The sequence below is a fragment of the Styela clava genome, chromosome 12, assembly GCF_964204865.1.
Source record: "Styela clava chromosome 12, kaStyClav1.hap1.2, whole genome shotgun sequence".
Classification (NCBI taxonomy): Eukaryota; Metazoa; Chordata; class Ascidiacea; order Stolidobranchia; family Styelidae; genus Styela; species Styela clava.
In genome coordinates this window covers 8314842-8553221 of record NC_135261.1, presented here as the reverse complement: position 1 = coordinate 8553221, position 238380 = coordinate 8314842, and the positions used below count along the sequence as shown (strand labels likewise).

Genomic DNA, 238380 nt, shown 5'->3' with positions numbered 1-238380 from the left:
AAACGCATTGGCAAATTTTCTTTCAAATTTGGCTATAAAAGAGTTTGAAATCTCGTTACAATAGTAAGCTTAGCCTTAGAATACTATATATTTCTGGGAGCCATATACCATCACCAAAACAGGTATATATGGCTCGCGAGCGATGGGTTTCCGACCCCTGCTTTATGCCATAGTATCACCAACATGAACGAGCGGACTAGTTTATTATTATTCATGGGGTTAGTTTCAATATGAACTTTAGCTGATGCTTTTAGTTCAGCATATTGTACATGCGGTTTAGTTGAAAGTAACTATTTAAAAATATTTCGATGTTCACATGCTTTGCTAAGTCTTCAGTATTGCCAGAATTCTTAGTAAATTATTTAAAATCTCAAATCATGTATTCAGCATTCAGACATTACTTTTATTATAAGTTGAACATTCTAATGAATACTTTACATAAATGGCGATTTAAAATATAACTGCGTGAAATACAGGAACACTCTTTATAATTTGTGTACAATACCAATATATTATATATATTTGTTTAATGAATGTTCCAACCTGCCTGAATATGCTCAGCATTATTTTAACCAGTACAGATCCAGCTAAACATCCCCATAGCAAGCATGACTGATTTAGAGTGAAAATTAAATCTGTTGTTGAAGTTGGTGGGTAACCTTCGTATCTGTGCTGAAATTTCATTTTTTCTTAGAGTTACTTTTATTTATTACTTACAAATGATGTGTGCATCATCTGGCTATGTAATCTGGACCAGTGCATGTGTGAAACTCCGGTATTTATGTTACTAATAATCACTGAACCAGGTCGGAACAAGGACGACATTTGGCTAATTAATTTCACTCATCACATAGTCTTAGCTTGTCGACGCAGCCTGGTATTGATATTCATCGGGACAACTCGATTTTACTGTCACTACTATTATCGCCTTTACTACAATTACAGTTACCGGCTTATTATGCAATTTGGCGTACTTAATTCATATGACTTATTTATTGCAGAGCTTAACTTCAAGACAGGTGGAATATACCTACGTGTGCCGGTAACTAAAAAACGCCACTTACTTGGAAACTTTCATTTTTTCAACTTACTTTGAGTGTAGCTCCTTCCAACACGATAGAATTTTTTACTCTTACGCCAGGTCCAACGACAACTCCTACGCCAATTGTTACGTAAAGCCCAAGCTAATTACTGAAATATACAAATTTACTAATCTTATTTATGTTGCGCTTGTATTGTGATCCACCATACTTGAATAATTTGCACATCGCAATATAATGGGTAATCAAGGTGCATACTAACTTTTATCGCTTTACATTCTACTACAATATTCGCTATGGCACAAATTGTATTAGAAATATCCTGAGAGAAACAAAATTTTAATTTCTCTTCAAACAAGATCATTAAAACTGGCGACACTCAAAATATTTTAGATCAGCGATTCCGAAACTATGGGTCGCGACACACTGGTGGGTCGCAAAAGGAATCTTAGTGGGTCGTGAATAGATGTAGAAAGCTTTGATTAATAATACTGGTTAATAGGCTCGGTGGCGACTCGAATACGTAAATCTTCAAAAAACAAAAGAAATTAGATTGAATTTAAATTTTAATCTGTGAAAGTTTCCTTTTTGCGATCTTCTCGAAGACACAAAAATTTGCCACACAAAGAATGACCATGTGATTTTTTGCATAACAGTTTGTAAGCTGTACAGCACTTCTTACCGTGTTTCCCCAAAATTTTGACAGGATTTAGATTTATTTTCCTTTGAAGAATAACACTATGTTTTTTTTAGAAGAGGTCTTTTGTGTTCCTTTATCAAAAATAAAATTACGTTGTAGAAAATCACGAGATTTTTTAATAAACATTATATAAAAACCGACAACTATTGTTTTTATTTGTATTTTATATACAAAAATCAAGTGACAAATATCCTAATTGTGATTGTGACATCACACAATCTTGAATAGTGGTGTGATCTTCACCTTACCTCGGGCCATTGAACCTTTCCTCTCCCACACCGGCCTGGAAATAAGACCAAATTTGAATTTTAAAAATGATTTTTTTACAGAGTCTTTAATTAAAATCTTTTTTAAAATTCAAATTAGATATTATTTTCAGGTCAGGTCCTATTTTCGAGGAAACACGGTAGTTTTGCAATGATTAGTCATTGCTGTGTTCTGTGTTATGTCATAAAAAGTTAAACGAGAATATCGGTCAGAGACCGAAGACTTATCGATCGTAAGTCAGGGGATCCCCCAAAAAGCGCTTTTACTCCATAGTGACACCTTGTGTCCCATCACTAATTAATTATTAACTCGCTAATTATACGACATAATTCATCCAAAATCAATAGGCTTTTGGTCCGACATATGATAAATGCACATGCGAAATCTGGAGCAGATTCAATCTCGCTTTCGTGAGATATCGCGTGCATCTAACAGACAGACAGACAGACAGACAGACAGACAGACAGACAGACAGCCAGACAGACAAATACCTATCAACAAACTTACCGATTAAAGTCGATAAGTAATAAGTTGGGGTAATAAATAGTGGGTCCCACTCTAAAAAGTTTGGGAACCACTGTTTTAGATAGTTGTTACTTTAATTTTTTATTTCCATGTAGTTTTGCCATGCACGGCGAGAATAAAAAAACAGTTGAAATTGAGCACAAAATAAAAGATTTCGTAGCAAAATTATTGGAATTCACAAAAATGGCGATTATCACTAATCAGTGCATAGTAATACGAATTTAAAACCGCGATTTATATAATAATTGACAATCTTATTATAAGCTAGCCAATATACCTTGATTATGACTATTCATAAACTCCCGTTAGTTATGGCAATGGTCAACTATAGAATACAAATGGCTTACCACAGCTATTGCGTCAACTTCAGAAGTTTTATGTATGGCCACTGAGTTTTCTTGAATGTTTTTAATATTGAATAATTTGCGCTGCGGCCCACTAGTGCTACCCTATAATAGACATATTTTGTGCAAACTCTACAGCATGGTTGTGCTGCCCCCTATAACGTGTTGCCTGGGGTGGTTTCCCCCTTCGCCCCCGCCTAGGCACGCCATTGATTTTGTATCAGTCGGGCTCCGAATTCTAAAATCACATTTTTGACAAATAGTAGAAATAATATTTTTGTTGAAAAATGTGATCAGTACGTCATTGCGATCTTCTCTTCAAGTCTCTCGAAAAAAATAACGTTAACTTATTGCAGTAGTTGCATCTCATACTAATAGATGTCATGGCAACATGGTTTAAATTGATATTTATACACTAATCCAGGGCTACTCAAACTATTTTCACCAGAGGTACGTTTAGAAAAACTTCAAAATTACTGCTGAAATTACAAAATTTCAGAAAGAAAATTTATTCGATTAACTAAACGAAACTTCAAATGCATTATTAATTAAATACAAGAGCAATGAATTGCTCACAAATATGGATACACATGTCGCACATCGACACCAGTACGGCAACTGTATGGATGTTTCCCCGAGCATCGTTCTCCTTGTTTATTTCTGTGACAATGAGCAATCAGCAAAAAGTCAACGATGACGTTTAACAATTATATTTTTTGAAGCCGCTCAGATACTTCGTTCGCTCAGACAGCTATTCAAGAATGGCTGTAAACAAGCCGAGCTTTTGCGGATTCGCGTGTTATTTGTCAGTTTTGGGTTGTGTTTCTAAAAATTAGTTGTAAATGAAGTATTGTAATGTTCCTTATGTCTTCCGATAAGCTTTGGTTTAATTACAATAATCAAAAAAGAGTCCCCGGAAAGCTGCGATAGATTATGCTTAAATAAGCGTGTAAGCGGCACGCGGTTGTATATTTTTATAAAAATAATGGTTTTGAGCATGCAAACCAGTTTGTAAATGTCAACTCTCTGAAACACTTGCAAAATACGCATCCAAAGTTTTGCAATGGTGAAATATAGGGAGAATGTTTCTGAGGTCAAAGGTCGGAAAACATCCTATGAATCTTTCCATGCTGTGTATGTAAATAATGTCAAAATCATCTGAAACTATAGAACGATGCTTGTGCTGCCAAAATAAACAAGCAGACGGGGTCCAAATTGAATGATCAAAAGGACGGATTCGGACCGCGGTCCGCCAGTTGAGTAGCCCTGTACTAATCATATGATATGCATCAAGCTATATACACAATATTATGTAATGTATTGTCATGTCAGGTTTTGGGTACGGGAGCCTGATTGAAGATCGAAAATGTGATAATCAAACTTCCTACATCTCCACGTGGATATTAATCTCAAAAGACATACTGTAATGCCAAAGTGCAAATAGCTATCGAATAAAGTTGGCTTTAATCAGTTCAAATTGCTTTCTTTCAATAAATCAAATAAACAAACAAACAGAGAACATCCTTCAAGCATCTTGACATTCATTTACTTTCATCTCTCCAAGTTTTACATCACTCTGAGACCCGTTGAAGCTTATATTAAAAATTTCTGATACGGATTGCAGTGATTTTTTTGTAAATGACCTCTGAATGGCAACTGAGGTTCTTCTATGCGTCTCCGGTATAACAAACATAGCGAATGGTATAACCATAGTTGTGAGAACGAGAAATGGAATCAGCGAAAATGAACCCCATGACTCGATAGAATAGGGAAATACAAAGGAAATTATCCCCCCCAAAATCCAGAACGTACATTGGCTATAGAAAATGACAGTGGATCTGCTGCTTGCAGTTGTCAGTTCAGACGGCAAGGCAGCTATAGAAAACAATGGACCGATCTGAAGACCAAAAACCATCAAAAACATGCTGACAATCACAAGCAAATTTAAACTCGGATATTTGAAACGAAGTTTATCTGAGACAATGAACAAAATATAACTCGAAGATACGATGAATAGACCGAAAACCAGTACTTTCTTTGTGCCAAACTTTTTCTGCAATGGAGAGGAAACAGCAAATGCCAAAATGCACTGAAGAAATAGTCCCATTGACACCAACGTAACGTACTCCTCGGCAACTCCGGCATTTAGAAGCACAGAATTTGAATACATAGTAATGACCTGGAACATTAAATACAGAATGAAATGTAAAAATGTGTAAAACTACATCAATATTGACAGGACAATCACAGCAAAATACTGTTTATTTAAGTGTGATATTGTCATCCAATCTCTGTTTGGTGATATTCCCGTTTTGTAAACTCTGTGGATTTATTAGATATATGGTTGTAACTTCAACCCGATTATTAAAAATTAAATTAAAATATCTCCACCGACCTGAACTCCTCCGAACTGTGGTGAGATCATTGCAATGATGGTTACAAAAAATTGGAATCGGTAATGAGGAGATCGTAGAAGCGTCATAAGAGGCATCTCGGTTTCTCCAGCATCGCATTTTGATTCTTCTTCCAAAACTTCAAACTCGTCATTGACATTAGCTGTTATCACAATAAAACGAGAATACTTCTATTTTATATAAACATTCATATTTTACTCAACGAGAGCATCTATATACCTGCAAAATGAAAAAAAAAAATAGACAAGTGGTCACTATTCAAGTGCTTCTCAGCCTTTTTCATATCGCGGCCAAATTTATTAAGGATTTTTTTCAGCGGCTACAATAACTTCAATAAGTCGACACAGGGTTGTCCAAAACAAATCGAATATTTGAATATCAAAGCAAGTTCTAAGTATTCAAATATATTTTCGAATAATAGTCACTTTTAGCTTACCGGTGGGTGTTTCGTATTCGAAGGAAATCTTCAGGCTTGGCCATGGAATACGTCTTATTGGATGGGATGGGACAGCACACATTTGTATTTCCTAAGGGACACGTGGGACACGAAATACCGTAGGATTTTGGGGGAATTGATGGTAAAACATTTTGTTATGGATTTCGTTTGACTGGATTTCGTTTGACTTGCAGTTTATTCATCTGCTGAACCGCGAACATTAGTGATTGTTTTGAGCATTAAAAAAAAAAAACGGGCAGATAGGGAAAAAAGAGTTGACTTTTTGCCTTTATTCCTTAAGACTACATGTTTACTAACTTCAAAATGCATAAAGCACACAAAAACGATCCCAAAATTACGTTTTAATTAAAAACAGAATTTTTTCGTGTGAGTGCGCCGCACGAACAAAAGGGTCGTTTTTCATTATTTGTTGTCTTGTTCTTATTGTATTCATCTTAGTATCGTGATGAAAAAATCGTTTTTCTCATTGATTACTGTACTATTTGCTTTGAAATTTTCAGTGGTTAAAGATGGAATTTTTTCCTAGAAGGCTATTACTTTTATATTATTTTCAAATTTTCTTAGAATCATATGAGATTTAATATTTCAATATTATTTTCGATGTATTACATTTTAATCATGGGAACACCATTTTTGTTCTGCCAAGCGTGACGGCCGATTCTGAAAATTCTTGCTCAAGAAACTCGGAAGATTCTTGAGGTTACCGGTACGCGTATTGTTGTGAACTACTGCTTCGCTTGGTGCACATATATTTGTAGACTGCGGTATTTACTGTTATGATACCGTGATAACTCTAATTAGTTGGTATTTCAATTGAAGTTGAACAGAATCGCGAAAGAAACTGGGAAATCCGTGTACCTGTAACAGTGTCGATATGGAGGCCCAAAGCGGGGCTTGCAGTCACAGTTATGATTAATTTCTTTTAATATGGGGGCTTGTTTGAAATAGGTAAACTGTGTCGTACTGGGTACCGGTACTAGTAAGACAGTTACCATAGTAATGTAGCTGTTTCACTGTTCACTGTTCGTGCAGGATACTCTATGGTTTTCGGTGAAGTGATGATAATATATTTCGTTTTATTCTACGTGTCCATATATTTAAACATAGCTCTCTTGTTTTTTATTGATTTGTATTCCAAGGGGAAGAAATCCCATGGAATGGGTTGGTATGGAAAAGGCATTAATTGCTATGGGATGGGGTGGGACTAAAAATTTGTCCCATTGACAATCCTTGGAATCTTCAAACGATTTTCTGCGTTTTCACGTATTGTAATGACGATAAAACAGAATCGCCATGGTATCTTCTGTGCGAGCGTGCGCGCATATGGCTGCGACAATCTTGCACGGTTGCGTGGTGGGCATTGCCGCCATTCCATTGCAAGGCTTCCTGTTTACGCATTGATTTCCAGTACGTCCAAAACGTGAAAATTATGTAAAGCCGTAATTGTTACGATACTCAAAATAGTTTATTTTTTTTCCGCTTTTCGACATATAATTTTGATAATGATAGTTAAAAGTATCGACTTTTATAATGATGATTTTCTATTGCGTAAAATATTCAAATCCATGACCGATACCAGCTTTCTAAACCGTATATTAATTTTATTCAACATAACTCAATGATGCGCCGACCTGAAAAAAAAAGCTTACCTAAAATACCACGGAAATCTGGGGACATAAAATGTGTGGTAAACTGCTCGATAATAATTAATTTTCTGTTCGTATTTTCGTACTTAAGGAAAATAGAAACCTTCCTATTTTCGAATACCACCACGTATAATGAATGACATGGGTGGCCACAGACGCATCCTATAGTTACGTTCGAGTGCCTGAATTGATGGAACCTACTGGGATCTTCATTAGAAAGTATTGCTATCATTTTAAAAATTCGCAATAATTTTAATTTCAACACAAAATATATATATAGAAAAATACGAATAATCTGGCAACGAGTTCGCGGCCCACCATTATATGCTTGGCGGCCCACCAGTGGGCCGCGGACCATCGGTTGAGACGCGCTGGAGTATTCAATACCGTAGATTATTTGCTTTTCGTGATCAGTGTCGAAATAAATGGTCGCTATTGCTTTTTAATATCATGACAAACTCCACGACGTTACAAATTAGGAATTGCCATATAAGTAAGAATGTCCAACTGTTAATTAGGCATAATGTGATTAATAAAGTTGATAGAAAACTAAGCAATGTGTCCTGACATACTACTACTACTACTACTACTACTACTACTACTACTTATTTATCGCCATTCCTTCTCTTTCAACAACCTAGATTTGGTATAAATTTTTTTCTCCCCATTATTTACTTATTAGCTACCCGGAAAAATATATTTTATTAGGAAACTCTGAGTAGTAGTTATTTTAATACATCAAAGCTAGTTTGCGGAGCACGCTCAAAATTATTATTATACCTGCTCGCAATTTCTTCATCGCAAGAAGTGATGCAATCCGCTTCTCATGCTTGAGTAGGTATGCTGGTGTATTAGTGATCACGGGCCAACAAACGATGTATAAGAGAGAAGCTAAAATTGGAACACACATCATCCACATCCATAGTTGGGGAGTTCCTAAAGCCTATAAACATGATTAATATTAATTAATGCCAATACTATATTATATATGCACAGAATTGAATGAAATGGAAAATTTATCAAATTATTACTAAATAGCAAACCCAATAAATAACGAGAATGTCATTGGAATTTGTAGAATTTTGACATTATACACGTTAATAATAACTAATCATTGCGAACATTGAAGAACGTGAAATTTCCTCTCGTTATGCAATGGAGATTGCAGGCATTTATATATATTTATAATAACCTTATGGTAATAAATTTGATTTTCTTTTGGCCTAATTTAAAAAGTGAGCAACTGTTTATATCTGCACAAAATATTAGTTTAGTGTAACCATTTTATCGTTATTCAGAACAGAAATGTAGTGGGTTTCAGATTTACCTTAGCATGTCCAACACTAATCCCCACTGCACACGATACAAACTGCATCGTGGAAAGCGGACTTTGGTAAAATCCAAGTCGCGATCTACATGTTGTTTCGGCAATGAATACTAATACTGCTAGAAATCCAATAGACCTCGCTACCCCGTTCAAGAATCTTCCAACAATAAGACTTTCGTACGAATGATAATATTTTGCAATAGGGCCCATCATCACTGAAGATAATATGAACAATATGTGAACGAGCAGGATAACCATCTTCCGACTGTAAACAAAACAAAAGTATATTTAACAAGCGTTATATCATATAAAATGTACCCGGTTTGTACAGATTCATTTTAGGCGATGTGAAAATAGCTGCAAAGATTATTATATTAACGCAAAGAAAGGTGAAAATGAGAAAAAAAATTGCATGTATCGGGAATAAGTTGTAATATAGGAAAATTCAAATCCATAGCCGAATATTATTCATTACAAAAATTTGACGTTCGACAGGTTCTTTGGAATATAAATATGAACGTTGGTCGATGAGAGTGCCGCGTATTTCACTTGATAAGATAATAAATACGCAATATGGAAACATTAAAGAGTTTGTCGCCTCCCAATAATTTCGTCTATATTTAAACACATGTTGTTTCCGCTTTACAAACTATCATTTCCGAAATGTGCGATAGTCGAGCGCAAACAAATGGCTATTATGCATCAGTGTTTGGACTACCACGCGTTTCGCCAGATTCCTGGCGTAATTACAGATCGCATGGAAGGGCAAAATAGAATTTATTTCATCAGGTCGAATGATTCGAATATTTTTACGAATTGTCGAATATCGGGTATTTTTAGTATATATACAACAGATATCCAAAGCGGTAGACATTCTAATGTTGGTGAGCTATTTCAGCCCGTTCTCCTTTTTTACAAAGACCAAATATTACTCCACGGTGAGCGTCGGAGTTTGGCTTTATATTCATGGGAGATATGCGTTCATATCGCCGACCTATGTTAAATTAAGAAGTGAATTCGGGACTTTATCTTTCTCCCCGCCGTTTGTACCTGTCCCAATTTTGAGAGAACAATATTGCCATTGTTACGCCGGAATGCGAATATCTATGAAGGCGGTTTAGTTGAAAGTAACAATTTAAAAATATTTCGATGTTCACATGATTTGCTAAATTCAGTAGTGCCAGAATTCTTAATAAATTACTCGAATCATCTATTCAGCATTCAGACATTATTTCTATTATAGGTTGCGCATTCTAATGAATACTTTACATAAATAGCGATTCAAACTCTAATTGCATAACATACAGAAACACTCATAATAAATTATATACAATATCAATATATATATTAAATTTGGTTAATGAATGCTCCAACCTACCTGAACTTGCTCAGCATTATTTTAACCAGTAAAGATCCGACTAAACATCCCCATACCAAGCACGACTGACTGAGAGTAAAAATTAAATCTGTCGTAGAAGTTGGTGGGTAGTCTTCGTATCTGTGCTGACAATTTTTATTTTTGTGAACGTTACTTTTATTTATCACTTAATAAAGATGTGTCATGTGAGCATCATCCGACTATGCAATCTGTATCAGTGCATGTGTGAAACTCGGGTATTTATATCACTGATGCTCACTGAACCAGGTTTCGACATTTGTTTATTTCCGTTCTTGCAGGTTTTAGTAAGCAAGCTTCATATATTCCCCCTATTTAATAATTTTATGGCTTGCTTATCTCAGAATAGTGTTTGTTTGTCGATTCGTTTATCAAACTCCAATAGGACGAAGGCCGGGATTGATCCTGATAGAAACAACTCGATTAACTGTCATTACTATTATTTCTATTACTACAATCTCAATTATCTGCTTATTATGCAACTTGAAGTATTTTTTTCATATGACTCGTTTATTGCAGGGTTAAACTTCAGGTCAGATACATAAGCACCAGTACCGGTAATTCAAAAACGCCACTTACCTGGAAACTTTCGTTTATGAAAACTTTTATTACAGGCGTTAATGAATTCAGTGCCGTCAAATGAAATCCAATTATGAACGCATACGGGATTTCTGTGATGAAAATAACAAAAACGCAAAAATTCGAGTTTTGTTCTTTGTTAGTCGTTCTCCTTTCCATTTTTCCACAATGCTTGTAAAATAAATTTATTTACTGTTAATTTATTGAAACCTATATTTAAAATTTCCAAGTATCCAGCACGCGAAGAAAACAAACTTCAAACATTAACAAACAAACATAACAAACAACTTTTAATAAGCTTAATCTTGAAATTGAAATTCCATCACACCACGAGGCCGCATTGTTTGCTAAAATGGAGTGATATTAATCAAAAAATTGCGTTAGTATAATAATAATAAACCAACTTGACCTTGGCTTTGAATGCTAACATCAGAATTCATGTTCCCTCGAGGCTGCTTTTTGTAAATCAGAAATACCATGAACGTAGATGCTTGCTGTTGGACCGTTCTGCGGTTAAACATCAGTTAAGAGTTAAGATCTGCTTTAAGTAACACTATCTAAAAATTGTGAGAAATATATGCCGTTGGAAATGATTTTGTCAACAATAGAACTATGATTTCCATGCAATATTGTCCTAAAGTACTATTTGTTACACTTTTGGTGCTGTTGGCGCATTGAAAATGTAAGTGGTCTCTATTGGGAGGTTGCACAAAAAGTTTTGAATTTAATTAGATACGGATCGTTATTCCGTTGATTGCGTCATACAAAAATTTAGTTGAATCCATTTGCGGCAAACGTCATGAGTTAATAACAAGGTGTCATAATGAGCAAAACGTTATAAGCTATCTCTGAGCATTATCTTTTGCTGAAATTAACAAAATTGAATTTCAAATATATGCAATGTATCTTCTTGATATTAGAATAAGTTGCAAAACCTTATGGTATGAATTTGCTAAAGGTTGAAAGCGTTGCTTTTAACTTAAAAACTCGTCTGGGAATGTGAATGGGCATTATATATATTTCATAAACCGTGTGTAACCCCGTGGCCCTGTTATTTCCACAGCTCCTGCGTACATCTCACCGGTATCTATTCGCACAATTTCCCCAATCCCAAACGCCCGCGAGTATTTCACCGTGTTTTATCACATCTATTCGACTAATGTCACAAGAAAGGGTTCTGATTAGAGAGCGTATAATCAAGCTTATCTCATGCCACAAGGTGTCATTTCCCATGCAGCATTCATGTATACAACCTCATTTAAAGTTTTGGCAACTTTGCTGCTGAATTTCGACCTGCGTTGAAACTATCTTGGAATAATCGCTGTTTGCGAAATTTGTACCTCGTCTGATGAAGTCGCATTCAATTTTGACGATGACTTTTTTTATTTAGCCCATCATTAAACCCTTTGCAAAAATGATTTACTCAAACAGCATTTTTTTCTTTCCAATTGAAGCTCAATTTTAGGCCCTCACAATTATCAATAGAATTTACTTTTAAATATTAAACGTTATAGTTGGTACTATCTTGAAGCAATCGAATCAAAACAAATTGATTATTCGCTGTTTGCGAAATTTGTACCTCACTTCACAGCATGGCTCTGCTGCCTCCTACAACGTGCTGCCCGGGGCGGTTGCCCCCTTCGCCCTCTGTTGAAAAATATGATCACCACGTCAATGCGATCTTATCTTCAAGTCTCCCGAAAACAAAAGAACCTTAACTTGTTACAGTAGTTAATCCTCACTAATAGATGTCAATGCAACGTGATTTAAATTGATATTTATACACTAATCATATGATATTCATCGAGCTATTTACACGATATTATGTAATGTATTGTCATGTCAAGTTTTGGGTACGGGAGTCTGATTGAAGATTGATAAATTGATAATTGAACTTCCTACATCTCCACGTGGGTTTTTATCCTGAAAGACATACTGTAATTCCGAAGTGCGACTAGCTATCGGATGAAGTTGGCTCCGATCAGTTCAAATTGCTTCTTTCAATAAATGAAATAAACAAACAAACAGAGAACATCATTCAAGCATCTTGGCATTCATTTTCTTTCATCTCTCCAAGTTTTACATCACTCTGACTCCTGTTGAAGCTTATATTGAAAATTGCTGATGCGGATTGCAGTGACTTTTTTCGAAATGACCTCTGAATCGCAACTGAGGTTCTTCTATGCGTCTCCGGTATTACAAACATGGCGAATGGTATGAGCATAGTTATGAGAACGAGAAATGGAATCAACGAAAATGAACCCCATGGCTCGCTAGAATAGGGAAATACAAAGGAAATTATTCCCCCCAAAATCCAGAACGTACATTGGCTGTAGAAAATGATAGTGGGTCTGCTGCTTGCTGTTGTCAGTTCAGACGGCAAAGCAGTTATAGAAAACAATGGACCGATCTGAAGACCAGAAACCGTCAAAAACATGCTGACAATTACAAGCAAATTTAAACTCGGATATTTGAAACGAAGTTTATCTGAGACAATGAACAAAGTATAACTCGAAGATACGATGAATAGACCGAAAACAAGTACTTTCTTTGTTCCAAACTTTTTCTGCAATGGAGAGGAAACAGCAAATGCCAAAATGCACTGAAGAAATAGTCCCATTGACACCAACGTAACGTACTCCTCGGCAACTCCGGCATTTAGAAGCACAGAATTTGAATACATGGTGATGGCCTGGAACGATAAGTACAGAATAAAAATAATATGTGAAACTGTGTAAAACTATTTCAATAGTGAATGTACAGTCAAATACGGTTTTATCAGAATCTAATCAAGTTGCAATATAGACAAGTAATTATATAAAATCAACTAGTTTAATGACAGTGTGTCATTGTAATGTATAGGCTGTTTGGTGATATTCCCGTTACATAAACTCTGATGATTTATTGGAGGGATGGTTGAAACTTCAACCCGATTACTAAAAATAAAATTAAAATATCTCCACCGACCTGAACTCCTCCGAACTGTGGTGAGCACATTGTAATGATGGTTACAAAAAATTGAAATCGGTAATGAGGAGATCGTAGAAGAGTCATAAGAGCCATCTCGGTTTCTCCAGCATCGCATTTGGATTCTTCTTCTAAAACTTCAAACTCGTGATTGACATCAGCTGTTATAACATTAAAACGTGAATACTTCCCTTTATATAAACATTTATATTGGACTCCACGAGAGCACCTATATGACTTGAGCAAAATGAAATAAAACAGACAACAGATCACTATGGACTATTCAATACTGTAGAGCGGGGGTCGGCACACTGCGGTCCGCGGGCCAAATGTGGCCCACAAACAAATTTTTTGCGGCCCTTGAGCGATTTTAATTCATTAAACAAAAATTGATTCTAAATGTTATTGTATCCACATGGATTTATGTGGTAACAAGTGCCGCTGTTCATCGCTTGTTTTATAACAAGTAGTATCAGTTGTAAGTCGTTTATTTGATGAACGTCCAATCGTTGATTGTAATTGAAAAATTTAAAAATGTCTGGGAAACGAAGGGAAGTTTACGACGAGGGCCGAACTTTCCGAAGTGCTTATGCTTATCGCGCATTTCAAAACTAGTTTGCTTGATATGCCAGGTCAACATCACAGTTATTGAGGTATTTGATGTTAAACGTGTCATTGAAAAAACAAAATTCGACCCCGAGCTGCTCATCTGTGCGACAGTGTAAAACGTGAAGTGTGTAGGTTCGAAAGCACATATTGCTGTGAGAAGCCCGCGAGAGATATTTGACCCGCGAATACATAAAGTTTGCCGACCACTGCTGTCTTTGCTTTATGTGATCAGTTTCGAAATATATGGTCGCTATTGCCCTTTATTAATATTATGACAATCTCCACAACGTTATAAATTAGGAATTGCCATAGGTAAGAATGTCCAACTAAACTATTTATCAGGCATAATCTGATGAGCAAAGTTGATGAAAAAACTAAGCAATGTTTCCTGACCTGCTACAATATTCTTCCTTCTTTAACAACCTATATTTGGTATACATTATTTTCACCCCAATATTTACTTTTTAGCTACCCGGAAGAAAATATTTTATTAGGAAACTCTGCAAGTAATTCATTTTAATACACCAACGCTAGTTCGCGGTGCACGATCGAAAATATTGTTATACCTGCCCGCAATTTCTTCATCACAAGAAGTGCTCCACTCCGTCCCTTATGCTTGAGTAGGTATACTGGTGTTTCAGTGATTACAGGCCAACAAACGATGTATAAGAGAGAAGCTAAAATTGGAACACACATTATCCACATCCATAATTGGGCAGTTCCTAAAGCCTGTAAACATGATAAATATTAATTAATATCAATATTATACCGTGTTTATATGTAAAGATTGAATAAAGTGGAAAATTTATTAAATCGGCGCGAGACCTAATGAAGGTTGCTGTAAAGTGTAGATAATATATGACTGAATATTACTACATAGCAAACGCTCTATAAATAACGCGAATATCATTGGTATTTGTAGGATTTTAACATTATCTACGTTATGACTATGATAATAATGAATCATTGAGAACATCGAAATTTCCTCTCATTATGCATCGGAGATTGCAAGCTTTTATATTTATGGTAATTTTGATCTATTTCAAAAGTGAACAACTGTACAGATCTGCTCAAAATATTTAGTTTGGTGCGATCATTATCGTTATCCCGTGAAGAAATGTAGCGGGTTAGATTTTAGATTTACCTTAGCATGTCCAACACTAATCCCCACTGCACACGATACAAACTGCATCGTGGAAAGCGGACTTTGGTAAAATCCAAGTCTCGATCTACACGTTGTTTCGGCAATGAATACTAATACTGCTGAAAATCCAATAGACCTCGCTACCCCGTTCAAGAATCTTCCAACAATAAGACTTTCGTACGAATGATAATATTTTGCAATAGGACCCATCAACACTGAAGATAATATGAACAATATATGAACGAGCAGGATAGCCATCTTCCGACTGTGTAAACAAAATAAAAGTATATTTAACAAGCATCATTCAAAATCTACCCGACTGGCACAGATTCATGTCAGGCGTTGTGAAAATAGCTGCAATGAATAATATATTAACGTAAAGTCAAATGAAAATGAAAAAAAAAAGATTTATTGCATGTATCGGGAATAACTTATATATAAAAATTCAAATTCATCGCTGAATATTATTCCTTATGAATATTTGACGTTCGACCGGTTCTTTGGAATATATGAACGTTGGTCGATGAGAGTGCCGCGTATTTTTCTTCGTAAGATAATAAATACGCAATATAGAAACATCAAGAAGGTGTTCCTGCTATAGCATGAAATCTACCGCAATATTTTACCTACTCCTGTTCCGTATGAGATCTACCGCGTCCCCTGGGACCTGTTCGCATAAAATAGAACATCGCCTATTTAACTATATAGCAATGAGTGATCGACCGTAAAAAGTAAAAGATGCAAGGCAACTGAATTTGAACCCGAGTGGGCGACATTCGGCGCCAGACTTTACGCTATATTCACGGCGCACTTACGCGAAAAAAATGTAGTTTTTCGAATAAAACTCTATTTTGATATCGCTAATGTGTACTTTATGCAATTTTACAGCTTTTAAACACGTAGCATGAGGAATGAAGACAAAAGGTCAACTCTTCGTCCTCATCTCTGCTCGATTGTCCTTCAAAATGCTGGAAAAATCACCCATATTTGCTAAACGGTTCGGTTCAGTAGATATATATATAAACGGCAGCTCACGAAATTACGTTACGTAACAATAGAGGCAGACATTACGTAACAGGAAGTAAACGACATAGAAAGTAAAATAAATTTATTGATTTATATACACATCATTTAAAATAAGAAACAAAAAAAATATTTATAATAAATACGATATCTAAAATATACTATTAATTTTCGCGGAGCACCTAGCAACTCGTCACGACGCAACCTTTGGGAACCGCTGCGCTATACTATAGCGACTGTAGTATCACCAAAATGAAGAAGAGGACATTTTATTGCTATTCGTGAGGTCAGTTACAATAATATTCAGATATTTATATGCTCTGCAAAATCTTCACTATTAGTGCCAGAATTCTTGGTAAACTACTTAAATCATCTATTCAGCATTCAGACATTACTTCTATTATAAGTTGCACATTCTAATATATACTTCACATAAATAGCGATTTAAAATATAATGACACAGCACACTCACTTATAATAAATTGTATACAATACCAATATAATATATTTGTTTAATGAATGTTCCAACCTACCTGATCTTGCTCAGCATTATTTTAACCAGTAAAGATCCGGCTAAACATCCCCATACCAAGCACGACTGACTGAGAGTAAAAATTAAATCTGTTGTTGAAGTTGGAGGGTAGTCTTCGTATCTGTGCTAAAAGTTTTCATTTTATGTTAACGTTACTTTTATCTATCACCCCAAAATAAATGATGATGTACATCATCCGGCTATGCAATCTGTATCAGTGCATGTGTGAAACTCGGGTATTTATAACACTAATACTCACTGAACCAGGTCGAAGCAAAGACGACCTTTGGCTATTTCAGTTCTTGCAGATTTTAGTAGGCAAGCTTCATATTTATTTCCCTATTCATTAATTTTATAGCTTGCTTAAGTGCTAGTTTGTAGATTTGTTTATTAAACTCAAATCCGACGCAGGTCAGGATTGATCTTAAAAGAAACAACTCGATTTAACTGTCATTACTATTATTTCTATTACTACAATCTCAATTACCGACTTATTATGCAACTTGAAGTATTTTTTTCATATGACTCGTGTATTGCAGGGTTAAACTTCAGGTCAGATACATAAGCACCAGTTCCGGTAATTAAAAAACGCCACTTACTTGGAAACTTTCGTTTATGAAAACTTTTATTACAGGCGTTAGTGAATTCAGTGCAGTCAAATGAAATCCCATTATGAACGCATACGGGATTTCTGTGATGAAAATAACGAAAACGCAAAAATTCGAGTTTTGTTCTTTGTTAGTCGTTCTTCTTTCCATTTTTTGCACAGTGCATGAAAAATTCACTGTTAATTTATTGAAACCTGTATTTAAAATTTCCAAGCATTCAGGACGTAAAGAAAACAAACTTCAGGCAATAACAAACAAACACGAGAATATCAGTCGGAGACCAAAGACTTATCGATCGAAAGTTAGGGGATCCCAATACAGAAACTGCGGTTTCAAATTATTCACTCTTACTCCACAGTAACACCACGTGTCCCTTCACTAATTAATCAATAACTCGCTAATTATACGACATAATTCATCCAAAATCAATAGGCTTCTGGTCCGAGATATGATGAATGCACATGCAAAATTTGGAGCAGATTCAACCTGCTTTCGTGAGATATCGCGTGTATCTAACAAACAAACAGACAAACAAACAGAGAAATACCTATCAACATTCTTACCGGTAAAGATCGATAAGTAATAATAAGTTTTAACTTTTAACAAGATTCATCTCAAAATTGAAATTCCATTATACCACGGTGCCGCACTAGTCGCTAGAATGTAGTTAAATGAATCAACAAATCACGTTAAATATAAGAATGGACAAAGTTGACCTGGGCTTTGAATGCTTACATTAGAATTCATGTTCCCTTGAGGCTGATCGCGTGTATCTAACAAACAAACAGACAAACAAACAGAGAAATACCTATCAACATTCTTACCGGTAAAGATCGATAAGTAATAATAAGTTTTAACTTTTAACAAGATTCATCTCAAAATTGAAATTCCATTATACCACGGTGCCGCACTAGTCGCTAGAATGTAGTTAAATGAATCAACAAATCACGTTAAATATAAGAATGGACAAAGTTGACCTGGGCTTTGAATGCTTACATTAGAATTCATGTTCCCTTGAGGCTGCTTTTTGTGAATCAGAAATACCATGGATACTTGCTGTTGGACCGTTAAACAGCAGTTAAGAGTTGAGGTCTGCTTTTAGAGACACTCTCAAAAAATTGAGAGAAATATATGCCGTTGGAAATAATTCAGTCAACAATAGGACTATAGAAAACGTAAATAGTCTCTATTGGGAGGTTGCACAAAAAGTTGTGAATTTAATTAGATATATAATAGATAGTTATACCGTAGATTGCGTCATACAAAAAGTTAATAGAATATAATTTCGGTAAAATTGATCAGAAGATCAGAATTGGCAATTTCATTCCGTGTTACCTCTCATACATACATAGCTCATGCCTACTCTCAAATCGTCCTGTAAACCTTGTACGAAACTATCGGCTCAAATCTTGCTATTTACCTCAACACCAGTATTTCTTGTGCAAATTCAAGTACTTCAATTTCTAAGGCTACTCAATTACTGTCCTATATTTTTCCAAAACTAATATGTTCTTATTCATTGCCTTTCCAATAAACCCGCATAATAAAATCCAATGGTTTGGTATTGATTTTGGATAGGGGAAGTTATTGTTTTGTAAAAAAGTTTAGCGATAACAAGATACTATGTATATACACCTATAGCTTTAGCTACATAATTACTTACTATAGTCTATAGACTTTAAATATCATACGTTTCATTAGATGTTTTGACAGCAAATCTACTGTATGACCTAAGGCATGCGAATATTTTATCTCCAACATTTATTTATATTAAATTTGGGGAATTTTAAAAATGAACCGTTTCTAGTTCAAACGGGCCCAAAACGTGCGAGTTAAGTAATGTTATATATACCTTTCCACTTTTATTTTTTTGTTGTATCTGAAATAAATTAATCCTCTATTACTTTCTATTACAAACAATAAACGAATTTTTATGAATCAAAAACTCTTTAAGCATATTTACGCTAGAATTCGCTTCAAGATGAATCGTAACGTTTCATGCAAAAGGATTGTAGCAACATTACAGCATGATTTATGCTAGCTAGGAAACGATTGACGCTTAATTGCCGGGATGTACTCGACTGAAAAACATTAGGTATATACTTGGTATAGCATCATAATTGCAAAAATCACTGCAAGGAATGTCTGTCATCTTATCGACTTTAAAATATAAACTTTCAACTATGCCAACTCTATTACCAACTATCAATATATAAGTAGGAACATTTTGCAACTTGATGTTATAGCTATCTGCGTGTCTGCTTAGCCGTGACGAAATCTACAAGAGATGATGTCGACACTGCCATGCCGAATACTTTAAACTTATATATCACACGATATCATATCGATAAAAATGATTAATCTCGTGGTACAATAAAGCTGTAGTCTATATGTCAGCATTTTCAAGTCAATGTTATGTAGCATACACCGCAGGAAGACCAACGGAAAATATTTTATTTTGAACAGTACGGAACATTTTGCAACTATTTTCTGCAACCTGATGTTATGACTACCTACGTGTCTCCTTGTCTGCTTAGCCGTGGCGGAATCAACAAGAGCATATACCAAAGGATTGCGCAGCGGAAAATATTTCTACCACATACCTTTTTATTACTAGATACCGTTAGTCATCATTGAACAATAGCATGGATACTTTTTAATTGACGAATTAACTGTGTAGCAGCATCAGTTTGATTTATTTCATGCATATTTTGCTCTTTGTTTGAGTTTGGCTTAAAAGGTATTACACAACTTACGTTATATTTATGCTTGGTTTTGAAAAAACTGTAAGACCTGAATTAGAATGTACAGGCTAATATGTGTCCGCATTTATTACTGCGGTATTTGTGTTTCCACAGCTCCGTCTTTTATCATATATATTCGTGTGATATCACAACGAAGAATTCGATTAAAGAGCATCTTATCAAGCATTTCCTATGCCACAAGGTGTCATTGTCCACTTTTAGTGGTTTCAACATTTGGCTATTTGGCAACACAAGTTTTTGCGATTTTGCTGAATTTCACCCTACGTCCAAACAATCGTATTACAATCGAATCAAAGTAAATCGATTAATCGCTGTTTGCAAAAATCAAAATTCGTCTGATGAAGTTGGACTGGGATTTCACTTAACCCATCGTTGACCTTTTGCAAAAAATGTATTCATTCTAACAGCAAATTGAACTCAATTCAAATTAACCTAATTTTAAACCCTCGCAATCATAAATAAAATTAGCATTCAAACATTGAACGGTGTAGTTTATTATGGTGTATACCAAAATGCTTTTCCAAACAAATGTAAGTCAATGCACATATATATTATCCCAATAAATACAAAAAATCAAGTATACGAGTACACAAGCTTATAAGATGAGAGAAGAATCAATTCACAGTAGAATCTGGTTTTTGAATCCACGGGAAAGATCTTTGTTCGGCATTACTATTGAGTTACGGATGACAACCTCTGGAGGAATGATAACGTCGCGACCTGCACAAAAAGATCTTTAGTCATTCAGCTCATATTTGAGTAAGTAGGCCTCGATGTGCTAGTGCTATAGGGTATAAAGGTTTATGTATGTTCATTGTAAAAACTTAGAATATGTCGACTAATTGCCCAGTACCACTTATAATAATAAATTGAGAATACCAATGGTTCTAAGTTTTTCGCTATTTTCTTCGTTGTTTCTGAAAATTCCTACGCCCTATATGATGATGTAAGCTGATTGAAAAGTGATTTATTCAATTAGGAATTCTTTTCAGGTTGAAAATCGCTGGGTAAAGACTATACTTTTAGGTAAGATACCACCCGTTCTTTTTGTAAATCTTTGAGATTTAGTATATGCTTGTATGGGGATTGTCAAGATCATGAGTATATATAAATTCATGTAAATGTTCTCATGTGTAAAATGCCACATATATTTCAAAACTCATATTATGTTCTGGTTTATTGCATGACTGTTTAAAACGGAATAATCAAAGTTGCTAACTTGGATTTCTTTTGAGGGAGGGGAAATCGCAATGTACTTGATTATAAAATTCAATAGTAGTTTGTAATGTATTATGAAGATATCATAAACAATACCTAAGATAGTGATTGAAGGTCGAAGTCTCCCGTCTTCATCAAAAAGATAGAAATTATCAGTGGTAGCATGTGGTGCGTTCGGATCAAGCTCCGTTGGAGTTCCTTCTACTCTCGCCCACTCACCAACTACAGAATGCCAGCCAATAATGCTATTTAAGATGCAACAATGGTCCTAAAATAAATAAGAACATTTAAAGTTGCGGCTACATATCACTATTCAATGCTTTAAAATAATTAGTCATGCTTTCCACTAAAACAGATATATAAATATGTATTAGGAATTTTTAAATATAGTATTTACTTATATTATAGTGTATCTATAAAATATCTAAGTGCATATCCTATGATTCTAATATAGTAATAGAAATTGTTCTTTTTGCTTGACAAACCAGTTCTTAGAGTTGTATTTTTGGAAAACAAGTTATTACACAAATTAACTATAAGCAGCGGTATTTGTTTGAAACACATGCAATTTTTATAATCTTATGCCAAAAACCAAAAAATTTGAAAATTTCAGTATTTGTAACCAAAAATGAGTAAAGATAAAAACTTTTATACGATTCAATTTTTTTTATATTTTTCTATAACACACAAATAATACTAAAATTTGTTCAACTTACTTTGAGTGTAGCTCCTTCCAACACGATAGAATTTTTTACTCTTACGCCAGGTCCAACGACAACTCCTGCGCCAATTGTTACGTAAGGCCCAAGCTAATAAATAAAATAAACCAATTTACTTATTATATTGATGTTGTGCTCCCACCTACCATGCTTAATAATGTGCACATCGGATTATAATGCGTAAGCGAGGTCTATACAACACTTTTATCTCTTCACATTCTACTAATCGCTGTGGCGCAAAGTGTATTTTGAACATCCTAACGCAGCGGTTCCCAATGGGTGGGCCCCGACGAGTTGCTAAGTGCGCCGCAAAAATTAACATAATTAACAGGGCTGAACATATTTATAGGATTGAACATTTTACATAGTGTACTTGTTATGAATGTTTTATTGTTTCTCATTTTAAATAATGTGTACGAGATGAATCAATAAATTCATTTCCCCTTTATATGTCGTTTACTATCTGTTACGTAGTGTCTGTCTCTATTGTTACGTAGCCATAGAGGTAGACACTACTTGGTGCAATTTTGTGAGCTGCGGTTTATTTATCTGCTGAACCGAGTTTAGCGAACGTGAGTGATTTTTTAGCATTTCGAAGGTAAAATCAGACAGAGATTTATTCCTTGGGTCCTCATGTTTGCAAATTTCAAAAGGGAAGTACACATAAACGAACACAAAATTGAGTTTTATTTGGAGATAGCATTTTTTTTTCGTGTACGTGCGCCGTGAGTTTTTTCCCTGATAATTTGGCGCCGCACGAACAAAAAGTTTGGGAACCGCTATCCTAACGAGAACACAGTTTTAATTCCTCTCCAAACACCCGGTAATTCAAACTGGCCACACTCAACATATTTCAGATAATCGTTACAATATTTTCGTATTTTCATTTAGTTTTGCCATGTACAAAGATAAAAGAAATGGTAATTAATAACAAAAATTTTCAAACAGTTGAAATTGAGCACAAAATGGAAGGTTTCGTAGCAAAATTATTGAAACTCATTTACATTGGTACAAAAAATGCGATTATCTCTAATCAATGCATAGAATATCGCGATTTATATATCAACCTTATTCTAAGCTATTTATACCATAACTATATTATAACTATTCATAAACTCCCGTTGGAAGTGCCCAGTTATGGCAATGGTCAACTATTATAGAATACAAATGGCTTACCACAGCTGTTGCGTCAACTTCAGCAGTTCTATGTATGGACACTGTTCCAATGCAACCTGGATGATCTGTGAGACGATCAGGATGAGTTTTCTTATATGTTTCTAATATTGCACGGTTTGCGTACAATGCAGATCTGTTAACAGATTTGAAATTGTTAGATTTGATGACAAATGAAAAACTGTTTTCAGTCGTGTTCTTGCCTCTATAAAACCCATTTTATTAAAAGCGAAAGTCATGTGGTTTATAACAACTTGTATGTAAACTAGAATCCTTGCAGGTTATTTCTACTAGATTACGAAACTAATAATCATTCACATCACGTGGCTTGTATGCATGGTTGATATAGGTTCTTGAATGACAAATTATTGTACTTTATTACTTATCGATCTTAAGATCGGTAAGTATGTTGATAGGTATTTGTCTGTTTGTTTGTTTGTTTGTTAGATACACGCGATATCTCACGAAAGCAAGGTTGAATATGCTCCAAATTTTGCATGTGCATTTATCATAGTTCGGTAGAGAAGCCTATTGATTTTAGATAGATTATGTCGTATAATTAGCGAGTTATTAATTAATTAGTGATGGGACACACGGTGTCACTATGGAGTAACTCCACTGTTTTGGGGGATCCCCTAACCTTCGATCGATAAGTCTTCGGTTTCCAACCGAATTCTAGTTGTATTATTGTACTGTATTTGAATTTTTGCTTCTGACATGATAGATCCAGCTGTCATGTTACCAGGGCGCTATCATTTACATTGATTCCATTGAGTAGGCCTGATTTTGTGTAGGATAAAATTCGAGTTTTTAACAAGCCTTTAGCTGGAATATTTAAAATATAAATGCACTTACCCTGCAGACTTGATGCTCATCCAAAACCGGTCACATTTGTAAGCAAACAACTTTCCTCTTGTAGCTAAAATAGGGAAAACATCTTTCTCAAAGAATATCCGGCCGAGAGTTTGTTGCAGAGGTGAGTAATTGTCAAAAACTGTTTCTTTGCTGTCCTCTATGTCGAGCAAGTTGATTTGACGCGCTATTGGTCTAAAATATGATTTTTTTGAATTAAATTTTGTGTTCGATTGCTGGGGCATAATACGTCAAACTTTTGGAATTTGAAAATTATCATCGGATTTATCAGTAATATCAACGCTGGCTTCTTACAATTGCAGCCTTGATCGATCACGCACGATCAATGTATTTGCTACTTTGTATCAAAGTAAATATTTCTACACCAGCATTTAAAACTAAGTTTTCATAAAATTGTACATAAGATACTTACTCGGCAAAACTTGGACGATGACGTTTTTGGAAAAGTGCGCCAATATCGCTGAAAATTTCCATTGTAAAGAAATATACACCAGCATTTATATCCCTACTAACAAATGTTTCTGGCTTGTCTATATAATGAACAACTTCATTAGTTTTGTGATCAATTCCAGCACATCCATAATACTTGCTTTGCTCTCTGGGAACCTGAAATTGTGTACAAATTTATAATATAATATATAAGGCACCGAAAAATCAGAAAAAGTACTTCGTTTCAAATTTGTTACTTCGCTAATCGACATTCTCTCAAGTTTCAAAAAATTTTTTTTTTTTGAAACGTCCACAACACTGGTACTCAACCAGTGGGCCATGGCCCACTTCTGGGCCACAGAAACATTTTTAGGTGGGCCACGAACATATTGAAAACTGCTAGATTTATTGATAAATTAGTTTAATTTTGTATCAATGTATCAATGAATGATGATGGTAATTCTCATTTTAATTATTAAAGTGGAAGTGTCCATCGTTTCGAAATGAATTTTTGGTTTTTCCCTTGCATGGGAAAGTTAATGGGCCACCAATTTTTTTGTGCAACAAGAGTGGGCCACGAAAAAAAGGTTGAGAACCACTGGTCTACAATGTATGTAGACTCTACATGTATCTTATAGAGTGTCGTGATTGCTCCAGAAATAGTCACATATTCGTCGAGGTACCAGGTTTGCGAAAAACGTATTTTATTTGTGATATGCGACCCCAATTCACGCCATTGCCAAAATCGAGATCACAAGCATCCCCAATGCGAATGAACAAGGTTGTATATAGTACTAGATACATGATTCGAATATGAAACCATGTAGTAAAGTATAAGCAGACATCAATTTACAAAAGAAAACTACTATTGTCTTTACAGCTCTTCAATGACATGAAATTAGTAGTAAGTAGTACGTAGCGTAAGCGTAACATATTGATGCTACGTATTTTTACCTAGGTACTCACTTCGACTGTCATCATAATGAATTGCATGAATTTGGCTCTGAAATCCAGTATTTCACGCAGGGGAAATTCACAAAAAACATCGCTGTACAATACAAAGAATGCATCGGGATCGCCACTTGTTATGACGTCACGAAAATGATATAAACAGCCAGCAGTTCCAAGCATTGTATACTCTTGAAGATAACTGAAAAAATATTGTTTTTAGTTATTCAGGTAGTTTTTTTTTTATACTAATTTAGATTGTAAAGCACATGTTATGGCTATCATTTAGTAGTAGTATCATACAAGTGTGGTTTAACATAGCTTACGCTGCTCTGCGAAAACAATAATAAACATTCAAGAGGTATGAACCTATATTTTATGTCTCTCAATCTGGCACATTTAAGGTGCAAACTTGATTTTATTAGGTTTTGAATTTTACAATTTGTGCCAGGTTGTATACAATTGCGTAACCAGACTTGGTTGATTGCACCGTTGACTAGAACCTCTAGTGCTCACTAAGTTCAATGACCACTGCATCGAACAAACACATTCACAACTATTCAATCTGCGTTTCTCCGATTCTCACCTGATTGGTTTCCCAATGATTTGACGTTGTCTCCTAATAAATCGATTCAGAGCGTCTGATGGTTGATAAAAGCCAACTAAGAGGATTTCCTCGATCTCTTCGAGCTAAATGAGAATTCAGTAGATTTGAATATTTTTGGTGTTTGCACTCAAAATTTGAGCCCCAAAATATATTTGAAGCTTCACGCAGTTCATGTATATAATAAGCATTGTCTCATACAAAGATCTGAAAATAGGTTCCTAAATAAAATGTATCTCACAAAGAAGTGTGTTTCTCCACTCAATTATTTCCACGAGTTTTACAGTCATCGCCCGTACATATTCCTGAAATTTGCTACTATGTATACTTATATTCAGCTCCAAGATTTTATTCAAAATATGACTTCATGATCTTATCTTATCCTAATTGAAATGATTCTGAGTCTTATTCGCGAAATAATTACGTTTGGTTGTTGAAATATGTAAGTCATGATTACATCTATACTAACCTTTGCACACGCTTCAATATGATGATGCACCATTGGAAAACCGGCAATCGGAAACAGTGGTTTTGGAACGTCAAGACTCAAAGGTCTGAAGCGAGTACCTGAAAATAATGTGAGAACAAATTTGAGTAAATGAACAAATATTCAAATGCGACCATATTCCCCATAATACAATGTCTGTGTATATACATTTTTTCGTAACTGTACATCTTGACATATTTGACAAAATTTTATATTCCTATTTAGGAGTTGAGTTTGACGTGATTCATTGCAACGTTCATCAAATTTAATAATTTAAACCCCAGTTGTTGAACAAAAGATGATATTACAGAAGAGTCACATAACTGCCGTATGAATTGCTCTGTGCAACTTTGTTTAATCGTCAATGACTTCTAGGCATTTTGGTTGCAATTTAAAAGGCAACTACTGCGATATAAATCGAGAAAAAAATCTATTTATCTTCTCAGAAGTGAATACGTAGATCGCAACGGCACAATCAATACGTAGTAAATTGCCGCAGGCGACACGTCCTAGAAGTGATCATAACACGAATATCATTTCCTCAGCACAATGGATCTATATACGTTCAACGCGCATCATATATCGTACGTGCTTGACAGTGAATAGAAAATTCACCATAAACTAACTATGGCATGATGTGGAATTTTCAATATGACGGAGAGTTATCTATCTGAACATGATAAGCGAAATGTTCTGGCCAATATTCACTACAATTTCTTAATAAAACCAGATAACAATACAAAAGTGGGCAAGGTATAATGTTTCATCTAAATCATTTATCACCGAATAGATGAGGAAAGTTCGTTAATATCTTCTATGTGCACCCCAGTTATGAAATTCTTTTTTTAATGTAAAATTAATTGAAATATTCTTCATATATAATAAAAGGAAGTTTACTAGAAATTATCGCCTTTCAGTCCGGTGTGATCTAAATTACAGAGTGTCATACCTTTCTGGGGTCCACCAAGGAGTATCACTGCCTTCATACGCATTTCTTTCTTGTTTATGTATGAGTTGCCCTAAATTATCTTCAATAAAGAGTTTCTAGATGTATATTATGTTAGAGATTAGGATTAATACGTTGACGTAATACACTTTTCCTTATTTCCATCCCAATAAAAATCTATTCACTGCCATATATGGTACCACTAAATAAACGGATAAATGAAGCTAATTATATTGATGACTGAAGACACGCTATTCTATTGTGCTACACAATTACAGTATTCTATTGTGTTCATCTGTAAAACGTGGAAATCTAAAATCAAATATCTATTTTAAGCCCATAATAATCATATTTCGAAAAAGTAACATAATTAACACTGAAAATATCGACTGGCTGTTTTTTTTCACAAATAATTTAAATGATTAGTGACAGCTGCAAGTCGTAACACCGATTTTATCGAAAATATTCACGTCCCAGCATTCATTATTAAAAAACTTTATCAGATGATACATTTTAAACGCCTTTCTCTTATCCTCGGCTTCATAATAACTGAAATCAGAACATCCACGCAAATTCTGCGTTGGCGATTAACTTGCTCCTCGACTTATGACGTATACACCTCGCAGGCCCTCCAGCGATAATTAAATTGTACTGTATTGCACCGTGTTTCATCAACCATGAAAGCTATTGCATTTATGTTGATTGGAATTTTCTCTGAATTGCTTGCGCATACTAATTCCAATAAAATGTTTGTTCGCCGACCGAATCACAGCATGGCAGTATGCATCTTTCAATATTATTACCGATAAATCTGCATGATAAATGATGATAAATACTTTTGTACTTATACTCATGTATAGTAGTACGTACAATTTTTTGACCTTCTGAAGTATGCGCACCAAGATGGCGCACAACCTGAACACAGTATGTGTGTACCGGTTAGGGTTAAAGCTGTGCAACATCTTGGTGCGCATACTTCTTGAGCCCCCAATTTTTTTTACTCAAAATCCAAATTGTTGTAATTGTTAGTATTCATAATATTCGCTTTTATAGTATAAGCGTTTGCGAAGATTCAGTGCCGCCCAGATGAATTTATATTAATAGAAATATCAGTAATATAAAGCTAAAAAGTATACTAGAATCTCGTTAGTTGCACCAAGTTAGACAAAAATATATTTTAGCGCTGAAAATTTTTATTGTTTATAATATAAACTTTATATCAGGAAATCATACAATCATCAAAACTGCTTAGTAAAACGTCTGTTTCTAAAACATGAGAGCAATGATAGAATACATGGACACAAAGGTCAGATGTCCAACCGCAGTGGACTATACTAAGCAATTCACATCTGTGCTGGTCAGACGGTAGGTGAGCACAGATTTGTTCAAAATACGTCATTCCACGTGGTGGCGCGAAATGCGCACAAGCAAGCCTCATAGAACTAGGTCGAAATTTGAAATATACTAGAAAAAAATATTCCTTTATAGTTTTATTTCATCTTTATTCAGAGTACTGTAAAATTAAAAAACCGGTTGGCCCACTTGGTTTGTATTGTATTTGTTGTATTTATCGTATTAGCACGTGCTATTAATTAAATTATTTGAAAAACACTACAAACTAGATTAGAACTAAAACAACGTTGGAATTGTTTGATTAAATTTCACGCCATCCATCTATATTATTCAAAAATATGAATTATAATATATTGCACAAAAGTTTTATATAATAATAAACTAAGAATATATTTACTCTGCAGCAAATGAAACCAAACGAAAATGAGGAAAAACAAAATAAGTCGAAAAGACTAATCGGAACGATGATTCTATAAATATAATATAAGTTAAACTAAATGTGCGTAATTGTTAGGAATTAACAGTAAACTCACTGCTTTTTTGTGTAAAATTAGTGAAAATATGAATAGCCTGTATTAGCCTTGGCATTCTGGAACTGATTATTCTTGTTGCTAAAAATAAAAACAAGTACTATGTTTCTGAAATAACATCGTAGGGAACTGGGAGAAAATAGAGGTGATAACATTATTTTTCCATGCCACAAAAAGCTATTTGATATTGTGAGGCTGTGATTTTATTGTTTCAGGGTTTTATAACAGCAACTACCTTTTTTAACAATTCAACTGGTGTTATCGTTCATCTTAATCTTTTTAAATAGTGATTTCAATTTTTCGTGAGCAACTTTATGACCAAGACATAAATATAGCCAGATAAATACACGTTTAAAAAAGTCTTATAAATATCACCTATAAAACGTGTATAAATAAATACAAAATAAAAAGTAATAGATCAGTAGATATAAAAAAATTGGCCCTAATAATTCACTTAAATACATCGAATATATCGACTATGTCGATGTCATAACTCAAATTTTCATAACTCAGAAAGCAAAATTAAATTAGAAGTCTTTGTCCCAGCCTGAGTGTTCACTTTGAGCACTATCATCTCTAGTAAATTCAAAATCATCAAAATGTTGAGTGTCATGAGAGTCTTTCACTTCGGGAACGTATTCAGCTCTAAGCTGTCTCGTCTGGAGTCCAGTCCAATCGAAACCCTAGAAAAATAAAATTTTCATTATCATATATTCACCAACACCGATAGTATTATTGATACCGATATATACATTGAAAGTAGACATGAATAGATAATCGGTAAGACATTGCCAAGTTGAGGTCCAAGTCAGATTACCAAGGAAATCTTAGCAATGTAGTGTCTTTGACTCTTATTAGTTGTCCAAAGTATGTTAATAAAACGGAAATACAAATCACGCTCAATTATTCGGACAGCATAAAGCATATATCTGAATTAGTACGGAGTGTTGTTGAGTACCCCCTTCTGTTTTATACCAATCTTTTAACTCAATATTAAGTTTTAGTGAAGAATCTTTATTTATCACTTTTAAACTTGACTCACTGTGAACCATTTGTGCTCCCGGATGTCATTAATACCGTTTTTCATATTTCCAAGCCTGTGCGAAGGTTTATCTCTGCATAAACGTCGAATAATATCTTTTGCTGGAGATTTTACGTAGTTCTAGAAATAGTGTTTATTATTGTGAATTTTTCCTCACATCATGATCAAAAAAAAAATTACTATTTCCACCAACTGAATTTGAACGTAGAATATTACACTTCAACTATAAGTGCGTTTAATTTAAATTGGATAAAAATTATTATAGTCACTTCCATATTTCTAATTTTTTTTGTTACACTGAGGAGTACGTTATCAACCTGTCTCTAAACAACAAATTTACAATTAAAAAGTTAATCATACAGCAGTAATTTTGTTTTACTTTTAATGTTTATCATTTTTTCCAAGTATAATCTGGTAAACGATACGACTTAAAAGGGACTAGAAGAATGAACTTTTTGTAATTCAATTGTTTATTGATAATCAAGTTATTATTACTCAAATTATACAAATAAAAATTCAAATTAATCATTTTTTTAATGTAATTTTATGAGTATTTCTGCTTTCAATTTGTTCGGGGGCAACACATATGACTGACCGGAAATTCAACTGCTCCGATTCCCTTCGATGCCTTTATGTAGATTTTTGACTCCGAGTTTGAATTAAATGGAGGGACGCCGGTTAACAATTCAAAAGTCAGTATTCCAAGAGCCCAAAGATCCGCTGCCGTGTCATGACCCTGTGAATAGTTTGTAAATTACATTTCCGTTACTGATAAAGTTGTGCGGCACATCATTTTTTTTTTATAGCAAGGATAAAGGGTGCTCCCGAAGTTTTCGTACCAAGATGGCGCACAACCTGAAGATAGTATGTTGTTGTTAGGCTAGGGTTGTTCAGATTATGCGTCATCTTGCTACGAATACTTCCGGAGCGTCGGATAAACAACATAAAAATCAAATATGGCGTTTGCTTTATTGCAGTTTCCAGAATAAGTCCGATGTAAATTCTAAAATAAAGCTATATGTGTGCAAAAGACGGGAAACTAAATCCAATATGTCAAAATCAGCTTGTTTTGTCTCAATGTTCTTTCATCAAATTGACCTTCAAGCTATTCTGTGTCAAAGTAATTCTATTGCGTCAAAGTGTTAAAGTAACTTGGTGGAATAGCAACTTCACATTTGGTATGTTGAAAACAAATTCTTTGCCTTAATAACGTATCTTATTTTGTGTTTGACTACCTGATTCCAAACTACTTCTGGTGCAATATATTGAGGAGTTCCACAGAAAGTCCATGTTCGTTCACCAAGTTCAATAGTTTTAGCGTATCCAAAATCGACGAGTTTGACATAACCATTACTATCCAAAAGTAAATTTTCTGGCTGGAAAAGTAAAATTATACCGTTCAAGTTAACTGTAGAAACAGCAAGAAAAAAATAAAAGACTGGGCATGTTTGAAAGAAATATGAGTGCGGGGATGACGAGGATCAAAAAAGAGGCGCAGCAAAAGAGTATTACTTTTATATCTCGATGTGCTATGTTTCTTTGGTGTATATAATCCAATGCTTCAACTACGCATGCCGTGTAGAATTTAGATCTGGAATCAGAAAATTGTTTTTCTTCGCGTAATCTCGTCCATAATTCTCCTCCAAGACAAGCTTCCATCAACATGTAAACGTACCTACCAAAAGCAAGATATTTACTATATATTCTGTATAACGACATTCCAAACACATGTAACGTAGAATTGTTATATAGGATGTTACGTTGTTAGTAAGAGCACAAAATTCTAGCGTCATGGTAAATCAATATGTTGATATAGACTCACAAATAAAAAGCCTCGAAACGCAACAATATTCCTGCAATTCTACGCAATATACTATGCACAACCGTAGTGACTAACTGCTATTTAAGGATTATTTTGATTTGAATTTTAAAATTGTAATCTATTAACCCTTACTTGCTGTTTTTAAAAGTCCTATAAAGTTCAACTATGAACGGGCAGTGGCATTTGAGTAAAATATTCTTCTCAGAGTAAACATGCTCTTGTTCGTCATTCTCTACAATATGAGCCTGAAAATATTGATAGCAACATTGAATTCAGTTATTCAGATGTCCTTCTTGAAACCATTCTGTACAAAAAGCAACTTAAATGTGAACTATAAGAACAAGAATAAATTTCCTAACATTTGTCTTTTAAGTTACCTTCCTTAGGCTTTTAAGTGCATAGGTAGTTTTCTTATCCTGATATATTCGAACTAATTCCACTCTTCCAAATGAACCTTGTCCTAATACTTTGATAGAATGAAGATCTTTAATGCTCAAAGGTTCAAATGTTTTTCGTCTTGATTTTCGTACCTCCATAGGAGATGAATTTGTTGAAAATGGCGTCACAGAAGAGAAGGAGAATCTATGGGATTGATTAACGGGAATATCAAGGCGTTCAGAGAATGATGGTCGACCGACTTTCCACAGTGTATAAGCTGCATCACCAATTAAATGCACAAAGTACTTTTTGTCCAAAGTGAGACATACCACTTTCTCCGATAAAGCAATAATGTTCGCCGTTCGTTTGTCCCCATCTCGTTGAAGTGCTTTTTCTCCAAAAAAGCTTCCTTTTTTTAAAGTTCGTATGAGTACCTCTTCACGTAATGCTGAACCATTTTTAATTTGAGTAACGTTAACTTCGCCCTCTTTCACGATGTAAAATGTTTTTCCAATTTCGCCTTGTCGTATAATATAGGTTCCCTTTTGAAATTCTTCTTCATTCACAGCATCAGCGATTTTTGCAAACTTTCGAGGACTAAGGTGTTTCAATGGTGTATCTTTGACGAGCTGCAGATTAAATCAAGAAGTTTATATGATATTCATCAGCGTGTATTACTCGTGGGGTTTAACTTAAATAACGGATACCGGATAAAAATTAACTTAAATAAGGATTTAAAAGTCCTGTTTGGATTTTGAGATTCATTTCGAATCTTACCGAAAAGTCACCAGGACAGGAAACCAAATACTTGCCAATTCCAAATAATATACCCATATAGGAGATGTTTTGTATATACTTCATCATAAGCTAACGGTAAGCAAATATTTGGCAATATGAAAAGTTTGCACAAACAAAACTAATGCACGGATACCAGTCAAATAAGATTGGTAATAAATCATAATGTAAGACCATGCATTGTAAATCAACAAATCTGCATTTTTACCAATATTGTATTATTATGTACGAATACGGTATTTCCTGCATTGCTTGCTGCTGCTAGTTCGAAAACTTACTTTTTTTAATTCTGTAATTTTTGATTTTCCAACCTTTACCATGACATGATGATAAATATCTCTTTCAATATACCAGACTTTGACCGGTCTGAGAGTTGCGATGGTTGCTGTTCGTTTACAGTTGTATAATATCGCCAATTCACCAAAAACGTTCCCTTTTGATAAAATGGCTACGCGCTTATCTCCCTATGTAAAAAGATTATTGAACATATAAATAAACCATATGCGTACTAGGTGGTACTACTCATATATTGGAAATTGATTAAATCGTATTTCATCGCTCTACAGCGGCATTGATCAATTTATTGCATGAGGAGAAAGTACCGAGGAATAAGAAAACAAAGTAAACAATAAACCAAGAATTTTTTTCACTCAATGGCGTATTGACTCAGCATATAAGCATGACGTTATACAGCCTGATTAATGGTTCATTTACAAGAACAACACCGAGCAAACACTACTGCGTAAATAAAAAAACAGCAGCCAGCATTCAGGTCAAACAAACGATTATTTATTGGGTGTCTGCTATTTCTCTTGCGGAAAATGGCTTGTACGTGATAGCCTCTGTGTTCTATCGGCATGTGCTGATCGCGATCAAAAAGCTTTAACTACTGCATGTTAAACGAAATTATGTAAATTAATTGCTTTATGTTAATATTATTGAACAAGTTATCATAAATACATTCTGCGTATGGACTTTTAGTTTGAATATGGAAATACACTTCGAGATACAAAATCAATATCTTTGAAAGATTCAGTGATAAAAAAACGACAATTTCTGTTTTTTTTTTAAACTATGTTTTCACATGAGATGAACATTTATGAAAGAATTCAAAATGGAATATTCAATACGTCCTTATACGCTAGAACTTAAAAATAGAGGCTACGTTTGGGTCAAATAATATACCACATAATAAAATGCGTCATGGTTGTAAGCTGCAGTATACTCCAGGTAAATTGCGTGCGAGCAATCAACTGGATAATCGATTCGGGTGTCTTTCTGTGCCAGATCGTCCCGTACGTCGGGCTGTCTAAGACCGCAAAATAAACGATACTCCTATTAACCGACAGTTTTAGTTCACGAGAACATCAAGTTGTTACAAATCAGATGACCGCAGAACTAGTTTAGATAACAAACAATCGAAGACGAGGGAGGGAGAAAGTATTGTAATAAATTACCTTTAAAGTTCTGAAAATTTTGTGATTTATTTTTTATTCTAAAATGGGGTATGGGGAATATTGAGGTTTTTGACCGAACTATGACGTAGAATGATGCAATGAATAAAAACATTGATTCAAAACATAAGTCGAACTTTGACCCAACAACAACTAAACATTTTCAACTGGTCCAACTGAAACTCTGTATGTCATTTCGTACAAAAGTGTGTATTCAGAGACTGTGACGAAACTGCTAGGGTAAAAATGCTCTTCATATTTATAGGAATAACATGTTATTAAAAAATAATAAATCACAGAACCTCCTAGACTACCTACGTGGTTACCTTAATGACTTCACACTCTCCACTGTGAAGTACATAGAAACGATCTCCCGATGTCCCTTCTTTCATTACGGTGTCATTTTGTGGAAATCCTTTTGGTTTCATGTAATTAATCATTTCAAACATTTGACTTTCGCTTAGATGTTGTAAGAGCTCGTTGTTTTGTAGAGACTGAAAAATTAAAAGATATTTCAAGTCAAATACTTTACACCATGGTTGATGGAATTATTAGGATGTGATGAAGATTGAGACCACAACTAACAAAAACTATCATTCAGAGGTTTAAAAAAAGAAGAAATTTTGTTTCAACATGTATTTGGTTTCTGGGTAAATTTATATCACTGTGCTATATTTAGAAAAATTTGTATGTTTCCGGGTGATTTGATTTTTACCGCTAAGTCAGGAGTTTTTTTGTAAATATTTAATAACCCTGCTCTGTTTCTTCGAAAGGGTTCGCTTGATAAATATTGCAGATCATATCGAAATTTACCTCGAATAGAAACTGAATAACATCCGGGGATTTGTAGAATTTTTCTGGCATTACATCTGAATTTATCTTAGCTCCTGCAACTGCCCCTCTTCTTGTTCGTCCCACTGCGTCTTGTGGAGGAACCTGTTGTATATATCAATCGTACGTAGTTTATATGTATTAGCGATAAAGTCTATCGAATGCACCAACTGATTCAAATAAATTAAGTAATTTAAGTATATAACTCAGTATTGATTAAAAATTACTGTTTGAATATTTTTCTCCTTAAAAAGCTTTATTTTGTAATATTTTGTGTTTTATCAATGAATAATAATTAAAACTCACAATCGACCACATTTTTGATTTCAATTCCTTAATTTTTGTTTCTTTCTTCTTCAGTTGTTCTTCATAGTGTGTCTCCTTCGTTTTGTGGATTTTTTCAGTTTGCTAAAACAGTAAATAGCAACATTTTCGATAATTCCTAATATAAATTTTATGAGAAAAAGTGTTTGAACCTCATGCTCAAAACAAGAGCGTATCGTCTAGCTAATAATAAGACAATGACATAGGGTTGTATTTGATTCAGTATTCGCAAAAGTCAGATCCTAATCTGGAACTACAGGACCGAACCTGACAGTATATATAGTCTGTTTCGACTTGCAAATCCGCTTCGAGATATAATATAATCAATTCCTATGTCTGAGCGTCTATAGTGTTATGAAACTTCGTAGAGTAGTCTGATTGGACAAAATATACTATCACCACTAGTCAATCACAAACACGCATAAAAACAAGAGAGCGATGCTCAAATACATGGGCACGAACCCCCAAACAAAGTAGAACGGTAATGTAGTCTGTCACAGTACATACCGGTGCCCGCCGTGTTCACGACTTTGCCTGACCACCAGATCGCGAACGCGGAACCGCCAAAAGGTCAGCAATTTTTATTTTTTATGTTGTCATCGCACAAAAAAAAACGTAAGAAGCTCCTTCAGAGGCAACAGGAATAAATAAAAGTAATAGCCATCTAGCGGAAAATACAATCTTCAACCACTGAAATTTCAAAGCAATTGGTCCAGTAATCAAAGAGAATAGCGATTTTTCCAGTAGGTAATGAGAAGAATCCCAAAGGCAAATATTATTATGTACATTTTGTGTCCAATAAGGAATGGATAGATAAGGCGTAGGAAAATGCTGATATTACACTTTACAAACGTGACAAAGCAAGAAACGGCAGAAATTTAGTTTTAAAATATACATGGGATTAGATATACATACTACTTACAGTTAATTTTTCACTCAATTTCTTAATATGCTTGTTTGCCGATTCAAGCTGTTGCTTTAATTTTTCGTAGATACTGTTTCTTTCCTGAAATATAAAAATATATGTTTAAAAATAGATTGATTTTAATTCGAACCACCATTTAGTACTACCCAGCTCTTAAATACAATCATAAAATTTAATGGTTGGTTGTAAGGTATTAGACAGTGTTTGGATTATTCAATGCATGCCTTAATTTATCGTTAATAGTAGCACACACGCTGAAACAGCTGAGATGTCCGAATGGCCATCTGATTTGCCCATAACTCACGAACAGCTTAGTACACATTGGTTGCGTATATTCTACGAGAAACTGTATAACCTTGTTCAATTTACAACGGATTGTGTGACGCCGCGGATGTCTTTCTTAAATCTAATGCAAACAATGTAACGACTTGTGTATTATGGGAAGATATTCTGCGACGTGTACATAGTTCAGCATAAGAAGCAATTCACCCAACATTTTGGCGATGTTGTAATATCATCAGAAAAGCGATTAATACTTCGTCCACGTATTTTTTTCTCGAAGCATATCCTTTTCTAAGTAATATTGGATCTATATTGACCCATGGTCCCAACTGTCAACAAAAATGTGAGTCGGAATCCACCGAAAGGCTATATTAAATCTTCGATTTAAAAATAATTCAAAATCCATATCAGTACACAACATTCCAAAAGAATGTTTGCATCGCCCAAACAATTTATTATCTTATACCCGAGTTTCTATACAAAACTTAAACGCTGATTCATGTCTAGAATGAAAGTTATTTTTGTCAGTTTTAACAGCATTTTTGACTGATAATTTGACAAACAGCATTAAATAACTTATAAATTTTTATTTTAACCTAGAAAATTTTAATGTGTTATTTCAAATATTTGGTATTCCAGCTAAAAATCAAAACAAAATATTTGAAAGTTTATTATGAACAATAATTTTGCCAAGATATTTCTGACGCTAGCCAGGAATCGTTACAAATTGTACAAATCCTTTACTTGAAAACAATTTCGGTCGTATTTTTAATCCACGCATTCAGTGTGAATATTTAGCGCAGACGGTTATCGACGGGAATTTCCCAAACGAACCGCAATTGCTCATTGTACGTGCCATAGAGAAATCCTATCTCTATCCTATATCTTTGAAATTGGAATTTGTTTTGATCTCGACTTATGTCGCGTCATCCTTGGACAATGTGATATCACAACACACATGACTTTGCTATTTCCGTGCTTCCAATAGATTTTTTTTTAATATAGTTTTAGTATTCATGAAGGTAAAATTGCCGTTGGCATGAATCACGATTTAGAAAAACATAATGGAGGAATATTAAACTCGAATATCAGATGAAAACATAAGTCATAGTAGGTTGACGACAGGCAAATCGATAACAAAGTTTGGGAATCGATGCAAACTTTGAGTATCATTCTTCGCCATTTATTTTTATTTTTATGAATCAAATGTTGATCAGATGTTTCCATGCTCCAAGCTCACTTTTAAATATTGACAAATCATTTTACAACTCTAGTTATAACTCCCATAAATACAATATAGAATGGAAAATCAGCCTGCTAGGAATAAATACAATGAGTCAGAACGTTTATGAATATTCGTAAGCATCGAGGTTCAAGCACGCAAGTACTTTTCGCGTTGTTTGGAACTTCACTGGATCGATAATGATTGAAAGCACGTACATGGGTTTTGGCTAGGCATGTGTAGTTAAATTGAGTGCAGCGATATGACCTTATATGTGACCAAAATACACGTTTACAAAATACATCCGACGTTTCATATCTAATTATTGAAATAATACTAGATGTAATAATAATACTGTAATTCTACACGATAAAGATTTTGTGCTATTTTCTTTTGCACGAAGAATGCCAATAGACCAGAGATTCTAATATTTTCAATTTTGTCTAATTTCTGTTATTATGTCGATGTTTCGTTTTTGACATAACCTGAGAATAAATATCATGATTTGATAGTCGATGTATATCAGAGTTAATTCTTGATGGGGTTCTTAAGGGTGTCATTGATTTTATCTACTGTTTCGTAACAAAGAAACTTAATCTGCCAAATGAAATCACTGAAACCTGCTTCTTTCCCATCTTCTCGTAATATTTTGAATACAACATAATTACAATTTACCGATCCTACCAATTACACAATTTACAACTTACACATAGATCTATATTGACCTTTTCCAGATTACGTGTTAATTCCGTAACTTTCTTTTGCAGTTCCCGTGTTTTTATCTCGACTTTTTCATTAATTTCTTTGTCAAGCTTTTCTTTTTCTTCTTTTTCTAACTCTTTTTCAACGACCGGGTTTTTGAATTGTACTGAACTATGTGTTGCTTTGTTCATTGTTAATTTTCTTTTAGTTTTACAACAACAACAGATGAACGGGAAAGGCATTCTTGTCATTCAAATACATTGTAGTTTAAATTGCTAGATTAAAAGATAATAATGAGTTTAAAAATACTTCGGAACAGTTTAATGTTACGGAAATATTGCGAAAGATGATGAAATACTGATGAGTCACGATAATTAAAAGTGCTATTTCCGTGCCGATGTCTTCCATAATTACCACAATTCAATATCATATGATTGACAATAAGTCAAGTAAAACTAAACGTTTTTGTTCACCAATACAGTCAACAATAGTAGCTTATCTATTGCATGTTTTAACTACAAAAACATATATAATCTTCATACGGTCATATTATATATATTATGCTAACTTCCTCTTTTTTTAAATGGATAACTTAAAAATAACAATCGATGAACCGAAGTTTGAAAGACTAGAAAATAAAACAATTTAAAAAAACAAAGAAATAAAAATCACCCATTTAAAGTTTAGGTGAAATGTAATTTAAGAAGTAAAAATTTACTTTTTGGACATTTCTATACTATTGATTATTTTTTGACCCCCCCCCCCATGTAAATCGTAATCAACAAACTGACTAACATGTCTTAAATTGAATTAATTTATATCCAGAGGATGTATGATATCCCAGGTTTCCAAATTCTCTTTTTTCTATTTCTTTCTAGCCGAAGTCTCACATAGTTTATCCTCTTTATTGAGCGCCTACCGCGTATCAATATATTTAATTTCTCTACCTTCTGTAACATGAGACTCGACGAGAGAACAAGTAAAAATATTGATATGGGTATTTGTTGAACTGCCAAGGCCAGCCAGTACACAATAAACATTCGATTACGTACGTAGACGCCTGACAGTTAAATTGTAGAGTCAACAAAAGTTGTGTAAATTATAGGCGTTTGTCATAAATTCCCGGCGATTTCAATGAGGGCAATGCTACGGCCATAAACCGGGTGGGGTTGTTGCCTTGTTGGTATAATGATATCTAACAGCATACATTAAACGATTATTTATAGGCTAACGTATGAACCGCATTTATTACGCCAAAGTCGGACCATGGATAAGTCACGTTCCTAGTGGCCTATAATTTCGACGCACCCGTTTACGGGGTTACGCAAGACAAGGATGATACGCATTGCGTGCTTTTTTCCATTTTTTCCATGAAGTTCATTTCAAGGACATGCAACTAAAAAGTAGAAAATTGATATATGATGCATGATATCAAACGTCGAAATTCTCAAGAAATATTGCTAGATGGAATCAGTAAAGAAAATATAACCTTTCGCTCCTATTTATGAAGATACGAAACAAAGTGTCCAACCAACACCCAGTCGGGTAATGTCTGACTAAACATGACTGATATGTGAAGTGAGATTTTTATGTATGTGTCATGTTTGTATGTCTATAATTTCACACGTTTTTTTTGTGACCGGAAAAGGAATCTCTGGAATTCGCATTGTTGATATGGCCATATGACGTCGATTATGATTCTCTAACGCATATTACGTAACGGCGGGTGCCTAATATATTCGGAGAATATATCTTTAATAAATTATTTGGAAGCGCTCTTGTTTATACAAACCTATATACGACAGGTTTACGAGCTTAACGGCACGTATATGGTGGTATGACTAACAGTATTTCATTACCAGGTCAGATAAATCTCGAAATATCATTTATATGAACACGACTTTATCACACCAATACGAACACGTCGTGTTACTAAGCTACGCTTAATGTTGTTTTCCTATTTGCAATTGAAGTTGCAGAAAATATTAATAAGGTCACCTGGTTACTAAAACCGATATAAACTCTTGGAAAAAGGTCGAAAAATTGATCGCTTGAAACCTATGAAGTCAAGAAGGATTTTCGAAAAACGTAAGTTCGACATAAAATTACAAACAAAACACCATTACGAATCTTCTATCTATCATTGATTAGTTTTTGTCCATGGAATCGTGTACTATCATAAAAAAGAGGTATTGTAGAGAATATTCTGCTTTGACCCTTTATAAAGGGATTCCATTTTAGCTTTAAAAACTAAAAAAAGTAAATGATTCATTGCACCGTTTGTTGTTAACATACATTTTAAACGTTACTTCAAAAACGGACTTTAAAATTTCCTAAATAGACATTGTCCGACAGGGCGAGGGGTTAATCACATTCAGAAATAAGCGACGCCATAATAGTCCATTAATCCATTAATTAAGAATGGGAAATAAAATCGCGGTTATACAATACGAGATACTTTTTACCGTCTACTTCCAGTATTCAGTCGAATGATTAGGGCATTCAAGAGCAGATAATGTTCCTCCATATTAATACATATATAGTCTCGCGGTAGATGACCATAGCTGTATACAAATAGCCTACTTCATGCATAGCTGCTAGGCTGTGTTATAAAAAGCAGATTTGGTTTGAGTGGGGTCACGCCAACAACACTATCTATAGGGACTAGTCATTTTATCGAACACTGTTTCAAGGAAGGCATTTCTCATATGTTCCAAGGGCTTCAAATGTTGTATAATATGTAACTAATTACAGGAGATCAATGATTAAATATATAAATACGAAGATCAAATGATTTCTTCGATGTCAGCGAAATTCCAGCCAAACGATAGAATAATTGTACCAGATTATGTATGAAGGTGTGTTCAGTGTTCCCATGAACTACAACAAAACAGTAAAATTTCGGATACCAAATCGTGTCGTAGAAATCTGAAAAATAATTATCACAGCTTTCTAACGACTTCATCCATCTTCAAGTACTGAGAATCTGATATAGAATGTACCATTAGTTGCGAATACAAAGCAATTTTTTTAAAACAAAAACAGTAACAACAGCAATTTAGCAAAACGATACATATGATGCGGTTATAACAACCAACTCTTAAGCACCCCTTGTCTTTATGTTGAACCCAAATTCTCAACAATGACTTGTCTGTTCTTATGCTTTTGATTTTATGTGGACCCACGGGGCAGGGAATAGTGAGAACACGAAGCTCCGAGAGACAGTAGAAACTTAAATCATTGACATGGCCTACCTTCCTAGGAACGACTCGACTTTTCTTAAATTTCGATTTTATGCGCAGGATACGGTGAACCAACGAAACACTGAATATGGACAATTGAACATTCTTAGGCGCTAACATTGCTTAGCTATCTGACTATAAAGAAGTGGCGATTCTCCAAAGTGAACAATCGTTAGGTAGGAATACGTTTAAGCAGCATTTACGATATAACTGGGACGTTAATTTTAAAGCCATCGATTTCAGCAACAAGCTCGTTCGTTGATAAAACCGCTGAACATCCAGTTTACTCTCATCAAAAGAGCTCGAATATATAGACACAGTTGCCGAGACAGAATTATTTCCATTCATGAAAATTAGAAATCAAATCTAACCACCAATGCGCTTCATACCTGATATTTTAAGGCTTTACCTGAGCACTGGGTTTTTCGAAAAGATGAGGTGCACTCGCAGTGACTGAAATTACGTTTTCTATGTAGGTTGGCCGGCATTCCAAACGGATTACCAGTTATGAAATAACCACCAATTCTGATGATACAAGGCAAACGGTTTCTATTACTGAAGCTAAAATACAGAACACGTCAGGAGAAACAAAAACAATAATTCAGCAAAACATCTAGGACAATGTTATACAATATATATTCAAAAATTTATTCCCATGTAAATGTGAAATACTCTTGATATAGGATCCGTAGTCGACCAACTATCATCTACATGTATATTTTTTTTATGAATTTTATCGATTTGACGACTTGTACAACTATGTCACATTTGTTTTAATATTCTGTTTCATCAAATACAACCAATGTAGGTTGATGTTTACAATCACATTGCTGGTCTTGATTTTTAAAATAATTAAAGTTTATGCAGAAAAAGAAGTATTTAGAACTGAGAGAAAAGGAAGTAATGATATAAGAAAAAGAAACATTTCGATTTAATACGAAAGAAAGAGATCAGGAGAGAAAGAGGGTAAAACTAAAATCATATTTGGTATTAGAAAGAAAAATTTTCCTATTACAGAATATCCTTCTAGCCGCATTCGAATAAGCGACCAGAATAATAATACTGTTCCTTCAAATGGAAGCTCGTTCGGGATTCGAACCCGGGACCACTCCCACCCGAAGTTAGAATCATATCCCAAGACCATCGAGCCAACCACCATATTGAGTTTATAAAGACATTGTCAGTCTTGCTTTTCAAAATAATAAAAGGCTTGCAGACATGTGAGTATTTAGAACTAAGAAGAAAAAAAAGTAATGAAATATAGCAATAGAAACATTTCGATGTAAAACGAAAGACAGAGATCAAGAGATAGAGAGGGACAAAACTCAAATCATATTTTGTGTTGTAAAAGTCCATTCCTTCTCATTATAAATGCATCTTCAAGCGGCATTCGAACCAACTAACTATGAATATCACCTTTCTACCTAGAAGATTCGCTCTAGATTTTAAAAACTACGCCAGCGACCGATATATCTCAATTTGGGAGGGGCATTACGCCCGAGTTGAAATTCATAAATTGATGTGTAACATACAAAAACCAAAACACAAACTAAATACAACTTGTTGGGCTTGCAAGGAGGAAACACTCATGTCATGGGATATCACTCTGTTACATGTTTGAAGGTACATGCACCAGAACATGTCGCATCAATCATTCCAACAACTCCCATCTTAATGCTGTTTTGATAGCATGACTTTACGTGTCAGCACATGATACAATCTGCAATGGACGCAGTGCTTGCAATTAGTACCGATAGAAATACCAATTTAAAAATTTGGATCAGAAGAGAGAGATTTATTGTTCCGTCGACCAGAAAATAAGCATTGGTACAATAATATATATATATATATATTTCTATTTTATCGATTTGGTCGACAACACGGAGTTATTTTCGCTGTATTTGGGCGACGGGAATTTTTGGGCCACATTTTGTTGTCGCCCAAATAGTTTGGGCTTTATTTTCTACATAAATCCCTCAAGCAAAAAGTCTGAAACTTTTCGTCATTTTCAACATTACCCTCAACTATCACCACATAATTAATGTTGGATTTGAAATTCAAGCAAAAAAACTCTGGTTTTTGCCGACAGTTTCTAGGCCTAGCTATATCCCGTTTTGCTATTTTTGCTAAATTGTGGCTACAAAAATAAATCATGATTTTCTCTTTTCTAACCCGGTTATCTTTTGGCCAGAATTGGAGGATTAACAAGAAAAAATTGTCGCTATCGTATGGTATTCCAATAATTCACCGGAAACTTATCTGGGACTTGCGACACTGCTATGGTATATTTCACTCTGACAAAATGTGCAAATTGCAGACGAGACATATGACGTCATATATGGTCTGCGTCTGCTCTGTCAGGAGCGATGAGAGAAGTTGGTTTTAGTTATCGTTTTGAATCAAAGGCAATTCAGTTTGTACATAAGGATGCGGGACATGTTATTATGTAAAACAAAGGCTCTGAGATATTGTATGCAAAGAAATAGTTTGAGATGATGTTATCACTTTGAGTCTGCAAAGTATCTCGCTACCTAATTATGGAAGACATGAAAATATATGGAACAGACGTGATAGTCCTATCCAGTGCGACAGAATAGGATTTCGCAGTAAATGTAGTCTAGTCCAATATTTTTTTAAAAAAGGTAAACTTTATATTATTTTGTAAAATAAATTTATGTTTTGTTTTCCTAGTCACAGATTTGGGAAAAAACGAAGCTGACAGAAGATCATTGAACGTGTACGGAAGTCTGTCAAAAATCAGGAAAAGGAAAACTTTTCAAGCAAACTCGAGAACATTAAAATAGAAAGTTTATAGTATATATATATATAAGATAATTTTGAGTCATTTAAAAACATGTGGAAGGAAAACTGTTAGTTGAAGAACAAAAGCCCTAGACCAACGAGCCAATCTAGTGAAGAAGTTTACAACGACATTTTCAGCCTTGATTTTAAAATAATCAAACTCTATGCAAACATTGGGGTATTTTGGACTGAGGGGTTAAGATAGTATTGACATGGATAAATAGATACATTGATATATTATACGGAGGAAAGAGAACCGGAGAGAGGAAAGGTGAAACTCAAATCATATATTGTTTTAAAAATTACAAATTTTATCTGTTATAAAATTTATCTGAAAGGTTGAGATAGTATTGACATGGAAAAATAGAAACATTGCGATATATTACAAAAGAGAGACCGGAGAGAGGAAGGGCGAAACTGAAATCATGTATTGTTTTTAAAATTACAAATTTTATCTATTTTAAAAGCTCCTTCGAGCCGGAATCGAACCAGGGAACTATGGATATCAGCTTTCTATCACTACAGTCCACCGCTCTACCAACTGAGCTACCGAAGGTCACACGACTAGGAAAGCATCAGTTCTGAGTTGAAGTCATAAATTGAGATGTAACATGAAAAAAAACACATGATCAGAAAATCTGTCAGATTGATGACAAATTGTTATTATTAAGTAAGAATTTGATCTAGACTAGGCAATTATACAATAGTGAGGACTCGTCCCGGATTTGAACAAAAGGCGATGTTCACAACGACATATTCAATATAATGAAAGTCTATGCAGACATAACAAATTTATTTAGATCTCCCTATTAAAAAAATTCCTCCGAGCCGGACTCGAACCGGCGACCTATGGATCTCAGCCTTCTACCCCTACAGTCCACCGGTCTATCAACTGAGCTATCGAAGGGCATAGCTCCGGCAAAACGCCTGATTTAAAATTCATGAATTGAAATGTTTAATACAAAAACCAAAACACATGATCAGACATTCTGTCTGAATTAGGAGAAGTTTTTAAATACGACATTGGTTCAGACTGGGTAGTGATACAAAATTCAGGGCTCGTCCGGGATTTTAACCCGGGACCTCACGCACCCAAAGCGAGAATCATACCCCTAGGGCCTAGACCAAGGAGCCAATCTAGTGAAGAAGTTTACAACGACATTTTCAGCCTTGATTTTAAAATAATCAAACTGTATGCAAACATTGGGGTATTTTGAACTGAGAGGTTAATATAGTATTGATATGAAAAAATAGAAACATTGATATATTATACGGAAGAAAGAGAACCGGAGAGAGGAAAGGTGAAACTCAAATCATATATTGTTTTAAAAATTACAAATTTTATCTGTTATAGAATTTATCTGAAAGGTTGAGATAGTATTGACATGGAAAAATAGAATCATTGCGATATATTACGAAAGACTGACCGGAAAGAGGAAGGGCGAAACTGAAATCAAGTATTATTTTTAAAATTACAAATTTTATATATTTTAAAATCTCCTTCGAGCCGGATTCGAACCGGCGACCTATGGATATCATCTTTCTATCACTACAGCCCACCGCTCTACCAACTGAGCTACCGAAGGTCACACGATTAGGAAGGCATTACGCCTGAGTTGACGTTCATAAATGGAGATGTTTAATACAAAAACCAAACAACATGATCAGACATTCTGTCCTAATATTGAGAAGTTATTAAATGAGGCATAGGTTCAGAATGGGTAGTGATACGAAAGCGAAGTCTCGTCCGTGATTTAAACACGGGACCTCTTGCACCGAAAGCGAGAATCATACCCCTAGACAAACGAGCCAACCGAAAGCCGATGTTTACAACGACATTTTCAGCCTTGATTTTAAAATAATCAAACTCTATGCAAACATTGGGGTTCTTTGGACTGATAGGTTAAGATAGTATTGACATGGATAAATAGAAACATTGATATATAATACGGAAGAGAGAGAGAACCGGACAGAGGAAAGGTGAAACTCAAATCATATATTGTTTTAAAAATTACAAATTTTATCTAATATAAAATTTATCTGAAAGGTTAAGATAGTATTGACATGGAGAAACAGAAACATTGCGATATATTACGGAAGAGTGAGAACCGGAGAGTGGAAGGGCGAAACTGAAGTCATGTATTGTTTTGTCCGTGATTTGAACCCGCGACCTCTCGCACCCAAATCGAGAATCATACACCTAGACCAATGAGCCAATGGATAGCTTAAGTTCTACAACGACATTTTCAGCCTTCATTTTTGAAATAATCAAACTCTATGCAGACATTGGGGTATTTTGGACTGACAGGATAAAATAGTATTGAAATGGAGAAATAGAAACATTGCGATATATTACGAAAGACAGAGAACCGGAGAGAGGAAGGGCGAAACCGAAATCATGTATTGTTTTAAAAATTATAAATTTTATCTATTTTAAAAGCTCCTTAGAGCCGGATTCGATCCAGCGATCTATGGATATCAGCTTTCTCTCACTACAGTACACCGCTCTACCAACTCAGATATCGAAGGTAATACGACTAGGAATGCATTACGCCTGAGTTGACGTTCATAAATGGAGATGTTTAATACAAAAACCAAAAAACATGATCAGACATTCTGTCCTAATATTGAGAAGTTATTAAATGAGACATTGGTTCAGACTGGGAAGTGATACGAAAGCGAAGTCTCGTCCGTGATTTAAACACGAGACCTCTCGCACCGAAAGCGAGAATCAAACACATAGACCAACGAGCCAATCGATAGCTTGAGGTTTACAACGACATTTTCAGCCTTCATTTTTGAAATACTTAAACTCTATGCAGACATTGGGGTATTTTGGACTGACAGGATAAGATAGTATTGAAATGGAGAAATAGAAACATTGCGATATATTTCGTAAGACAGAGAACCGGTGAGAGGGAGGGTGTAACTCAAATCAGATATTGTTTGAAAATTACAAATAGGCCGGATTCAAACCAGCGACCTATGGATATCAGCTTTCTATCACTACAGTCCACCGCTCTACCAACTGAGCTATCGAAGGAGACACGTCTATTAAAGCATGACCTCAGAGTTGGAGTTCATAAATTGAGATATAATATGAAAAAACAAAACACATGATCGGACAATCTTTCAGATTGATGAGAAATTGTTATTATTAAGTAAGAATTTGATCTCGACTGGGCAGTTATACAATCGTGCGGAATCGTCCCAGATTTGAACAAAAGGCGATGTTCACAACGACCTATTCAATATAATGATTTCAAGATAATGATTCAATAACAAATTTTAGTTCTTCGGAGCTTTAGATCTAGAGCCGGATTTGAAAACCTATTCAATATAATGATTTCAAGATAATGATTCAATAAGAAAATTTAAGTTCTTCGGAGCTTTAGATCTAGAGCCGGATTTGAACAGCGACCTATGAATAGTCCATCTCTACTCCAACTCAGCTATTAAATGAGACATTAGTTCATACTGGGTAGTGTTACAAGAGCCAGGGCTCGTGCGGGATATGAACCCGGGACCCCGGGACCTCTCGCACCCAAACCGAGAATCATACCCCAAGACCAACGAGCCAATCGAAAGCCTAATTTTACAACGACATTTTCAGCCTTAATACTAAAATAATCAAACTCTATCCAGACATTGGGGTATCTTGGACTGAGAGTTAAAGATAATATTGACATGAAGAAATAGAAACAATTATATATAATATGAAAGTGAGAGAACCGGAGAGAAGAAGGGTGAAACTCAAATCATATATTGTTTTAAAAATTTCAAATTTTATCTATTATAAAATTTATCCGAGAGGTTAACATAATATTGACATGGGGAAATAGAAACATTATATATAATACGAAAAAGATAGAACGGGAGAGAGGAAGGGTGAAACTCAAATCATATATTGTTTTAAAAATTAAAAATGTTATTCATTATGAAAGGTCCTTCGAGCCGGATTCGAAACAGCGACCTATGGATATCTGATTTCTATCACTACAGTCCACCGCTCTACCAACTGAGCTATCGAAGGTCACACGAAAAAGAAGGAATTACGGCTGAGTTGACGTTCCTAAATGGAGATGTTTAATACAAAAACCAAAACATATGATGTTTGATACAAAAACCTAAACACAGGATCATACATTCTTTCCCAAATATGCGAATTATCAAATGAGACATTGGGTAAGTCTGAGTAGTGATACAAAAGCGAGGTCTCGTCCGTTATTTGATCCCGTAACCTCTCGCACTCAAAGCGAGAATCAAACAAATAGACCAACGAGCCAATCGATAGCTTGAGGTTTACAACGACATTTTCAGCCTTCATTTTTGAAATAATTAAACTCTATGCAGACATTGGGGTATTTTGGACTGACAGGTTAAGATAGTATTGAAATGGAGAAATAGAAACATTGCGATATATTACGTCAGACAGAGAACCGGGGAGAGGAAGAATGAAACTCAAATCATATATTGTTTAAAAATTACAAATCCCATCTATTTCAAAAGCTCCTTCGAGCCGGATTCGAACCAGCGACCTATGGATATCAGCTTTCTACCACTACAGTCCACCGCTCTACCAACTGAGCTATCGAAGGACACACGTCTATTAGAGCATTACCTCTGAGTTGGAGTTCATAAATTGGGATATAACATGAAAAAAACAAAACACATAACAAATTTATTTAGATCTCCCTATGGAAAAAAAATTCCTTCGAGCCGGGTTCGAACCAGCAACCTATGGATTTCAGCCTTCCACCCTTACAGTCCATCGGTGTATCAACTGAGCTATCGAAGCATTAATACTCAGTTGGAGTTTATAAATAGAGATTTAACATGAAAAAAACATAACACATGATCGGATAATCTGTCAGATTGATGACAAATTGTTATTATTAAGTAAGAATTTGATCTCGACAGGGCAATAGTGAAGAATCGTCCCGGATTTGAACAAAAGGCGATGTTTACAACGACATATCCAATATAATGAAAGTCTATGCAGACATAACAAATTTATTTAGATCTCCTTATTAAAAAAATTCCTTCGAAGCGGATTCGAACCAGCGAACTATGGATTTCAGCTTTCTACCCCTACAGTCAACCGGTCTATCAACTGAGCTATCGGAGGGCATATCTTGACAAGACGCCTGATTCAAATTTCATACATTGAAATGTTTAATACAAAAACCAAAACACATGATCAGACATCATGTACGAATTATGAGAAGTTATTTAAGGAAATATTGGTTCAGACTGGGTAGTGATACAAAAGCAAGAGCTCGTCCAGGATTTGAACCCGGGAACTCTCGCACCCAAGCGAGAATCATACCCCTAGACCAACGAGTCAATCCAAAGCCGGAGTTTACAACGACATTTTCAGCCTTGATTTTAAAATAATCAAACTCTATGCAAACATTGGGGTATTTTGGACAGATAGGTTAAGATAGTATTGACATGGATAAATAGAAACAGTGCGATATGTTATGAAAAACAGAGAACCGGAGAGAGGAAGGGCGAAACTGAAATCATGTATTGTTTTAGAAATTACACATTTTATCGATTTCCAAAGCTCCTCCGAGCCGTATTCGAACCAGCGACCTATGGATATCAGCTTTCTATCAATACAGTCTACCGTTCTACCAACTGAGTTATTGAAGGTTACACGACTAGGAAGGCATTACGCCTCAGTTGACGTTCATAAATGGAGATGTTTGATACAAAAACCAAAAAACATGATCAGACATTCTGTCCTAATATTGAGAAGTTATGAAATGAGACATTAGTTCAGACTGGGTAGTGACACGAAAGCGAAGTCTCGTCCGTGATTTAAACACGGGACCTCTCGCACCGAAAGCAAGAATCATACACATACACCAACGAGCCAATCGATAGCTTGAGGTTTACAACGACATTTTCAGCCTTCATTTTTGAAATACCCAAACTCTATGCAGAAATTGGGGTAATTTACGACTGGCAGGATAGGATAGTATTAAAACGGAGAAATAGAAACATTGCGATATATTACGTCAGACAGAGAACCGGAGAGAGGAAGGGTGAAACTCAAATCATATATTGTTTAAAAATTACAAATTTTATCTATTTCAAAAGCTCCTTCGAGCCGGATTCGAACCAGCGACCTATGGATATAAGCTTTCTATCACTGCAGTCCACCGCTCTACCAACTGAGCTATCGAAGGAAACACGTGTATTAAAGCATTACCTCTGAGTTGGAATTCATAAATTGAGATATAACATGAAAAAAACAAAACACATAACAAATATATTTAGATCTCCATATAAAAAAAAAATTCCTTCGAGCTGGATTCGAATCAGCAACCTATGGATCTCAGCCTTCTACCCCTACAGTCCACCGGTCTATCATTTGAGCTATCGAAGCATTAATCCTCAGTTGGAGTTCGTAAATAGAGATATAAAAGGAAAAAAACAAAACACATGATCGGATAATCTGTCAGATTGATGAGAAATTTTTATTATTAAGTAAGAATTTGATCTCGACTGGGCAATAGTGAAGAATCGTCCCGGATTTGAGCAAAAGGCGATGTTCACAACGACATATCCAATATAATGAAAGTCTATGCAGACATAACAAATTTATTTAGATCTCCTTATTAAAAAATTCCTTCGAGGCGGATTCGAACCAGCGAGCTATGGATTTCAGCCTTCTACCTCTACAGTCAACCGGTCTATCAACTGAGCTATCGAAGGGCATATCTTGGCAAGATGCCTGATTTAAAATTCATACATTGAAATGTTTAATACAAAAACCAAAACTCATGATCAGACATTCTGTATGAATTATGAGAAGTTATTTAATGAAACATTGGTTCAGACTGGGTAGTGATACAAAAGCAAGGGCTCGTCCGGGATTTGAACCCGGGACCTCTCGCACCCAAAACGAGAATCATACCCCTGGACCAACGAGCCAATCGAAAGCCGGAGTTTACAACGACATTTTTAGCCTTGATTTTAAAATATTCAAACTCTATGCAAAGATTGGGGTATTTTGGGGTAATGATACAAAAACGAGCGCTCGTTCGGGATTTGAACCCGGGACTTCTCGCACCCAAAGCGAGAATCAAACTCCTAGACCATCGAGCCAATCGGAAGCCGAAGTTTACAACGATATTTTCAGCCTTAATTTTGAAATAATCAAACTCTATGCAAACATTGGGTTATTTTGGACTGAGAGGTTAAGATATTATTGACATGGATAAGTAGAAACATTGATATATATTACGGAAGAAAGAGAACCGGAGAGAGGAAAGGTGAAACTCAAATCATATATTGTTTTAAAAATTAAAAATTTCATCTATTATAAAGTTTATCTGAAAAGTTAAGATAGTATTGACATGGAGAAATAGAAACATTTCGATATATGACGAAAGACAGAGAACCGGAGAGAGGAAGGGCTAAACTGAAATCATGTATTGTTTTAAAAAATACAAATTTAATCTATTTCAAAAGCTCCTCCGAGCCGGATTCGAACCAGCGACCTATGGATATCAGCTTTCTATCACTACAGTCCACCGCTCTACGAACTGAGCTATCGAAGGTCATACAACAAGGAATGCATTACTCCTGAGTTGACGTTCCTAAATTGAGATCTAACATGAAAAAACCAAAACACATGATCAGAGATTCTGTCTGAATTATGAGAAGTTATTAAACGAGACATTGGTTCAGACTGGGTGGTGATACAAAAGCAAGGGCTCGTCCGGGATTTGAACCCGGGACCTCTCGCACCCGAAGTGAGTATCATACCCCTAGACCAACTAGCCAATCGAAAGCCGGAGTTTACAACGACATTTTCAGCCTCGGTTTTAAAATAATCAAACTCTATGCAGACATCGGGGTATTTTGGACTGAGAGTTTAAGATAGTATTGACATGGATAAATAGAAACATTGATATATAATACGGAAGAAAGAAAACCGGAGAGAGGAAAGGTGAGACTAAAATCATAGATCGTTTTAAAAATTACAAATTTCATCTGTTATAAAATTTATCTGAAAGGTTGAGATAGTATTGACATGGAGAAATAGAAACATTGCGATATGTTTTGAAAAACAGAGAACCGGAGAGAGGAAGGGCGAAACTGAAATCATGTATTGTTTTAGAAATTACACACTTTATCGATTTCGAAAGCTCCTCCGAGCCTTATTCGAACCAGCGACCTATGGATATCAGCTTTCTATCACTACAGTCTACCGTTCTACCAACTGAGTTATTGAAGGTTACACGACTAGGAAGGCATTACGCCTCAGTTGACGTTCATAAATGGAGATGTTTGATACAAAAACCAAAAAACATGATCAGACATTCTGTCCTAATATTGAGAAGTTATGAAATGAGACATTAGTTCAGACTGGGTAGTGACACGAAAGCGAAGTCTCGTCCGTGATTTAAACACGGGACCTCTCGCACCGAAATTTGTAATTTTTAAAACGATATATGATTTTAGTCTCACCTTTCCTCTCTCCGGTTTTCTTTCTTCCGTATTGTATATCAATGTTTCTATTTATCCATGTCAATACTATCTTAAACTCTCAGTCCAAAATACCCCGATGTCTGCATAGAGTTTGATTATTTTAAAACCGAGGCTGAAAATGTCGTTGTAAACCCCGGCTTTCGATTGGCTAGTTGGTCTAGGGGTATGATTCTCGCATCGGGTGCGAGAGTTCCCGGGTTCAAATCCCGGACGAGCTCTTGCTTTTGTATCACTACCCAGTCTGAACCAATGTTCCCTTAAATAACTTCTCATAATTCGTACATAATGTCTGATCATGTGTTTTGGTTTTTGTATTAAACATTTCGATGTATGAATTTTAAATCAGGCGTCTTGTCAAGATATGCCCTCCGATAGCTCAGTTGATTGACCGGTTGACTGTAGGGGTAGAAGGCTGAAATCCATAGTTCGCTGGTTCGAATTCGCTTCGAAGGAATTTTTTTAATAAGGAGATCTAAATAAATTTGTTATGTCTGCATAGACTTTCATTATATTGGATATGTCGTTGTAAACATCGCCTTTTGTTCAAATCCGGGACGATTCTTCACTATTGCCCAGTCGAGATCAAATTCTTACTTAATAATAACAATTTGTCATCAATCTGACAGATTATCCGATCATGTGTTTTGTTTTTTTCATGTTAAATCTCTATTTATAAACTCCAACCGAGTATTAATGCTTCGATAGCTCAGTTGATACACCGATGGACTGTAAGGGTAGAAGGCTGAGATCCATAGGTTGCTGGTTCGAACCCGGCTCAAAGGAATTTTTTTTTTTATAGGGAGATCTAAATAAATTTGTTATGTGTTTTGTTTTTTTCATGTTATATCCCAATTTATGATCTCCAACTCAGAGGTAATGCTCTAATAGACGTGTGGCCTTCGATAGCTCAGTTGGTAGAGCGGTGGACTGTAGTGATAGAAAGCTGATATCCATAGGTCGCTGGTTCGAATCCGGCTCGAAGGAGCTTTTGAAATAGATGGAATTTGTAATTTTTAAACAATATATGATTTGAGTTTCACCCTTCCCCTCTCCGGTTCTCTGTCTGACGTAATATATCGCAATGTTTCTATTTCTCCATTTCTATACTATCTTAACCTGTCAGTCCCAAATACCCCAATGTCTGCATAGAGTTTAATTATTTCAAAAATGAAGGCTGAAAATGTCGTTGTAAACCTCAAGCTATCGATTGGCTCGTTGGTCTATTTGTTTGATTCTCGCTTTGGGTGCGAGAGGTTACGGGATCAAATCACGGACGAGACCTCGCTTTTGTATCACTACTCAGTCTTACCCAATGTCTCATTTGATAATTCTCATATTTGGGAAAGAATGTATGATCCTGTGTTAAGGTTTTTGTGTCAAACATCATGTGTTTTCGTTTTTATATGAAACATCTCCATTTAGGAACGTCAACTCAGCCGTAATTCCTTCTTTTCCGTGTGACCTTCGATAGCTCAGTTGGTAGAGCGGTGGACTGTAGTGATAGAAATCAGATATCCATAGGTCGCTGTTTCGAATCCCACTCGAAGGACCTTTCATGATAAATAACATTTTTAATTTTTAAAACAATATATGATTTGAGTTTCACCCTTCCTCTCTCCGGTTCTCTTTCTTCCGTAATATATATCAATGTTTCTACTTATCCATGTCAATAATATCTTAACCTCTCAGTCCAAAATAACCCAATGTTTGCATAGAGTTTGATTATTTCAAAATCAAGGCTGAAAATATCGTTGTAGACTTCGGCTTCCGATTGGCTCGTTGGTCTAGGAGTTTGATCCTCGCTTTGACCCACGGCGCTATACCACTCAGTACCTAACCTAACGGCGCTATAACCACGACTCGATCGTCAAAACGAACTTTACCATCTGGCGACCAACTTCCATGTGTTATACTGGTCGAGTATGCCAATGAGAGGATTCAATCGTACGTCCACAAAACATGATTGGAGGAATTCGTAACTGTAGGCTGGAATCTCAAATGGTAATCAATAACCATAATTAGTGGCTCAAAAATGTGCTACTAATTAGGCTACTGATGGCATCGGGTTTGGAGTCACTGTTTTTTAAATTTTAACAGGCCATTCGATATCGAAGTATCTGAGTTGCTTTCCACAAACTCATTCAATGTCGCCTGTATTTCCGTGCAAGGCAAAACGATGAGGAAATATTCAAATATTTACACGCTTGGTCTTTTTCAACGAATGTTCTGCCATATCTATTTTTAAGCCATGAAACGTTTTGTCGTAGCTAGCATTGCCAACTGCCCTTTAATTCAGCGTATAGTCCAAAAATTGAGCTTATCTTATCTGCAACTTAATGAAGTTGCAAAGGACGCATTTCGCACGTTTTAGTATAAAATGTTGAAAAAAATACTTTATACGGACCAGAGCACTATTGCTTGTCTCGGATCAGCATCATATTGTCACAAGACTCACAACATGGCCAATTATAAAGGCATCAAACGGCTTTTTTTTTTTTTTTTTTTTTTTTTTCTATTACGGATCAGAACGACAAAGTCTGGAATCCAGCCCAAATGCCTTCATACCCAGACTATGTCGACGGAAGTTTTGTGGATCAATTCTCTTTGCCATAGAGATCACCATTTCATATACCACATGAAGAGGTAGTCTTCCATTCATCACATCCGCTATAAGTGGGATGGTATTATCTTAGTTGAGTTTTATGCCTTCAACCGGGCAAATCTTTGTACGCGTGATGTTTAGAGGCCGAAATGAATGTCCAGAGTATAGAAATTTGATTTGTGGGGTCCGAATTACTTACAACTACTTTTTCTTCTTGCCAGATAGTTTGAATTTCAAGGAAGTTGAGAATGAAGAGTCTGATGAAGTTTCCTCACGGCTTCTTTTGTTTGCATAGTCCGAATTGTCGAGATTTGATTCAGGTAAGTCCACAGTTGGTTTAGATTTATTATATTCCATATTTGCTGGTGCAGAGGATGTTTCATCCGGTGTAGTAGAAAAGACGGAAGATGTTGATAAGTCCGGAGCCTGGATGTTGTGCACCATTACTCTAACATACGGATTGCTTTTGGAAGGAGGGTGATACGGAGTGTTGCCTATCGTCGATGATTGTTTGAGTCTGGACGACTGCCTTGTTTGTTTGGGCAGCGGTAGGTTCGGCGGTGTTGATAGAGGGCTTAAAACGCTTCCCACCTCTTCGCACTCCGACCAGTTGCTAATTTCTTTCAAGTCAGTTGATTCGGTGGAAGAGGAAAATTCAATTACATCCGAGACTGGATCGATCATATTGTCATGCCTGTTGATTGTGGTGCCGTGCGAGGTATTTCCAAGAGTAGTCAATTCGGGTTGTAAGTCCATTTGGTAGTTTTTGCTTGGTATATCCGGTTTGGTAGTTGTTTCAGGTTGTGCGACATTTTGGTTGTTCTGTAGTCCCGAATTTGGTGAAGGTTGTGGTGCATTTTGTAAATTCAAAATTAGTCCAGGTTGTGAAGCATTTCGTAAATCCAGGTTTGTTGCCGATTCTGAGGCATCTTGGTTACTTGGTTGTTTCGATTGAGGTGGGTTTTCTGGTCGCTGTTTTGGACGTCTTGGGATGGTCCATGTAGATCCAGAAATCGATGGAAACTCTTTCCTTCTGGATGGACAATCTTTTAGAAGATGGCCCAGCTGGTTACAGTAGCGACATACTGGCTCACTCTCGCATTCAGTGAAGTTGTGACAAGGCTTTAAACACCTTCCACAGGTTGGCACGTATAATTCCCTGGGTAAGTAGGTTTTGCAACTTTTCCCGTCGATGATCAAGTAGTCTAGCAACCTGTCCTTTTTAAAATTTTCAATAAAGAATGAAGTGTAACCATTATAAATAGCCGTACCTCTGTACCAGTTCCTGGTGGCATTCCGGACTTTTCCGCACTGCAGTCGTTCGATTGTAGACACGGCCTTGCTGTAAGACGTTTCTCCCGGTATCCCCCGAATTGATATTCGGATTGGTGCTTCGGTAGGCAGCGATACCGTAATAGTACCGTCTGAAACTCTTATTTCACCCTTTGTGTCGTGCATAAATTGCTCGCGACAGCTAGAGTTGGGTTCGTCGGTGGCGGCAAAAGTACAAATCCACTGACCTTTTCTTCCCTCGAACAATCCCGCGATGTTGTCGACATAGTTGCGGGACGCTGAGTCGATCTTCAGGATGTCGAACAGTCGAGGGAAGTCCAGGTCTTTGGTGGTTGTCAGGAACAGAGTGCGAGGTCGTGTATTCGGTGCAGTCGCTTCTTCGCTTGTAGGTGTAGGCGTTGTTGAGGCGGCTTCGGCGTATGTCATCTTCTTCTTCCTTTTATTCTTGCTTCGTTGCTGTCGAGGGCCTAACCCGGTGAGGGGTTGCCTTAATCAAAACAGCAATAAATAAAACGGCTTGTTCAAATTTAGAAAACTGTCATTCCCAACAAGAAACCATCAGTAGCCCAATTAGTAACACATTTTTAAACTGCCAATTATGGTTATTGTTTACCATTTGAGATTCAAGCCTACATTTACGAATGCCGTCAATCATGTTTTGTCGACGTACAAATGAATCATCCCATTGGCATACACGACCAGTATAACCAATGGAAGTTGGTCGCAAGATAGTAAAGTTCAGTGTGGTGATCGGGTCGTGAATAAAACGCCGTTAGGTCAGGTTCTGAGTAGTATAGCACTGTAGGTCAAAGATAGGTAAGTTATGGCAGATAGGGCAGTGGGTGAGTGAAGAAAGGTTGAGGGAGATAGAGCGGTGGTTCGAGGCTGTGGAAGTTGGGGAGGAGGGTCGAGGTTAGGAAGGTTGAGGGAGATAGGGCAGTGGGTCGAGGATAGGAAAGTTCAGGGAGGTCGGGCAGTGGGTCGAGGATAGGTAAGTAGATGGACATAGGGCAGTGGGTCAAGGACAGTTTTCGAGTAAACGAATAGCTCGCGGAAGCCCTAATTGTCTCCTGAGGCTCTGTACGGAGCACTTTAAAAACTAAAAGTCTACGTAGAAGGATATAACAATGCGAACAACTAAGTAGCGAATGTTTCCCCGACTTTTGATCTATTGAATTCTTCCTTTTTACACTCTACCATTGAAAAATTATTGGTACTTATTTCAATAATGGTTTTGCGAGTTTGGGACTTATATTTACCAAAACACAACTAAAATCTAACAAATAACACGCGAAAACTGACAAAACGAGGTAAAATTCACAACCATGAAAATTCAATCATTTATCCCAATTCAATTCTCGACCCACTGCCCTATCTCCCTCCACTTTCCTATTCTCGATCCGCTGCCCTGTCTCTCTCGCCTCGGCCAACTGCTTCCCCTCCCTCAACTTTTCTTTCCTCGACCCACCGCCCTATCTTCTCAACCTTCCTATCCTCGATCCACCGTCCTTTTTCCCCCAACCTTCATATCCCCTTCAACCTTTTTATCCTGGACTCATTGGCCTATCTCCCTCAACTTTTCCATCCTCGGTCCACTGCACTACCTGCCTCAAGCTTCCCACCCTCGACCCACTGTCCGACCTCCCTCAACTTACTTATCTTCGACCCACGACGCTATACCACTCAGTACCCAACCTAACAGCGCTATAACCACGACTCGATCTTCAAAACGAGTTTACCATCTTGCGACCAACTTCCATGTGTTATACTGGTCGAGTATGCCAATGCGAGGATTGAATCGTACGTCGACAAAACATGATTGGAGGCAATCGTAACTGTAGGCTGGAATCTCAGTTGGTAATCAATAACCATAATTATTGGCTTGAAAATGTGCTACTACTTAGGCTACTGATGACATCTGATTTGGAGTAAAATTTTAACAGGCCGTTCGATATCGACGTATCTGAGTTCCTTTCCACAAACTCATTCAATGTCTCCTGTATTTCCGTGCAAGGCAGAACAATGAGGAAATAATCAAATAATTACACGCTTGGTCTTTTTCAACGAATGTTCTGCCATATCCTGCATTTTTTAATCCTACTCAGACAGGTGTATATACAAATTTCCTTTACGTGACTGAGAAGGCTGAAAAGTCAAAAACAGTCTAAAATATAAGTCTCTCAGTGAGTGTAATTCCATCCAAACTATTTTTAAGCCATAAAATGTTTTGTCGTAGATAGCGTTGCCAACTGCCTATTAATTCAGCGTATAGTCCCGAAATTGAGCCTTAAATTATCTGCAACTTAATGAAGTTGCAAAGGACGCAGTTCGTACGTAATCTTTGGCATCGCTTTTACTATAAAATGTTGAAAAAAAATACTTTATACGGACCAGAGCACTATTTCTTATTTCGGATCAGCATCATATTATCACAAGACTCACGACATGGCCAATTATTAAGGGCATAAAACGGCTTGTTAAAATTTAGAAAACTGTCATTCCCAACAAGAAACCATCAGTAGCCCAATTAGTAACACATTTTTAAACTGCCAATTATGGTTATTGTTTACCATTTGAGATTCAAGCCTACATTTACGAATTCCGTCAATCATGTTTTGTTGACGTACAAATGAATCATCTCATTGGCATACACGACCAGTATAACCAATGGAAGTTGGTCACAAGATAGTAAAGTTCAGTGTGGTGATCGGGTCGTGAATAAAGCGCCGTTAGGTCAGGTACTGAATAGTATAGCACTGTAGGTCAAATATAGGTAAGTTGTGGCAGATAGGGCAGTGGGTCGAGAAGAGAAAGGTTGAGGGAGATAGAGTGGTGGTTCGAGGATGGGGAAGTTGGGGAGATAGGGCGGTGGGTAAAGGATACAGAGATAGCGTAGAGGGTCGAGGATAGGAAAGTTAAGAGAGGTAGGGCAGTGAGTCGAGAATAGGAAAGTTCAGGGAGGTCGGGCAGTGGGTCGAGGATAGGTAAGTAGATGGGCATAGGGCAGTGGGTCGAGGACAGTTTCCGAGTACACGAATAGCTCGCGGAGGCCCTAAGCGTCTCCTGACGTTCCGTACGGAGCACTTTAATAACCTAAAGTCTACGTAGAAGGCTATAGCAATGCAAACAACTAAGTAACGAATGTTTCCCCGACTTTTGATCTCTTGAATTCTTCCTCTTTACACTTTACCATTGAAAAATTATTGGTACTTATTTCAAGAATGGTTTTGCGAGTTTAGGACTTATATTTACCAAAACACAACTAAAATCTAACAAATAACACGCGAAAACTGACAAAACCAGGTAATATTCACAACCATGAAAATTCAATCATTCATCCCATTTCAATTCTCGACCCTCTGCCCTATCTCCCTCAACTTTCCTTTCCTCGACCCACCGCCCTATCTCCTTCAACCTTCCTATCCTCGATCCACTGTCCTATTTCCCCCAACCTTACTATCCCCTTCAATCTTTTTAACCTCGACTCATTGCCCTATCTCCCTCAACTTTTCCATCCTCGGTCCACTGCACTATCTGCCTCAAGCTTCCCACCCTCAACCCACTGTCCGACCTCCCTCAACTTACTTATCTTCGACCCACGGCGCTATACCACTCAGTACCTAACCTATCGGCGCTATAACCACGACTCGATCGTTAAAACGAACTTTACCATCTTACGACCAACTTCCATGTGTTATACTGGTCGAGTATGCCAATGAGAGGATTCAATCGTACGTCGACAAAACATGATTGGAGGAATTCGTAACTGTAGGTTGGAATCTCAAATGGTAATCAATAACCATAATTAGTGGCTTAAAAATGTGCTACTAATTAGGCTACTGATGGCATCGGGATTGGAGTCACTGTTTTTGAAATTTTAACAGGCCATTCGATATTGAAGTATCTGAGTTCCTTCCACAAACTCATTCAATGTCGCCTGTATTTCCGTGCAAGGCAAAACGATGAGGGAATATTCAAATATTTACACGCTTGGTCTTTTTTAACGAATGTTCTGCCATATCCTGCATTTTTTAATCCTACTCAGATAGTTGTATATACAAATTTCTTCTACGTAACTGAGAAGGCTTAAAATTCAAAACCGGTCAAAAATATAAGTCTCTCAGTGAGTGTAATCCCATCCAAACTATTTTTAATCCATGAAATGTTTTGTCGTAGCTAGCGTTGCCAACTGCCCTTTATTTCAGCGTATAGTCCCAAAATTGAGCTTATCTTATCTGCAACTTAACGAAGTTGCAAAAGACGCAGTTCGTACGTAATCTTTGGCATCGCTTTTACTATAAAATGTTGAAAAAAATACTTTATACGGACCAGAGCACTATTGCCTATTTGGGATCAGCATCATATTGTCACAAGACTTACGACATGGCCAATTATTAAGGGCATCAAACGGCTTGTTAAAATTTAGAAAACTGTCATTCCCAACAAGAAACCATCAGTAGCCCAATTAGTAACACATTTTTAAACTGCCAAATATGGTTATTGTTTACCATTTGAGATTCAAGCATACATCTACGAATTCCGCCAATCATGTTTTGTTGACGTACAAATGAATCATCCCATTGGCATACACGACCAGTATAACCAATGGAAGTTGGTCGCAAGATAGTAAAGTTCAGTGTGGTGATCGGGTCGTGAATAAAACGCCGTTAGGTCAGGTTCTGAATAGTATAGCGCTGTAGGTCGAAGATAGGTAAGTTGTGGCAGATAGGGCAGTGGGTCGAGAAGAGAAAGGTTGAGGGAGGTAGAGTGGTCGTTCGAAGATGGGGAAGTTGGGAAGATAGGGCAGTGGTCGAGGATAGAGAGATAGCGTAGAGGGTCGAGGATAGGAAGGTTGAGGGGGATAGGGCAGTGGGTCGAGGATAGGAAAGTTCAGGGAGGTCGGGCAGTGGGTCGGTGATAGGTAAGTAAATGGACATAGGGCAGTGGGCCGAAGACAGTTTCCGAGTAAACGAATAGCTCGCGGAGGCCTTAAGCGTCTCCAGAGGCTCCGTACGGAGCACTTCAAGAACCTAAAGTCTACGTAGAAGAATATAGCAATGCGAACAACTAAGTAACGAATGTTTCCCGGACTTTTGATCTGTTGAATTCTTCCTCTTTACACTCTACCATTGAAAAATTATTGGTACTTATTTCAAGAATGGTTTTGCGAGTTTAGGACTTATATTTACCAAAACACAACTAAAATCTAACAAATAACACGCGAAAACTGACAAAACGAGGTAATATTCACAACCATGAAAATTCAATCATTCATCCCAATTCAATTCGTGACCCTCTGCCCTATCTCCCTCCACTTTCCTATTCTCGATCCGCTGCCCCGTCTCCCTTGCCTCGGCCAACTGCTCCACCTCCCTCAACTTTCCTTTCCTCGACCCACCGCCCTATCTTCTTCAGCCTTCCTATCCTCGATCCACTGTCCTATTTCCCCCAACCTTACTATCCCTTTCAACCTTTTTAACCTCGACTCATTGCCCTATCTCCCTCAACCTTTCCATCCTCGGTCCACTGCACTATCTGCCTCAAGCTTCCCACCCTCGACCCACTGTCCGAACACCCTCAACTTACTTATCTTCGACCCACGGCGCTATACCACTCAGTACCTAACCTAACGGCGCTATAACCACGACTCGATCGTTAAAACGAACTTTACCATCCTGCGACCAACTTCCATGTGTTATACTGTTCGAGTATGCCAATGAGAGGATTCAATCGTACGTCGACAAAACATGATTGGAGGAATTCGTAACTGTAGGCTGGAATCTCAAATGGTAATCAATAACCATAATTAGTGGCTTAAAAATGTGCTACTAATTAGGCTACTGATGGCGTCGGGTTTGGAGTCACTGTTTTTGAAATTTTAACAGGCTATTCGATATCGAAGTATCTGAATTCCTTTCCACAAACTCATTCAATGTCGCATGTATTTATGTGCAAGGCGAAACGATGAGGAAATATTCAAATATTTACACGCTTGGTCTTTTTCAACGAATGTTCTGCAATATCCTGCATTTTTTAATCCTACTCAGATAGTTGTATATACAAATTTCTTTTACGTGACTGAGAAGGCTTAAAGTCAAAAACAGTCAAAAATATAAGTCTCTCAGTGAGTGTAATTTCATCCAAACTATTTTTAAGCCATGAAATGTTTTGTCGTAGATAGCGTTGCCAACTGCCCTTTAATTCAGCGTATAGTCCCAAAATTGAGCCTTAAATTATCTGCAACTTAATGAAGTTGCAAAGGACGCAGTTCGTACGTAATCTTTGGCATCGCTTTTACTATAAAAAGTTGAAAAAAAATACTTTATACGGACCAGAGCACTATTGCTTATTTCGGATCAGCATCATATTGTCATAAGACTCACGACATGGCCAATTATTAAGGGCATAAAACGGCTTGTTAAAATTTAGAAAACTGTCATTCCCAACAAGAAACCATCAGTAGCCCAATTAGTAACACATTTTTAAACTGCCAATTATGGTTATTGTTTACCATTTGAGATTCAAGCCTACATTTACGAATTCCGTCAATCATGTCTTGTTGACGTACAAATGAATCATCCCATTGGCATACACGACCTGTATAACCAATGGAAGTTGGTCGCAAGATAGTAAAGTTCAGTGTGGTGATCGGGTCGTGAATAAAGCGCCGTTAGGTCAGGTACTGAATAGTATAGCACTGTAGGTCAAAGATAGGTAAGTTGTGGCAGATAGGGCAGTGGGTCGAGAAGAGAAAGGTTGAGGGAGATAGAGTGGTGGTTCGAGGATGGGGAAGTTGGGGAGATAGGGCAGTGGGTCGAGGATAGAGAGATAGCGTAGAGGGTCGAGGATAGGAAGGTTGAGGGAGATAGGGCAGTGGGTCGAGGATAGGAAAGTTCAGGGAGGTCGGGCAGTGGGTCGAGGATAGGTAAGTAGATGGGCATAGGGCAGTGGGTCGAGGACAGTTTCCGAGTAAACGAATAGCTCGCGGAGTCCCTAAGGCGTCTCCTGACGTTCCGTACGGAGCACTTTAATAACCTAAAGTCTACGTAGAAGGATATAACAATGCGAACAACTAAGTAACGAATGTTTCCCCGACTTTTGATCTCTTGAATTCTTCCTCTTTACACTCTACCATTGAAAAATTATTGGTACCTATTTCAAGAATGGTTTTTCGAGTTTAGGACTTATATTTACCAAAACCCAACTAAAATCTAACAAATAACACGCGAAAGCTGACAAAACGAGGTAATATTCACAACCATGAAAATTCAAACATTCATCCCAAGTCAATTATCGACCCTCTGCCCTATCACCCTCAACTTTCCTGTCCTCGATCCACCGCCCTATCTCCATCAACCTTCCTATCCTCGATCCACTGTCCTATTTCCCCCAACCTTACTATCCCCTTCAATCTTTTTAACCTCGACTCATTGCCCTATCTCCCTCAACTTTTCCATCCTCGGTCCACCGCACTATCTGCCTCAAGCTTCCCACCCTCGACCCACTGTCCGACCTTCCTCAACTTACTTATCTTCGACCCACGGCGCTATACCACTCGGTACCTAACCTAACGGCGCTATAACCACGACTCGATCGTTAAAACGAACTTTACCATCTTGCGACCAACTTCCATGTGTAATACTGGTCGAGTATGCCAATGAGAGGATTCAATCGTACGTCGACAAAACATGATTGGAGGAATTCGTAACTGTAGGCTGGAATCTCAAATGGTAATCAATAACCATAATTAGTGGCCTAAAAATGGGCTACTAATTAGGCTACTGATGGCATCGGGTTTGGAGTCACTGTTTTTGAAATTTTAACAGGCCATTCGATATCGAAGTATCTGAGTTCCTTTCCACAAACTCATTCAATGTCGCCTGTATTTCCGCGCAAGGCAAAACGATGAGGAAATATTCAAATATTTACACGCTTGGTCTTTTTTAACGAATGATATCCTGCATTTTTCAATCCTACTCAGATAGTTGTATATACAAATTTCTTCTACGTAACAAAGAAGGCTTAAAACTCAAAACCGGTCAAAAATATAAGTCTCTCAGTGAGTGTAATCCCATCCAAACTATTTTTAATCCATGAAATGTTTTGTCGTAGCTAGCGTTGCCAACTGCCCTTTAATTCAGCGTATAGTCCCAAAATTGGGCTTATCTTATCTGTCTTAACGAAGTTGCAAAGGACGCAGTTCGTACGTAATCTTTGGCATCGCTTTTACTATAAAATGTTGAAAAAAATACTTTATACGGACCAGAGCACTATTGCCTATTTGGGATCAGCATCATATTGTCACAAGACTCACGACATGGCCAACTATTAAGGGCATCAAACGCCTTGTTAAAATTTAGAAAACTGTCATTCCCAACTAGAAACCATCAGTAGCCCAATTAGTAACACATTTTTAAACTGCCAATTATGGTTATTGTTTACCATTTGAGATTCAAGCCTACATTTACGAATGCCGTCAATCATGTTTTGTCGACGTACAAATGAATCATCCCATTGGCATACACGACCAGTATAACCAATGGAAGTTGGTCGCAAGATAGTAAAGTTCAGTGTGGTGATCGGGTCGTGAATAAAACGCCGTTAGGTCAGGTTCTGAATAGTATAGCACTGTAGGTCAAAGATAGGTAAGTTTTGGCAGATAGGGCAGTGGGTCGAGAAGAGAAAGGTTGAGGGAGATAGAGTGGTGGTTCAAAGATGGGGAAGTTGGGGAGATAGGGCAGTGGGTCGAGGTTAGAGAGATAGCGTAGAGGGTCGAGGATAGGAAGGTTGAGGGGGATAGGGCAGTGGGTCGAGAATAGGAAAGTTCAGGGAGGTCGGGCAGTGGGTCGAGGATAGGTAAGTAAATGGACATAGGGCAGTGGGTCGAAGACAGTTTCCGAGTAAACGAATAGCTCGCGGAGGCCCTAAGCGTCTCCTGAGGCTCCGTACGGAGCACTTTAAGAACCTAAAGTCTACGTAGAAGGATATAGCAATGCGAACAACTAAGTAACGAATGTTTCCCGGACTTTTTATCTGTTGAATTCTTCCTCTTTACACTCTACCATTGAAAAATTATTGGTACTTATTTCAAGAATGGTTTTGCGAGTTTAGGACTTATATTTACCAAAACACAACTAAAATCTAACAAATAACACGCGAAAACTGACAAAACGAGGTAATATTCACAACCATGAAAATTCAATCATTCATCCCAATTCAATTCTTGACCCTCTGCCCTATTTCCCTCCACTTTCCTATTCTCGATCCGCTGCCCCGTCTCCCTTGCCTCGGCCAACTGCTCCACCTCCCTCAACTTTCCTTTCCTCGACCCACCGCCCTATCTCCTTCAGCCCTCCTATCCTCGATCCACTGTCCTATTTCCCCCAACCTTATTATCCCCTTCAACCTTTTTAACATCGACTCATTGCCCTATCTCCCTCAACTTTTCCATCCTCGGTCCACTGCACTATCTGCCTCAAGCTTCCCACCCTCAACTTACTTATCTTCGACCCACGGCGCTATACCACTTAGTACCTAACCTAACGGCGCTATAACCACGACTCGATCGTTAAAACGAACTTTACCATCTTGCGACCAACTTCCATGTGTTATACTGGTCGAGTATGCCAATGAGAGGATTCAATCGTACGTCGACAAAACATGATTGGAGGAATTCGTAACTGTAGGCTGGAATCTCAAATGGTAATCAATAACCATAATTAGTGGCTTAAAAATGTGCTACTAATTAGGCTACTGATGGCATCGGGTTTGGAGTCACTGTTTTTGAAATTTTAACAGGCCATTCGATATCGAAGTATCTGAGTTCCTTTCCACAAACTCATTCAATGTCGCATGTATTTATGTGCAAGGCAAAACGATGAGGAAATATTCAGATATTTACACGCTTGGTCTTTTTCAACGAATGTTCTGCAATATCCTGCATTTTTTAATCCTACTCAGATAGTTGTATATACAAACTTCTTTTACGTGACTGAGAAGGCTTAAAGTCAAAAACAGTCAAAAATATAAGTCTCTCAGTGAGTGTAATTCCATCCAAACTATTTTTAAGCCATGAAATGTTTTGTCGTAGATAGCGTTGCCAACTGCCCTTTAATTCAGCGTATAGTCCCAAAATTGAGCCTTAAATTATCTGCAACTTAATGAAGTTGCAAAGGACGCAGTTCGTACGTAATCTTTGGCATCGCTTTCACTATAAATTGTTGAAAAAAAATACTTTATACGGACCAGAGCACTATTGCTTATTTCGGATCAGCATCATATTGTCATAAGACTCACGACATGGCCAATTATTAAGGGCATAAAACGGCTTGTTAAAATTTAGAAAACTGTCATTCCCAACAAGAAACCATCAGTAGCCCAATTAGTAACACATTTTTAAACTGCCAATTATGGTTATTGTTTACCATTTGAGATTCAAGCCTACATTTACGAATGCCGTCAATCATGTTTTGTCGACGTACAAATGAATCATCCCATTGGCATACACGACCAGTATAACCAATGGAAGTTGGTCGCAAGATAGTAAAGTTCAGTGTGGTGATCGGGTCGTGAATAAAACGCCGTTAGGTCAGGTTCTGAATAGTATAGCACTGTAGGTCAAAGATAGGTAAGTTTTGGCAGATAGGGCAGTGGGTCGAGAAGAGAAAGGTCGAGGGAGATAGAGTGGTGGTTCGAAGATGGGGAAGTTGGGGAGATAGGGCAGTGGGTCGAGGATAGGAAAGTTCAGGGAGGTCGGGCAGTGGGTCGAGAATAGGTAAGTAAATGGACATAGGACAGTGGGTCGAAGACAGTTTCCGAGTAAACGAATAGCTCGCGGAGGCCCTAAGCGTCTCCTGAGGCTCCGTACGGAGCACTTTAAGAACCTAAAGTCTACGTAGAAGGATATAGCAATGCGAACAACTAAGTAACGAATGTTTCCCGGACTTTTTATCTGTTGAATTCTTCCTCTTTACACTCTACCATTGAAAAATTATTGGTACTTATTTCAAGAATGGTTTTGCGAGTTTAGGACTTATATTTACCAAAACACAACTAAAATCTAACAAATAACACGCGAAAACTGACAAAACGAGGTAATATTCACAACCATGAAAATTCAATCATTCATCCCAATTCAATTCTTGACCCTCTGCCCTATCTCCCTCCACTTTCCTATTCTCGATCCGCTGCCCCGTCTCCCTTGCCTCGGCCAACTGCTCCACCTCCCTCAACTTTCCTTTCCTCGACCCACCGCCCTATCTCCTTCAGCCCTCCTATCCTCGATCCACTGTCCTATTTCCCCCAACCTTACTATCCCCTTCAACCTTTTTAACATCGACTCATGGCCCTATCTCCCTCAACTTTTCCATCCTCGGTCCACTGCACTATCTGCCTCAAGCTTCCCACCCTCGACCCACTGTCCGACCTCCCTCAACTTACTTATCTTCGACCCACGGCGCTATACCACTTAGTACCTAACCTAACGGCGCTATAACCACGACTCGATCGTTAAAACGAACTTTACCATCTTGCGACCAACTTCCATGTGTTATACTGGTCGAGTATGCCAATGAGAGGATTCAATCGTACGTCGACAAAACATGATTTGAGGAATTCGTAACTGTAGGCTGGAATCTCAAATGGTAATCAATAACCATAATTAGTGGCTTAAAAATGTGCTACTAATTAGGCTACTGATGGCATCGGGTTTGGAGTCACTGTTTTTGAAATTTTAACAGGCCATTCGATATCGAAGTATCTGGGTTCCTTTCCACAAACTCATTCAATGTCGCATGTATTTATGTGCAAGGCAAAACGATGAGGAAATATTCAGATATTTACACGCTTGGTCTTTTTCAACGAATGTTCTGCAATATCCTGCATTTTTTAATCCTACTCAGATAGTTGTATACACAAACTTCTTTTACGTGACTGAGAAGGCTTAAAGTCAAAAACAGTCAAAAATATAAGTCTCTCAGTGAGTGTAATTCCATCCAAACTATTTTTAAGCCATGAAATGTTTTGTCGTAGATAGCGTTGCCAACTGCCCTTTAATTCAGCGTATAGTCCCAAAATTGAGCCTTAAATTATCTGCAACTTAATGAAGTTGCAAAGGACGCAGTTCGTACGTAATCTTTGGCATCGCTTTTACTATAAAATGTTGAAAAAAAATACTTTATACGGACCAGAGCACTATTGCTTATTTCGGATCAGCATCATATTATCATAAGACTCACGGCATGGCCAATTATTAAGGGCATAAAACGGCTTGTCAAAATTTAGAAAACTGTCATTCCCAACAAGAAACCATCAGTAGCCCAATTAGTAACACATTTTTAAACTGCCAATTATGGTTATTGTTTACCATTTGAGATTCAAGCCTACATTTACGAATTCCGTCAATCATGTTTTGTTGACGTACAAATGAATCATCTCATTGGCATACACGACCTGTATAACCAATGGAAGTTGGTAGCAAGATAGTAAAGTTCAGAGTGGTGATCGGGTCGTGAATAAAGCGCCGTTAGGTCAGGTACTTAATAGTATAGCACTGTAGGTCAAAGATAGGTAAGTTGTGGCAGATAGGGCAGTGGGTCGAGAAGAGAAAGGTTGAGGGAGATAGAGTGGTGGTTCGAGGATGGGGAAGTTGGGGAGATAGGGCAGTGGGTCGAGGATAGAGAGATAGCGTAGAGGGTCGAGAAGAGAAAGGTTGAGGGGGATAGAGCGGTGGTTCGAGGATGTAGAAGTTGGGGAGGAGGGTCGAGGATAGGAAGGTTGAGGACAGTTTTCGAGTAAACGAATAGCTCGCGGAGGCCCTAAGCGTCTCCTGAGGCTCCGTACGGAGAACTTCAAGAACCTAAAGTCTACGTAGAAGGATATAGCAATGCGAACAACTAAGTAACGAATGTTTCCCCGACTTTTGATCTGTTGAATTCTTCCTCTTTACACTCTACCATTGAAAAATTATTGGTACTTATTTCAAGAATGGTTTTGCGAGTTTAGGACTTATATTTACCAAAACACAACTAAAATCTAACAAATAACACGCGAAAACTGACAAAACGAGGTAATATTCACAACCATGAAAATTCAATCATTCATCCCAATTTAATTCTCGACACTCTGCCCTATCTCCCTCCACTTTCCTATTCTTGATCCACTGCCCTGTCTCCCTCGCCTCGGCCAACTGCTCCACCTCCCTCAACTTTCCTTTCCTCGACCAACCGCCCTATCTCCTTCAACCTTCCTATCCTCTATCCACTGTTCTATTTCCCCCAACCATCCTATCCCCTTCAAACTTTCTATCCTCGACTCATTGCCCTATCTCCCTCAACTTTTCCATCCTCGGTCCACTGGACTATCTGCCAAGAGCTTCCCACCCTCGAACCACTGTTCGACCTCCCTCAACTTACTTATCTTCGACCTACGGCGCTATACCACTCAGTACCTAACCTTACGGCGCCATAACCACGACTCGATCGTCAAAATGAACTTTACCATCTTGCGGCCAACTTCCATGTGTTATACTGGTCGAGTATGCCAAGGAGAGGATTCAATCGAACTTCCACAAAACATGATTGGAGGCATTCGTAAATGGAGGCTGGAATTGCAATTGGTAATCAATAACCATAATTAGTGGCCTAAAAATGTGCTACTAATTAGGCTACTGATGGCATCAGGTTTGGAGTCACTGTTTTTGAAATTTTAACAGGCCATTCGATATCGAATTATCTGAGTTCCTTTCCACAAACTCATTCAATGTCGGCTGGACCAACGAGCCCATCGAAACAACGACATTTTCAGCCTTGATTTTAAAATAGTCAAACTCTATGCAGACATTGGGGTATTTTGGACTGACAGGATAAGATATAATGAAAGTCCATGCAGACATAACAAATTTACTTAGATCTCCCTATTAAAAAAATTCCTTCGAGCCGGATTCGAATCAGCGACCTATAGATCTCAGCATTCTACCCCTACAGTCCACCGGACCGTCAACTGAGCTATCGAAGGGCATATCTCCGGCATGACGCCTCATTTAAAGTTCATGAATTGAAATGTTTAATACAAAAATCAAAACACATGATCAGACATTCTGTCTGAAATATGAGAAGTTATTAAATGAGTCATTGGTTCAGACTGGGTAGTGATACAAAAGCAAGGGCTCGTCCGGGATTTGAACGACTGAGTCATTACAAAACGACATTTTGAGCCTTGATTTTAAATAATCAAAGTCTATGCGAACATTGGGGTATTTTGGACTGAGAGGTTAAGATAGTATTGGCATGGATAATTAGAAACCTTGACATATGATACGGAAGAAAGAGAACCGGAGAGAGGAAAGGTGAAACTCAAGTCATATATTGTTTTAATAATTACAAATTTCATCTATTATAAAATTTATCTGAAAGGTTAAGATAGTATTGACATGGAGAAATAGAAACATTGCGATATATTACGAGAGACAGAGAACCGGAGAGAGGAAGGGTGAAACTCAAATCATATATTGTTCAATAATCACAAATTTGATCTATTTCAAAAGATCCTTCGAGCCGGATTTGAACCAGCGACCTATGGATATCAGCTTTCTATCACTACAGTCCGCCGCTCTACCAACTGAGCTATCGAAGGTCACACGACTAGGAATGCATTACGCCTGAGTTGCGTTCATAAATGGAGATGTTTAATATAAAAACCAAAAAACATGATCAGATATTCTGTCCTAATATCGAGAAGTTAAAAAATGGGATATTGGTTCAGACTGGGAAGTGATACAAAATCGAAGTCTCGTCCGTGAATTGAACACGGGACCTCTCGCACCGAAAGCGAGAATCATACACATAGACCAACGAGCCAATCGATAGCTTGAGGTTTACAACGACATTTTCAGCGTTCATTTTTGAAATACTTAAACTCTATGCAGATATTGGGGTATTTTGGACTGACAGGATAAGATAGTATTGAAATGGAGAAATAGAAATATTGTGATATATTACGTAAGACAGAGAACCGGAGAGAGGAAGGGTGAAACTCAAATCATATATTGTGTAAAAATTACAAATTTCATCTGTTTCAAAAGCTCCTTCGAGCCGGATTCGAACCAGCGACCTATGGATATCAGCTTTGTATCACTACAGTCCACCGCTCTACCAACTGAGCTATCGAAGGACACACGTCTATGGAAGCATTACTCCTGAGTTGGAGTTCATAAATTGAGATATAACATTAAAAAAAAAACATGATCGGACAATCTGTCAGATTGATGAGAAATTGTTATTATTAAGTAAAAATTTGATCTTGAATGGGCAGTTATACAATAGTGAGGAATCTTTCCGGATTTGAACAAAAGGCGATGTTCACAACGACCTATTCAATATAATGAAAGTCTATGCAGACATAACAAATTTACTTAGATCTCCCTATTAAAAAAATTCCTTCGAGCCGGATTCGAACCAGCGATCTATAGATCTCAGCATTCTACCCCTACAGTCCACCTGTCTATCAACTGAGCTATCGAAGGGCATATCTCCGGCATGACGCCTGATTTAAAATTCATGAATTGAAATGTTTAATACAAAAACCAAAACACATGATCAGACATTCTGTCTGAATTATGAGAAGTTATTAAATAAGTCATTGGTTCAGACTGGGTAGTGATACAAAAGCAAGGGCTCGTCCGGGATTTGAACCTGGGACCTCTCGCACCCAAAGCGAGGATCATACCCCTAGACCAACGAGCCCATCAATAGCCGAAGTTTACAACGACATTTTGAGCCTTGATTTCAAAATAATCAAACTCTATGCAAACATTGGGGTATTTGGACTGAGGGGTTAAGATAGTATTGACATGGATAAATAGAAACCTTGACATATAATACGGAAGAAAGAGAAACGGAGAGAGGAAAAGTGAAACTTAAGTCTGATATTGTTTTAAAAATTACAAATTTCATCTATTATAAAATTTATCTGGAAGGTTAAGATAGTATTGACATGAAGAAATAGAAACATTGCGATATAATACGAAAGACAGAGAACCGTAGAGAGGAAGGGTGAAACTCAAATCATATATTGTTCAAAAATTACAAATTTAATCTATTTCAAAAGATCCTTCGAGCCGGATTCGAACCAGCGACCTATGGATATCAGCCTTCTACCACTACAGTCCCCCGCTCTACCAACTGAGCTATCGAAGTTCATACGACTAGTAATGCATAACGCCTGAGTTGACGTTCATAAATGGAGATGTTTAATACAAAAACCAAAAAACATGATCAGATATTCTGTCCTAATATTGAGAAGTTAATAAATGAGAAATAGGTTCAGACTGGGAAGTGATACAAAAGCGAAGTCTCGTCCGTGATTTAAACACGGAACCTCTCGCACCGAAAGTGAGAATCATACACATAGACCAACGAGCCAATCGATAGCTTGAGGTTTACAACGACATTTTCAGCGTTCATTTTTGAAAAACTTAAACTCTATGCAGACATTGGGGTATTTTGGACTGACAGGATAAGATAGTATCGAAATGGAGAAATAGAAACATTGCGATATATTACGTAAGACAGAGAACCGGAGAGAGGAAGGGTGAAACTCAAATCATATATTGTTTGAAAATTTCAAATTTCATCTGTTTCAAAAGCTCCTGCGAGCGGGATTCGAACCAGCGACCTATGGATATCAGCTTTGTATCACTACAGTCCACCGCTCTACCAACTGAACTATCGAAGGACACACGTCTATGGAAGCATTACTCCTGAGTTGGAGTTCATAAATTGAGATATAACATGAAAAAAACACATGATCGGACAATCTGTCAGATTGATGAGAAATTGTTATTATTAAGTAAAAATTTGATCTTGAATGGGCAATTACACAATAGTGAGGAATCTTTCCGGATTTGAACAAAAGGCGATGTTCACAACGACCTATTCAATATAATGAAAGTCTATGCAGACATAACAAATTTACTTAGATCTCCCAATTAAAAAAATTCCTTCGAGCCGGATTCGAACCAGCGACCTATAGATCTCAGCATTCTACCCCTACAGTCCATCGGTCTATCAACTGAGCAATCGAAGGGCATATCTCCGGCATGACGCCTGATTTAAAATTCATGAATTGAAATGTTTAATACAAAAACCAAAACACATGATCCGACATTCTGTCTGAATTATGAGAAGTTATTAAATGAGTCATTGGTTCAGACTGGGTAGTGATACAAAAGCAAGGGCTCGTTCAGGATTTGAACCCGGGACATCTCGCACCCAAAGCGAAAATCATACCCCTAGACCAACGAGCCCATAAATAGCCGAAGTTTACAACGACATTTTGAGCCTTGATTTTAAAATAATCAAACTCTCTGCAAACATTGTGGTATTTTGGACTCAGAGGTTAAGATAGTATTGACATGGATAAATAGAAACCTTGACATATAATACGGAAGAAAGAGAACCGGAGAGAGGAAAAGTGAAACTCAAGTCATATATTGTTCTAAAAATTACAAATTTCATCTATTATAAAATTTATCTGGAAGGTTAAGATAGTATTGACATGGAGAAATAGCAACATTGCGATATATTACGAAAGACAGAGAACCGTAGAGAGGAAGGGTGAAACTCAAATCATATATTGTTCAAAAATTACAAATTTAATCTATTTCAAAAGATCCTTCGAGCCGGATTCGAACCAGCGACCTATGGATATCAGCCTTCTACCACTACAGTCCCCCGCTTTACCAACTGAGCTATTGAAGTTCATACGACTAGTAATGCATAACGCCTGAGTTGACGTTCATAAATGGAGATGTTTAATACAAAAACCAAAAAACATGATCAGATATTCTGTCCTAATATTGAGAAGTTAATAAATGAGATATTGGTTCAGACTGGGAAGTGATACAAAAGCGAAGTCTCGTCCGTGATTTAAACACGGAACCTCTCGCACCGAAAGTGAGAATCATACACATAGACCAACGAGCCAATCGATAGCTTGAGGTTTACAACGACATTTTCAGCGTTCATTTTTGAAAAAATTAAACTCTATGCAGACATTGGGGTATTATGGACTGACAGGATAAGATAGTATCGAAATGGAGAAATAGAAACATTGCGATATATCACGTAAGACAGAGAACCGGAGAGAGGAAGGGTGAAACTCAAATCATATATTGTTTAAAAATTTCAAATTTCATCTGCTTCAAAAGCTCCTTCGAGCCGGATTCGAAACAGCGACCTATGGATATCAGCTTTGTATCACTACAGTCCACCGCTCTACCAACTGAACTATCGAAGGACACACGTCTATGGAAGCATTACTCCTGAGTTGGAGTTCATAAATTGAGATATAACTTGAAAAAAACACATGATCGGACAATCTGTCAGATTGATGAGAAATTGTTATTATTAAGTAAAAATTTGATCTTGAATGGGCAATTACACAATAGTGAGGAATCTTTCCGGATTTGAACAAAAGGCGATGTTCACAACGACCTATTCAATATAATGAAAGTCTATGCAGACATAACAAATTTACTTAGATCTCCCTATTAAAAAAATTCCTTCGAGCCGGATTCGAACCAGCGACCTATAGATCTCAGAATTCTACCCCTACATTCCACCGGTCTATCAACTGAGCTATCGAAGGGCATATCTCCGGCATGACGCCTGATTTAAAATTCATGAATTGAAATGTTTAATACGAAAACCAAAACACATGATCAGACATTCTGTCTGAATTATGAGAAGTTATTAAATGAGTCATTGGTTCAGACTGGGTAGTGATACAAAAGCAAGAGCTCGTCCGGGATTTGAACCCGAGACCTCTCGCACCCAAAGCGAGAATCATACCCCTAGACCAACGAGCCCACCAATAGCCAAAGTTTACAACGACATTTTGAGCCTTGATTTTAAAATAATCAAACTCTATGCAAACATTGGGGTATTTTGGACTCAGAGGTTAAGATAGTATTGACATGGATAAATAGAAACCTTGACATATAATACGGAAGAAAGAGAACCGGAGAGAGGAAAGGTGAAACTCAAGTCATATATTGGTTTAAAAATTACAAAGTTCATCTATTACAAAATTTATCTGGAAGGTTAAGATAGTATTGACATGGAGAAATAGAAACATTGCGATATATTACGAAAGACAGAGAACCGGAGAGAGGAAGGGTGAAACTCAAATCATATATTGTTCAAAAATTACAAATTTAATCTATTTCAAAAGATCCTTCGAGCCGGATTCGAACCAGCGACCTATGGATATCAGCTTTCTATCACTACAGTCCACCGCTCTACCAACTGAGCTATCGAAGGTCACACGACTAGGAATGCATTACGCCTGAGTTGACGTTCATAAATGGAGATGTTTAATACAAAAACCAAAAAACATGATCAGATATTCTGTCCTAATATCGAGAAGTTAATAAATGAGATATTGGTTCAGACTGGGAAGTGATACAAAAGCGAAGACTCGTCCGTGATTTGAACACGGGACCTCTTGCACCGAAAGCGAGAATCATACACATAGACCAACGAGCCAATCGATAGCTTGAGGTTTACAACGACATTTTCAGCGTTCATTTTTGAAATACTTAAACTCTATGCAGATATTGGGGTATTTTGGACTCACAGGATAAGATAGCATTGAAATGGATAAATAGAAATATAGCGATATATTACGTAAGACAGAGAACCGGAGAGGGAAGGGTGAAACTCAAATCATATATTGTTTTAAATTACAAATTTCATCTGTTTCAAAAGCTCCTTCGAGCCGGATTCGAAACAGCGACCTATGGATATCAGCTTTCTATCACTACAGTCCACCGCTCTACCAACTGAGCTATCGAAGGACATCCGTCTATGGAAGCATTACTCCTGAGTTGGAGTTCATAAATTGAGATATAACATGAAAAAAAAAACATGATCGGACAATCTGTCAGATTGATGAGAAATTGTTATTATTAAGTAAAAATTTGATCTTGAATGGGCAGTTATACAATAGTGAGGAATCTTTCCGGATTTGAACAAAAGGCGATGTTCACAACGACCTATTCAATATAATGAAAGTCTATGCAGACATAACAAATTTACTTAGATCTCCCTATTAAAAAAATTCCTTTGAGCCGGATTCGAACCAGCGACCTATAGATCTCAGCATTCTACCCCTACAGTCCACCGGTCTATCAACTGAGCTATCGAAGGGCATATCTCCGGCATGACGCCTGATTTAAAATTCATGAATTGAAATGTTTAATACAAAAACCAAAACACATGATCAGACATTCTGTCTGAATTATGAGAAGTTATTAAATGAGTCATTGGTTCAGACTGGGTAGTGATACAAAAGCAAGAGCTCGTCCGGGATTTGAACCCGAGACCTCTCGCACCCAAAGCGAGAATCATACCCCTAGACCAACGAGCCCACCAATAGCCAAAGTTTACAACGACATTTTGAGCCTTGATTTTAAAATAATCAAACTCTATGCAAACATTGGGGTATTTTGGACTCAGAGGTTAAGAGAGTATTGACATGGATAAATAGAAACCTTGACATATAATACGGAAGAAAGAGAACCGGAGAGAGGAAAGGTGAAACTCAAGTCATATATTGGTTTAAAAATTACAAAGTTCATCTATTACAAAATTTATCTGGAAGGTTAAGATAGTATTGACATGGAGAAATAGAAACATTGCGATATATTACGAAAGACAGAGAACCGGAGAGAGGAAGGGTGAAACTCAAATCATATATTGTTCAAAAATTACAAATTTAATCTATTTCAAAAGATCCTTCGAGCCGGATTCGAACCAGCGACCTATGTATATCAGCTTTCTATCACCACAGTCCACCGCTCTACCAACTGAGATATCGAAGGTCACACGACTAGGAATGCATTACGCCTGAGTTGACGTTCATAAATGGAGATGTTTATTACAAAAACCAAAAAACATGATCAGATATTCTGTCCTAATATCGAGAAATTAATAAATGAGATATTGGTTCAGACTGGGAAGTGATACAAAAGCGAACCCTCGTCCGTGATTTGAACACGGGACCTCTTGCACCGAAAGCGAGAATCATACACATAGACCAACGAGCCAATCGATAGCTTGAGGTTTACAACGACATTTTCAGCGTTCATTTTTGAAATACTTAAACTCTATGCAGATATTGGGGTATTTTGGACTGACAGGATAAGATAGCATTGAAATGGATAAATAGAAATATTGCGATATATTACGTAAGACAGAGAACCGGAGAGAGGAAGGGTGAAACTCAAATCATATATTGTGTAAAAATTACAAACTTCATCTGTTTCAAAAGCTCCTTCGAGCCGGATTCGAACCAGCGACCTATGGATATCAGCTTTGTATCACTACAGTCCACCGCTCTACCAACTGAGCTAACGAAGGACAAACGTCTACGGAAGCATTACTTCTGAGTTGGAGTTCATAAATTGAGATATAACATGAAAAAAAACACATGATCGGACAATCTGTCAGATTGATGAGAAATTGGTATTATTAAGTAAAAATTTGATCTTGAATGGTCAGTTATACAATAGTGAGGAATCTTTCCGGATTTGAACAAAAAGCGATGTTCACAACGACCTCTTCAATATAATGAAAGTCTATGCAGACATAACAAATTTACTTAGATCTCCCTATTAAAAAAATTCCTTCGAGCCGGATTCGAACCAGCGACCTATAGACCTCAGCATTCTACCCCTACAGTCCACCGGTCTATCAACTGAGCTATCGAATGGCATATCTCCGGCGTGACGCCTGATTTAAAATTCATGAATTGAAATGTTTAATACAAAAACCAAAACACATGATCAGACATTCTGTCTGAATTATGAGAAGTTATTAAATGAGTCATTGGTTCAGACTGGGTAGTGATACAAAAGCAAGAGCTCGTCCGGGATTTGAACCCGAGACCTCTCGCACCCAAAGCGAGAATCATATCCCTAGACCAACGAGCCCACCAATAGCCAAAGTTAACAACGACATTTTGAGCCTTGATTTTAAAATAATCAAACTCCATGCAAACATTGGGGTATTTTGGACTCAGAGGTTAAGATAGTATTGACATGGATAAATAGAAACCTTGACATATAATACGGAAGAAAGAGAACCGGAGAGAGGAAAGGTGAAACTCAAGTCATATATTGGTTTAAAAATTACAAAGTTCATCTATTACAAAATTTATCTGGAAGGTTAAGATAGTATTGACATGGAGAAATAGAAACATTGCGATATATTACGAAAGACAGAGAACCGGAGAGAGGAAGGGTGAAACTCAAATCATATATTGTTCAAAAATTACAAATTTAATCTATTTCAAAAGATCCTTCGAGCCGGATTCGAACCAGCGACCTATGGATATCAGCTTTCTATCACCACAGTCCACCGCTCTACCAACTGAGATATCGAAGGTCACACGACTAGGAATGCATTACGCCTGAGTTGACGTTCATAAATGGAGATGTTTAATACAAAAACCAAAAAACATGATCAGATATTCTGTCCTAATATCGAGAAATTAATAAATGAGATATTGGTTCAGACTGGGAAGTGATACAAAAGCGAAGACTCGTCCGTGATTTGAACACGGGACCTTTTGCACCGAAAGCGAGAATCATACACATAGACCAACGAGCCAATCGATAGCTTGAGGTTTACAACGACATTTTCAGCGTTCATTTTTGAAATACTTAAACTCTATGCAGATATTGGGGTATTTTGGACTGACAGGATAAGATAGCATTGAAATGGATAAATAGAAATATTGCGATATATTACGTAAGACAGAGAACCGGAGAGAGGAAGGGTGAAACTCAAATCATATATTGTGTAAAAATTACAAACTTCATCTGTTTCAAAAGCTCCTTCGAGCCGGATTCGAACCAGCGACCTATGGATATCAGCTTTGTATCACTACAGTCCACCGCTCTACCAACTGAGCTATCGAAGGACAAACGTCTACGGAAGCATTACTTCAGAGTTGGAGTTCATAAATTGAGATATAACATGAAAAAAAACACATGATCGGACAATCTGTCAGATTGATGAGAAATTGGTATTATTAAGTAAAAATTTGATCTTGAATGGTCAGTTATACAATAGTGAGGAATCTTTCCGGATTTGAACAAAAAGCGATGTTCACAACGACCTCTTCAATATAATGAAAGTCTATGCAGACATAACAAATTTACTTAGATCTCCCTATTAAAAAAATTCCTTCGAGCCGGATTCGAACCAGCGACCTATAGACCTCAGCATTCTACCCCTACAGTCCATCGGTCTATCAACTGAGCTATCGAAGGGCATATCTCTGGCGTGACGCCTGATTTAAAATTCATGAATTGAAATGTTTAATACAAAAACCAAAACACATGATCAGACATTCTGTCTGAATTATGAGAAGTTATTAAATGAGTCATTGGTTCAGACTGGGTAGTGATACAAAAGCAAGGGCTCGTCCGGGATTTGAACCCGAGACCTCTCGCACCCAAAGCGAGAATCATACCCCTAGACCAACGAGCCCATCAATAGCCAAAGTTTACAACGACATTTTGAGCATTGATTTTAAAATAATCAACTTCTATGCAAACATTGGGGTATTTTGGACTCAGAGGTTAAGATAGTATTGATATGGATAAATAGAAACCTTGACATATAATACGGAAGAAAGAGAACCGGAGAGAGGAAAGGTGAAACTCAAGTCATATATTGTTTTAAAAAATACAAATTTCATCTATTATAAAATTTATCTGGAAGGTTAAGATAGTATTGACATGGAGAAATAGAAACATTGCGATATATTACGAAAGACAGAGAACCGGAGAGAGGAAGGGTGAAACTCAAATCATATATTGTTCAAAAATTACAAATTTAATCTATTTCAAAAGATCCTTCGAGCCGGATTCGAACCAGCGATCTATGGATATCAGCTTTCTATCACTACAGTCCACCGCTCGACCAACTGAGCTATCGAAGGTCACACGACTAGGAATGCATTACGCCTGAGTTGACGTTCATAAATGGAGATGTTTAATACAAAAACCAAAAAACATGATCAGATATTCTGTCCTAATATCGAGAAGTTAATAAATGAGATATTGGTTCAGACTGGGAAGTGATACAAAAGCGAAGTCTCGTCCGTGATTTGAACACGGGACCTCTTGCACCGAAAGCGAGAATCATACACATAAACCAACGAGCCAATCGATAGCTTGAGGTTTACAACGACATTTTCAGCGTTCATTTTTGAAATACTTAAATTCTATGCAGATATTGGGGTATTTTGGACTGGCAGGATAAGATAGCATTGAAATGGAGAAATAGAAATATTGCTATATATTACGTAAGACAGAGAACCGGAGAGGGGAAGGGTGAAACTCAAATCATATATTGTGTGAAAATTACAAATTTCATCTGTTTCAAAAGCTCCTTCGAGCCGGATTCGAACCAGCGACCTATGGATATTAGCTTTGTATCACTACAGTCCACCGCTCTACCAACTGAGCTATCGAAGGTCTATGGAAGCATTACTCCTGAGTTGGAGTTCATAAATTGAGATATAACATGAAAAAAAACACATGATCGGACAATCTGTCAGATTGATGAGAAATTGTTATTATTAAGTAAAAATTTGATCTTGAATGGGCAGTTATACAATAGTGAGGAATCTTTCCGGATTTGAACAAAAGGCGATGTTCACAACGTCCTATTCAATATAATGAAAGTCTATGCAGACATAACAAATTTACTTAGATCTCCCGATTAAAAAAATTCCTTCGAGCCGGATTCGAACAAGCGACCTATAGACCTCAGCATTCTACCCCTACAGTCCACCGGTCTATCAACTGAGCTATCGAAGGGCATATCTCCGGCATGACGCCTGATTTAAAATTCATGAATTGAAATGTTTAATACAAAAACCAAAACACATGATCAGACATTCTGTCTGAATTATGAGAAGTTATTAAATGAGTCATTGGTTCAGACTGGGTAGTGATACAAAAGCAAGAGCTCGTCCAGGATTTGAACCCGGGACATCTCGCACCCAAAGCGAAAATCATACCCCTAGACCAACGAGCCCATAAATAGCCGAAGTTTACAACGACATTTTGAGCCTTGATTTTAAAATAATCAAACTCTCTGCAAACATTGGGGTATTTTGGACTCAGAGGTTAAGATAGTATTGACATGGATAAAAAGAAACCTTGACATATAATACGGAAGAAAGAGAACCGGAGAGAGGAAAAGTGAAACTCAAGTCATATATTGTTTTAAAAATTACAAATTTCATCTATTATAAAATTTATCTGGAGGGTTAAGATAGTACTGACATGGAGAAATAGAAACATTGCGATATATTACGAGAGACAGAGAACCGGAGAGAGGAAGGGTGAAACTCAAATCATATATTGTTCAAAAATCACAAATTTAATCTATTTCAAAAGATCATTCGAGCCGGATTTGAACCAGCGACCTATGGATATCAGCTTTCTATCACTACAGTCCGCCGCTCTACCAACTGAGCTATCGAAGGTCACACGACTAGGAATGTATTACGCCTGAGTTGCGTTCATAAATGGAGATGTTTAAAATAAAAACCAAAAAACATGATCAGATATTCTGTCCTAATATCGAGAAGTTAATAAATGAGATATTGGTTCAGACTGGGAAGTGATCCAAAATCGAAGTCTCGTCCGTGATTTGAACACGGGACCTCTCGCACCGAAAGCGAGAATCATACACATAGACCAACGAGCCAATCGATAGCTTGAGGTTTACAACGACATTTTCAGCGTTCATTTTTGAAATACTTAAACTCTATGCAGATATTGGGGTATTTTGGACTGACAGGATAAGATAGTATTGAAATGGAGAAATAGAAATATTGTGATATATTACGTAAGACAGAGAACCGGAGAGAGGAAGGGTGAAACTCAAATCATACATTGTGTAAAAATTACAAATTTCATCTGTTTCAAAAGCTCCTTCGAGCCGGATTCGAAACAGCGACCTATGGATATCAGCTTTGTATCACTACAGTCCACCGCTCTACCAACTGAGCTATCGGAGGACACACGTCTATGGAAGCATTACTCTTGAGTTGGAGTTCATAAATTGAGATATAACATGAAAAAAAAACATGATCGGACAATCTGTCAGATTGATGAGAAATTGTTATTATTAAGTAAAAATTTGATCTTGAATGGGCAGTTATACAATAGTGAGGAATCTTTCCGGATTTGAACAAAAGGCGATGTTCACAACGACCTATTCAATATAATGAAAGTCTATGCAGACATAACAAATTTACTTAGATCTCCCTATTAAAAAAATTCCCTCGAGCCGGATTCGAGCTAGCAATCTATAGATCTCAGCATTCTACCCCTACAGTCCACCTGTCTATCAACTGAGCTATCGAAGGGCATATCTCCGGCATGACGCCTGATTTAAAATTCATGAATTGAAATGTTTAATACAAAAACCAAAACACATGATCAGACATTCTGTCTGAATTATGAGAAGTTATTAAATAAGTCATTGGTTCAGACTGGGTAGTGATACAAAAGCAAGGGCTCGTCCGGGATTTGAATCCGGGACCTCTCGCACCCAAAGCGAGAATCATACCCCTAGACCAAAGAGCCCATCAATACCCGAAGTTTACAACGACATTTTGAGCCTTGATTTCAAAATAATCAAACTCTATGCAAACATTGGGGTATTTTGGACTGAGGGGTTAAGATAGTATTGACATGGATAAATAGAAACCTTGACATATAATACGGAAGAAAGAGAAACGGAGAGAGGAAAAGTGAAACTTAAGTCATATATTGTTTTAAAACTTACAAATTTCATCTATTATAAAATTTATCTGGAAGGTTAAGATAGTATTGACATGGAGAAATAGCAACATTGCGATATATTACGAAAGACAGAGAACCGTAGAGAAGAAGGGTGAAACTCAAATCATATATTGTTCAAAAATTACAAATTTAATCTATTTCAAAAGATCCTTCGAGCCGGATTCGAACCAGCGACCTATGGATATCAGCCTTCTACCACTACAGTCCCCCGCTCTACCAACTGAGCTATCGAAGTTCATACAACTAGTAATGCATAACGCCTGAGTTGACGTTCATAAATGGAGATGTTTAATACAAAAACCAAAAAACATGATCAGATATTCTGTCCTAATATTGAGAAGTTAATAAATGAGATATTGGTTCAGACTGGGAAGTGATGCAAAATCGAAGTCTCGTACGTGATTTGAACACGGGACCTCTCGCACCGAAAGCGAGAATCATACACATAGACCAACGAGCCAATCGATAGCTTGATTTTTACAACGACATTTTCAGCGTTCATTTTTGAAATACTTAAACTCTATGCAGATATTGGGGTATTTCGGACTGACAGGATAAGATAGTATTGAAATGGAGAAATAGAAATATTGTGATATATTACGTAAGACAGAGAACCGGAGAGAGGAAGGGTGAAACTCAAATCATATATTGTGTAAAAATTACAAATTTCATCTGTTTCAAAAGCTCCTTCAAGCCGGATTCGAACCAGCGACCTATGGATATCAGCTTTGTATCACTACAGTCCACCGCTCTACCAACTGAGCTATCGAAGGACACACGTCTACGGAAGCATTACTCCTGAGTTGGAGTTCATAAATTGAGATATAACATGAAAAAAAACACATGATCGGACAATCTGTCAGATTGATGAGAAATTGTTATTATTAAGTAAAAATTTGATCTTGAATGGGCAGTTATACAATAGTGAGGAATATTTCCGGATTTGAACAAAAGGCGATGTTCACAACGACCTATTCAATATAATGAAAGTCTATGCAGACATAACAAATTTACTTAGATCTCCCTATTAAAAAAATTCCTTCGAGCCGGATTCGAACCAGCGACCTATAGATCTCAGCATTCTACCCCTACAGTCCACCGGTCTATCAACTGAGCTATCGAAGGGCATATCTCCGGCATGACGCCTGATTTAAAATTCATGAATTGAAATGTTTAATACAAAAACCAAAACACATGATCAGACATTCTGTCTGAATTATGAGAAGTTATTAAATGAGTCATTGGTTCAGACTGGGTAGTGATACAAAAGCAAGAGCTCGTCCGGGATTTGAACCCGAGACCTCTCGCACCCAAAGCGAGAATCATACCCCTAGACCAACGAGCCCACCAACAGCCAAAGTTTACAACGACATTTTGAGCCTTGATTTTAAAATAATCAAACTCTATGCAAACATTGGGGTATTTTGGACTCAGAGGTTAAGATAGTATTGACATGGATAAATAGAAACCTTGACATATAATACGGAAGAAAGAGAACCGGATAGAGGAAAGGTGAAACTCAAGTCATATATTGGTTTAAAAATTACAAAGTTCATCTATTACAAAATTTTTCTGGAAGGTTAAGATAGTATTGACATGGAGAAATAGAAACATTGCGATATATTACGAAAGACAGAGAACCGGAGAGAGGAAGGGTGAAACTCAAATCATATATTGTTCAAAAATTACAAATTTAATCTATTTCAAAAGATCCTTCGAGCCGGATTCGAACCAGCGACCTATGGATATCAGCTTTCTATCACTACAGTCCACCGCTCTACCAACTGAGCTATCGAAGGTCACACGACTAGGAATGCATTACGCCTGAGTTGACGTTCATAAATGGAGATGTTTAATACAAAAACCAAAAAACATGATCAGATATTCTGTCCTAATATCGAGAAGTTAATAAATGAGATATTGGTTCAGACTGGGAAGTGATACAAAAGCGAAGACTCGTCCGTGATTTGAACACGGGACCTCTTGCACCGAAAGCGAGAATCATACACATAGACCAACGAGCCAATCGATAGCTTGAGGTTTACAACGACATTTTCAGCGTTCATTTTTGAAATACTTAAACTCTATGCAGATATTGGGGTATTTTGGACTGACAGGATAAGATAGCATTGAAATGGATAAATAGAAATATTGCGATATATTACGTAAGACAGAGAACCGGAGAGAGGAAGGGTGAAACTCAAATCATATATTGTGTAAAAATTACAAACTTCATCTGTTTCAAAAGCTCCTTCGAGCCGGATTCGAACCAGCGACCTATGGATATCAGCTTTGTATCACTACAGTCCACCGCTCTACCAACTGAGCTATCGAAGGACAAACGTCTATGGAAGCATTACTCCTGAGTTGGAGTTCATAAATTGAGATATAACATGAAAAAAAACATATGATCGGACAATCTGTCAGATTGATGAGAAATTGTTATTATTAAGTAAAAATTTGATCTTGAATGGTCAGTTATACAATAGTGAGGAATCTTTCCGGATTTGAACAAAAGGCGATGTTCACAACGACCTATTCAATATAATGAAAGTCTATGCAGACATAACAAATTTACTTAGATCTCCCTATTAAAAAAATTCCTTCGAGCCGGATTCGAACCGGCGACCTATAGACCTCAGCATTCTACCCCTACAGTCCACCGGTCTATCAACTGAGCTATCGAAGGGCATATCTCCGGCATGACGCCTGATTTAAAATTCATGAATTGAAATGTTTAATACAAAAACCAAAACACATGATCAGACATTCTGTCTGAATTATGAGAAGTTATTAAATGAGTCATTGGTTCAGACTGGGTAGTGATACAAAAGCATGGGCTCGTCCGGGATTTGAACCCGAGACCTCTCGCACCCAAAGCGGGAATCATACCCCTAGACCAACGAGCCCATCAATAGCCAAAGTTTACAACGACATTTTGAGCCTTGATTTTAAAATAATCAACTTCTATGCAAACATTGGGGTATTTTGGACTCAGAGGTTAAGATAGTATTGATATGGATAAATAGAAACCTTGACATATAATACGGAAGAAAGAGAACCGGAGAGAGGAAAGGTGAAACTCAAGTCATATATTGTTTTAAAAATTACAAATTTCATCTATTATAAAATTTATCTGGAAGGTTAAGATAGTATTGACATGGAGAAATAGAAACATTGCGATATATTACGAAAGACAGAGAACCGGAGAGAGGAAGGGTGAAACTCAAATCATATATTGTTCAAAAATTACAAATTTAATCTATTTCAAAAGATCCTTCGAGCCGGATTCGAACCAGCGACCTATGGATATCAGCTTTCTATCACTACAGTCCACCGCTCTACCAACTGAGCTATCGAAGGTCACACGACTAGGAATGCATTACTCCTGAGTTGGAGTTAATAAATTGAGATATAACATGAAAAAAAAAACATGATCGGACAATCTGTCAGATTGATGAGAAATTGTTATTATTAAGTAAAAATTTGATCTTGAATGGGCAGTTATACAATAGTGAGGAATCTTTCCGGATTTGAACAAAAGGCGATGTTCACAACGACCTATTCAATATAATGAAAGTCTATGCAGACATAACAAATTTACTTAGATCTCCCTATTAAAAAAATTCCTCCGAGCCGGATTCGAACCAGCGACCTATGGATATCAGCTTTGTATCACTACAGTCCACCGCTCTACCAACTGAGCTATCGAAGGACATCCGTCTATGGAAGCATTACTCCTGAGTTGGAGTTCATAAATTGAGATATAACATGAAAAAAAAAAGAATGATCGGACAATCTGTCAGATTGATGAGAAATTGTTATTACTAAGTAAAAATTTGATCTTGAATGGGCAGTTATACAATAGTGAGGAATCTTTCCGGATTTGAACAAAGGGCGATGTTCACAACGACCTATTCAATATAATGAAAGTCTATGCAGACATAACAAATTTACTTAGATCTCCCTATTAAAAAAATTCCTTCGAGCCGGATTCGAACCAGCGACCTATAGATCTCAGCATTCTACCCCTACAGTCCACCGGTCTATCAACTGAGCTATCGAAGGGCATATCTCCGGCATGACGCCTGATTTAAAATTCATGAATTGAAATGTTTAATACAAAAACCAAAACACATGATCAGACATTCTGTCTGAATTATGAGAAGTTATTAAATGAGTCATTGGTTCAGACTGGGTAGTGATACAAAAGCAAGGTCTCGTCTGGGATTTGAACCCGAGAACCCTCGCACCCAAAGGGAGAATCATACCCCTAGACCAACGAGCCCATCAATAGCCGAAGTTTACAACGACATTTTGAGCCTTGATTTTAAAATAATCAAACTCTATGCAAACATTGGGGTATTTTGGACTCAGAGGTTAAGATAGTATTGACATGGATAAATAGAAACCTTGACATATAATACGGAAGAAAGAGAACCGGAGAGAGGAAAGGTGAAACTCAAGTCATATATTGTTTTAAAAATTACAAATTTCATCTATTATAAAAATTATCTGGAATGTTAAGATAGTATTGACATGGAGAAATAGAAACATTGCGATATATTACGAAAGACAGAGAACCGGAGAGAGGAAGGGTGAAACTCAAATCATATATTGTTCAAAAATTACAAATTTAATCTATTTCAAAAGATCCTTCGAGCCGGATTCGAACCAGCGACCTATGGATATCAGCTTTCTATCACTACAGTCCACCGCTCTACCAACTGAGCTATCGAAGGTCACACGACTAGGAATGCATTACGCCTGAGTTGACGTTCATAAATGGAGATGTTTAATACAAAAACCAAAAACATGATCAGATATTCTGTCCTAATATCGAGAAGTTAATAAATGAGATATTGGTTCAGACTGGGAAGTGCTACAAAATCGAAGTCTCGTCCGTGATTTGAACACGGGACCTCTCGCACCGAAAGCGAGAATCATACACATAGACCAAAGAGAAAATCGATAGCTTGAGGTTTACAACGACATTTTCAGCGTTCATTTTTGAAATACTTAAACTCTATGCAGATATTGGGGTATTTTGGACTGACAGGATAAGATAGTATCGAAATGGAGAAATAGAAACATTGTGATATATTACGTAAGACAGAGAACCGGAGAGGGAAGGGTGAAACTCAAATCATATATTGTTTTAAATTACAAATTTCATCTGTTTCAAAAGCTCCTTCGAGCCGGATTCGAAACAGCGACCTATGGATATCAGCTTTGTATCACTACAGTCCACCGCTCTACCAACTGAGCTATCGAAGGACATCCGTCTATGGAAGCATTACTCCTGAGTTGGAGTTCATAAATTGAGATATAACATGAAAAAAAAAACATGATCGGACAATCTGTCAGATTGATGAGAAATTGTTATTATTAAGTAAAAATTTGATCTTGAATGGGCAGTTATACAATAGTGAGGAATCTTTCCGGATTTGAACAAAAGGCGATGTTCACAACGACCTATTCAATATAATGAAAGTCTATGCAGACATAACAAATTTACTTAGATCTCCCTATTAAAAAAATTCCTTCGAGCCGGATTCGAACCAGCGACCTATAGATCTCAGCATTCTACCCCTAAAGTCCACCGGTCTAAAAACTGAGCTATCGAAGGGCATATCTCCGGCATGACGCCTGATTTAAAATTCATGAATTGAAATGTTTAATACAAAAACCAAAACACATGATCAGACATTCTGTCTGAATTATGAGAAGTTATTAAATGAGTCATTGGTTCAGACTGGGTAGTGATACAAAAGCAAGAGCTCGTCCGGGATTTGAACCCGAGACCTCTTGCACCCAAAGCGAGAATCATACCCCTAGACCAACGAGCCCACCAATAGCCAAAGTTTACAACGACATTTTGAGCCTTGATTTTAAAATAATCAAACTCTATGCAAACATTGGGGTATTTTGGACTCAGAGGTTAAGAGAGTATTGAAATGGATAAATAGAAACCTTGACATATAATACGGAAGAAAGAGAACCGGAGAGAGGAAAGGTGAAACTCAAGTCATATATTGGTTTAAAAATTACAAAGTTCATCTATTACAAAATTTATCTGGAAGGTTAAGATAGTATTGACATGGAGAAATATTAACATTGCGATATATTACGAAAGACAGAGAACCGGAGAGAGGAAGGGTGAAACTCAAATTATATATTGTTCAAAAATTACAAATTTAATCTATTTCAAAAGATCCTTCGAGCCGGATTCGAACCAGCGACCTATGGATATCAGCTTTCTATCACCACAGTCCACCGCTCTACCAACTGAGATATCGAAGATCACACGACTAGGAATGCATTACGCCTGAGTTGACGTTCATAAATGGAGATGTTTAATACAAAAACCAAAAAACATGATCAGATATTCTGTCCTAATATCGAGAAATTAATAAATGAGATATTGGTTCAGACTGGGAAGTGATACAAAAGCGAAGACTCGTCCGTGATTTGAACACGGGACCTCTCGCACCGAAAGCGAGAATCATACACATAGACCAAAGAGAAAATCGATAGCTTGAGGTTTACAACGACATTTTCAGCGTTCATTTTTGAAATACTTAAACTCTATGCAGATATTGGGGTATTTTGGACTGACAGGATAAGATAGTATCGAAATGGAGAAATAGAAACATTGTGATATATTACGTAAGACAGAGAACCATTGTGATATATTACGTAAGACAGAGAACCGGAGAGGGAAGGGTGAAACTCAAATCATATATTGTTTTAAATTACAAATTTCATCTGTTTCAAAAACTCCTTCGAGCCGGATTCGAAACAGCGACCTATGGATATCAGCTTTGTATCACTACAGTCCACCGCTCTACCAACTGAGCTATCGAAGGACATCCGTCTATGGAAGCATTACTCCTGAGTTGGAGTTCATAAATTGAGATATAACATGAAAAAAAAAACATGATCGGACAATCTGTCAGATTGATGAGAAATTGTTATTATTAAGTAAAAATTTGATCTTGAATGGGCAGTTATACAATAGTGAGGAATCTTTCCGGATTTGAACAAAAGGCGATGTTCACAACGACCTATTCAATATAATGAAAGTCTATGCAGACATAACAAATTTACTTAGATCTCCCTATTAAAAAAATTACTTCGAGCCGGATTCGAACCAGCGACCTATAGATCTCAGCATTCTACCCCTACAGTCCACCGGTCTATCAACTGAGCTATCGAAGGGCATATCTCCGGCATGACGCCTGATTTAAAATTCATGAATTGAAATGTTTAATACAAAAACCAAAACACATGATCAGACATTCTGTCTGAATTATGAGAAGTTATTAAATGAGTCATTGGTTCAGACTGGGTAGTGATACAAAAGCAAGAGCTCGTCCGGGATTTGAACCCGAGACCTCTCGCACCCAAAGCGAGAATCATACCCCTAGACCAACGAGCCCACCAATAGCCAAAGTTTACAACGACATTTTGAGCCTTGATTTTAAAATAATCAAACTCTATGCAAACATTGGGGTATTTTGGACTCAGAGGTTAAGATAGTATTGACATGGATAAATAGAAACCTTGACATATAATACGGAAGAAAGAGAACCGGAGAGAGGAAAGGTGAAACTCAAGTCATATATTGGTTTAAAAATTACAAAGTTCATCTATTACAAAATTTATCTGGAAGGTTAAGATAGTATTGACATGGAGAAATATTAACATTGCGATATATTACGAAAGACAGAGAACCGGAGAGAGGAAGGGTGAAACTCAAATCATATATTGTTCAAAAATTACAAATTTAATTTATTTCAAAAGATCCTTCGAGCCGGATTCGAACCAGCGACCTATGGATATCAGCTTTCTATCACCACAGTCCACCGCTCTACCAACTGAGATATCGAAGGTCACACGACTAGGAATGCATTACGCCTGAGTTGACGTTCATAAATGGAGATGTTTAATACAAAAACCAAAAAACATGATCAGATATTCTGTCCTAATATCGAGAAATTAATAAATGAGATATTGGTTCAGACTGGGAAGTGATACAAAAGCGAAGACTCGTCCGTGATTTGAACACGGGACCTCTTGCACCGAAAGCGAGAATCATACACATAGACCAACGAGCCAATCGATAGCTTGAGGTTTACAACGACATTTTCAGCGTTCATTTTTGAAATACTTAAACTCTATGCAGATATTGGGGTATTTTGGACTGACAGGATAAGATAGCATTGAAATGGATAAATAGAAATATTGCGATATATTACGTAAGACAGAGAACCGGAGAGAGGAAGGGTGAAACTCAAATCATATATTGTGTAAAAATTACAAACTTCATCTGTTTCAAAAGCTCCTTCGAGCCGGATTCGAACCAGCGACCTATGGATATCAGCTTTGTATCACTACAGTCCACCGCTCTACCAACTGAGCTATCGAAGGACAAACGTCTATGGAAGCATTACTTCTGAGTTGGAGTTCATAAATTGAGATATAACATGAAAAAAAACACATGATCGGACAATCTGTCAGATTGATGAGAAATTGGTATTATTAAGTAAAAATTTGATCTTGAATGGTCAGTTATACAATAGTGAGGAATCTTTCCGGATTTGAACAAAAAGCGATGTTCACAACGACCTCTTCAATATAATGAAAGTCTATGCAGACATAACAAATTTACTTAGATCTCCCTATTAAAAAAATTCCTTCGAGCCGGATTCGAACCAGCGACCTATAGATCTCAGCATTCTACCCCCACAGTCCACCGGTCTATCAACTGAGCTATCGAAGGGCATATCTCCGGCATGACGCCTGATTTAAAATTCATGAATTGAAATGTTTAATACAAAAACCAAAACACATGATCAGACATTCTGTCTGAATTATGAGAAGTTATTAAATGAGTCATTGGTTCAGACTGGGTAGTGATACAAAAACAAGGCCTCGTCCGGGATTTGAACCCGAGACCTCTCGCACCCAAAGCGAGAATCATACCCCTAGACCAACGAGCCCATCAATAGCCAATGTTTACAACGACATTTTGAGCATTGATTTTAAAATAATCAACTTCTATGCAAACATTGGGGTATTTTGGACTCAGAGGTTAAGATAGTATTGATATGGATAAATAGAAACCTTGACATATAATACGGAAGAAAGAGAACCGGAGAGAGGAAAGGTGAAACTCAAGTCATATATTGTTTTAAAAAATACAAATTTCATCTATTATAAAATTTATCTGGAAGGTTAAGATAGTATTGACATGGAGAAATAGAAACATTGCGATATATTACGAAAGACAGAGAACCGGAGAGAGGAAGGGTGAAACTCAAATCATATATTGTTCAAAAATTACAAATTTAATCTATTTCAAAAGATCCTTCGAGCCGGATTCGAACCAGCGATCTATGGATATCAGCTTTCTATCACTACAGTCCACCGCTCTACCAACTGAGCTATCGAAGGTCACACGACTAGGGATGCATTACGCCTGAGTTGACGTTCATAAATGGAGATGTTTAATACAAAAACCAAAAAACATGATCAGATATTCTTCCCTAATATCGAGAAGTTAATAAATGAGATATTGGTTCAGACTGGGAAGTGATACAAAATCGAAGTCTCGTCCGTGATTTGAACACGGGACCTCTTGCACCGAAAGCGAGAATCATACACATAAACCAACGAGCCAATCGATAGCTTGAGGTTTACAACGACATTTTCAGCGTTCATTTTTGAAATACTTAAATTCTATGCAGATATTGGGGTATTTTGGACTGACAGGATAAGATAGCATTGAAATGGAGAAATAGAAATATTGCTATATATTACGTAAGACAGAGAACCGGAGAGGGGAAGGGTGAAACTCAAATCATATATTGTGTGAAAATTACAAATTTCATCTGTTTCAAAAGCTCCTTCGAGCCGGATTCGAACCAGCGACCTATGGATATCAGCTTTGTATCACTACAGTCCACCGCTCTACCAACTGAGCTATCGAAGGTCTATGGAAGCATTACTCCTGAGTTGGAGTTCATAAATTGAGATATAACATGAAAAAAAACACATGATCGGACAATCTTCAGATTGATGAGAAATTGATATTATTAAGTAAAAATTTGATCTTGAATGGGCAGTTATACAATAGTGAGGAATCTTTCCGGATTTGAACAAAAGGCGATGTTCACAACGTCCTATTCAATATAATGAAAGTCTATGCAGACATAACAAATTTACTTTGATCTCCCTATTAAAAAAATTCCTTCGAGCCGGATTCGAACAAGCGACCTATAGACCTCAGCATTCTACCCCTACAGTCCACCGGTCTATCAACTGAGCTATCGAAGGGCATATCTCCGGCATGACTCCTGATTTAAAATTCATGAATTGAAATGTTTAATACAAAAACCAAAACACATGATCAGACATTCTGTCTGAATTATGAGAAGTTATTAAATGAGTCATTGGTTCAGACTGGGTAGTGATACAAAAGAGAGGGCTCGTTCGGGATTTGAACCCGAGACCTCTCGCACCCAAAGCGAGAATCATACCCCTAGACCAACGAGCCCATCATTGCAAAAGTTTACAACGACATTTTGAGCCTTTATTTTAAAATAATCAAACTCTATGCAAACATTGGGGTATTTTGGACTCAGAGGTTAAGATAGTATTGACATGGATAAATAGAAACCTTGACATATAATACGGAAGAAAGAGAACCGGAGAGAGGAAAGGTGAAACTCAAGTCATATATTGTTTTAAAAATTACAAATTTCATCTATTATAAAATTTATCTGGAAGGTTAAGATAGTATTGACATGTAGAAATAGAAACATTGCGATATATCACGAAAGACAGAGAACCGGAGAGATGAAGGGTGAAACTCAAATCATATATTGTTCAAAAATTACAAATTTAATCTATTTCAAAAGATCCTTCGAGCCGGATTTGAACCAGCGACCTATGGATATCAGCTTTCTATCACTACAGTCCACCGCTCTACCAACTGAGCTATCGAAGGTCACACGACTAGGGATGCATTACGCCTGAGTTGACGTTCATAAATGGAGATGTTTAATACAAAAACCAAAAAACATGATCAGATATTCTGTCCTAATATCGAGAAGTTAATAAATGAGATATTGGTTCAGACTGGGAAGTGATACAAAAGCGAAGTCTCGTCCGTGATTTGAACACGGGACCTCTTGCACCGAAAGCGAGAATCAAACACATAGACCAACGAGCCAATCGATAGCTTGAGGTTTACAACGACATTTTCAGCGTTCATTTTTGAAATACTTAAACTCTATGCAGATATTGGGGTATTTTGGACTGACAGGATAAGATAGCATTGAAATGGAGAAATAGAAATATTGCGATATATTACGTAAGACAGAGAACCGGAGAGGGGAATGGGGAAACTCAAATCATATATTGTGTAAAAATTACACATTTCATCTGTTTCAAAAGCTCCTTCGAGCCGGATTCGAACCAGCGACCTATGGATATCAGCTTTGTGTTTAAAATAATCAAACTCTCTGCAAACATTGGGGTATTTTGGACTCAGAGGTTAAGATAGTATTGATATGGATAAATAGAAACCTTGACATATAATACGGAAGAAAGAGAACCGGAGAGAGGAAAGGTGAAACTCAAGTCATATATTGTTTTAAAAATTACAAATTTCATCTATTATAAAATTTATCTGGAAGGTTAAGATAGTATTGACATGGAGAGATAGAAACATTGCGATATATTACGAAAGACAGAGAACCGGAGAGAGGAAGGGTGAAACTCAAATCATATATTGTTCAAAAATTACAAATTTAATCTATTTCAAAAGATCCTTCGAGCCGGATTCGAACCAGCGACCTATGGATATCAGCTTTCTCTCACTACAGTCCACCGCTCTACCAACTGAGCTATCGAAGGTCACACGACAAGGGATGCATTACGCCTGAGTTGACGTTCATAAATGGAGATGTTAAATACAAAAACCAAAAAACATGATCAGATATTCTGTCCTAATATCGAGAAGTTAATAAATGAGATATTGGTTCAGACTGGGAAGTGATACAAAAGCGAAGTCTCGTCCGTGATTTGAACACGGGACCTCTTGCACCGAAAGCGAGAATCATACACATAGACCAACGAGCCAATCGATAGCTTGAGGTTTACAACGACATTTTCAGCGTTCATTTTTGAAATACTTAAACTCTATGCAGATATTGGGGTATTTTGGACTGACAGGATAAGATAGCATTGAAATGGAGAAATAGAAATATTGCTATATATTACGTAAGACAGAGAACCGGAGAGTGGAAGGGTGAAACTCAAATCATATATTGTGTAAAAATTACAAATTTCATCTGTTTCAAAAGCTCCTTCGAGCCGGATTCGAACCAGCGACCTATGGATATCAGCTTTGCATCACTACAGTCCACCGCTCTACCAACTGAGCTATCGAAGGACACACGTCTATGGAAGCATTACTCCTGAGTTGGAGTTCATAAATTGAGATATAACATGAAAAAAAAAACATGATCGGACAATCTGTCAGATTGATGAGAAATTGTTATTATTAAGTAAAAATTTGATCTTGAATGGGCAGTTATACAATAGTGAGGAATCTTTCCGGATTTGAACAAAAGGCGATGTTCACAACGTCCTATTCAATATAATGAAAGTCTATGCAGACATAACAAATTTACTTAGCACTCCCTATTAAAAAAATTACTTCGAGCCGGATTCGAACAAGCGACCTATAGACCTCAGCATTCTACCCCTACAGTCCACCGGTCTATCAACTGAGCTATCAAAGGGCATATCTCCGGCATGACGCCTGATTTAAAATTCATGAATTGAAATGTTTAATACAAAAACCAAAACACATGATCAGACATTCTGTCTGAATTATGAGAAGTTATTAAATGAGTCATTGTTCCAGACTGGGTAGTGATACAAAAGCAAGAGCTCGTTCGGGATTTGAACCCGAGACCTCTCGCACCCAAAGCGATAATCATACCCCTAGACCAACGAGCCCATCATTGCCAAAGTTTACAACGACATTTTGAGCCTTTATTTTAAAATAATCAAACTCTATGCAAACATTGGGGTATTTTAGACTCAGAGGTTAAGATAGTATTGACATGGATAAATAGAAACCTTGACATATAATACGGAAGAAAGAGAACCGGAGAGAGGAAAGGTGAAACTCAAGTCATATATTGTTTTAAAAATTACAAATTTCATCTATTATAAAATTTATCTGGAAGGTTAAGATAGTATTGACATGGAGAAATAGAAACATTGCGATATATTACGAAAGACAGAGAACCGGAGAGAGGAAGGGTGAAACTCAAATCATATATTGTTCAAAAATTACAAATTTAATCTATTTCAAAAGATCCTTCGAGCCGGATTCGAACCAGCGACCTATGGATATCAGCTTTCTATCACTACAGTCCACCGCTCTACCAACCGAGCTATCGAAGGTCACACGACTAGGAATGCATTACTCCTGAGTTGGAGTTAATAAATTGAGATATAACATGAAAAAAAAAACATGATCGGACAATCTGTCAGATTGATGAGAAATTGTTATTATTAAGTAAAAATTTGATCTTGAATGGGCAGTTATACAATAGTGAGGAATCTTTCCGGATTTGAACAAAAGGCGATGTTCACAACGACCTATTCAATATAATGAAAGTCTATGCAGACATAACAAATTTACTTAGATCTCCCTATTAAAAAAATTCCTCCGAGCCGGATTCGAACCAGCGACCTATGGATATCAGCTTTGTATCACTACAGTCCACCGCTCTACCAACTGAGCTATCGAAGGACATCCGTCTATGGAAGCATTACTCCTGAGTTGGAGTTCATAAATTGAGATATAACATGAAAAAAAAAAGAATGATCGGACAATCTGTCAGATTGATGAGAAATTGTTATTACTAAGTAAAAATTTGATCTTGAATGGGCAGTTATACAATAGTGAGGAATCTTTCCGGATTTGAACAAAGGGCGATGTTCACAACGACCTATTCAATATAATGAAAGTCTATGCAGACATAACAAATTTACTTAGATCTCCCTATTAAAAAAATTCCTTCGAGCCGGATTCGAACCAGCGACCTATAGATCTCAGCATTCTACCCCTACAGTCCACCGGTCTATCAACTGAGCTATCGAAGGGCATATCTCCGGCATGACGCCTGATTTAAAATTCATGAATTGAAATGTTTAATACAAAAACCAAAACACATGATCAGACATTCTGTCTGAATTATGAGAAGTTATTAAATGAGTCATTGGTTCAGACTGGGTAGTGATACAAAAGCAAGGTCTCGTCTGGGATTTGAACCCGAGAACCCTCGCACCCAAAGGGAGAATCATACCCCTAGACCAACGAGCCCATCAATAGCCGAAGTTTACAACGACATTTTGAGCCTTGATTTTAAAATAATCAAACTCTATGCAAACATTGGGGTATTTTGGACTCAGAGGTTAAGATAGTATTGACATGGATAAATAGAAACCTTGACATATAATACGGAAGAAAGAGAACCGGAGAGAGGAAAGGTGAAACTCAAGTCATATATTGTTTTAAAAATTACAAATTTCATCTATTATAAAAATTATCTGGAATGTTAAGATAGTATTGACATGGAGAAATAGAAACATTGCGATATATTACGAAAGACAGAGAACCGGAGAGAGGAAGGGTGAAACTCAAATCATATATTGTTCAAAAATTACAAATTTAATCTATTTCAAAAGATCCTTCGAGCCGGATTCGAACCAGCGACCTATGGATATCAGCTTTCTATCACTACAGTCCACCGCTCTACCAACTGAGCTATCGAAGGTCACACGACTAGGAATGCATTACGCCTGAGTTGACGTTCATAAATGGAGATGTTTAATACAAAAACCAAAAACATGATCAGATATTCTGTCCTAATATCGAGAAGTTAATAAATGAGATATTGGTTCAGACTGGGAAGTGCTACAAAATCGAAGTCTCGTCCGTGATTTGAACACGGGACCTCTCGCACCGAAAGCGAGAATCATACACATAGACCAAAGAGAAAATCGATAGCTTGAGGTTTACAACGACATTTTCAGCGTTCATTTTTGAAATACTTAAACTCTATGCAGATATTGGGGTATTTTGGACTGACAGGATAAGATAGTATCGAAATGGAGAAATAGAAACATTGTGATATATTACGTAAGACAGAGAACCGGAGAGGGAAGGGTGAAACTCAAATCATATATTGTTTTAAATTACAAATTTCATCTGTTTCAAAAGCTCCTTCGAGCCGGATTCGAAACAGCGACCTATGGATATCAGCTTTGTATCACTACAGTCCACCGCTCTACCAACTGAGCTATCGAAGGACATCCGTCTATGGAAGCATTACTCCTGAGTTGGAGTTCATAAATTGAGATATAACATGAAAAAAAAAACATGATCGGACAATCTGTCAGATTGATGAGAAATTGTTATTATTAAGTAAAAATTTGATCTTGAATGGGCAGTTATACAATAGTGAGGAATCTTTCCGGATTTGAACAAAAGGCGATGTTCACAACGACCTATTCAATATAATGAAAGTCTATGCAGACATAACAAATTTACTTAGATCTCCCTATTAAAAAAATTCCTTCGAGCCGGATTCGAACCAGCGACCTATAGATCTCAGCATTCTACCCCTAAAGTCCACCGGTCTATCAACTGAGCTATCGAAGGGCATATCTCCGGCATGACGCCTGATTTAAAATTCATGAATTGAAATGTTTAATACAAAAACCAAAACACATGATCAGACATTCTGTCTGAATTATGAGAAGTTATTAAATGAGTCATTGGTTCAGACTGGGTAGTGATACAAAAGCAAGAGCTCGTCCGGGATTTGAACCCGAGACCTCTTGCACCCAAAGCGAGAATCATACCCCTAGACCAACGAGCCCACCAATAGCCAAAGTTTACAACGACATTTTGAGCCTTGATTTTAAAATAATCAAACTCTATGCAAACATTGGGGTATTTTGGACTCAGAGGTTAAGAGAGTATTGACATGGATAAATAGAAACCTTGACATATAATACGGAAGAAAGAGAACCGGAGAGAGGAAAGGTGAAACTCAAGTCATATATTGGTTTAAAAATTACAAAGTTCATCTATTACAAAATTTATCTGGAAGGTTAAGATAGTATTGACATGGAGAAATATTAACATTGCGATATATTACGAAAGACAGAGAACCGGAGAGAGGAAGGGTGAAACTCAAATTATATATTGTTCAAAAATTACAAATTTAATCTATTTCAAAAGATCCTTCGAGCCGGATTCGAACCAGCGACCTATGGATATCAGCTTTCTATCACCACAGTCCACCGCTCTACCAACTGAGATATCGAAGATCACACGACTAGGAATGCATTACGCCTGAGTTGACGTTCATAAATGGAGATGTTTAATACAAAAACCAAAAAACATGATCAGATATTCTGTCCTAATATCGAGAAATTAATAAATGAGATATTGGTTCAGACTGGGAAGTGATACAAAAGCGAAGACTCGTCCGTGATTTGAACACGGGACCTCTCGCACCGAAAGCGAGAATCATACACATAGACCAAAGAGAAAATCGATAGCTTGAGGTTTACAACGACATTTTCAGCGTTCATTTTTGAAATACTTAAACTCTATGCAGATATTGGGGTATTTTGGACTGACAGGATAAGATAGTATCGAAATGGAGAAATAGAAACATTGTGATATATTACGTAAGACAGAGAACCATTGTGATATATTACGTAAGACAGAGAACCGGAGAGGGAAGGGTGAAACTCAAATCATATATTGTTTTAAATTACAAATTTCATCTGTTTCAAAAACTCCTTCGAGCCGGATTCGAAACAGCGACCTATGGATATCAGCTTTGTATCACTACAGTCCACCGCTCTACCAACTGAGCTATCGAAGGACATCCGTCTATGGAAGCATTACTCCTGAGTTGGAGTTCATAAATTGAGATATAACATGAAAAAAAAAACATGATCGGACAATCTGTCAGATTGATGAGAAATTGTTATTATTAAGTAAAAATTTGATCTTGAATGGGCAGTTATACAATAGTGAGGAATCTTTCCGGATTTGAACAAAAGGCGATGTTCACAACGACCTATTCAATATAATGAAAGTCTATGCAGACATAACAAATTTACTTAGATCTCCCTATTAAAAAAATTACTTCGAGCCGGATTCGAACCAGCGACCTATAGATCTCAGCATTCTACCCCTACAGTCCACCGGTCTATCAACTGAGCTATCGAAGGGCATATCTCCGGCATGACGCCTGATTTAAAATTCATGAATTGAAATGTTTAATACAAAAACCAAAACACATGATCAGACATTCTGTCTGAATTATGAGAAGTTATTAAATGAGTCATTGGTTCAGACTGGGTAGTGATACAAAAGCAAGAGCTCGTCCGGGATTTGAACCCGAGACCTCTCGCACCCAAAGCGAGAATCATACCCCTAGACCAACGAGCCCACCAATAGCCAAAGTTTACAACGACATTTTGAGCCTTGATTTTAAAATAATCAAACTCTATGCAAACATTGGGGTATTTTGGACTCAGAGGTTAAGATAGTATTGACATGGATAAATAGAAACCTTGACATATAATACGGAAGAAAGAGAACCGGAGAGAGGAAAGGTGAAACTCAAGTCATATATTGGTTTAAAAATTACAAAGTTCATCTATTACAAAATTTATCTGGAAGGTTAAGATAGTATTGACATGGAGAAATATTAACATTGCGATATATTACGAAAGACAGAGAACCGGAGAGAGGAAGGGTGAAACTCAAATCATATATTGTTCAAAAATTACAAATTTAATTTATTTCAAAAGATCCTTCGAGCCGGATTCGAACCAGCGACCTATGGATATCAGCTTTCTATCACCACAGTCCACCGCTCTACCAACTGAGATATCGAAGGTCACACGACTAGGAATGCATTACGCCTGAGTTGACGTTCATAAATGGAGATGTTTAATACAAAAACCAAAAAACATGATCAGATATTCTGTCCTAATATCGAGAAATTAATAAATGAGATATTGGTTCAGACTGGGAAGTGATACAAAAGCGAAGACTCGTCCGTGATTTGAACACGGGACCTCTTGCACCGAAAGCGAGAATCATACACATAGACCAACGAGCCAATCGACAGCTTGAGGTTTACAACGACATTTTCAGCGTTCATTTTTGAAATACTTAAACTCTATGCAGATATTGGGGTATTTTGGACTGACAGGATAAGATAGCATTGAAATGGATAAATAGAAATATTGCGATATATTACGTAAGACAGAGAACCGGAGAGAGGAAGGGTGAAACTCAAATCATATATTGTGTAAAAATTACAAACTTCATCTGTTTCAAAAGCTCCTTCGAGCCGGATTCGAACCAGCGACCTATGGATATCAGCTTTGTATCACTACAGTCCACCGCTCTACCAACTGAGCTATCGAAGGACAAACGTCTATGGAAGCATTACTTCTGAGTTGGAGTTCATAAATTGAGATATAACATGAAAAAAAACACATGATCGGACAATCTGTCAGATTGATGAGAAATTGGTATTATTAAGTAAAAATTTGATCTTGAATGGTCAGTTATACAATAGTGAGGAATCTTTCCGGATTTGAACAAAAAGCGATGTTCACAACGACCTCTTCAATATAATGAAAGTCTATGCAGACATAACAAATTTACTTAGATCTCCCTATTAAAAAAATTCCTTCGAGCCGGATTCGAACCAGCGACCTATAGATCTCAGCATTCTACCCCCACAGTCCACCGGTCTATCAACTGAGCTATCGAAGGGCATATCTCCGGCATGACGCCTGATTTAAAATTCATGAATTGAAATGTTTAATACAAAAACCAAAACACATGATCAGACATTCTGTCTGAATTATGAGAAGTTATTAAATGAGTCATTGGTTCAGACTGGGTAGTGATACAAAAACAAGGCCTCGTCCGGGATTTGAACCCGAGACCTCTCGCACCCAAAGCGAGAATCATACCCCTAGACCAACGAGCCCATCAATAGCCAATGTTTACAACGACATTTTGAGCATTGATTTTAAAATAATCAACTTCTATGCAAACATTGGGGTATTTTGGACTCAGAGGTTAAGATAGTATTGATATGGATAAATAGAAACCTTGACATATAATACGGAAGAAAGAGAACCGGAGAGAGGAAAGGTGAAACTCAAGTCATATATTGTTTTAAAAAATACAAATTTCATCTATTATAAAATTTATCTGGAAGGTTAAGATAGTATTGACATGGAGAAATAGAAACATTGCGATATATTACGAAAGACAGAGAACCGGAGAGAGGAAGGGTGAAACTCAAATCATATATTGTTCAAAAATTACAAATTTAATCTATTTCAAAAGATCCTTCGAGCCGGATTCGAACCAGCGATCTATGGATATCAGCTTTCTATCACTACAGTCCACCGCTCTACCAACTGAGCTATCGAAGGTCACACGACTAGGAATGCATTACGCCTGAGTTGACGTTCATAAATGGAGATGTTTAATACAAAAACCAAAAAACATGATCAGATATTCTTCCCTAATATCGAGAAGTTAATAAATGAGATATTGGTTCAGACTGGGAAGTGATACAAAATCGAAGTCTCGTCCGTGATTTGAACACGGGACCTCTTGCACCGAAAGCGAGAATCATACACATAAACCAACGAGCCAATCGATAGCTTGAGGTTTACAACGACATTTTCAGCGTTCATTTTTGAAATACTTAAATTCTATGCAGATATTGGGGTATTTTGGACTGACAGGATAAGATAGCATTGAAATGGAGAAATAGAAATATTGCTATATATTACGTAAGACAGAGAACCGGAGAGGGGAATGGGGAAACTCAAATCATATATTGTGTAAAAATTACACATTTCATCTGTTTCAAAAGCTCCTTCGAGCCGGATTCGAACCAGCGACCTATGGATATCAGCTTTGTATCACTACAGTCCACCGCTCTACCAACTGAGCTATCGAAGGTCTATGGAAGCATTACTCCTGAGTTGGAGTTCATAAATTGAGATATAACATGAAAAAAAACACATGATCGGACAATCTTCAGATTGATGAGAAATTGATATTATTAAGTAAAAATTTGATCTTGAATGGGCAGTTATACAATAGTGAGGAATCTTTCCGGATTTGAACAAAAGGCGATGTTCACAACGTCCTATTCAATATAATGAAAGTCTATGCAGACATAACAAATTTACTTTGATCTCCCTATTAAAAAAATTCCTTCGAGCCGGATTCGAACAAGCGACCTATAGACCTCAGCATTCTACCCCTACAGTCCACCGGTCTATCAACTGAGCTATCGAAGGGCATATCTCCGGCATGACTCCTGATTTAAAATTCATGAATTGAAATGTTTAATACAAAAACCAAAACACATGATCAGACATTCTGTCTGAATTATGAGAAGTTATTAAATGAGTCATTGGTTCAGACTGGGTAGTGATACAAAAGAGAGGGCTCGTTCGGGATTTGAACCCGAGACCTCTCGCACCCAAAGCGAGAATCATACCCCTAGACCAACGAGCCCATCATTGCAAAAGTTTACAACGACATTTTGAGCCTTTATTTTAAAATAATCAAACTCTATGCAAACATTGGGGTATTTTGGACTCAGAGGTTAAGATAGTATTGACATGGATAAATAGAAACCTTGACATATAATACGGAAGAAAGAGAACCGGAGAGAGGAAAGGTGAAACTCAAGTCATATATTGTTTTAAAAATTACAAATTTCATCTATTATAAAATTTATCTGGAAGGTTAAGATAGTATTGACATGTAGAAATAGAAACATTGCGATATATCACGAAAGACAGAGAACCGGAGAGATGAAGGGTGAAACTCAAATCATATATTGTTCAAAAATTACAAATTTAATCTATTTCAAAAGATCCTTCGAGCCGGATTTGAACCAGCGACCTATGGATATCAGCTTTCTATCACTACAGTCCACCGCTCTACCAACTGAGCTATCGAAGGTCACACGACTAGGGATGCATTACGCCTGAGTTGACGTTCATAAATGGAGATGTTTAATACAAAAACCAAAAAACATGATCAGATATTCTGTCCTAATATCGAGAAGTTAATAAATGAGATATTGGTTCAGACTGGGAAGTGATACAAAAGCGAAGTCTCGTCCGTGATTTGAACACGGGACCTCTTGCACCGAAAGCGAGAATCAAACACATAGACCAACGAGCCAATCGATAGCTTGAGGTTTACAACGACATTTTCAGCGTTCATTTTTGAAATACTTAAACTCTATGCAGATATTGGGGTATTTTGGACTGACAGGATAAGATAGCATTGAAATGGAGAAATAGAAATATTGCGATATATTACGTAAGACAGAGAACCGGAGAGGGGAATGGGGAAACTCAAATCATATATTGTGTAAAAATTACACATTTCATCTGTTTCAAAAGCTCCTTCGAGCCGGATTCGAACCAGCGACCTATGGATATCAGCTTTGTGTTTAAAATAATCAAACTCTCTGCAAACATTGGGGTATTTTGGACTCAGAGGTTAAGATAGTATTGATATGGATAAATAGAAACCTTGACATATAATACGGAAGAAAGAGAACCGGAGAGAGGAAAGGTGAAACTCAAGTCATATATTGTTTTAAAAATTACAAATTTCATCTATTATAAAATTTATCTGGAAGGTTAAGATAGTATTGACATGGAGAGATAGAAACATTGCGATATATTACGAAAGACAGAGAACCGGAGAGAGGAAGGGTGAAACTCAAATCATATATTGTTCAAAAATTACAAATTTAATCTATTTCAAAAGATCCTTCGAGCCGGATTCGAACCAGCGACCTATGGATATCAGCTTTCTATCACTACAGTCCACCGCTCTACCAACAGAGCTATCGAAGGTCACACGACAAGGGATGCATTACGCCTGAGTTGACGTTCATAAATGGAGATGTTAAATACAAAAACCAAAAAACATGATCAGATATTCTGTCCTAATATCGAGAAGTTAATAAATGAGATATTGGTTCAGACTGGGAAGTGATACAAAAGCGAAGTCTCGTCCGTGATTTGAACACGGGACCTCTTGCACCGAAAGCGAGAATCATACACATAGACCAACGAGCCAATCGATAGCTTGAGGTTTACAACGACATTTTCAGCGTTCATTTTTGAAATACTTAAACTCTATGCAGATATTGGGGTATTTTGGACTGACAGGATAAGATAGCATTGAAATGGAGAAATAGAAATATTGCTATATATTACGTAAGACAGAGAACCGGAGAGTGGAAGGGTGAAACTCAAATCATATATTGTGTAAAAATTACAAATTTCATCTGTTTCAAAAGCTCCTTCGAGCCGGATTCGAACCAGCGACCTATGGATATCAGCTTTGCATCACTACAGTCCACCGCTCTACCAACTGAGCTATCGAAGGACACACGTCTATGGAAGCATTACTCCTGAGTTGGAGTTCATAAATTGAGATATAACATGAAAAAAAAAACATGATCGGACAATCTGTCAGATTGATGAGAAATTGTTATTATTAAGTAAAAATTTGATCTTGAATGGGCAGTTATACAATAGTGAGGAATCTTTCCGGATTTGAACAAAAGGCGATGTTCACAACGTCCTATTCAATATAATGAAAGTCTATGCAGACATAACAAATTTACTTAGCACTCCCTATTAAAAAAATTACTTCGAGCCGGATTCGAACAAGCGACCTATAGACCTCAGCATTCTACCCCTACAGTCCACCGGTCTATCAACTGAGCTATCAAAGGGCATATCTCCGGCATGACGCCTGATTTAAAATTCATGAATTGAAATGTTTAATACAAAAACCAAAACACATGATCAGACATTCTGTCTGAATTATGAGAAGTTATTAAATGAGTCATTGTTCCAGACTGGGTAGTGATACAAAAGCAAGAGCTCGTTCGGGATTTGAACCCGAGACCTCTCGCACCCAAAGCGATAATCATACCCCTAGACCAACGAGCCCATCATTGCCAAAGTTTACAACGACATTTTGAGCCTTTATTTTAAAATAATCAAACTCTATGCAAACATTGGGGTATTTTAGACTCAGAGGTTAAGATAGTATTGACATGGATAAATAGAAACCTTGACATATAATACGGAAGAAAGAGAACCGGAGAGAGGAAAGGTGAAACTCAAGTCATATATTGTTTTAAAAATTACAAATTTCATCTATTATAAAATTTATCTGGAAGGTTAAGATAGTATTGACATGTAGAAATAGAAACATTGCGATATATCACGAAAGACAGAGAACCGGAGAGATGAAGGGTGAAACTCAAATCATATATTGTTCAAAAATTACAAATTTAATCTATTTCAAAAGATCCTTCGAGCCGGATTTGAACCAGCGACCTATGGATATCAGCTTTCTATCACTACAGTCCACCGCTCTACCAACTGAGCTATCGAAGGTCACACGACTAGGGATGCATTACGCCTGAGTTGACGTTCATAAATGGAGATGTTTAATACAAAAACCAAAAAACATGATCAGATATTCTGTCCTAATATCGAGAAGTTAATAAATGAGATATTGGTTCAGACTGGGAAGTGATACAAAAGCGAAGTCTCGTCCGTGATTTGAACACGGGACCTCTTGCACCGAAAGCGAGAATCAAACACATAGACCAACGAGCCAATCGATAGCTTGAGGTTTACAACGACATTTTCAGCGTTCATTTTTGAAATACTTAAACTCTATGCAGATATTGGGGTATTTTGGACTGACAGGATAAGATAGCATTGAAATGGAGAAATAGAAATATTGCGATATATTACGTAAGACAGAGAACCGGAGAGGGGAATGGGGAAACTCAAATCATATATTGTGTAAAAATTACACATTTCATCTGTTTCAAAAGCTCCTTCGAGCCGGATTCGAACCAGCGACCTATGGATATCAGCTTTGTGTTTAAAATAATCAAACTCTCTGCAAACATTGGGGTATTTTGGACTCAGAGGTTAAGATAGTATTGATATGGATAAATAGAAACCTTGACATATAATACGGAAGAAAGAGAACCGGAGAGAGGAAAGGTGAAACTCAAGTCATATATTGTTTTAAAAATTACAAATTTCATCTATTATAAAATTTATCTGGAAGGTTAAGATAGTATTGACATGGAGAGATAGAAACATTGCGATATATTACGAAAGACAGAGAACCGGAGAGAGGAAGGGTGAAACTCAAATCATATATTGTTCAAAAATTACAAATTTAATCTATTTCAAAAGATCCTTCGAGCCGGATTCGAACCAGCGACCTATGGATATCAGCTTTCTATCACTACAGTCCACCGCTCTACCAACTGAGCTATCGAAGGTCACACGACAAGGGATGCATTACGCCTGAGTTGACGTTCATAAATGGAGATGTTAAATACAAAAACCAAAAAACATGATCAGATATTCTGTCCTAATATCGAGAAGTTAATAAATGAGATATTGGTTCAGACTGGGAAGTGATACAAAAGCGAAGTCTCGTCCGTGATTTGAACACGGGACCTCTTGCACCGAAAGCAAGAATCATACACATAGACCAACGAGCCAATCGATAGCTTGAGGTTTACAACGACATTTTCAGCGTTCATTTTTGAAATACTTAAACTCTATGCAGATATTGGGGTATTTTGGACTGACAGGATAAGATAGCATTGAAATGGAGAAATAGAAATATTGCTATATATTACGTAAGACAGAGAACCGGAGAGTGGAAGGGTGAAACTCAAATCATATATTGTGTAAAAATTACAAATTTCATCTGTTTCAAAAGCTCCTTCGAGCCGGATTCGAACCAGCGACCTATGGATATCAGCTTTGCATCACTACAGTCCACCGCTCTACCAACTGAGCTATCGAAGGACACACGTCTATGGAAGCATTACTCCTGAGTTGGAGTTCATAAATTGAGATATAACATGAAAAAAAAAACATGATCGGACAATCTGTCAGATTGATGAGAAATTGTTATTATTAAGTAAAAATTTGATCTTGAATGGGCAGTTATACAATAGTGAGGAATCTTTCCGGATTTGAACAAAAGGCGATGTTCACAACGTCCTATTCAATATAATGAAAGTCTATGCAGACATAACAAATTTACTTAGCACTCCCTATTAAAAAAATTACTTCGAGCCGGATTCGAACAAGCGACCTATAGACCTCAGCATTCTACCCCTACAGTCCACCGGTCTATCAACTGAGCTATCAAAGGGCATATCTCCGGCATGACGCCTGATTTAAAATTCATGAATTGAAATGTTTAATACAAAAACCAAAACACATGATCAGACATTCTGTCTGAATTATGAGAAGTTATTAAATGAGTCATTGTTCCAGACTGGGTAGTGATACAAAAGCAAGAGCTCGTTCGGGATTTGAACCCGAGACCTCTCGCACCCAAAGCGATAATCATACCCCTAGACCAACGAGCCCATCATTGCCAAAGTTTACAACGACATTTTGAGCCTTTATTTTAAAATAATCAAACTCTATGCAAACATTGGGGTATTTTAGACTCAGAGGTTAAGATAGTATTGACATGGATAAATAGAAACCTTGACATATAATACGGAAGAAAGAGAACCGGAGAGAGGAAAGGTGAAACTCAAGTCATATATTGTTTTAAAAATTACAAATTTCATCTATTATGAAATTTATCTGGAGGGTTAAGATAGTATTGACATGTAGAAATAGAAACATTGCGATATATTACTAAAGACAGAGAACCGGAGATAGGAAGGGTGAAACTCAAATCATATATTGTTCAAAAATTACAAATTTAATCTATTTCAAAAGATCCTTCGAGCCGGATTCGAACCAGCGACCTATGGATATCAGCTTTCTATCACTACAGTCCACCGCTCTACCAACTGAGCTATCGAAGGTCACACGACTAGGGATGCATTACGCCTGAGTTGACGTTCATAAATGGAGATGTTAAATACAAAAACCAAAAAACATGATCAGATATTCTGTCCTAATATCGAGAAGTTAATAAATGAGATATTGGTTCAGACTGGGAAGTGATACAAAAGCGAAGTCTCGTCCGTGATTTGAACACGGGACCTCTTGCACCGAAAGCGAGAATCATACACATAGACCACAAGCCAATCGATAGCTTGAGGTTTACAACGACATTTTCAGCGTTCATTTTTGAAATACTTAAACTCTATGCAGATATTGGGGTATTTTGGACTGACAGGATAAGATAGCATTGAAATGGATAAATAGAAATATTGCGATATATTACGTAAGACAGAGAACCGGAGAGGGGAATGGGGAAACTCAAATCATATATTGTGTAAAAATTACAAATTTCATCTGTTTCAAAAGCTCCTTCGAGCCGGATTCGAACCAGCGACCTATGGATATCAGCTTTGTATTTAAAATAATCAAACTCTCTGCAAACATTGGGGTATTTTGGACTGAGAGGTTAAGATAGTATTGACATGGATAAATAGAAACCTTGACATATAATACGGAAGAAAGAGAACCGGAGTGAGGAAAGGTGAAACTCAAGTAATATATTGTTTTAAAAATTACAAATTTCATCTATTATAAAATTTATCTGGAAGGTTAAGATAGTATTGACATGGAGAAATAGAAACATTGCGATATATTACGAAAGACAGAGAACCGGAGAGAGGAAGGGTGAAACTCAAATCATATATTGTTCGAAAATTACAAATTTAATCTATTTCAAAAGATCCTTCGAGCCGGATTCGAACCAGCGACCTATGGATATCAGCTTTCTATCACTACAGTCCACCGCTCTACCAACTGAGCTATCGAAGGTCACACGACTAGGGATGCATTACGCCTGAGTTGACGTTCATAAATGGAGATGTTTAATACAAAAACCAAAAAACATGATCAGATATTCTGTCCTAATATCGAGAAGTTAATAAATGAGATATTGGTTCAGACTGGGAAGTGATACAAAAGCGAAGACTCGTCCGTGATTTGAACACGGGACCTCTTGCACCGAAAGCGAGAATCATACACATAGACCAACGAGCCAATCGATAGCTTGAGGTTTACAACGACATTTTCAGCGTTCATTTTTGAAATACTTAAACTCTATGCAGATATTGGGGTATTTTGGACTGACAGGATAAGATAGCATTGAAATGGATAAATAGAAATATTGCGATATATTACGTAAGACAGAGAACCGGAGAGTGGAAGGGTGAAACTCAAATCATATATTGTGTAAAAATTACAAACTTCATCTGTTTCAAAAGCTCCTTCGAGCCGGATTCGAACCAGCGACCTATGGATATCAGCTTTGTATCACTACAGTCCACCGCTCTACCAACTGAGCTATCGAAGGACAAACGTCTATGGAAGCATTACTCTTGAGTTGGAGTTCATAATTTGAGATATAACATGAAAAAAACACATGATCGGACAATCTGTCAGATTGATGAGAAATTGTTATTATTAAGTAAAAATTAGAACTTGAATGGTCAGTTATACAATAGTGAGGAATCTTTCCGGATTTGAACAAAAGGCGATGTTCACAACGACCTATTCAATATAATGAAAGTCTATGCAGACATAACAAATTTACTTAGATCTCCCTATTAAAAAAATTCCTTCGAGCCGGATTCGAACCAGCGACCTATAGACCTCAGCATTCTACCCCTACAGTCCACCGGTCTATCAACTGAGCTATCGAAGGGCATATCTCCGGCATGACGCCTGATTTAAAATTCATGAATTGAAATGTTTAATACAAAAACCAAAACACATGATTAGACATTCTGTCTGAATTATGAGAAGTTATTAAATGAGTCATTGGTTCAGACTGGGTAGTGATACAAAAGCAAGGGCTCGTCCGGGATTTGAACCCGAGACCTCTCGCACCCAAAGCGAGAATCATACCCCTAGACCAACGAGCCCATCAATAGCCAAAGTTTACAACGACATTTTGAGCCTTGATTTTAAAATAATCAACTTCTATGCAAACATTGGGGTATTTTAGACTCAGAGGTTAAGATAGTATTGATATGGATAAATAGAAACCTTGACATATAATACGGAAGAAAGAGAACCGGAGAGAGGAAAGGTGAAACTCAAGTCATATATTGTTTTAAAAATTACAAATTTCATCTATTATAAAATTTATCTGGAAGGTTAAGATAGTATTGACATGGAGAAATAGAAACATTGCGATATATTACGAAAGACAGAGAACCGGAGAGAGGAAGGGTGAAACTCAAATCATATATTGTTCAAAAATTACAAATTTAATCTATTTCAAAAGATCCTTCGAGCCTGATTCGAACCAGCGACCTATGGATATCAGCTTTCTATCACTACAGTCCACCGCTCTACCAACTGAGCTATCGAAGGTCACGCGACTAGGAATGCATTACGCCTGAGTTGACGTTCATAAATGGAGATGTTTAATACAAAAACCAAAAAACATGATCAGATATTCTGTCCTAATATCAAGAAGTTAATAAATGAGATATTGGTTCAGACTGGGAAGTGATACAAAAGCGAAGTCTCGTCCGTGATTTGAACACGGGACCTCTTGCACCGAAAGCGAGAATCATACACATAGAACAACGAGCCAATCGATAGCTTGAGGTTTACAACGACATTTTCAGCGTTCATTTTTGAAATACTTAAACTCTATGCAGATATTGGGGTATTTTGGACTGACAGGATAAGATAGCATTGAAATGGAGAAATAGAAATATTGCTATATATTACGTAAGACAGAGAACCGGAGAGGGGAAGGGTGAAACTCAAATCATATATTGTGTAAAAATTACAAATTTCATCTGTTTCAAAAGCTCCTTCGAGCCGGATTCGAACCAGCGACCTATGGATATCAGCTTTGTATCACTACAGTCCACCGCTCTACCAACTGAGCTATCGAAGGACACACGTCTATGGAAGCATTACTCCTGAGTTGGAGTTCATAAATTGAGATATAACATGAAAAAAAACACATGATCGGACAATCTGTCAGATTGATGAGAAATTGTTATTATTAAGTAAAAATTTGATCTTGAATGGGCAGTTATACAATAGTGAGGAATCTTTCCGGATTTGAACAAAAGGCGATGTTCACAACGTCCTATTCAATATAATGAAAGTCTATGCAGACATAACAAATTTACTTAGATCTCCCTATTAAAAAAATTCCTTCGAGCCGGATTCGAAACAGCGACCTATAGATCTCAGCATTCTACCCCTACAGTCCACCGGTCTATCAACTGAGCTATCGAAGGGCATATCTCCGGCATGACGCCTGATTTTAAAATTCTTGAATTGGAATGTTTAATACAAAAACCAAAACACATGATCAGACATTCTGTCTGAATTATGAGAAGTTATTAAATGAGTCATTGGTTCAGACTGGGTAGTGATACAAAAGCAAGGGCTCGTCCGGGATTTGAACCCGAGACCTCTCGCACCCAAAGCGAGAATCATACCCCTAGACCAACGAGCCCATCAATAGCCAAAGTTTACAACGACATTTTGAGCCTTGATTTTAAAATAATCAACTTCTATGCAAACATTGGGGTATTTTAGACTCAGAGGTTAAGATAGTATTGATATGGATAAATAGAAACCTTGACATATAATACGGAAGAAAGAGAACCGGAGAGAGGAAAGGTGAAACTCAAGTCATATATTGTTTTAAAAATTACAAATTTCATCTATTATAAAATTTATCTGGAAGGTTAAGATAGTATTGACATGGAGAAATAGAAACATTGCGATATATTACGAAAGACAGAGAACCGGAGAGAGGAAGGGTGAAACTCAAATCATATATTGTTCAAAAATTACAAATTTAATCTATTTCAAAAGATCCTTCGAGCCTGATTCGAACCAGCGACCTATGGATATCAGCTTTCTATCACTACAGTCCACCGCTCTACCAACTGAGCTATCGAAGGTCACGCGACTAGGAATGCATTACGCCTGAGTTGACGTTCATAAATGGAGATGTTTAATACAAAAACCAAAAAACATGATCAGATATTCTGTCCTAATATCAAGAAGTTAATAAATGAGATATTGGTTCAGACTGGGAAGTGATACAAAAGCGAAGTCTCGTCCGTGATTTGAACACGGGACCTCTTGCACCGAAAGCGAGAATCATACACATAGAACAACGAGCCAATCGATAGCTTGAGGTTTACAACGACATTTTCAGCGTTCATTTTTGAAATACTTAAACTCTATGCAGATATTGGGGTATTTTGGACTGACAGGATAAGATAGCATTGAAATGGAGAAATAGAAATATTGCTATATATTACGTAAGACAGAGAACCGGAGAGGGGAAGGGTGAAACTCAAATCATATATTGTGTAAAAATTACAAATTTCATCTGTTTCAAAAGCTCCTTCGAGCCGGATTCGAACCAGCGACCTATGGATATCAGCTTTGTATCACTACAGTCCACCGCTCTACCAACTGAGCTATCGAAGGACACACGTCTATGGAAGCATTACTCCTGAGTTGGAGTTCATAAATTGAGATATAACATGAAAAAAAACACATGATCGGACAATCTGTCAGATTGATGAGAAATTGTTATTATTAAGTAAAAATTTGATCTTGAATGGGCAGTTATACAATAGTGAGGAATCTTTCCGGATTTGAACAAAAGGCGATGTTCACAACGTCCTATTCAATATAATGAAAGTCTATGCAGACATAACAAATTTACTTAGATCTCCCTATTAAAAAAATTCCTTCGAGCCGGATTCGAAACAGCGACCTATAGATCTCAGCATTCTACCCCTACAGTCCACCGGTCTATCAACTGAGCTATCGAAGGGCATATCTCCGGCATGACGCCTGATTTTAAAATTCTTGAATTGGAATGTTTAATACAAAAACCAAAACACATGATCAGACATTCTGTCTGAATTATGAGAAGTTATTAAATGAGTCATTGGTTCAGACTGGGTAGTGATACAAAAGCAAGGGCTCGTCCGGGATTTGAACCCGAGACCTCTCGCACCCAAAGCGAGAATCATACCCCTAGACCAACGAGCCCATCATTGCCAAAGTTTACAACGACATTTTGAGCCTTTATTTTAAAATAATCAAACTCTATGCAAACATTGGGGTATTTTGGACTCAGAGGTTAAGATAGTATTGACATGGATAAATAGAAACCTTGACATATAATACGGAAGAAAGAGAACCGGAGAGAGGAAAGGTGAAACTCAAGTCATATATTGTTTTAAAAATTACAAATTTCATCTATTATAAAATTTATCTGGAATGTTAAGATAGTATTGACATGTAGAAATAGAAACATTGCGATATATTACGAAAGACAGAGAACCGGAGAGAGGAAGGGTGAAACTCAAATCATATATTGTTCAAAAATTACAAATTTAATCTATTTCAAAAGATCCTTCGAGCCGGATTCGAACCAGCGACCTATGGATATCAGCTTTCTATCGCTACAGTCCACCGCTCTACCAACTGAGCTATCGAAGGTCACACGACTAGGAATGCATTACGCCTGAGTTGACGTTCATAAATGGAGATGTTTAATACAAAAACCAAAAAACATGATCAGATATTCTGTCCTAATATCGAGAAGTTAATAAATGAGATATTGGTTCAGACTGGGAAGTGATACGAAAGCGAAGTCTCGTCCGTGATTTGAACACGGGACCTCTTGCACCGAAAGCGAGAATCATACACATAGACCAACGAGCCAATCGATAGCTTGAGGTTTACAACGACATTTTCAGCGTTCATTTTTGAAATACTTAAACTCCATGCAGATATTGGGTTATTTTGGACTGACAGGATAAGATAGCATTGAAATGGAGAAATAGAAATATTGCGATATATTACGTAAGACAGAGAACCGGAGAGGGGAATGGGGAAACTCAAATCATATATTGTGTAAAAATTACAAATTTCATCTGTTTCAAAAGCTCCTTCGAGCCGGATTCGAACCAGCGACCTATGGATATCAGCTTTGTATCACTACAGTCCACCGCTCTACCAACTGAGCTATTGAAGGACACATGCCTATGGAAGCATTACTCCTGAGTTGGAGTTCATAAATTGAGATATAACATGAAAAAAACACATGATCGGACAATCTGTCAGATTGATGAGAAATTGTTATTATTAAGTAAAAATTTGATCTTGAATGGGCAATTACACAATAGTGAGGAATCTTTCCGGATTTGAACAAAAGGCGATGTTCACAACGACCTATTCAATATAATGAAAGTCTATGCAGACATAACAAATTTACTTAGATCTCCCTATTAAAAAAATTCCTTCGAGCCGGATTCGAACCCGCGACCTATAGATCTCAGCATTCTACCCCTACAGTCCATCGGTCTATCAACTGAGCTATCGAAGGGCATATCTACGGCATGACGCCTGGTTTAAAATTCATGAATTGAAATGTTTAATACAAAAACCAAAACACATGATCCGACATTCTGTCTGAATTATGAGAAGTTATTAAATGAGTCATTGGTTCAGACTGGGTAGTGATACAAAAGCAAGGGCTCGTCCAGTATTTGAACCCGGGACCTCTCGCACCCAAAGCAAAAATCATACCCCTAGACCAATCAGCCCATAAATAGCCGAAGTTTACAACGACATTTTGAGCCTTGATTTTAAAATAATCAAACTCTCTGCAAACTTTGGGGTATTTTGGACTCAGAGGTTAAGATAGTATTGACATGGATAAATAGAAACCTTGACATATAATACGGAAGAAAGAGAACCGGAGAGAGGAAAGGTGAAACTTAAGTCATATATTGTTTTAAAAATTACGAATTTCATCTATTATAAAATTTATCTGGAGGGTTAAGATAGTATTGACATGGAGAAATAGAAACATTGCGATATATTACGAGAGACTCCGGCATGACGCCTGATTTAAAATTCATGAATTGAAATGTTTAATACAAAAACCAAAACACATGATCAGACATTCTGTCTGAATTATGAGAAGTTATTAAATGAGTCATTGGTTCAGACTGGGTAGTGATACAAAAGCAAGGGCTCGTCCGGGATCTGAACCCGGGACCCTCGCACCCAAAGCGAGAATCAGACCCCTAGACCAACGAGCCCATCAATAGCCAAAGTTTACAACGACATTTTGAGCCTTGATTTTAAAATAATCAAACTCTCTGCCAACATTGGGGTATTTTGGACTCAGAGGTTAAGATAGTATTGACATGGATAAATAGAAACCTTGACATATAATACGGAAGAAAGAGAACCGGAGAGAGGAAAGGTGAAACTCAAGTCATATATTGTTTTAAAAATTACAAATTTCATCTATTATAAAATTTATCTGGAAGGTTAAGATAGTATTGACATGGAGAAATAGAAACATTGCGATATATTACGAAAGACAGAGAACCGGAGAGAGGAAGGGTGAAACTCAAATCATATATTGTTCAAAAATTACAAATTGAATCTATTTCAAAAGACCCTTCGAGCCGGATTCGAACCAGCGACCTATGGATATCAGCTTTATATCACTACAGTCCACCGCTCTACCAACTGAGCTATCGAAGGTCATACGAATAGTAATGCATTACGCCTGAGTTGACGTTCATAAATGGAGATGTTTAATACAAAAACCAAAAAACATGATCAGATATTCTGTCCTATTATTGAAAAGTTAATAAATGAGATATTGGTTCAGACTGGGAAGTGATACAAAAGCGAAGTCTCGTCCGTGATTTAAACACGGAACCTCTCGCTCCGAAAGTGAGAATCATACACATAGACCAACGAGCAAATCGATAGCTTGAGGTTTACAACGACATTTTCAGCGTTCATTTTTGAAATACTTAAACTCTATGCAGATATTGGGGTATTTTGAACTGACAGGATAAGAGAGCATTGAAATGGATAAATAGAAATATTGCGATATATTACGTAAGACAGAGAACCGGAGAGGGGAAGGGTGAAACTCAAATCATATATTGTGTAAAAATTACAAATTTCATCTGTTTCAAAAGCTCCTTCGAGCCGGATTCGAACCAGCGACCTATGGACATCAGCTTTGTATCACTACAGTCCACCGCTCTACCAACTGAGCTATCGAAGGACACACGTCTATGGAAGCATTACTCCTGAGTTGGAGTTCATAAATTGAGATATAACATGAAAAAAAACACATGATCGGACAATCTGTCCGATTGATGAGAAATTGTTATTATTAAATAAAAAATTTGATCTTGAATGGGCAGTTATACAATAGTGAGGAATCTTTCCGGATTTGAACAAAAGGCGATGTTCACAACGACCTATTCAATAAAATGAAAGTCTAAGCAGACATAACAAATTTACTTAGATCTCCCTATTAAAAAAATTCCTTCGAGCCGGATTCGAACCAGCGACCTATAGATCTCAGCATTCTACCCCTACAGTCCACCGGTCTATCAACTGAGCTATCGAAGGGCATATCTCCGCCATGACGCCTGATTTAAAATTCATGAATTGAAATGTTTAATACAAAAACCAAAACACATGATCAGACATTCTGTCTGAATTATGAGAAGTTATTAAATGAGTCATTGGTTCAGACTGGGTAGTGATACAAAATTCAGGGCTCGTCCGGGATCTGAACCCGGGACCTCTCGCACCCAAAGCGAGAATCAGACCTCTAGACCAACGAGCCCATCAATAGCCGAAGTTTACAACGACATTTTGAGCCTTGATTTTAAAATAATCAAACTCTATGCAAACATTGGGGTATTTTGGACTCAGAGGTTAAGATAGTATTGACATGGATAAATAGAAACCTTGACATATATTACGGAAGAAAGAGAACCGGAGAGAGGAAAGGTGAAACTCAAGTTACATATTGTTTTAAAAATTACAAATTTCATCTATTATAAAATTTATCTGGAAGGCTAAGATAGTATTGACATGGAGAAATAGAAACATTGCGATATATTACGAAAGACAGAGAACCGGAGAGCGGAAGGGTGAAACTCAAATCATATATTGTTCAAAAATTACAAATTTAATCTATTTCAAAAGATCTTTCGAGCCGGATTCGAACCAGCGACCTATGGATATCAGCTTTATATCACTACATTCCACCGCTCTACCAACTGAGCTATCGAAGGTCATACGAATAGTAATGCATTACGCCTGAGTTGACGTTCATAAATGGAGATGTTTAATACAAAAACCAAAAAACATGATCAGATGTTCTGTCCTATTATTGAAAAGTTAATAAATGAGATATTGGTTCAGACTGGGAAGTGATACAAAAGCGAAGTCTCGTCCGTGATTTAATCACGGAACCTCTCGCATCGAAAGCTAGAATCATACACATAGACCAACGAGCCAATCGATAGCTTGAGATTTACAACGACATTTTCAGCGTTCATTTTTGAAATACGCAAACTCTATGCAGATATTGGGGTATTTTGGACTGACAGGATAAGATAGCATTGAAATGGATAAATAGAAATATTGCGATATATTACGTAAGACAGAGAACCGGAGAGGTGAAGGGTGAAACTCAAATCATATATTGTGTAAAAATTACAAATTTCATCTGTTTCAAAAGCTCCTTCGAGCCGGATTCGAACCAGCGACCTATGGATATCAGCTTTTTATCAATACAGTCCACCGCTCTATCAACTGAGCTATCGAAGGACACACGACTATGGAAGCATTACTCCTGAGTTGGAGTTCATAAATTGAGATATAACATGAAAAAAAACACATGATCGGACAATCTGTCAGATTGATGAGAAATTGTTATTATTAAGTAAAAATTTGATCTTGAATGGGCAGTTATACAATAGTGAGGAATCTTTCCGGATTTGAACAAAAGGCGATGTTCACAACGACCTATTCAATATAATGAAAGTCTATGCAGACATAACAAATTTACTTAGATCTCCATATTGAAAAAAAAAATTCCCTCGAGCCGGATTCGAACCAGCGACCTATAGATCTCAGCATTCTACCCCTACAGTCCACCGGTCTATCAACTGAGCTATCGAAGGGCATACCTCCGGCATGACGCCTGATTCAAAATTCATGAATTGAAATGTTTAATACAAAAACCAAAACACATGATCAGACATTCTGTCTGAATTATGAGAAGTTATTAAATGAGTCATTGGTTCAGACTGGGTAGTGATACAAAAGCAAGGGCTCGTTCGGGATTCGAACCCGAGACCTCTCGCACCCAAAGCGAGAATCATACCCCTAGACCAACGAGCCCATCAATAGCCGTAGTTTACAACGACATTTTGAGCCTTGATTTTAAAATAATCAAACTCTATGCAAACATTGGGGTCAGTCAGTAGTCAGTAGTTTATTTTTTCACCACACATGAAATACACTAAATGCATACGGAATGTAAAAGGAAGCAAAAACGGATAATTCGAGGTGAAAGGAGTCGCGAAAACCAAAATTGGTTATCGAGCGGCGACACCTGAGCTAAAGTCTAATAAATGAATCATAAAACAATGAAAAAAGTCAAACAATAAATAAAAGAATATAAAGAAGTGAAAAATCGAGACGACCTGAATCCAAGAGACCCTCGAGACACAGAAAAGCAAAACCAAAAACGACTCCAAGCACATATGTGCGAGTAACTATGGGAACGGCAGCAGGAATGCAGTACAGTGCGATGACAGGATACCGAACCGATATCGCAGCGTTATGGAATTGATAGTTATTTAAACAGATTTTAAATATATCCCGGTAGGGATATTATGCCGATAACACGGCGTAATCATAGTTATAAATGTTTGCCAAGAGTTCGAATAAGATTGCATGAAGATTGCAAGTGCTGGGTGCAAGAAGATTGCAAGTGCTGGGGTAAGTCGAATCGTCATTAATACATTACAGATAAAAATTATTCTAATCTGTGAAAAACAGGTTAACTCAACAAAGTAGATGGGGGTAACAATAAATAGCGTTGTAAATTAGTAAGCATACCGCTTGGAATCGTTGAGAATATAGAATGAACACGATATGTGTATGAACAGATGGATGAAATACCCACTGCAGCACTGAGTATCAACAGTGCTATATATATACAAATTTCAAAAATGCAACAAAGCACAATAATAATGGTGGTAATAATAATAAGTGGTAAATATGATAGCTTTTTACAAATATATATACAAGATAGTTATTAAATTGTATTTGGTGAGAGACCAATATCAAGGATCATGAGTGTAGAACTGTTGAAAGATACTGCTAACACTATACGATTAGGCTATGAGCAAAATTGAATTACCATTGTATGACAAATGGCCATACAGTATAATATAGTGCAGAGCATGCACTATGAATGTAGATGATAATAAAGAAGCAACTTAAAATTTACATGAAACATACAGATTCACTTATTACAGGTACTGTCGACTCTGGGAGGTTGTGGACCTAATCAAGTATTCTGCTGGCAGTGCCGAGGGAAAGTCAGTAAGCACATCAAACAGATGTGCTGGAGAAAGACAGGTAGGATGAAAGCATGAATTTTTTTTATTTTTTTTTGAAAGTAGCATATGTGGAGTCACGTAAACTTTGGGGATTGTTATTCCAAATTATTACGCCTTTGTATTTCAGGGAATTTTGAGATTTGCTCAGCAAAAAGCGAGGTACAAAAAGATTGGATTTGGTCGAAGAGCGTGTGTTGTGTTCATGCACAGAGGTAAGCGAAACAAAATAATTGTCGAACGCTGTGGGCAAGTAATTATTCTGAAATTGGTGCATAACTTTGGCAATCTCTAGAGTATAAATGTCGGATAGTTTCAACACCCTGGTTTTATGGTAAAGGGTGTTTAAGTTTGTACGAATAGACGCTCTGGAGAGAGTTCTAACAGCTTTATTCTGTAAGACCTCCAATTTGTGAATGTTGGTTTGTGTTGCAGAGCCCCATGCAGTTATAGCATATTGGATGCGGGATTGAAAAAGAGCAAAATAAATGGTTCGCAGGGTAGCATCCTGCACATAATGCCTAAGTTTTCCCAAAATCCCAACAGACCTTGACAATTTCTTGTGCATCTCGGTAATATGAGTGTTCCATTTTAAGTTACTATCTATATAGAGCCCGAGATATTTAAAGGATTGAACAACTTCCAGAGCAACCCCCCTGATTTTGATTAACATGTTGGGATGTTTTTTAATTGATTTAGGACTGAATAGCATGACTTTAGATTTTTTTACGTTCACAGTGAGTTTGTTGCATAACATCCACTCAATTATTTTATCTATTTCAGTGTTCATAGTATTTTGGAGCGTGGTTGAATCTTTGGCACTGGCAAGCAAGCAAGCGTCATCGGCGAAGAGTTTTGTTAAAAGATTCGAACAGTTCGACAAATCATTTATGAAAAGTAAGAAAGCCAATGGTCCAATGACCGAACCTTGGACAATTTCACAGTGGATGGGCAACATCGGAGACCTATGACATCCTACTTCAACAAACTGTGATCGACCACTCAGGTAATTACATAATAGTTTGCATGCGTTACCTCTAAAACCACAGTGTATCAACTTTTGGACAAGAATTTGATGATCAACTGTGTCAAAGGCCTTCTTTAAATCCAGGAATGCACAACAGACAGACTCCCCTTTATCAATTATTTCATAGATAAATGAAATAAGATCTAGGATGGCATGGGAAGTCGAGTGATTGGATTGAAATCCGAATTGGCATTTGTCGATCAGATTGAATTTGTTACAGAAGTTGAGCATTCTTTTATAGACTAATTTTTCCAGGACGATGCCGATACAGGGTAGAATTGAAATTGGCCTATAATTTGAAGGATTATTTTTGTTGCCACTTTTGAAGATGGGTATTACCCTAGCAATCTTCAGAGCGGAGGGAAAAATTCCTAAACTAAATGATAGATTAAAGAAATGACTCAAAGCTGGGGATATGCTGTCTGCGACTAATTTTAAGAAAAAAGAAGGAATATTATCATGCCCAACTGCTTTGCCTTTTTTCAGGTTCCTTATTACTTGGTGAACTTCTAAAGGTGTTGATGGCTCCAGAAAAAACGAATTCTGTGTAGGAGCACCCAAAAAGGCTTTTGAAAGATTTCGTACTGTGTGGGACATTATCGGCAAGTCTCTTTCCTACGGATGAAAAAAATTTATTAAATTCAACGGATATCGCGACAGGGTCTGAGACTATGGTACCATTTTCAAGCTTCAGTTCCGAGATAGTGGTTTCATCATTGGACCTTACTTTGATGATGTCATTTATAGTTTTCCAAGTGCGTTTAACATCGCCTCTGTTGTTCTCTAGGATGTTATGGTAATACATTTGTTTTGATCTCCTCTGCAAATGTGTCAAAATGTTTTTATATTTTTTAAAGTGGAGACGCTGGGATAAATTTCCCTTCAGGAACTTACTTTTGAACATCTTGTTCTTATGTTTAATGGAATTACGAATTCCTTTAGTAATCCAAGGTTTGGAATAAAATTTGTTTTCTCTACGCGAAAATGGTCTTAATGGGGCATGCTCATTGATTAACCACTTGAAGTGACTAAGAAAAGTATCAAATGAGCTATTGAAGTTTACTTCAGATAATATAACACTAGTATAATTATTACACATTGACTCAACTTCTAGCCTGAACGAGTCAGCACAAAATTTAGTCATGTCCCGTTTCATGCGAGTGTTTGTTTTAACATTACTATTAGTTGCTGGTATTGTGCACATTATGGAAAAGTGGTCGGTGAGATCACTGAGCAAAATAAATGACGAAGTGCGGGAATCTATGATATTAGTGTAGATATGGTCAATTAATGTGTGGGAGGTTGAGGTCACTCTGGTTGGTTTGGTGATAAGTGGACATATGAAATTGGACATTAGCATATCCAGATACTTGGTAGTAGGATTGTCACAAGAATTAAAAGGATTTATATTGAAGTCGCCTAATATAATAAATTGCTTTTTAGCCATCGCCAGCTTCTCAAATAAACAAGACATTGCTGTGGTGAATGATGGGATATTATTTTTTGGATGTCTATATATTACACCGACAACAAGATTTTGAATTTTTGAGGTTGGTTGGAAATATTTGAGTTCGATCCACAAGTCCTCACAGTTTGGGAGGCAAAGGCTGAAGTCAGTGCATAAATGAAAGTTTAGATTGTCCTTAATATAAAAACCAACACCGCCTGCGCGAGTAGAGGAGGGAGCATGAATGAAAGTGTAACCAGAGATATCAATATTGACAACAGCAGTTTCACTCATGATCCTAGTCTCGCTTAGAGCAATAATTTGAGGTGGAATACAAAAATTTGAAATTAGCTCAACTAGATTATCGGCATATTTTGCCAAAGATCTGATGTTATGGTGCAATATAATAAAGTCTGTTGCTAGAAAACTTGAAGTTACTCTATTGATATTGGATATTTCAAGGTATCGACTTGCAATAGAAGGAATTTCGGGATGAAAATTGGTTGATTCCCAGGTAGGATAAGGATCACTCATAGATGAGGAATGCTAATGGGTTCGAATTAGATAACATTAGGTTGGTTGAGGCGAGGGGGGCAAAGTCATTAGATGGGCTATTCCAATGGGGACTGAAGTTATTTAAACCAATAACATGATAGAATAATTTACTAGGATATGGCAGTAAAAAATTAAATAGACTCATCTTATTTTATCAAGATCTTCATCTTCAGTTATGGATAAAGTGTTAGTGTCTTTGTTCTTTTTTATCAGCACTTTGCCATTTGATGTCCATAGGAAGGCGTAACCACATTGTCTTTTGAGAATTTTCGCTTTGTAAAATAAGTTCTTGTTTTTGTCGGTCAAATTCTCAACAACAAATGCTTTGGATAGGTTCCTTATGGATGTTGAATTGGTAGCGGTTTTGATCAAGTGATGATTTTTGAGAATTTTAGCTCTGATTTTGCGATTGGTAAATTTTGCGACAATCGGTTTATGGATGTTGGAATTTCGCGTTGGACAACGATGTGTTACAGAGATGTCAGATGGTTTGATGTCCACGTGGATGATCTTTCCAATTTCTGTTATCAATTTGTCGGTGTCCTCATTTTCATTAGGTGCGATGCCATAAAATTCTAGATTATCCAATCTAGATCGGCGCTCTTGTTCCTCAATTTTTTCTGTGGCATAGTATAATTCGTCCTCCAAGTCATAGACCAACTCTTCTAGATCTCCTATTTTTTGCCATAGAGCATAAGTTTGTCATCTGTTATTTTTTGCTTGGCAATAATCTCATCATATTTTGTTGATTGAAAACTTTGAGATTCTTTAATAGAAGCTAGATCTTGTTTTATTTCTTTTAGAGACACCATTTGGTCCTCCATACATTCTTTTAGCCCAGGACTCATAGGCAGGTATTCAGAGGTGAAGTTCGCGGAGTTGAAGTTTTCGGCAAGGCATTTGGCAATAAAAGATGGTAATTGGTATACTATATTTCTTTGTATTGCCTCCTGGAGATTCATCTGGAAGTTAGCTTGCCCCTCCTGTTGTTGCGTCAAGGGGCCAATTGGTGAAAGGCCAGGATCCGGGAGACTCCTGGTCAGGGATTGCTTGGGCTGCGAAGCCATGTTGTTATAGATGATTGACTTATATGCTGGAATTGATGTTGAAGTACACAGTGATGATTCAGTTAGACTATTCTGCTAGTTTTAGGTTAGTTTTTAAAACCTGTAGATCTTAATCAAATAGCGAATAGGGGTATTTTGGACTCAGAGGTTAAGATAGTATTGACATGGATAAATAGAAACCTTGACATATAATACGGAAGAAAGAGAACCGGAGAGAGGAAAGGTGAAACTCAAGTCATATATTGTTTTAAAAATTACAAATTTCATCTATTATAAAATTTATCTGGAATGTTAAGATAGTATTGACATGGAGAAATAGAAACATTGCGATATATTACGAAAGACAGAGAACCGGAGAGAGGAAGGGTGAAATTCAAATCATATATTGTTCAAAAATTACAAATTTAATCTATTTCAAAAGATCCTTCGAGCCGGATTCGAACCAGCGACCTATGGATATCAGCTTTCTATCACTACAGTCCACCGCTCTATCAACTTAGCTATCGAAGGTCACACGACTAGGAATGCATTACGCCTGAGTTGACGTTCATAAATGGAGATGTTTAATACAAAAACCAAAAAACATGATCGGATATTCTGTCCTAATATCGAGAAGTTAATAAATGAGATATTGGTTCAGACTGGGAAGTGATACAAAATCGAAGTGTCGTCCGTGATTTGAACACGGGACCTCTCGCACCGAAAGCGAGAATCATACAAATAGACCAACGAGCCAATCGATAGCTTGAGGTTTACAACGACATTTTCAGCGTTCATTTTTGAAATACTTAAACTCTATGCAGATATTGGGGTATTTTGGACTGACAGGATAAGATAGTATTGAAATGGAGAAATAGAAATATTGCGATATATTACGTAAGACAGAGAACCGGAGAGAGGAAGGGTGAAACTCAAATCATTTATTGTGTAAAAATTACAAATTTCATCTGTTTCAAAAGCTCCTTCGAGTCGGATTCGAACCAGCGACCTATGGATATCAGCTTAGTATCACTACAGTCCACCGCTCTACCAACCGAGCTATCGAAGGACACACGTCTATGGAAGCATTACTCCTGAGTTGGAGTTCATAAATTGAGATATAACATGAAAAAAAAAACATGATCGGACAATCATCTCAGATTGATGAGAAATTGTTATTATTAAGTAAAAATTTGATCTTGAATGGGCATTTATACAATAGTGAGGAATCTTTCCGGATTTGAACAAAAGGCGATGTTCACAACGACCTATTCAATATAATGAAAGTCTATGCAGACATAACAAATTTACTTAGATCTCCCTATTAAAAAAGTTCCTTCGAGCCGGATTCGAACCAGCGACCTATAGATCTCAGCATTCTACCCCTACAGTCCACCGGTCTATCAACTGAGCTATCGAAGGGCATATCTCCGGCATGACGCCTGATTTAAAATTCATGAATTGAAATGTTTAATACAAAAACCAAAACACATGATCAGACATTCTGTCTGAATTATGAGAAGTTATTAAATGAGTCATTGGTTCAGACTGGGTAGTGATACCAAAGCAAGGGCTCGTCCGGGATCTGAACTCGGGACCTCTCGCACCCAAAGCGAGAATCAGACCCCTAGACCAACGAGCCCATCAATAGCCGAAGTTTACAACGACATTTTGAGCCTTGATTTCAAAATAATCAAACTCTATGCAAACATTGGGGTATTTTGGACTCAGAGGTTAAGATAGTATTGAAATGGAGAAATAGAAACATTGCGATATATTACGAAAGACAGAGAACCGGAGAGAGGAAGGGTGAAACTCAAATCATATATTGTTCAAAAATTACAAATTTAATCTATTTCAAAAGATCCTTCGAGCCGGATTCGAACCAGCGACCTATGGATATCAGCTTTATATCACTACAGTCCACCGCTCTACCAACTGAGCTATCGAAGGTCATACGAATAGTAATGCATTACGCCTGAGTTGACGTTCATAAATGGAGATGTTTAATACAAAAACCAAAAAACATGATCAGATATTCTGTCCTATTATTGAATAGTTAATAAATGAGATATTGGTTCAGACTGGGAAGTGATACAAAAGCGAAGTCTCGTCCGTGATTTAAACACGGAACCTCTCGCACCGAAAGTGAGAATCATACACATAGACCAACCAGCCAATCGATAGCTTGAGGTTTACAACGACATTTTCAGCGTTCATTTTTGAAATACTTAAACTCTATGCAGATATTGGGGTATTTTGGACTGACAGGATAAAATAGCATTGAAATGGATAAATATAAATATTGCGATATATTACGTAAGACAGAGAACCGGAGAGGGGAAGGGTGAAACTCAAATCATATATTGTGTAAAAATTACAAATTTCATCTGTTTCAAAAGCTCCTTCGAGTCGGATTCGAACCAGCGACCTATGGATATCAGCTTTGTATCACTACAGTCCACCGCTCTACCAACTGAGCTATCGAAGGACACACGTCTATGGAAGCATTACTCCTGAGTTGGAGTTCATAAATTGAGATATAACATGAAAAAAACACATGATCGGACAATCTGTCAGATTGATGAGAAATTGTTATTATTAAGTAAAAATTTGATCTTGAATGGGCAGTTATACAATAGTGAGGAATCTTTCCGGATTTGAACAAAAGGCGATGTTCACAACGACCTATTCAATATAATGAAAGTCTATGCAGACATAACAAATTTACTTAGATCTCCATATTAAAAAAATTCCTTCGAGCCGGATTCGAACCAGCGACCTATAGATCTCAGCATTCTACCCCTACAGTCCACCGGTCTATCAACTGAGCTATCGAAGGGCATATCTCCGGCATGACGCCTGATTCAAAATTCATGAATTGAAATGTTTAATACAAAAACCAAAACACATGATCAGACAATCTGTCTGAATTATGAGAAGTTATTAAATGAGTCATTGGTTCAGACTGGGTAGTGATACAAAAGCAAGGGCTCGTTCGGGATTTGAACCCGAGACCTCTCGCACCCAAAGCGAGAATCATACCCCTAGACCAACGAGCCCATCAATAGCCGTAGTTTACAACGACATTTTGAGCCTTGATTTTAAAATAATCAAACTCTATGCAAACATTGGGGTCAGTCAGTAGTCAGTAGTTTATTTTTTCACCACACATGAAATACACTAAATGCATACGGAATGTAAAAGGAAGCAAAAACGGATAATTCGAGGTGAAAGGAGTCGCGAAAACCAAAATTGGTTATCGAGCGGCGACACCTGAGCTAAAGTCTAATAAATGAATCATAAAACAATGAAAAAAGTCAAACAATAAATAAAAGAATATAAAGAAGTGAAAAATCGAGACGACCTGAATCCAAGAGACCCTCGAGACACAGAAAAGCAAAACCAAAAACGACTCCAAGCACATATGTGCGAGTAACTATGGGAACGGCAGCAGGAATGCAGTACAGTGCGATGACAGGATACCGAACCGATATCGCAGCGTTATGGAATTGATAGTTATTTAAACAGATTTTAAATATATCCCGGTAGGGATATTATGCCGATAACACGGCGTAATCATAGTTATAAATGTTTGCCAAGAGTTCGAATAAGATTGCATGAAGATTGCAAGTGCTGGGTGCAAGAAGATTGCAAGTGCTGGGGTAAGTCGAATCGTCATTAATACATTACAGATAAAAATTATTCTAATCTGTGAAAAACAGGTTAACTCAACAAAGTAGATGGGGGTAACAATAAATAGCGTTGTAAATTAGTAAGCATACCGCTTGGAATCGTTTAGAATATAGAATGAACACGATATGTGTATGAACAGATGGATGAAATACCCACTGCAGCACTGAGTATCAACAGTGCTATATATATACAAATTTCAAAAATGCAACAAAGCACAATAATAATGGTGGTAATAATAATAAGTGGTAAATATGATAGCTTTTTACAAAAATATATACGAGATAGTTATTAAATTGTATTTGGTGAGAGACCAATATCAAGGATCAGGCAAGTAATTATTCTGAAATTGGTGCATAACTTTGGCAATCTCTAGAGTATAAATGTCGGATAGTTTCAACACCCTGGTTTTATGGTAAAGGGTGTTTAAGTTTGTACGAATAGACGCTCTGGAGAGAGTTCTAACAGCTTTATTCTGTAAGACCTCCAATTTGTGAATGTTGGTTTGTGTTGCAGAGCCCCATGCAGTTATAGCATATTGGATGCGGGATTGAAAAAGAGCAAAATAAATGGTTCGCAGGGTAGCATCCTGCATATAATGCCTAAGTTTTCCCAAAATCCCAACAGACCTTGACAATTTCTTGTGCATCTCGGTAATATGAGTGTTCCATTTTAAGTTACTATCTATATAGAGCCCGAGATATTTAAAGGATTGAACAACTTCCAGAGCAACCCCCCTGATTTTGATTAACATGTTGGGATGTTTTTTAATTGATTTAGGACTGAATAGCATGACTTTAGATTTTTTTACGTTCACAGTGAGTTTGTTGCATAACATCCACTCAATTATTTTATCTATTTCAGTGTTCATAGTATTTTGGAGCGTGGTTGAATCTTTGGCACTGGCAAGCAAGCAAGCGTCATCGGCGAAGAGTTTTGTTAAAAGATTCGAACAGTTCGACAAATCATTTATGAAAAGTAAGAAAGCCAATGGTCCAATGACCGAACCTTGGACAATTCCACAGTGGATGGGCAACATCGGAGACCTATGACATCCTACTTCAACAAACTGTGATCGACCACTCAGGTAATTACATAATAGTTTGCATGCGTTACCTCTAAAACCACAGTGTATCAACTTTTGGACAAGAATTTGATGATCAACTGTGTCAAAGGCCTTCTTTAAATCCAGGAATGCACAACAGACAGACTCCCCTTTATCAATTTTTTCATAGATAAATGAAATAAGATCTAGGATGGCATGGGAAGTCGAGTGATTGGATTGAAATCCGAATTGGCATTTGTCGATCAGATTGAATTTGTTACAGAAGTTGAGCATTCTTTTATAGACTAATTTTTCCAGGACGATGCCGATACAGGGTAGAATTGAAATTGGCCTATAATTTGAAGGATTATTTTTGTTGCCACTTTTGAAGATGGGTATTACCCTAGCAATCTTCAGAGCGGAGGGAAAAATTCCTAAACTAAATGATAGATTAAAGAAATGACTCAAAGCTGGGGATATGCTGTCTGCGACTAATTTTAAGAAAAAAGAAAGAATATTATCATGCCCAACTGCTTTGCCTTTTTTCAGGTTCATTATTACTTGGTGAACTTCTAAAGGTGTTGATGGCTCCAGAAAAAACGAATTCTGTGTAGGAGCACCCAAAAAGGCTTTGAAAGATTTCGTACTGTGTGGGACATTATCGGCAAGTCTCTTTCCTACGGATGAAAAAAATTTATTAAATTCAACGGATATCGCGACAGGGTCTGAGACTATGGTACCATTTTCAAGCTTCAGTTCCGAGATAGTGGTTTCATCATTGGACCTTACTTTGATGATGTCATTTATAGTTTTCCAAGTGCGTTTAACATCGCCTCTGTTGTTCTCTAGGATGTTATGGTAATACATTTGTTTTGATCTCCTCTGCAAATGTGTCAAAATGTTTTTATATTTTTTAAAGTGGAGACGCTGGGATAAATTTCCCTTCAGGAACTTACTTTTGAACATCTTGTTCTTATGTTTAATGGAATTACGAATTCCTTTAGTAATCCAAGGTTTGGAAGAAAATTTGTTTTCTCTACGCGAAAATGGTCTTAATGGGGCATGCTTATTGATTAACCACTTGAAGTGACTAAGAAAAGTATCAAATGAGCTATTGAAGTTTACTTCAGATAATATAACACTAGTATAATTATTACACATTGACTCAACTTCTAGCCTGAACGAGTCAGCACAAAATTTAGTCATGTCCCGTTTCATGCGAGTGTTTGTTTTAACGTTACTATTAGTTGCTGGTATTGTGCACATTATGGGAAAGTGGTCGGTGAGATCACTGAGCAAAATAAATGACGAAGTGCGGGAATCTATGATATTAGTGTAGATATGGTCAATTAATGTGTGGGAGGTTGAGGTCACTCTGGTTGGTTTGGTGATAAGTGGACATATGAAATTGGACATTAGCATATCCAGATACTTGGTAGTAGGATTGTCACAAGAATTAAAAAGATTTATATTGAAGTCGCCTAATATAATAAATTGCTTTTTAGCCATCGCCAGCTTCTCAAATAAACAAGACATTGCTGTGGTGAATGATGGGATATTATTTTTTGGATGTCTATATATTACACCGACAACAAGATTTTGAATTTTTGAGGTTGGTTGGAAATATTTGAGTTCGATCCACAAGTCCTCACAGTTTGGGAGGCAAAGGCTGAAGTCAGTGCATAAATGAAAGTTTAGATTGTCCTTAATATAAAAACCAACACCGCCTGCGCGAGTAGAGGAGGGAGCATGAATGAAAGTGTAACCAGAGATATCAATATTGACAACAGCAGTTTCACTCATGATCCTAGTCTCGCTTAGAGCAATAATTTGAGGTGGAATACAAAAATTTGAAATTAGCTCAACTAGATTATCGGCATATTTTGCCAAAGATCTGATGTTATGGTGCAATATAATAAAGTCTGTTGCTAGAAAACTTGAAGTTACTCTATTGATATTGGATATTTCAAGGTATCGACTTGCAATAGAAGGAATTTCGGGATGAAAATTGGTTGATTCCCAGGTAGGATAAGGATCACTCATAGATGAGGAATGCTAATGGGTTCGAATTAGATAACATTAGGTTGGTTGAGGCGAGGGGGGCAAAGTCATTAGATGGGCTATTCCAATGGGGACTGAAGTTATTTAAACCAATAACATGATAGAATAATTTACTAGGATATGGCAGTAAAAAATTAAATAGACTCATCTTATTTTATCAAGATCTTCATCTTCAGTTATGGATAAAGTGTTAGTGTCTTTGTTCTTTTTTATCAGCACTTTGCCATTTGATGTCCATAGGAAGGCGTAACCACATTGTCTTTTGAGAATTTTTGCTTTGTAAAATAAGTTCTTGTTTTTGTCGGTCAAATTCTCAACAACAAATGCTTTGGATAGGTTCCTTATGGATGTTGAATTGGTAGCGGTTTTGATCAAGTGATGATTTTTGAAAATTTTAGCTCTGATTTTGCGATTGGTAAATTTTGCGACAATCGGTTTATGGATGTTGGAATTTCGCGTTGGACAACGATGTGTTACAGAGATGTCAGATGGTTTGATGTCCACGTGGATGATCTTTCCAATTTCTGTTATCAATTTGTCGGTGTCCTCATTTTCATTAGGTGCGATGCCATGAAATTCTAGATTATCCAATCTAGATCGGCGCTCTTGTTCCTCAATTTTTTCTGTGGCATAGTATAATTCGTCCTCCAAGTCATAGACCAACTCTTCTAGATCTCCTATTTTTTGCCATAGAGCATAAGTTTGTCATCTGTTATTTTTTGCTTGGCAATAATCTCATCATATTTTGTTGATTGAAAACTTTGAGATTCTTTAATAGAAGCTAGATCTTGTTTTATTTCTTTTAGAGACACCATTTGGTCCTCCATACATTCTTTTAGCCCAGGACTCATAGGCAGGTATTCAGAGGTGAAGTTCGCGGAGTTGAAGTTTTCGGCAAGGCATTTGGCAATAAAAGATGGTAATTGGTATACTATATTTCTTTGTATTGCCTCCTGGAGATTCATCTGGAAGTTAGCTTGCCCCTCCTGTTGTTGCGTCAAGGGGCCAATTGGTGAAAGGCCAGGATCCGGGAGACTCCTGGTCAGGGATTGCTTGGGCTGCGAAGCCATGTTGTTATAGATGATTGACTTATATGCTGGAATTGATGTTGAAGTACACAGTGATGATTCAGTTAGACTATTCTGCTAGTTTTAGGTTAGTTTTTAAAACCTGTAGATCTTAATCAAATAGCGAATAGGGGTATTTTGGACTCAGAGGTTAAGATAGTATTGACATGGATAAATAGAAACCTTGACATATAATACGGAAGAAAGAGAACCGGAGAGAGGAAAGGTGAAACTCAAGTCATATATTGTTTTAAAAATTACAAATTTCATCTATTATAAAATTTATCTGGAATGTTAAGATAGTATTGACATGGAGAAATAGAAACATTGCGATATATTACGAAAGACAGAGAACCGGAGAGAGGAAGGGTGAAATTCAAATCATATATTGTTCAAAAATTACAAATTTAATCTATTTCAAAAGATCCTTCGAGCCGGATTCGAACCAGCGACCTATGGATATCAGCTTTCTATCACTACAGTCCACCGCTCTATCAACTTAGCTATCGAAGGTCACACGACTAGGAATGCATTACGCCTGAGTTGACGTTCATAAATGGAGATGTTTAATACAAAAACCAAAAAACATGATCGGATATTCTGTCCTAATATCGAGAAGTTAATAAATGAGATATTGGTTCAGACTGGGAAGTGATACAAAATCGAAGTGTTGTCCGTGATTTGAACACGGGACCTCTCGCACCGAAAGCGAGAATCATACAAATAGACCAACGAGCCAATCGATAGCTTGAGGTTTACAACGACATTTTCAGCGTTCATTTTTGAAATACTTAAACTCTATGCAGATATTGGGGTATTTTGGACTGACAGGATAAGATAGTATTGAAATGGAGAAATAGAAATATTGCGATATATTACGTAAGACAGAGAACCGGAGAGAGGAAGGGTGAAACTCAAATCAATTATTGTGTAAAAATTACAAATTTCATCTGTTTCAAAAGCTCCTTCGAGCCGGATTCGAACCAGCGACCTATGGATATCAGCTTTGTATCACTACAGTTCACCGCTCTACCAACTGAGCTATCGAAGGACACACGTCTATGGAAGCATTACTCCTGAGTTGGAGTTCATAAATTGAGATATAACATGAAAAAAAAAACATGATCGGACAATCTGTCAGATTGATGAGAAATTGTTATTATTAAGTAAAAATTTGATCTTGAATGGGCATTTATACAATAGTGAGGAATCTTTCCGGATTTGAACAAAAGGCGATGTTCACAACGACCTATTCAATATAATGAAAGTCTATGCAGACATAACAAATTTACTTAGATCTCCCTATTAAAAAAGTTCCTTCGAGCTGGATTCGAACCAGCGACCTATAGATCTCAGCATTCTACCCCTACAGTCCACCGGTCTATCAACTGAGCTATCGAAGGGCATATCTCCGGCATGACGCCTGATTTAAAATTCATGAATTGAAATGTTTAATACAAAAACCAAAACACATGATCAGACATTCTGTCTGAATTATGAGAAGTTATTAAATGAGTCATTGGTTCAGACTGGGTAGTGATACAAAAGCAAGGGCTCGTCTGGGATCTGAACCCGGGACCTCTCGCACCCAAAGCGAGAATCAGACCCCTAGACCAACGAGCCCATCAATAGCCGAAGTTTACAACGACATTTTGAGCCTTGATTTTAAAATAATCAAACTCTATGCAAACATTGGGGTATTTTGGACTCAGAGGTTAAGATAGTATTGACATGGATAAATAGAAACCTTGACATATAATACGGAAGAAAGAGAACCGGAGAGAGGAAAGGTGAAACTCAAGTCATATATTGTTTTAAAAATTACAAATTTCATCTATTATAAAATTTATCTGGAAGGTTAAGATAGTATTGACATGGAGAAATAGAAACATTGCGATATATTACGAAAGACAGAGAACCGGAGAGAGGAAGGGTGAAACTCAAATCATATATTGTTCAAAAATTACAAATTTAATCTATTTCAAAAGATCCTTCGAGCCGGATTCGAACCAGCGACCTATGGATATCAGCTTTCTATCACTACAGTCCACCGCTCTACCAACTGAGCTATCGAAGGTCACACGACTAGGAATGCATTACGCCTGAGTTGACGTTCATAAATGGAGATGTTTAATACAAAAATCAAAAAACATGATCAGATATTCTGTCCTAATATCGAGAAGTTAATAAATGAGATATTGGTTCAGACTGGGAAGTGATACAAAAGCAAAGTCTCGTCCGTGATTTGAACACGGGACCTCTTGCACCGAAAGCGAGAATCATACACATAGACCAACGAGCCAATCGATAGCTTGAGGTTTACAACGACATTTTCAGCGTTCATTTTTGAAATACTTAAACTCTATGCAGATATTGGGGTATTTTGGACTGACAGGATAAGATAGCATTGAAATGGAGAAATAGAAATATTGCGATATATTACGTAAGACAGAGAACCGGAGAGGGGAAGGGGGAAACTCAAATCATATATTGTGTAAAAATTACAAATTTCATCTGTTTCAAAAGATCCTTCGAGCCGGATTCGAACCAGCGACCTATGGATATCAGCTTTGTATCACTACAGTCCACCGCTCTACCAACTGAGCTATCGAAGGACACACGTCTATAGAAGCATTACTCCGGAGTTGGAGTTCATAAATTGAGATATAACATGAAAAAAACACATGATCGGACAATCTGTCAGATTGATGAGAAATTGTTATTATTAAGTAAAAATTTGATCTTGAATGGGCAGTTATACAATAGTGAGGAATCTTTCCGGATTTAAACAAAAGGCGATGTTCACAACGACCTATTCAATATAATGAAAGTCTATGCAGACATAACAAATTTACTTAGATCTCCCTATTAAAAAAATTCCTTCGAGCCGGATTCGAACAAGCGACCTATAGACCTCAGCATTCTACCTCTACAGTCCACCGGTCTATCAACTGAGCTACCGAAGGGCATATCTCCGGTATGACGCCTGATTTAAAATTCATGAATTGAAATGTTTAAGACAAAAACCAAAACACATGATCAGACATTCTGTCTGAATTATGAGAAGTTATTAAATGAGTCATTGGTTCAGACTGGGTAGTGATACAAAAGCAAGGGCTCGTCCGGGATTTGAACCCGAGACCTCTCGCACCCAAAGCGAAAATCATACCCCTAGACCAACGAGCCCATAAATAGCCGAAGTTTACAACGACATTTTGAGCCTTGATTTTAAAATAATCAAACTCTCTGCAAACATTGGGGTATTTTGGACTCAGAGGTTAAGATAGTATTGACATGGATAAATAGAAACCTTGACATATAATACGGAAGAAAGAGAACCGGAGAGAGGAAAGGTGAAACACAAGTCATATATTGTTTTAAAAATTACAAATTTCATCTATTATAAAATTTATCTGGAGGGTTAAGATAGTATTGACATGGAGAAATAGAAACATTGCGATATATTACGAGAGACAGAGAACCGGAGAGAGGAAGGGTGAAACTCAAATCATATATTGTTCAAAAATTACAAATTTAATCTATTTCAAAAGATCCTTCGAGCCGGATTCGAACCAGCGACCTATGGATATCAGCTTCCTATCACTACAGTCCACCGCTCTACCAACTGAGCTATCGAAGGACACACGACTAGGTGTGCATTACGCCTGAGTTGACGTTTATAAATGTAGATGTTTAATACAAAAACCAAAAAACATGATCAGATATTCTGTCCTAATATTGAGAAGTTAATAAATGAGATATTGGTTCAGACTGGGAAGTGATACAAAAGCGAAGTCTCATCCGTGATTTAAACACGGGACCTCTCGCACCGAAAGCGAAAATCATACCCCTAGACCAACGAGCCCATCGAAAAAACGACATTTTCAGCCTTGATTTTAAAATAATCAAACTCTATGCAGACATTGGGGTATTTTGGACTGACATGATAAGATAGTATTGAAATGGAGAAATAGAAACATTGCGATATATTACGCAAGACAGAGAACCTGAGAGAGGAAGGGTGAAACTCAAATCATATATTGTTTAAAACTTACAAATTTCATCTGTTTCAAAAGCTGCTTCGAGCCGGATTCGAACCAGCGACCTATGGATATCAGCTTTGTATCACTACAGCCCACGGCTCTACCAAGTGAGCTATCGAAGGACACACGTCTATGGAAGCATTACTCCTGAGTTGGAGTTCATAAATAGAGATAAAACATGAAAAAAAAACATGATCGGATCACATGATAGCTTGAGGTTTACAACGACATTTTCAGCGTTCATTTTTGAAATGCTTAAACTCTATTCAGACATTGGGGTATTTTGGACTGACAGGATAAGATAGTATCGAAATGGAGAAATAGAAACATTGCGATATATTACGTAAGACAGAGAATCGGAGAGCGGAAGGGTGAAACTCAAATCATATATTGCTTAAAAATTACAAATTTCGTCTGTTTCAAAAGCTCCTGCGAGCCGTATTCGAACCAGCGACCTATGGATATCAGCTTTGTATCACTACAGGCCACCGCTCTACCAACTGAGCTATCGAAGGACACACGACCATGGAAGCATTACTCCTGAGGTGGAGTTCCTAAATTAAGATTAAACATGAAAAAAAAAACATGATCGGACAATCAGTCAGATTGATGGAAATTGTTATTATTAAGTAAAGATTTGATCTTGTATGGGCTCCTGAGTTGGAGTTCATAAATTGAGATAAAACATAAAAAACACATGATGGGACAATCTGTCAGATTGATGAGAAATTGTTATTATAAGGTAAAAATTTGATCTCGACTGGGCAGTTATACAATAGTGAGGAATCGTCCCGGATTTGAACAAAGGGCGATGTTCACAACGAAATATTTAATATAATGAAAGTCTATGCAGATATAACAAATTCATTAGATCTCCCTATTAAAAAAATTCCTTCGAGTCGGATTCGAACCAGCGACCTGTAGATCTCAGCATTTTACCCCTACAGTCCTCCGGTATATCAACTGAGCTATCAAAGGGCATATCTCCGGCATGAACCCTGATTTAAAATTCATGAATTGAAATGTTTAATACAAAAACCAAAACACATGATCAAAACATTCTGTCTGAATTATGAGAAGTTATTAAATGAGTCATTGGTTCAGACTGGGTAGTGATACAAAAGCAAGGGCTCGACCGAGATTTGAACCCGGGACCTCTCGCACCCAGAGCGAGAATCATACCCCTAGACCAACGAGCCGGACAATCTGTCAGATTGATGAGAAATTGTTATTATTAAGTTAAAATTTAATCTTGAATGGGCTCCTGAGTTGGAGTTCATAAATTGAGATAAAACATGAAAAAAACACATGATGGGACAATCTGTCAGATTGATGAGAAATTGTTATTATAAGGTAAAAATTTGAACTCGACTGGGCAGTTATACAATAGTGAGGAATCGTCCCGGATTTGAACAAAAGGCTATGTTCACAACAAAATATTCAATATAATGAAAGTCTATGCAGACATAACAAATTTACTTAGATCTCCCTATTAAAAAAATTCCTTCGAGCCGGATTCGAATCAGCAACCTATAGATCTCAGCATTCTACCCCTACAGTCCACCGGTCTATCAACTGAGCTATCGAAGGGCATATCTCCGGCATGACGCCTGATTTAAAATTCATGATTTGAAATGTTTAATACAAAAACCAAAACACATGATCAGACATTCTGTCTGAATTAAGAGAAGTTATTAAATGAGTCATTGGTTCAGACTGGGTAGTGATACAAAAGCAAGGGCTCGTCCGGGATTTGAACCCGGGACCTCTCGCACCCAAAGCGAGAATCATACCCCTAGACCAACGAGCCCATAAATATCCGAAGTTTACAACGACATTTTGAGCCTTGATTTTAAAATAATCAAACTCAAGCAAACATTGGGGTATTTTGGACTCAGAGGTTAAGATAGTACTGACATGGATAAATAGAAACCTTGACATATAATACGGAAGAATGAAAACCGGAGAGAGGAAAGGTGAAACTCAAGCCATATATTGTTTTAAAAATTACAAATTTCATCTATTATAAAATTTATCTGGAAGGTTAAGATAGTATTGACATGGAGAAATAGAAACATTGCGATATATTACGAAAGACAGAGAACCGGAGAGAGGAAGGGTGAAACTCAAATCATATATTGTTCAAAAATTACAAATTTAATCTATTTCAAAAGATCCTTCGAGCCGGATTCGAACCAGCGACCTATGGATATCAGCTTTCTATCACTACAGTCCACCGCTCTACCAACTGAGCTATCGAAGGTCACACGACTAGGAATGCATTACGCCTGAGTTGACGTTCATAAATGGAGATGTTTAATACAATAACCAAAAAACATGATCAGATATTCTGTCCTAATATCGAGAAGTTAATAAATGAGATATTGGTTCAGACTGGGAAGTGATACAAAATCGAAGTGTCGTCCGTGATTTGAACACGGGACCTCTCGCACCGAAAGCGAGAATCATACAAATAGACCAACGAGCCAATCGATAGCTTGAGGTTTACAACGACATTTTCAGCGTTCATTTTTGAAATACTTAAACTCTATGCAGATATTGGGGTATTTTGGACTGACAGGATAAGATAGTATTGAAATGGAGAAATAGAAATATTGCGATATATTACGTAAGACAGAGAACCGGAGAGAGGAAGGGTGAAACTCAAATCATTTATTGTGTAAAAATTACAAATTTCATCTGTTTCAAAAGCTCCTTCGAGCCGGATTCGAACCAGCGACCTATGGATATCAGCTTTGTATCACTACAGTTCACCGCTCTACCAACTGAGCTATCGAAGGACACACGTCTATGGAAGCATTACTCCTGAGTTGGAGTTCATAAATTGAGATATAACATGAAAAAAAAAACATGATCGGACAATCTGTCAGATTGATGAGAAATTGTTATTATTAAGTAAAAATTTGATCTTGAATGGGCATTTATACAATAGTGAGGAATCTTTCCGGATTTGAACAAAAGGCGATGTTCACAACGACCTATTCAATATAATGAAAGTCTATGCAGACATAACAAATTTACTTAGATCTCCCTATTAAAAAAGTTCCTTCGAGCTGGATTCGAACCAGCGACCTATAGATCTCAGCATTCTACCCCTACAGTCCACCGGTCTATCAACTGAGCTATCGAAGGGCATATCTCCGGCATGACGCCTGATTTAAAATTCATGAATTGAAATGTTTAATACAAAAACCAAAACACATGATCAGACATTCTGTCTGAATTATGAGAAGTTATTAAATGAGTCATTGGTTCAGACTGGGTAGTGATACAAAAGCAAGGGCTCGTCTGGGATCTGAACCCGGGACCTCTCGCACCCAAAGCGAGAATCAGACCCCTAGACCAACGAGCCCATCAATAGCCGAAGTTTACAACGACATTTTGAGCCTTGATTTTAAAATAATCAAACTCTATGCAAACATTGGGGTATTTTGGACTCAGAGGTTAAGATAGTATTGACATGGATAAATAGAAACCTTGACATATAATACGGAAGAAAGAGAACCGGAGAGAGGAAAGGTGAAACTCAAGTCATATATTGTTTTAAAAATTACAAATTTCATCTATTATAAAATTTATCTGGAAGGTTAAGATAGTATTTGCATGGAGAAATAGAAACATTGCGATATATTACGAAAGACAGAGAACCGGAGAGAGGAAGGGTGAAACTCAAATCATATATTGTTCAAAAATTACAAATTTAATCTATTTCAAAAGATCCTTCGAGCCGGATTCGAACCAGCGACCTATGGATATCAGCTTTCTATCACTACAGTCCACCGCTCTACCAACTGAGCTATCGAAGGTCACACGACTAGGAATGCATTACGCCTGAGTTGACGTTCATAAATGGAGATGTTTAATACAAAAATCAAAAAACATGATCAGATATTCTGTCCTAATATCGAGAAGTTAATAAATGAGATATTGGTTCAGACTGGGAAGTGATACAAAAGCAAAGTCTCGTCCGTGATTTGAACACGGGACCTCTTGCACCGAAAGCGAGAATCATACACATAGACCAACGAGCCAATCGATAGCTTGAGGTTTACAACGACATTTTCAGCGTTCATTTTTGAAATACTTAAACTCTATGCAGATATTGGGGTATTTTGGACTGACAGGATAAGATAGCATTGAAATGGAGAAATAGAAATATTGCGATATATTACGTAAGACAGAGAACCGGAGAGGGGAAGGGGGAAACTCAAATCATATATTGTGTAAAAATTACAAATTTCATCTGTTTCAAAAGCTCCTTCGAGCCGGATTCGAACCAGCGACCTATGGATATCAGCTTTGTATCACTACAGTCCACCGCTCTACCAACTGAGCTATCGAAGGACACACGTCTATAGAAGCATTACTCCGGAGTTGGAGTTCATAAATTGAGATATAACATGAAAAAAACACATGATCGGACAATCTGTCAGATTGATGAGAAATTGTTATTATTAAGTAAAAATTTGATCTTGAATGGGCAGTTATACAATAGTGAGGAATCTTTCCGGATTTAAACAAAAGGCGATGTTCACAACGACCTATTCAATATAATGAAAGTCTATGCAGACATAACAAATTTACTTAGATCTCCCTATTAAAAAAATTCCTTCGAGCCGGATTCGAACAAGCGACCTATAGACCTCAGCATTCTACCTCTACAGTCCACCGGTCTATCAACTGAGCTACCGAAGGGCATATCTCCGGTATGACGCCTGATTTAAAATTCATGAATTGAAATGTTTAAGACAAAAACCAAAACACATGATCAGACATTCTGTCTGAATTATGAGAAGTTATTAAATGAGTCATTGGTTCAGACTGGGTAGTGATACAAAAGCAAGGGCTCGTCCGGGATTTGAACCCGAGACCTCTCGCACCCAAAGCGAAAATCATACCCCTAGACCAACGAGCCCATAAATAGCCGAAGTTTACAACGACATTTTGAGCCTTGATTTTAAAATAATCAAACTCTCTGCAAACATTGGGGTATTTTGGACTCAGAGGTTAAGATAGTATTGACATGGATAAATAGAAACCTTGACATATAATACGGAAGAAAGAGAACCGGAGAGAGGAAAGGTGAAACACAAGTCATATATTGTTTTAAAAATTACAAATTTCATCTATTATAAAATTTATCTGGAGGGTTAAGATAGTATTGACATGGAGAAATAGAAACATTGCGATATATTACGAGAAACAGAGAACCGGAGAGAGGAAGGGTGAAACTCAAATCATATATTGTTCAAAAATTACAAATTTAATCTATTTCAAAAGATCCTTCGAGCCGGATTCGAACCAGCGACCTATGGATATCAGCTTCCTATCACTACAGTCCACCGCTCTACCAACTGAGCTATCGAAGGACACACGACTAGGTGTGCATTACGCCTGAGTTGACGTTCATAAATGTAGATGTTTAATACAAAAACCAAAAAACATGATCAGATATTCTGTCCTAATATTGAGAAGTTAATAAATGAGATATTGGTTCAGACTGGGAAGTGATACAAAAGCGAAGTCTCATCCGTGATTTAAACACGGGACCTCTCGCACCGAAAGCGAAAATCATACCCCTAGACCAACGAGCCCATCGAAAAAACGACATTTTCAGCCTTGATTTTAAAATAATCAAACTCTATGCAGACATTGGGGTATTTTGGACTAACATGATAAGATAGTATTGAAATGGAGAAATAGAAACATTGCGATATATTACGCAAGACAGAGAACCTGAGAGAGGAAGGGTGAAACTCAAATCATATATTGTTTAAAACTTACAAATTTCATCTGTTTCAAAAGCTGCTTCGAGCCGGATTCGAACCAGCGACCTATGGATATCAGCTTTGTATCACTACAGCCCACGGCTCTACCAAGTGAGCTATCGAAGGACACACGTCTATGGAAGCATTACTCCTGAGTTGGAGTTCATAAATAGAGATAAAACATGAAAAAAAAACATGATCGGATCACATGATAGCTTGAGGTTTACAACGACATTTTCAGCGTTCATTTTTGAAATGCTTAAACTCTATTCAGACATTGGGGTATTTTGGACTGACAGGATAAGATAGTATCGAAATGGAGAAATAGAAACATTGCGATATATTACGTAAGACAGAGAATCGGAGAGCGGAAGGGTGAAACTCAAATCATATATTGCTTAAAAATTACAAATTTCGTCTGTTTCAAAAGCTCCTGCGAGCCGTATTCGAACCAGCGACCTATGGATATCAGCTTTGTATCACTACAGGCCACCGCTCTACCAACTGAGCTATCGAAGGACACACGTCCATGGAAGCATTACTCCTGAGGTGGAGTTCCTAAATTAAGATTAAACATGAAAAAAAAAACATGATCGGACAATCAGTCAGATTGATGGAAATTGTTATTATTAAGTAAAGATTTGATCTTGTATGGGCTCCTGAGTTGGAGTTCATAAATTGAGATAAAACATAAAAAACACATGATGGGACAATCTGTCAGATTGATGAGAAATTGTTATTATAAGGTAAAAATTTGATCTCGACTGGGCAGTTATACAATAGTGAGGAATCGTCCCGGATTTGAACAAAGGGCGATGTTCACAACGAAATATTTAATATAATGAAAGTCTATGCAGATATAACAAATTCATTAGATCTCCCTATTAAAAAAATTCCTTCGAGTCGGATTCGAACCAGCGACCTGTAGATCTCAGCATTTTACCCCTACAGTCCTCCGGTATATCAACTGAGCTATCAAAGGGCATATCTCCGGCATGAACCCTGATTTAAAATTCATGAATTGAAATGTTTAATACAAAAACCAAAACACATGATCAAAACATTCTGTCTGAATTATGAGAAGTTATTAAATGAGTCATTGGTTCAGACTGGGTAGTGATACAAAAGCAAGGGCTCGACCGAGATTTGAACCCGGGACCTCTCGCACCCAGAGCGAGAATCATACCCCTAGACCAACGAGCCGGACAATCTGTCAGATTGATGAGAAATTGTTATTATTAAGTTAAAATTTAATCTTGAATGGGCTCCTGAGTTGGAGTTCATAAATTGAGATAAAACATGAAAAAAACACATGATGGGACAATCTGTCAGATTGATGAGAAATTGTTATTATAAGGTAAAAATTTGAACTCGACTGGGCAGTTATACAATAGTGAGGAATCGTCCCGGATTTGAACAAAAGGCTATGTTCACAACAAAATATTCAATATAATGAAAGTCTATGCAGACATAACAAATTTACTTAGATCTCCCTATTAAAAAAATTCCTTCGAGCCGGATTCGAATCAGCAACCTATAGATCTCAGCATTCTACCCCTACAGTCCACCGGTCTATCAACTGAGCTATCGAAGGGCATATCTCCGGCATGACGCCTGATTTAAAATTCATGATTTGAAATGTTTAATACAAAAACCAAAACACATGATCAGACATTCTGTCTGAATTAAGAGAAGTTATTAAATGAGTCATTGGTTCAGACTGGGTAGTGATACAAAAGCAAGGGCTCGTCCGGGATTTGAACCCGGGACCTCTCGCACCCAAAGCGAGAATCATACCCCTAGACCAACGAGCCCATAAATATGCGAAGTTTACAACGACATTTTGAGCCTTGATTTTAAAATAATCAAACTCAAGCAAACATTGGGGTATTTTGGACTCAGAGGTTAAGATAGTACTGACATGGATAAATAGAAACCTTGACATATAATACGGAAGAATGAAAACCGGAGAGAGGAAAGGTGAAACTCAAGCCATATATTGTTTTAAAAATTACAAATTTCATCTATTATAAAATTTATCTGGAAGGTTAAGATAGTATTGACATGGAGAAATAGAAACATTGCGATATATTACGAAAGACAGAGAACCGGAGAGAGGAAGGGTGAAACTCAAATCATATATTGTTCAAAAATTACAAATTTAATCTATTTCAAAAGATCCTTCGAGCCGGATTCGAACCAGCGACCTATGGATATCAGCTTTCTATCACTACAGTCCACCGCTCTACCAACTGAGCTATCGAAGGTCACACGACTAGGAATGCATTACGCCTGAGTTGACGTTCATAAATGGAGATGTTTAATACAATAACCAAAAAACATGATCAGATATTCTGTCCTAATATCGAGAAGTTAATAAATGAGATATTGGTTCAGACTGGGAAGTGATACAGAAGTGAAGTCTCGTACGTGATTTGAACACGGGACCTCTCGCACCGAAAGCGAGAATCATACACATAGAGCAACGAGCCAATCGATAGCTTGAGGTTTACAACGACATTTTCAGCTTTCTTTTTTGAAATACTTAAACTCTATGCAGATATTGGGGTATTTTGGACTGACAGGATAAGATAGTATTGAAATGGAGAAATAGAAATATTGCGATATATTACGTAAGACAGAGAACCAGAGAGAGGAAGGGTGAAACTCAAATCATATATTGTGTAAAAATTACAAATTTCATCTGTTTCAAAAGCTCCTTCGAGTTGGATTCGAACCAGCGACCTATGGATATCAGCTTTGTATCACTACAGTCCACCGCTCTACCAACTGAACTATCGAAGGACACACGTCTATGGAAGCATTACGCCTGAGTTGGAGTTCATAAATTGAGATAAAACATGAAAAAAACACATGGTCGGACAATCTGTCAGATTGATGAGAAATTGTTATTATTAAGTAAAAATTTGATCTTGAATGGGCAGTTATACAATAGTGAGGAATCTTTCCGGATTTGAACAAAAGGCGATGTTCACAACGACCTATTCAATATAATGAAAGTCTATGCAGACATAACAAATTTACTTAGATCTCCCTATTAAAAAAATTCCTTTGAGCCGGATTCGAACCAGCGACCTATAGACCTCAGCATTCTACCCCTACAGTCCACCGATCTATCAACTGAGCTATCGAAGGGCATATCTCCGGTATGACGCCTGATTTAAAATTCATGAATTGAAATGTTTAATACAAAAACCAAAACACATGATCAGACATTCTGTCTGAATTATGAGAAGTTATTAAATGAGTCATTGGTTCAGCAAGGGCTCGTCCGGGATTTGAACCCGAGACCTCTCGCATCCAAAGCGAGAATCATACCCCTAGACCAACGAGCCCATCAATAGCCAAAGTTTACAACGACATTTTGAGCCTTGATTTTAAAATAATCAAACTCTATGCAAACATTGGGGTATTTTGGACTCAGAGGTTAAAATAGTATTGACATGGATAAATAGAAACCTTGACATATAATACGGAAGAAAGAGAACCGGAGAGAGGAAAGGTGAAACTCAAGTCATATATTGTTTTAAAAATTACAAATTTCATCTATTATAAAATTTATCTGGAAGGTTAAGATAGTATTGACATGGAGAAATAGAAACATTGCGATATATTACGAAAGACAGAGAACCGGAGAGAGGAAGGGTGAAACTCAAATCATATATTGTTCAAAAATTACAAATTTAATCTATTTCAAAAGATCCTTCGAGCCGGATTCGAACCAGCGACCTATGGATAACAGCTTTCTATCACTACAGTCCACCGCTCTACCAACTGAGCTATCGAAGGTCACACGACTAAGAATGCATTACGCCTGAGTTGACGTTCATAAATGGAGATGTTTAATACAAAAACCAAAAAACATGATCACATATTCTGTCCTAATATCGAGAAGTTAATAAATGAGATATTGGTTCAGACTGGGAAGTGATACAAAAGCGAAGTCTCGTCCGTGATTTGAACACGGGACCTCTTGCACCGAAAGCGAGAATCATACACATAGACCAACGAGCCAATCGATAGCTTGAGGTTTACAACGACATTTTCAGCGTTCATTTTTGAAATACTTAAACTCTATGCAGATATTGGGGTATTTTGGACTAACAGGATAAGATAGTATTGAAATGGAGAAATAGAAATATTGTGATATATTACGTAAGACAGAGAACCGGAGAGAGGAAGGGTGAAACTCAAATAATTTATTGTGTAAAAATTACAAATTTCATCTGTTTCAAAAGCTCCTTCGAGTCGGATTCGAACCAGCGACCTATGGATATCAGCTTTGTATCACTACAGTCCACCGCTCTACCAACCGAGCTATCGAAGGACACACGTCTATGGAAGCATTACTCCTGAGTTGGAGTTCATAAATTGAGATATAACATGAAAAAAAAAAACATGATCGGACAATCATCTCAGATTGATGAGAAATTGTTATTATTAAGTAAAAATTTGATCTTGAATGGGCATTTATACAATAGTGAGGAATCTTTCCGGATTTGAACAAAAGTCGATGTTCACAACGACCTATTCAATATAATGAAAGTCTATGCAGACATAACAAATTTACTTAGATCTCCCTATTAAAAAAGTTCCTTCGAGCCGGATTCGAACCAGCGACCTATAGATCTCAGCATTCTACCCCTACAGTCCACCGGTCTATCAACTGAGCTATCGAAGGGCATATCTCCGGCATGACGCCTGATTTAAAATTCATGAATTGAAATGTTTAATACAAAAACCAAAACACATGATCAGACATTCTGTCTGAATTATGAGAAGTTATTAAATGAGACATTGGTTCAGACTGGGTAGTGATACAAAAGCAAGGGCTCGTCCGGGATCTGAACTCGGGACCTCTCGCACCCAAAGCGAGAATCAGACCCCTAGACCAACGAGCCCATCAATAGCCGAAGTTTACAACGACATTTTGAGCCTTGACCTAATCAAGTATTCTGCTGGCAGTGCCGAGGGAAAGTCAGTAAGCACATCAAACAGATGTGCTGGAGAAAGACAGGTAGGATGAAAGCATGAATTTTTTTTATTTTATTTTGAAAGTAGCATATGTGGAGTCACGTAAACTTTGGGGATTGTTATTCCAAATTATTACGCCTTTGTATTTCAGGGAATTTTGAGATTTGCTCAGCGAAAAGCGAGGTACAAAAAGATTGGATTTGGTCGAAGAGCGTGTGTTGTGTTCATGCACAGAGGTAAGCGAAACAAAATAATTGTCGAACGCTGTGGGCAAGTAATTATTCTGAAATTGGTGCATAACTTTGGCAATCTCTAGAGTATAAATGTCGGATAGTTTCAACACCCTGGTTTTATGGTAAAGGGTGTTTAAGTTTGTACGAATAGACGCTCTGGAGAGAGTTCTAACAGCTTTATTCTGTAAGACCTCCAATTTGTGAATGTTGGTTTGTGTTGCAGAGCCCCATGCAGTTATAGCATATTGGATGCGGGATTGAAAAAGAGCAAAATAAATGGTTCGCAGGGTAGCATCCTGCACATAATGCCTAAGTTTTCCCAAAATCCCAACAGACCTTGACAATTTCTTGTGCATCTCGGTAATATGAGTGTTCCATTTTAAGTTACTATCTATATAGAGCCCGAGATATTTAAAGGATTGAACAACTTCCAGAGCAACCCCCCTGATTTTGATTAACATGTTGGGATGTTTTTTAATTGATTTAGGACTGAATAGCATGACTTTAGATTTTTTTACGTTCACAGTGAGTTTGTTGCATAACATCCACTCAATTATTTTATCTATTTCAGTGTTCATAGTATTTTGGAGCGTGGTTGAATCTTTGGCACTGGCAAGCAAGCAAGCGTCATCGGCGAAGAGTTTTGTTAAAAGATTCGAACAGTTCGACAAATCATTTATGAAAAGTAAGAAAGCCAATGGTCCAATGACCGAACCTTGGACAATTTCACAGTGGATGGGCAACATCGGAGACCTATGACATCCTACTTCAACAAACTGTGATCGACCACTCAGGTAATTACATAATAGTTTGCATGCGTTACCTCTAAAACCACAGTGTATCAACTTTTGGACAAGAATTTGATGATCAACTGTGTCAAAGGCCTTCTTTAAATCCAGGAATGCACAACAGACAGACTCCCCTTTATCAATTATTTCATAGATAAATGAAATAAGATCTAGGATGGCATGGGAAGTCGAGTGATTGGATTGAAATCCGAATTGGCATTTGTCGATCAGATTGAATTTGTTACAGAAGTTGAGCATTCTTTTATAGACTAATTTTTCCAGGACGATGCCGATACAGGGTAGAATTGAAATTGGCCTATAATTTGAAGGATTATTTTTGTTGCCACTTTTGAAGATGGGTATTACCCTAGCAATCTTCAGAGCGGAGGGAAAAATTCCTAAACTAAATGATAGATTAAAGAAATGACTCAAAGCTGGGGATATGCTGTCTGCGACTAATTTTAAGAAAAAAGAAGGAATATTATCATGCCCAACTGCTTTGCCTTTTTTCAGGTTCCTTATTACTTGGTGAACTTCTAAAGGTGTTGATGGCTCCAGAAAAAACGAATTCTGTGTAGGAGCACCCAAAAAGGCTTTTGAAAGATTTCGTACTGTGTGGGACATTATCGGCAAGTCTCTTTCCTACGGATGAAAAAAATTTATTAAATTCAACGGATATCGCGACAGGGTCTGAGACTATGGTACCATTTTCAAGCTTCAGTTCCGAGATAGTGGTTTCATCATTGGACCTTACTTTGATGATGTCATTTATAGTTTTCCAAGTGCGTTTAACATCGCCTCTGTTGTTCTCTAGGATGTTATGGTAATACATTTGTTTTGATCTCCTCTGCAAATGTGTCAAAATGTTTTTATATTTTTTAAAGTGGAGACGCTGGGATAAATTTCCCTTCAGGAACTTACTTTTGAACATCTTGTTCTTATGTTTAATGGAATTACGAATTCCTTTAGTAATCCAAGGTTTGGAATAAAATTTGTTTTCTCTACGCGAAAATGGTCTTAATGGGGCATGCTCATTGATTAACCACTTGAAGTGACTAAGAAAAGTATCAAATGAGCTATTGAAGTTTACTTCAGATAATATAACACTAGTATAATTATTACACATTGACTCAACTTCTAGCCTGAACGAGTCAGCACAAAATTTAGTCATGTCCCGTTTCATGCGAGTGTTTGTTTTAACATTACTATTAGTTGCTGGTATTGTGCACATTATGGAAAAGTGGTCGGTGAGATCACTGAGCAAAATAAATGACGAAGTGCGGGAATCTATGATATTAGTGTAGATATGGTCAATTAATGTGTGGGAGGTTGAGGTCACTCTGGTTGGTTTGGTGATAAGTGGACATATGAAATTGGACATTAGCATATCCAGATACTTGGTAGTAGGATTGTCACAAGAATTAAAAGGATTTATATTGAAGTCGCCTAATATAATAAATTGCTTTTTAGCCATCGCCAGCTTCTCAAATAAACAAGACATTGCTGTGGTGAATGATGGGATATTATTTTTTGGATGTCTATATATTACACCGACAACAAGATTTTGAATTTTTGAGGTTGGTTGGAAATATTTGAGTTCGATCCACAAGTCCTCACAGTTTGGGAGGCAAAGGCTGAAGTCAGTGCATAAATGAAAGTTTAGATTGTCCTTAATATAAAAACCAACACCGCCTGCGCGAGTAGAGGAGGGAGCATGAATGAAAGTGTAACCAGAGATATCAATATTGACAACAGCAGTTTCACTCATGATCCTAGTCTCGCTTAGAGCAATAATTTGAGGTGGAATACAAAAATTTGAAATTAGCTCAACTAGATTATCGGCATATTTTGCCAAAGATCTGATGTTATGGTGCAATATAATAAAGTCTGTTGCTAGAAAACTTGAAGTTACTCTATTGATATTGGATATTTCAAGGTATCGACTTGCAATAGAAGGAATTTCGGGATGAAAATTGGTTGATTCCCAGGTAGGATAAGGATCACTCATAGATGAGGAATGCTAATGGGTTCGAATTAGATAACATTAGGTTGGTTGAGGCGAGGGGGGCAAAGTCATTAGATGGGCTATTCCAATGGGGACTGAAGTTATTTAAACCAATAACATGATAGAATAATTTACTAGGATATGGCAGTAAAAAATTAAATAGACTCATCTTATTTTATCAAGATCTTCATCTTCAGTTATGGATAAAGTGTTAGTGTCTTTGTTCTTTTTTATCAGCACTTTGCCATTTGATGTCCATAGGAAGGCGTAACCACATTGTCTTTTGAGAATTTTTGCTTTGTAAAATAAGTTCTTGTTTTTGTCGGTCAAATTCTCAACAACAAATGCTTTGGATAGGTTCCTTATGGATGTTGAATTGGTAGCGGTTTTGATCAAGTGATGATTTTTGAGAATTTTAGCTCTGATTTTGCGATTGGTAAATTTTGCGACAATCGGTTTATGGATGTTGGAGTTTCGCGTTGGACAACGATGTGTTACAGAGATGTCAGATGGTTTGATGTCCACGTGGATGATCTTTCCAATTTCTGTTATCAATTTGTCGGTGTCCTCATTTTCATTAGGTGCGATGCCATGAAATTCTAGATTATCCAATCTAGATCGGCGCTCTTGTTCCTCATTTTTTTCTGTGGCATAGTATAATTCGTCCTCCAAGTCATAGACCAACTCTTCTAGATCTCCTATTTTTTGCCATAGAGCATAAGTTTGTCATCTGTTATTTTTTGCTTGGCAATAATCTCATCATATTTTGTTGATTGAAAACTTTGAGATTCTTTAATAGAAGCTAGATCTTGTTTTATTTCTTTTAGAGACACCATTTGGTCCTCCATACATTCTTTTAGCCCAGGACTCATAGGCAGGTATTCAGAGGTGAAGTTCGCGGAGTTGAAGTTTTCGGCAAGGCATTTGGCAATAAAAGATGGTAATTGGTATACTATATTTCTTTGTATTGCCTCCTGGAGATTCATCTGGAAGTTAGCTTGCCCCTCCTGTTGTTGCGTCAAGGGGCCAATTGGTGAAAGGCCAGGATCCGGGAGACTCCTGGTCAGGGATTGCTTGGGCTGCGAAGCCATGTTGTTATAGATGATTGACTTATATGCTGGAATTGATGTTGAAGTACACAGTGATGATTCAGTTAGACTATTCTGCTAGTTTTAGGTTAGTTTTTAAAACCTGTAGATCTTAATCAAATAGCGAATAGGGGTATTTTGGACTCAGAGGTTAAGATAGTATTGACATGGATAAATAGAAACCTTGACATATAATACGGAAGAAAGAGAACCGGAGAGAGGAAAGGTGAAACTCAAGTCATATATTGTTTTAAAAATTACAAATTTCATCTATTATAAAATTTATCTGGAATGTTAAGATAGTATTGACATGGAGAAATAGAAACATTGCGATATATTACGAAAGACAGAGAACCGGAGAGAGGAAGGGTGAAATTCAAATCATATATTGTTCAAAAATTACAAATTTAATCTATTTCAAAAGATCCTTCGAGCCGGATTCGAACCAGCGACCTATGGATATCAGCTTTCTATCACTACAGTCCACCGCTCTATCAACTTAGCTATCGAAGGTCACACGACTAGGAATGCATTACGCCTGAGTTGACGTTCATAAATGGAGATGTTTAATACAAAAACCAAAAAACATGATCGGATATTCTGTCCTAATATCGAGAAGTTAATAAATGAGATATTGGTTCAGACTGGGAAGTGATACAAAATCGAAGTGTCGTCCGTGATTTGAACACGGGACCTCTCGCACCGAAAGCGAGAATCATACAAATAGACCAACGAGCCAATCGATAGCTTGAGGTTTACAACGACATTTTCAGCGTTCATTTTTGAAATACTTAAACTCTATGCAGATATTGGGGTATTTTGGACTGACAGGATAAGATAGTATTGAAATGGAGAAATAGAAATATTGCGATATATTACGTAAGACAGAGAACCGGAGAGAGGAAGGGTGAAACTCAAATCATTTATTGTGTAAAAATTACAAATTTCATCTGTTTCAAAAGCTCCTTCGAGCCGGATTCGAACCAGCGACCTATGGATATCAGCTTTGTATCACTACAGCCCACGGCTCTACCAAGTGAGCTATCGAAGGACACACGTCTATGGAAGCATTACTCCTGAGTTGGAGTTCATAAATAGAGATAAAACATGAAAAAAAAACTTGATCGGATCACATGATAGCTTGAGGTTTACAACGACATTTTCAGCGTTCATTTTTGAAATGCTTAAACTCTATTCAGACATTGGGGTATTTTGGACTGACAGGATAAGATAGTATCGAAATGGAGAAATAGAAACATTGCGATATATTACGTAAGACAGAGAATCGGAGAGCGGAAGGGTGAAACTCAAATCATATATTGCTTAAAAATTACAAATTTCATCTGTTTCAAAAGCTCCTGCGAGCCGTATTCGAACCAGCGACCTATGGATATCAGCTTTGTATCACTACAGGCCACCGCTCTACCAACTGAGCTATCGAAGGACACACGTCCATGGAAGCATTACTCCTGAGGTGGAGTTCCTAAATTAAGATTAAACATGAAAAAAAAAACATGATCGGACAATCAGTCAGATTGATGGAAATTGTTATTATTAAGTAAAGATTTGATCTTGTATGGGCTCCTGAGTTGGAGTTCATAAATTGAGATAAAACATAAAAAACACATGATGGGACAATCTGTCAGATTGATGAGAAATTGTTATTATAAGGTAAAAATTTGATCTCGACTGGGCAGTTATACAATAGTGAGGAATCGTCCCGGATTTGAACAAAGGGCGATGTTCACAACGAAATATTTAATATAATGAAAGTCTATGCAGATATAACAAATTCATTAGATCTCCCTATTAAAAAAATTCCTTCGAGTCGGATTCGAACCAGCGACCTGTAGATCTCAGCATTTTACCCCTACAGTCCTCCGGTATATCAACTGAGCTATCAAAGGGCATATCTCCGGCATGAACCCTGATTTAAAATTCATGAATTGAAATGTTTAATACAAAAACCAAAACACATGATCAAAACATTCTGTCTGAATTATGAGAAGTTATTAAATGAGTCATTGGTTCAGTCTGGGTAGTGATACAAAAGCAAGGGCTCGACCGAGATTTGAACCCGGGACCTCTCGCACCCAGAGCGAGAATCATACCCCTAGACCAACGAGCCGGACAATCTGTCAGATTGATGAGAAATTGTTATTTTTAAGTTAAAATTTAATCTTGAATGGGCTCCTGAGTTGGAGTTCATAAATTGAGATAAAACATGAAAAAAACACATGATGGGACAATCTGTCAGATTGATGAGAAATTGTTATTATAAGGTAAAAATTTGAACTCGACTGGGCAGTTATACAATAGTGAGGAATCGTCCCGGATTTGAACAAAAGGCTATGTTCACAACAAAATATTCAATATAATGAAAGTCTATGCAGACATAACAAATTTACTTAGATCTCCCTATTAAAAAAATTCCTTCGAGCCGGATTCGAATCAGCAACCTATAGATCTCAGCATTCTACCCCTACAGTCCACCGGTCTATCAACTGAGCTATCGAAGGGCATATCTCCGGCATGACGCCTGATTTAAAATTCATGATTTGAAATGTTTAATACAAAAACCAAAACACATGATCAGACATTCTGTCTGAATTAAGAGAAGTTATTAAATGAGTCATTGGTTCAGACTGGGTAGTGAAACAAAAGCAAGGGCTCGTCCGGGATTTGAACCCGGGACCTCTCGCACCCAAAGCGAGAATCATACCCCTAGACCAACGAGCCCATAAATAGCCGAAGTTTACAACGACATTTTGAGCCTTGATTTTAAAATAATCAAACTCAAGCAAACATTGGGGTATTTTGGACTCAGAGGTTAAGATAGTACTGACATGGATAAATAGAAACCTTGACATATAATACGGAAGAATGAAAACCGGAGAGAGGAAAGGTGAAACTCAAGCCATATATTGTTTTAAAAATTACAAATTTCATCTATTATAAAATTTATCTGGAAGGTTAAGATAGTATTGACATGGAGAAATAGAAACATTGCGATATATTACGAAAGACAGAGAACCGGAGAGAGGAAGGGTGAAACTCAAATCATATATTGTTCAAAAATTACAAATTTAATCTATTTCAAAAGATCCTTCGAGCCGGATTCGAACCAGCGACCTATGGATATCAGCTTTCTATCACTACAGTCCACCGCTCTACCAACTGAGCTATCGAAGGTCACACGACTAGGAATGCATTACGCCTGAGTTGACGTTCATAAATGGAGATGTTTAATACAATAACCAAAAAACATGATCAGATATTCTGTCCTAATATCGAGAAGTTAATAAATGAGATATTGGTTCAGACTGGGAAGTGATACAGAAGTGAAGTCTCGTACGTGATTTGAACACGGGACCTCTCGCACCGAAAGCGAGAATCATACACATAGACCAACGAGCCAATCGATAGCTTGAGGTTTACAACGACATTTTCAGCTTTCTTTTTTGAAATACTTAAACTCTATGCAGATATTGGGGTATTTTGGACTGACAGGATAAGATAGTATTGAAATGGAGAAATAGAAATATTGCGATATATTACGTAAGACAGAGAACCAGAGAGATGAAGGGTGAAACTCAAATCATATATTGTGTAAAAATTACAAATTTCATCTGTTTCAAAAGCTCCTTCGAGTTGGATTCGAACCAGCGACCTATGGATATCAGCTTTGTATCACTACAGTCCACCGCTCTACCAACTGAACTATCGAAGGACACACGTCTATGGAAGCATTACGCCTGAGTTGGAGTTCATAAATTGAGATAAAACATGAAAAAAACACATGGTCGGACAATCTGTCAGATTGATGAGAAATTGTTATTATTAAGTAAAAATTTGATCTTGAATGGGCAGTTATACAATAGTGAGGAATCTTTCTGGATTTGAACAAAAGGCGATGTTCACAACGACCTATTCAATATAATGAAAGTCTATGCAGACATAACAAATTTACTTAGATCTCCCTATTAAAAAAATTCCTTCGAGCCGGATTCGAACCAGCGACCTATAGACCTCAGCATTCTACCCCTACAGTCCACCGATCTATCAACTGAGCTATCGAAGGGCATATCTCCGGTATGACGCCTGATTTAAAATTCATGAATTGAAATGTTTAATACAAAAACCAAAACACATGATCAGACATTCTGTCTGAATTATGAGAAGTTATTAAATGAGTCATTGGTTCAGCAAGGGCTCGTCCGGGATTTGAACCCGAGACCTCTCGCACCCAAAGCGAGAATCATACCCCTAGACCAACGAGCCCATCAATAGCCAAAGTTTACAACGACATTTTGAGCCTTGATTTTAAAATAATCAAACTCTATGCAAACATTGGGGTATTTTGGACTCAGAGGTTAAAATAGTATTGACATGGATAAATAGAAACCTTGACATATAATACGGAAGAAAGAGAACCGGAGAGAGGAAAGGTGAAACTCAAGTCATATATTGTTTTAAAAATTACAAATTTCATCTATTATAAAATTTATCTGGAAGGTTAAGATAGTATTGACATGGAGAAATAGAAACATTGCGATATATTACGAAAGACAGAGAACCGGAGAGAGGAAGGGTGAAACTCAAATCATATATTGTTCAAAAATTACAAATTTAATCTATTTCAAAAGATCCTTCGAGCCGGATTCGAACCAGCGACCTATGGATAACAGCTTTCTATCACTACAGTCCACCGCTCTACCAACTGAGCTATCGAAGGTCACACGACTAAGAATGCATTACGCCTGAGTTGACGTTCATAAATGGAGATGTTTAATACAAAAACCAAAAAACATGATCACATATTCTGTCCTAATATCGAGAAGTTAATAAATGAGATATTGGTTCAGACTGGGAAGTGATACAAAAGCGAAGTCTCGTCCGTGATTTGAACACGGGACCTCTTGCACCGAAAGCGAGAATCATACACATAGACCAACGAGCCAATCGATAGCTTGAGGTTTACAACGACATTTTCAGCGTTCATTTTTGAAATACTTAAACTCTATGCAGATATTGGGGTATTTTGGACTGACAGGATAAGATAGTATTGAAATGGAGAAATAGAAATATTGTGATATATTACGTAAGACAGAGAACCGGAGAGAGGAAGGGTGAAACTCAAATAATTTATTGTGTAAAAATTACAAATTTCATCTGTTTCAAAAGCTCCTTCGAGTCGGATTCGAACCAGCGACCTATGGATATCAGCTTTGTATCACTACAGTCCACCGCTCTACCAACCGAGCTATCGAAGGACACACGTCTATGGAAGCATTACTCCTGAGTTGGAGTTCATAAATTGAGATATAACATGAAAAAAAAAAACATGATCGGACAATCATCTCAGATTGATGAGAAATTGTTATTATTAAGTAAAAATTTGATCTTGAATGGGCATTTATACAATAGTGAGGAATCTTTCCGGATTTGAACAAAAGTCGATGTTCACAACGACCTATTCAATATAATGAAAGTCTATGCAGACATAACAAATTTACTTAGATCTCCCTATTAAAAAAGTTCCTTCGAGCCGGATTCGAACCAGCGACCTATAGATCTCAGCATTCTACCCCTACAGTCCACCGGTCTATCAACTGAGCTATCGAAGGGCATATCTCCGGCATGACGCCTGATTTAAAATTCATGATTTGAAATGTTTAATACAAAAACCAAAACACATGATCAGACATTCTGTCTGAATTATGAGAATTTATTAAATGAGTCATTGGTTCAGACTGGGTAGTGATACAAAAGCAAGGGCTCGTCCGGGATCTGAACTCGGGACCTCTCGCACCCAAAGCGAGAATCAGACCCCTAGACCAACGAGCCCATCAATAGCCGAAGTTTACAACGACATTTTGAGCCTTGACCTAATCAAGTATTCTGCTGGCAGTGCCGAGGGAAAGTCAGTAAGCACATCAAACAGATGTGCTGGAGAAAGACAGGTAGGATGAAAGCATGAATTTTTTTTATTTTATTTTGAAAGTAGCATATGTGGAGTCACGTAAACTTTGGGGATTGTTATTCCAAATTATTACGCCTTTGTATTTCAGGGAATTTTGAGATTTGCTCAGCGAAAAGCGAGGTACAAAAAGATTGGATTTGGTCGAAGAGCGTGTGTTGTGTTCATGCACAGAGGTAAGCGAAACAAAATAATTGTCGAACGCTGTGGGCAAGTAATTATTCTGAAATTGGTGCATAACTTTGGCAATCTCTAGAGTATAAATGTCGGATAGTTTCAACACCCTGGTTTTATGGTAAAGGGTGTTTAAGTTTGTACGAATAGACGCTCTGGAGAGAGTTCTAACAGCTTTATTCTGTAAGACCTCCAATTTGTGAATGTTGGTTTGTGTTGCAGAGCCCCATGCAGTTATAGCATATTGGATGCGGGATTGAAAAAGAGCAAAATAAATGGTTCGCAGGGTAGCATCCTGCACATAATGCCTAAGTTTTCCCAAAATCCCAACAGACCTTGACAATTTCTTGTGCATCTCGGTAATATGAGTGTTCCATTTTAAGTTACTATCTATATAGAGCCCGAGATATTTAAAGGATTGAACAACTTCCAGAGCAACCCCCCTGATTTTGATTAACATGTTGGGATGTTTTTTAATTGATTTAGGACTGAATAGCATGACTTTAGATTTTTTTACGTTCACAGTGAGTTTGTTGCATAACATCCACTCAATTATTTTATCTATTTCAGTGTTCATAGTATTTTGGAGCGTGGTTGAATCTTTGGCACTGGCAAGCAAGCAAGCGTCATCGGCGAAGAGTTTTGTTAAAAGATTCGAACAGTTCGACAAATCATTTATGAAAAGTAAGAAAGCCAATGGTCCAATGACCGAACCTTGGACAATTTCACAGTGGATGGGCAACATCGGAGACCTATGACATCCTACTTCAACAAACTGTGATCGACCACTCAGGTAATTACATAATAGTTTGCATGCGTTACCTCTAAAACCACAGTGTATCAACTTTTGGACAAGAATTTGATGATCAACTGTGTCAAAGGCCTTCTTTAAATCCAGGAATGCACAACAGACAGACTCCCCTTTATCAATTATTTCATAGATAAATGAAATAAGATCTAGGATGGCATGGGAAGTCGAGTGATTGGATTGAAATCCGAATTGGCATTTGTCGATCAGATTGAATTTGTTACAGAAGTTGAGCATTCTTTTATAGACTAATTTTTCCAGGACGATGCCGATACAGGGTAGAATTGAAATTGGCCTATAATTTGAAGGATTATTTTTGTTGCCACTTTTGAAGATGGGTATTACCCTAGCAATCTTCAGAGCGGAGGGAAAAATTCCTAAACTAAATGATAGATTAAAGAAATGACTCAAAGCTGGGGATATGCTGTCTGCGACTAATTTTAAGAAAAAAGAAGGAATATTATCATGCCCAACTGCTTTGCCTTTTTTCAGGTTCCTTATTACTTGGTGAACTTCTAAAGGTGTTGATGGCTCCAGAAAAAACGAATTCTGTGTAGGAGCACCCAAAAAGGCTTTTGAAAGATTTCGTACTGTGTGGGACATTATCGGCAAGTCTCTTTCCTACGGATGAAAAAAATTTATTAAATTCAACGGATATCGCGACAGGGTCTGAGACTATGGTACCATTTTCAAGCTTCAGTTCCGAGATAGTGGTTTCATCATTGGACCTTACTTTGATGATGTCATTTATAGTTTTCCAAGTGCGTTTAACATCGCCTCTGTTGTTCTCTAGGATGTTATGGTAATACATTTGTTTTGATCTCCTCTGCAAATGTGTCAAAATGTTTTTATAATTTTTAAAGTGGAGACGCTGGGATAAATTTCCCTTCAGGAACTTACTTTTGAACATCTTGTTCTTATGTTTAATGGAATTACGAATTCCTTTAGTAATCCAAGGTTTGGAATAAAATTTGTTTTCTCTACGCGAAAATGGTCTTAATGGGGCATGCTCATTGATTAACCACTTGAAGTGACTAAGAAAAGTATCAAATGAGCTATTGAAGTTTACTTCAGATAATATAACACTAGTATAATTATTACACATTGACTCAACTTCTAGCCTGAACGAGTCAGCACAAAATTTAGTCATGTCCCGTTTCATGCGAGTGTTTGTTTTAACATTACTATTAGTTGCTGGTATTGTGCACATTATGGAAAAGTGGTCGGTGAGATCACTGAGCAAAATAAATGACGAAGTGCGGGAATCTATGATATTAGTGTAGATATGGTCAATTAATGTGTGGGAGGTTGAGGTCACTCTGGTTGGTTTGGTGATAAGTGGACATATGAAATTGGACATTAGCATATCCAGATACTTGGTAGTAGGATTGTCACAAGAATTAAAAAGATTTATATTGAAGTCGCCTAATATAATAAATTGCTTTTTAGCCATCGCCAGCTTCTCAAATAAACAAGACATTGCTGTGGTGAATGATGGGATATTATTTTTTGGATGTCTATATATTACACCGACAACAAGATTTTGAATTTTTGAGGTTGGTTGGAAATATTTGAGTTCGATCCACAAGTCCTCACAGTTTGGGAGGCAAAGGCTGAAGTCAGTGCATAAATGAAAGTTTAGATTGTCCTTAATATAAAAACCAACACCGCCTGCGCGAGTAGAGGAGGGAGCATGAATGAAAGTGTAACCAGAGATATCAATATTGACAACAGCAGTTTCACTCATGATCCTAGTCTCGCTTAGAGCAATAATTTGAGGTGGAATACAAAAATTTGAAATTAGCTCAACTAGATTATCGGCATATTTTGCCAAAGATCTGATGTTATGGTGCAATATAATAAAGTCTGTTGCTAGAAAACTTGAAGTTACTCTATTGATATTGGATATTTCAAGGTATCGACTTGCAATAGAAGGAATTTCGGGATGAAAATTGGTTGATTCCCAGGTAGGATAAGGATCACTCATAGATGAGGAATGCTAATGGGTTCGAATTAGATAACATTAGGTTGGTTGAGGCGAGGGGGGCAAAGTCATTAGATGGGCTATTCCAATGGGGACTGAAGTTATTTAAACCAATAACATGATAGAATAATTTACTAGGATATGGCAGTAAAAAATTAAATAGACTCATCTTATTTTATCAAGATCTTCATCTTCAGTTATGGATAAAGTGTTAGTGTCTTTGTTCTTTTTTATCAGCACTTTGCCATTTGATGTCCATAGGAAGGCGTAACCACATTGTCTTTTGAGAATTTTCGCTTTGTAAAATAAGTTCTTGTTTTTGTCGGTCAAATTCTCAACAACAAATGCTTTGGATAGGTTCCTTATGGATGTTGAATTGGTAGCGGTTTTGATCAAGTGATGATTTTTGAGAATTTTAGCTCTGATTTTGCGATTGGTAAATTTTGCGACAATCGGTTTATGGATGTTGGAGTTTCGCGTTGGACAACGATGTGTTACAGAGATGTCAGATGGTTTGATGTCCACGTGGATGATCTTTCCAATTTCTGTTATCAATTTGTCGGTGTCCTCATTTTCATTAGGTGCGATGCCATGAAATTCTAGATTATCCAATCTAGATCGGCGCTCTTGTTCCTCAATTTTTTCTGTGGCATAGTATAATTCGTCCTCCAAGTCATAGACCAACTCTTCTAGATCTCCTATTTTTTGCCATAGAGCATAAGTTTGTCATCTGTTATTTTTTGCTTGGCAATAATCTCATCATATTTTGTTGATTGAAAACTTTGAGATTCTTTAATAGAAGCTAGATCTTGTTTTATTTCTTTTAGAGACACCATTTGGTCCTCCATACATTCTTTTAGCCCAGGACTCATAGGCAGGTATTCAGAGGTGAAGTTCGCGGAGTTGAAGTTTTCGGCAAGGCATTTGGCAATAAAAGATGGTAATTGGTATACTATATTTCTTTGTATTGCCTCCTAGAGATTCATCTGGAAGTTAGCTTGCCCCTCCTGTTGTTGCGTCAAGGGGTCAATTGGTGAAAGGCCAGGATCCGGGAGACTCCTGGTCAGGGATTGCTTGGGCTGCGAAGCCATGTTGTTATAGATGATTGACTTATATGCTGGAATTGATGTTGAAGTACACAGTGATGATTCAGTTAGACTATTCTGCTAGTTTTAGGTTAGTTTTTAAAACCTGTAGATCTTAATCAAATAGCGAATAGGGGTATTTTGGACTCAGAGGTTAAGATAGTATTGACATGGATAAATAGAAACCTTGACATATAATACGGAAGAAAGAGAACCGGAGAGAGGAAAGGTGAAACTCAAGTCATATATTGTTTTAAAAATTACAAATTTCATCTATTATAAAATTTATCTGGAATGTTAAGATAGTATTGACATGGAGAAATAGAAACATTGCGATATATTACGAAAGACAGAGAACCGGAGAGAGGAAGGGTGAAATTCAAATCATATATTGTTCAAAAATTACAAATTTAATCTATTTCAAAAGATCCTTCGAGCCGGATTCGAACCAGCGACCTATGGATATCAGCTTTCTATCACTACAGTCCACCGCTCTATCAACTTAGCTATCGAAGGTCACACGACTAGGAATGCATTACGCCTGAGTTGACGTTCATAAATGGAGATGTTTAATACAAAAACCAAAAAACATGATCGGATATTCTGTCCTAATATCGAGAAGTTAATAAATGAGATATTGGTTCAGACTGGGAAGTGATACAAAATCGAAGTGTCGTCCGTGATTTGAACACTGGACCTCTCGCACCGAAAGCGAGAATCATACAAATAGACCAACGAGCCAATCGATAGCTTGAGGTTTACAACGACATTTTCAGCGTTCATTTTTGAAATACTTAAACTCTATGCAGATATTGGGGTATTTTGGACTGACAGGATAAGATAGTATTGAAATGGAGAAATAGAAATATTGCGATATATTACGTAAGACAGAGAACCGGAGAGAGGAAGGGTGAAACTCAAATCATTTATTGTGTAAAAATTACAAATTTCATCTGTTTCAAAAGCTCCTTCGAGCCGGATCCGAACCAGCGACCTATGGATATCAGCTTTGTATCACTACAGTTCACCGCTCTACCAACTGAGCTATCGAAGGACACACGTCTATGGAAGCATTACTCCTGAGTTGGAGTTCATAAATTGAGATATAACATGAAAAAAAAAACATGATCGGACAATCTGTCAGATTGATGAGAAATTGTTATTATTAAGTAAAAATTTGATCTTGAATGGGCATTTATACAATAGTGAGGAATCTTTCCGGATTTGAACAAAAGGCGATGTTCACAACGACCTATTCAATATAATGAAAGTCTATGCAGACATAACAAATTTACTTAGATCTCCCTATTAAAAAAGTTCCTTCGAGCTGGATTCGAACCAGCGACCTATAGATCTCAGAATTCTACCCCTACAGTCCACCGGTCTATCAACTGAGCTATCGAAGGGCATATCTCCGGCATGACGCCTGATTTAAAATTCATGAATTGAAATGTTTAATACAAAAACCAAAACACATGATCAGACATTCTGTCTGAATTATGAGAAGTTATTAAATGAGTCATTGGTTCAGACTGGGTAGTGATACAAAAGCAAGGGCTCGTCTGGGATCTGAACCCGGGACCTCTCGCACCCAAAGCGAGAATCAGACCCCTAGACCAACGAGCCCATCAATAGCCGAAGTTTACAACGACATTTTGAGCCTTGATTTTAAAATAATCAAACTCTATGCAAACATTGGGGTATTTTGGACTCAGAGGTTAAGATAGTATTGACATGGATAAATAGAAACCTTGACATATAATACGGAAGAAAGAGAACCGGAGAGAGGAAAGGTGAAACTCAAGTCATATATTGTTTTAAAAATTACAAATTTCATCTATTATAAAATTTATCTGGAAGGTTAAGATAGTATTGACATGGAGAAATAGAAACATTGCGATATATTACAAAAGACAGAGAACCGGAGAGAGGAAGGGTGAAACTCAAATCATATATTGTTCAAAAATTACAAATTTAATCTATTTCAAAAGATCCTTCGAGCCGGATTCGAACCAGCGACCTATGGATATCAGCTTTCTATCACTACAGTCCACCGCTCTACCAACTGAGCTATCGAAGGTCACACGACTAGGAATGCATTACGCCTGAGTTGACGTTCATAAATGGAGATTTTTAATACAAAAACCAAAAAACATGATCAGATATTCTGTCCTAATATCGAGAAGTTAATAAATGAGATATTGGTTCAGACTGGGAAGTGATACAAAAGCGAAGTCTCGTCCGTGATTTGAACACGGGACCTCTTGCACCGAAAGCGAGAATCATACACATAGACCAACGAGCCAATCGATAGCTTGAGGTTTACAACGACATTTTCAGCGTTCATTTTTGAAATACTTAAACTCTATGCAGATATTGGGGTATTTTGGACTGACAGGATAAGATAGCATTGAAATGGAGAAATAGAAATATTGCGATATATTACGTAAGACAGAGAACCGGAGAGGGGAAGGGGGAAACTCAAATCATATATTGTGTAAAAATTACAAATTTCATCTGTTTCAAAAGCTCCTTCGAGCCGGATTCGAACCAGCGACCTATGGATATCAGCTTTGTATCACTACAGTCCACCGCTCTACCAACTGAGCTATCGAAGGACACTCGTCTATAGAAGCATTACTCCGGAGTTGGAGTTCATAAATTGAGATATAACATGAAAAAAACACATGATCGGACAATCTGTCAGATTGATGAGAAATTGTTATTATTAGGTAAAAATTTGATCTTGAATGGGCAGTTATACAATAGTGAGGAATCTTTCCGGATTTGAACAAAAGGCGATGTTCACAACGACCTATTCAATATAATGAAAGTCTATGCAGACATAACAAATTTACTTAGATCTCCCTATTAAAAAAATTCCTTCGAGCCGGATTCGAACAAGCGACCTATAGACCTCAGCATTCTACCTCTACAGTCCACCGGTCTATCAACTGAGCTACCGAAGGGCATATCTCCGGTATGACGCCTGATTTAAAATTCATGAATTGAAATGTTTAAGACAAAAACCAAAACACATGATCAGACATTCTGTCTGAATTATGAGAAGTTATTAAATGAGTCATTGGTTCAGACTGGGTAGTGATACAAAAGCAAGGGCTCGTCCGGGATTTGAACCCGAGACCTCTCGCACCCAAAGCGAAAATCATACCCCTAGACCAACGAGCCCATAAATAGCCGAAGTTTACAACGACATTTTGAGCCTTGATTTTAAAAAAATCAAACTCTCTGCAAACATTGGGGTATTTTGGACTCAGAGGTTAAGATAGTATTGACATGGATAAATAGAAACCTTGACATATAATACGGAAGAAAGAGAACCGGAGAGAGGAAAGGTGAAACACAAGTCATATATTGTTTTAAAAATTACAAATTTCATCTATTATAAAATTTATCTGGAGGGTTAAGATAGTATTGACATGGAGAAATAGAAACATTGCGATATATTACGAGAGACAGAGAACCGGAGAGAGGAAGGGTGAAACTCAAATCATATATTGTTCAAAAATTTAAAAATTTAATCTATTTCAAAAGATCCTTCGAGCCGGATTCGAACCAGCGACCTATGGATATCAGCTTCCTATCACTACAGTCCACCGCTCTACCAACTGAGCTATCGAAGGACACACGACTAGGTGTGCATTACGCCTGAGTTGACGTTCATAAATGTAGATGTTTAATACAAAAACCAAAAAACATGATCAGATATTCTGTCCTAATATTGAGAAGTTAATAAATGAGATATTGGTTCAGACTGGGAAGTGATACAAAAGCGAAGTCTCATCCGTGATTTAAACACGGGACCTCTCGCACCGAAAGCGAAAATCATACCCCTAGACCAACGAGCCCATCGAAAAAACGACATTTTCAGCCTTGATTTTAAAATAATCAAACTCTATGCAGACATTGGGGTATTTTGGACTGACATGATAAGATAGTATTGAAATGGAGAAATAGAAACATTGCGATATATTACGCAAGACAGAGAACCTGAGAGAGGAAGGGTGAAACTCAAATCATATATTGTTTAAAACTTACAAATTTCATCTGTTTCAAAAGCTGCTTCGAGCCGGATTCGAACCAGCGACCTATGGATATCAGCTTTGTATCACTACAGCCCACGGCTCTACCAAGTGAGCTATCGAAGGACACACGTCTATGGAAGCATTACTCCTGAGTTGGAGTTCATAAATAGAGATAAAACATGAAAAAAAAACATGATCGGATCACATGATAGCTTGAGGTTTACAACGACATTTTCAGCGTTCATTTTTGAAATGCTTAAACTCTATTCAGACATTGGGGTATTTTGGACTGACAGGATAAGATAGTATCGAAATGGAGAAATAGAAACATTGCGATATATTACGTAAGACAGAGAATCGGAGAGCGGAAGGGTGAAACTCAAATCATATATTGCTTAAAAATTACAAATTTCATCTGTTTCAAAAGCTCCTGCGAGCCGGATTCGAACCAGCGACCTATGGATATCAGCTTTGTATCACTACAGTCCACCGCTCTACCAACTGAGCTATCGAAGGACACACGTCCATGGAAGCATTACTCCAGAGGTGGAGTTCCTAAATTAAGATTAAACATGAAAAAAAAAACATGATCGGACAATCAGTCAGATTGATGGAAATTGTTATTATTAAGTAAAGATTTGATCTTGTATGGGCTCCTGAGTTGGAGTTCATAAATTGAGATAAAACATAAAAAACACATGATGGGACAATCTGTCAGATTGATGAGAAATTGTTATTATAAGGTAAAAATTTGATCTCGACTGGGCAGTTATACAATAGTGAGGAATCGTCCCGGATTTGAACAAAGGGCGATGTTCACAACGAAATATTTAATATAATGAAAGTCTATGCAGACATAACAAATTCATTAGATCTCCCTATTAAAAAAATTCCTTCGAGTCGGATTCGAACCAGCGACCTGTAGATCTCAGCATTTTACCCCTACAGTCCTCCGGTATATCAACTGAGCTATCAAAGGGCATATCTCCGGCATGAACCCTGATTTAAAATTCATGAATTGAAATGTTTAATACAAAAACCAAAACACATGATCAAAACATTCTGTCTGAATTATGAGAAGTTATTAAATGAGTCATTGGTTCAGACTGGGTAGTGATACAAAAGCAAGGGCTCGTCCGAGATTTGAACCCGGGACCTCTCGCACCCAGAGCGAGAATCATACCCCTAGACCAACGAGCCGGACAATCTGTCAGATTGATGAGAAATTATTATTATTAAGTTAAAATTTAATCTTGAATGGGCTCCTGAGTTGGAGTTCATAAATTGAGATAAAACATGAAAAAAACACATGATGGGACAATCTGTCAGATTGATGAGAAATTGTTATTATAAGGTAAAAATTTGAACTCGACTGGGCAGTTATACAATAGTGAGGAATCGTCCCGGATTTGAACAAAAGGCTATGTTCACAACAAAATATTCAATATAATGAAAGTCTATGCAGACATAACAAATTTACTTAGATCTCCCTATTAAAAAAATTCCTTCGAGCCGGATTCGAATCAGCAACCTATAGATCTCAGCATTCTACCCCTACAGTCCACCGGTCTATCAACTGAGCTATCGAAGGGCATATCTCCGGCATGACGCCTGATTTAAAATTCATGATTTGAAATGTTTAATACAAAAACCAAAACACATGATCAGACATTCTGTCTGAATTAAGAGAAGTTATTAAATGAGTCATTGGTTCAGACTGGGTAGTGATACAAAAGCAAGGGCTCGTCCGGGATTTGAACCCGGGACCTCTCGCACCCAAAGCGAGAATCATACCCCTAGACCAACGAACCCATAAATAGCCGAAGTTTACAACGACATTTTGAGCCTTGATTTTAAAATAATCAAACTCAAGCAAACATTGGGGTATTTTGGACTCAGAGGTTAAGATAGTATTGACATGGATAAATAGAAACCTTGACATATAATACGGAAGAAAGAGAACCGGAGAGAGGAAAGGTGAAACACAAGTCATATATTGTTTTAAAAATTACAAATTTCATCTATTATAAAATTTATCTGGAGGGTTAAGATAGTATTGACATGGAGAAATAGAAACATTGCGATATATTACGAGAGACAGAGAACCGGAGAGAGGAAGGGTGAAACTCAAATCATATATTGTTCAAAAATTACAAATTTAATCTATTTCAAAAGATCCTTCGAGCCGGATTCGAACCAGCGACCTATGGATATCAGCTTCCTATCACTACAGTCCACCGCTCTACCAACTGAGCTATCGAAGGACACACGACTAGGAATGCATTACGCCTGAGTTGACGTTCATAAATGTAGATGTTTAATACAAAAACCAAAAAACATGATCAGATATTCTGTCCTAATATTGAGAAGTTAATAAATGAGATATTGGTTCAGACTGGGAAGTGATACAAAAGCGAAGTCTCATCCGTGATTTAAACACGGGACCTCTCGCACCGAAAGCGAAAATCATACCCCTAGACCAACGAGCCCATCGAAAAAACGACATTTTCAGCCTTGATTTTAAAATAATCAAACTCTATGCAGACAATGGTGTATTTTGGACTGACATGATAAGATAGTATTGAAATGGAGAAATAGAAACATTGCGATATATTACGCAAGGCAGAGAACCTGAGAGAGGAAGGGTGAAACTCAAATCATATATTGTTTAAAACTTACAAATTTCATCTGTTTCAAAAGCTGCTTCGAGCCGGATTCGAACCAGCGACCTATGGATATCAGCTTTGTATCACTACAGCCCACGGCTCTACCAAGTGAGCTATCGAAGGACACACGTCTATGGAAGCATTATTCCTGAGTTGGAGTTCATAAATAGAGATAAAACATGAAAAAAACACATGGTCGGACAATCTGTCAGATTGATGAGAAATTGTTATTATTAAGTAAAAATTTGATCTTGAATGGGCAGTTATACAATAGTGAGGAATCTTTCCGGATTTGAACAAAAGGCGATGTTCACAACGACCTATTCAATATAATGAAAGTCTATGCAGACATAACAAATTTACTTAGATCTCCCTATTAAAAAAATTCCTTCGAGCCGGATTCGAACCAGCGACCTATAGACCTCAGCATTCTACCCCTACAGTCCACCGATCTATCAACTGAGCTATCGAAGGGCATATCTCCGGTATGACGCCTGATTTAAAATTCATGAATTGAAATGTTTAATACAAAAACCAAAACACATGATCAGACATTCTGTCTGAATTATGAGAAGTTATTAAATGAGTCATTGGTTCAGCAAGGGCTCGTCCGGGATTTGAACCCGAGACCTCTCGCACCCAAAGCGAGAATCATACCCCTAGACCAACGAGCCCATCAATAGCCAAAGTTTACAACGACATTTTGAGCCTTGATTTTAAAATAATCAAACTCTATGCAAACATTGGGGTATTTTGGACTCAGAGGTTAAAATAGTATTGACATGGATAAATAGAAACCTTGACATATAATACGGAAGAAAGAGAACCGGAGAGAGGAAAGGTGAAACTCAAGTCATATATTGTTTTAAAAATTACAAATTTCATCTATTATAAAATTTATCTGGAAGGTTAAGATAGTATTGACATGGAGAAATAGAAACATTGCGATATATTACGAAAGACAGAGAACCGGAGAGAGGAAGGGTGAAACTCAAATCATATATTGTTCAAAAATTACAAATTTAATCTATTTCAAAAGATCCTTCGAGCCGGATTCGAACCAGCGACCTATGGATATCAGCTTTCTATCACTACAGTCCACCGCTCTACCAACTGAGCTATCGAAGGTCACACGACTAGGAATGCATTACGCCTGAGTTGACGTTCATAAATGGAGATGTTTAATACAAAAACCAAAAAACATGATCACATATTCTGTCCTAATATCGAGAAGTTAATAAATGAGATATTGGTTCAGACTGGGAAGTGATACAAAAGCGAAGTCTCGTCCGTGATTTGAACACGGGACCTCTTGCACCGAAAGCGAGAATCATGCACATAGACCAACGAGCCAATCGATAGCTTGAGGTTTACAACGACATTTTCAGCGTTCATTTTTGAAAAACTTAAACTCTATGCAGATATTGGGGTATTTTGGACTGACATGATAAGATAGCATTGAAATGGAGAAAGAGAAATATTGCGATATATTACGTAAGACAGAGAACCGGAGAGGGGAAGGGGGAAACTCAAATCATATATTGTGTAAAAATTCATCTGTTTCAAAAGCTCCTTCGAGCCGGATTCGAACCAGCGACCTATGGATATCAGCTTTGTATCACTACAGTCCACCGCTCTACCAACTGAGCTATCGAAGGACACACGCCTATGGAAGCATTACTCCTGAGTTGGAGTTCATAAATTGAGATATAACATGAAAAAAACACATGATCGGACAATCTGTCAGATTGATGAGAAATTGTTATTATTAAGTAAAAATTTGATCTTGAATGGGCAATTATACAATAGTGAGGAATCTTTCCGGATTTGAACAAAAGGCGATGTTCACAACGACCTATTCAATATAATGAAAGTCTATGCAGACATAACAAATTTACTTAGATCTCCCTATTAAAAAAATTCCTTCGAGCAGGATTCGAACAAGCGACCTATAGATTTCAGCATTCTACCCCTACAGTCCACCGGTCTATCAACTGAGCTATCGAAGGGCATATCTCCGGCATGACGCCTGATTTAAAATTCATGAATTGAAATGTTTAATACCAAAACCAAAACACATGATCAGGCATTCTGTCTGAATTATGAGAAGTTATTAAATGAGTCATTGGTTCAGACTGGGTAGTGATACAAAAGCAAGGGCTCGTCCAGGATTTGAACCCGGGACATCTCGCACCCAAAGCGAAAATCATATCCCTAGACCAACGAGCCCATAAATAGCCGAAGTTTACAACGACATTTTGAGCCTTGATTTTAAAATAATCAAACTCTCTGCAAACATTGGGGTATTTTGGACTCAGAGGTTAAGATAGTATTGACATGGATAAATAGAAACCTTGACATATAATACGGAAGAAAGAGAACCGAAGAGAGGAAAGGTGAAACACAAGTCATATATTGTTTTAAAAATTACAAATTTCATCTATTATAAAATTTATCTGGAGGGTTAAGATAGTATTGACATGGAGAAATAGAAACATTGCGATATATTACGAGAGACAGAGAACCGGAGAGAGGAAGGGTGAAACTCAAATCATATATTGTTCAAAAATTACAAATTTAATCTATTTCAAAAGATCCTTCGAGCCGGATTCGAACCAGCGACCTATGGATATCAGCTTCCTATCACTACAGTCCACCGCTCTACCAACTGAGCTATCGAAGGACACACGACTAGGAATGCATTACGCCTGAGTTGACGTTCATAAATGTAGATGTTTAATACAAAAACCAAAAAACATGATCAGATATTCTGTCCTAATATTGAGAAGTTAATAAATGAGATATTGATTCAGACTGGGAAGTGATACAAAAGCGAAGTCTCGTCCGTGATTTAAACACGGGACCTCTCGCACCGAAAGCGAAAATCATACCCCTAGACCAACAAGCCCATCGAAAAAACGACATTTTCAGCCTTGATTTTAAAATAATCAAACTCTATGCAGACATTGGGGTATTTTGGACTGACATGATAAGATAGTATTGAAATGGAGAAATAGAAACATTGCGATATATTACGCAAGACAGAGAACCTGAGAGAGGAAGGGTGAAACTCAAATCATATATTGTTCAAAAATTACAAATTTAATCTATTTCAAAAGATCCTTCGAGCCGGATTCGAACCAGCGACCTATGGATATCAGCTTTCTATCACTACAGTCCACCGCTCTACCAACTGAGCTATCGAAGGTCACACGACTAGGAATGCATTACGCCTGAGTTGACGTTCATAAATGGAGATGTTTAATACAAAAACCAAAAAACATGATCACATATTCTGTCCTAATATCGAGAAGTTAATAAATGAGATATTGGTTCAGACTGGGAAGTGATACAAAAGCGAAGTCTCGTCCGTGATTTGAACACGGGACCTCTTGCACCGAAAGCGAGAATCATGCACATAGACCAACGAGCCAATCGATAGCTTGAGGTTTACAACGACATTTTCAGCGTTCATTTTTGAAAAACTTAAACTCTATGCAGATATTGGGGTATTTTGGACTGACATGATAAGATAGCATTGAAATGGAGAAAGAGAAATATTGCGATATATTACGTAAGACAGAGAACCGGAGAGGGGAAGGGGGAAACTCAAATCATATATTGTGTAAAAATTCATCTGTTTCAAAAGCTCCTTCGAGCCGGATTCGAACCAGCGACCTATGGATATCAGCTTTGTATCACTACAGTCCACCGCTCTACCAACTGAGCTATCGAAGGACACACGCCTATGGAAGCATTACTCCTGAGTTGGAGTTCATAAATTGAGATATAACATGAAAAAAACACATGATCGGACAATCTGTCAGATTGATGAGAAATTGTTATTATTAAGTAAAAATTTGATCTTGAATGGGCAATTATACAATAGTGAGGAATCTTTCCGGATTTGAACAAAAGGCGATGTTCACAACGACCTATTCAATATAATGAAAGTCTATGCAGACATAACAAATTTACTTAGATCTCCCTATTAAAAAAATTCCTTCGAGCAGGATTCGAACAAGCGACCTATAGATTTCAGCATTCTACCCCTACAGTCCACCGGTCTATCAACTGAGCTATCGAAGGGCATATCTCCGGCATGACGCCTGATTTAAAATTCATGAATTGAAATGTTTAATACCAAAACCAAAACACATGATCAGGCATTCTGTCTGAATTATGAGAAGTTATTAAATGAGTCATTGGTTCAGACTGGGTAGTGATACAAAAGCAAGGGCTCGTCCAGGATTTGAACCCGGGACATCTCGCACCCAAAGCGAAAATCATATCCCTAGACCAACGAGCCCATAAATAGCCGAAGTTTACAACGACATTTTGAGCCTTGATTTTAAAATAATCAAACTCTCTGCAAACATTGGGGTATTTTGGACTCAGAGGTTAAGATAGTATTGACATGGATAAATAGAAACCTTGACATATAATACGGAAGAAAGAGAACCGAAGAGAGGAAAGGTGAAACACAAGTCATATATTGTTTTAAAAATTACAAATTTCATCTATTATAAAATTTATCTGGAGGGTTAAGATAGTATTGACATGGAGAAATAGAAACATTGCGATATATTACGAGAGACAGAGAACCGGAGAGAGGAAGGGTGAAACTCAAATCATATATTGTTCAAAAATTACAAATTTAATCTATTTCAAAAGATCCTTCGAGCCGGATTCGAACCAGCGACCTATGGATATCAGCTTCCTATCACTACAGTCCACCGCTCTACCAACTGAGCTATCGAAGGACACACGACTAGGAATGCATTACGCCTGAGTTGACGTTCATAAATGTAGATGTTTAATACAAAAACCAAAAAACATGATCAGATATTCTGTCCTAATATTGAGAAGTTAATAAATGAGATATTGATTCAGACTGGGAAGTGATACAAAAGCGAAGTCTCGTCCGTGATTTAAACACGGGACCTCTCGCACCGAAAGCGAAAATCATACCCCTAGACCAACAAGCCCATCGAAAAAACGACATTTTCAGCCTTGATTTTAAAATAATCAAACTCTATGCAGACATTGGGGTATTTTGGACTGACATGATAAGATAGTATTGAAATGGAGAAATAGAAACATTGCGATATATTACGCAAGACAGAGAACCTGAGAGAGGAAGGGTGAAACTCAAATCATATATTGTTTAAAACTTACAAATTTCATCTGTTTCAAAAGCTCCTTCGAGCCGGATTCGAACCAGCGACCTATGAATATCAGCTTTGTATCACTACAGCCCACGGCTCTACCAAGTGAGCTATCGAAGGACACACGACTATGGAAGCATTACTCCTGAGTTGGAGTTCATAAATAGAGATAAAACATGAAAAAAAAACATGATCGGATCACATGATAGCTTGAGGTTTACAACGACATTTTCAGCGTTCATTTTTGAAATGCTTAAACTCTATTCAGACATTGGGGTATTTTGGACTGACAGGATAAGATAGTATCGAAATGGAGAAATAGAAACATTGCGATATATTACGTAAGACAGAGAATCGGAGAGCGGAAGGGTGAAACTCAAATCATATATTGCTTAAAAATTACAAATTTCAAATTTCTCCCTATTAAAAAAATTCCTTCGAGCCGGATTCGAATCAGCAACCTATAGATCTCAGCATTCTACCCCTACAGTCCACCGGTCTATCAACTGAGCTATCGAAGGGCATATCTCCGGCATGACGCCTGATTTAAAATTCATGATTTGAAATGTTTAATACAAAAACCAAAACACATGATCAGACATTCTGTCTGAATTAAGAGAAGTTATTAAATGGGTCATTGGTTCAGACTGGGTAGTGATACAAAAGCAAGGGCTCGTCCGGGATTTGAACCCGGGACCTCTCGCACCCAAAGCGAGAATCATACCCCTAGGCCAACGAGCCCATCAATAGCCGAAGTTTACAACGACATTTTGAGCCTTGATTTTAAAATAATCAAACTCAAGCAAACATTGGGGTATTTTGGACTCAGAGGTTAAGATAGTATTGACATGGATAAATAGAAACCTTGACATATAATACGGAAGAAAGAAAACCGGAGAGAGGAAAGGTGAAACTCAAGCCATATATTGTTTTAAAAATTACAAATTTCATCTATTATAAAATTTATCTGGAAGGTTAAGATAGTATTGACATGGAGAAATAGAAACATTGCAATATATTACGAAAGACAGAGAACCGGAGAGAGGAAGGGTGAAACTCAAATCATATATTGTTCAAAAATTACAAATTTAATCTATTTCAAAAGATCCTTCGAGCCGGATTCCAACCAGCGACCTATGGATATCAGCTTTCTTTCACTACAGTCCACCGCTCTACCAACTGAGCTATCAAAGGTCACACGACTAGGAATGCATTACGCTTGAGTTGACGTTCATAAATGGAGATGTTTAATACAATAACCAAAAAACATGATCAGATATTCTGTCCTAATATCGAGAAGTTAATAAATGAGATATTGGTTCAGACTGGGAAGTGATACAGAAGTGAAGTCTCGTACGTGATTTGAACACGGGACCTCTCGCACCGAAAGCGAGAATCATACACATAGACCAACGAGCCAATCGATAGCTTGAGGTTTACAACGACATTTTCAGCTTTCTTTTTTGAAATACTTAAACTCTATGCAGATATTGAGGTATTTTGGACTGACAGGATAAGATAGTATTGAAATGGAGAAATAGAAATATTGCGATATATTACGTAAGACAGAGAACCGGAGAGAGGAAGGGTGAAACTCAAATCATATATTGTGTAAAAATTACAAATTTCATCTGTTTCAAAAGCTCCCTCGAGTCGGATTCGAACCAGCGACCTATGGATATCAGCTTTGTATCACTACAGTCCACCGCTCTACCAACTGAGCTATCGAAGGACACACGTCTATGGAAGCATTACTCCTGAGTTGGAGTTCATAAATTGAGATAAAACATGAAAAAAAACATGATCGGATCACATGATAGCTTGAGGTTTACAACGACATTTTCAGCGTTCATTTTTGAAATGCTTAAACTCTATTCAGACATTGGGGTATTTTGGACTGACAGGATAAGATAGTATTGAAATGGTGAAATAGAAACATCGCGATATATTACGTAAGACAGAGAATCGGAGAGAGTAAAGGTGAAACTCAAATCATATATTGCTTAAAAATTACAAATTTCATCTGTTTCAAAAGCTCCTGCGAGCCGGATTCGAACCAGCGACCTATGGATATCAGCTTTGTATTACTACAGTCCACCGCTCTAACAACTGAGCTATCGAAGGACACACGTCCATGGAAGCATTACTCCTGAGGTGGAGTTCCTAAATTAAGATATAACATGAAAAAAAACACATGATCGGACAATCAGTCAGATTGATGGAAATTGTTATAATTAAGTAAAGATTTGATCTTGTATGGGCTCCTGAGTTGGAGTTCATAAATTGAGATAAAACATAAAAAACACATGATGGGACGATCTGTCAGATTGATGAGAAATTGTTATTATAAGGTAAAAATTTGATCTCGACTGGGCAGTTATACAATAGAGAGGAATCGTCCCGGATTTGAACAAAAGGCGATGTTCACAACGAAATATTTAATATAATGAAAGTCTTTGCAGACATAACAAATTAATTAGATCTCCCTAATAAAAAAATTCCTTCGAGTTGGATTCGAACCAGCGACCTGTAGATCTCAGCATTTTACCCCTACAGTCCTCCGGTATATCAACTGAGCTATCGAAGGGCATATCTCCGGCATGAACCCTGATTTAAAATTCATGAATTGAAATGTTTAATACAAAAACCAAAACACATGAACAAAACATTCTGTCTGAATTATGAGAAGTTATTAAATGAGTCATTGGTTCAGACTGGGTAGTGATACAAAAGCAAGGGCTCGTCCGGGATTTGAACCCGGGACCTCTCGCACCCAAAGCGAGAATCATACCCCTAGACCAACGAGCCCATAAATAGCCGAAGTTTACAACGACATTTTGAGCCTTGATTTTAAAATAATCAAACTCTCTGCAAACATTGGGGTATTTTGGACTCAGAGGTTAAGATAGTATTGACATGGATAAATAGAAACCTTGACATATAATACGGAAGAAAGATAACCGGAGAGCGGAAAGGTGAAACTCAAGTCATATATTGTTTTAAAAATTACAAATTTCATCCATTATAAAATTTATCTGGAGGGTTAAGATAGTATTGACATGGAGAAATAGAAACATTGCGATATATTACAAGAGACAGAGAACCGGAGAGAGGAAGGGTGAAACTCAAATCATATATTGTTCAAAAATTACAAATTTAATCTATTTCAAAAGATTTCTTCGAGCAGGATTCGAACCAGCGACCTATGGATATCAGCTTCCTATCACTACGGTCCACCGCTCTACCAACTGAGCTATCGAAGGTCACCCGACTAGGAATGCATTACGCCTGAGTTGACGTTCATAAATGGAGATGTTTAATAAAAAAACCAAAAAACATGATCAGATATTCTGTCCTAACATCGAGAAGTTAATAAATGAGATATTGGTTCAGACTGGGAAGTGATACAAAAGTGAAGTCTCGTCCGTGATTTGAACACGGGACCTCTCGCACCGAAAGCGAGAATCATACACATAGACCAACGAGCCAATCGATAGCTTGAGGTTTACAACGACATTTTCAGCTTTCTTTTTTGAAATACTTAAACTCTATGCAGATATTGGGGTATTTTTGACTGACAGGATAAGATAGTATTGAAATGGAGAAATAGAAATATTGCGATATATTACGTAAGACAGAGAACCGGACAGAGGAAGGGTGAAACTCAAATCATATATTGTGTAAAAATTACAAATTTCATCTGTTTCAAAAGCTCCTTCGAATCGGATTCGAAACAGCGACCTATGGATATCAGCTTTGTATCACTACAGTCCACCGCTCCACCAACTGAGCTATCGAAGGACACACGTCTATGGAAGCACTACTCCTGAGTTGGAGTTCATAAATTGAGATATAACATGAAAAAAACACATGGTCGGACAATCTGTCAGATTGATGAGAAATTGTTATTATTAAGTAAAAATTTGATCTTGAATGGGCAGTTATACAATAGTGAGGAATCTTTCCGGATTTGAACAAAAGGCGATGTTCACAACGACCTATTCAATATAATGAAAGTCTTTGCAGACATAACAAATTTACTTAGATCTCCCTATTAAAAAAATTCCTTCGAGCCGGATTCGAACCAGCGACTTACAGATCTCAGCATTCTACCCCTACAGTCCACCGGTCTATCAACTGAGCTATCGAAGGGCATATCTCCAGCATGACGCCTGATTTAAAATTCATGAATAGAAATGTTTAATACAAAAACCAAAACACATGATCAGACATTCTGTCTGAATTATGAGAAGTTATTAAATGAGTCATTGTTTCAGACTGGGTAGTGATACAAAAGCAAGGGCTCGTCCGGGATTTGAACCCGGGACCTCTCGCACCCAAAGCGAGAATCATACCCCTAGACCAATGAGCCCATCAATAGCCGAAGTTTACAACGACATTTTGAGCCTTGATTTTAAAATAATCAAACTCTTTGCAAACATTGGGGTATTTTGGACTGAGAGGTTAAGATAGTATTGACATGGATAAATAGAAACCTTGACATATAATACGGAAGAAAGAGAACCGGAGTGAGGAAAGGTGAAACTCAAGTCATATATTGTTACAAAAATTACAAATTTCATCTATTATAAAATTTATCTGGAAGGTTAAGATAGTATTGACATGGAGAAATAGAAACATTGCGATATATTACGTAAGACAGAGAATCGGAGAGCGGAAGGGTGAAACTCAAATCATATATTGCTTAAAAATTACAAATTTCATCTGTTTCAAAAGCTCCTGCGAGCCGGATTCGAACCAGCGACCTATGGATATGAGCTTTGTATCACTACAGTCCACCGCTCTACCAACTGAGCTATCGAAGGACACATGTCCATGGAAGCAATACTCCTGAGGTGGAGTTCCTAAATTAAGATTAAACATGAAAAAAAAAACATGATCGGACAATCAGTCAGATTGATGGAAATTGTTATTATTAAGTAAAGATTTGATCTTGTATGGGCTCCTGAGTTGGAGTTCATAAATTGAGATAAAACATAAAAAACACATGATGGGACAATCTGTCAGATTGATGAGAAATTGTTATTATAAGGTAAAAATTTGATCTCGACTGGGCAGTTATACAATAGTGAGGAATCGTCCCGGATTTGAACAATAGACGATGTTCACAACGAAATATTTAATATAATGAAAGTCTACCAAGCGAACCAGCGACCTGTAGATCTCAGCATTTTACCCCTACAGTCCTCCGGTATATCAACTGAGCTAAATCTCCGGCATGAACCCTGATTTAAAATTCATGAATTGAAATGTTTAATACTAAAACCAAAACACATGATCAAAACATTCTGTCTGAATTATGAGAAGTTATTAAATGAGTCATTGGTTCAGACTGGGTAGTGATACAAAAGCAAGGGCTCGTCCGGGATTTGAACCCGGGACCTCTCGCACCCAAAGCGAGAATCATACCCCTAGACCAACGAGCCGGACAATCTGTCAGATTGATGAGAAATTGTTATTATTAAGTTAAAATTTGATCTTGAATGGGCTCCTGAGTTGGAGTTCATAAATTGAGATAAAACATGAAAAAAACACATGATGGGACAATCTGTCAGATTGATGAGAAATTGTTATTATAAGGTAAAAATTTGATCTCGACTGGGCAGTTATACAATAGTGAGGAATCGTCCCGGATTTGAACAAAAGGCTATGTTCACAACAAAATATTCAATATAATGAAAGTCTATGCAGACATAACAAATTTACTTAGATCTCCCTATTAAAAAAATTCCTTCGAGCCGGATTCGAATCAGCAACCTATAGATCTCAGCATTCTACCCCTACAGTCCACCGGTCTATCAACTGAGCTATCGAAGGGCATATCTCCGGCATGACGCCTGATTTAAAATTCATGATTTGAAATGTTTAATACAAAAACCAAAACACATGATCAGACATTCTGTCTGAATTAAGAGAAGTTATTAAATGAGTCATTGGTTCAGACTGGGTAGTGATACAAAAGCAAGGGCTCGTCCGGGATTTGAACCCGGGACCTCTCGCACCCAAAGCGAGAATCATACCCCTAGACCAACGAGCCCATCAATAGCCAAAGTTTACAACGACATTTTGAGCCTTGATTTTAAAATAATCAAACTCAAGCAAACATTGGCGTATTTTGGACTCAGAGGTTAAGATAGTATTGACATGGATAAATAGAAACCTTGACATATAATACGGAAGAAAGAGAACCGGAGAGAGGAAAGGTGAAACTCAAGTCATATATTGTTTTAAAAATTACAAATTTCATCTATTATAAAATTTATCTGGAAGGTTAAGATAGTATTGACATGGAGAAATAGAAACATTGCGATATATTACGTAAGACAGAGAATCGGAGAGCGGAAGGGTGAAACTCAAATCATATATTGCTTAAAAATTACAAATTTCATCTGTTTCAAAAGCTCCTGCGAGCCGGATTCGAACCAGCGACCTATGGATATCAGCTTTGTATCACTACAGTCTACCGCTCTACCAACTGAGCTATCGAAGGACACATGTCCATGGAAGCAATACTCCTGAGGTGGAGTTCCTAAATTAAGATTAAACATGAAAAAAAAAACATGATCGGACAATCAGTCAGATTGATGGAAATTGTTATTATTAAGTAAAGATTTGATCTTGTATGGGCTCCTGAGTTGGAGTTCATAAATTGAGATAAAACATAAAAAACACATGATGGGACAATCTGTCAGATTGATGAGAAATTGTTATTATAAGGTAAAAATTTGATCTCGACTGGGCAGTTATACAATAGTGAGGAATCGTCCCGGATTTGAACAAAAGGCGATGTTCACAACGAAATATTTAATATAATGAAAGTCTACCAAGCGAACCAGCGACCTGTAGATCTCAGCATTTTACCCCTACAGTCCTCCGGTATATCAACTGAGCTAAATCTCCGGCATGAACCCTGATTTAAAATTCATGAATTGAAATGTTTAATACTAAAACCAAAACACATGATCAAAACATTCTGTCTGAATTATGAGAAGTTATTAAATGAGTCATTGGTTCAGACTGGGTAGTGATACAAAAGCAAGGGCTCGTCCGGGATTTGAACCCGGGACCTCTCGCACCCAAAGCGAGAATCATACCCCTAGACCAACGAGCCGGACAATCTGTCAGATTGATGAGAAATTGTTATTATTAAGTTAAAATTTGATCTTGAATGGGCTCCTGAGTTGGAGTTCATAAATTGAGATAAAACATGAAAAAAACACATGATGGGACAATCTGTCAGATTGATGAGAAATTGTTATTATAAGGTAAAAATTTGATCTCGACTGGGCAGTTATACAATAGTGAGGAATCGTCCCGGATTTGAACAAAAGGCTATGTTCACAACAAAATATTCAATATAATGAAAGTCTATGCAGACATAACAAATTTACTTAGATCTCCCTATTAAAAAAATTCCTTCGAGCCGGATTCGAATCAGCAACCTATAGATCTCAGCATTCTACCCCTACAGTCCACCGGTCTATCAACTGAGCTATCGAAGGGCATATCTCCGGCATGACGCCTGATTTAAAATTCATGATTTGAAATGTTTAATACAAAAACCAAAACACATGATCAGACATTCTGTCTGAATTAAGAGAAGTTATTAAATGAGTCATTGGTTCAGACTGGGTAGTGATACAAAAGCAAGGGCTCGTCCAGGATTTGAAACCGGGACCTCTCGCACCCAAAGCGAGAATCATACCCCTAGACCAACGAGCCCATCAACAGCCGAAGTTTACAACGACATTTTGAGCCTTGATTTTAAAATAATCAAACTCAAGCAAACATTGGCGTATTTTGGACTCGGAGGTTAAGATAGTATTGACATGGATAAATAGAAACCTTGACATATATTACGGAAGAAAGAGAACCGGAGAGAGGAAAGGTGAAACTCAAGTCATATATTGTTTTAAAAATTACAAATTTCATCTATTATAAAATTTATCTGGAAGGTTAAGATAGTATTGATATGGAGAAATAGAAACATTGCGATATATTACGTAAGACAGAGAATCGGAGAGCGGAAGGGTGAAACTCAAATCATATATTGCTTAAAAATTACAAATTTCATCTGTTTCAAAAGCTCCTGCGAGCCGGATTCGAACCAGCGACCTATGGATACCAGCTTTGTATAACTACAGTCCACCGCTCTACCAACTGAGCTATCGAAGGACACACGTCCATGGAAGCAATACTCCTGAGGTGGAGTTCCTAAATTAAGATTAAACATGAAAAAAAAACATGATCGGACAATCAGTCAGATTGATGGAAATTGTTATTATTAAGTAAAGATTTGATCTTGTATGGGCTCCTGAGTTGGAGTTCATAAATTGAGATAAAACATAAAAAACACATGATGGGACAATCTGTCAGATTGATGAGAAATTGTTATTATAAGGTAAAAATTTGATCTCGACTGGGCAGTTATACAATAGTGAGGAATCGTCCCGGATTTGAACAAAAGGCGATGTTCACAACGAAATATTTAATATAATGAAAGTCTATGCAGACATAACACATTCATTAGATCTCCCTATTAAAAAAATTCCTTCGAGTCGGATTCGAACCAGCGACCTGTAGATCTCAGCATTTTACCCCTACAGTCCTCCGGTATATCAACTGAGCTAAATCTCCGGCATGAACCCTGATTTAAAATTCATGAATTGAAATGTTTAATACAAAAACCAAAACACATGATCAAAACATTCTGTCTGAATTATGAGAAGTTATTAAATGAGTCATTGGTTCAGACTGGGTAGTGATACAAAAGCAAGGGCTCGTCCGGGATTTGAACCCGGGACCTCTCGCACCCAAAACGAGAATCATACCCCTAGACCAACGAGCCGGACAATCTGTCAGATTGAAGAGAAATTGTTATTATTAAGTTAAAATTTGATCTTGAATGGGCTCCTGAGTTGGAGTTCATAAATTGAGATAAAACATGAAAAAAACACATGATGGGACAATCTGTCAGATTGATGAGAAATTGTTATTATAAGGTAAAAATTTGATCTCGACTGGGCAGTTATACAATAGTGAGGAATCGTCCCGGATTTGAAAAAAAGGCTATGTTCACAACAAAATATTCAATATAATGAAAGTCTATGCAGACATAACAAATTTACTTAGATCTCCCTATTAAAAAAATTCTTTCGAGCCGGATTCGAATCAGCAACCTATAGATCTCAGCATTCTACCCCTACAGTCCACCGGTCTATCAACTGAGCTATCGAAGGGCATATCTCCGGCATGACGCCTGATTTAAAATTCATGATTTGAAATGTTTAATACAAAAACCAAAACACATGATCAGACATTCTGTCTGAATTAAGAGAAGTTATTAAATGAGTCATTGGTTCAGACTGGGTAGTGATACAAAAGCAAGGGCTCGTCCGGGATTTGAACCCGGGACCTCTCGCACCCAAAGCGAGAATCATACCCCTAGACCAACGAGCCCATCAATAGCCGAAGTTTACAACGACATTTTGAGCCTTGATTTTAAAATAATCAAACTCAAGCAAACATTGGCGTGTTTTGGACTCAGAGGTTAAGATAGTATTGACATGGATAAATAGAAACCTTGACATATAATACGGAAGAAAGAAAACCGGAGAGAGGAAAGGTGAAACTCAAGCCATATATTGTTTTAAAAATTACAAATTTCATCTATTATAAAATTTATCTGGAAGGTTAAGATAGTATTGACATGGAGAAATAGAAACATTGCGATATATTACGAAAGACAGAGAACCGGAGAGAGGAAGGGTGAAACTCAAATCATATATTGTTCAAAAATTACAAATTTAATCTATTTCAAAAGATCCTTCGAGCCGGATTCGAACCAGCGACCTATGGATATCAGCTTTCTATCACTACAGTCCACCGCTCTACCAACTGAGCTATCGAAGGTCACACGACTAGGAATGCATTACGCCTGAGTTGACATTCATAAATGGAGATGTTTAATACAATAACCAAAAAACATGATCAGTTATTCTGTCCTAATATCGAGAAGTTAATAAATGAGATATTGGTTCAGACTGGGAAGTGATACAGAAGTGAAGTCTCGTACGTGATTTGAACACGGGACCTCTCGCACCGAAAGCGAGAATCATACACATAGACCAACGAGCCAATCGATAGCTTGAGGTTTACAACGACATTTTCAGCTTTCTTTTTTGAAATACTTAAACTCTATGCAGATATTGGGGTATTTTGGACTGACAGGATAAGATAGTATTGAAATGGAGAAATAGAAATATTGCGATATATTACGTAAGACAGAGAACCGGAGAGAGGAAGGGTGAAACTCAAATCATATATTGTGTAAAAATTACAAATTTCATCTGTTTCAAAAGCTCCTTCGAGTCGGATTCGAACCAGCGACCTATGGATATCAGCTTTGTATCACTACAGTCCACCGCTCTACCAACTGAGCTATCGAAGGACACACGTCTATGGAAGCATTACTCCTGAGTTGGAGTTCATAAATTGAGATAAAACATGAAAAAAAACATGATCGGATCACATGATAGCTTGAGGTTTACAACGACATTTTCAGCGTTCATTTTTGAAATGCTTAAACTCTATTCAGACATTGGGGTATTTTGGACTGACAGGATAAGATAGTATTGAAATGGAGAAATAGAAACATTGCGATATATTACGTAAGACAGAGAATCGGAGAGAGTAAAGGTGAAACTCAAATCATATATTGCTTAAAAATTACAAATTTCATCTGTTTCAAAAGCTCCTGCGAGCCGGATTCGAACCAGCGACCTATGGATATCAGCTTTGTATTACTACAGTCCACCGCTCTAACAACTGAGCTATCGAAGGACACACGTCCATGGAAGCATTACTCCTGAGGTGGAGTTCCTAAATTAAGATTTAACATGAAAAAAACACATGATCGGACAATCAGTCAGATTGATGGAAATTGTTATAATTAAGTAAAGATTTGATCTTGTATGGGCTCCTGAGTTGGAGTTCATAAATTGAGATAAAACATAAAAAACACATGATGGGACGATCTGTCAGATTGATGAGAAATTGTTATTATAAGGTAAAAATTTGATCTCGACTGGGCAGTTATACAATAGTGAGGAATCGTCCCGGATTTGAACAAAAGGCGATGTTCACAACGAAATATTTAATATAATGAAAGTCTATGCAGACATAACAAATTTATTAGATCTCCCTAATAAAAAAATTCCTTCGAGTTGGATTCGGACCAGCGACCTGTAGATCTCAGCATTTTACCCCTACAGTCCTCCGGTATATCAACTGAGCTACCGAAGGGCATATCTCCGGCATGAACCCTGATTTAAAATTCATGAATTGAAATGTTTAATACAAAAACCAAAACACTTGATCAAAACATTCTGTCTGAATTATGAGAAGTTATTAAATGAGTCATTGGTTCAGACTGGGTAGTGATACAAAAGCAAGGGCTCGCCCGGGATTTGAACCCGGGACCTCTCGCACCCAAAGCGAGAATCATACCCCTAGACCAACGAGCCCATCAATAGCCGAAGTTTACAACGACATTTTGAGCCTTGATTTTAAAATAATCAAACTCTCTGCAAACATTGGGGTATTTTGGACTCAGAGGTTAAGATAGTATTGACATGGATAAATAGAAACCTTGACATATAATACGGAAGAAAGATAACCGAAGAGAGGAAAGGTGAAACTCAAGTCATATATTGTTTTAAAAATTACAAATTTCATCCATTATAAAATTTATCTGGAGGGTTAAGATAGTATTGACATGGAGAAATAGAAACATTGCGATATATTACGAGAGACAGAGAACCGGAGAGAGGAAGGGTGAAACTCAAATCATATATTGTTCAAAAATTACAAATTTAATCTATTTCAAAAGATCCTTCGAGCAGGATTCGAACCAGCGACCTATGGATATCAGCTTCCTATCACTACGGTCCACCGCTCTACCAACTGAGCTATCGACGGTCACCCGACTAGGAATGCATTACGCCTGAGTTGACGTTCATAAATGGAGATGTTTAATACAAAAACCAAAAAACATGATCAGATATTCTGTCCTAATATCGAGAAGTTAATAAATGAGATATTGGTTCAGACTGGGAAGTGATACAAAAGTGAAGTCTCGTCCGTGATTTGAACACGGGACCTCTCGCACCGAAAGCGAGAATCATACACATAGACCAACGAGCCAATCGATAGCTTGAGGTTTACAACGACATTTTCAGCTTTCTTTTTTGAAATACTTAAACTCTATGCAGATATTGGGGTATTTTGGACTGACAGGATAAGATAGTATTGAAATGGAGAAATAGAAATATTGCGATATATTACGTAAGACAGAGAACCGGAGAGAGGAAGGGTGAAACTCAAATCATATATTGTGTAAAAATTACAAATTTCATCTGTTTCAAAAGCTCCTTCGAATCGGATTCGAACCAGCGACCTATGGATATCAGCTTTGTATCACTAAAGTCCACCGCTCCACCAACTGAGCTATCGAAGGACACACGTCTATGGAAGCACTACTCCTGAGTTGGAGTTCATAAATTGAGATATAACATGAAAAAAACACATGGTCGGACAATCTGTCAGATTGATGAGAAATTGTTATTATTAAGTAAAAATTTGATCTTGAATGGGCAGTTATACAATAGTGAGGAATCTTTCCGGATTTGAACAAAAGGCAATGTTCACAACGACCTATTCAATATAATGAAAGTCTTTGCAGACATAACAAATTTACTTAGATCTCCCTATTAAAAAAATTCCTTCGAGCCGGATTCGAACCAGCGACCTACAGATCTCAGCATTCTACCCCTACAGTCCACCGGTCTATCAACTGAGCTATCGAAGGGCATATCTCCAGCATGACGCCTGATTTAAAATTCATGAATAGAAATGTTTAATACAAAAACCAAAACACATGATCAGACATTCTGTCTGAATTATGAGAAGTTATTAAATGAGTCATTGTTTCAGACTGGGTAGTGATACAAAAGCAAGGGCTCGTCCGGGATTTGAACCCGGGACCTCTCGCACCCAAAGCGAGAATCATACCCCTAGACCAATGAGCCCATCAATAGCCGAAGTTTACAACGACATTTTGAGCCTTGATTTTAAAATAATCAAACTCTTTGCAAACATTGGGGTATTTTGGACTGAGAGGTTAAGATAGTATTGACATGGATAAATAGAAACCTTGACATATAATACGGAAGAAAGAGAACCGGAGTGAGGAAAGGTGAAACTCAAGTCATATATTGTTACAAAAATTACAAATTTCATCTATTATAAAATTTATCTAGAAGGTTAAGACAGTATTGACATGGAGAAATAGAAACATTGCGATATATTACGAAAGACAGAGAACCGGAGAGAGGAAGGGTGAAACTCAAATCATATATTGTTCAAAAATTACAAATTTAACCTATTTCAAACGATCCTTCGAGTCGGATTCGAACCAGCGACCTATGAATATCAGCTTTCTATCACTACAGTCCACCGCTCTACCAACTGAGCTATCGAAGGTCATACGACAAGGAATGCATTACGCCTGAGTTGACGTTCATAAATGGAGATGTTTAATACAAAAACCAAAAAACATGATCAGATATTCTGTCCTAATATTGAGAAGTTAATAGATGAGATATTGGTTCAGACTGGGAAGTGATACAAAAGCGAAGTCTCGTCCGTGATTTAAACACGGGACCTCTCGCACCGAAAGCAAAAATCATACCCCTAGACCAACGAGCCCATCGAAACAGCGACATTTTCAGCCTTGATTTTAAAATAATCAAACTCTATGTAGACATTGGGGTATTTTGGACTGACATGATAAGATAGTATTGAAATGGAGAAATAGAAACATTGCGATATATTACGCAAGACAGAGAACCTGAGAGAGGAAGGGTGAAACTCAAATCATATATTGTGCAAAAATTACAAATTTCATCTGTTTCAAAAGCTCCTTCGAGCCGGATTCGAACCAGCGACCTATGGATATCAGCTTTGTATCACTACAGTCCACCGCTCTACCAAGTGAGCTATCGAAGGACACACGTCTATGGAAGCATTACTCCTGAGTTGGAGTTCATGAATTGAGATAAAACACCACTGTGAAGCTAGCAGCACTTTCAGCCAGAATATTTTTACACATTGAATATAGGTTCAACGCGCATATAGTGTTCACTTACAGGTAAATATGAAAATTGAAAATGCTGATCAAAATATAATATTGTCACGAAAATAGATGAAAAATCTTTAAACTGAATGAATACATTAAATTTAACAAGAAAATAGTGTTCAAAAAAAGACTAACTAAGCGAAAAATGAATTTTCAGGTATTCCGCAAATACAAAGTTTCGGAAAATTATCCTTTTCGGAACCTCGATTCCTCGAAAACCGCCAATAAAGGCAGCACCACGACACATTTGGAGAAAAGCAGATACCATATTAATTCAATTTTTCTATAACAGAACAGTAGCAGTACGTTTTGGCTTGACCATATATATTACCAAACATATCGTGTAATCTAAATTTTAATAACGGCATGGACGTAACAAATTTAAAATTGATTTTGTATTTCAACTAAATTTGCTAGATAATGGATAAAATATCATTTTCTTTTTGTCACACATTAATACTGTACATCTTTTAAACTCGGAATACGTTGCGGGAAGTATAAAACAGCAAAAAATCATTTGCGACTCCTAGTGGATTCTGTCCTGGATTACAAAAAATTATCGTTTTTAAAATGGCGATTTTTCGAAAACCGCCAATAAAGGCAGCACTACGACATATTCGGATAAAAGCACATACATTATAGATTCGATTTTATTATGCCAGAACAGTAGCAGCACGTTTTGACTTGGCCATATATAATACCAAAAATAGCGTATATTCCTCGATTTTTAAAACAAAGGTTCGTAACATATTAAAAAAGGGTTTGTATTTCAACTATGGTTGCAGGATAATTGATCAAATATCTTTTTCTCTTTGTCGCACATCAATACTGTACGTCTATTAAAGTTAGAATAAGTTTCAGAAAGTATAAAGTAATAATAAAAATTTTGCGCACCCCCTTGAATTAGTTTGAGAATTTCGAAAATTATCGTTTTTGGATTAGTGATTTCTCAAAAACCGCCAATAAAGGCAGCATTACGACACATTCAGAGAAAAGCACATACCTTATAGATTCAATTTTATTATGTCAGAACGGTAGCAGAACGTTTTGACTTTGCAATATATAATACCAAACATAGCGTATACTCTTCAATTTTATGAACAATGTGGACGAAACAAAATTTAAAAAGGAATTGTATGTCAACTAAATTTGCTGAACAATTGATAAAATATATATTTTTCTCTTTGTCACACATTAATACTGTACGTCTATTAAACTTAGAATGAGTTGCAGAAGAAAAGTATAAAATACCAAAAAAATATTTTACGCCCTCTCGTGGATTCTTTTCAAAATTTCGAAAAATTATCGATTTTGGAAGGGGAATTTCTTGAAAACCGCCAATAAAGGGAGCACTACGACACATTCGGAAAAAAAGTATATACCCTATAGATTTGATTTAACTATAACAAAACAGTGGCAGCATGTTTTGACTCGGCTACATATAATACCAAAATAGCGTGTATTCTCAGTTTTATAAACATTGTCGACGTAACAAATTTAATAGGGATTTGTATTTCAACTGAAGCTGCTGGAAAGTTGATCAAATATATTTTTCTCTTTGTCAAAAATGAATACTGTACGTTTATTAAACTAAGAATTAATTGGGAAAGTTTAAAATATATAAAAAAATAATTTACGCTCTCTATAATGGGTTCTTTTCTGAATTCCGAAAAATAATCGTTTTTGAAAGGGCGATTTCTCGAAAACCGCCAATAAAGGCAGCACTACGACACATTCGGAAAAAAGCAAATACCTTTTAGATTCGACTTGACTATACCATAACAGTAGCAGCACGTTTTGACTTGGCCATTTATAATACCAAACATAGCGTATATCTCAAATATTTGAATAGCGTAGATGTTCACATATTTTGAAAAGGTTTGGTATTTCGAATAAACTCACCTAATATCGTAATATTCCGTTTTCTTACTTTTTCAAACACCGATACTGTGTGTTAATTAAACTTGGAATAAGATGCAAATTGTATGAAAAAGTGAAAAATGTCTTACAACCTATATATAATTTTTCAATTTCCCAAGCATGCCGTTTTTGAAGTGACGATTTCTCGGACAATGGCCAATAAAGGCAGCAATACGACACTTTTGGAGAATAGCAGATACGTTAAAGATTCGATTTCACCAAACCAGAACAGTAACAGCACGTTTTGATCTGGCCATATTTAATACTAAACATAGCATATCATTTTCAATTTTATCAACTATGTATATGTAACATATTTAAAAACGGTTAATTATTTCAACTAAATTTCATCAAACACTTTTCTCTCTTGGTCATACATCAAAACTGTACGTTCATTAAACTTGAAATTAGTGTGCAAATCTTAAAATGCCAAAAAATGATTTGCCCTCTAGTGGATCCTTTTCGGAATTTCGAAAAATTATCGTTATTGAAAGGGCGATTTCTCAAAAACCGCCAATAAAGGCAGCACTACGACACATTCGGAGTAAAGCAGATACCTTATAGATTTGATTTCATTATGTCAGAACAGTAGCAGCACGTTTTGACTTGGTCATATATGATACCAAACATAGTGTGTATTCAAAATGTTATAAACAATGCAGACGTAACATATTTAAAAACCGTTTGGTATTTCAACTAAATTTACTAGATAATTTATCAAACATCATTTTCTTTTGGTATACATACATACTGTACGTCCATTAAACTTGGAAGGAGTTGCATAAAGTAGGAAATACCGAAAAAATCATTTTACGCCCTCTTGTGGATTTTTTTGGAATTTCAAAATAATATCGTTTTTGAAAGGGCGATTTCTCAAAAATTGCCAATAAAGGCAGCACTACGACACATTCGGAGTAAAGCAGATACCTTATAGATTTGATTTCATTATGTCAGAACAGTAGCAGCACGTTTTGACTTGGTCATATATAATACCAAACATAGCGTGTATTTAAACTGTTATAAACAATGCAGACGTAACATATTCAAAAAACGTTTGGTATTTCAACAAAATTTCCTAGATGATTTATCAAACATCTTTTTCTCTTTGACATACATATATACTATACGTTCATTAAACTTGGAATAAGTTGCGGAAAGTATAAAATACCAAAAAGCATTTTACGTCCTTTTGTGAATTATTTTCAAAATTTCAAAAAATTATCGTTATTGAAATAGCGATTTCTCGAAAACCGCCAATAAAGGCAGCATTGCGACACATTTGGAGAGAAGCAGATACCTTATAGATTCGATTTTAATAAGTCAGAACAGTAGCAGCTTGTTTTGACTTGGCCATATATAATTCCAAACATAGCGTATATTTTCAATTTCATTGAAAAATGTAGATGTGACATATTTAAAATCGGTTTGGTATTTCAACTAAATTTACTGGAAAATTCATCAAATACTTTCTTCTCTTGGGTATACAACAAAACTGTACGTTCATTAAACTTGGAATTAGTGTGCAAATCTTAAAATGCCAAAAAATGATTTGACGCGCTCTTGTGGATCCTTTTCGGAATTTCGAAAAATTATCGTTTTTGAAAGGGCGATTTCTCAAAAACCGCCAATAAAGGCAGCACTACGACACATTCGGAGTAAAGCAGATACCTTATAGATTTGATTTCATTGTGTCACAACAGTAGCAGCACGTTTTGACTTGGCCATATATAATACCAAACATAACGTGTTTTCAAACTTTTATAAACAATGCAGACGTAACATATTTGAAAACGGTTTGGTATTTCAACTAAATTTCCTAGATAATTTATCAAACATCTTTTTCTTTTGGACATACATATATACTGTACGTCCATTGAACTTGGAATGAGTTGCGGAAAGTATGAAATAACGGAAAATCATGTTTCGCCTTCTTGTTGATTATTTTCAAATTTTCGAAAAATTATCGTTTTTGAAATAGCGATTTCTCAAAAACCGCCAATAAAGGCAGCACTACGACACATTCGGAGAAAAGCAGATACCTTATAGATTCGATTTTATTATGTCAGAACAGTAGCAGCACGTTTTGACTTGGCCATATATAATACCAAACATAGCGTATAATTTTCAATTTTATCAACTATTTAGATGTAACATATTTAAAAACGGTTAGGTGTTTCAACTTAATTTACTGGATAATTCATCAAACACTTTTCTCTCTTGGTCATACATCAAAACTGTATGTTCATTAAACTTGGAATTATTGTGCAAATCCTAAAATGCCAAAAATGAGTTGACGCCCTCTTGTGGATTATTTTCGGAATTTCGAAAAATTATCGTTTTTGAAAGGGTGATTTCTCAAAAACCGCCAACAAAGGCATCACTACGACACATTCGGAGTAAAGCAGATACCTTATAGATATGATTTCATTATGTCAGAACAGTAGCAGCACGTTTTGACTTGGTCATACATAATACCAAACGTAGCGTGTATTTAAACTTTTATAAACAATGCAGACGTAAGATATTTAAAAACGGTTTGGTATTTCAACTAAATTTTCTAGATAATTTGTCAAACATCTTTTTCTCTTGGACATACATATATACTATTCGTTCATTAAACTTGGAATAAGTTGCGGAAAGTATAAAATACCAAAAAGCATTTTACGTCCTTTTGTGGATTATTTTCAAAATTTCAAAAAATTATCGTTATTGAAATAGCGATTTCTCGAAAACCGCCAATAAAGGCAGCATTGCGACACATTTGGAGAGAAGCAGATACCTTATAGATTCGATTTTAATATGTCAGAACAGGAGCAGCACGTTTTGACTAGGCCATATATAATTCCAAACATAGCGTATATTTTCAATTTTATTAAAAAATGTAGATGTGACATATTTAAAAACGGTTTGGTATTTCAACTAAATTTTACTGGAAAATTCATCAAATACTTTCTTTACTGGGGTATACAACAAAACTGTACGTTCATTAAACTTGGAATTAGTGTGCAAATCTTAAAATGCCAAAAATGATTTGACGCCCTCTTGTGGATGCTTTTCAGAATTTCGAAAAATTATCGTTTTTGAAAGGGCGATTTCTCAAAAACCGCCAATAAAGGCATCACTACGACACATTCGGAGTAAAGCAGATACCTTATAGATTTGGTTTCATTATGTCAGAACAGTAGCAGCACGTTTTGACTTGGCCATATATAATACCAAACATAGCGTGTATTCAAACTTTTATAAACAATGCAGACGTAACATATTTAAAAACGGTTAGGTATTTCAACAAAATCTATGGAGTATCTGCTTTTCTTCGAATGTGTCGTAGTGCTGCCTTTATTGGCGGTTTTGTGGAAATCGCCACTCCAAAAACGGTATGTTCGAGATATTAAACAAAATTACTATGGGGCGTAAGTCATTTTTTTGTTGTTTTATACAATTTGCAACTTATTCCAAGTTTAATGAACGTTCATTATTGGTGTACGCCCAAAAAAAAAGATGTTTGATGAATTATCCAGTAAATTTAGTTAAAATACAAAATCTTTTTACAATATGTTACGTGTACATTGTTTATAAAATTGTAAATACACGTTATATTTGGTATTATATATGGCCAAGTAAAAACGTGCTGCTGTTGTTCTGACATAATGAAATGGAATCTATATGGTATTTCCTTTCTCCGTATGTGCTGTGCTGCCTTTATTGGCGGTTTTTGAGAAATCGCCCTTTTAAAAACGATATTTTTTCAAAACTTCAAAAAAACACCACAAGAGAGCGTCAAATCATTTTTTGTTATTTTAGGATTTGCCGTCTTATTCCAAGTTTAATGAACATACAGTTTTGATGTATGACCAAGAGAGAAAAGTGTTTGGTGAATTATCCAGTAAATTAAGTTGAAATACCTAACCGTTTTTAAATATGTTACATCTACATAGTTGATAAAATTATATATGGCCAAGTCAAAACGTGCTGCTACTGTTCTGACATAATGAAATCAAATCTATAAGGTATCTGCTTCACTCCGAATGTGTCGTAGTGCTGCCTTTATTGGCGGTTTTTGAGAAATCGCCCTTTCAAAAACGATGCTTTTCCGAAATTCCGAAAAGAATCCACAAGGAGCGTCAAATCATTTTTTGACATTTTAAGATTTGCACACTAATTCCAAGTTTAATGAACGTACAGTTTTGTTGTATACCCAAGAGAAGAAAGTATTTGATGAATTTTCCAGTAAATTTAGTTGAAATACCAAACCGTTTTTAAATATGTCACATCTACATTTTTTAACAAAATTGAAAATATACGCTATGTTTGGAATTATATATGGCCAAGTCAAAACGTGCTGCTACTGTTCTGACATATTAAAATCGAATCTATAAGGTATCTGCTTTTCTCCAAATGTGTCGTAATGCTGCCTTTATTGGCGGTTTTCGAGAATCGCTATTTCAATAACGATAATTTTTTGAAATTTTGAAAATAATCCACAAAAGGACGTAAAATGCTTTTTGGTATTTTATACTTTCCGCAACTTATTCCAAGTTTAATGAACGTATAGTATATATGTATGTCCAAGAGAAAAAGATGTTTGATAAATTATCTAGGAAATTTATTTGAAATACCAAACCGTTTTTAAATATGTTACGACTGCATTGTTTATAAAAGTTTGAATACACGCTATGTTTGGTATTATATATGGCCGAGTCAAAACGTGCTGCTACTGTTCTGACATAATAAAATAAAATCTATTAGGTATCTGCTTTACTCCGAATGTGTCGTAGTGCTGCCTTTATTGGCGGTTTTCGAGAAATCGCTATTTCAAATACCATAATTTTTTTTGGAATTTTGAAAGTAATCCACAAGAGGACGTAAAATGCTTTTTGGTATTTTATACTTTCCGCAACCTTTTTCCAAGTTTAATGAACGAATAGTATATATATATGTCCAAGAGAAAAAGATGTTTGATAAATTATCTAGAAAATTTAGTTGAAATATCAAACCGTTTTTAAATATGTTACGTCTGCATTTTGTATAAAAGTTTAAATACACGCTATGTTTGGTATTATATATGACCAAGTCAAAACGTGCTGCTACTGTTCTGACATAATGAAATCAAATCTATAAGGTATCTGCTTTACTCCGAATGTGTCGTAGTGATGCCTTTATTGGCGGTTTTTGAGAAATCGCCTTTTCAAAAACGATAATTTTTTGAAATTTTGAAAATAATCCACAAGAGGACGTAAAATGCTTTTTGGTATTTTATACTTTCCGTAACTTATTCCAAGTTTATTGAACGAATAGTATATATGTATGTCCAAGAGAAAAAGATGTTTGATAAATTATCTAGAAAATTTAGTTGAAATATCAAACCGTTTTAAATATGTTACGTCTGCATTGTTTATAACAGTTTAAATACACGCTATGTTTGGTATTATATATGACCAAGTCAAAACGTGCTGCTACTGTTCTGACATAATGAAATCAAATCTATAAGGTATCTGCTTTACTCCGAATGTGTCGTAGTGCTGCCTTTATTGGCGGTTTTTGAGAAATCGCCCTTTTCAAAAACGATAATTTTTCGAAATTCCGAAAAGGATCCACAAGAGGGTGTCAAATCATTTTTTGGCATTTTAACATTTGCACACTAATTCCAAGTTTAATGAACGTACAGTTTTGTTGTATACCCAAGAGAAGAAAGTATTTGATGAATTTTCCAGTAAATTTAGTTGAAATACCAAACCGTTTTTAAATATGTCACATCTACATTTTTTTAATGAAATTAAAAATATACGCTATGTTTGGAATTATATTTGGCCAAGTCAAAACGTGCTGCTACTGTTCTGACATATTAAAATCGAATCTATAGGGTATCTGCTTTTCTTCGAATGTGTCGTAGTGCTGCCTTTATTGGCGGTTTTTGAGAAATCGCCCTTTCGAAAACGATAATTTTGTGAAATTTATCAAAGAATCCACAAGAGGGCGTAAATTTTTTTTTAGTATTTCAGACTTTAATCAACTTATTCTAAGTTTAATGAAGTGCATTATTGTTGTGTGACAAAGAGAAAAATATCTTCTTTGATGAACTATCCAGTAATTTTAATTGAAATACAAAATCAGTTTCAAATTTGTTGTATATACATTGTTTTAAAAATTGAAGAATATACGCTATGTTTAGTATTATATATGGTCAAGTCAAAACGTGCTGAGACTGTTCTGACATATTGAAATCGAATCTTTGAGGTTTCTACTTTTCACCAATGGTGTTGCAATGCTGCCTTTATTGGAGGTTTTCATGAAACGACCATGTTACACGACGAAAATTCAGTCATTTTTAAACATCTCTCAAAGAATTATAAAAAAATTTTGTGCACTGTAACTGTCGCTTTAGCTTGTTTACCATATATTAACAATACGAGGAGTGTAGTTAATGATTGTTTTGCTTTAATTGCTATTGTGAAACTAATCTAAATATACACTTTCTTATAAAAATCATTGGGAACTTTTAATTTTACGCGTGGGTATTTTCTGCGATTCTGTCAGTCACAATTTCGTGTTTTGCTGCTAGCTTCACAGAGGTGATAAAACATGAAAAAAAAACATGATCGGATCACATGATAGCTTGAGGTTTACAACGACATTTTCAGCGTTCATTTTTGAAATGCTTAAACTCTATTCAGACATTGGGGTATTTTGGACTGACAGGATAAGATAGTATTGAAATGGAGAAATAGAAACATTGCGATATATTACGTAAGACAGAGAATCGGAGAGAGGAAGGGTGAAACTCAAATCATATATTGCTTAAAAATTACAAATTTCATCTGTTTCAAAAGCTCCTGCGAGCTGGATTCGAACCAGCGACCTATGGATATCAGCTTTGTATCACTACAGTCCACCGCTCTACCAACTGAGCTATCGAAGGACACACGTCCATGGAAGCATTACTCCTGAGGTGGAGTTCCTAAATTAAGATATAACATGAAAAAAAACACATGATCGGACAATCTGTCAGATTGATGGAAATTGTTATTATTAAGTAAAGATTTGATCTTGTATGGGCTCCTGAGTTGGAGTTCATAAATTGAGATAAAACATAAAAAACACATGATGGGACAATCTGTCAGATTGATGAGAAATTGTTATTATAAGGTAAAAATTTGATCTCGACTGGGCAGTTATACAATAGTGAGGAATCGTCCCGGATTTGAACAAAAGGCAATGTTCAAAACGAAATATTTAATATAATGGAAGTCTATGCAGACATAACAAATTTATTAGATCTCCCTATTAAAAAAATTCCTTCGAGTCGGAATCGAACCAGCGACCTGTAGATCTCAGCATTTTACCCCTACAGTCCTCCGGTATATCAACTGAGCTATCGAAGGGCATATCTCCGGCATGAACCCTGATTTAAAATTCAAGAATTGAAATGTTTAATACAAAAACCAAAACATTCTGTCTGAATTATGAGAAGTTAATAAATGAGTCATTGGTTCAGACTGGGTAGTGATACAAAAGCAAGGGCTCGTCCGGGATTTGAACCCGGGACCTCTTGCACCCAAAGCGAGAATTTTTTTTTTTTTTTTTTTTTTTTTATTACGAATCAGAATTTTTTCAGTAGCACGGATCAGTGTCTTGAAGACACGTCATATCCGAGTCATATCGGTATAACGCTTCATAAGCATGCCACTGCGTGAGCAGCAGTCATATACTTATGGAGGCTTCAGTATTTGCTGCGCCACTGCTAGACACAAACTTCCACCCCGGGGTTCGTCAAATGCTGTTTGTCACAGCATTGCTTTATTCCGGGGCTTCTGTCTATGCCACGCAGAGCACAACACAACTTCCACCACTCCCGGCTTCCGTACATACTGCGTAAAATTGCACACAGCATGCCATCCACCGCGAAGCTTCCGATTCATCACATCCGCTAAGTGGGAGATATATACCCCTACCCCTAGACCAACGAGCCGGACAATCTGTCAGACTGATGAGAAATTGTTATTATTAAGTAAAAATTTGATCTTGAATGGGCTCCTGAGTTGGAGTTCATAAATTGAGATAAAACATGAAAAAAACACATGATGGGACAATCTGTCAGATTGATGAGAAATTGTTATTATAAGGTAAAAATTTGATATCGACTGGGCAGTTATACAATAGTGAGGAATCGTCCCGGATTTGAACAAAAGGCTATGTTCACAACAAAATATTCAATATAATGAAAGTCTATGCAGACATAACAAATTTACTTAGATCTCCCTATTAAAAAAATTCCTTCGAGCCGGATTCGAATCAGCGACCTATAGATCTCAGCATTCTACCCCTACAGTCCACCGGTTTATCAACTGAGCTATAGAAGGGCATATCTCCGGCATGACGCCTGATTTAAAATTCATGAATTGAAATGTTTAATACAAAAACCAAAACACATGATCAGACATTCTGTCTGAATTAAGAGAAGTTATTAAATGAGTCATTGGTTCAGACTGGGTAGTGATACAGAAGCAAGGGCTCGTCCGGGATTTGAACCCGGGACCTCTCGCACCCAAAGCGAGAATCATACCCCTAGATCAACGAGCCCATCAATAGCCGAAATTTACAACGACATTTTGAGCCTTGATTTTAAAATAATCAAACTCAATCAGACATTGGGGTATTTTGGACTCAGAGGTTAAGATAGTATTGACATGGATAAATAGAAACCTTGACATATAATACGGAAGAAAGAGAACCGGAGAGAGGAAAGGTGAAACTCAAGTCATATATTGTTTTAAAAATTACAAATTTCATCTATTATAAAATTTATCTGGAAGGTTAAGATAGTATTGACATGGAGAAATAGAAACATTGCGATATATTACGAAAGACAGAGAACCGGAGAGAGGAAGGGTGAAACTCAAATCATAAATTGTTCCAAACTTACAAATTTAATCTATTTCAAAAGATCCTTCGAGTCGGATTCGAACCAGCGACCTATGGATATCAGCTTTCTATCACTACAGTCCACCGCTCTACCAACTGAGCTATCGAAGGTCACACGACTAGGAATGCATTACGCCTGAGTTGACGTTCATAAATGGAGATGTTTAATACAAAAACCAAAAAACATGATCAGATATTCTGTCCTAATATCGAGAAGTTAATAAATGAGATATTGGTTCAGACTGGGAAGTGATACAGAAGTGAAGTCTCGTACGTGATTTGAACACGGGACCTCTCGCACCGAAAGCGAGAATCATACACATAGACCAACGAGCCAATCGATAGCTTGAGGTTTACAACGACATTTTCAGCTTTCTTATTTGAAATACTTAAACTCTATGCAGATATTGGGGTATTTTGGACTGACAGGATAAGATAGTATTGAAATGGAGAAATAGAAATATTGCGATATATTACGTAAGACAGAGAACCGGAGAAAGGAAGGGTGAAACTCAAATCATATATTGTGTAAAAATTACAAATTTCATCTGTTTCAAAAGCTCCTTCGAGCCGGATTCGAACCAGCGACCTATGGATATCAGCTTTGTATCACTACAGTCCACCGCTCTACCAACTGAGCTATCGAAGGACACACGTCTATGGAAGCATTACTCCTGAGTTGGAGTTCATAAATTGAGATATACCCTGAAAAAAACACATGATCGGACAATCTGTCAGATTGACGAGAAATTGTTATTATTAAGTAAAAATTTGATCTTGAATGGGCATTTATACAATAGTGAGGAATCTTTCCGGATTTGAACAAAAGGCGATGTTCACAACGACCTATTCAATATAATGAAAGTCTATGCAGACATAACAAATTTACTTAGATCTCCCTATTAAAAAAAATTCCTTCGAGCCGGATTCGAACCAACGACTTATAGATCTCAGCATTCTACCCTTACAGTCCACCGGTCTATCAACTGAGCTATCGAAGGGCATATCTCCGGCATGACGCTTGATTTAAAATTCATGAATTGAAATGTTTAATACAAAACCAAAACACATGATCAGACATTCTGTCTGAATTATGAGAAGTTATTAAATGAGTCATTGGTTCAGACTGGGTAGTGATACAAAAGCAAGGGCTCGTCCAGGATTTGAACCCGGGACATCTCGCACCCAAAGCGAAAATCATACCCCTAGACCAACGAGCCCATAAATAGCCGAAGTTTACAACGACATTTTGAGCCTTGATTTTAAAATAATCAACTTCTATGCAAACATTGGGGTATTTTGGACTCAGAGGTTAAGATAGTATTGACATGGATAAATAGAAACCTTGACATATAATACGGAAGAAAGAGAACCGGAGAGAGGAAAGGTGAAACTCAAGTCATATATTGTTTTAAAAATTACAAATTTCATCTATTATAAAATGTATCTGGAGGGTTAAGATAGTATTGACATGGAGAAATAGAAACATTGCGATATATTACGAGAGACATAGAACCGGAGAGAGGAAGGGTGAAACTCTAATCATATATTGTTCAAAAATTACAAATTTAATCTATTTCAAAAGATCCTTCGAGCCGGATTCGAACCAGCAACCTATGGATATCAGCTTTCTATCACTACAGTCCACCGCTCTACCAACTGAGCTATCGAAGGTCACACGACCAGGAGTGCATTACGCCTGAGTTGACGTTCATAAATGGAGATGTTTAATACAAAAACAAAAAAACATGATCAGATATTCTGTCCTAATATCGAGAAGTTAATAAATGAGATATTGGTTCAGACTGGGAAGTGATACAAAAGCGAAGTCTCGTCCGTGATTTGAACACGGGGCCTCTCGCACCGAAAGCGAGAATCATACACATAGACCAACGAGCCAATCGATAGCTTGAGGTTTACAACGACATTTTCAGCGTTCATTTTTGAAATACTTAAACTCGATGCAGATATTGGGGTATTTTGGACTGACAGGATAAGATAGTATTGAAATGGAGAAATAGAAATATTGCGATATATTACGTAAGACAGAGAACCGGAGAGAGGAAGGGTGAAACTCAAATCATATATTGTGTAAAAATTACAAATTTCATCTGTTTCAAAAGCTCCTTCGAGTCGGATTCGAACCAGCGACCTATGGATATCAGCTTTGTATCACTACAGTCCACCGCTCTACCAACTGAGCTATCGAAGGACACACATCTATGGAAGCATTACTCCTGTGTTGGAGTTCATAAATTGAGATATAACATGAAAAAAAAAACATGATCGGACAATCTGTCAGATTGATGAGAAATTGTTATTATTAAGTAAAAATTTGATCTTGAATGGGCAGTTATACAATAGTGAGGAATTTTCCCGGATTTGAACAAAAGGCGATGTTCACGACGACATATTCAATATAATGAAAGTCTATGCAGACATAACAAATTTACTTAGATCTCCCTATTGAAAATACTCCTTCGAGCCCGATTTGAACCAGCGACCTATAGATCTCAGCATTCTACCCCTACAGTCCACCGGTCTATCAACTGAGCTATCGAAGTGCATATCTCCGGCATGACGCCTGATTTAAAATTCATGAATTGAAATGTTTAATACAAAAACCAAAACACATGATCAGACATTCTGTCTGAATTATGAGAAGTTATTAAATGAGTCATTGGTTCAGACTGGGTAGTGATACAAAAGCAAGGGCTCGTCCGGGATTTGAACCCGGGACCTCTCGCACCCAAAGCGAGAATCATACCCCTAGACCAACGAGCCCATCGAAACACCGACTTTTTCAGCATTGATTTTAAAATAATCAAACTCTATGCAGACATTGGGGTATTTTGGACTGACAGGATAAGATAGTATTGAAATGGAGAAATAGAAACATTGCGATATATTACGTAAGACAGAGAACCTGAGAGAGGAAGGGTGAAACTCGAATCATATATTGTTTAAAAATTATAAATTTCATCTGTTTTAATATTCAATATAATGAAAGTCTATGCAGACATAACAAATTTACTTAGACCTCCCTATTAAAAAAATTCCTTCGAGCCGGATTCGAACCAGCGACCTGTAGATCTCAGCATTCTACCCCTACAGTCCACCGGGTCTATCAACTGAGCTATCGAAGGGCATATCTCCGGCATGAACCCTGATTTAAAATTCATGAATTGAAATGTTTAATACAAAAACCAAAGCACATGATCAGACATTCTGTCTGAAATATGAGAAGTTATTAAATGAGTCATTGGTTCAGACTGGGTAGTGATACAAAAGCAAGGGCTCGTCCGGGATTTGAACCCGGGACCTCTCGCACCCAAAGCGAGAATCATACCCCTAGACCAACGAGCCCATCAATAGCCGAAGTTTACAACGACATTTTGAGCCTTGATTTTAAAATAATCAAACTCTCTGCAAACATTGGGGTATTTTGGACTGAGAGGTTAAGATAGTATTGACATGGATAAATAGAAACCTTGACATATAATACGGAAGATAGAGAACCGGAGAGAGGAAAGGTGAAACTCAAGTCATATATTGTTTTAAAAATTACAAATTTCATCTATTATAAAATTTATCTGGAAGGTAAAGATAATATTGAAATGGAGAAATAGAAATATTGCGATATATTACGTAAGACAGAGAACCGGAGAGAGGAAGGGTGAAACTCAAGTCATATATTGTTTAAAAATTACAAATTTCATCTGTTTCAAAAGCTCCTTCGAGCCGGATTCGAACCAGCGACCTATGGATATCAGCTTCGTATCACTATAGTCCACCGCTCTACCAACTGAGCTATCGAAGGACACACGTCTATGGAAGCATTACTCCTGAGTTGGAGTTCATAAATTGAGATATAACATGAAAAAAAAACACATGATCGGACAATCTGTCAGATTGATGAGAAATTGTTATTATTAAGTAAAAATTTGATCTTGAATGGGCAGTTATACAATAGTGAGGAATTTTCCCGGATTTGAACAAAAGGCGATGTTCACGACGACATATTCAATATAATGAAAGTCTATGCAGACATAACAAATTTACTTAGATCTCCCTATTAAAAATACTCCTTCGAGCCTGATTTGAACCAGCGACCTATAGATCTCAGCATTCTACCCCTACAGTCCACCGGTCTATCAACTGAGCTATCGAAGTGCATATCTCCGGCATGACGCCTGATTCAAAATTCATGAATTGAAATGTTTAATACAAAAACCAAAACACATGATCAGACATTCTGTCTGAATTATGAGAAGTTATTAAATGAGTCATTGGTTCAGACTGGGTAGTGATACAAAAGCAAGGGCTCGTCCGGGATTTGAACCCGGAACCTCTCGCACCCAAAGCGAGAATCATATCCCTAGACCAACGAGCCCACCGAAACAACGACTTTTTCAGCATTGATTTTAAAATAATCAAACTCTATGCAGACATTGGGGTATTTTGGACTGACAGGATAAGATAGTATTGAAATGGAGAAATAGAAACATTGCGATATATTACTAAGACAGAGAACCTGAGAGAGGAAGGGTGAAACTCAAATCATATATTGTTTAAAAATTACAAATTTCATCTGTTTCAAAATCTCCTCTGAGCCGGATTCGAACCAGCGACCTATGGATATCAGCTTTGTATCACTACGGTCAACCGCTCTACCAAGTGAGCTATCGAAGGACACACGATTATGGAAGCATTACTCCTGAGTTGGAGTTCATAAATTGAGATAAAAAATGAAAAAAAAAAACCTGATCGGATCACATGATAGCTTGAGGTTTACAACGACATTTTCAGCGTTCATTTTTGAAATGCTTAAACTCTATTCAGACATTGGGGTATTTTGGACTGACAGGATAAGATAGTATTGAAATGGAGAAATAGAAACATTGCGATATATTACGTAAGACAGAGAATCGGAGAGACGAGGGTGAAACTCAAATCATATATTGTTTAAAAATTACAAATTTCATCTGTTTCAAAAGCTCCTGCGAGCGGGATTCGAACCAGCGACCTATGGATATCAGCTTTGTATCACTACAGTCCACCGCTCTATCAACTGAGCTATCGAAGGATACACGTCTATGGAAGCATTACTCCTGTGTTGGAGTTCATAAATTGAGATATAACATGAAAAAAAACACATGATCGGACAGTCTGTCAGATTGATGAGAAATTGTTATTATTAAGTAAAGATTTGATCTTGAATGGGCTCCTGAGTTGGAGTTCATAAATTGAGATAAAACATAAAAAAAACACATGATGGGACAATCTGTCAGATTGATGAGGAATTGTTATTATAAGGTAAAAATTTGATCTCGACTGGGCAGTTATACAATATTGAGGAATCGTCCGGAATTTGAACAAAAGGCGATGTTCACAACGAAATATTCAATATAATGAAAGTCTATGCAGACATAACAAATTTACTTAGACCTCCCTATTAAAAAAATTCCTTCGAGCCGGATTCGAACCAGCGACCTGTAGATCTCAGCATTCTACCCCTACAGTGCACCGGGTCTAACAACTGAGCTATCGAAGGGCATATCTCCGGCATGAACCCTGATTTAAAATTCATTAATTGAAATGTTTAATACAAAAACCAAAGCACATGATCAGACATTCTGTCTGAAATATGAGAAGTTATTAAATGAGTCATTGGTTCAGACTGGGTAGTGATACAAAAGCAAGGGCTCGTCCGGGATTTGAACCGGGGACCTCTCGCACCCAAAGCGAGAATCATACCCCTAGACCAACGAGCCCATCAATAGCCGAAGTTTACAACGACATTTTGAGCCTTGATTTTAAAATAATCAAACTCTCTGCAAACATTGGGGTATTTTGGACTGAGAGGTTAAGATAGTATTGACATGGATAAATAGAAACCTTGACATATAATACGGAAGATAGAGAACCGGAGAGAGGAAAGGTGAAACTCAAGTCATATATTGTTTTAAAAATTACAAATTTCATCTATTATAAAATTTATCTGGAAGGTTAAGATAGTATTGACATGGGGAAATAGAAACATTGCGATATATTACGAAAGACAGACAACCGGAGAGAAAAAGGGTGAAACTCAAATCATAAATTGTTCCAAACTTACAAATTTAATCTATTTCAAAAGATCCTTCGAGCCGGATTCGAACCAGCGACCTATGGATATCAGCTTTCTATCACTACAGTCCACCGCTCTACCAACTGAGCTATCGAAGGTCATACGACAAGGAATGCATTACGCCTGAGTTGACGTTCATAAATGTAGATGTTTAATACAAAAACCAAAAAACATGATCAGATATTCTGTCCTAATATTGAGAAGTTGATAAATGAGATATTGGTTCAGACTGGGAAGTGATACAAAAGCGAAGTCTCGTCCGTGATTTGAATACGGGACCTCTCGCACCGAAAGCGAGAATCATACACATAGACCAACGAGCCAATCGATAGCTTGAGGTATACAACGACATTTTCAGCGTTCATTTTTGAAATACTTAAACTTTATGCAGACATTGGGGTATTTTGGACTGACAGGATAAAATAGTATTGAAATGGAGAAATAGGAATATTGCGATATATTACGTAAGACAGAGAACCGGAGAGAGGAAGGGTGAAACTCAAATCATATATTGTTTAAAAATTACAAATTTCATCTGTTTCAAAAGCTCCTTCGAGCCGGATTCGAACCAGCGACCTATGGATATCAGCTTTGTGTCACTACAGTCCACCGCTCTGCGAACTGAGACATCGAAGGACACACGTCTATGGGAGCATTATTCCTGAGTTGGAGTTCATAAATTGAGATATAACATGAAAAAAACACATGATCGGACAATCTGTCAGATTGATGAGAAATTGTTATTATTAAGTAAAAATTTGATCTTGAATGGGCAGTTATACAATAGTGAGGAATCTTCCCGGATTTGAACAAAAAGCAATGTTCACAACGACATATTCAATATAATGAAAGTCTATGCAGACATAACAAATTTACTTAGATCTTCCTATTAAAAATTATCCTTAGAGCCAGATTTGAACCAGGGACCTATAGATCTCAGCATTCTACCCCTACAGTATACCGGTCTTTCAACTGAGCTATCGAAGTGCATATCTCCGGCATGACGCCTGATTTAAAATTCATGAATTGAAATGTTTATTACAAAAACCAAAACACATGATCAGACATTCTGTCTGAATTATGAGAAGTTATTAAATGAGTCATTGGTTCAGACTGGGTAGTGATACAGAAGCAAGGGCTCGTCCGGGATTTGAACCCGGGACCTCTCGCACCCAAAGCGAGAATCATACCCCTAGACCAACGAGCCCATCGAAAGCCTAAGTTTCTGATCACCTTTATATCACTACAGTCCACCGCTCTACCAACTGAGCTATCGAAGAACACACGTCTATGGAAGCAGTACTCCTGAGTTGGAGTTCATAAATTGAGATAAAACATGAAAAAAAAACATGATCGGATCACATGATATCTGGAGGTTTACCAACACCGCTTTACCAATTGAGCTATCGAAGGACACACGTCTATGGAAGCATTACTCCTGAGTTGGAGTTCATAAATTGAGATAAAACATGAAAAAAAACATGATTGGATCACATGATAGCTTGAGGTTTACAACGACATTTTCAGCGTTCATTTTTGAAATACCTAAACTCTATGCAGACATTGGGGTATTTTGGACTGACAGGATAAGATAGTATTGATATGGAGAAATAGAAATATTGCGATATATTACGTAAGACAGAGAACCGGAGAGAGGAAGGGTGAAACTCAATTCATATATTGTTTAAAAATTACAAATTTTCTCTGTTTTAAAAGCTCCTTCGAGCCGGATTCGAACCAGCGACCTATGGATATCAGCTTTGTATCACTACAGTCCACCGCTCTACCAAGTGAGCTATCGAAGGACACACGTCTACGGAAGCATTACTCCTGAGTTGGAGTTCATAAATTGAGATATAACATGAAAAAAAAAACATGATCGGACAATCTGTCAGAATGATGAGAAATTGTTAATATTAAGTATATATTTGATCTTGAATGGGCTCCTGAGTTGGAGTTCATAAATTGAGATAAAACATGAAAAAAACACATGATGGGACAATCTGTCAGATTGATGAGAAATTGCTATTATAAGGTAAAAATTTGATCTCGACTGGGCAGTTATACAATAGTGAGTAATCGTCACGGATTTGAACAAAAGGCTATGTTCACAACAAAATATTTAATATAATGAAAGTCTATGCAGACATAACAAATTTACTTAGATCTCCCTATTAAAAAAATTCCTTCGAGCCGGATTCGAATCAGCGACCTATAGATCTCAGCATTCTACCCCTACAGTCCACCGGTCTATCAACTGAGCTATCGAAGGGCATATCTCCGGCATGACGCCTGATTTAAAATTCATGAATTGAAATGTTTAATACAAAAACCAAAACACATGATCAGACATTCTGTCTGAAATATGAGAAGTTATTAAATGAGTCATTGGTTCAGACTGGGTAGTGATACAAAAGCAAGGGCTCGTCCGGGATTTGAACGACTGATTAACTACAAAACGACATTTTGAGCCTTGATTTTAAAATAATCAAACACTCTGCAAACATTGGGGTATTTTGGACTAAGAGGTTAAGATAGTATTGACACGGATAAAGAGAAACCTTGACATATAATACGGCAGAAAGAGAACCGGAGAGAGGAAAGGTGAAACTCAAGTCATATATTGTTTTAAAAATTACAAATTTCATCTATTATAAAATTTATCTGGAAGGTTAAGATAGTATTGAAATGGAGAAATAGAAATATTGCGATATATTACGTAAGACAGAGAACCGGAGAGAGGAAGGGTGAAACTCAAGTCATATATTGTTTAAAAATTACAAATTTCATCTGTTTCAAAAGCTCCTTCGAGCCGTATTCGAACCAGCGACCTATGGATATCAGCTTTGTATCACTACTGTCCACCGCTCTACCAACTGAGCTATCGAAGGACACACGTCTATGGAAGCATTACTCCTGAGTTGGAGTTCATAAATTGAGATATAACATGAAAAAAAAACACATGATCGGACAATCTGTCAGATTGATGAGAAATTGTTATTATTAAGTAAAAATTTGATCTTGAATGGGCAGTTATACAATAGTGAGGAATCTTCCCGGATTTGAACAAAAAGCGACGTTCAAAACGACATATTCAATATAATGAAAGTCTATACAGACATAATAAATTTACATAGATCTTCCTATTAAAAATATTCCTTAGAGCCGGATTTGAACCAGGGACCTATAGATCTCAGCATTCTACCTCTACAGTCCACTGGTCTCTCAACTGAGCTATCGAAGTGCATATCTCCGGCATGACGTCGATTTAAAATTCATGAATTGAAATGTTTAATACAAAAACCAAAACACATGATCAGACATTCTGTCTAAATTATGAGAAGTTATTAAATGAGTCATTGGTTCAGACTAGGTAGTGATACAAAAGCAAGGGCTCGTCCGGGATTTGAACCCGGGACCTCTCGCACCCAAAGCGAGAATCATACCCCTAGACCAACGAGCCCATCGAAAGTCGAAGCTCCTGCGAGCCGGATTCGAACCAGCGACCTATGGATATCAGCTTTGTATCACTACAGTCCACCGCTCTACCAACTGAGCTATCGAAGGACACACGTCTATAGAAGCATTACTCCTGAGTTGGAGTTCATAAATTGAGATATGACATGAAAAAAAAACATGATCGGACAATCTGTCAGATTGATGAGAAATTGTTATTATTAAGTAAAAATTTGATCTTGAATGGGCAGTTATACAATAGTGAGGAATCTTCCCGGATTTGAACAAAAAGCGATGTTCACAACGACATATTCAATATAATGAAAGTCTATGCAGACATAACAAATTTACTTAGATCTTCCTATTAAAAATATTCCTTAGAGCCGGATTTGAACCAGGGACCTATAGATCTCAGCATTCTACCCCTACAGTCCACCGGTCTCTCAACTGAGCTATCGAAGTGCATATCTTCGGCATGACGCCTGATTTAAAATTCATGAATTGAAATGTTTAATACAAAAACCAAAACACAGGATCAGACATTCTGTCTGAATTATGAGAAGTTATTAAATGAGTCATTGGTTCAGACTGGGTAGTAATACAAAAGCAAGGGCTCGTCCGGAATTTGAACCCGGGACCTCTCGCACCCAAAGCGAGAATCATACCCCTAGACCAACGAGCCCATCAATAGCCGAAGTTTACAACGACATTTTGAGCCTTGATTTCAAAATAATCAAACTCTATGCAAACATTGGGGTATTTTGGACTCAGAGGTTAAGATAGTATTGACATGGATAAATAGAAACCTTGACATATAATACGGAAGAAAGAGAACCGGAGAGAGGAAAGGTGAAACTCAAGTCATATATTGTTTTAAAAATTACAAATTTCATCTATTATAAAATTTATCTGGAACATTGATATATAATACGAAAGAGAGAAAACCGGAGAGAGAAAGGGAGAAACTCAAATCATATATTGTTTCAAAAATTATAAATTTTATCTAATATGAAATTTATCTGAGAAGTTGAGTTAGTATTGACATGGAGAATTAGAAACATTGATATATAATACGAAAAAGAGAAAACCGGAGATAGGAAGGGTGAAATTTAAATCATATATTGTTTTAAAAATTAAAAATGTTATTTATTAAAAAAGGTCCTACGAGCCGGATTCGAACGAGCGACCTATGGATATCAGATTTCTATCACTACAGTCCACCGCTCTATCAAACGGAGCTATCGAAAGACACACGTCTATAAAGGCATTACGCCTGAGTTGAAATTTCTAAATTGAGATCTAACATGAAAAAACCAAAACACATGATCAGACATTCTTTCTGAATTTTGAGAAGTTCTCACATCAGACATTGGTTCAGACTGGGTAGTGATACAAAAGCGAGGGCTCGTTAGGAATTTGAACGCGAGACCTCTAGCACTAAAAGCGAGGATCATACCCCTAGACCAACTAGCCAATCGAAAGCCGGAGTTTACAACAACATTTTCAGCCTTGATTTCAAAATAATCAAACTCTATGCAGACATTGGGGTATTTTGACTGAACGGTTGAGATAGTATTGACATAGAAAAATAGAAACATCGATATATAATACAAAAAGGAGAGAACCAGAGAGAGGAAGGGTGAAACTTAAATCATATATTGTTTTAAAAATTACTAATTTTATCTATGATGAAATTTATCTGAGAGGTTAGGAAAGTATTGATATGCAGAAATAGAAACATTGATATATAATACGGAAAAGAGAAAACCGTAGAAAGGAAGGGTGAAACTCAAATCATATATTGTTTTAAAAGTTAAATATGGTATTTAATATAAAAGGTCCCTCGAGCCGGATTCGAACGAGCGACCTACGGATATCAGCTTTTTGTCACTACAGTCCAACGCTCTACCGACTGAGCTATCGAAGGACACACGTCTACGGAAGCATTACTCCTGAGTTGGAGTTCCTAAATTGAGATCTAACATGAAAAAACCAAAAAACATGATCAGAAATTCTGTCTGAACTATGAGGAATTATTAAATGAGCCATTGGTTCAGACTTGGTAGTGATACAAAAGCGAGTACTCGTCCGGGATTTAAACCCGTGACATCTCGCACCCAAACCGAGAATCACACCCCTAGACCAACTAGCCAATCGAAAGCCAGAGTTTACAACGACATTTTCAGCCTTGGTTTTAAAATATTCAAACTCTATACAGAAATTGGGGTATTTTGGACTGAGAGGTTAAGATAGTATTGACATGGATAAATAAAAAAATTGAAATTTAATACGAAAGAGAGAGAACCGGAAAGAGGAAGGGTGAAACTCAAATCATATATTGTTTTAAAAATTACAAATTTTATCTATTATAAAATTTATCTCAGCGTTTAGGATAGTATTGACATGGAGAATAGAAACATTGATATATAATACGAAAAAAAGAAAACCGGAGAGAGGAAGGGTGAAACTCAAATCATATATTGGTTTTAAAAATTAAAAATGTTATTTATTATAAAAGGTCCTACGAGCCGGATTCGAGCCAGCGACGTATGGATATCAGATTTCTATCACTACAGCCCACCGCTCTACAAACTGAGCTATTGAAGAACACACGTCTATAAAGGCATTACGCCTGAGTTGAAGTTCCTAAATTAAGATCTAACATGAAACAACCAAAACACATGATCAGACATTCTGTCTGAATTATGAGAAGTTCGCACATGAGACATTGGTTCAGACTGGGTAGTGATACAAAAGCGAGGGCTCGTCCGGGATTTTAACCCGAGACCTCTTGCACCCAAAGCGAGAATCATACCCCTAGACCAACGAGCCAATTAAAAGCTCGAAGTTTACAACGACAATTTAAAATATTTAAACTCTATGCAGACATTGAGGTATTTTGGACTGACACATAAGATAGTATTGAAATGGAGAAATAGAAACATTGCGATATATTACGTAAGACAGAGGAAGGGTGAAACTCAAATCATATATTGTTTTAAAATGAAAATTTTAATTATTATAAAAGCTCCTCGGAGCCGAACCAGCATCCAGCGACCTATGGATATTAGGTTTTCATCACTACCGTCCACCGCTCTACCAACTGAGCTATCGAAGGACACGCGTCTATGAAGGCATTGCGCCTGAGTTGAAGTTTATAAATTGAGATGTAACATGAAAAAACAAAACGCATGATGTTTGATACAAAAAAAAAAAACACATGATCAGACATTCTGTCTGAATTATGAGAAGTCATTAAATGGGACATTGGTTCAGACTGGGTAGTGATAAAAAAGCAAGGGCCCGTTTGGGATTTGAACGTGGGACCTCTCGCACCCAAAGCGAGAACCATACCACTAGACCAAGGATCCAATCGATCGCTTGAGGTTTACAACAACATTTTCAGTCATTTTCAGATGACAGGAAAGTGTCTTCCCCGTGTCTCGAAACTCGCCCCACCGCCTCAACCAGTGCGATATTTCTCCTCTAGTATCGAGGATGAAATGAGCACTGCAGACCACCAAGTTTTTCCTCGATGATCGACCTAAACCGTGCTTTTCTGATTTCGCAAGAAAGCCGCCTTCAATTGAAGACCGAACCCCGGCCGATAACCACGTTCGCCGTTCAATTGGTTTGATTTGGCCCGTTTCTGGGCTGAACGTGAATAACAATTTGGGGGTCGGCGTCCGGTATTTTGAAAAACAGAGGCAAGGGTAGATGAAAGTTCAAATTGCCCCTCAAGATGGACGAACGCTTCGTCTGGTGAGGACATCAAGACGGATTCATCCACCAAGCGAGACAGTTTTTGACGCAGTTCCTTCTGGTTTAAAACACCAAAAAACCACACCCTCCTGAGGAGATGAACTCTGGCGATCATCCGGCGCAGAAATTAAGCTCTGATTTGTCATGGTTAGCGTGGGGGTAAGAGTGGCTCATTAATAATTTTTGCAACCACAGGAGGGTCCGGAATATGGGTGACCACGGGCTCGGGCTCAACCACGAGACTAGGTGAGGTCGGACCAGAGACCGCAGATACGACAACATCATATCTTGAGTGACATGGTCCGTTAAAATCCCGACAACAAGAACCGGAATTTTTTGAAGACTCCCCGATCTCAATTACTCGCTCAGGGCTTTGGGGCGGCGGGTTATCTACAGTGAATAAGTGTGGATCAGGTTCGGCTCGGAGAAAAGCTTCGTCCCATGCCGTACGCAGCCAAGACAACAACGACTGCCTTTCGGAGTCTTTATTGGGGGCTCCCGAAGTATGCGAACCAAGATGGCGGACATCGGAATGTAATATGTGTACTAGGTTAGGGTAAGGCCATAATTTTAGGTATGAATACTACGGGAGGCTCTTGGCTAGTCTTCGAACTGATAATAGGACTAAATTAAGGAAAATTGGAAAAAATTATCGCCTAACCCTAACCTGTTACCCATGTTACGTTCCGATGTCCGCCATCTTGGTTCGCATACTTCGGGAGCACCCTTTATTGACATATCGGCGCACGGGCCTGGAGGCGCATTTAGTGGGAAATTCCTTTATTGTAGGTCGGATTTGACCGAGGGGAGGAGTCTTTAAGTGCATAGGAAGGGTATGAGGGTTTTACTTTACGGGGATGAGGTTCTGGTGTAGCCAGCGTCAATGGGGTTTGTCGGGGCGAACCGGGCGAGGATGAAGAGGAAGCATAAAAAGTTACAGATTTTTTCTTACGGTTTTAATTTGAAGGTAGAATAAGTTTTTGAATCCAGGGAGGATAAAGGTGGGGTGGTTTTTTAGAATGTGAGAAATGGAAATAATTGGTTTAAGTAAAGATGAGGAAGCAGGAGAAATAGGAGGAAGAGAGCCTAAAAAAGAAGTTGCTGCAGAAGATAAGAAAATATTGGATGCAGATTGCTCTGATATGGGAAAAACAAGAGAACTCAATGATCGAGCTGAAAAGCCCGACTCGGTCGACGAGAACTCTATGATTGGAACAGGTGCCGATGGATTGTGTGGCGAGAGAGAGCACCCCGGGCGGCAGGCTATCCAGTGGAATTTTACAGGTATGAGGTTTTTTGATCCCTGCATTTCCACCTAGAACACCTGCCGCACACCGGATCCAGCGAAAGTTTTGCTCGCGGAAGCCGGTGTACATTCAGGAAATGTCTATACAGCGAGATCTTAATTTGCTGTACCGGTGAGCTCTTTTACGACACACGGGCAGTGGGCAAAGAAATGGGGTTATTATGCCATTGTAAATGAAGGGAACGGAGATTTTAGTCGTAGTAATAGAAATCTCCACTCCGAAATCGCCATCAGGGGGAACAGTTTTTCCCTTTTTTACACGTCTTAAATGGACTTACCTTGAACGAGAGAATTAAAAACCGAGTGAGCAAATGGGACACACGATTCGTGGACGAGACATCCTTTCCCCTTGCACCGGTATCAACTATCAATGACAAGTCAAATTTTGCGAGGAGGTTGAATTATAATTCTTGCAACGAGTGCAAGAAAAGTTTATTATTCCGGAACGCCAGTGCATAACGTTCCAGTGCTTTAGTAAAAGGGACGGGGATGCAAGATCAAGATTACAAGATTTAAAGGGGCAAGAATATATGCCCACGGATCGCTCACCTACGAGAACAGTAGCATACAAGGGGAGATCAGAAGTTAAACCACTTGCCATGCTTGATCGGGGTACTAGTAGAATAATGTAAACAAACGAGAATAGAGCAACACGAACAAGTAACTAATCTCAACTGCCCTAATTTACCTAATAATAACAATTGTCAAACGGCAAATCAGTCCAGAGCTGTACAGAGCTCTGAGGGAACCTCGAATGCCCGAATACCTTGCCTGCTGATTAGCTAATCGGTGTATTTAGCGATCTTTAGATTCCTATTAAAGTTGAGCGCCAGCAGGCGCAGAAACTCGGCCTACGAAGCTCCCTCGATGTTCACCCAAGGCGATGAGTTGCACAGCACTGCCGGGGGCAAGAAGTTGAAAACTCCCACCATGGCCCCCCGACACGCTTTCGATGCTCACAACTTCCACTCTGTGCAGTCTTCACTCACTACAGTCCACCGCTCTACCAACTGAGCTATCGAAGGACACACTTCTATGAAGGCAGTTATACAATATTGACAACTCGTCCCTGATTTGAACCAAAGGCGATGTTCACAACGACATATTCAATATAATAAAAGTCTTTGCAGACATAATAAATTTATTAAGATTTCGTTATTAAAAAGAAATCGATCAGCGACCTTATGATATCAGCTTTCTATCACCACAGTCCACCGCTCTACCAACTGAGCTATCGAAAGACACACGTCTGTGAAGGCGTTGCGCCTGAATTGAAGTTCATAAATTGAGATGTAACATGAAAAAAAACAAAATACATGATCAGACAACCTGCCTGTCTGTCTGTTTAGATGTAGTGTCTAAACGGCTGCAGCAATCTGGATGAAATTCCACAGATGGGTGATCCTGTCACCCTAGTAATGTGCGTTTTATAGAAAGTCCAAATGGAGGTTTCCATTCCACGGTAGCAAGGAATAACGCGCCGATCGTTGTGAAGTTTCCATTTTTTTCGCCGTTTTCTTGCCAACCAATTGAAATTCCAAGAACGCTACCTTCCTTACGAAAAAATACTCTTTCCAACAAGTCGTCCGTCCTTGATCTCGATACTACATAAACTGGAGAAGCCTTAGGGATTTTAGTAATCATTATTTTTTTTAATTTTTATCCATCATATATCAGTCACGCGAGTATGTCTACAAAACGTGCAGCTACCAAATTAACTGGCCTTTTTGTCAACCCGCCCACTTACTTAATCGCGCCGCCGATGAAGATTCTCAAGTCTCTATGGTTGACAACCGGTTGCTTAAGTGGGGGCCTCAATTATCAGCGGTGATCCTGGGCGCCTACCGGGTTGTACTTATTATAAAACTTCCTTCGTTTTGATGTCCGGTATATACCTGCAATGGTATGACCAGTGTTTCATATATTACTAAGCTTCGGAATCGAACCAAGAAGAGTTCATTCGCTATTCGGCCTTTTATACAAAATCAAGGAGAAATAAAGGCACATCAAATGTTCCAAAATTCGGCTGATGTCATTTTATAAGACTGTCACAGTATAGGATAAGTTTATCCCGACTCCATAATCAGCATAAAGGGCGATAAAATGATTGATAAAAACAAATACATAAAAACTGATTATGTAATTGGGAGAGTAAACAAAACCTTGGATAAGGTTTAAAACGTACAGAATATAAGATGGAAGGTATTGCCAAAAGAAGTTTAAAGTTTATCTCTTTTTTGGGGACCCCTAACTTTTGATCGATAAGTCCTCGGTCTCTGACCGATATTCTCATTGTAAGGTTGATTCCTCTCTTGAAACAATTGTTTTACATGAGTACCATGTTGTTTTATCTACTGAAATTTATTCGTACATGTAAGGCTGGCTCCTTGCTTATTCGAACAATTGTTATGTGTTCAAATTTACATTTGAGTATAGTAGTCCAATAGCCAAAATTGTTTTTTATTTGTGGGGCTTACTCCTCACTTTTAAATAATAGTGTAATAGTTGAAAATCTGCCCAAACTGTTTCATTTCACAAATCTCATCATTTGAAAATTGATTTCACGGAAAAAAAAATTAATTACTTTTATTCACTTCATTTTTTTTGTTTGTTTTTTTAAATTTTGTGTCGTGAACTTCAACCATTTCTAATAATCATATTTTACTGTGAATTTATCAGCGTAAACTTGGAGGGGGCTGACTTCGATGACCGCATGGTCGTATCGCTCCTTCCAGTCTATACCGAAAAAAGCGTATTTTTTTATAGCCATTATTTATTTATTATTATGACTGTTTTTTTTTCTGGTTGACGAAATAAATCTCTCTCTCTCTCTCTCTACTGTTCACTCCCATTTATAAAATCTATCAATTCAGCAGTGGTAACGGTTATAAATTTATTAATGTGGTGTGGCAAGTAATTTTTATTTATTTATTTTTTTTCAACTACCCGTATGTAATTTATAACTTCTGTATGGTTGTGCGTGTGGGTACGTGTGAAATATTTCCATTATTTTAGGTGAGTGAACACGTACCACTTCTTCTTGGCAAAATCTTCCATCCTGTATACATTATGTACGTTTTAAATCTTATCTAAGGTTTTGTTTGCTCTCCTGATTTCATAATCAGTTTTTATTTATTTTTTTTATCAATCGTTTTATTGTTATGCTGATTATGGAGTCGAAATAAACTTATATTATTATATATTAAGTGGTACGTGTTCACTCACCTAAATTTACACGTTTACCCCGGGAGGGGATAAAACCGATGAGACGGCTAAATCACATGGCGAAACGCAGCCTCATGTCCGGTTTACAGTCCATGTCAGGTAAGAGATTAGTTATCCAGCTATTTGTTCAAGATGCATGGACTTGATGGTGAACGAAGAATCCGACCACCCTACGGTGGCCAAAGTCCAGCAATCCGCTCACATATGCTCCACACCGCCGAGCCCGCATTCAGACTTGATGGCATCTCAAATCATAGTCAACACTCAACATGTCATAAAATGTAAATTGCACTTAGTTTATTGCATTTATTATGAAAAATCAGAATAAGGTACATTCGACTGCAAAAAAAATTATTTCACCAGCATGCACAAGATTTTATAAAGCTTCAGAAAAAGCATTGGAAAATAATTAACATGAAATGGATATACTGATGCTTGTAGGGTACAAATTCATATTTGATGCGAGCTGGGAAATTAGTAATTACTTAAAAATGGATTTTTATTGTTTTCACATAATCACAATCATTTTTTACTGCTCTGTTGCTATTTTCACCATAAAATTGCTGCAAAATAGATTAATCTGAGGTATTTGAAATCGAGATCGATCCGGCTATTCAGATATGGATATTGACAGTGCGATGAAACACTGGTATAAATGATTAATTTAAATATAATATGAAAAGGTGGAAAATCACAAAAGATTCAAGTAAATAATTCAATATCTGTTTTGTGTGGCAGTTCATCATCATCTTATCTTTCGTAAAAATCAGTTATCCATTGCATAATAATGTTAGCTTCCTGGTTACGTACATCAATGACAGATTGTGGATCTTTGGGATTGGAACTCCTAAAATAATTATACAGTATTAAAATGGTTCCATTACATTTGAACCCATGACAATTGCACCTGCACACTATTGCACCAATGGAATTTTTTTTTGCGGATATTTGAACCCATACTAACCCTAACCCATGGATGTTAGCACCCTCATATAGATTGAACCTGTGCGAATGTATAGGTTCAAATGGACGGTCACCGTATTAAAATATACCAAATACTTTCTCAATTATTAATATTAAATATGCTCAGACACAGTGATAAAATTCTGTATCACACACAATATACTTCTATAATTACTAAAATTTCAATTTTATCCCACTTTGTCAGCTTTCGTGATGTAAACTTTGGTTGCAACTTATAAACGAGAATATCGGTCGGAGACCGAAGACTTATCGATCGAAACTGTGGTTTCGTTTCATGACTCTATAGTGACACCGCGTGTCCCATCACTAATTAATTAATAACTTGCTAATTATACAACCTAATTCATCCAAAATCAATAGGCTTCTGGTCCGAGATATGATAAATGCACATGCTAAATTTGGACAGATTCAACCACGCCTTCGCGAGATATCGCGTGCATCTAACAGACAGACAAACAGACAAATACCTATCAACATACTTACCGATTTTAAAGATCGATAAGTAATAAATCCTGTAATCCAGACAACATAAAGACCCAAAAGTGCAAAGAATGCAGGATGGAAGAAACAAAATTCATCCGAAGGATATACCACAAATAATCTTACCTCAGATCAAGATGATGTGCACCCCCTATAACTTCGAGAGCAACAAGGCTAGGTGCAGGACTTGTATGAACTCCTCCTGGTCCCCAAGGATCAAGATCCCCATTTGAAAAAATTATGTTGCTCGCTGACGAAATATTAGCTCCCCAAAACTATAGAGAGAATAGCAATATGCATAGCTGGTAATTATTCACAATTAAGTTATAAATGTTTAACACAAAACAGTGAACTGCTCTCCAAACCTCCACTAAACAAACCGGAGCTACAAAGTCTGATAACCAATTTGGGATCACACTATGCCACAAGCACCTGAACCTAAGATAAGATAACAAAAGAAAGCAAATTTCAAATACATGAATAATATGACCATATTGTCAACAAAATTCCAGTCAAATGTTCAACGAATTGTATCAACTGTCATATAAAAATGTGCCTCTGAATTATGAAAAACATCAAAAATTGGGTGAAATATCAAGTACAATAGGGCTAGTACAAAAAAGTAATTATTGTAGTCTTCTAGTATTTTCAAAACAGAAAATGTGAAACCGATTATGCAAACAATCCATAAGTCCATTTAGTGCCTGATCAGATTATATGACTAAGGTAGCAATTTGAGTGTGTTTGTGTTTAAAAAAGTTAAATAAGTAAAACTTGGAAATTATATGAAATTTCGACCTGAACATCAAGCCAATCCACTCTCGGTGTTACTCCATATTTCTTTTGACAATATTCAGCTCTCATTTCAGGAGTGAGTGGGAGAAGAGGAAACATATCCGTTTTTCCAGTACTTCCCTGTGGGAGATTTATTTCTGTGCAAGCCTGTAAATATTGAAAAATGTTTTACCCATTGGTCAATAACAGATTCATTATGTTAAGAAATAAAAGCATGAAACCATCCATCGATAAATACAGACCTGATAATCCCAAGCAGTGGATGTGTCTCCCAGACCACAACCTGTTGGATCAGCGCAATCAACAAAATCTTCGAAAATATTATAACAAGTAACTGCAGTAGCATTATAAAACACACCAGCAGCATTGGCCAGACCTGTTACTACATTTGAAGCTGATGTCATTTTCGAGCATGCGACCTGAATAGCAAGTATTAAGATATGTATATGAAACAGAAAATATAAAAAATGAAAGCTATAAACATCATACATACTTTTAGCGGGTAAAAGGAGGCAGCTCTGCAATATGTTGCATAACCATTGTCTATCATAAGATGTAACTTACGTCTACAGGATGACCAGGCATTGGACCCAGTAGATCAGAAGGGTAAGGATAATTCACCATTGCAATTGATGTAAATGCATTTCGGACCCATTTATATAAATGATCTAATGTAGATGAATTGACTTGTTTGCATGTGTGAAAACTTGATGAAATATCAGCATATTTTCCTTGATCAGCCATCCTGATAACAAAAATAAAATTTATGTACATAACATACATGAATGACATCATTGGAAAAAGTCATATGACTTGCAGTAAATTCTTTGTTCGCAAATTTTTAGTGTAACAATTTTTCAACCGGTTAATGTAAAGCAAATATTGACTAAAAGCATGTGACCAGTTTTTGATAATTCATCTATTTATCAAGAGTAGGATATAATCGAAAAAACAATTTATTGTAATCAATACTATGGATATAAAAAGTGTGAATAGGTAATGAGACTGACATACAAAAAACTTACTTTTGTGTTTCTGAAAATGCCTGTTTTATTAAATTCACACACATTTGGCTTGACTTTGCAAATTGATCTGTAACAGACCTAAAAAATCCATGTGGATCCCCAAGTCCAGATATCCAATAAATGGGAGCACTGGCAGAGAGTGATCCTGCTATCAAATCAGGATATTTGAATCTCAGATAAGCAGCGAGTTGACCGCCATAGCTGAAATATATGGAACTTTATTATTCTTTAAAATCTGTATCACTGCAGAAATAAATGGGTAAAAAGAAATTATTATTTTATATTATGGACATGTACCATATAATTTATTACTGACCTTCCTCCAAAAGCAATGACAGGACAAGGCTTACTGCAATATTTTGATCTGAGATATTTTAATAAGTACGCATAATCTGCAAGTGCTTGTTCAATAGTCAGCAATCCAAGGTTGTCAACCATAAAAGACTTGTCTCCTAAAGGAAGCGATTTTCCATAATATCTCTGCAAAATGAAATTGATAAAACTTTTTATAGGAATGATTCAACACCCACAGTCTAACTGTGGAGAACAGTGTAACTAAATATTTGAATTTATAAGTTGAGAGTAAACCATAAACTTCACTTCAGATATTCACAACAAAAAGATAAAGAAAATGTAATTGAAGTCATCTTGGAAAGAAAAAATATTTAAAATAACACCATACATGTTCAGCAAAAACAACTAATGCCCCAAACTTTGGAGCATGCTCTGTCAAAAATCCTGAAGCTTTTTGAAATCCTTCAATTGGTCCTTCATTTCCAGCATAAAAGAATATTGGTCCACCTTCCTTCATGTATTGTTCTGTATAGTGAGAAATGATAATTTTGACAATTTGAATCTAGTGCATTGAATTGGGAATATTCATATTGGAATGGTAAGTTTAGTAGTTATGTTTGCACCAAATGTAACCGCCACTGAGAGATAGGAGGCCATATACAATTATGAATCATGATTTTGCAAATCGAATAAGATATATTGTATTGGGAATATTTGTTTGTCAATAACATATAAAGCCCCATATACTGATATACTGGATTGGTAAATTTATTTTCAACGAAGTAGCATGCCCAATATCAGATGAACATCTGCACATTTCAGCAATTTGGGCAACCATCCTTATATTTAAGCGGCCCTCATTAGTTGTGATAACATACCAGACCCCATAATTTCTGCTCCAGACTAGTTGAAAATACAGGATGAATGATGAAACGGCTTGCGGCTTCAAAATACAGACTTGAATACTGGAATAGGTACCAGCAAAAACATCAAACTGAATCTTGACAGCCATTTAAGAATGATAGAATGTTTATCAGTTTCAAGGGTTTTTAAAATTGGATGAAATTATTAACCAAATGCTGAAATGCAGTGGTCCACCCTATCTGCATGTCAAATATGAATTACCATTACAGTATCAACATACATGTATACTGATGATCAGATTGAAAAAATGACCAACCTGTTATCAAAAATCTTTGTTTGTATGTTGCGCTTCCATGCGATTTGAAGTTGAAATGATCAACGAATTGATCAAAATACATTTCAGTGAATTTGGGAGCTTCATCCTGAGCTATGTCCTTGGTGAATTGAATCACTTGGGAATTCACTCCAAGAACCGATAGAACCAACAAATAAAAAAAAATATCCATTGTAACAGAAATTCTCTAATTACAGAACTGACAAACCAACAAAAACAAACAATGGTAACACCTGCAGATATGTGCGACTGCCTATGAGAATGAAAATCAGAAAACCGGCAAAAAACTCACAACCAGCTGCCAATAGAATAGTTGTCATATGATGGGTGTGACAGAGGCGTGACGTGATTCGAATGTTCCGGTATGTAAGCCGTTATAACATGTAGGCTACTCTCCTTGGGTATAAGAATGAACAGGCAATATTTTTTTCATATTTACTACGGCATATAAGATCATACAAACGGCTAGATCATGTGACGATCATGTGACCAATTTGGCGAAAGTACATTGCTGGTGGTAAAATTCGTGATAGTAAATGCATCTGGTACACATGCAGTAAGTAAATGGTACTACATAGGGATGGGCAATAAAGAATAATTTACTATTCTAGAATGTTCTAGAATACCTAAATCGAATCCAGAATACCGAATCCTATCCTATTTTTATTGTTATTATTCAAATGTGGGAATTCTCCCACCACATTGATGGATTACAATTTTTAAAAAGCAAAATTGTGAATATACCACCTACTACCTTTGTATTTAATTGAAAATATCATGAGCATTGGATTTTATTCGTTACAAAACAGGACAATGAAATATAGAAATTTCAACAAATTACTTTTTGCTTTGAATTGTTCAAATTCTATGTGATCCCAAAATACTTATATCTTAAAATAAACAGCGCATTATACACTTTAGTACTAAATTGTGAAATACAACGAATAAACATTAAATTAATATTAAGGTGAGAGCGGCAGAAAACACACAGTCCAGCCCAAGGTCACTGCAATTTATGCAGCCGCAACGGGTGCGCACTTGGTAGGGCGCGTTAATTAATAGTGTATAATAAATTTAACGACTATCAATTATAATTAGAGCTCGTTATAAAGGTGTCTCTCCTAATTCCCGGTGTCTTATGATTAGCCATTTCATGCATGGTCATAACTGAAAAGTTATTATCTGGAGTAACAATGACGTTTTATAAAGTGACGTTTTTGAGAGAGTACACAATGAGAAAAAGGCAAATTTAGTAATAGCATTAAACGGTGGTTCTATATATAGAACCGATTGGAAGCTGGTGAGTTGGTAGTCATAAAAACATGGTACAGGTAGCTCAAAGCAATAATGTCAGTTCACAAATTCAATTTTGAATTTCTGAGGTAGGGGAAAGTGGGGAAGGTTGGGACACTTTTTTTCTTTTTCATATTTCGAGCCCTTTATTCTGCACATTCATATGACTTTGCGGGATAAATGCAGAGAGGGGTAAATGTAGTTTTTATTCACCGACTAAGAAATTCCCTTTCGACACACATCTTACCACCAAAATGCTTTGAAAAACATTTGTCAAGTGTCCCACTGTACCCCACTTGTGGGGCACATTCGGACAGACCCTGGGGCACAATGGGTCATTCTGTTAAAATTCAACGAAGTATGCCCTTAAAAATAAGCAATCAATCAGCATAATCGTCTAAAGGACAGGGAGACTTCAAATTTAAAGATTTAAGATTTTTAAAATCAATGTTCAACCGAAATATTTCAGATATTTCACCAAAAAATTCGCTTACAAATTAAATTATTTTCTTATCCGAATCTAAATCTGGAAATATTTTTGATTCTCGAATATATTTCATATTGGACCATGAGTTGAAAGATACCATAATGTTACATAAAAATATAACGCATCTCTAGGTCTCTAAGCACTTGTTGTATCAAACACTGTCGGATTGTGCCATGTAGGGCATGTCCCACTGAACCCCGGTCCATTGTTCCCCATAATCAACAAATATCTTCAGATCATCCAACGGCGAAATTCGGAAGGCCCATCCACTCGCCAACGTTATAAATATTTCACAGTGGACTATAGCTGAAAGATATCAGACGGTGGTTTGTCACGTTAAAGGGTGACTAAGGCTAAGTTAGAAAAAAGAAAAAACTGGTACGGTGAAATTTTAGTTTCAACCCCCCAAAACCAATTTCACCTCATAGCTTGCGTCGCTCTACCCGTCCGCTGTCCGTTTGCAGGGACGTTGTAACTCATCGAAGGGCGGATTGAAACATCAAACCGCGGACCGGATTCCGAATATAGTATTAATGTGAGAGCTGATTTTCCACTGTGCCCCATGTCCCAACGTGCCCCACCTTCCCCTAACAGATTTGTCTATAATATTGATGGTTGTTTATCATTTTGCTGAAAATTACAAAATAAAAACTTAATCCATTATTATTGACTATATATTGATAAAGTATTGGGAGTCTCTGGAAACAAAGTTAATAAAAATTTCACATGTAACTGCACATATGCTATCACAATATCAAAAGATCATTATCACGATTCACTTCAAAATATATCAATTTATAATTGTTTATTACCCTTAACATATGTCCATAGTTATATTTAAAAACGTCTGATTAACAATTCTTTTTCCTGGAAATAGCTAGACTGATATTGAAGTAGCAGGAAAAGTTACAGAATAACATTTGTTGAGCATTAGCTAAAGTTAGTTAAATAAAAGTCTTACTGCCATGATTACAAATATCAAAATGAAACTACAGACTCACAAGGTGCACCATGAAAGCGTGGCTCAAAATATGATTTTCAATAATATCGGCATTGCGATATCGGTTATCGGCCACCAGTTGACCGATATATCGGTATCGGCGTCAAAAAGTGATATTGGTTGGGTCGAGCTCTAATTATAATCAAGTATGTTAGCGTGTTTATTTTTTGCGAGCACGACTCGTAAAATATTATCTTGGGACAAATTCATTTCTATTGCAAATTCTCAATTTTCAGTTATTATCGTTGTAACAATTTTTTTAATTTATCGTCGACTAAAATACCGCCCGATACTCGACCAGACGTGTGTCGAGCTTGGGCGATAGGAACGGATTCATCGGTGACTTGAATTCCGAAAAATAAGTATTCTATTGGGAGTGCAAAATAAATGGAACAAAACGACTTGTTTTGCGATATAACTTAGTATTTTCGGAAACGGGGTGCCGTGGAAAGTAAAATTTAATCTGAATTAATCGCAAATAATGTTTTATCATCTAACCCTAACGTCTGGTACAACTCGAAGGCCACAAAAAGCCATTTATTTTAATTAAAGAATGTTTCACGTATTCCAAAAAATAAGATTGTTGCAAACGAGTAATCGGAAAATCGACCCTAAGTCGGCATCAATTATAACTATTATTATAAGCAAACTAGATAGTGGAATTGTAAAACGCAAAAAGGTGCAATAACGCCGTCCTTGCGTTCTGATTATGCAAGCTGGGAATACGGTGTATGATGTCTGCCTCTTTTGCCGTTCCTTTCACAGAAAACGCAAGTACAATCAAACGAGAAAGATTTCATTGTGAGAGAAAACTCTCGTCGCTAATATAATTAGAAATCCGAAATACAAATATTGACGCACGGCGGGAACCGAATCCTGGTATTGGATCCCTCGGATTCGGTATTCTATATTGCTCATCCCCAGACATATTATAATGCTTTGCAAGTGATATTTGCTGTACTCGCGAGTTGCATAAAGAATGGGCGTGGTGAGATTGGTGAAAACAGTAGCCAAATCATAGTAGGCCTACACGATACACACGGTGCACTATAGGAGACACCGAGAAATGCTACTCGTACTCATATAACCGACGCTTGACTTATTCATGTACCGAAAACATCTGTTCATTTAATATTTGTATATGTATATTGTATGCATATATTCTTTTCTTGGTTTGACAAATTCTCTCTCTTTTCTATTATCCGTGGTTCAATAACTTCTAATAGTAATGACTTTCAAATACTTTATTTCACATTCAAACCGACGATCTTCAGCAGAAAACTCAATTCTTCCCGCATCTCTGAATTGAGCCTTGTATGTACGTAATTTTTTTTTTTGTAACTTTTTTCATTTTTTTTAGTTATTTACAATGTAATTTATCTAACGTTTCTCGCAAGATTCTTACTTTCTCGTATTAATTTAATACTTTTAGACGAGTGAACACGTACCACTTTTTTTGGCAAAACCTTCCAACTTAAATTCCGTACGCTATAAACCATACCTAAAGTTTTGTTTGCTCTCCTGATTCTATAATCAGTTTTTATTCATTTGTTTTCTTTCATCAAATATTTTATCGTCTGTTATGCCGATTATGAAATCGAAAAAGGGATTCGATAACTTTGATATTCGACGTGAAAACACTCGAACTATGTTTCCACAAAAATAATATTCAATAATATTATAAAAAATAAATAAGCAAAACAGGTGGCGACATATCGTGCCCCGTGGGATTCAAAGGGAATTTGAAACAAAATAAAAAAGAAGTAATAACTTTTTCGCGGCTTCATCCATTTCTAAGTGCTGAAATTTCTAAAAGAATTTGTCCATTCATTTTTATAGAAGGTTAGCTAAACTTTGAATATTCTTTAAATTGTTCTTTCCAGATCCACCAAGATTTAGGTTCCCTCCCCCTCAACAGTCACCACGAACTTTTTTCAAGCTCTTTGCAGATTTTGGGCCCACGGCGTGTATGTACATTTCATGTCCAATCGTTCACAATTTGTTTCAGATGCATGGACTCTCTCTCACTTGGTGGTGGAGAAAGCGACCCCATAGCCAGGGGCGTGCAAAGTGCGACCCGAGGGCCAAATGCAGCCCGCAGAGAAGTGCCAATTTTAAAGGATGTGCTCAAGAAACAAGCTTTTAGTTTAAATAATCTGAAACGTGCGATCAATTTCAATCTCCCTGTGTCGCGAAGTCTATACCAGACCCGGGCCACTGTTATATTTGTTATATATTTTACAAATATATCACTTTTTATCGTAATCGAAACCAGTTGTATGCAGCGCGTAGTAAATTACAGTCGGCATGAAAGGGTTTCAATTTGGGCTGACTTAAACTGCACCAGTGGATGTTTTTGATTGAAAATATTTTACAATTTGTAACAATTTTCAATTGTTACGTTGCAAAATTATCGAATATACACTGAATTGATTTTTGACTGTGTACTTCAATCCTTGGAGAAACACAGGTATTTTTCCACCTGCAACTCATATTCCTAAAGACAATGATATCATCGATATTCCCATGAAATCTATGCCATTCCAATCTATTTTACTATATCGTATATTCTATCGTATATTTTACTATATATCGTATATTTTAATTTAGTCGAGATAGTTTGTGCGGTCTCGGCAATAAATCTAAAAGCAAATTGTGTTGTAATTGACTGTTTTCATCCTTTCATTTCGATAGTGATCGAACATAAAGGCAAGTTTTTTCATTTCTTGCAATTTGGATTGTATAAAATTTTAGTATCTATCGCGGCGTCGTTTATGACAATATCGTTCAGTTGATGTTGACGGTGTTAATTTATAATAAAAAATAAAATCATAACAGCCGACATGAAATATTTAAATCAGCGCCAAAATAAAATATTTCCGGTCTCAATCCTCTTTCATTGGCAAATGGGAATTTAGGAATTAAATTCATTCATTTAATAATGACGATGATCGCATAACTACATTTGCGTTTTTCTGAATCAACAAACGGTCTCGTGAGCAATATAAAAATTCAAGTCCGCGGTACCTGCGCTGCCACACGCCAATCAACTATCTGCTATCACATTGGCTGGTTTGTTTCCCACGGGTGCGTACAATAAGTCTCACTCAATTTCAGTTGAGAGTAACAGTTAAAAGTAAAAAAAAAATAATAATTAAAACTGCAAAATAAAGAGAGTAAATTCTAATTTGGAATTTTATGTGCTCACTTTCGTACATTACGTTCTCTCTTAGGTTTTACCTTTTTAGCATCCTCCGACCGCCGTCCTCCTAATCTCCACGGTCTTTGCTTAGCCCCACCAAATATTATGTGGGAGCTTGGAACGAATTATTGCATTGTTTGGTAAAAGCGTCCGTATTTACGGAATTTTCTCCCTCTGATGGGGCTTGGAACAAATTAATTTCGTTCCAATTACGGAAACCTTTTCGCAAGTAGAAAATTCTTTAAGGTACACATGGTAAAAAGAAAGAACAGAGAAATACCAAATAAAAAGTACAAATTTTTTGTATTCAGAGACTTTCATAGGTAGAGTTTCCAAGTGCGTCCCGCGGCTTCAGCCAGTTATTTGTATTTGGCCCGTCTGTAAAAAAGGTTGCACACCTCTGCCCTAGCCCATGGGTGGGCAAGGTTTTTGAACCTCGGTCCGACGATTTTGCTCATCGAGTCTGGCGGGCCATGTAAGTGTGATGTAAAAGTTACATTTCATGAACAATATTTACAAAAGCAAAAGTGGAAAGCAATAGGCCTCATGCCAAAACTAAATTTAATCGCGATCTCAACAAATTCTTTAAGCTATTTTTAGCTTAAACATCGAAATTTGGTTTTAGTTTAGTTGTCGTATAGCATATATGATTGGTAAATGAATGTGATGTCACCGTATATTGCTAATTTGTAGATTGTCTCTGACTTGTAAGTCACCCGTTCACCCTTCAGCTTCAACGCCCACGTGAATGAAGATGCGTTAAAAATCTCTATATGTTTTTATTCGTAAATTTCCACAACACACAGAATACAAATCTTAAAACATTTATCCACACTAGTTTTTATTGAAAGATACCAAGTCGTATTTATACGTCGATCATAAATCTAATTAAATACTGTAACGTGAGCTCGTGATTCACGTTAAGAAAGAATTATTCGCTATTTGATTAAGATTTAAAACTAGAGTTAATCTAATATAGATAATATAATACATCCTGCTCTAACAACACCATGAGTGAAAACAAAAAAGGAAATCATGAAAAGAAGCAATCTTCAAAGAGGAATAGTCCAACTGAACAAGCAAAAACGGCAATTGTAAGCATGTCAGATTCGTCACCATCGACATCCAAGGGGTTAATCGACTCAAGCTCACTGCTACCTGTACTCCATTCCTCAATATTCAATGCAATCAAAGTGCAGCTGCCTACTATGATAGAGCAATTCCTTAATGACAAATTTGATCTCTCAAACCAATCAACACCTGGTGATGGTAATATTTCCTATATACAGGAGTCACTTATGTCAGTCGAGGCTTCTCTCCAAAAAATCTTTGGAAAACTTGAATCTGTTGCTGAAATACAGAATGACATATCTGAAATCAAAAAAATTCAGGAATTCCAGTCAAACAAATTTGACTCAATTTTAGAAAGTCTTGATAAATTAAAAGATTCTACATCCTCTAATCAAAAACGGATAAAAAGCCTGGAAGAGCGTATTGATGAGCTTGAGGACGACCTGCAGTATTATGCGGAACGCCAGCATGATCAAGAAAGGCGCTCTAGACTCCAAAACCTGGAATTCCATGGAGTCCCTGTTACAACAAAAGAAAACACTGATGCAGTAATCACAAGAATTTGCTCTTTTATTCAAGTTGACATTAAAGAAACAGATATAGTTAATTCACACAGGCTCAACACAAGATACAAAAACCAATCGACTCAGCCAAACATAAAAACTGAAAGACCACCCCCTTTAATAATCAAATTTTCTAACAGAAGGGTTATCAGCCAAATAATGAAAAATAGAAGAAACTTGAAGCTTATTCCAAAAGACTCTGGATACCCTACCAACATGTTTATAGTAGAAAATTTAACGGATTACACAAGAGATCTATTTTATCAAGCGAGAGAAAAGAAAAACGAATGTGGCTACTCAAGCATTTGGACATCAAGTGGGAGGATCCTAGTCAAGAAAAATGACTTTTTCAGACCAATACTCATCAAGAATGAAGGTGACCTGAATTTAATTAAATAGAGTCACACCTAATTTTTTTTTATTGAAACTCTTATTATAATGTCATTGGGCAACCAATGTACCATATGTAATAGACTTTGTAGAGCAAATGAATCTTATTTTTGTTGTGCCTTCTGTTTGAAACCTTTTCATAATGATTGTGCAACCTCTGAAGGGAATATATATTGCATCTCGAATACCTGTCCATCTTGTACTCGAACTCAATTGTCAATGCAACATTCAAATGAGGCTTTGTTTTCCAATTCAATTGGCTCTCAACAACCATGTCTAGAAAATGACCCCATATTATTTAATTTCAACTCCATGACAAACTTCTCATGTGATACTCTTGAAATAGAAGAAATATCGACTATTTCCAATCCTAGTAATCTCTCTATTTTCCATATGAATATTCGGTCAATCCAGAGAAATTTCGATTATTTGATAAATCTTCTGTCTGAATTCCAACACCCACCTCATATCATTGGAATCAGTGAGACCAAGTTGAAACACAACCCCTTGGCAAAAATCAACATTCCTGGTTATAACTTCATTCATCAACCCTCTGATACAAATGCTGGAGGGGTAGGATGCTATATCCGAAGCAACTTAAAATTCAAGATTATCCATGATATAAAATTGAATCATCCAGATTGCGAAGACCTCTGGATAGAGTTAAATAACTCGGATAACCATAAAACAGTCAAAACACTCATTATTTGCATTCTATACAAACATCCACGAAATGATATTCCAACCTTCACAAGTGCTCTTTCTGCTGTTCTTGAAAGAATATCGAACAAACAATTCATTTTGCTTGGAGATTTCAACATAAACCTCTTGAAACATTCCTTGAACAAATCCATATCTGAATACATGGATATGATATCTTCATATTGCACGGTGCAGATCATCACAAAACCTACCAGAGTCTCAAGTTCATCTTGCACATTAATTGATCATGTATACACCAACATCATACATAAAAAAATCCATGCTTATGTCATATCCTGCTCGATAACCGACCACTTTCCAGTTTTGTGTTCTATTTCCGACATATCTCTCAACAGTCGTAACGAACCTCGATACAAACGAGACATGAAACAGTTTCGCATCGACAATTTCCGAGAGGATGCTGATTCAATCTTCACCAGCTGGTCTTCTACAATAGTACCCAATAGGGAAAACTTTGATGCATTATGTGATGATTTTATCTTCAAAATCAAAAATCTTATTGACAAACATGCCCCTATGAAAATGCTATCTAGAAAAGACCTGAAAATTAAGAAAAAACCATGGTTAAGCAAGGGTATTCGAGTGTCAATCAAAAATAAAAATAAAATGCGCAATAAGTACTATTTGAAAGGTAACATGTCACAGCAGCATTTGTACAAGAGGTATTGCAACAAACTGAAAGGAATAATAAACAAAGCTAAACAACTTTATTATCATAATACACTAAAGCAAAACCGAAACAATATAAAGCAAACATGGAGAACAATCAAAGAAATAGTAAATGTTAAGAATGACAAACAGAATACTATTACAGAAATTATGTTACAAAATAAAATTATTTCTTCTGACAAATTGCTGATAGCAAATGAGTTCAACAGCTATTTCACTAACATCGGTCCAAAATTAGCCAGTGAATTTAATGATGTTTCGGATTACAAAAAATATTTACATCTGAAGATCTCACAAACCATATTTCTTCAGCCTGTTTCACTCTCTGAAATTATATGTGGTATTTTAAGCCTGAAAAAGGGCAAAGCTGTTGGTCCTGATAACATTCCATCATGTTTCCTTCAGCATATTGTGGACATAATATCGCCGGCCCTTATGATTTTGTTCAATGCGTCAATACAGTTGGGTATGTACCCTTCAGTTTTCAAAATTGCTCGAGTAACACCGAACACCTTCAAATCTGGTGATAATAAATTAATACCTAACTACAGACCGATTTCTATCCTTTCTTGTTTAAACATGCTTTTTGAAAAACTAATATACGAAAGAATGGTAAAATTTATTACTAAACATAATATAATTAATAAGTCTCAATTTGGATTTAGGGACAACCACTCAACTAACCATGCTATTTTAGACATGATGTCATACATCTATGACAAATTAGAAAATAATGAGATTGTTTGTTCTGTTTTCATTGATTTAAAGAAAGCGTTTGATACAGTTGACCACAAAATTTTGCTTCATAAACTATTTAATTATGGATTTCGTGGACCCGCCCAATCACTTTTAAAGAGCTACCTAACAAACCGAGTACAATTTGTAAAAATTGGTGAAGTAACATCTGAGACTTTACCAATAGTTTGTGGCGTCCCACAAGGATCATGTTTAGGTCCAATCCTTTTCTTAACATATATCAATGATCTCACCAACTGCTCAAACTTATTAACGAAATTATTCGCCGACGACACCGGCCTTCTCTCCAGTCATAATTCAATTCCAACTTTAGAGAATAATGTGAACTATGAAATGATGAAGGTGCATGATTGGATGGTATCAAACAAACTGACAGTTAATATTGAAAAATCGAAATCCATGATAATCACTCCTCAAAAGCATCAGATAAACCATGACTTGTCAATAAAAATTGATGGTACCAAATTAGAAAATGTGTTATCATACAAATACCTGGGAATTTTTATTGATTCTGGTCTTAAATGGGACAAACATATTGAGCATGTGGTAAAAAAAATAACCAGAGCAGTTGGTATCACCTACAAGCTCAAACAATACATGCCTACATCTACCCTGCGCTCTGTGTATTTTTCACTTTTTCAATCTTATGTCCAGTATGGAATCGCAGCATGGGGAGCTGCTGCACAAAAATATTTAAGACAAATTAATGTTTTACAAAACCGAATTGCTAGATCTCTTTGCAATGCAGCACCTAGAACTAATATTAATCATCTTTATTCGTCACTCAACATTCTAAAATTAACAGACTTATTCAATTTTGAAATTGCAAAACTAATGCATCAACACCAAAATAAATCCCTACCCGAAGCATTCGATAAATATTTCACTAAGCAGTCTAAAACACACACACACTACACCCGATCTTCTGCGCGTGAAAATTATTTTGTGCCCAGATATTCCACTGCAAGAACACAAAACTCAATCAAGTATATGGGCATTAAAATATGGAACAATATTCCACATGAAGTAAAATCACATGGCTACACGACTTTCAAGAATACATATAAAAAATATTTAATCAAAAACTACCGGTACCGTTAGTCTTCATAAACTGTGGTTTTGCTGACAGCTGGACAGTGTCATACAGCACCATACCGGTACCGTGGTAACCTACCGGTACTGTCTTCTGTGTCATATAAACGATAGCGGTTCATTAGTTCGCTTCACTGTGTACCGTGATATAGCTTCCGAGTTATCTAATATGGTATTATCTTACTTACTCACATATTTTCAAATTTTCTGTCTCTATAAATCAGATTCTGAAGCGCGTGCGGTCGCTCAGCAACCTGAACAATTTTCCAGTTCGTTGACAAATGATTGCCCTCCGTAGCTAACCAACTGTAACTAAGATGTGGCTGGAGTCGCCTCCGATCTGGATATATGCGCCTAACATCGGCCTGGTGCCAAATTTTATTTTCTACCCTAAAAGTTTTATGTGGATGGTTGTACATTGAGTATGAATTGTGCCTTATAATTCGTACATAGAGGTTGCTTAATTTAATTTTTCTCATCAAATAAAAATGATCGCTCAATTTAATGTTGCATATGACAATATATAAAAATTTAATCGCTGCAATTGTACAAAAACACAGCTGAATGATATGGTGATTTATTTTTATAATTACTGTATATCAATTGAATTTTCCCGACTTTTATTTTTACTTTCTCTCCCAAATCATATATAATGATTCATATCAACCTTGTTGGTTAATTTATGAATGGATAAGCTTTTCTTCGTGCATATTGCTTTCACTTATTTCAATTTTTTATTATTGACTCGTTTTTAATCTTGGTGTCGCAGACTTCTGATGACCATTCCTGGTCCTTCGCGACTTCCTGTCAATTGCGATGAAATCCGTTACTGTATTTGATATGTACTGTAATACTGAATTTGTATTGTGATTTCTTGCACGACGAAATAAACTTATTGTCTATTGTCTATTGTTATAAACAGAAACTCCTATTATCTCAATAAGGGTAATTATGTACATCGTACGGATGGGAACTTAGATATAATTATTTCAATGAGTGCCAAAGATCTTGAGAATATAAATTTTAATTTGATAATGACTGGGTGGAACATGTTATGTTCTTAAAACTGGTGTAATTTGATTCCTACGAAAGTCTTTGTTCAAATTTTGGGAAAAATTAACTTTGTTTTGATGATTTCAACATGAAATGGGGTACATTTGGGGGTTGTTTGCTATAGTGGCAGCATCAGGCGGGCCAGATCGAGAATTACCCAACGGGCCGAATTTGGCCCGCGGGCCGTAGTTTGCCCATGTCTGCCCTAGCCCCTACTACGACGCCGCGGAGCGCCGAAAAGTCCGCGTGGGCGTTTGTATGGCCGCAGCCGGCCAAACCAAAGAGGGAATAGCGACTGCGTGGTCGCATTAGGACAGAGTGTCTGACCAAATTTTTATCGTATGTGTGAAAAGTTTTGCCTTAAAAAAAAAAAAAAAAAAACTTTGCCTTTAACCTGTCATTAGTGGTGCTTGCGAAAATGCCAGAACAGTCTGGATAATGAATATTATGAGCTGAGCAGCTGGTGAGAACAGCCGTTCTGCGCGTATTTCGCTTCATTTTTGCATACAAACAAACATGTCGATGTCGGCAGATTCGTCAAATTTAATAAACAAAGATGAAATACTTATTTCTCTAGTAAAATCACACCCGATGTTATTTGATCATAGCCATGTTGGGTATCGTCAAAAGGAGCTGCGAGAATCTATATGGCAGGATATCGCTAATACGCTGCAATGTCGCCCGAAAGAAGCTACCGACAGATGGAGATCGCTGCGGGATAAATACTGCAGAACATGGAGGAGGTCGTTGACAAACCCTGGCATTGAACAGGATTGGTATCTCTTCAACGCTATGAATTTTATACAGCCTCACTTACGACCAAAATTACATCACTCAGCTTCGTCAGGTGCAGTTATTCAAGACACTCAAGAAATTGCAGAAAATGATCTGAAATTGCCAGTTCCACAGATCATTAGGCATAGAAATGGTGGATTTGCAATGACAACAAATGGAAGCGTATATTTATCTGATTCTTCAGAATGTTCTGAAGGTATGCCACCATTGCCAAAACGTCCTAGAAAACACGTTTTTCAGTACAAAATGACGAAGAATAGTAACACAGAAAATCTTGCTTGTATACCTGAGATACTGAGACTATTGGAGGAAAAGCAGTCGGCGCCAACATCTGCTGCCTCAGATTCATCAACATGCCCTCAAGATGAAGATGATTTATTCATGTCAAGTATGACTACAGCCTTAAAACGAATGGAACCAAAACAAAAATTTGAGATAAAAATGGGTATAATGAAATTGATGTATAAGACTGAACTTGAACATGATGAATCTCCAGGAACTTCTAATATTGTAATACCATCAAAATGATGGTTTTACACTGCGTGCAAATTCAGAATTTGAAGACTCGATAGTACAGTAGGATACTCACCACCTCACAAGTTTCAATATTTTTCATGTATTAATAAGTTGAATTTTATCCATATTATGGATACTTTAAAATGTGGGTCTATATGCAAATGTAAGGAGCATCATTTTTCACATTCCTCAAAACGATAATAGAAAAAAAACCTAGGTTAAGCTCAATGAACATTATCGAATTCATTTTACTTCATCATTGTTGTTTATTTGCATCCACTTCGGTAATAATGTATAATTAAGTAAGAAGTAAGAAAAAAAGAGTGGAATTAGTATAACAATCATGTCAGTTGTTTTTTATTTTTATAATATATTATCATTTTAATTATTTTTTTAATTCTTATACTATCCATTTCTACCATCATTGTGAGATTGAGTAACTATGTGGTGGTTTTTGACTCAGGAATTAACTTGTATAAGAAGCTGTTTAATGAATTTTCCACATAACATATCTTGGGGTAGTAAATGGGTTAATTCATTTCATATAGAAATGTTATAGAAGGACCATATCTTAATTTTGATGGAAATCATCAACTACAAGTAAGGATTAAATGTTTTCTAATAAAAATGAACTGTTAATAGGATTTTTATGAGGATGTACAGGGTGACTCCAAGAAAACAAAAATTTCTTAATTGCTTTCATAAAAATGAAAAAAAATTCTTTACTGCTTGAACTTATGTTCGTGTTTGCTTATACCCAAAAGTCTCAGTAATCGAGGATGCTTTGCACAAAAGTTATGTTTCCGCTGGAATATGTTCCCAATGCTTGTCACTCTGTAGAGAAATATGTATATTGGATTGTCACCCGCTGATTGAGGTAACACTTCTTTCCCGAATGGGTCTTACGATCACCGCATATCTTGCTATAAATATTTCTATATCAATTTTTTTTTTCAAGTATTATTATGAATAAATGAGGTGGTGGGCTCATTTTGTAGACAAGTGCAATAAAAAGAACCTATTAAATAATTAATTGATATATTATTCTGACATTTCAGTTATTTATATTCTCTTACAACATATTTATAACACGGTATGCAATATTTTTCTGTGATAAAGAAAGATTCAAAATGTATTTTCATTTTATTTGTCTTATTTAAATGCATATCTCTGAAAACATGAATAAGATTTATGACTACAATATTTGAGTCTATTCAGTAAGTGCAGGCAAAACTCAATTAGTTTCATTGGTTTTATTTTTTTATATATCATGATACTGGTGATTTATGTTATATTTACTTTGTCAAGACAGAGATGATATATGATATCATTCTTTTTATTTTTCAAGATTCAATATAGTATATAATTTTTACTAACAATAGATGTCTCGACAAGTTTCAAGAACCCCAGAAGGAAAAATTGTGGGTGAACTGTTCACCCTAACCTATGGTGCTCTAGTCACCCAATTGATAAAGGATTATGAAAGAGATGATGAAGTTAATAAACAGTTGGATAAAATTGGTTATAATATAGGAATTAGACTGATTGAAGATTTCCTTTCCAGGTATTATGATCTTTTTAATTCATGTTTTTTAATGTGTGTAGGGGAGATGCGTGTGAGATAATTATTCGACCTTGGGCAGTATAGTAGAAGTTCTTCACTTGTATTTGATAGCATGTTCAAAATAATGGCTTAACTTTATGCACTATTAGCAATCTGGTAAGTAGGCTACTTATTTCCATAATTGACTTTGACTGATAACATCACAGGGGTCTTGAAAAAATAAGGGAAATCCTATCTAAGAATAAAATAAGATGACACAAAATTTTAATACCTATCATTATATTGCATTGCAACTTTTCT

At 36.8% G+C, this 238380-nt stretch overlaps 11 protein-coding genes and 181 non-coding genes across 194 annotated transcripts in view; 7 read left to right on the top strand and 185 right to left on the bottom strand.

The window, feature by feature from the left end:
* Positions 1-3516: 3516 nt before the first annotated feature.
* LOC120330373 (solute carrier family 2, facilitated glucose transporter member 1-like) lies at positions 3517-19610 on the bottom strand. Of its 3 annotated transcripts, XM_078118440.1 has the most exons (9): positions 18142-19610; positions 17570-17772; positions 16972-17096; positions 15416-15680; positions 14838-15000; positions 13663-13823; positions 11105-13387; positions 10696-10787; positions 10185-10218 (listed from the first exon to the last, which is right to left on the bottom strand). In XM_078118440.1, the coding sequence occupies exons 2-7, from the start codon at positions 17726-17728 to the stop codon at positions 12734-12736; spliced, it is 1527 nt and encodes a 508-aa protein (XP_077974566.1). In that variant the 5' UTR covers positions 17729-17772; positions 18142-19610; the 3' UTR covers positions 10185-10218; positions 10696-10787; positions 11105-12733. The 3 variants fall into 3 exon arrangements, with proteins under 3 accessions (XP_077974568.1, XP_077974566.1, XP_077974567.1); XM_078118441.1 differs by lacking the exon at positions 18142-19610 and having other exon boundaries at positions 10191-10218; positions 10696-11202; positions 12188-13387; positions 17570-18100; XM_078118442.1 differs by lacking the exons at positions 13663-13823; positions 14838-15000; positions 15416-15680; ... (1 more) ...; positions 17570-17772; positions 18142-19610 and adding exons at positions 3517-5055; positions 5272-5432; positions 8174-8336; positions 8721-8985 and having other exon boundaries at positions 10099-10218; positions 11105-12730.
* Positions 19611-20819: 1209 nt separating this feature from the next.
* On the bottom strand, positions 20820-28144 carry LOC120330302 (mannose-1-phosphate guanylyltransferase regulatory subunit alpha-A-like). Its single transcript, XM_078118443.1, has 10 exons — positions 27744-28144; positions 26777-26874; positions 26290-26393; positions 25722-25905; positions 24739-24932; positions 24309-24500; positions 23457-23589; positions 22278-22370; positions 21658-21829; positions 20820-21063 (listed from the first exon to the last, which is right to left on the bottom strand). Exons 1-10 carry the CDS (start codon positions 27784-27786, stop codon positions 20963-20965), a joined length of 1314 nt encoding a protein of 437 aa, XP_077974569.1. The 5' UTR covers positions 27787-28144; the 3' UTR covers positions 20820-20962.
* Positions 28145-29129: 985 nt separating this feature from the next.
* LOC120336876 (cGMP-dependent protein kinase 1-like) lies at positions 29130-34119 on the bottom strand. Its single transcript, XM_039404649.2, has 8 exons — positions 33939-34119; positions 32865-33494; positions 32620-32732; positions 32178-32340; positions 31901-32041; positions 31261-31401; positions 30666-30785; positions 29130-30306 (listed from the first exon to the last, which is right to left on the bottom strand). The coding sequence occupies exons 1-8, from the start codon at positions 33978-33980 to the stop codon at positions 30151-30153; spliced, it is 1506 nt and encodes a 501-aa protein (XP_039260583.2). The 5' UTR covers positions 33981-34119; the 3' UTR covers positions 29130-30150.
* A 1148-nt stretch (positions 34120-35267) lies between these two features.
* LOC120336868 (cGMP-dependent protein kinase 2-like) lies at positions 35268-39643 on the bottom strand. Its single transcript, XM_039404638.2, has 6 exons — positions 39406-39643; positions 37192-37275; positions 36252-36353; positions 35928-36050; positions 35433-35608; positions 35268-35349 (listed from the first exon to the last, which is right to left on the bottom strand). The coding sequence occupies exons 1-6, from the start codon at positions 39640-39642 to the stop codon at positions 35268-35270; spliced, it is 804 nt and encodes a 267-aa protein (XP_039260572.2). The 5' UTR covers position 39643.
* A 6269-nt stretch (positions 39644-45912) lies between these two features.
* On the bottom strand, positions 45913-46000 carry Trnay-gua (transfer RNA tyrosine (anticodon GUA)). Its single transcript is given in 2 exon segments — positions 45913-45948; positions 45964-46000. It is a non-coding gene; the product is annotated as a tRNA-Tyr (tRNA).
* A 263-nt stretch (positions 46001-46263) lies between these two features.
* On the bottom strand, positions 46264-46351 carry Trnay-gua (transfer RNA tyrosine (anticodon GUA)). The gene is given in 2 exon segments: positions 46264-46299; positions 46315-46351. It is a non-coding gene; the product is annotated as a tRNA-Tyr (tRNA).
* Positions 46352-46942: 591 nt separating this feature from the next.
* On the bottom strand, positions 46943-47030 carry Trnay-gua (transfer RNA tyrosine (anticodon GUA)). The gene is given in 2 exon segments: positions 46943-46978; positions 46994-47030. It is a non-coding gene; the product is annotated as a tRNA-Tyr (tRNA).
* Positions 47031-49389: 2359 nt separating this feature from the next.
* Trnay-gua (transfer RNA tyrosine (anticodon GUA)) lies at positions 49390-49477 on the bottom strand. The gene is given in 2 exon segments: positions 49390-49425; positions 49441-49477. It is a non-coding gene; the product is annotated as a tRNA-Tyr (tRNA).
* Positions 49478-49954: 477 nt separating this feature from the next.
* Trnay-gua (transfer RNA tyrosine (anticodon GUA)) lies at positions 49955-50042 on the bottom strand. Its single transcript is given in 2 exon segments — positions 49955-49990; positions 50006-50042. It is a non-coding gene; the product is annotated as a tRNA-Tyr (tRNA).
* A 1511-nt stretch (positions 50043-51553) lies between these two features.
* Positions 51554-51641, bottom strand: Trnac-gca (transfer RNA cysteine (anticodon GCA)). Its single transcript is given in 2 exon segments — positions 51554-51589; positions 51605-51641. It is a non-coding gene; the product is annotated as a tRNA-Cys (tRNA).
* Positions 51642-52317: 676 nt separating this feature from the next.
* Trnap-ugg (transfer RNA proline (anticodon UGG)) lies at positions 52318-52389 on the bottom strand. Its single transcript has one exon. It is a non-coding gene; the product is annotated as a tRNA-Pro (tRNA).
* Positions 52390-52930: 541 nt separating this feature from the next.
* On the bottom strand, positions 52931-53018 carry Trnay-gua (transfer RNA tyrosine (anticodon GUA)). The gene is given in 2 exon segments: positions 52931-52966; positions 52982-53018. It is a non-coding gene; the product is annotated as a tRNA-Tyr (tRNA).
* A 1830-nt stretch (positions 53019-54848) lies between these two features.
* Positions 54849-54936, top strand: Trnay-gua (transfer RNA tyrosine (anticodon GUA)). Its single transcript is given in 2 exon segments — positions 54849-54885; positions 54901-54936. It is a non-coding gene; the product is annotated as a tRNA-Tyr (tRNA).
* A 17454-nt stretch (positions 54937-72390) lies between these two features.
* Positions 72391-72478, bottom strand: Trnay-gua (transfer RNA tyrosine (anticodon GUA)). Its single transcript is given in 2 exon segments — positions 72391-72426; positions 72442-72478. It is a non-coding gene; the product is annotated as a tRNA-Tyr (tRNA).
* Positions 72479-72927: 449 nt separating this feature from the next.
* Trnay-gua (transfer RNA tyrosine (anticodon GUA)) lies at positions 72928-73015 on the bottom strand. The gene is given in 2 exon segments: positions 72928-72963; positions 72979-73015. It is a non-coding gene; the product is annotated as a tRNA-Tyr (tRNA).
* Positions 73016-73515: 500 nt separating this feature from the next.
* Trnap-ugg (transfer RNA proline (anticodon UGG)) lies at positions 73516-73587 on the bottom strand. The gene has a single exon. It is a non-coding gene; the product is annotated as a tRNA-Pro (tRNA).
* A 365-nt stretch (positions 73588-73952) lies between these two features.
* Trnay-gua (transfer RNA tyrosine (anticodon GUA)) lies at positions 73953-74040 on the bottom strand. The gene is given in 2 exon segments: positions 73953-73988; positions 74004-74040. It is a non-coding gene; the product is annotated as a tRNA-Tyr (tRNA).
* A 2013-nt stretch (positions 74041-76053) lies between these two features.
* On the bottom strand, positions 76054-76141 carry Trnay-gua (transfer RNA tyrosine (anticodon GUA)). Its single transcript is given in 2 exon segments — positions 76054-76089; positions 76105-76141. It is a non-coding gene; the product is annotated as a tRNA-Tyr (tRNA).
* A 499-nt stretch (positions 76142-76640) lies between these two features.
* Trnap-ugg (transfer RNA proline (anticodon UGG)) lies at positions 76641-76712 on the bottom strand. Its single transcript has one exon. It is a non-coding gene; the product is annotated as a tRNA-Pro (tRNA).
* Positions 76713-77078: 366 nt separating this feature from the next.
* Positions 77079-77166, bottom strand: Trnay-gua (transfer RNA tyrosine (anticodon GUA)). The gene is given in 2 exon segments: positions 77079-77114; positions 77130-77166. It is a non-coding gene; the product is annotated as a tRNA-Tyr (tRNA).
* Positions 77167-77614: 448 nt separating this feature from the next.
* On the bottom strand, positions 77615-77702 carry Trnay-gua (transfer RNA tyrosine (anticodon GUA)). Its single transcript is given in 2 exon segments — positions 77615-77650; positions 77666-77702. It is a non-coding gene; the product is annotated as a tRNA-Tyr (tRNA).
* Positions 77703-78202: 500 nt separating this feature from the next.
* Positions 78203-78274, bottom strand: Trnap-ugg (transfer RNA proline (anticodon UGG)). Its single transcript has one exon. It is a non-coding gene; the product is annotated as a tRNA-Pro (tRNA).
* A 366-nt stretch (positions 78275-78640) lies between these two features.
* Positions 78641-78728, bottom strand: Trnah-gug (transfer RNA histidin (anticodon GUG)). Its single transcript is given in 2 exon segments — positions 78641-78676; positions 78692-78728. It is a non-coding gene; the product is annotated as a tRNA-His (tRNA).
* Positions 78729-79178: 450 nt separating this feature from the next.
* Positions 79179-79266, bottom strand: Trnay-gua (transfer RNA tyrosine (anticodon GUA)). Its single transcript is given in 2 exon segments — positions 79179-79214; positions 79230-79266. It is a non-coding gene; the product is annotated as a tRNA-Tyr (tRNA).
* Positions 79267-80204: 938 nt separating this feature from the next.
* Trnah-gug (transfer RNA histidin (anticodon GUG)) lies at positions 80205-80292 on the bottom strand. The gene is given in 2 exon segments: positions 80205-80240; positions 80256-80292. It is a non-coding gene; the product is annotated as a tRNA-His (tRNA).
* Positions 80293-80742: 450 nt separating this feature from the next.
* On the bottom strand, positions 80743-80830 carry Trnay-gua (transfer RNA tyrosine (anticodon GUA)). The gene is given in 2 exon segments: positions 80743-80778; positions 80794-80830. It is a non-coding gene; the product is annotated as a tRNA-Tyr (tRNA).
* A 500-nt stretch (positions 80831-81330) lies between these two features.
* Trnap-ugg (transfer RNA proline (anticodon UGG)) lies at positions 81331-81402 on the bottom strand. Its single transcript has one exon. It is a non-coding gene; the product is annotated as a tRNA-Pro (tRNA).
* Positions 81403-81768: 366 nt separating this feature from the next.
* Trnay-gua (transfer RNA tyrosine (anticodon GUA)) lies at positions 81769-81856 on the bottom strand. Its single transcript is given in 2 exon segments — positions 81769-81804; positions 81820-81856. It is a non-coding gene; the product is annotated as a tRNA-Tyr (tRNA).
* A 450-nt stretch (positions 81857-82306) lies between these two features.
* On the bottom strand, positions 82307-82394 carry Trnay-gua (transfer RNA tyrosine (anticodon GUA)). The gene is given in 2 exon segments: positions 82307-82342; positions 82358-82394. It is a non-coding gene; the product is annotated as a tRNA-Tyr (tRNA).
* A 931-nt stretch (positions 82395-83325) lies between these two features.
* Positions 83326-83413, bottom strand: Trnay-gua (transfer RNA tyrosine (anticodon GUA)). Its single transcript is given in 2 exon segments — positions 83326-83361; positions 83377-83413. It is a non-coding gene; the product is annotated as a tRNA-Tyr (tRNA).
* A 449-nt stretch (positions 83414-83862) lies between these two features.
* Trnay-gua (transfer RNA tyrosine (anticodon GUA)) lies at positions 83863-83950 on the bottom strand. Its single transcript is given in 2 exon segments — positions 83863-83898; positions 83914-83950. It is a non-coding gene; the product is annotated as a tRNA-Tyr (tRNA).
* A 937-nt stretch (positions 83951-84887) lies between these two features.
* On the bottom strand, positions 84888-84975 carry Trnay-gua (transfer RNA tyrosine (anticodon GUA)). Its single transcript is given in 2 exon segments — positions 84888-84923; positions 84939-84975. It is a non-coding gene; the product is annotated as a tRNA-Tyr (tRNA).
* Positions 84976-85425: 450 nt separating this feature from the next.
* Positions 85426-85513, bottom strand: Trnay-gua (transfer RNA tyrosine (anticodon GUA)). The gene is given in 2 exon segments: positions 85426-85461; positions 85477-85513. It is a non-coding gene; the product is annotated as a tRNA-Tyr (tRNA).
* A 500-nt stretch (positions 85514-86013) lies between these two features.
* Positions 86014-86085, bottom strand: Trnap-ugg (transfer RNA proline (anticodon UGG)). The gene has a single exon. It is a non-coding gene; the product is annotated as a tRNA-Pro (tRNA).
* Positions 86086-86451: 366 nt separating this feature from the next.
* Positions 86452-86539, bottom strand: Trnay-gua (transfer RNA tyrosine (anticodon GUA)). The gene is given in 2 exon segments: positions 86452-86487; positions 86503-86539. It is a non-coding gene; the product is annotated as a tRNA-Tyr (tRNA).
* Positions 86540-86989: 450 nt separating this feature from the next.
* Positions 86990-87077, bottom strand: Trnay-gua (transfer RNA tyrosine (anticodon GUA)). Its single transcript is given in 2 exon segments — positions 86990-87025; positions 87041-87077. It is a non-coding gene; the product is annotated as a tRNA-Tyr (tRNA).
* Positions 87078-87577: 500 nt separating this feature from the next.
* Positions 87578-87649, bottom strand: Trnap-ugg (transfer RNA proline (anticodon UGG)). Its single transcript has one exon. It is a non-coding gene; the product is annotated as a tRNA-Pro (tRNA).
* A 366-nt stretch (positions 87650-88015) lies between these two features.
* Positions 88016-88103, bottom strand: Trnay-gua (transfer RNA tyrosine (anticodon GUA)). Its single transcript is given in 2 exon segments — positions 88016-88051; positions 88067-88103. It is a non-coding gene; the product is annotated as a tRNA-Tyr (tRNA).
* A 264-nt stretch (positions 88104-88367) lies between these two features.
* On the bottom strand, positions 88368-88455 carry Trnay-gua (transfer RNA tyrosine (anticodon GUA)). The gene is given in 2 exon segments: positions 88368-88403; positions 88419-88455. It is a non-coding gene; the product is annotated as a tRNA-Tyr (tRNA).
* Positions 88456-89394: 939 nt separating this feature from the next.
* On the bottom strand, positions 89395-89482 carry Trnay-gua (transfer RNA tyrosine (anticodon GUA)). Its single transcript is given in 2 exon segments — positions 89395-89430; positions 89446-89482. It is a non-coding gene; the product is annotated as a tRNA-Tyr (tRNA).
* A 447-nt stretch (positions 89483-89929) lies between these two features.
* On the bottom strand, positions 89930-90017 carry Trnay-gua (transfer RNA tyrosine (anticodon GUA)). The gene is given in 2 exon segments: positions 89930-89965; positions 89981-90017. It is a non-coding gene; the product is annotated as a tRNA-Tyr (tRNA).
* Positions 90018-90955: 938 nt separating this feature from the next.
* Trnah-gug (transfer RNA histidin (anticodon GUG)) lies at positions 90956-91043 on the bottom strand. The gene is given in 2 exon segments: positions 90956-90991; positions 91007-91043. It is a non-coding gene; the product is annotated as a tRNA-His (tRNA).
* A 478-nt stretch (positions 91044-91521) lies between these two features.
* Positions 91522-91609, bottom strand: Trnay-gua (transfer RNA tyrosine (anticodon GUA)). The gene is given in 2 exon segments: positions 91522-91557; positions 91573-91609. It is a non-coding gene; the product is annotated as a tRNA-Tyr (tRNA).
* Positions 91610-92109: 500 nt separating this feature from the next.
* Trnap-ugg (transfer RNA proline (anticodon UGG)) lies at positions 92110-92181 on the bottom strand. Its single transcript has one exon. It is a non-coding gene; the product is annotated as a tRNA-Pro (tRNA).
* Positions 92182-92547: 366 nt separating this feature from the next.
* Trnah-gug (transfer RNA histidin (anticodon GUG)) lies at positions 92548-92635 on the bottom strand. Its single transcript is given in 2 exon segments — positions 92548-92583; positions 92599-92635. It is a non-coding gene; the product is annotated as a tRNA-His (tRNA).
* Positions 92636-93085: 450 nt separating this feature from the next.
* On the bottom strand, positions 93086-93173 carry Trnay-gua (transfer RNA tyrosine (anticodon GUA)). Its single transcript is given in 2 exon segments — positions 93086-93121; positions 93137-93173. It is a non-coding gene; the product is annotated as a tRNA-Tyr (tRNA).
* Positions 93174-93437: 264 nt separating this feature from the next.
* Positions 93438-93525, bottom strand: Trnah-gug (transfer RNA histidin (anticodon GUG)). The gene is given in 2 exon segments: positions 93438-93473; positions 93489-93525. It is a non-coding gene; the product is annotated as a tRNA-His (tRNA).
* Positions 93526-93672: 147 nt separating this feature from the next.
* Trnap-ugg (transfer RNA proline (anticodon UGG)) lies at positions 93673-93745 on the bottom strand. Its single transcript has one exon. It is a non-coding gene; the product is annotated as a tRNA-Pro (tRNA).
* Positions 93746-94111: 366 nt separating this feature from the next.
* On the bottom strand, positions 94112-94199 carry Trnay-gua (transfer RNA tyrosine (anticodon GUA)). The gene is given in 2 exon segments: positions 94112-94147; positions 94163-94199. It is a non-coding gene; the product is annotated as a tRNA-Tyr (tRNA).
* Positions 94200-94649: 450 nt separating this feature from the next.
* On the bottom strand, positions 94650-94737 carry Trnay-gua (transfer RNA tyrosine (anticodon GUA)). The gene is given in 2 exon segments: positions 94650-94685; positions 94701-94737. It is a non-coding gene; the product is annotated as a tRNA-Tyr (tRNA).
* Positions 94738-95229: 492 nt separating this feature from the next.
* On the bottom strand, positions 95230-95301 carry Trnap-ugg (transfer RNA proline (anticodon UGG)). Its single transcript has one exon. It is a non-coding gene; the product is annotated as a tRNA-Pro (tRNA).
* Positions 95302-95666: 365 nt separating this feature from the next.
* Positions 95667-95754, bottom strand: Trnay-gua (transfer RNA tyrosine (anticodon GUA)). The gene is given in 2 exon segments: positions 95667-95702; positions 95718-95754. It is a non-coding gene; the product is annotated as a tRNA-Tyr (tRNA).
* An 823-nt stretch (positions 95755-96577) lies between these two features.
* Positions 96578-96665, bottom strand: Trnay-gua (transfer RNA tyrosine (anticodon GUA)). Its single transcript is given in 2 exon segments — positions 96578-96613; positions 96629-96665. It is a non-coding gene; the product is annotated as a tRNA-Tyr (tRNA).
* Positions 96666-97115: 450 nt separating this feature from the next.
* Positions 97116-97203, bottom strand: Trnay-gua (transfer RNA tyrosine (anticodon GUA)). Its single transcript is given in 2 exon segments — positions 97116-97151; positions 97167-97203. It is a non-coding gene; the product is annotated as a tRNA-Tyr (tRNA).
* A 500-nt stretch (positions 97204-97703) lies between these two features.
* On the bottom strand, positions 97704-97775 carry Trnap-ugg (transfer RNA proline (anticodon UGG)). The gene has a single exon. It is a non-coding gene; the product is annotated as a tRNA-Pro (tRNA).
* Positions 97776-98140: 365 nt separating this feature from the next.
* On the bottom strand, positions 98141-98228 carry Trnay-gua (transfer RNA tyrosine (anticodon GUA)). Its single transcript is given in 2 exon segments — positions 98141-98176; positions 98192-98228. It is a non-coding gene; the product is annotated as a tRNA-Tyr (tRNA).
* Positions 98229-98492: 264 nt separating this feature from the next.
* Positions 98493-98580, bottom strand: Trnay-gua (transfer RNA tyrosine (anticodon GUA)). Its single transcript is given in 2 exon segments — positions 98493-98528; positions 98544-98580. It is a non-coding gene; the product is annotated as a tRNA-Tyr (tRNA).
* A 939-nt stretch (positions 98581-99519) lies between these two features.
* Positions 99520-99607, bottom strand: Trnay-gua (transfer RNA tyrosine (anticodon GUA)). Its single transcript is given in 2 exon segments — positions 99520-99555; positions 99571-99607. It is a non-coding gene; the product is annotated as a tRNA-Tyr (tRNA).
* A 447-nt stretch (positions 99608-100054) lies between these two features.
* Positions 100055-100142, bottom strand: Trnay-gua (transfer RNA tyrosine (anticodon GUA)). Its single transcript is given in 2 exon segments — positions 100055-100090; positions 100106-100142. It is a non-coding gene; the product is annotated as a tRNA-Tyr (tRNA).
* Positions 100143-101080: 938 nt separating this feature from the next.
* Trnah-gug (transfer RNA histidin (anticodon GUG)) lies at positions 101081-101168 on the bottom strand. Its single transcript is given in 2 exon segments — positions 101081-101116; positions 101132-101168. It is a non-coding gene; the product is annotated as a tRNA-His (tRNA).
* Positions 101169-101646: 478 nt separating this feature from the next.
* Positions 101647-101734, bottom strand: Trnay-gua (transfer RNA tyrosine (anticodon GUA)). Its single transcript is given in 2 exon segments — positions 101647-101682; positions 101698-101734. It is a non-coding gene; the product is annotated as a tRNA-Tyr (tRNA).
* A 500-nt stretch (positions 101735-102234) lies between these two features.
* On the bottom strand, positions 102235-102306 carry Trnap-ugg (transfer RNA proline (anticodon UGG)). The gene has a single exon. It is a non-coding gene; the product is annotated as a tRNA-Pro (tRNA).
* A 366-nt stretch (positions 102307-102672) lies between these two features.
* Positions 102673-102760, bottom strand: Trnah-gug (transfer RNA histidin (anticodon GUG)). Its single transcript is given in 2 exon segments — positions 102673-102708; positions 102724-102760. It is a non-coding gene; the product is annotated as a tRNA-His (tRNA).
* A 450-nt stretch (positions 102761-103210) lies between these two features.
* Positions 103211-103298, bottom strand: Trnay-gua (transfer RNA tyrosine (anticodon GUA)). The gene is given in 2 exon segments: positions 103211-103246; positions 103262-103298. It is a non-coding gene; the product is annotated as a tRNA-Tyr (tRNA).
* A 264-nt stretch (positions 103299-103562) lies between these two features.
* Positions 103563-103650, bottom strand: Trnah-gug (transfer RNA histidin (anticodon GUG)). Its single transcript is given in 2 exon segments — positions 103563-103598; positions 103614-103650. It is a non-coding gene; the product is annotated as a tRNA-His (tRNA).
* Positions 103651-103797: 147 nt separating this feature from the next.
* On the bottom strand, positions 103798-103870 carry Trnap-ugg (transfer RNA proline (anticodon UGG)). Its single transcript has one exon. It is a non-coding gene; the product is annotated as a tRNA-Pro (tRNA).
* A 366-nt stretch (positions 103871-104236) lies between these two features.
* On the bottom strand, positions 104237-104324 carry Trnay-gua (transfer RNA tyrosine (anticodon GUA)). The gene is given in 2 exon segments: positions 104237-104272; positions 104288-104324. It is a non-coding gene; the product is annotated as a tRNA-Tyr (tRNA).
* Positions 104325-104774: 450 nt separating this feature from the next.
* Trnay-gua (transfer RNA tyrosine (anticodon GUA)) lies at positions 104775-104862 on the bottom strand. Its single transcript is given in 2 exon segments — positions 104775-104810; positions 104826-104862. It is a non-coding gene; the product is annotated as a tRNA-Tyr (tRNA).
* Positions 104863-105354: 492 nt separating this feature from the next.
* On the bottom strand, positions 105355-105426 carry Trnap-ugg (transfer RNA proline (anticodon UGG)). The gene has a single exon. It is a non-coding gene; the product is annotated as a tRNA-Pro (tRNA).
* A 365-nt stretch (positions 105427-105791) lies between these two features.
* Trnay-gua (transfer RNA tyrosine (anticodon GUA)) lies at positions 105792-105879 on the bottom strand. The gene is given in 2 exon segments: positions 105792-105827; positions 105843-105879. It is a non-coding gene; the product is annotated as a tRNA-Tyr (tRNA).
* An 823-nt stretch (positions 105880-106702) lies between these two features.
* Positions 106703-106790, bottom strand: Trnay-gua (transfer RNA tyrosine (anticodon GUA)). The gene is given in 2 exon segments: positions 106703-106738; positions 106754-106790. It is a non-coding gene; the product is annotated as a tRNA-Tyr (tRNA).
* Positions 106791-107240: 450 nt separating this feature from the next.
* On the bottom strand, positions 107241-107328 carry Trnay-gua (transfer RNA tyrosine (anticodon GUA)). Its single transcript is given in 2 exon segments — positions 107241-107276; positions 107292-107328. It is a non-coding gene; the product is annotated as a tRNA-Tyr (tRNA).
* Positions 107329-107828: 500 nt separating this feature from the next.
* On the bottom strand, positions 107829-107900 carry Trnap-ugg (transfer RNA proline (anticodon UGG)). The gene has a single exon. It is a non-coding gene; the product is annotated as a tRNA-Pro (tRNA).
* A 365-nt stretch (positions 107901-108265) lies between these two features.
* On the bottom strand, positions 108266-108353 carry Trnay-gua (transfer RNA tyrosine (anticodon GUA)). Its single transcript is given in 2 exon segments — positions 108266-108301; positions 108317-108353. It is a non-coding gene; the product is annotated as a tRNA-Tyr (tRNA).
* Positions 108354-109176: 823 nt separating this feature from the next.
* Trnay-gua (transfer RNA tyrosine (anticodon GUA)) lies at positions 109177-109264 on the bottom strand. The gene is given in 2 exon segments: positions 109177-109212; positions 109228-109264. It is a non-coding gene; the product is annotated as a tRNA-Tyr (tRNA).
* A 450-nt stretch (positions 109265-109714) lies between these two features.
* Trnay-gua (transfer RNA tyrosine (anticodon GUA)) lies at positions 109715-109802 on the bottom strand. Its single transcript is given in 2 exon segments — positions 109715-109750; positions 109766-109802. It is a non-coding gene; the product is annotated as a tRNA-Tyr (tRNA).
* Positions 109803-110302: 500 nt separating this feature from the next.
* Trnap-ugg (transfer RNA proline (anticodon UGG)) lies at positions 110303-110374 on the bottom strand. The gene has a single exon. It is a non-coding gene; the product is annotated as a tRNA-Pro (tRNA).
* Positions 110375-110739: 365 nt separating this feature from the next.
* Trnay-gua (transfer RNA tyrosine (anticodon GUA)) lies at positions 110740-110827 on the bottom strand. The gene is given in 2 exon segments: positions 110740-110775; positions 110791-110827. It is a non-coding gene; the product is annotated as a tRNA-Tyr (tRNA).
* Positions 110828-111649: 822 nt separating this feature from the next.
* Trnay-gua (transfer RNA tyrosine (anticodon GUA)) lies at positions 111650-111737 on the bottom strand. Its single transcript is given in 2 exon segments — positions 111650-111685; positions 111701-111737. It is a non-coding gene; the product is annotated as a tRNA-Tyr (tRNA).
* Positions 111738-112187: 450 nt separating this feature from the next.
* On the bottom strand, positions 112188-112275 carry Trnay-gua (transfer RNA tyrosine (anticodon GUA)). Its single transcript is given in 2 exon segments — positions 112188-112223; positions 112239-112275. It is a non-coding gene; the product is annotated as a tRNA-Tyr (tRNA).
* Positions 112276-112774: 499 nt separating this feature from the next.
* Positions 112775-112846, bottom strand: Trnap-ugg (transfer RNA proline (anticodon UGG)). Its single transcript has one exon. It is a non-coding gene; the product is annotated as a tRNA-Pro (tRNA).
* A 366-nt stretch (positions 112847-113212) lies between these two features.
* Trnay-gua (transfer RNA tyrosine (anticodon GUA)) lies at positions 113213-113300 on the bottom strand. Its single transcript is given in 2 exon segments — positions 113213-113248; positions 113264-113300. It is a non-coding gene; the product is annotated as a tRNA-Tyr (tRNA).
* Positions 113301-113750: 450 nt separating this feature from the next.
* On the bottom strand, positions 113751-113838 carry Trnay-gua (transfer RNA tyrosine (anticodon GUA)). The gene is given in 2 exon segments: positions 113751-113786; positions 113802-113838. It is a non-coding gene; the product is annotated as a tRNA-Tyr (tRNA).
* A 501-nt stretch (positions 113839-114339) lies between these two features.
* On the bottom strand, positions 114340-114411 carry Trnap-ugg (transfer RNA proline (anticodon UGG)). The gene has a single exon. It is a non-coding gene; the product is annotated as a tRNA-Pro (tRNA).
* A 366-nt stretch (positions 114412-114777) lies between these two features.
* Trnay-gua (transfer RNA tyrosine (anticodon GUA)) lies at positions 114778-114865 on the bottom strand. The gene is given in 2 exon segments: positions 114778-114813; positions 114829-114865. It is a non-coding gene; the product is annotated as a tRNA-Tyr (tRNA).
* A 450-nt stretch (positions 114866-115315) lies between these two features.
* Trnay-gua (transfer RNA tyrosine (anticodon GUA)) lies at positions 115316-115403 on the bottom strand. Its single transcript is given in 2 exon segments — positions 115316-115351; positions 115367-115403. It is a non-coding gene; the product is annotated as a tRNA-Tyr (tRNA).
* A 501-nt stretch (positions 115404-115904) lies between these two features.
* Trnap-ugg (transfer RNA proline (anticodon UGG)) lies at positions 115905-115976 on the bottom strand. The gene has a single exon. It is a non-coding gene; the product is annotated as a tRNA-Pro (tRNA).
* A 365-nt stretch (positions 115977-116341) lies between these two features.
* On the bottom strand, positions 116342-116429 carry Trnay-gua (transfer RNA tyrosine (anticodon GUA)). The gene is given in 2 exon segments: positions 116342-116377; positions 116393-116429. It is a non-coding gene; the product is annotated as a tRNA-Tyr (tRNA).
* Positions 116430-116879: 450 nt separating this feature from the next.
* Positions 116880-116967, bottom strand: Trnay-gua (transfer RNA tyrosine (anticodon GUA)). The gene is given in 2 exon segments: positions 116880-116915; positions 116931-116967. It is a non-coding gene; the product is annotated as a tRNA-Tyr (tRNA).
* Positions 116968-118405: 1438 nt separating this feature from the next.
* On the bottom strand, positions 118406-118493 carry Trnay-gua (transfer RNA tyrosine (anticodon GUA)). Its single transcript is given in 2 exon segments — positions 118406-118441; positions 118457-118493. It is a non-coding gene; the product is annotated as a tRNA-Tyr (tRNA).
* Positions 118494-118943: 450 nt separating this feature from the next.
* Positions 118944-119031, bottom strand: Trnay-gua (transfer RNA tyrosine (anticodon GUA)). The gene is given in 2 exon segments: positions 118944-118979; positions 118995-119031. It is a non-coding gene; the product is annotated as a tRNA-Tyr (tRNA).
* Positions 119032-119970: 939 nt separating this feature from the next.
* On the bottom strand, positions 119971-120058 carry Trnay-gua (transfer RNA tyrosine (anticodon GUA)). The gene is given in 2 exon segments: positions 119971-120006; positions 120022-120058. It is a non-coding gene; the product is annotated as a tRNA-Tyr (tRNA).
* Positions 120059-120508: 450 nt separating this feature from the next.
* On the bottom strand, positions 120509-120596 carry Trnay-gua (transfer RNA tyrosine (anticodon GUA)). Its single transcript is given in 2 exon segments — positions 120509-120544; positions 120560-120596. It is a non-coding gene; the product is annotated as a tRNA-Tyr (tRNA).
* Positions 120597-121100: 504 nt separating this feature from the next.
* Trnap-ugg (transfer RNA proline (anticodon UGG)) lies at positions 121101-121172 on the bottom strand. Its single transcript has one exon. It is a non-coding gene; the product is annotated as a tRNA-Pro (tRNA).
* A 379-nt stretch (positions 121173-121551) lies between these two features.
* On the top strand, positions 121552-123369 carry LOC120348158 (uncharacterized). The gene is made up of 4 exons (XM_078118397.1): positions 121552-121574; positions 122318-122420; positions 122529-122613; positions 123182-123369. Exons 1-4 carry the CDS (start codon positions 121552-121554, stop codon positions 123367-123369), a joined length of 399 nt encoding a protein of 132 aa, XP_077974523.1.
* A 3547-nt stretch (positions 123370-126916) lies between these two features.
* Trnay-gua (transfer RNA tyrosine (anticodon GUA)) lies at positions 126917-127004 on the bottom strand. Its single transcript is given in 2 exon segments — positions 126917-126952; positions 126968-127004. It is a non-coding gene; the product is annotated as a tRNA-Tyr (tRNA).
* Positions 127005-127454: 450 nt separating this feature from the next.
* Trnay-gua (transfer RNA tyrosine (anticodon GUA)) lies at positions 127455-127542 on the bottom strand. The gene is given in 2 exon segments: positions 127455-127490; positions 127506-127542. It is a non-coding gene; the product is annotated as a tRNA-Tyr (tRNA).
* Positions 127543-128338: 796 nt separating this feature from the next.
* On the bottom strand, positions 128339-128426 carry Trnay-gua (transfer RNA tyrosine (anticodon GUA)). The gene is given in 2 exon segments: positions 128339-128374; positions 128390-128426. It is a non-coding gene; the product is annotated as a tRNA-Tyr (tRNA).
* A 450-nt stretch (positions 128427-128876) lies between these two features.
* On the bottom strand, positions 128877-128964 carry Trnay-gua (transfer RNA tyrosine (anticodon GUA)). Its single transcript is given in 2 exon segments — positions 128877-128912; positions 128928-128964. It is a non-coding gene; the product is annotated as a tRNA-Tyr (tRNA).
* Positions 128965-129463: 499 nt separating this feature from the next.
* On the bottom strand, positions 129464-129535 carry Trnap-ugg (transfer RNA proline (anticodon UGG)). Its single transcript has one exon. It is a non-coding gene; the product is annotated as a tRNA-Pro (tRNA).
* Positions 129536-130032: 497 nt separating this feature from the next.
* On the top strand, positions 130033-150173 carry LOC144430458 (uncharacterized). Its single transcript, XM_078118395.1, has 5 exons — positions 130033-130138; positions 131031-131144; positions 149103-149209; positions 149318-149402; positions 149971-150173. Exons 1-5 carry the CDS (start codon positions 130033-130035, stop codon positions 150156-150158), a joined length of 600 nt encoding a protein of 199 aa, XP_077974521.1. The 3' UTR covers positions 150159-150173.
* On the bottom strand, positions 134765-134852 carry Trnay-gua (transfer RNA tyrosine (anticodon GUA)). The gene is given in 2 exon segments: positions 134765-134800; positions 134816-134852. It is a non-coding gene; the product is annotated as a tRNA-Tyr (tRNA).
* On the bottom strand, positions 135303-135390 carry Trnay-gua (transfer RNA tyrosine (anticodon GUA)). The gene is given in 2 exon segments: positions 135303-135338; positions 135354-135390. It is a non-coding gene; the product is annotated as a tRNA-Tyr (tRNA).
* On the bottom strand, positions 136329-136416 carry Trnay-gua (transfer RNA tyrosine (anticodon GUA)). The gene is given in 2 exon segments: positions 136329-136364; positions 136380-136416. It is a non-coding gene; the product is annotated as a tRNA-Tyr (tRNA).
* Trnay-gua (transfer RNA tyrosine (anticodon GUA)) lies at positions 136867-136954 on the bottom strand. Its single transcript is given in 2 exon segments — positions 136867-136902; positions 136918-136954. It is a non-coding gene; the product is annotated as a tRNA-Tyr (tRNA).
* On the bottom strand, positions 137454-137525 carry Trnap-ugg (transfer RNA proline (anticodon UGG)). Its single transcript has one exon. It is a non-coding gene; the product is annotated as a tRNA-Pro (tRNA).
* On the bottom strand, positions 137892-137979 carry Trnay-gua (transfer RNA tyrosine (anticodon GUA)). Its single transcript is given in 2 exon segments — positions 137892-137927; positions 137943-137979. It is a non-coding gene; the product is annotated as a tRNA-Tyr (tRNA).
* On the bottom strand, positions 140121-140192 carry Trnap-ugg (transfer RNA proline (anticodon UGG)). Its single transcript has one exon. It is a non-coding gene; the product is annotated as a tRNA-Pro (tRNA).
* Positions 140558-140645, bottom strand: Trnay-gua (transfer RNA tyrosine (anticodon GUA)). Its single transcript is given in 2 exon segments — positions 140558-140593; positions 140609-140645. It is a non-coding gene; the product is annotated as a tRNA-Tyr (tRNA).
* Trnay-gua (transfer RNA tyrosine (anticodon GUA)) lies at positions 141096-141183 on the bottom strand. Its single transcript is given in 2 exon segments — positions 141096-141131; positions 141147-141183. It is a non-coding gene; the product is annotated as a tRNA-Tyr (tRNA).
* Positions 142122-142209, bottom strand: Trnay-gua (transfer RNA tyrosine (anticodon GUA)). The gene is given in 2 exon segments: positions 142122-142157; positions 142173-142209. It is a non-coding gene; the product is annotated as a tRNA-Tyr (tRNA).
* Positions 142660-142747, bottom strand: Trnay-gua (transfer RNA tyrosine (anticodon GUA)). The gene is given in 2 exon segments: positions 142660-142695; positions 142711-142747. It is a non-coding gene; the product is annotated as a tRNA-Tyr (tRNA).
* Trnap-ugg (transfer RNA proline (anticodon UGG)) lies at positions 143247-143318 on the bottom strand. The gene has a single exon. It is a non-coding gene; the product is annotated as a tRNA-Pro (tRNA).
* Trnay-gua (transfer RNA tyrosine (anticodon GUA)) lies at positions 143685-143772 on the bottom strand. The gene is given in 2 exon segments: positions 143685-143720; positions 143736-143772. It is a non-coding gene; the product is annotated as a tRNA-Tyr (tRNA).
* Positions 145914-145985, bottom strand: Trnap-ugg (transfer RNA proline (anticodon UGG)). The gene has a single exon. It is a non-coding gene; the product is annotated as a tRNA-Pro (tRNA).
* Positions 146351-146438, bottom strand: Trnay-gua (transfer RNA tyrosine (anticodon GUA)). The gene is given in 2 exon segments: positions 146351-146386; positions 146402-146438. It is a non-coding gene; the product is annotated as a tRNA-Tyr (tRNA).
* Trnay-gua (transfer RNA tyrosine (anticodon GUA)) lies at positions 146889-146976 on the bottom strand. The gene is given in 2 exon segments: positions 146889-146924; positions 146940-146976. It is a non-coding gene; the product is annotated as a tRNA-Tyr (tRNA).
* On the bottom strand, positions 147456-147527 carry Trnap-ugg (transfer RNA proline (anticodon UGG)). Its single transcript has one exon. It is a non-coding gene; the product is annotated as a tRNA-Pro (tRNA).
* Positions 147894-147981, bottom strand: Trnay-gua (transfer RNA tyrosine (anticodon GUA)). Its single transcript is given in 2 exon segments — positions 147894-147929; positions 147945-147981. It is a non-coding gene; the product is annotated as a tRNA-Tyr (tRNA).
* On the bottom strand, positions 148432-148519 carry Trnay-gua (transfer RNA tyrosine (anticodon GUA)). The gene is given in 2 exon segments: positions 148432-148467; positions 148483-148519. It is a non-coding gene; the product is annotated as a tRNA-Tyr (tRNA).
* Positions 150174-153293: 3120 nt separating the features above from the next.
* Positions 153294-160207, top strand: LOC144430457 (uncharacterized). Its single transcript, XM_078118394.1, has 4 exons — positions 153294-153344; positions 159178-159243; positions 159352-159436; positions 160005-160207. Exons 1-4 carry the CDS (start codon positions 153294-153296, stop codon positions 160190-160192), a joined length of 390 nt encoding a protein of 129 aa, XP_077974520.1. The 3' UTR covers positions 160193-160207.
* Positions 153706-153793, bottom strand: Trnay-gua (transfer RNA tyrosine (anticodon GUA)). Its single transcript is given in 2 exon segments — positions 153706-153741; positions 153757-153793. It is a non-coding gene; the product is annotated as a tRNA-Tyr (tRNA).
* Trnap-ugg (transfer RNA proline (anticodon UGG)) lies at positions 155948-156019 on the bottom strand. Its single transcript has one exon. It is a non-coding gene; the product is annotated as a tRNA-Pro (tRNA).
* On the bottom strand, positions 156385-156472 carry Trnay-gua (transfer RNA tyrosine (anticodon GUA)). The gene is given in 2 exon segments: positions 156385-156420; positions 156436-156472. It is a non-coding gene; the product is annotated as a tRNA-Tyr (tRNA).
* Positions 156923-157010, bottom strand: Trnay-gua (transfer RNA tyrosine (anticodon GUA)). The gene is given in 2 exon segments: positions 156923-156958; positions 156974-157010. It is a non-coding gene; the product is annotated as a tRNA-Tyr (tRNA).
* On the bottom strand, positions 157490-157561 carry Trnap-ugg (transfer RNA proline (anticodon UGG)). Its single transcript has one exon. It is a non-coding gene; the product is annotated as a tRNA-Pro (tRNA).
* Positions 157928-158015, bottom strand: Trnay-gua (transfer RNA tyrosine (anticodon GUA)). The gene is given in 2 exon segments: positions 157928-157963; positions 157979-158015. It is a non-coding gene; the product is annotated as a tRNA-Tyr (tRNA).
* Positions 158466-158553, bottom strand: Trnay-gua (transfer RNA tyrosine (anticodon GUA)). The gene is given in 2 exon segments: positions 158466-158501; positions 158517-158553. It is a non-coding gene; the product is annotated as a tRNA-Tyr (tRNA).
* Positions 160208-163739: 3532 nt separating the features above from the next.
* Trnay-gua (transfer RNA tyrosine (anticodon GUA)) lies at positions 163740-163827 on the bottom strand. Its single transcript is given in 2 exon segments — positions 163740-163775; positions 163791-163827. It is a non-coding gene; the product is annotated as a tRNA-Tyr (tRNA).
* A 450-nt stretch (positions 163828-164277) lies between these two features.
* Positions 164278-164365, bottom strand: Trnay-gua (transfer RNA tyrosine (anticodon GUA)). Its single transcript is given in 2 exon segments — positions 164278-164313; positions 164329-164365. It is a non-coding gene; the product is annotated as a tRNA-Tyr (tRNA).
* A 938-nt stretch (positions 164366-165303) lies between these two features.
* On the bottom strand, positions 165304-165391 carry Trnay-gua (transfer RNA tyrosine (anticodon GUA)). The gene is given in 2 exon segments: positions 165304-165339; positions 165355-165391. It is a non-coding gene; the product is annotated as a tRNA-Tyr (tRNA).
* Positions 165392-165841: 450 nt separating this feature from the next.
* Trnay-gua (transfer RNA tyrosine (anticodon GUA)) lies at positions 165842-165929 on the bottom strand. The gene is given in 2 exon segments: positions 165842-165877; positions 165893-165929. It is a non-coding gene; the product is annotated as a tRNA-Tyr (tRNA).
* Positions 165930-166428: 499 nt separating this feature from the next.
* On the bottom strand, positions 166429-166500 carry Trnap-ugg (transfer RNA proline (anticodon UGG)). Its single transcript has one exon. It is a non-coding gene; the product is annotated as a tRNA-Pro (tRNA).
* A 367-nt stretch (positions 166501-166867) lies between these two features.
* On the bottom strand, positions 166868-166955 carry Trnay-gua (transfer RNA tyrosine (anticodon GUA)). The gene is given in 2 exon segments: positions 166868-166903; positions 166919-166955. It is a non-coding gene; the product is annotated as a tRNA-Tyr (tRNA).
* An 830-nt stretch (positions 166956-167785) lies between these two features.
* On the bottom strand, positions 167786-167873 carry Trnay-gua (transfer RNA tyrosine (anticodon GUA)). The gene is given in 2 exon segments: positions 167786-167821; positions 167837-167873. It is a non-coding gene; the product is annotated as a tRNA-Tyr (tRNA).
* Positions 167874-168485: 612 nt separating this feature from the next.
* Trnap-ugg (transfer RNA proline (anticodon UGG)) lies at positions 168486-168557 on the bottom strand. The gene has a single exon. It is a non-coding gene; the product is annotated as a tRNA-Pro (tRNA).
* Positions 168558-169096: 539 nt separating this feature from the next.
* Trnap-ugg (transfer RNA proline (anticodon UGG)) lies at positions 169097-169168 on the bottom strand. Its single transcript has one exon. It is a non-coding gene; the product is annotated as a tRNA-Pro (tRNA).
* Positions 169169-169533: 365 nt separating this feature from the next.
* Positions 169534-169621, bottom strand: Trnay-gua (transfer RNA tyrosine (anticodon GUA)). Its single transcript is given in 2 exon segments — positions 169534-169569; positions 169585-169621. It is a non-coding gene; the product is annotated as a tRNA-Tyr (tRNA).
* Positions 169622-170625: 1004 nt separating this feature from the next.
* Positions 170626-170697, bottom strand: Trnap-ugg (transfer RNA proline (anticodon UGG)). Its single transcript has one exon. It is a non-coding gene; the product is annotated as a tRNA-Pro (tRNA).
* Positions 170698-171063: 366 nt separating this feature from the next.
* Trnay-gua (transfer RNA tyrosine (anticodon GUA)) lies at positions 171064-171151 on the bottom strand. Its single transcript is given in 2 exon segments — positions 171064-171099; positions 171115-171151. It is a non-coding gene; the product is annotated as a tRNA-Tyr (tRNA).
* A 442-nt stretch (positions 171152-171593) lies between these two features.
* Trnay-gua (transfer RNA tyrosine (anticodon GUA)) lies at positions 171594-171681 on the bottom strand. Its single transcript is given in 2 exon segments — positions 171594-171629; positions 171645-171681. It is a non-coding gene; the product is annotated as a tRNA-Tyr (tRNA).
* Positions 171682-172618: 937 nt separating this feature from the next.
* On the bottom strand, positions 172619-172706 carry Trnay-gua (transfer RNA tyrosine (anticodon GUA)). The gene is given in 2 exon segments: positions 172619-172654; positions 172670-172706. It is a non-coding gene; the product is annotated as a tRNA-Tyr (tRNA).
* A 437-nt stretch (positions 172707-173143) lies between these two features.
* On the bottom strand, positions 173144-173231 carry Trnay-gua (transfer RNA tyrosine (anticodon GUA)). The gene is given in 2 exon segments: positions 173144-173179; positions 173195-173231. It is a non-coding gene; the product is annotated as a tRNA-Tyr (tRNA).
* Positions 173232-173673: 442 nt separating this feature from the next.
* Trnay-gua (transfer RNA tyrosine (anticodon GUA)) lies at positions 173674-173761 on the bottom strand. Its single transcript is given in 2 exon segments — positions 173674-173709; positions 173725-173761. It is a non-coding gene; the product is annotated as a tRNA-Tyr (tRNA).
* Positions 173762-174698: 937 nt separating this feature from the next.
* On the bottom strand, positions 174699-174786 carry Trnay-gua (transfer RNA tyrosine (anticodon GUA)). Its single transcript is given in 2 exon segments — positions 174699-174734; positions 174750-174786. It is a non-coding gene; the product is annotated as a tRNA-Tyr (tRNA).
* A 1074-nt stretch (positions 174787-175860) lies between these two features.
* On the bottom strand, positions 175861-175932 carry Trnap-ugg (transfer RNA proline (anticodon UGG)). Its single transcript has one exon. It is a non-coding gene; the product is annotated as a tRNA-Pro (tRNA).
* A 365-nt stretch (positions 175933-176297) lies between these two features.
* On the bottom strand, positions 176298-176385 carry Trnay-gua (transfer RNA tyrosine (anticodon GUA)). Its single transcript is given in 2 exon segments — positions 176298-176333; positions 176349-176385. It is a non-coding gene; the product is annotated as a tRNA-Tyr (tRNA).
* Positions 176386-176835: 450 nt separating this feature from the next.
* On the bottom strand, positions 176836-176923 carry Trnay-gua (transfer RNA tyrosine (anticodon GUA)). The gene is given in 2 exon segments: positions 176836-176871; positions 176887-176923. It is a non-coding gene; the product is annotated as a tRNA-Tyr (tRNA).
* Positions 176924-177227: 304 nt separating this feature from the next.
* On the bottom strand, positions 177228-177315 carry Trnay-gua (transfer RNA tyrosine (anticodon GUA)). Its single transcript is given in 2 exon segments — positions 177228-177263; positions 177279-177315. It is a non-coding gene; the product is annotated as a tRNA-Tyr (tRNA).
* A 612-nt stretch (positions 177316-177927) lies between these two features.
* Positions 177928-177999, bottom strand: Trnap-ugg (transfer RNA proline (anticodon UGG)). The gene has a single exon. It is a non-coding gene; the product is annotated as a tRNA-Pro (tRNA).
* Positions 178000-178366: 367 nt separating this feature from the next.
* Positions 178367-178454, bottom strand: Trnay-gua (transfer RNA tyrosine (anticodon GUA)). The gene is given in 2 exon segments: positions 178367-178402; positions 178418-178454. It is a non-coding gene; the product is annotated as a tRNA-Tyr (tRNA).
* A 1037-nt stretch (positions 178455-179491) lies between these two features.
* Trnap-ugg (transfer RNA proline (anticodon UGG)) lies at positions 179492-179563 on the bottom strand. The gene has a single exon. It is a non-coding gene; the product is annotated as a tRNA-Pro (tRNA).
* A 366-nt stretch (positions 179564-179929) lies between these two features.
* On the bottom strand, positions 179930-180017 carry Trnay-gua (transfer RNA tyrosine (anticodon GUA)). Its single transcript is given in 2 exon segments — positions 179930-179965; positions 179981-180017. It is a non-coding gene; the product is annotated as a tRNA-Tyr (tRNA).
* Positions 180018-180566: 549 nt separating this feature from the next.
* Trnap-ugg (transfer RNA proline (anticodon UGG)) lies at positions 180567-180638 on the bottom strand. Its single transcript has one exon. It is a non-coding gene; the product is annotated as a tRNA-Pro (tRNA).
* A 539-nt stretch (positions 180639-181177) lies between these two features.
* Trnap-ugg (transfer RNA proline (anticodon UGG)) lies at positions 181178-181249 on the bottom strand. Its single transcript has one exon. It is a non-coding gene; the product is annotated as a tRNA-Pro (tRNA).
* A 365-nt stretch (positions 181250-181614) lies between these two features.
* On the bottom strand, positions 181615-181702 carry Trnay-gua (transfer RNA tyrosine (anticodon GUA)). Its single transcript is given in 2 exon segments — positions 181615-181650; positions 181666-181702. It is a non-coding gene; the product is annotated as a tRNA-Tyr (tRNA).
* A 549-nt stretch (positions 181703-182251) lies between these two features.
* On the bottom strand, positions 182252-182323 carry Trnap-ugg (transfer RNA proline (anticodon UGG)). The gene has a single exon. It is a non-coding gene; the product is annotated as a tRNA-Pro (tRNA).
* A 539-nt stretch (positions 182324-182862) lies between these two features.
* Trnap-ugg (transfer RNA proline (anticodon UGG)) lies at positions 182863-182934 on the bottom strand. Its single transcript has one exon. It is a non-coding gene; the product is annotated as a tRNA-Pro (tRNA).
* Positions 182935-183299: 365 nt separating this feature from the next.
* On the bottom strand, positions 183300-183387 carry Trnay-gua (transfer RNA tyrosine (anticodon GUA)). Its single transcript is given in 2 exon segments — positions 183300-183335; positions 183351-183387. It is a non-coding gene; the product is annotated as a tRNA-Tyr (tRNA).
* A 601-nt stretch (positions 183388-183988) lies between these two features.
* On the bottom strand, positions 183989-184060 carry Trnap-ugg (transfer RNA proline (anticodon UGG)). Its single transcript has one exon. It is a non-coding gene; the product is annotated as a tRNA-Pro (tRNA).
* A 539-nt stretch (positions 184061-184599) lies between these two features.
* Positions 184600-184671, bottom strand: Trnap-ugg (transfer RNA proline (anticodon UGG)). The gene has a single exon. It is a non-coding gene; the product is annotated as a tRNA-Pro (tRNA).
* Positions 184672-185036: 365 nt separating this feature from the next.
* On the bottom strand, positions 185037-185124 carry Trnay-gua (transfer RNA tyrosine (anticodon GUA)). The gene is given in 2 exon segments: positions 185037-185072; positions 185088-185124. It is a non-coding gene; the product is annotated as a tRNA-Tyr (tRNA).
* Positions 185125-185574: 450 nt separating this feature from the next.
* Trnay-gua (transfer RNA tyrosine (anticodon GUA)) lies at positions 185575-185662 on the bottom strand. Its single transcript is given in 2 exon segments — positions 185575-185610; positions 185626-185662. It is a non-coding gene; the product is annotated as a tRNA-Tyr (tRNA).
* A 304-nt stretch (positions 185663-185966) lies between these two features.
* Positions 185967-186054, bottom strand: Trnay-gua (transfer RNA tyrosine (anticodon GUA)). Its single transcript is given in 2 exon segments — positions 185967-186002; positions 186018-186054. It is a non-coding gene; the product is annotated as a tRNA-Tyr (tRNA).
* A 611-nt stretch (positions 186055-186665) lies between these two features.
* Trnap-ugg (transfer RNA proline (anticodon UGG)) lies at positions 186666-186737 on the bottom strand. Its single transcript has one exon. It is a non-coding gene; the product is annotated as a tRNA-Pro (tRNA).
* A 366-nt stretch (positions 186738-187103) lies between these two features.
* Positions 187104-187191, bottom strand: Trnay-gua (transfer RNA tyrosine (anticodon GUA)). Its single transcript is given in 2 exon segments — positions 187104-187139; positions 187155-187191. It is a non-coding gene; the product is annotated as a tRNA-Tyr (tRNA).
* A 1037-nt stretch (positions 187192-188228) lies between these two features.
* Trnap-ugg (transfer RNA proline (anticodon UGG)) lies at positions 188229-188300 on the bottom strand. Its single transcript has one exon. It is a non-coding gene; the product is annotated as a tRNA-Pro (tRNA).
* Positions 188301-188666: 366 nt separating this feature from the next.
* On the bottom strand, positions 188667-188754 carry Trnay-gua (transfer RNA tyrosine (anticodon GUA)). Its single transcript is given in 2 exon segments — positions 188667-188702; positions 188718-188754. It is a non-coding gene; the product is annotated as a tRNA-Tyr (tRNA).
* A 437-nt stretch (positions 188755-189191) lies between these two features.
* On the bottom strand, positions 189192-189279 carry Trnay-gua (transfer RNA tyrosine (anticodon GUA)). The gene is given in 2 exon segments: positions 189192-189227; positions 189243-189279. It is a non-coding gene; the product is annotated as a tRNA-Tyr (tRNA).
* Positions 189280-198160: 8881 nt separating this feature from the next.
* On the bottom strand, positions 198161-198248 carry Trnay-gua (transfer RNA tyrosine (anticodon GUA)). Its single transcript is given in 2 exon segments — positions 198161-198196; positions 198212-198248. It is a non-coding gene; the product is annotated as a tRNA-Tyr (tRNA).
* A 1589-nt stretch (positions 198249-199837) lies between these two features.
* On the bottom strand, positions 199838-199909 carry Trnap-ugg (transfer RNA proline (anticodon UGG)). Its single transcript has one exon. It is a non-coding gene; the product is annotated as a tRNA-Pro (tRNA).
* A 365-nt stretch (positions 199910-200274) lies between these two features.
* On the bottom strand, positions 200275-200362 carry Trnay-gua (transfer RNA tyrosine (anticodon GUA)). The gene is given in 2 exon segments: positions 200275-200310; positions 200326-200362. It is a non-coding gene; the product is annotated as a tRNA-Tyr (tRNA).
* Positions 200363-200812: 450 nt separating this feature from the next.
* Trnay-gua (transfer RNA tyrosine (anticodon GUA)) lies at positions 200813-200900 on the bottom strand. Its single transcript is given in 2 exon segments — positions 200813-200848; positions 200864-200900. It is a non-coding gene; the product is annotated as a tRNA-Tyr (tRNA).
* A 499-nt stretch (positions 200901-201399) lies between these two features.
* Trnap-ugg (transfer RNA proline (anticodon UGG)) lies at positions 201400-201471 on the bottom strand. The gene has a single exon. It is a non-coding gene; the product is annotated as a tRNA-Pro (tRNA).
* Positions 201472-201837: 366 nt separating this feature from the next.
* On the bottom strand, positions 201838-201925 carry Trnay-gua (transfer RNA tyrosine (anticodon GUA)). The gene is given in 2 exon segments: positions 201838-201873; positions 201889-201925. It is a non-coding gene; the product is annotated as a tRNA-Tyr (tRNA).
* Positions 201926-202375: 450 nt separating this feature from the next.
* Trnay-gua (transfer RNA tyrosine (anticodon GUA)) lies at positions 202376-202463 on the bottom strand. Its single transcript is given in 2 exon segments — positions 202376-202411; positions 202427-202463. It is a non-coding gene; the product is annotated as a tRNA-Tyr (tRNA).
* A 500-nt stretch (positions 202464-202963) lies between these two features.
* Trnap-ugg (transfer RNA proline (anticodon UGG)) lies at positions 202964-203035 on the bottom strand. The gene has a single exon. It is a non-coding gene; the product is annotated as a tRNA-Pro (tRNA).
* Positions 203036-203545: 510 nt separating this feature from the next.
* Positions 203546-203617, bottom strand: Trnap-ugg (transfer RNA proline (anticodon UGG)). Its single transcript has one exon. It is a non-coding gene; the product is annotated as a tRNA-Pro (tRNA).
* Positions 203618-203983: 366 nt separating this feature from the next.
* On the bottom strand, positions 203984-204071 carry Trnay-aua (transfer RNA tyrosine (anticodon AUA)). Its single transcript is given in 2 exon segments — positions 203984-204019; positions 204035-204071. It is a non-coding gene; the product is annotated as a tRNA-Tyr (tRNA).
* Positions 204072-204572: 501 nt separating this feature from the next.
* Positions 204573-204644, bottom strand: Trnap-ugg (transfer RNA proline (anticodon UGG)). The gene has a single exon. It is a non-coding gene; the product is annotated as a tRNA-Pro (tRNA).
* A 1309-nt stretch (positions 204645-205953) lies between these two features.
* Trnap-ugg (transfer RNA proline (anticodon UGG)) lies at positions 205954-206025 on the bottom strand. The gene has a single exon. It is a non-coding gene; the product is annotated as a tRNA-Pro (tRNA).
* Positions 206026-206391: 366 nt separating this feature from the next.
* Trnay-gua (transfer RNA tyrosine (anticodon GUA)) lies at positions 206392-206479 on the bottom strand. Its single transcript is given in 2 exon segments — positions 206392-206427; positions 206443-206479. It is a non-coding gene; the product is annotated as a tRNA-Tyr (tRNA).
* Positions 206480-207516: 1037 nt separating this feature from the next.
* On the bottom strand, positions 207517-207588 carry Trnap-ugg (transfer RNA proline (anticodon UGG)). The gene has a single exon. It is a non-coding gene; the product is annotated as a tRNA-Pro (tRNA).
* A 510-nt stretch (positions 207589-208098) lies between these two features.
* Positions 208099-208186, bottom strand: Trnay-gua (transfer RNA tyrosine (anticodon GUA)). Its single transcript is given in 2 exon segments — positions 208099-208134; positions 208150-208186. It is a non-coding gene; the product is annotated as a tRNA-Tyr (tRNA).
* Positions 208187-209184: 998 nt separating this feature from the next.
* On the bottom strand, positions 209185-209272 carry Trnay-gua (transfer RNA tyrosine (anticodon GUA)). The gene is given in 2 exon segments: positions 209185-209220; positions 209236-209272. It is a non-coding gene; the product is annotated as a tRNA-Tyr (tRNA).
* Positions 209273-209772: 500 nt separating this feature from the next.
* Trnap-ugg (transfer RNA proline (anticodon UGG)) lies at positions 209773-209844 on the bottom strand. Its single transcript has one exon. It is a non-coding gene; the product is annotated as a tRNA-Pro (tRNA).
* Positions 209845-209860: 16 nt separating this feature from the next.
* Trnay-gua (transfer RNA tyrosine (anticodon GUA)) lies at positions 209861-209948 on the bottom strand. The gene is given in 2 exon segments: positions 209861-209896; positions 209912-209948. It is a non-coding gene; the product is annotated as a tRNA-Tyr (tRNA).
* Positions 209949-210447: 499 nt separating this feature from the next.
* On the bottom strand, positions 210448-210519 carry Trnap-ugg (transfer RNA proline (anticodon UGG)). The gene has a single exon. It is a non-coding gene; the product is annotated as a tRNA-Pro (tRNA).
* A 7893-nt stretch (positions 210520-218412) lies between these two features.
* LOC120330153 (dipeptidyl peptidase 2-like) lies at positions 218413-223182 on the bottom strand. The gene is made up of 9 exons (XM_039397002.2): positions 222889-223182; positions 222097-222233; positions 221731-221894; positions 221415-221615; positions 220954-221134; positions 220632-220808; positions 220393-220536; positions 219721-219869; positions 218413-218977 (listed from the first exon to the last, which is right to left on the bottom strand). The coding sequence occupies exons 1-9, from the start codon at positions 223076-223078 to the stop codon at positions 218881-218883; spliced, it is 1440 nt and encodes a 479-aa protein (XP_039252936.2). The 5' UTR covers positions 223079-223182; the 3' UTR covers positions 218413-218880.
* An 8042-nt stretch (positions 223183-231224) lies between these two features.
* Positions 231225-234450, top strand: LOC144430455 (uncharacterized). The gene is made up of 2 exons (XM_078118393.1): positions 231225-232770; positions 234377-234450. Exons 1-2 carry the CDS (start codon positions 231225-231227, stop codon positions 234448-234450), a joined length of 1620 nt encoding a protein of 539 aa, XP_077974519.1.
* A 657-nt stretch (positions 234451-235107) lies between these two features.
* On the top strand, positions 235108-237865 carry LOC120329961 (uncharacterized). Its single transcript, XM_078118502.1, has one exon. It carries the CDS (start codon positions 235722-235724, stop codon positions 236526-236528), a length of 807 nt encoding a protein of 268 aa, XP_077974628.1. The 5' UTR covers positions 235108-235721; the 3' UTR covers positions 236529-237865.
* Positions 237866-237887: 22 nt separating this feature from the next.
* Positions 237888-238380, top strand: part of LOC120329962 (trafficking protein particle complex subunit 3-like) — a 2056-nt gene continuing 1563 nt past the window's right edge. Inside the window, exon 1 of the mRNA XM_039396768.2 lies at positions 237888-238080. Within this exon, the coding sequence (XP_039252702.1) occupies positions 237899-238080 (182 nt within the window). The 5' untranslated portion in view covers positions 237888-237898. The remainder of the gene's footprint in view (positions 238081-238380) is intronic.

What these genes read in the sequence shown, in the direction of transcription:
- LOC120330373 (XM_078118440.1), bottom strand. Translation starts at nt 17,728, where the DNA reads ATGGAAAGAAGAACGACTAACAAAGAACAAAACTCGAATTTTTGCGTT. An exon ending in ATAATGCTGAGCAAGATCAG is followed by an intron (nt 15,681 to 16,971) that starts GTAGGTTGGAAC and finishes TTGTTTACACAG; the next exon opens with TCGGAAGATGGCTATCCTGC. An exon ending in CACAGTTCGGAGGAGTTCAG is followed by an intron (nt 13,388 to 13,662) that starts GTCGGTGGAGAT and finishes TTATCGTTCCAG; the next exon opens with GCCATCACCATGTATTCAAA.
- LOC120330302 (XM_078118443.1), bottom strand. Translation starts at nt 27,786, where the DNA reads ATGCGTATGAAGGCAGTGATACTCCTTGGTGGACCCCAGAAAG. An exon ending in TCATTATGATGACAGTCGAA is followed by an intron (nt 24,933 to 25,721) that starts GTGAGTACCTAG and finishes ACACAATTTCAG; the next exon opens with GTTCCCAGAGAGCAAAGCAA. An exon ending in ACCTTCAATCACTATCTTAG is followed by an intron (nt 21,064 to 21,657) that starts GTATTGTTTATG and finishes CTTTTTGTGCAG; the next exon opens with GTCGCGACGTTATCATTCCT.
- LOC120336876 (XM_039404649.2), bottom strand. Translation starts at nt 33,980, where the DNA reads ATGGTAAAGGTTGGAAAATCAAAAATTACAGAATTAAAAAAA. An exon ending in CACTTAAAAGCCTAAGGAAG is followed by an intron (nt 32,733 to 32,864) that starts GTAACTTAAAAG and finishes CAATATTTTCAG; the next exon opens with GCTCATATTGTAGAGAATGA. An exon ending in TAGCACATCGAGATATAAAA is followed by an intron (nt 32,042 to 32,177) that starts GTAATACTCTTT and finishes TTACTTTTCCAG; the next exon opens with CCAGAAAATTTACTTTTGGA.
- LOC120336868 (XM_039404638.2), bottom strand. Translation starts at nt 39,642, where the DNA reads ATGCCTTTCCCGTTCATCTGTTGTTGTTGTAAAACTAAAAGAAAATTA. An exon ending in AATTGAGTGAAAAATTAACT is followed by an intron (nt 36,354 to 37,191) that starts GTAAGTAGTATG and finishes TTACTGTTTTAG; the next exon opens with CAAACTGAAAAAATCCACAA. An exon ending in AATCAAAAATGTGGTCGATT is followed by an intron (nt 36,051 to 36,251) that starts GTGAGTTTTAAT and finishes TATATACAACAG; the next exon opens with GTTCCTCCACAAGACGCAGT.
- LOC120348158 (XM_078118397.1), top strand. Translation starts at nt 121,552, where the DNA reads ATGGGAACGGCAGCAGGAATGCA. An exon ending in GGAACGGCAGCAGGAATGCA is followed by an intron (nt 121,575 to 122,317) that starts GTACAGTGCGAT and finishes CACTTATTACAG; the next exon opens with GTACTGTCGACTCTGGGAGG. An exon ending in GATGTGCTGGAGAAAGACAG is followed by an intron (nt 122,421 to 122,528) that starts GTAGGATGAAAG and finishes TTTGTATTTCAG; the next exon opens with GGAATTTTGAGATTTGCTCA.
- LOC144430458 (XM_078118395.1), top strand. Translation starts at nt 130,033, where the DNA reads ATGCCGATAACACGGCGTAATCATAGTTATAAATGTTTGCCAAGAGTT. An exon ending in CGACAAATCATTTATGAAAA is followed by an intron (nt 131,145 to 149,102) that starts GTAAGAAAGCCA and finishes GCCCATCAATAG; the next exon opens with CCGAAGTTTACAACGACATT. An exon ending in GATGTGCTGGAGAAAGACAG is followed by an intron (nt 149,210 to 149,317) that starts GTAGGATGAAAG and finishes TTTGTATTTCAG; the next exon opens with GGAATTTTGAGATTTGCTCA.
- LOC144430457 (XM_078118394.1), top strand. Translation starts at nt 153,294, where the DNA reads ATGATTGACTTATATGCTGGAATTGATGTTGAAGTACACAGTGATGAT. An exon ending in AAGTACACAGTGATGATTCA is followed by an intron (nt 153,345 to 159,177) that starts GTTAGACTATTC and finishes GACCTAATCAAG; the next exon opens with TATTCTGCTGGCAGTGCCGA. An exon ending in GATGTGCTGGAGAAAGACAG is followed by an intron (nt 159,244 to 159,351) that starts GTAGGATGAAAG and finishes TTTGTATTTCAG; the next exon opens with GGAATTTTGAGATTTGCTCA.
- LOC120330153 (XM_039397002.2), bottom strand. Translation starts at nt 223,078, where the DNA reads ATGGATATTTTTTTTTATTTGTTGGTTCTATCGGTTCTTGGAGTGAAT. An exon ending in ACAAAGATTTTTGATAACAG is followed by an intron (nt 222,234 to 222,888) that starts GTTGGTCATTTT and finishes CTCACTATACAG; the next exon opens with AACAATACATGAAGGAAGGT. An exon ending in TGCCTGGTCATCCTGTAGAC is followed by an intron (nt 220,809 to 220,953) that starts GTAAGTTACATC and finishes CTTGCTATTCAG; the next exon opens with GTCGCATGCTCGAAAATGAC.
- LOC144430455 (XM_078118393.1), top strand. Translation starts at nt 231,225, where the DNA reads ATGACAAACTTCTCATGTGATACTCTTGAAATAGAAGAAATATCGACT. An exon ending in CAATGCGTCAATACAGTTGG is followed by an intron (nt 232,771 to 234,376) that starts GTATGTACCCTT and finishes TCTATAAATCAG; the next exon opens with ATTCTGAAGCGCGTGCGGTC.
- LOC120329961 (XM_078118502.1), top strand. Translation starts at nt 235,722, where the DNA reads ATGTCGATGTCGGCAGATTCGTCAAATTTAATAAACAAAGATGAAATA.